A 210,789-nucleotide genomic window follows, 5' to 3' on the forward strand; every position below is an offset into this window, starting at 1 on the left:
GAACCCCTTGCTTTGCGCGCAGATATGTGTGTACAGCACGGATCCTAGGAAACAAGGAGGCAGCTTGACAATGCGTGTGAGCAGAAACAAAAGTTAACAAAAAAAAATCTGAGGGCGGGGGATGTGGGTCTGAAATCTTGGCAGGCAGGACTAGTCTCGAGGGGTTGCTGTGTGCCCCAAGGGTTGGCCGTGACGTTGCTCCAAATGTTTTTTTTCCCCCCTGTTGTCAAGTTAGATGGGCGGAAACGATGTGAGAGGGCGGGCGGTGCACACAGCACAATAACTCCCCCTCCTCCCTGTGATCAGAGAGCTGTTGTTGGAGACTGCAAACACTCCTCTCCAACTTAGTTGGTGCAAGCCTCCCATCTGCTGTCATTGAGGACCGGTTACTTCCAGACTTCCCACAGGAGAGAGAGGGAGGGGAAAATCCTGCTGCGATTGTCTTTTCCAGGGACGGGGAGCCCGGGCTCGCGCTGGTCACCTGGAGAGCGCGCGCGCTCTTCCCTCAGGCTGAAGCTTGCTGTCGTCTGGTCTGGGAGGGGGCGGTTTTTTTTTGAACCCCCCCGCCCCCCTTGTCAGTGTGAGAGATTTATTTTTTAAGGAGCGTTTTTATTGTTTGTATTTCGACGAGAAGGGAGTCCAGTCAGCCCCAAGATGTCGGAGGAGGATTCAGACGAAGCTCAATTGGAAATGGAAGAATTTCCTGATGGTGAGTCATATCGAAAGAAATGTTGGGTGGTTGCGTTAATTTTTGTTCCCTAACCTACCGGCCCTTAACCCTTGTTTCCTGACTGCAACGGAGACTGGAGGATTTAAGCCGCTGCAGTAATTTTATTCATGGCCAGCTTCAGTTCATGTTCAGCTCTCTTTTGTTTTCAGTTACAACCCACAGGTGCGGTTGTAGGGAGGGAAAGAAACACTGTATCCTGTTTAACTTTTTATACGTGTGTGATTGCCGCCAACGCTTAAAACAATCTATGAAAGTTTGCTTGTCGAGGGGGCGGTTGTCCCAGTCAAACAGATTGAGAAACTCAGCTTTGCTTAATGCGCTATTCTGATTCACCATGTAGTTCCTTCCCCCACCTCTTTTTAAAAAAAATATGTTGAAACATTTGGTTCTGATTAAACCCTGCTTTGTGGGGCGTTCAGATAGTTGGAAAAATGACAATGAAGCCAGGCCCACTCTGAGTCTGACAGGCTGAATGATTTTGGTTCCCCAAGGACTGAGCTGGGGAGTGGCACTAGCTGAGGCGTGCAGCCGTCAACAAAAGATTCAGGAGACCCGGTGGAGGTTGAGATGTTGTTCATAATTTTGTTTAAAAAGCAAACTCAAAATCTTACTTTCCGATGCACCAATGGGGCAGACAAGAGGACGGACGTCCAGGGCTGTGAAGGGGAAAGTGCAGGACAGCAGCCCAGAGTTTTTCTTAACGACCCGTGTGTTTGGTTGAAAGTTTGGATTTTAAGAGAGGCGGGGGAATTTGGTGAGGGATTTACGGAGTGCTAGTTCAAACTTGCTGAAGATTCAGTGTGAGGTGGGAAATCCACTGGAGACTCTTCCCCCCCCCCCCCCCCCCAAGAGAATTGGAAAGCACTGGAGAAGTGGCACGGTGGTTAGCACTGCTGCCTCACTGTTCCAGGGACCACCGGTTCAATTCCAGCCTCCGGTGACAATGTGGAGTTTGCACTTTCTCCCTGTGTCTGCGTGGGTTTCCTCCTACAGTCCAAAGATGTGCAAGTTAGGTGGATTGCTAACATGCTAAATTTAGGTGGGGTTACTGGGTTATGAGGATTGGGTGGGGGCATCGGCTTAAGTAGGGTGCTCTTTCCAAGGGCTTGTGCAGACTCGATGGGCTGAATGGCCTCCTTCTGCTGTACACGCTAGAGGTGGGATTCTCCCCAAACATTTCTCAGTTAATTTATGGTCGGCTCTGCCGGCGAGTTCCCTGCCAGTCAGTTCCCCACTGCTATTCAATGCCACCTTTTTGGGGCCCTGTGGAGTTTCTCACCGGTTTAGCCCACACATAGAATTTTGTTTAGCAATGGCGAACTGAACTCTGAGATCAGGCTGCCATTTTGAAAGGGTGCCCTGATCTCTAAGTGAGCTTGCCTGCCACACATTGGCAATGTCACCCCCCACACACATGAACACTATCCTACACCCCCCAAGTGTGGACACCCTGCTATGGGGTCCCTTTTCAAGCCCCCCCCCCCCCCCAACCCTCTTACTGCCCCCTGACCTTTGGCAGTGCCATCTGGGCACCTTGGGCAGTGCCAGGGTGGCAGTGCCAAGATGCCCATGTTTCGGGGGAGTGCCATGAAGCCACCCTGCACTTACCCTGATCACCCTGGGGTCTCCAATGGCCTGGGTGGCCCCCCCGGGTGCCATTCTGCCCGGTCCATGTTTGTGTGGACAAGAACTGATCGGTGCCCGGCTACAGCCTCCCTGGGGATGTCGGTGAATTGTGGGAGGCTGCTGGATCCCATGCAGGTTGGTTGTAAGTTGGTTTCTGATCTACTTTACTGAGGGTCATTCGCCCCCGCCCATTTGGGGCGGGGTTCTGACTCTGACGTCTTGCGGGACTCTGGAGAATCTCACGAGGCGCGGAGCCTGTCGGGAGATTCGCTGGAGGCCTTTCCTGGTATTCTCCGGACGCGTTACGCTCAAGCGAGAGCACAACGCAGCCGGAGAATCATAGGGCGTGATTCTATCAAAAATCACAGATATCTGTGATGTCAGGGTCTTTTCAGATGAAGATTATCACGGAGGACGATTAGGATCTGGAAACGTTTGCCAAGAAGAGTATCTTGAGATAAGAACTAATTTGGGAAATACAGTTGGATGCCAATATAGTTGAAGCCAGAACAGTTGTATAGGCTGGGATTATATTGTCCTTGTGCTTGAATGATTTTTATGGGGAACCATAGTGATCATGCACTGGACAGATCTGGATCCAGGCCAGTGCTCTGGGACATGGATTCAAATCCCACCACGGAAGAACTTAAATTCAATTAAACCTGGAATTAAAAACTCGTCAATAATTATGACCATGAAACCATCGACAAGAGTTGTAAAAACCCATCTGATTCACTCATGCTCTATAGGGAGGAAAGTTTTCTCTGGTCTCTGTCTGGCTTGCATGTGACTCCAGATGCACAGCAGTATAGTTGACCCTTAGCCACTGAGTTGTATGAAATTGTTGCCATGTCAGAAAGGAATAAAACCCGATTTTGGCCCAGACATCAGGGATGTCAACGGTACACCCAGCCCTGTCAACTCTGCAAAGTCCTTCCTACTGATGATGTCTGGGAGCTCTTGCCAAATTTGGGAGATGGATGAATGCATCTGCAGTAACTCTCAAAACTCAACGCTATCTCGGAAAAAGAAGCAGCCCATTTGACTGACACTCCATCCACAGCCTTAAACATTAATTCCCTTCACCACAGAGACACAGTAGCAGCAGTGTGTACAATCTACACGGTGCACTGCAGCAACTCGCCAAGGCTCCTTCGACAGTACCTTCCGAAGCCCACGCCCTCTACCACCGGGAAGGACAAGGGCGGCAGCTGCATGGAAACACCATCACCTGCAATTTTCCCTCCAAGCCAATCAACCTGACTTGAAACTATAGCTCTATTCCTTCACTGTCACTCAGTCAAAATCCTGGAATTCCCTAACAGCAGGATGGGTGTACACCACATGGATTGCAGTGAACCATCACCTGCTCGAGGGCAATTACCAATGAGCAACCAATGTTGGCCTAGCCAGCGATGCCCACATCCTGTGAAAGATTAAATAAAAAGCTGCTTCTGCCTTCCTGGGTCTGCAAATAGTGTTGGTAGAAGAACTGTACCCAGTACTCAGACATAGTCTACTTACAAAAATACAAATGCACATGATAGGAGCAGAACTAGGCTATTTTGGCCCCTCGAGTTTGCTCTGATGAAGATCGAGGCAAATCTATTTGGGATTTAGTTATACATTCCTACCTACCCTTATAACGTTAGGATTCTTGTTAGACAGGAAATCAATCTTTCCCTGCCTCCACTGCCTTCTGAGGCAGAGAGTTCCAAAATCGCACAACCCTCAGAGAAAATCGCTCCTCATCCCTGTCCAAAAAGGGCGACCCCTAATTTTAAAACTGTCCTCAGAGGATGAAGATGTGGGAGGGGGGGAAGCAAAGAGTAGCGTTTCACTTGCATCTTTTCCAATTTGGTGTACTGCATTCGATGCTCCCAATGTGGACTCCTCTATATCGGAGAGACCAAACGCAGACTGGGTGATCGTTTTGCTGAGCATCTTCGGTCTGTGCGCATTCAGGACCCTGACCTTCCTGTTGCTTGCCATTTTAACAAAAGGCTCTGCTCCCATGCCCACATTTTTCTTGGCCTGCTGCAGTGTTCCAGTGAAGCGCCACGCAAACTGGAGGAACAACATCTCCTCTTTCGGTTAGGCACGCTACAGCCTTCCGGCCTGAATATTGAATTCAACAACTTCAGATGATCAGCTCTACCCCACCTCGACCCATTTGTTTTCATTTATTTCATTTCCACTGTCTTCTACCATTTCTTTCTTTCTTAATATACATTTAATTTCCCCCTCCCTCCAATCTTATCCACCTTTCCTTCACCTTTCTACTCTTTGCTTCCCCCCCTCCCACATCTTCATCCTCTGATGTTAGTTTCCCTGCTGTTTGACCTTTCACATCTTTTGTCCCCTCTGGGGACTGCACTCTTTTCCCTTGGTTTCTGTGGCCATTAGCACCCGGTTTCCCTAGGTTTCTGTGGCGATGTCTCATTTTCATTCTCACTGCACAGTATAAATATTTCCACTTTCTCTGTCTGTTAGCTTTGACAAAGTGTCAACGGACTCGAAACGTTAGCTCTTTTCTCTCCCTACAAATGCTGCCAGACTTGCTGATTTTCCAGCATTTTCTCTTTTAATTCAACGCAGTAACCTGTTCCCACTTTTCCCCCAATATCCTTTGTTCCATTTAGTCTCAAAAGCTAGGTCTAATTACTTCATGAAAACATGCAATGTTTTGGCCTGAACTGCTTTCTATGGTAGAGAGTTCCACAGGCTCACCATCTCTGGGTGAAGGCATTTCTCCTTGTCTCTCCTAAATCGTCTACCTGGTGTATCCTCATACTGTGACCCCTGATTCTGGACTGCCCCACCATCAGTAACATCCTCCCTGCATCTACTCTGTCTAGTCCGGTTAGAATTTTCTATTTCGATGAGACCCCCCTCATTCTTCCAAACCAGCAAATATAATCCCAACCGACTCAATCTCTCTTCGTACCTCAGTCCTCCCATCCCAGGTTCTATTGAACCTTTGCTACACTCTCTCCATAGCAAGAAGCCCCTTCCTCCGATAAGGAGACTAAAACGTATCACAGCATTCCAGGTGTGGTCTCACCAAGGCCCCGTATAACTGCAGCAAGACATCTCTATGTTTGAATCCTCTATGAAGGCGAACCTACCATTTGCCGCCTTCACCGCCTGCTGCACCTGCATGCTTACTTTCAGCGATTGGTGCATAAGGACATCCAGGTCTTATTGTACATTCCCCTCTCTCAATCTATAGCCATTTGGATAATCTGCCTTCCTGTTTTTGCTAACAAAGTGGATAACCTCATATTTATTCACATTAATTTACATTTGCGCACTCACTCAACTTGTCCAAATCGCACTGAAGCATCCCTGCATCCTCAAAGCTCATCCTCCCACCCAGTTTTGTGCCATCTGAAAATTTGGAGATATTAATGTTTCCTTATTTAATGATTAATATGTATTTTTAATAGCTGGAGTCCTAGCACTGATCCCTGTGGTACCCCACTGTCACTGCCTGCCATTTGGAAAAAGACCCTTTTATTCCTACTCATTGTTTCCTCTCTGCCAACCAGATTTCTATCCATCCCAATACAACTACCCCCCAGTCTCGTGCTCTTTAATTTTGCATGCTAATCTCTCGTGTGGGAACTTGTCAGAAGCCTTCTCAAAACCCAAATAAACCACATCTTCTATCTCCCCCTCATCAACTCTACTAGTTACATTCTCGAAGAATTCCAGTAGATTTGTCAAGCAGAATATCCCTTTTGTAAATCCATGCTAATTTGTCCGATCCTGCCTCGGTTTCCTAGTGCTCTGTTATTAAAGGCAGAATCTAACGGAAAAGTTTCCAGTGTCTTTTCAGGTGAGTTTGGCTAGGAGTTGCTCCTTGGCACTGTCGGGGACTTCCCCACTGCTATCTAATCACACTTCATCACTATTTTGGGCCCTGGGGACTTTCTCTCTGGGCTAGCCCACACCAATTATTTTCCATCCACTGGGGAACAGAACCCGTTGGCCAGACCCGCTCCTCCGAGATCGGGCCTTCCTTTTGAAAAGATGCTCCAATCTGTAAATGAACTTGAGGGTCCCCACACCCCCAACCCATGGGCAATGTAATCCCCGACACACATGAGCACAACCCCCCCCCCCAAGTCATCCTTCCTTTCATAGGCATGGTCCCCCTCAGGTTCTGATCCGTGGCAGTCACAAGGTGCCCGGGTGCCAGAGGGAGAACCAGGGTGGCCACTCTTGGCTTCCATGAGCTGCAACTGGAGACACTTCCTGCACACATGCTGGTCCAAGCACTGGAAATATTCCTGGCTTCCCACATGGAGCAGGAGGAGGTAGGAATAACAGCAAAAGGGATTATTATTTAAATGGCAAAATATTAAAACATGCTGCTGTGCAGAGAGACCTGGGTGTGCTAGTGCATGAGTTACAAAAAGTTGGTTTACAGGTGCAACAGGTGATTAAGAAGGCAAATGGAATTTTGTCCTTCATTGCTAGAGGGATGGAGTTTAAGACTAGGGAGGTTATGCTGCAATTGTATAAGGTGTTACTGAGGCCACACCTGGAGTATTGTGTTCAGTTTTGATCTCCTTACCTGAGAAAGGACGTACTGGTGCTGGAGGGTTTGCAGAGGAGATTCACGAGGTTAATCCCAGAGCCGAAGGGGTTGGATTACGAGGAGAGATTGAGTAGACTGGGACTGTACTCGTTGGAATTTAGAAGGATGAGGGGGGATCTTATAGAAACATATAAAATTATGAAGGGAATAGATAGGATAGATGTGGGCAGGTTGTTTCCACTGGCGGGTGAAAGCAGAACTAGGGGGCATAGCCTCAAAATAAGGGGAAGTAGATTTAGGACTGGATTTAGGAGGAACTTCTTCACCCAAAGGGTTGTGAATCTATGGAATTCCTTGCCCAGTGAAGCAGTTGAGGCTCCTTCATTAAATGTATTAAGATAAAGATAGATAGTTTTTTGAAGTATAAAGGGATTAAGGGTTATGGTGTTCGGGCTGGAAAGTGGAGCTGAGTCCACAAAAGATCAGCCATGATCTAATTGAATGGCGGAGCAGGCTCGAGGGGCCAGATGTCCTCCTCCTGCTCCTAATTCCTATGTTCTTACCACAGCTTTGAACTCCTGCCATGTTGCACCCCTTTAAATTAAACTTTTTGGAAAATACTTAACATCAAATAATAGCAATTACTCAAGGGCTCTCCTTCACTGGCCCTCGATAATACAAAATTCAGCCCTTACAAACTATAAGCTTTAAAAGTCGTAAATACTTACCCAACCCTACTCACCCAGTCAGCTGCTTGCACTTGCCCTGTGTCACTTTTGAATCCTGACGTCACCTCAGAAACTCCAAACAAACTACAAGCTAGCAGTTGGAATTCTCACTGGAATCTACAATACCCAAGACATTGTTACATTATCTTTTATTTTACAATTATCCCACAAGCAAGACAGCCGTTAAAATTTGGGTAAATTGATTTCCTGTGTACATTTATGAGAGAGACAGTTTTCATTGAAGGAATGAAAATTATGGGGACACAACACAATCCATGTCCTTAAAATGCAGTTTATTTGGAATATATTGTGATCAAGGAATTGAACAACAAAAGCATTAGGACAATTTCAAACAGAATTAAGTATTTGCATTTTCTCCCTATGGAGCATAACGGATATAGGTTGAGACAAGCACTTAAATCAGTTCATACTGTATTGCTTAGCACTTTTTTATGAGCAGATTAATGGTGTTTATGGTTAAAGAGAGTATGTTGTTGAGATAGCTTGTGAGTATGGAATACATAAAAGATTGGAAATTCGTTGAATCTTTATTGCCAAATTTCATAAATGTCATGGTTACCGTTTGCATTTACCAACGTGTCTATTTCATACATCAATTTTCTTCTTCCTCATTCGTCTCTGGAGAGGAGCACTTTAAATCTAAATATTTAATTTGGTGATTTTACAATTAAAATAAACACATCAAGACGATAGTTGGGTAAATGTTATTATTTGTTATAGTGTTAACATCTCTTTTTTAATTTGCACGTTATTGCTAATAAGGTATGGGGCGGGATTCTCCCCTACGCTCGGGGGGTCCCGGCGTAGGGGAGTGGCGCCAACCACTCCGGGGTCGGGCCTCCCCAAAGGTGCGGTATTCTCCGCACCTTTGGGGGCTAGCCCTGCACCGGAGCTGTTGGCACCACGTCAACTGGCGCAAAAACCGACGCCAGCGACCTTTCAGGCCCGTCGCCCGGCAGCGGGGCTGGCCGAAAGGCTTTCGCCGGTTTGCGCATGCACCGGCGGTGACGTCAGCGGCCAGCTGCCGCTGACGTCACCACCGGCGCATGCTCGCTGCGGGTTTCTCTTCCGCTTCCGCCATGGCGGAGTCCGTGGCGGCGGCGGAGGAGAAAGAGTGCCACCAGGGCACTGGCCCGCACCCTGATCGGGGGCCCGGTCGTGTCGCTGATCCCGCCGCCACCAGAGGTGGTTCAAACCTCGGCGGCGGGAGAGGCCTCCCAGTGGCGGGACTTCGGCCCATCGCGGGCCGGAGAATCGCCGCAGGGGCCTCGCCGATTTGAGTGGCGTGATTCCCACCCCCGCCACTTCCCGGGTGGCGGAGAATCTCTGCCACGGCGGGGGTGGGATTTTTGGCGGCCCCAGGCGATTCTCCGACCCTGCTGGGGGTCGGAGAATTTCGCCCATGGTTTGCATTGAAGGTGAATGGAGAGGTGAGAAGGAATGAAAGGATTTTAATATGTGTATAGTGCAGTTTAATCTCTCAAGTATCAATCACATGGGTGAATTATGTTTGAAATTCAGGCACTGTTGTTACTTAGTCATCTTGTGAATAACAAGAGGGCCAGTTATCTTTACTTTAGTGGTTGTTTTATGAGAGGAATTTTGAACAGGACAATAGGAGATTTCCATGATCACCAAATGCGCCATAGGATCTTCTAGGTCCACCTGAAAAATAATATCTAGTCATAGGTCCAAAGTTCTTTCCGAAGGAGCAATTTTCCAATATGCAGTAACATTCAAGTGACAGTGAAAAAGGAGGAATCCTCAAAAAATCATGATGTGGTGATGCCGGTGCTGGACTGGGGTAGGCACAGTAAGAAGTCTCACACCAGGTTAAGGTCCCAACAAGTTTATTTGAGATCACAAGCTTTCGGAGCGCTGCTCCTTCAGGTAATGATTTTAGTTAATGAAGGAACAGCGCTCTGAAAGCTTGTGATTTCAAATAAACCTGTTGGCCTTTAACCCGGTGTTGTGAGACTTCTAGTATTTGGCAAAATGAGAACTATAACTGTTCAGCAAAGTCTGACTTTGAAAAGTTATCAAATATTGCACGTTATTTAGCCATGTTGATTTGCATGGGCCCAATATTCAGCTACACAGACCCACATGAACTGTATAAGGATGAGAAAGCTGGATGTCAAACCTAGAGAAGCCCAACTCTCAAAAAGTGCCTGTGTTGAATTCTGGAAACACAAGAATTGCAGCTGCACTTCCACATGCTGTATCAATTTAAAAGAAAATATCCCAATGGAACATTACAAAGCTTTGCCTCCACATTCTTCGGCCATGGAATTTAATTTTTAAACTGTTTTGTTCCAAGGAACTGCGCCCCCTGATATGCAACAGTTTATACTTACACAATGAGCTAGCCATTGCTTGCTGAGCCACATTTCCCGAGTGCTGTACTGAGCTGTAAAATCTGGGACTTGCGTATTGGAACGCCAGTATATTTCCTGCCTATGTCTTTCTACGCTTGGAAGAACCACCGGATTTGAACCAACCAACATTTTCCATGTTGTTGAACTTGTCTGCCTGTTGACACTGTTTCCTGTTGTCATTATGCTGCCCAACATACTCGGTCTAAAAGTTTCCATTCTGACCAAGAACAGAACCTTTCTGCGAAAACTAAATTTTTATGGGATGTGGTTTCTGTTACGTGTCTTAATAATATGAAGTTGTTATTTAAGTGCATTTAAGTCCACGCCTCAACCCATCATTGTAAAGGGAAGTTCCATAATAGATTACACATCTGACATGGTTTACTCTATGCAACTGCCATATTACAAAATTCTCAAGCAGCTGCGAAACTATTCAGTTATTGTGGAGTCAAAATATCTTCGCCAATTAATTAGTTTTGTACCCAGAATGAATTTTATGCTGCACGCTCATTCAGCTTCTTATTTTACAGATCAACAATTTGTCAGGTTACTTTAAATCCACTGCTCATATGATTCATTTGTGGTTTGTATTTATTTTCATCTACATCGATATTACTGGAGGTGATGACAAAGCAAGTAAGCTTGCTGGTCTTTGCCTGTCTGTAAACACCCCATTCACATTTACTTAGCATCATTAACTATTTGGATTGCTCCCTCCATTAATTAAATGCCATTGCCCTAATGTAGCTCTTTGAATATCTATTTGTCAATACACAATGCTGATTCTTACTCGGTGGATCATGGACCTATCCATAGGTTTATTATGGTTTGATTGGCCTCTCCTTTGATTGAACAGTACACATTTGAGATGTTCATAGAGTATTCAATGCTAAACAGGAACATGCTGCATGTTTGCTTATGTAGAGCCATTTTATGTAAAAAAAAACATCGAGATCAGTATTTGTTTGATGTGACCTGACTGATGCAAATCTGGCAGTAGATTATTGATGTACCAAAGATGGATCTTGCAGTTCCTGCTAAAAAAATATGAGGATGAAAACGTAACAGGCAGAGTGGTGATATTCAAACAGGATATCCTGTTCTTCTTGTCAACACTGGTGGTGAAAGTTGCCAACGGTGGAGGAATAGTATCCATTCTTATTTGTCCAGGTGTAGCTAACAAATCATTCACAATGACTTCTCTTTCCGTTTTCACACCATTATCTCAAGTGCCCTGGAAGGATTTATCCTTGTTCTCTTCCTATTTCTCATCTGCACGCTGCCCCTCAGCAACGTCATCTGAAAAGCACGGTAGCATGGTGGTTAGCACAGTTGCTTCACAGCTCCAGGGTCCCAGGTTCCATTCTCGGCTTGGGTCACTGTCTGTGCGGAGTCTGCGCGTTCTCCCCGTGTCTGCGCGGGTTTCCTCCGGGTGCTCCGGTTTCCTCTTAGTCCAAAGATGTGTGGGCTAGCTGGATTGGCCATGCTAAAATTGCCCTTTGTGTCCAAAAAAGGTTAGGTAAGGTTATGGGGATAGGGTAGCGACGTGGGCTTGAGAAGGGTGCTCTTTGTAAGGGCCGGTGCAGACTCAATGGGCCGACTGGCCTCCTTCTGCACTGTAAATTCTACGACACTATGAAAACAGAGCATCGGTTTCCACATATACTCTAACAACACCAGCTCTACTTCCATATTCCATCTTTTGGCTCCCTCTCCACTCCACATTCTTAGAATTTCTTGAACTAAATATTAGGCAGTCTGAAGCCTTGTCTATCCAGTATTTAGTCAGAGGAAATTCCAGTAATAGGTGTTGGGCAAACAGTCTGGCAATTTAGAGATGATGGGGGTCAACCAATGTCTACTACGAACTTGGTGTCCAACACCAGCTTCAGCCCTCTTCCTGATAACTGTTTTCAACCTTGGTATGCTGCAATATGATTGGCGCCTCTTTGGGTTGAAAGTACACATTTGAGACTCTCCAGTGCTAAAAAGGGATACGCTGGTTGCTTCAACAAAGCAAAAACGAAGGATCAGTATTGGTTTAATGTAACCTCCAAAATGACACCATTAGTTCAACCTCCATAACATGCCCAATGGTAGATCCCTCCGCTTATCTGGCACTGAAACAATCATAACGTCTTTGGTATCTCTATACTTCACTGTTATAATTCAATTCTGGCTGGTTTGCCATATTTCACTCTCCGTAAACTTCATTCAAAGCTCTGCTGCATATACCCTAACTCTCACCAAGTCGTGATCACCCATTACCGTTGTACTCGGTGACCTGTGTTGGCTCCCAGTTAAGCTATGCCTTGATTTTAAAATTCCCATTGTGTTTTTCAAATATCTCTATGGCCTTGCTAATCTCTAATCTTTTCCAGCTCTCCAAGTCTCTGCGACTCTGTGTTCCAGTAATTCTCAACTCTTGTGCATCTGTGATTACTTGTAATAAGCGATTATCTATTTATAAACACTCCGCTATTTTATGGCTGTGGCTTCAGCCAATCAGACCTAAACTCTGGAATTCCCTCCTTAAACGTCTCCACCTCTCTTTATTCCCCCATTAAGATGTTTGTTAAAACCTACCTCTTTTTCTCACTAATTTTCTTTTTGCCCTAATAGCCCCTTTTGCTTGAGTCTCATTTTGTATAATAATGCCCTGAGAAGTGCTTTTGAATGTGTCATTGCTTTAAAGGTGCTAATGTAATTACACGTTGCTCTGTGTCTTGGTGTGAAATTTTGTTAACACTCCTGTGAAACATCTTGGAATATTTTATTATGCTAAAACAAAGGGATCTACCATTGGGCATGTTATGGAGGTTGAAATAATAGCGCTGAAGGTATAAATGTGTATTTTTGTTTTATCAACTAATCTTAATGCTGGTGGATTAGGTACTATTACTGCAATTGGAACTGGAGCTATGTGTGGATACTTTTGATTAGACAGGAGCTCTGTTTACCATGTTGCCTCGTACTGAACTCATTGCAAAATAAGAAAGGGCTAGATTAACTTTTTATTATGTATTCAAAAACATGCTCCCTGAAATGTGAAACAGCCTTTTCTTGTAGGCATACACTTGCTCTCCTCATTCCAGTGGCATGCTACCAAGACTGGCATCCCTTTCCTGTGGATTTGCATCTAAGGAAATAAGATGCAGGAGACAAATTTAGTATGGCATAAATTTAAAAAAATATATTTTTATTCTCCATTTTGGTAACCAATACAATGGTAACGGCTTAAACCGGCCAGCGTGAAGGCCCCCGCTCGGTTCTCCTTCCCCCTTGCTCGGTCCCAGGGAAACCAAGAAATCCCTTTAGCACACAACCCCCGCATACACGCCCAAGCCCCAAAGAACCGTCATTGCAAATGAAAGTCCCATCTCTTCCCTTGTCCAAATATATACAGCGTCAACTTGTTTAGTACATACACCAACGCAGTGGGGGAAAAAAAAAAGTTTCATGAGGCTACATCGGTACACAACCATTTCTCAGTTCTGCCACAGTCCTTCTGCCTTCGCAAACTCTTCCACCGTCCCAAAATAAAGGTCCTTGGATTTGTAGGTCACCCTTAACTTAGCTGGATATACTGTGCCGCACTGTACCGTCCTGATGTATAGTGCCTTCTTCACCCGGCTGAAGGCAGCTCGCCTCCTCGCCAACTCCACCGTAAAGTGCTGGTATATGCGTATACCAGCTCCAGCCTACTGCACCATCCGCTTCTGCTTTGCCCAGCACAGGACCTCCTTCTCCTTCATGCTATACCTATGGAAACACACAGTTACTACTCTTGGAGGCTCACCCGTCTTTGGTATAGGCCTCCATGACCAATGAGCCCATTCTAGTTCATATCGGGAGGGATCGTTCCCCTCCCCCAATAGCTTCGCCAACATCGTGGCAAAATACTCCTTCGGCCTCGGGCCTTCCACCCCTTCGGGCAGACCGACAATCCTCAGATTCTGTCACCTGGATCTGTTTTCCAGGTTTTCCATTTTGGCTTGCAGACCCTTGTTGGTCTCTATCACCTTCCGCAACTCCTTCCCCATCGAGGTGAGTTGATCACTGTGTTGCAATAATGCCTCTTCCACTTCCTTCAGTGTCTCACCCTGCTTCTGCACCTCCGCCACTGCGCTCAATACCTTCGCCCTCACCGGGGCAATCGCCTCCTCCACCAGCACTTTCAATACCGCGCCCATCTCCTCCTTCACTGCTTCCATGTGCCTTATGAACTGTTTATCAAGTTCCACAGCCATCACCGTAGTCATTTCTTCTGCTGTGAGCAATGCGGCCTTCCCTGGTGTTCCAGCCTCCACTTTCCTTACAGTTCCTGCGCTGACTTTTCCATTCACCAGTGGACTTTCGTTAACCCCCCTTTTCATGGCCGTTTTACTCCCAAACCTGGACATTTTTCCTCCCTGTGCCTTCTTACAGCCTTTACAGCCTCTGTTGACCCTGGGACCGGGCGTTAAACTCTGAAATTTCTATTCCCGAGCGGGAGCCCTCTAGTGTGTGGCTGCCTTGCTCCCGCTGTCACCGGAAGTCCAGTGTGGCATTAATGTTGAGCTATTAATTACCTCTCCCATAAAATCCAGCGCGATGGTCAAACTTGTGATTTTATTCAGTGGCTGGCAAAAAATGAATCGTACAAATTGCTGAAAATCTCAGGTTCACAGATCATTAAAACCTGCACTTCACCTTGGTTAATTATGTTTTTAGCATTAATGTAGAAATGTGACTGAAAATATACATTGACAAAATATGATTCGGTTACAAAATACACACAATTCTATTATTGGCAAGGTGACTAATTGATAAAGTGCAGCTCACTAGTTAATGCACGACAAATATGTGAATTCACTGACCATTATTTAATATTTACTATTTTAATTTTTTTGCTATCAACTGTGACTCAGTTGGTAGCACTGTCACCTGAGTCACAAGGTTCCAGGTTCAATTACCACTCCAGGGCTTGGGCACACAAATCAATGCTAACTCACAACTGTAGTATTGAGGGAATGCTGCATTGTTGAAGTTGCACTGTCTTTTGGATGACTTGTTAAACTGGGGCCCCCTCTACCTAGTTTGGGGGTGTAAAAGGTCCCACGGGACCATTTTGAAGAAGAGTGGGAAAAGTACCCCTGTTCTGGCCCAGATTTATCCCTCAGTTAAAGTAACAATCAGATTTCTTTTGGTCATGATCACATTCCTGTTTATGAGAGGTTGCCATGTGCAAATTGGCTGCCACATTTCCAACACTGCAACACTTCAAGATGACTTTATTGACAGCAAAGCGCTTTGAGATGTCTCAATCATCTATCTCCCTTCGCTCATCGCGAAGGAGCTCAGCTTTTCTGTGAGATGAATAGGAAGATTAGGTTGTCCAGTTTCAAGTAAGAATTATTGCTAATTATACACAAGCTGTTATCAGATGAGGATGTAATATGTCTGTTATCTTACTAACATCATATTTAATATTAGACGCTGTTTTGTTGGAGTAATTGCACTGGATACAAGACAAACAATCACAAGAATATTGCCAACTGGTGGGGCCAGACATAAAACATATCATTTGGTTTTCTCCCCGTCCCCATCCTCTATCCAACCCTCCATTGCCCTTGAGGCATATGTTAGATGGATTTTACCTGCAGTGTGCACTGCATGATCTGATAGGAGGATAATTTTTCAGTTCAGGAGATGAGTGTCGGGGTTATACCTAACTGCCCTTGAGAAGGAGTGTCGAGCTGCTTTCTTGAACCACTGCAATCCATGTGGTGTATGTACACTTACGGTGCTGTTAGGGAGAAAGTTCCAGGATCTTGACCCAGTGACAGTGAAGGAAAAGCAATATATTTCAACGTCAGGATGGTGAGTGGCTTGGAGGGGAACTTCCAGGTTGTGGTGATCCCATGCATCTACTGCCCTTGTCCTTCTAGCTAGTAGTGGTCGTGGGTTTGGAAGTTGCTGCCTGAGGACCCTTGGTGTGTTCCTGCAGTGATGGTACACATGGCTTCCGCTGTGTGTTGGTGGTGGAAGGAGTGAATGTTTATGGAAATGGTAGCAATCAAGTTGGCTGTTTGTCCTAGATGGTGTCCAGCTTCTTGAGTGTTGTTGTATCTGCACTCATACTGGCATTCCATTACAGTCCTGACGTGCTTTGTACATGGTAGACAGATTTTGGGGAGTCAGGAGGTGAGTTACTCGCCACAGACTACCTAGCCTCTGACTGTCTCATGTAGCATTTTTATGGCTGGTCCAATTTAGTTTCTGCTTAATGGTAACCCCCCAGAATATTGATAGTGGGGGATTCAGCAAAGGTAATGCCATTGAATGTCAAGGGTCGATGGTTAGATTCTGTCTTGTGGGAGATGGTCAGTACGTGGCATTTGAGTGGCATATTCTTACCTCCCCTTGTCAGCCCAAGCTTGGAGTTTGTCCAGATCTTGTTGCATTTTGGAGAAGGACTGTTTCAATATCTGAGAAATCTGACACAGTCCTTTCTGGCTGCTGTCTAAAATCATCAATCAGATGGCTTCAGAACCATACTTTCCCCTACTCCTGTTTTCTTTGTGTGCTGTTTCTCTTGATTTCAACGGTCCTGGGCTCTGGGTCAAATGGCTACTGCTGCAATTTGGTTTCCATAAGATCAGTTTTAGCTGTGTGGCGACTAGGAGATTTTCACAGTAACTTAATTACAGTGTTAATGTAAACCTACTTGTGACACAATAATAAAAAGATTTTGGTTTTGGGAGACTTGAAGCTTGGAAGAGATGGAAGTTTAGGGAGATCATTCAAAACTGCAGTGGTATGATTGATATTGTGCTGCTGGTGGCAGAGGAGAGGGAAGACTCTCCGGAACAGTGAGTCAGAATGGGATATTGTAGAGTTGGAATGTGGAATTTAGAAGTCAGAGCGAGAATATTTTTAAAAAACAATTACTTGTGTTCATAAAATATCTTTGATGTAATAAAGGGCACAACAACATCATCAAACACCATTTGATGCTGAGCCACATAAAGGAGTTTTTAGGACAGGGGAGTGGTAGGTTTTATGGAGCATCTTAATGGAGGAAAACGATCTCAGGAGGCTGAGTAAATTCAGGAGGGATTTTCAGAGGCTGCGATGTAGTCAGCTGAAGACTCGGCTATCAATAGTGGAGTGATTGAAATTGAAGAGCAGGGATCTCGGAGGGTTGCAGGACTAGAGGAGTTTATAGATTAATGCATGGAGGGAAATTAGGACTGGAAGGATGGAATGGGATCCAATCAGATGTAGGTGACCGAGTTCTGGATTAATTGAAATGTTGAGCTTGGATGACAGAGAATTGGATGGGGTTTCAGCTACAATAGAATGTGTGAGTAGAACAGGTTAGGTAGTGTTCTAATGTTAGAAGTAGGCAGTGTTGATGGACCAGTTGTAGAATTTGATGTACAGCTCGAGGTCGGACCTGACACCTAGGCCTGATGGGTTCAACCTAACTTGGCAGATTTGGGGTTGGGGTTCAGCTATGAAATATCTGGCCCAGAACAAAATAATCCACCGAATAAATAGCAGCATAACTAAAAGAAATTCTGGTTCTTGCGTGCCTCAAAATCGGATGGACAATTTTGAAGATTGAGTATGGTGACCGAGTTGAAAATGGCTTACAGATAGTACCTTGGAACTGGTTTTCCCTTTGATCTGACTGCTACAGACCTCCTCTTTGAAAAATAAACAAGTTTAAATAACTATTTGAAATAAAAATAAATGCCGTTGGGAACTATGCCCTGGAATAAACATAGGAACAGTTACAATCTGTCACTTGAGGTTCAGGGAAAATATGACGGTTCTTTAAATCTGCAGGACACTAGCAGTTTTGAGTAATGGTGGTGCAATTAATGCATTGTGCATGTGCTGTGATGATTTGACACACTGAGTTCCCATTGCACATCAGGAACTCTGGCAGCTGCTGGAACTGACGTAACTCAACTTCAGGTGGAATTTTTCGGTCCTTCCTGCTGTCGGGATCTTCCTGCCCCTCCGAAGTCAACCCTTGCCATGGGTTCACCGGTGGTGGCAAGGGCGAGGAATGTAAATTGACTTTGGCGAGACCAGAAGATCCTGCCTGTGGTTGGCTGTGGCTGTAGGCGAGATGCTTATGTCGCTAGGGAGGGGCTGAAGAATTTCGCCCCTTGTCCAATGAGATCATCACACCGCTCTGAATAAGTCCACGAGCTCTGACTTACAATATCTCTGTAGGAACAAGCAATGCTAAAGAGAAAACTGCCCTCATTTGACTTACATACACAGCAGTGAAACACATTCTGCTCGAAACAGCCTGCACAACGAGGGTTAACCTTTCTTAGGCAGAAGTCCAACTTTCTCCTGGGACCAACCCCGTAGCAGAAAACATTGGCCTATATTCCAACTTTCTTGGTTATCTTTGATTTTGTACACTAGCATTCCATAATTTCTCAACAGTTTCCGAATTAATCAAGAAATAACATGTCTGTAAAATGAATTTCTAAACCGGTTTGTCGTTGCTGAATTTGAAACTAAAGTCAGTTCAAAAACTGAGGAGCCTGGCTTAATGTCATCCTGGGTCCTATCCATTTTTAATAATTCATCGTATCTGGGCACCTCTGACGCGGCCAGCATTTATTGATCATCCTTAATTGCCCTTGAAAAGGTGGAGTGTGAGCCACTTTCTTGAACTGCTGCAATCCAGCTGGCGTCAGTATACCACAGTGCTGTTAGGAAGGCGATTTGAGAGCTTTGACCAAGTGGAAGGACCAGTAATGGAATGGCCATATGATTCCTGACGTGAGGGGAACTTGCAGGAGGTGGTGTTCTCATGAATCTGTTGCCCTTGTCCTTCCAGGTGGTAGACGTTGTAGGTTTAGAAAGTTCTGTTTCGGGCGCCTTGATGAGTTTCTGCAGTGCATCATGTAGATCGTGTGCACTGCTGCTACTGTGCACCAGTGGTGGAGAATATATGGCGGTAGGCTGCTTTGTCCTGGATGCTACCCACCACTGTTCACAAATGGATGTGGCAGGATTACAGAACATTGATCTGACCCATTAATTGTGGGATCGCTTAGCTATATTTAGAATATACTGCTTCCACTGTTTAACAGACATCTAGTCAATTCATCTTATTATTTCAAAATCTAAATTTTTGTTTTAAATAAGGGTCATCACTGGGAATATAGTATTAGCGAGGTTCCGGAGTTACTTTCAATGGCAGATTTGCAGTACTGGTTTTGTAAACTGGAATTTGTAAATTAGATAACATCATCCCATATTTAATAAATACATTTTGAAAATTATATTAGCAAATGTACAATATTGGCAATATTTAGAATCTGTACTGCACCAGTTTTTCGGGTAGTAGACACCGAGTGTTGGATTCTCCATTTGGGATACTAAGTGTTGACGCCAGCGGAGCATGTGTAGACTTTCACGATCGAAAAATCATTGCAAAACCTCACCGATTCCGGTACCGGTGAGGGTTTAGCACCGGCGGCGAGTGAAACCCCTGTGGACCACGGCGAAAATGGGCAAGCCCCGGGCCGCGCATGCGCATGGCTGACGACCGGCACCGATCTGGCCATTAATCATGGCATAGCCAGGAGTTAAAGAAACCCACCAATCCCACAGCCCAACTCTAGCAGGCGGTGGAATGTGGCGACTAAGACCTTAGTGGCTGGTTTAACACAGTGGGCTAAATAGCTGGCTTGCAAAGCAGAACAATGCCAGCAGCACGGGTTCAATTCCCGTACCGGCCTCCCTGAACAGTCGCTGGAATGTGGAGACCAGGGGCTTCTAACAGTAACCATAAGTGATTATTATTATGATAGAAAAATTTGGTGTTCCTAAGTGTCACTAATGGGAAGTGTTCAATCGTTTAACAGCTAAAAAGAAGAAAGAATTTCTTCAACATTTAGTTCAAAAGCATTCAGAATTAGACAAACAGTGAAAGGACTAATCGTCATGTTTTGCTGAGTAATTCACTGCATTTAAATATGTGTAAAGTGAACTGGGGTTTGCAGTTAACACTACAGGAATATAATTTAGTAGCTCTTGCCTACTGCTTTGCTCTGTGCGCTCTTTGCAAGCTGTTCAAACTGACAAATAATTGCATATATTTGGCTAAAATGTATCTTCTTTTACACCCCTACGTTCGTAAAAATCTGTTTTGATCAAAAAATATTAGTACTCCTACAATTACGATGCCATATTTTTGAATTGTTGCCCTGAACACTCATCTTTGCTTGCAATGTCCAGACAGCCAACGATGGCAAGCTGTTGACTTGACATAGCTTTAAGTCCTACCTTATGGTTTGTAGGAACAAACCTTCGGTTGTTTGGAACTGATATTTAAATTGATTCCATAATGGGTGACTGATCTGCATCATAATGCCTGATAGCAAGTTAAAAATCCACCCCAATGAGCTGAAGACTTGTTGCTACATATTTATAGCAAGAAACACCTTCTCTAACAGGTGTCGTCTTGAAAGAAGAACAAACTTGTGCAGGCAAGTCAACTGTTAAAACTGGACTTTGTATGATCTACCTGTTCTGAAGAACTACTTGCTCAACGGTGCTCAATTATTTATTCTGATCCCGAGTTGGATTCAGTCTATTTCATGTTTGCTCAAGATCCACGTATGTTCTGCTCAAAGTCGAGCCTTGGTTCTCAAAATAATGCTGTCATATTTTCTATCCCAGCCTCTACGTGCCAAGAATGACCTCCTCCTCTATTTTTGTTCTCATGGACATTAAGCCCAAAGCAATGTCCATGACGAACACCATTTAAATGTCTTTTTTTAAATCTTTGTTTCACGTACAACCGATCACAGGACAAGTTCTTTTTTTTGGAAATACATCTCACATGTTCAGTGAAATCTCAAGCCCATTCTAAAATAATTGCTGAAAGAAACCGGAGCAATTCTTCACAAACTAATGCAAAGCAAACTTTGGTTGGCAAGGCACCTCCCCCTGCCCATTTTCTTTCTCTCTCTCTCTCTCTCTCTCTCTCTCTCTCTCTCTCTCTCTCTCTCTCTACTGATTTCGTTGATACCTCTCTAATGGTTACAATGGGAGAATGCAAAGTTGACTATTTTGAACTGCACTGTTCTCACTTTTCTCTACCGACTTTCTTACCAAGAAAGCACAGTGCGTTTAACTGTGGCATACTGTCCTTACCAGGTCATCAAATGCCAGCTCATGCATGGCCCTTGAAAACCAAGAATTTTATGTATTGTAAGATGATATTGTTGCAAAACTCCACCAAAGGCACAGCTTTAGAGTGGTTTCATAGTTCGGCGCAACATCGAGGGCCGATGGGCCTGTACTGCGCTGTAATGTTCTATGTAACAGAAAAGAACTGAGGACTATCTCGCGATAATGCTGTATAACCCAGTGTTCTGTAAATGTGAGAGGAACGAACATCTGATTTCAATTACTGTCGTTTGAAAGCTCTATGCTGTCTGTTTTTCTGCCTTGAGCTTGGAATTAGCCCAGTAAAAAAATGTTGGGGTTATTTGCTCAACCCTATTGTCAAATTCTGTCTTGCGTAAACAAACTTGAAACCAGAAGGATTAAGATTTGTATTTCTCTTCCCCACAAACAGCTATCATAAACAAAATAACTAACATCGCTGTGGAAATAATCAACCCCATGTGACCACAACTTAATTAATGTCAGAGATTTACACAATGACCAACTTCAGCCTTCCTGCCACTCCAGAACTGCAGAATTGGAAATAGCAAATATCCGAATACTGAGCTGGATTCTCCCAAAATGGGGATGTCCCCACGCCGGCGTAAAAATGCTGGTGTTTCACTCACTCCCAAGTTTCCTCAAAAAGATATAAGGTAATTCACTCTTCTTCAGAGGGCTAGCAGGGATCCGGAGTGTTACACGCAGCTTTAGATGTGGAATCGGGCGCCTGCACTTCCGGTTTGGAGTCTGCACATGTGCACACCGGCAGCCTCCAGCAGCCACGCCGAGCGCCATGGCAGACTTGGACCAAGGAGGCAGCTGGAAAACGTAGGGCCCCCGATCGGCTGCATGCCCGAAGATCTGCCTGGCCCGATCTGTCCCCCTGCCGCCCAGAAGGCCCTGCCCCCCCCCGGTGCCTGATTTACCCCCGCACCCCACCAGGGAGGCTGGGGACTGAGTCTGCAGTCGCCATGCAAAGTTCCCGAATGGCAGTAGGTGATTAGAACCACGCCGTCGGGAACTCAGCCGGTTGGGAGTGGAGGATCGCTGGGCGGGCCTCTGGCAATGGACACCAAGCCGCGCGGTGTAATCCGTGGAATTGCCGATTCTCGGGTCCTGGAGAATGGCCAGACCAGAGGACTAGGAGAATCGGTGGATGTGGTTTATTTAGACTTTCTGAAGGCTTTCAACATGGTCTCACATAGCAGATTATTATGTAAAGTTAAAGTCCATGGGATTTTGGGTAGTTCTTGAGATGGATAGAAAGCTGGTTAACAAACGGGAAACAAAGTTGGAATAAATGGATCTTTTTCCGATTGGCAAGCAATAGCTAGTAGGGTCTGCAGGAATCTGCTAGAACCCAACTGTTCACATTATATATTAATGATTTGAAGGACGGCACAGTGATTAGCGGCGCTGCCTCACTGCGCCGTGGACCTGGGTTCGATTCTGACCCCGGGACACTGTGTGGCGTTTGCATGTTCTCTCCGTGTCTGCATGGGTTTCCTCCGGGTGCTTCGGTTTGCACCCACAACCCAAAGATGTGTAGGTTAGGTGGATTGGCCATGCTAAATTGCCCCTAGTGTCCAAAAGATTAGGTCAGTTCACTGGGTTATGGGGATTGAGTGGTGGCTCTTTCAGATGGTTGGTGCAGACTCAATGGGCCGAATGGTCTTCTGCACTGTAGATATTCTACTATTGTCATATGAGGAAAGTAAATTGGTTAGGATTATATTGATTGGAGTTTAGAAGAGTGAGATGGGATCTCATAGAAACCTATAACATTCTAACAGGATTAGGCAGGGTAGATTCAGAAAGAATGTTCCTGATGGTGGGGGTGTCCAGAACTAGGGGTCATAGTTTGAGGATAATGGTAAACCTTTTAGGACTGAGGGGAAGAGACATTTCTTCGCCTAAAGAATAGTGAATCTGTAGAATTCACCACTACCAATGAAAATAGTTGAGGCCAGAACATTGTGTAATTTCAAGAAGGAATTAAATATAGCTCTTGGGGCTAACGGGATATGGGGGTGGGGGGGTGGGGGGGGGGGGGGGGGGGGGGGGGGGAGATTTGGGATCAGGGTACTGAACTTGATGATCAGCCATGATCATAATTAATGGTGGACCAGGTTTAAAGGGCCTAATGGCTTCCTGCTTCTATTTTCTATGTATGTTTCTATGTATAAGAGCAGGGAGGTTATGATGGAAGTGCATAAAAAGGGTGTTAGGCCACAGCTGGAGTATTGCCAGCAGGGTCGTCACATTAGGGGAAGGATGTGATTGCACTGGAGAGGGCACAGAGGAGATTCACCAGGATGTTACCTCGGCTGGGGTGTCTCAGCTATGAATAGAGGCTGGTTAGGCTGGTGTTGTTTTACTTGGAGCAGAGAAGGTTGAGGGGGAACCTGATGAGGTGTATTACATTATGAGTGGCATAGATAGGGTGGATGGGAAGAAACATTTTCCCTTAGTGGAGAGGTCAATAACCAGTGAAGTGTTGGCTAGTGTAGACTTGAGAGATGAACAGACACTTCCAACACTGATGAAGGTTCAACTCAAATTATTCACTACTTCTAACTAACTAACACACGATGACTGTGGGTCTGAATGATGCTAACTTAAACTAGAGACCTAAGCCTTGTCCGAACCAGTTGATTCGCTCAGCACGTGTTGTAAGTCTGTGCTGGGCTGGATGAGTTCCTGTTACACTCCGAGGCAGCACTCAGAATGAGTGGGAACCGTGGTGCCCTCTGCCTTTATAGTGTGTGTGTGTATTCTTACTGGTGATTGGCTGCACACTCCATCAGTGTGTGTCTGCACCATGATGTACTGGTGTATATTATGACAACCAGTGGGCATAGATTTCAGGTAAGGGGCAGGAGATTTGATCCAGAGGGTGGTGGAAATCTGGAATTCACTGCCTGAAAAGATGGTAGAGGCAGGAACCCTCAACATTAGTTGAGCACTTGAAACACATAGCATATTAGACTGCGGACAAAGGGCTGGAAAATGGGATTGGAATAGATGGGTGTTTGATGGTTAGTACAGACATGATTGGTCGCAGGGCCTTTTTCTGTCCTGTACAACTCTGACTCTTATTCTGTGTTTCAGTAAGTGCTCCGGGGAAGGCTGCAAGAACAGTCAGGGAGTCTACTGCTGAGTTAATTGGATTATGGGATGAGGGTTATCTGAATCTAATCTGCCTTGTGGTGAGGAGGGAGGTCTGATCCTTGATTCTTGGAATAAGATAGCAGACAAGAAGGTTAGCATGGCGGGTTGGAGGGAAGAAATGCTGCTTCTGGCCCACAAGCAGCGATAGAAAGGCCCTCACTTCCCTTGAGCCAGGTGTCTCAAAGCCTGGAAAATTAGCTCACTGCTATGACCCTCACAAGAACTATGGGAAGGGAATGATTAGCCTCTCCATAAGCCTCGTGGAATACGAGCCCCCTCACTGAGGGCCGGGGCCATCAGCGAGTTAATTGAATACAGCATAGAAAGGAGCCTGGGGAAAGCAGTTCCAGCTGGGACCTGGATTGTGATACAAATAGTTTGAGAATTGTTTTCATTATACTCTTGTACCTAACTCCTCTGTGAAAATTGGCGACGAGGGTAAAGTGGAGCTATAGTCGACACTGCTTTTCATTCAAAGCACGACACCTCTTCTCTTCGTACTGGATTAAGGTTTGGATCATTTTGAATATGCCACTCTTTTTAGATGTCGTGATGTGTTCTATGCGAGCGTGAAAGATTGGCCGACACATGCAAAACACCTTAAAAAAAAAACAGAAAACAGCATCCCCTACTACCCCCCTATTTCCTAAGTAGTCCCCGTACTTAAGCCAGATAAAACAGTTTGACTGTCCAGCGACTATAAGATGACTGTGAATAAGTCCTCCCCTTTGGACCTGGTCCCAATGCCACAAATTGAAGGTTTAAACGTGAAATTGGCTGGAGGACATTCATTTACTAAGCTCGACATGAGACATGCATATCTCCAGCTGGAATTGGACCCAGATTCCAGAAGTTATGTGACAATTAGAGACACGGGTCCTTCCCCCTTTTTTCTGAAGCGCCTCAAGAGGAAGAGGTGTATTTTCCATGCCAAGAAGGTGTCTACTTAGGATACCGCTTGGATCGGGATAGAGGAGAAGTTGAGAGCAATTCGTCGCGCACCCACTCCGAACAATGCAAATGAACTTAGGACTCGAGAAATTATCACAAGAAGTTCATTCCTGGCCTGGCAACCATACTCTTCTTTCTCTCTCTCTTCCTGCACCCCACCGTACATGCTTCACTGAAAAAGTGCCAGGAGCGGGCATGGGGAGCACCTCACGAGGAAGCTTATGCCCGGGTAAAAAGAAAATTGACGTTGTCCGGCCTGTTGACGCATTATGACCTTGCTGAACCATTGTTGGTCACCTGTGATGCCTTGCCATACAGCATTGGTGCCATGTTGTCATACCGCATGGATGATGTTAAAGAGCGGCTGATCGCATTCGCTTCTAGGACACTGGCCACGGTAGAGTGTAATTATGCTCTGATTGAAAAGGAGGGTTTGGCAATCATGTTCGCGGTGAAAAAGCTCCACTTCAGTGCATATACAGATGCCATTTCACTGTCGTGATGGACCACAAGCCGTTACTGGGACTCTAAGGAAGACCAGCCGATTCCGCGGATAGCGTCTGCCAGGATCCAAATATGAGCACTATTTTTAGCGGCGTACAGATATACGTTCAAGCATCACCCAGGGACACAGATTGCGAACTTGGATGCATTGAGCAGGCACCTGCTGCCGACACACCCCTCCCTCCCCCCCCGCCACCCCGTCTCCTCCCAGAATGGACGAAGTCATCGCTACGGAGAATTTCATGGATACCTTGCCAGTTTTGCTGCCCACATCCGTGATTGGATGCAGATAGGTTCCATATTATCAAAAGTCTTGCTATGTGTACAGAGATCAGCACTGAAAACTGCACAATAACTTATGGCCCTTTGCAACCAAGATGTTTGAACTCCTGTGTTGAAGACAACATTCTCCTGTTGGGAGCATACCATGTGGAATCGTACCAAGGCCAAGACCCCATGTTACGGGATCTACACAACGGTCACCCGGGTATCTCAAAAAATGAAAATGCTGACCCATAGTTAAACATGTGGTGGCCAGGCATGGATAGTGCGACATCTGCAAGAGCAGTAGAAACCCCTGCCTGCTGCACTGATTTATCCGTGGGAATGGCCGGGCCGGCCTTCGGCGCTTCTTCATGCCGCTTTCCCGGGGTCTTTCCAGGGATCCATGTTCCTGCTTATAGTAGATGCTCATTCCAAGTGGCTGGAGGTCCATAAGTCATTCTGAGGTGCTGGTTACAGAAATGGCACCCATTTACCAGCGAAGAATTGAGCAATTTTATGAAGGCCAATGGGGTGCGACACATCTGCATGACCCCATATCAGTCCTCAAATGGGCTGGAAGGGTGGTGAAAACGTGCAAAGGGGCCTACAGAAGCAGTCCTTTGACCAGGCTGGCGAGATTTCTATTTTGCTACTGCTCCATGTCACGACCACTGTAGCACTGGCAGAACGTTTAATGGGCCGAGAGCCTCAGCCTCCCGATCAGAGAGAACATTAAAGAAGCATGTAAGCCTCCTCGGGGGCAGGAGACCAGAATTGTGCCATGCCCCTCCAGAGGAACCACACACCGCCCCGACCCAAGCAAGCTTCTGGGCGTAGTCCCCTGCGGAGGGGAGGGGTGGATACGTGGGTTTGAGTAGGGCGATCATGGCTCGGCACAACATTGAGGGCCGAAGGGCCTGTTCTGTGCTGTACTGTTCTATGTTCTAGATAGCAGAGAAGAAAGTTAGCATTGGAGGGGAAACCTGCTGCGTCTTTGGTCCAAAAGCAGTGCTAGAAAGACACTTTATTGTTCTCTGAAGCTGCCTTAACTTACCATGAGCTGTCACGTGTCTCGAGGCCTGAAAAACCTGGCTCACCGTTGTAACCCTCGTGTGACCTAAAGGGAGGGACTGATTTCACCTTCCTGTCAGCCTTGTGGAATATTACCTCCCTCACTGAGGGTTTGGGGGGGGGGGGGGGGGATCAGCTGGGTAATTGAATACGGACAAATCAACCTGCCCAATAAGGGACCTGGGAAGGGCAGACCTGCTTGGGACTCGGATTATGACCTGTAAATAGTTTGCTCTAACAATAAATCGTTTTTGTTATACTCTCGAACCTGACTCCTCTGTGACCACAAAACTCACCATGGATAAATCAATAATACAGGCTAAAATCTGAGGCTTCCAGGCTCATTGTAATCTTTAAATGACCTATCTGCCCCCTGAGAGCAGGTTGACTGTCCACCTCCTGTCCCATCTTCATTAAGTATGGAAGTATGAGGTTTGACTGAGTTTAAAAAAAAAAATACATCTTGCCCTACCCTAATATGTGTGGTGATTTAAAATTACTCCCCAACTCCTCCAGTACCTGAATCAGGAAGTGCGAGTTAGTATCAGGCAAATCATGTCCAGAAAACAAATGAGGGAAAGATGGATCAAATTGAGAGATAAAAGATAGAAAAAGTAGCTCCTCACTTGTAGAAATACATTTTCAGTCCCAGCAAGGTTGTTTGATGGTAATTAAGATTGGCCAGGCTATTAAATATTCACTTACACTTGATGCACCAGCTGTTTTTCTGCCGTGTTAGTGAGTAATTAGTGGACAAGTGCCACAAATTCACACCTTTCATCTGTTTGAATGCCAAATCTCTCAAAAACCTATTAGTTAGCAAAGCTTGTGAAGAATCAATTTGGACAGCAGCTTCCTAATTTCCATCTGTGTAAGTGACAATGCCTGAAGTGGCTGTCCAGTTTGCACCATAATATCATGATGAACACAGACATATCTACTGTAAAATTGGGCCAATACTTTCAGGCCTGGTTCAAGTTTTTTTTTAAACAATCAATTTTATTGAGGTATTTTTTTGGCATTGTAGATTACAGAAATGTGCAAACATCAACGGAAAACCAACACTTCAACCAAACTATAGTGCACATAACCGGTCCTCTCCCATAAACACTACGTGCCTATTTATCTCTCCTACTCTACTCTAATCTCCCCCCTCCCCTGCTGACGTTCGATCTCCCGCGAAGAAGTCGATGAATGGTTGCCACCTTCGGGCGAACCCCAATACAGATCCCCTCGAGGCGAACTTGATTTTTTTCCAGACCCAGAAAACTCGACCTGTCCGAAAGCCATAGATCGGTCTTCGGGGGGTTTGAGTCCCTCCATGCCAGCAGTATTTGTTGCCGGGCTATCAGGAAGCAAAGGCCAGATGTCGGCCTCTTTCTCCTCCTGGGTCTTCCGAAACCCCGGAAATTGCCACCCCTGGACTCATCACCACCCTTGTTTTCAGTACCCGGGACATGACGCCTGCAAATCCCTCCCACTACCCCCTAAGCTTAGGGCATGCCATAAACATGTCAACGTGGTTCGCTGGTTCTCCCGCGCATCTAGCGCTCTTGTCCTCTACCCCAAAGTATTTGCTCATCTGCGCCACCGTCATGTGGGCCCGGTGAACGACCTTAAACTGAATCAGGCTGAGCTTGGCACATGTTGCGGTTGAGTTTACACTACTCGGGGCTTCCGCCCATACCCCGTCTTCCATCTCCCTGCCGAGTTCCTCCTCCCATTTGAGTTTCAGTTCCTCCGTCTGGGACTCTTCCCCCTTCATGAGCACCTTGTAAATATCCAAGACTCTACCCTCTCCACCTTCTCCTCTTAAAGACTATTCTGTCCTGGATCCCTATTGGCGGGAGGCGTGGGAAGGATGGGACCTGTCTGCATATAAAGTCCCGCACTTGTAAGTACCTGAAGTCATTTCCCCTTACCAGCCCAAATTTCTCCTCCAAAGCCCTCATGCTCGCAAAGCTCCCCTCCAGGAATATATCGCCCACCCTCCTCACCCCCGCCGCAGCCAAGTTCGAAACCCACCATCCATGTTCCCCGGGGCAAATCGATGGTTATCACATACCGGATCCCAGACCGACGCACCCACCTCCCCTACATGTTTCCTACACTGGCCCCATATCTGCAGGGCCGCCCCCATTACTGGGCTGGTGGAGTACCTGGCCGGCGAAAGCGGTAGGGGAGCTGTAACCAGGGCTGCCAGGCTGGTACCCCTGCATGAAGCCGCCTCCATCCGCTCCCAAATAGATCCCGTACCCACCATCCATTTCCTTATCATGGCTATGTTAGCCGCCCAGTAATAGTTGATCAGATTCGGCAACGCCTGTCGCCCTCGCTGTGTTTCCTTTCAAGCATCGCCTTCCTCACCCACGGGGATTTTCCCACCTAGACAAAGCTCATAATAATTTTGCTGGCCCTTTTGAAGAAGGACCCCGGGATAAAGATGGGGAGGCACTGAAAAATGAACAGGAATCTTGGGAGGATTGTCATCTTTACCGTCTGCACCCACCCCGCAAGTGATAGCGGGAGTGCATCCCATCTCCGAAACTCCCTCTTCATTAGTTCCACCACTCTAGTCAAATTTAACTTATGTAACCTGCCCCAGTCTCATGCCACCTGTATCCCCAAGTATCAGAAACTTTCCCTAACCAGCCTAAATGGCAGCTCCTTCAACCTATTCTCCTGGCCCCTTACCTGCACTACAAACATCTCACTCTTAGTCATATTTAATTTGTACCTTGAGAGCCGGCCAAACTTTCTCAATGTTTCCAGTATATTGCCTGTCCCGGCTAGTCTGCATAGCGAGAGACCTTGTGCTCCACCCCCCCAAAAACTCTACTAGGTATCCATCCGGTCCCGGGGCTTTACCCGACTGCATGGCCTTATTCCCCCAGTACCTCTTCCACTCTAATCGGGGCTCCCAGACCGTCCACTAGTCCCCTGCCCACTTTTGGGAAGGTTAGTCCGTCCAGGAACCGTTTCATCTCCTCCGGCTCCTCTGGGGGTTCTGAAGTGTAGAGCTTATATAAAAGTCCTGAAACACCTTAGTCAGTCCTGGCGGGTCCTCCACTCTGTTCCCCTTCCCGTCTACCACCCTACTTACTTCCCTGGCCGCCTCCCTCCTCCTGAGTTGTTCCACGACTCTACTCGTGGATAGCAGTCGCAGTTTCGCCTGCAGTCTCCTTCTCTCCCTGAGTAGGTCGTCCCACCGGGGACCCTGCATGCTCCTCGTCTATCCGGTGGATCTCCTTAACCAGTCTATCCATTTCTGCTCTGTCCGTCCTATCCCTGTGAGCCTGAATTGAGATCAGCTCCCCACTCACTACCGCCTCCCACAGGGTTGCTGCTGAAACCTCCCCCGTATCGTTAACCTTCAGGTAATTTTGCCTGCAATCCCTCCTGGACTTAGAATCCAAGCCAGAAAGGAAAACCTGGCTGATCCAGCTCTTCCTTAGTCTAACCTGTTCAGACACTTTCAAATGTGTCTCCTGCAACATAATTACATCCGTCTTTAGAGCCTGCAAGTGCGTGAACACACGTGCTGTTTTGACTGGCCCGTTTAGTCCTCTGACATTCCAGGTGATCAGTCTGGTTGGAGGGCACACGCCCCCCCCCCCTCCCCCGGGTTGTGAATCTATGGAATTCCTTGCCCAGTGAAGCAGTTGAGGCTCCTTTCTTAAATGTTTTTAAGGTAAAGATAGATAGTTTTTGAAGAATAAAGGGATTAAGGGTTATAGTGTTCGGGCTGGAAAGTGGAGCTGAGTCCACAAAAGATCAGCCATGATCTCATTGAATGGTGGAGCAGGCTCGAGGGGCCAGATGGCCTACTCCTGCTCCTAGTTCTTATGTTCTTATGTTCTTGTACTCCTTGAATCCAAGTATCTTATTCTGTTTCCTTTTCATTGGTGTTTCTCCTTTTAAAATTGAAACAAAACCTAAAGATTTGATGGTACTTGACCATTTTTATGCGCAAAATGTATGCCTAAGCATCGAATATAGTGGATTGGATTACACATGAAAGTGTACCACCCTCCAAGTTGGTGAAAGCTGAGAGTGGCCTAGATGTCCAAAATCTGAGCCTGAAACATATTTACGATGCTCGTGAAAATTTGTGGCTGATTTGTTTCAAATAAAAATGCTAATATACAGGAATTGTTCCTGAGCTCAGTTTGTCAATTCTAGGTCAGTGTAGCTTCACTTTTGTAGCAAATGAGTGTTCTCTAGTTTGGAGAAAGATTTTATTATGGCCTCTTGTTTTCTCGTTGCCAAGTACCTAATTATCCAATGTCTCCTATTTAACATTCCCACCCTATTACTTAAATCCCTTGCCTGATTTACAACTATCACACCATCTTCAGTCATGCCAAGAATTTCCATTCCGCTCTTCTGCATCCTTCTCTTTTAGAGCTTGACTTCGGCTTTCTTAGATCTCACTCTGCAATTTCCTTCCTAAACCCCCTAACAGCAATGAAATGAATGAACAGAACTTTATTTTTGGTGACGACAACTGGGAAAAATATACTGGTCAGAACACGACTGGAAATTCCTGTCCTTTGAATAGTTCCATGAGATTTTTAATGTCAACTGGAGTACATACATGAGATTTCAATCAATATCTCATTTGAAGGACTGCTAAAACAGTATTGCATGGAATTGCCAGCTAGATTATGTGTGGAGTGCATGGAAAATGACTTGGGTTCAGCGGACTCTGTGATCAAAAACAGGAAATATACAATAGATCTATCAACATCTGTGAAGAGAAGATGGGTTAATGTCCTAGTTACAATTGTTAATATTGCAATCCTGTCACAGTGAAGTATGAGCAGCTGTTACTTAATTGGGAAAGTTTAGGGCATTATTCTTAAGAACTGGTTTCCACTGTGTGGTGCGTGCGTGTGTGCGATAGCGGTGGCTGGGTGTGATGGGTTCGGTGAAGGTGGTGAAGCCGTTTCTGTCCCGAAACCAGAGCTAAGCAAAGCGGCGGGTGCAGGAGATTTACCAGGCCTGGTACTGGGAGGTGCCCAACAGCATACTGAAATTTTCCCTGGATATTCCAGTGAAACAGGGACGGGATAAACTGTGGAAATGTTCATGAAAAATGTCCACATCATCGATCCCCAGATTATTGAATTCTGGTGTTACGGGTAAATTGGATCGTGAAGAAACTAAAGTATGGAAGCATGAGGCACACATCATGCATCACTTCCACGAAACAAAAACCCCGCCGACCCACATATTTCCTCATCCAGGTTCTATGGTGGTCATGGTATGTAAGTAATGAGGGAGAATTGCTATTGTAAAATAAATGTGTGTTTGTGTGTGGGGAGGAAAGAAGGTCTATGTCTGTATTCTCTGGGGTTTGTGGATAAACCATTAAGGAAAGGCTGGCTCCAGATTCTTGCTTCTCTCTGAATGAAATGAAATGAGCAGTGAATTAGACCACTAATGCTCCATTACAAAGGATTGTGTGTGAAGTGTTAGCTTGATTTATCTCTCTCTATTTCTGGTATTTTTGTTTCAGATTACAAGATTTAAAAAAAAAATTGCCCTATAACCACATGATCATACAAATATCAACTTCATATTTATAATTTGCCACAGTAAATCTGTTTTGAAAAAACAAGCACCATAGCAGTTTACAATGATGTTTACTATTCAGCATGACACAAGGTTCAAAAGAAATTGTTTAATAAAAAAAGATCATCCTTTGCCTGTTGATTGCAGTGTTTAAACAAAAATGTTGCTGTTCCAAATCCACATCTGTATAGATGAATGTTGTAGTATATACAATAATAGCTGGTTTAGCACCAGAGTAGGAATTTGCTTTGACCAGTGTGGGCAAACGGGATCATTTTTAAACCACGATAACAAACGTTTAACCATAATTTGAGCATGAGTTTGGTTTATTTGGTGTCTGGAATTCACTTAAGGTCTTGCCGTTTCTTCAAATAATTCATATAGGAGACCCACAGTTGAGCCCAATCCTTGGCACACCAGATATCCGTATATATGAGGGGTAAGAACATTGGGGTAAAAGCAAATTACTGCGGATGCTGGAATCTGGAACGAAAGAGAAAATGCTGGAAAATTTCAGCAGCTCTGGCAGCATCTGTAGGGAGAGAAAATAGCTAATGTTTTGAATCCGATGACTCTTTGTCAAAGCTAACAGACAGAGAAAATGGGAAATATTTATACTGTGGAGTGAGAATGAAAGATGAGACATAGCCACAGAAACCAAGGGGAAAGACTGCCAATGGCAGTCCCCAGAGAGAACAAAAATGTGAAAGGTCAAGCAGCAGAGAAACTAACATCAGAGAATGAACTGTAGATGTGGGTGGAGGGGAAGGGGGAAACAAAGAGGAGAAAGGTTGAGGGGAAGGGGGAAACAAAGAGGAGAAAGGTTAAGGAAAGGTGGATAAGATTGGGGGGGGGGCGTTAAATATACATATTAAGAAAGAAAGAAATGGTAAAAGACAGTTAAAATGAAATGGGATGAAAACAAATGGGTCGAGGTGGGGTAGAGCTGATCATCTGAAGTTGTTGAATTTGATGTTGAGACTGGAAGGCTGTAGCGTGCCTAACCGGAAGATGAGATGTTGTTCCTCCAGTTTGCGTTGCGCTTCACTGGAACATTGGAGCAAGCCAAGAACAGACATGTGGGCATGGGAGTAGGGTCTTTTGTTAAAATGGCAAGCAATGGGATGGTCAGGGTCCTGAATGCGCACAGACCAAAGATGCTCAGCAAAGTGATCACCCAGTCTGCGTTTGGTCTCTCCGATTATAGAGGAGATCACATTGGGAGCAGCGAATGCAGTAAACCAAATTGGAAGGGATGCAAGTGAAATGAAATGCTGCTTAACCTGGAATGAGTGGTTTGGGCCTGGGATGTTAAGCATGCAAGTGGTAAAGGGGCAGGTGTTGCATCTTCTGGGATTGCATGGGAAGGTGCCATGGGTGATGGGAGAGTTACTGGGTATGGTGGAGGAGTGGACTAGATTATCTGAGGGAATGGTCTCTGTGGAAAGCTGACAGAGGAAGTGAAGGGAAGATCTGTTTGGTGGTGACATCATGCTGGAATTGGCGAAAATGGCAGAGGATTATGCTTTGCATACGGAGGCTGGTGGGATGAAATGTGAGAACGAGGGGGACTCTATCCTTGTTCTGGGAGGGGGCGAGGGTAGTGGCGTGGGAGATGGACCGCACACTGTTGAGGGCCCTGTCAACAACTGTAGGTGGGAAATAATAATCACTTATTGTCACAAGGATGCTTCAATGAAGTTATTGTGAAAAGCCCCTAGTCGCCACAATCCGGCGCTTGTTTTGGGAGGCCGGTATGGGAATTGAACCCGCGCTGCTGGCATTATTCTGCATTACAATCCAGCTATTTAGCCCACTGTGCTAAACCAGCCCCTAATCACTGTTGAGGAAGAAGGAACACGTTTTAAAAGCACCATTTTGGAAAGTGGCATAATTGGATCAAATGCAACGGAGGTAAGAGTTGAGAGAAAGGGATGGAGTCCTTCCAGGGTGTATGGTGCGAACAGCTGTAGTCCAGATAGCTGTGGGAGTCAGTGGGCTTGTAGTGGATATTAGTGGATAGTCTATTGCCTACAGTCTATAGTCAAATGGAAATGGAGACCGAAAGATCAGGGAAGGGAAGGAAAGTGTCTGAGATGGACCAGGCGAAAGTGATGAAGGGGTGGAAACTGGAAGCGAAGTTTTTTTTTTTAAATTTAGAGTATCCAAATCATTTTTTCCAATTAAGGGGCAATTTAGCGTGGCCAATCCACCTAGCCTGCACATCTTTGGGTTGTGGGGGCGAAACCCACGCAAACACTGGGAGAATGTGCAAACTCCACACAGACAGTGACCCAGAGCCGGGATCGAACCTGGGACCTCGGCGCCGTGAGGCTGCAGGGCTAACCCACTGCGCCACCGTGCTGCCCTACTGGAAGCGAAGTTGATGACTTTTTCCAGGTCTGATGAGAGCATGATGCGGCACCAAAATAGTAATCAATGTATCGGTAAAGGAGTTGTGGGAGGGGCCCGGATAGGCTTGGAACAGGAATGTTCCACATACCCCATAAAAAGGCAAGCATAGCTAGGACCCTTGCGGGTACCCATTGCTGCACCTTTGATTTGGAGAAAGTGGGATGAGTTAAAGGAGAAGTTGTTGAGAGAGAGAACGAGTTCAGCCAGGCAGAGGAGTGGTGGTGGATGGGAATTGTCTGGGCCTCTGTTCGAGAAAGAAGTGAAGAGCTCTCCGGCCATCCTGGTGTGGGATGGAGGTGGAGAGAGATTGCACATCCATGGCGAACTGGAAGCTGTCAATATGATGCAGTGCATCAGAGGAATCCCGGATGTAGGTGGGGAGGGAATGGACCAGAGGAGTGAGGATGGAGTCAAGATAAGTGGAAATAAAGTTCGGTGGGGCAGGAGCATGCTGACACAAGAAAATTGGGGTGATCTTTAAAACCGCCACTAGGACTCCAATTGAATTAATGTCTTTCTGTACCTGTCCCTTCTTTCAACTTTTTCTTTTTGTAACAGTGGCTGGGATTTCCCATGGTGAATGCGGCAAGCCATTGGCTGCCTGCAGGATTTTTCATTCCCATTGATGTCTATGAACATTTGCCTGGCTTTCCCACCCTGCCGCCAGGGAACCCGCAGCAAGGGGTCAACTTTAGTGGAAGAAGATCCCACCGATGGGAGGTGGCAGAAAGTCCTGCCCAAGATTTATTTTTACTCTGTACCCTTTGTGACCATCTAGATTTTCTCAAGCATTTACTATCTTTTGTTTTAACTTATTTCAAGTTTCGTTTTGGTGTGATTTTAATTTTTGGTACATAATCCTGAACACAACTAATTATAATGGAGCAGTACACTGGAATCAGTTTAATGTGAAGCCTTCTCTACCCACATGCTGCATTGTTGGAAGAACATATTGTTATACAGTTCGACATTCAAAGACTATTGCCAAATACCAATTTATTTTTGACAAATGATTCACAGTATTTACCATCAACAGAACATGCTCCAACAACATTAAGAGTTAATTAAAGTTGACAAAACATGGCCTTTTAGGCCATCAACCTTCAATGTTTGGCATCTTGGAGATAAAACAAATCATCCTCTACTTTCATGGAAAACTCATCATGAGATATCCACCACCACCACTGTGAACCCCAGCACTGATCCTGGCAAGGTTTGAGGTGAGGTCTTTAAATAAATGAGCTAGCATCCTTGCCATTTGAGGCCCATGTTAGTGCAGAAAGTTACAAAGCGGAACTTGGTACTTTCAAGGGAGATGTTGCTGATTGCTGTGCACCAGAGCAAGACTAATATCGCAAAAATGAGTTGCTATTCAATTTGTATCTTTTGGCCTTGTTATTTGCAAAATAAAGCAGGTTGGTGAGACATCAGTGGAGGCTCCTCCCTAGCACATTTTTGCAACTGCTGGTTTTCTATGTAAATGTGTACATCCCAAAGGCTGTGATGCTATTCCAACCCTAAGTAGCAGGTCTGCAAAATCTGACCCATTATGTATTGGCTACAGCTGCGGCAATACCTTCTGTGGTCACGAATGTTCTTTGGCATCTTTGCATTCTTTTTTAAAAAGATAATCTTCCTCATGGAGGTAACTGAAGGAGTTTGGATACTGGCCAAACTTCCCCCAAAAAAGTTTTGTTTTGTTCGTCAGTATATCCACATAATTTGCTTTCTTCATTGTCAAGTTTCTTTCTATACTTTCTACACCAAGCATACTTGAAAAGGTAAGTAACTGCTGTAGGAAATTATTTTGACAATGACTGATATGTTTTGCAATATATACTGACTTGTTTTTGCAATATAGAAGTAATCACTGACTAGTACAGAATGTGGCACTTGGGCCATTCAGTCTGTGACAGCTTTTTTCCCAAATCCCTGCACTCTTTTTTTTCTCCTTCAAATATATTTTAGTTCTGTAGCCTTCTTGTTGGGGTATCTAAACCCCACCCCTCTCCACCCCATCTCCTGTGTGACAGGCAGTGACAATTCCCATTATACTAACAAATAAGGTAAGCATTATGGTGTTGAATTGTATTTAAGGGGAGTCAGTGGCGTAGTGGTATTATCACTGGACTAGTAATCCAGCGACCCAGAGTAATAATAAGAATCTATTAGTGTCACAAGTAGGTTACATTAACACTGCAATGAAGTTACTGTGAAAATCCCCTAGTTGACACACTCTGGCGCCTGTTCGGGTACACTGGGGAAGAATTCAGAACATCCAATTTACCTAGCAAACACGTCTTTTGGGACTTGTGGTAGAAAACTGGAGTTCCCGGAGGAAACCTACGCAGACACTGGGAGAACATGTAGACTCCGCACAGACAGTGACCCAAGCCGGGAATCGAACCCGGGGCACTGGCAAGTGAAGAAATAGTGCTAACCACTGAGTCATGGGCTGGAGACCTGGGTTTGAATCCCACCATGGCAGATGGTAAAATCTGAATTCAATAAAAATCTGGAATTAAAAGTCTTTTTTCAAAAAAAAAAGATGACCATGAAACCATTGGCGATTCTTGTAAAAACCCACCCAGTTCACTAATATCCTTTAGAGATGGAAATCTGGTCATCCTCACCTGACCTGGTCTACATGTGACTCCAGATCCACAGCAATGTGGTTGACTCTTAAATTCCCTCGGATGGGCACTAAATACAGAGGCCCAGCCAGCGACGCCCACATCACATGAACAAATTAAAAAAAGAAAATTCCACCAGGATTAATGCAAATGAAAATCAGCATTCCCCACCCCATCTCCTGTGTGACGGGTGGTGACAATCCCCATTATACTCACAAATAAGGCAACCATTAGGGTGTTGAATTGTATTCCATCAGGATTAATTAGAGTTATAATCCTGATTTAAAAAGCCAGAGTCGTATGATGACCATACTGGTTGAGTATCCTTTACCTGAAACCTTTGGTTCCGATGGCGCATCAGATTCCAGATAATTTGGGCTTCTCGCTGCTGCACATAGGACTAGGCCTTCTTAATTTATAATGACCTAAGACTAGTCTAGCTATAGTCTAAAGTAAATAAAATAACTAGAAAAATAAGATGTGTCACTGGATAATAAATTAATGGACTGTACCTGTAAAAAGCTCCCACTTGTGGCACTATGTGCGATTCTCCTTACAGGGAGGGTTCAGACTGTTGACAAGATTACGATTCACTGCTGACAAGCAACTAGACTTCCCGCATTAAAGTTTGGGTTCGATTGGCAAGGCTTGTAGCGGCTCGAGACGGGGAATTCCCATGCCAAAAGTGGAAGTGATTCTTAAAACGTGTGATCTTTGGATGTGTTTGGATTTACGGATGAAGGATACTCGACCTGTAGTAGTATTTTGTCTGTACTCTAAGCAAAAAATTTGTCGCCGCTGACCTAATGCTGAATCCCTTGTATGTGTGTTTGCCATTTCTGAACTTTATTCCTCTATTCTGTCCGCTTCTATCTCCATTTAACTCCAATTCATCCAAAGTGAAAATCGGGATGATGGATCTAAGTTGTACTCGTCCACGACCCCTATTTTTCTTACCCACTCTGATTAAATATAAAATCCGCATCTTAAAATGCCTCTTCGGGCTTGTCCTTTCCAACCTCTGCTGGTTCCTCTAGCCTTCAATCCATCCTTTCTCTGACTTTGTTTTACTCCCATCATCTTCTAAATCTCTCCTCCTTTCTATTTTTGGTTTTCTCGATTTAGAGCATTTTTCACAGAATGGTTGCAGCACAGGAGGCCATTCAGCCCATCATGTCTGTGCCAGATTTCCAAATGAGCAATGCACCAGTACCATGTCCCTTGCCTTCTCGTAAACCTTCACGTTCTTTCTTTTCAGATAATCTGATTCCCTCTTGAATTCTTTGATCCTGTCCCCACCATACTTACAGGCAACTCATTCCAAATCTTAACTACTTGCTGCGTGGAAAATCTGCTCCTTGTGTCTCCATTGCTTCTTTTGCCAATTACCTTAAATCTGTGCTCCCTTGTTCTCAATCCTTCTACCAGTGGCAACAGCATTTTCCTATTTACCAGACCCCACATGATTTTGTATACCTCTATTAATTCTTCTCTCAACATTCTCTCCCACAAGGAAAGACACCTCAACTTCTCCAGTCTATCCATGCAACTAAAGCTCCTCATCTCTGGTCCTAGTAAATCTTTTTGGCACTCTCTCCAAATGCCTTCACATCTTTTCTAAAGTGTGGCGCCCAGAACTGGAAACAATACTTCAATTAAGTCTAAACCAGTGTTTTATACAAGTTTAACATAACTCCTTGCTCTTGTACTTTATTCCCCCATTAAAAAGCATAGGATGCTACATTATTAGCCATTCTTTTCAGTACCACTATCAATGATTTATGCACATGCACAGCCAGTTCCCACTGCTCCTGCCCTTTAGAACGTGTACCGTTTATTTTATATTGTGCCTGTGTTTTTCCTGGTTAAAGTCCAACACGTTTGTTTCAAACACTAGCTTTCGGAGCACTGCTCCTTCCTCGGGTGAATGGTCTGATTCTCGGGTAGATTCACCTGAGGAAGGAGCAGTGCTCCGAAAACTAGTGTTTGAAACAAACATGTTGGACTTTAACCTGGTGTTGTAAGACTTCTCACTGTGCTCACCCCAGTCCAATGCCGGCATCTCCACATCATGTGTTTTTCCTACCATTGAATTTCATCTGCCACTTGTCCACCTATTCCACCAACGTCTATATCATGCTGAAATTCCGCACTATCCTCCTCACAGCTTACAGTATCAGTCACAAATTTTGAAATTAATGCATATAAACAAAGGCCTACGTCGTTAATATATATTAGAAAATTCCAGGGCCCAAAACTGACCCCTGGGGAGCTCCACTACAAACCTTCCTCCAGTCCAAAAAACATCCATTGCCCACTGCTCTCTGTTTTCTGTCACTCGGCCAATTTTGTATCCATGTTTTATTCCGTGAGCTCTTACTTGCTCACAGATCTGTTGTGCAGCACTATATCAAATGCCTATTGGAAGTCCCTGTACATAACCCGCTTCAACGTTTTCTGTTACCTCATTAAAACGGTTAAGTTAGTTAAACATGCTTCGCCCTTAACGAATCCATGCTGGCTTTCATTAATCCGCATTTGCCTTTTTTGTCCTGAATTATTGTGTGTGATTCAGTGGCCTCGTTGCGCTCGAGCGTGACAAGGCCAGTGAATAGCGGGAGAGGCCAAAAACAAGGTCCGTGTCAGGTGCCAAACCTTTCGCTATTCAACCGGCCCACTCCCACAGGCAAAATCGGGATTCACCGTTGCGTGGCGAGAAACCAATAATCACCACTTAAGACCGGTTTCCATACAATTAACGGGAGCCTCTCCTACCCAGCGGCCTCCCAAGATCTAACTGCCTCCCCAGCAAGTGGCTATGCTGGTGCAATTTAGTTCTCCTTTTGAAAAAAGTGAAACATGTGTGAGGGCTACTGCAGCCACCCGAGGAGATGAGTAGTTATCTTCGCTCACAGGAAATGAGCCCAGGGGCACTGGGCTTGTTGCTTTGTGCTCGGAAGGCACAAAGGGAGGCAGGTAGCCCTGGTTTGGGGGGGGGGGGGGGGGGGTTGAGGGTATCGGAGCTGGGGGGGGCGCACTGGGCCTCCATGCCTACCCCTGGATCGTGTGTCTCCATTCTGGGGGCAATCTCTCATTTACCGCAGTGGTCTCTGGTCGGGTGGCTGAAGGCCATTGCTAACAGGGAACTGGCAATCGGAGGTTAAATGAGCATTCGCACATCCCAAGTGGATCCCCGTGGGTGGTCGTACCAAGTAGATGTGGGGCTTATTGTGTAGCATTCTAATCAGACGGTGACGCCTGGACACTACACTATATCTGAACACTACGGAGGCAGCACCACAGACGCAGCAGCCAACATCCGAATACCCAGGGGATGGGCCCCAGCCCTGGGAACGTCCACGGCTGGGGCATGGCAACGTTTTGTTTGGGTGTCTGGGTGCAGGGTGTCGGATCTAGTGAGCAGGACCCTCCTTGCTCTGGCTGGGTGTGTCAGCAGGATGTGCTGGGACCTCCTGTCTGGGGGGTGGTCGGCCTGCATTGTGGAACAAAGAGCCAGAGGGGCCATGCAGGTTGTGGTGAAGGTTTTTCAATTTGTCGCTGACAAGTGTCCACTGACGAGACAAGACACCCCTGCCCCACACTTCCGAAGGTACTGCCCGACTCTCTCATTTCCCCCCCCCCCACCCAAGTTCTCTCTCAGTGATCCTTGACGTGCTTCGCCTTCATTGCTGTACCACTGCGTCTAGTTGTATCCCCAAGATGGACATCAGGGGTGAAGGCAGCCTGCTGCTTACCACTTGGAGGGGAGTGGGGAGAGGAAGAAAGCCATCGCGGAGGGTTGGCGCCATCAGCTGCATATTTTGCGGGAGAATGAACAACGAACAGTGGTTAGTTAGAGGGATAGGTCAGTCTGTGTCATCAGTTTGAATACCTCTGTTACATCCCTCTGTGCCTTTCTCTATTTTAAGGACTATTCCAGCTTCTCTAACCTGTCAATATAAATCACTCGTTCTGACATCTTTCTGGTAAATCTGCCCTGCTATCCTCTTCAAGGCCATGATAACTTTCTGCAGTGTGGTACACAGAACTTGACACAGTACTCCAGATGAGGAATAACCAGTGACTAAAAAAATATCCTTGCTTTTGTACTCTATGCCTCTACTTATAAAGTAAAGGACTGCTTTTTTTAAACAGACGTATCAACTTATGTTGCCACCTTCAAAGATTTGTGGTAGTGAACCCTAACACTTCCTTAAATTATGCATCCATTTCCCAAGTCCAATCCATTAATATATCAAAGAGAGCAGTGGTTCTTATATTGGGATCATGGAGGATCACCAGACTATACTTCTCTCCAGTTGGAAATCCTGCTCACCACAGGTGCAATCCAATTGCCGCACTGTACCGCAACAGCAGATTGCTACGGCACACCGTGGCCATAAAAATCAGAAGACCCCGCTCCCAGGATCTATCTACCTGCCTACCAACGCCTTGTGAGATCCAACGCATTCTCGCAAGACATCATGTTGTAATCCTGCCCATTGTTGATGGGATCACTTTTTGGCAAATCAGAGTATTAGAGCGAGACAGACAAAAAAATAATAAATTTAAACTACCCAATTATTTTTTTTTCCAATGAAGGGGCAATTTAGCGTAGCCAATCCTACCCTGCACATCTATTTGTGTTGTGGGGGTGAGACCCACGCAGATCTGGGAGAATATACAAACTCCACACAGACAGTGATCTGGAGCCGGGATCGAACCCGGGTCCTCGGCACCATGAGGCAGCAGTGATTCTATGCTAGGCACCGTGGCGGCCTTAGACCGAGACTGTTAGTCTCACTCTAATGTGCCGATTCCAGAGATACCCAAGGCTTGGGATTCATCACCTTCACCTCAGAGACCTCGAGCGAGTGCCATTCAGCACTGGTCCCCATGATGGAATGGCACTCGTGGGGGTCTCCCAGGGGATCGGAGGGTCCCAGTTGCATGCCCTTTGGGCAGGGTGGCACTCTGGCATGATCAGGCTGGGGGTGCCTGCATTGGTATTTGTTGGGTGGCAGAGGGGGGACCCTACCATAGTGCGTTCGAACTGGGTGGGGGAGGTGGTAGATTGGGGATTGCTTCGGGGACCTGGCTGATCGGGATGCTATTTTTGCATCTCGCTACACTGGGGAGTTCCGGCAGGTAGAGCTCCCCACTGTACAAAACGGGCTATGTGCGGCCTCGGCCGCGTGTTCCCAGTTGAGGCCCCTTGTACATGTGAGTAGCATTGAATAGCTATGTGTTTCTCGACATTACGAGCGCCGGGGAACATGTGGCTAAATGCATTCGCTATGGGATTTTATTCCAATTTGGTTAAATTGAGCCCCACGTCACCAGTACTGTTTTCTGGCTTTTAGCCAGTTTGAATCTGAACTGCATCGCACTCCCTTATCCCATGGATTTACGAGTTAATAATCCGGCCTTTTGAAGGTCTATATTCACAACCTCCACCTTGTCAAAACCTTATTGTCAAATTCAATCAGATTTGACAGCCACTCAAAACCACGCCTGGAAGGCATAACCTGATTAATCTTTTATCAGAACAGTTCCGATGAAAGATCATCAATCCGAAGCGCTAATTCTACTTCTCTCCCAAAGATCCTGTCAGACTTGCAGTGTATTCCCAGCTTTTAGTTTTTAATTTGGACTTCCAGCATCTACAGTATTTTGCTTTCGTATTGCAGATTAATTATCCATCATTAAATGGCCTCTTCAATCCAGTTCAATTTAGTTATTCCTTTTATTGGTTGTAGATGAGGGCCTTTAAAATTAAATAAGCCATTAAGCCCTCCCTCATGCTTTCAACATTCCTGTCAACCAAATTGTTACGGAACAACATTACGGTGAAATGGGGTTGGGGTGGTGTGATGATTGGAGTTTCAAGTAAATGTTGTTCACATTGCTGTTTATGGGTTGGATTCTTCCGCCCCACCTGCCGCTAGATCGCCACCGGCGAGACGCGGGCAACGGAAAAGTCCATTGACCTCGGACGGGATTCTAGTCGTTGGGCGGTCACGGCCAAAGAATTCCGCCCACAATCTTATCAAATGTGAGCTTGTAGTAGTTTTAAATACCATTTATGTAATGAATAATACGATGGATAATTACAAAACTTCCTTAAGATTGCATGGCAGCCTAACTAATTAATTGATCTATTAATGAGTAATTCATAAATACTGTGTGTTTGTTTATTCATTAGGGGATGAGGAGTTTTTTGAACAAACCTACATTCCCAACTATGGAACGATGCCAGGTGAACATACTCAACTGCAAACTGATTTGGTAAGTCAGCGTGAGAATTTTTGATGAAGTGAAGTCTGGAAGCCTGGTAGAGTCCTTATATTCTATTAAAGTACTTCAGTAAAGAGTTACATGAAGAGTAGCTCTGGTACACTTAATAAAATCCAGGCATTTTCCAATAATATGTAAACGTCATGCTGATTTATACCAGTTGATTATTTCTTTAAGACTGGTTTTTCGGGCAGCACGGTGGTGCAGTGGATACCACTGCTGCCTCGCGGCGCCGAGGTCCCAGGTTTGATTTCAGCTCTGGGTCACTGCCCGTATGGAATTTGCACATTCTTCCTGTGTTTGCGTGGGTTTCGCCCCCCGCAACCCAAAGATGTGCAGGCTAGGCGGATTGGCCACACTAAATTGCCTCTTAATTGGTAAAAATGAATTGGGTACTCAATTTATTTATGTATAAAAAGACTGTTTTTCAGGGTGTACTCCTGATAAATGAGGAGTTTGCCTAAGATCACCTGCTAACTGACAAAAGAAAATCCTCATGTAACAAGAAACTTATCAATATAACCCATGTGATGGCAAAGCTGATCTTTTTTTATTTTGTAATATGGTGTAGTATTAGCACAGGCAGTAACTAAATTTTCCAGTCCCAAGATAGATGAGCGACTTACCAGTTTCTACTTCTCGTGTTTTTTAATAGTTTGTAGACAGATGCTACTGGAGCTGGACATGGGGGGGATAATGCTGACATCCTCTATCTAATTTCTCCCTTTCAATATCATTAGCACAGGAGAAAACAAAGATGAACAGGCATTAATGTTATCTCCACTGGAAAGGGTGTCTCTCTTCCCTGGCCTTCGCAGGCTTCCAATACCTATGGACTGGAGAAGAACAAAATTAATGTGGATTTTACTTTAATTATACACTACCAAAGAACTTGTGAACCACTCTGAGCATTATTTTAAAAATTGTTTCAAAAATTGCAATATTTAAGGGTTCTTCAGTATACATTTACATTTGTGGCTATCCCCTGCAAATTAAAAATAATATATTTTTCTGTTAAGAATCCTCTACATAGACTTACAGTAATGTTTGTCTTAATAGGATATGAATTTAAGCAAAGGTGATCCTCTGATAGGTGTTAATCAAATAAAAATGTGAATGAATGCAGAAGCACACAAATGGTACTTTAAAAAAAATAGCAGTGTGTAATTATGTTTCTATAGCATTTTAATGTAAGTGATGAATCAATATAACTCTTCCGGTACCATTAACAGGGTCCATATAGGAAAGAGGCAACTTACTTATTTGGTCCAAAGTCTGTGGTAAGATGGTACAACTTGCACGCTCCTCTTCAGGTGGATGTTTCTGGGGAATGGTATTCTTGGTCACTCAATATATTCTAAGCTGATTCCATAGATCTTAGCGCACTGAGCAGTTGCCAAACAACATCAGAGACTGTGCTTATTGAAAATCCCTGTTCTGAACTGCCTCATTTCTGCACAAGGTCTGAGAGCAAACTGAAGTTAATTATTTTTCTGATTATCCAACAGCAATTTGTCATTTGAAAAATCTCAGCAGTTCCACTTACTAGATATTACAGCATTTATTTACTTTGGTACAGTTTGCCATTCAGGAGTCACCAATTTTAAAGACAATTCAACACAACATTGAGAAATAACTAAGAGACCACTACTATCCATCTATTTCCAGCAATTGAGAAAATTTGCATACTCATTTCATGTCTTTGCTGTCAAGTTGCCAGCCATTTCTAATCTATAAATTGCCAATATTGCTTATCTGCCTAATAATTTATTCACCCCATTCTGTGTAAATCACCTTCCCTCCCTGAAGCTTTAGTCCTTTCAAACAATTAATTCATCTCCTTCTGGTAGGAAAGATAATCTTGATGCCTGTTCCATCTGCGAAACTTAGCATACCCTTCTGACCATTTGCCCTCTGCCTGATGCCGCAATTGTACTCGAGGTTTAATGTCAGCAGCCAAATATAATGTACAATTGAGATTTGTAGAAGATCTGGGGCGGTATTCTCCGACCCCCCGCAGGGTCGTAGAATCGCCTGGGGCCGGCGTAAATCCCGCCCCCACCGTGGCCTGAATTCTCCGCCACCCGGGAATCGGCGGGGGTGGGAATCATGCCGTGCCGGTCGGCGGGCCCCCCGCGGCGATTCTCCAGCCCGCGATGGGCCGAAGTCCCGCCGCTGACAGGCCAATCCCGCTGGCAGGAATCAGAGCACATCTGGTGCCGGCGGGAGCAGGCGGCGCGAGTGGGCCCCTGGGGTGGGGGCGCGGGGCGATCTGACCCCGGGGGTTATCCCCACTGTGGCCTGGCCTGCGATCGGGGCCCACCGATTGGCGGGCGGGCCTATGCCGTGGGGACACTTTTTTTTCTTCCGCCGCTGCCATGGCCTTCACTATGGCGGAGGCGGAAGAGACCCCCTCCACCGCGCATGCGCAGGGTGACGTCAGCGGCCGCTGACGTTCCGGCGCATGCGCGGACTCACCCTGGCCGGTGAAGGCCTTTCGGCCAGCCGTTCACGCCAAGGGCCGTTCGCGGCGGTCGGTGGAGCGGCAACCACTCCGGCGCGGGCCTAGCCCCTAAAGGTGCGCAGAATTCCGCACCTTTGGGGAGGCCCGATGCCAGAGTGGTTCTCGCCACTCCGGTACGCCGGGACCCCCCGTCCCGCCGGGTAGGTGTGAATTCTGGCCCAGATGTCCATGACAAAGATTTTTGTCTATCCTCATGTTGGATTTCATATTACAGGCAAATGGATAAATATCTACTGTTGGATTGTTAGCGATCAGTGTGATCACTGGGAGAGGGCGATGATTTCTCTGTCATTTATAGTGATATCTTAAACCATGCACAAATGGTGAAAAGAGGAAATCTTTCCTCTGAATTTAAAATATTTGCACTAACTACGTATGACAAAAACACACAGACTGCAGAATTAGATGGCACCATTTGGTGCTGCAGATCAGGTATCCCAGATAGCAACTGGGTTCCAAAATAAGAGAATCCAATAATTTTGAACTCATTGTTTGAAAATAATTTGTTGAGACAAACTACAAGTTCAACTGTTGGCCTGGCTCAATCAGCCAATTTTAGCTGAGTTGGGGAAGAGAATATTGTCCTCAGTAGGCTAGGGTCCAGAAAAATAGTAGATCCTTGCTTCCCAGTTATTCCAACTGGGCGTGCACTTGTGTGAAAATTGGCTGAAGACTGTATTTGGCTAAGTTAGAATTGACCCCATTATGAAATAATCTATTGGAAATGATGCTGCAGTCTCTCAAACAGTGGCTTGTGTAAGGTACTAGCACTGCATTCCTGGCAATGGTTCATTATATTTGGCTACACATCAGTATGAGTGGCAAAGTTGAGGAAGGAAAAATAAAAAAACGGTTGAAAATCTTGTTTATTCCTGTGGCAGTTGCAACCAGGCATGGTACAGTGCAGAGGGACATCAATTATGTAAGTACAGAAGTTCACTTATTTCCATTGCAGTGCACACTTATTTAACTGAAAAGGTCAAGACTGAACTCTAAATGACCCTTTCCAATGTAAAATTTTAAATGTGTAAAAATGTACAAAATGGCTTGGTTTCTTAGTTGTCATCCAATCCCAGTATGCCTATATTTACTCTGCTCCACAACACCAAGAAGGTGTAATGTAATCCCTCAGCAATCTACTTTACACTTTATCAAGACGACCATAAAATAAAGTTCACAGTATTATCTGCAGAGGAAATAAAATTAAATGAAAATGAAAATCGCTTATTGTCACCAGTAGGCTTCAATGAAGTTACTGGGAAAAGCCCCTAGTCGCCACATTCCGGCACCTGTCCGGGACGAAATAGTCAACAACTGACAAAATGACTATTTGGGAAGTTTGATTAAACTTTGTCAGAGGCCTGAGTTATTTTGTAGTTTCTTAAAAACTCAGCATTTCATAACCAAACTCATTGCAATTCTGTTAAATAATTAAATAATAACTCCTAATTGACAGTTTGTGTAATAATCTAGATCGTCTGACAAAACTTCTAATATTCATAATTATCAAGCACCAGAAACCAAGATTTGACATTCTGCATGTTCCAAATGTTTCTGGTTACATGATGGTATCATAGAATGAACAGTGCAGAAGGAGGCCATTCAGCCCATCTGCTCAGTTCCCAAAAATATAGCTGGTACCTATTCCTGAGTAGCTTACGTATTTACCAAATTCTGCTAAACCACTAGATACTCTTAACACAGCATTCCACAAAATGAGCCTTCCAACATTAATTACTGTGGATGCGGGAGATGTGAAATAAACACACACAAATATTGAAAATGAAGTTCGACTTACTGAAAGTTTTCACTGGTCTGTTTCAAAACACTGGAAACAAGCACAGGACACGGAGAGCTCTGATGTTTTACTTAAGGTTCATGTAGTCGAAAACTAAAAATAATTTTAAATATGATAGACACATGAGTGTCACAAGGGATAGTTTTAAGTGCAGTCTTGATGTGCTTAGCAACTGCTGTGCATCAGCACCTGGTAATGCATCTCGGAAATCGTTAAAGGTAATGACCTGAACCTTTACAGATGAAAATCAATGAAATACATGAAAATGATTATGTAAGAAGTTGGATCTTATAAATTGTGTGTAGGAAACGACCACTGCACTGAGTTATATTGGAGCATACAGTTTTTGCCATAGATTTATGGTCCATCAACAATTAACATTGCAACTTCAACCAGCAGTGTGACATGATGATAATATACACACCAGAATAATAGTCATGGGTATCTGATTCCCTAAGCAAGAGATTTGATGTTTGCCGATAGGGACCTCTGGAGTATTCTGGGGAGGTAGTGGTATTGTCACTAGACTAGTAACCTAGAGACCCAGGGCAAGACCTGGGGGCGCAAGGTCGAATCCCAACATGCAGGATGTTGAAATTTGAATTCAATAAAAATCTGGAATTAAAAATCTAATAATGACCATGAAACCATTGTCGTTTTTTTATTTTTTAAAATCCATCTGGTTTACTAATGCCCTTCAGGGAAGGAAACCGGCCATCCTTACCTGGTTTGACCATGTGACTCAAGATCCACGGCAATGTGGTTGACTCATAAGTTCCTTCTGAAATGCAGGGCAGTTAGGAACAGGAAATAAATGCTGGACCAGTCAGTGACTCTCGTGTCCCGTAAATGAATTTTTTAAAAAAAGGACACATCATCTTTTGAGGGAATTTGCAGCACTAGTTGAAATCTTATTCACATGATTTTGTTTAAATTCACATCTGATTTAATGCAGATGCTTGCAAAATTGTTAGAGTAAAAATACAATGTAAACAAGCAAATGTTGCAAGAATGTGACTGTTATTGTATTCGCATTATCACTGGATAAACCCCATGGTTTGGGGCTGTTTCAATAAATATCGCCCAAAAGGGCGAGAGAATAACTATTCCAGCTTTCCCTAATAAATGCAAAATACGTTGGAACACCCAGCCTGCCTTAAATAAATTGTTACAGGGAAGAGTGCCAATGTAAGTAGTTTTTAAGAAAAAATATTGCATTGTTAAGCAGTGATCCATCTCTTTTGTCAGAAAACACCATGGGCTGGATTCTCCGTCACGCCGCGCCAGATTTCTGGTTCAGCATGCCGACGGGATGCTCCGTTTCACCGGCTAGTCAATGGGGTTTCCCATTGTGGGGCAGCCCCATGCTTTCGGGGAAACACCCAGGCTGCCGGCAAAATGGAGCATCCCGGCAGCAAAGAATCCAGCCCCATATGTGTGTCGTGTGACCCCCAGTCCTAACTCCTGAGAATGGGGAAAATTGTCACCCAAGGCCTTTCTTTAAGGGAGAATCCATCAAAGGCCCCTGTAAATAAAATAGTTTTCAAATCAAACTGAAACTGTGCTGCAGCATTTTGATAAAACATGAGCTCACTTATTGTTCTGACACTATAAGAGTCACTCCTTAATGCATGGTGGTATTTTGCACTTTGGTATGCTTCCTGTCTCATCCCAGGAGCATATAGTTGAGGTTGATGCCAAGCCTCTGCCCCAGCCACAAAATAATACCACAGTAAGTTGTTCTTCCCATATTCATTCATCTTTTTCAGTGCAGGAGATTGCAGCACACACACTCATTAGAGGGTTAGGGTTAAGTATGAGGGGGGCGATTCTCTGAGTCCCGGGCTGAGCCGGAGAATCGCTGCAACCCCGCCACGACTCCCCAATGCCGACGTGCGATTCCCCAAGGTGCGGAGAATCAGCGCCATTTGCACCGGTGCGTTTGGCTCGCCGCTGGCCGCCGATTCTCTCTCCCGAATGGGCCGAGTGGCCGCGCCAGTACGACAGAGTCCCGCCAGCGCCGTTCACCCCTGGTCGCTGCCAGCGGGAACTCTGTGGGAACGGTCGAGTGTGACCTGTGGTGGGGTGGGGTGGGGCGCTCCCCGATTGGGTTCTGGCCCGCGATCGGGGCCCACTTTCTGGCGTGGCCAGCCCCTGAGCACCGACTCCATGTTGAGACGGGGCTGGCACGCTAAAGAATTCCCCCGCGCATACGCAGGTTGGTGTGGCGAAAGGAGGTTGGAGCGGCGTGAACCGCTCCAACCTCCTTTCGCCGCACCAACCTGCGTATGCGCGGGAGACTTCTCTAGCGCGCCGGCCCCGTCTCAACATGGAGTCGGTGCTCAGGGGCCGTAGAATTGGTCGTACCAGGGCCCGGTTCGCGACGGCATGAACACTTGGGCTCCATATTGGAGAATTGCCTCCAAGGTGAGTGATGTTGAGGCAAGAAATTAACATAATTCTACACTTCCCTGAAGTGGAGAAAGTGTGTCTGAAGGGCACTTCCTGCCCTGTTTTAAATTAGCTTAATGGAAAGAAAATTTATCAAGTTGCTGCTGAGCTTCTCAATTGGAGTCCTGGGTTTGGCTAAAGTTTGAAAGTGGAGTGGTAGTTAGTTCTTAATGCATAATCATGGCGCTGTCATTCAGTGATTTATGCCTGCTGATGCATTTCCGGCATTTTGTATCTTTTAGACACAGTTTTTAACCTATCCAACTGTTAATTGTACTGTGTCTGGGGCAGGCAGAAGCAGGAAGTGATTGCACTTCATCTTTTCTCCTCCCAATCCCTTGGAGAGAGGGTGTAACTGTAAGCTTATCGCTTGATAAATCAGCGGAATATGTTCTCGTATCCAGCATTTGAAAATCAGTGAAGAAGGCCTCTGGACAGAAACTGAAAGGAGATCCATGCAAACACTCCAGCAACCAGTTGTCCAGAATCCCTTTTGTGAGCTCAAACAAAAGTATGTCCTTCTAAAATTGTAATTTGGTTTTATTCTTTCATGGGACATGGGCAATGCTGGCCGAACCAGCATTTGTTGCCCCATCTCTACTTGTCTGAACTGAGTGGTTTTCACCGAGTGTTTTGCTAGAACATTCCAATTTTTCTATAACATTTCCGAGGGTGGATGGGAGTCAAACACTGGGTCTGGAGTTGCACGTAGACCAGACCAGCTAAGGATGGCAGATTTCCCTCCCATTAGTGAACCAAATAGGTTTGTATGTCAGTTTCATGGTCACCATTCTGAGATTAATTTACAATTCTGGATTTTATTCATTAAATAACTTGTACTGCCAGAGCATTTGCCTGGGCCTCTGGTTTACTAGTCCAGTGACGTTACCACCACGCCGCTATCTTTCCCCATAAAATTGAATGTGATAAACCACAAGATTATAGGATAATTACAGATAAGGAACAGTCTTCAACTCTTATTTGTTCATGGCCTCATCCCCACATGGAAAAAATAATTAATGCTTTTGAAAAGCTATTCATGGGAAATGTAACTAAATTAAGAAAGGAAAATGGAAATTTCAGTCTGATTCAATGCAAATATCTAAGTCTGAAAATGCGTACACACAAAACCAGTTCAACATTCTGACTTCTAAAGTGCTTTTGTTTTAAACTATAATTGAAACGACACTTAATTAAAATAGATAATGGCTATATCAGAGTTTTAGAACACTCACTAAATTGGCAAAGTGGTCAAAAACTACACACAAACTAACATACGGATGTTGTAATTACTCAATCAGATAAGGCCAGATAAGATTAGCCTATTGTGAACCTTTTCAGAGCAGTGAGGAAACAAATCGACACAGATGCAATATAGCATCAACCGTGGCTGCATGGCTGTCGGTATTCATGTTTATGCTGCAAGACAATTTTTTACCCCAAGTAAATGTAATGCTTTAATATCCATAACAATGGCAGCCGACCTGCAAGCGGCTATTGGATAGATACATGGATTGCGGTAGAATGATGGGGTGTAGATTAATTTGTTCTTAATCTAGGACAAAAGTTCGGCACAACATCGTGGGCCGAAGGGCCTGTTCTCTGCTGTATTGTTCTATGTTCTATTTCCAGTATGCACTTTTGCAGATTTAGAGAAAATAAAGATGGAAACAGTAGAATGGGGAATGTGGTAATATATATCTGGCCTTATCCAATTTCTTATGATCAATACTAACCAGTCTTTTCTGAACTGCAGTCTGATTAAATCTTTCATATACTGAATTTCTAATGGATTTAGTTGCAAACACACATTTATTACAAGACTAAAATGTATGCCATTTAGTTCTGGTTTATACCTTGTTCCATGCAAATGCTGGAAATCTGATTGCATTTATATCGCTAAATAATGTTTTTGATATTGAACACTAATACATTACACCTAATGTATATAAATGATTGTAATTAATTATAAACTATATGTAGTAATGATTAATTAGCATCATGGAAATCGGAACTGAGTTTTCCTATTTAAACATTGTTGGATAGAATTCTTCTCCCAAGTTGCTGGTCCTGGGACCTTTTCTGAGATGAAAATCTTCCATTCAGAGATGGAATAGAATTCTGATTGTTTCCATGTCCTCAATTAAAATATTTCTACCTATCCTACAGATGGGCACTGCAAAACATATAGGCTCCATGAGCAAATGCATGGTATGCCACTGACTGCTGGGAGATGCACTTTTAAACTTTTTAAATTTCTGTTTGTTTGATGTTTTGATGATGTTTTCTTTTGTTTAAAGCAATTTGCTTTGCTTTTGAAAAATAAAATGTTTTAAGTATGTTGCTCATTGTGTTCTCTCTCTAATTGGCTCTGTTTATGGCGGTTAATATGATCGCCTTCCTTAATTCTAATTACGCTTGCTCAAGAGTCGCCAGGTATCTTTCGATACCGCCACAAGGTTCAAAACTGAATACCGATCAAAGACTCGATAACACCAGTTAGTAAGTTCAAAATCAATGCTCATTTATTTACACACAGTCAATTATACTCATGCACAAAATTCTGCCAACTAAACTATCACTACTACTAAAGCCTATACTTCGCTTCAGGCGCCCACTCAGTCAGAGGAACAATGGCCGTTGTGCGGTTCTGAGACTGGTGGGGTCGAACTGGTACGGAATAGTAGCTAGGAGTGTCTATCTCGTAGCGTGCGTTGACTTTGGACTTACTTGTTTTGGTGCAGCTGCTAGGCAGGTCTCTCGTCGCTGAGAGCCAAGGCCAAGAAGAGCGATCTCTCTTGGGGGCTTCTTCTTGTACCCAAAGGGGGCTTTGTGCGCTTTTGGGCAGTCCTTGAACTTGGTCCCAACTAATTTGACCATATCCTGATCATTGGTATCGATTTCCTCCAATAAAGGGGTGGGTGCCCTGATTGCTGGGCGGGCCCTAGGTGGCCGTTGGCCTGCTTTGTTCTAGTCTCCTCTGGCGCCGGGGTGTCTGCTTTGGTATCGTTTACTTAAATGTTTCTCTTTTGTCCCTGGAGATGGCTCATTAGTATGCTAATGGTTTTGCAGTATCGGTCTTATCTAGGAGCTGCAAACTCCAATCAACAGACAAACCTTGCACCTGCTTGCTTTCTCAGCATTGTCCATTTTTCCCTTCATTCTCTGCAAGTGTCCATTTTGTAATCGGGACGTGGCTACCCCAGGTGGCTACAAGTATAATTGGTAAGCATTCTATCCCAAGATGACTAACAAGTGCCGAAAGCAATTTTAGCCCCAATGAAAGATAAATGATCATTGGGTTGCCCTTATCCTGAAAGCTCAGGCTGTACCAAGGGAAAGATACGTTCGCTGCTGAAAGCCTAATAACTTGGTTGATGTGAGGGGCCTACTTCACGGAGAAGCAAAGGGCCAAACTTGCATTTTAACACCTGACAAATCAATGCTCTGCTTCTTTTAAATGGCTTTTTGCTTAAATCCTTTCCCTCTATTAATAAATATTAGAAACATTTAGAAATGTCTAAATGTATGACAAAAAAAGTTAGAACTTTTATGTCATCTATCATATTTTCTTGAATGTGACTGTAAACTCAACGGCAAATATTTACTGACACCTCATTATTGCTACTTTGTATAAGAGTTAGAAAGATTCACAACATGATTAATTCTGGAATTATTTATTACTTTGGGCTACCCGAGGCAATGCATTTTAATTTCTTCTCCCCAGAAGTTCAGTGAGATCACTAATAAAGAACCTGGTGTGAAGACAGTCTTCCAGATTTTATTAATTGTTATTGAATGATTTAGTAATGGCTGAAATAAATATGCTTAGAACTTCAATGCTTGACTTTACCTCCTTGCCGTTATTAATATGTCAATAAGAAATCTGTTCATTTAAATATTTTGAGCTGGAATCATTGACAATTAGACTATAATGATTATTCTTCAGGGTGGTAGTAGTACTAACTTGTCATGACGTGTATCTACCAATTATTCAAATTAAGGTTTACTCATTCCACCTCTTTAAAAAGTTAAGTAATCTTTATGTCTTAGTTTTGAAACTCCAATAAGTGTATTTGGTTTCTGTAGGCAGTCTTGCCTATACCACATTATTATGCACATATTTGTCAGGAATACTCCTCTAACATTCAGAAAATTTCAAGGAAATATTTTCTTAATGTTTTTGGATGTCCTTGGGTTTTGAAAGACACTTTTTAAATGCAAGTTCTTTTTCACTAATTATAGTCATAACATAGATCATTTTGTAAATTAACTCTTTGGACTGGGTGGGAGGATACATTCCATTATGAATGTAAGGTGGATTAAATGGTTATATTTTAAACTGTCTGCTTTAATTTAAGACAAAGCGTAGTGTGGAGGGGCATGTGACTTCATAGGAAGTCAACATGGAGACATGTCCGTGTGACGCTTTTACCATGGGGCAGCTATTTGGGTCAAAACCTATTGAAAGTCAAGTGCAAGCTTTAATAACGGGACACAAAGGGGAAGCAGCTGGCCTTACTGCTGCCTGGTTCACCGACTCAGAGGCAGTCAGACTGAGAGTTTTGAAAAAGACATACAACGGGTGCTTCCATGCCAGGAAGAACTAAAGGACTGCTTTTGGGTTAACGAATAATTGGAGGGTGGGGGGGCTTTAATTACATTACTACAGTTCTGTGGACAATTTATAAATGCAGTGTGGGGTTTTCAATTATGTTAACGGAATACCTTTTCTGTAGTTGAGTGAATTAGTTGTCTACTAAGTAGCACTTAATCTATATCAATTTAGTGTGGGTTGTTACAGTAGAAGCATAGAAGCCCTGCACTATTTTCTTTTATTTGTTCATGGGACTTGGGCGTCGCTGGCTGGCAGGCATTTCTTGCCCATTGCTGAGGCCATGTAAGAGTCAACCATATTGCTGTGGGTCCAGAGTCCCATGTAGGCCAGACCAGGTAAGATTTCCTTCCCTAAAGGACATCAGTGAACCAGGTGGATTTTTTCGACACTGGTTTCATCGTCATCTTTAGACTTTTGATTCCAGATTTTTATTGAATTCATATTTTGCCATCTGCCATGATGGGATTCAAACCCGTGTCCCCAAAGCTTTACCCTGGGCCTCTGGATTACAAATCCAGCGACAATACCACTGTGTCACTGCCACCCCAAAATTAATGAAATTTTGTGTGATCATTTGATACGGTCACTTGAGAAATTAGTATCTTTTCTCATTGATCAGTGCAGGGGTCATGACTATTCAAAATATACAAATCAACCACAGGACACGTTCTCCGCTATTGTGACATCTAAAAAGGAGTGCCATTCTCGGCATCTGACGGACCAATTTTACAGAATATATCAAACATTATGTTGTCTATGGGCACGGTTAGTGGCCGTGTCCCACTGGAATCAGGATGGGACGCAGCCGGGAGAGGCCACTCCTGAGGTTCCCGCCGGTTGCTGTACCCCGCAAGATCTAACCTCGTGACTGTATTTTCTTCTTTTTTGTTTCACTGCATGCGGGTGTAAGAGCTAAAGGAGCTAATGTTGTATATATTTGGACAAGGGAAATTATGGGACTTTCACTCAAAGTGAGGGCTCTTTGGGGTGGAGGTGGATATGCGGGGTTTGTGTGCTGAAAGGAGATTTATGGGCTTTCCTAGGGCCGGACAAGGGGGAAAAGGACCCGGGCGGGGGCCTCCACGCTGACCGGTTTAAGCCGGCCAGTGAATGGGAGGGGCTGCGGCCATCGGAGCCTGGCAGAACAGGGTCTGAGCGGTCTAGTCGGGGTGGGAGGTTGGGGGGAAGGAACTGAGGTTGGGGGGAGGAGTTTTACAAGAGGCAGTGCCCGGGGGGGGGGGGGGGGGGGGGGTGTTTACAACTCTTGGGTATCACGTCTTTCAGAGGTTGGGTGGTATTGAGGGGGGGGGGGGGGGGGGGGAAGAGTGGACTCTATGGTGACCATGGGCAGTCCCAGACTCCATTTTCTTTTTCTCCTTTGTTTTTTGTTTCCACTGTGGGAGGGTTTGTTTTATTGGATGCATATATTGACAGGTGGGCATTTGTCTGGGGTGGTTGGAGGATGGGATTGTTGTTATTGTTAAGGGGATTGATTTTGTATTTGTTACCGTTTACAGTCTGTGGGTGGGGTGTAAATTTTGAAGGAAAATATGAAAATGGAGAGTAAAATATTTTTTTTACAAACCCTGCCGTCAGGGCAGCACGGTGGCCTAGTGGTCAGCACAACTGCCTCACGGCGCTGAGGTCCCAGGTTCGATCCCGGCTCTGGGTCACTGTCCGTGTGGAGTTTGCACATTCTACCCGTGTCTGTGTGGGTTTCGCCCCCACAACCCAAAAATGTGCAGAGTAGGTGGATTGGCCATGCTAAATTGCCCCTTAATAGAAAAAATAATTGGGTAATCTAAATTTATAAAAAAAAAACCCTGCCGTTGCCAGACTGAACCGGCTCCCGTGATTTACCGTCCTTGCTGAGAGACCCCAGCAGACGCCGTTCAGCTCTGGTCCCCACAAACTGGGAACAGATGGCACGGAACAGCCTTCCAGGTAATCGGAGGCCCCTGGTGCTCCCTGGGCTGGTGGCATCCTGGTACTGCTGGTGCCACCTGGGCACCTTGGCACTGCCAACCTGCCCGCTCCACAGTGCCATCAGGGCACTCTGGCAGTGCCACATGGGTGCCAACCTGGCATTGCTAGGATCCCAGGTGGTGATGCCAGGTTGGCAAGGGCACTGCCTGGCTGGAGTGCTAAGATGCCACGGTGGCATTTTGTCTATGCCAGGGAGCAGGCCCAGGGGTGCCCAGTCAGTGAGCTGGGGGGGGGGGGGGGGGGGGGGGGGAGGAAGGAAATGTCTCTGGGACCCCCTTCCAGGTGAGATGGGGAGGGGTTGTTCCCCACTGGGGCCTGAGTGTCCAGAACAAGGGTCATATCGGGTAGACTATTTAGGATTGAGGTGAAGAGAAATTTCTTCACCCAGAGAGTGGCCGGCCTGTGGAATCCGCTACCGCAGAAAGCAGTTGAGGCCAAAAGATTCAAGAAGCAGTTAAATATAGCACTTGGGGCTAAGGGGATCAAAGGGTATGGGGAAGGTGGGATCAAGCTGAGTTGGATGATCAGCCATTATCATAATGATGGTGGGGTAGGCTCGAAGGACCAAATGGCCTCCTCCTATTTTGTATGTTTGTAAGCTGCTCATACCAGGTTCTTTATCAATAATCTCTATTAACTTCAGAAGAAAATAAATTAAAATGTTTTGCCCTGGATTGGCCCAGTAATACGCTAAAATGCCACCCCTACTATCTTCTGCGGGTGGTCAGCTCCATTATTCTGACGGCAATTTACACCCCACCCCATGAAAATCGCGCTGGACGAAATATACGCCACCACAAATAGCCTTGAAGCAAAACATCCCGAGGCCTTGTTCATTGGGCTGGGGCTTCAATCAGACCAAGCTCAAGAGTGTACTACCAAGTTACCACCAACATGTCACCTGATCCACTAGAGGCCCAAATATCCTGGACCACTGCTACACAAAAATCAAACATGCCTACAGCTCTATCGCCTGCCCACACTTTGGCAAATCTGACCACAAGGCCGTGCTCCTGCTCCTCGCTTATCTGCTCCTCGCTTATCAGCAAAAACTGAAGCGGGGGAACCCATCACAGAAAGTCGTGCAATGTTGGTCTGAGGAATCGGATGATCTCCTGGGACTGTTTTGAGTCAGTGGACTGGTCAGTATTTAAAAACACTGCGACCAGCCTGAAATTAGTGTGCCACTACAGTAACTGACTTCATTAGAAAGTGGGTAGAAGACTGTGTGCCAAAGAAGCAAATCTGCGTGTTTCCCAACCGGAAACCTTGGATGAACAGGGATATCCACTGCTTGTTGAAGTCGAGGTCTGAGGCGTTCAAGTCGGGCGACCCTAACCTATACAAGAAAGCCAGATCTGATCTAAGGAGATCCATCCAAGATGTCAAAAGACAGTACCGGACCAAGCTCAAGTCCCAGGCTAGCCCGGCGACTGTGGCAAGGTCTGCAAGACATAATGGGTTACAAGATAAAGGCATGTAATCGCCGACTCCAGCACACTCCTCCCTAATGAGCTCAGTGCATTCTGTGCCAGCTTTGAGCACTAGGTCAGCGAGAGCATGCCTTCCACCCTGGAAGCCTTGGATGAACTTGTATCTGAGGTAACCATTGCAGATGTCAGAGCAGTCTTCTCGAAGGTCAACTCATGGAAAGCCACTGGCCCGGATGGGTTAGCCGGACGAGCACTCAGATCTTGCGTGGATCAGCTGGCTGGCAGTATTCACAGGCATCTTCAACCTCTCTTTACAGCAATCTGAGGTCCCGATCTGCTTCAAGAAGACGACCATCATCCCGGAACCAAAGTAAAGCCAAGCAGCGTGCCTCAATGACTATCGTCCTGTGGCTCTGACATCCATCATTATGAAGTGCTTTGAAAAGATAGTCATGGCACAAATCAGCTCCAGTCCCCGGATTGCCTTGATCCACTACAGTTCGCCTACCGCTACTACAGGTCCACAGCAGACACCATCTTCCTGGCCCTGCACTCAACACTGGAACACCTAGATAACAAAGACACCTATATCAGACTCATTTATTGATTACAGCTCCACCTTCAACAACATAATTCCTATGAAACTCATCTCCAAACTCCGTGGTCTGGGCCTCGGCTCCTCCCTCTGCGACTGGATCCTGAATTTCCTAACCCACAGACCACATTCGGTAAGGATAGGCAACAACACCTCCTCTACGATCATCCTCAACACCGGTGCCCCACAAGGCTGTGTCCTCAGCCCCCTTCTATACTCCTTATACACCTATGACTGTGTGGCTAAATTCCCCTCCAACTCGATTTTCAATTTGCTGATGACACCACCGTAGTAGGTTGGATTTCAAACACTGATGAGACAGAGGAATGAGATATAGAGAATCTGGTCAACTGGTGCGACAACAATAATCTCTACCTCAATGTCACCAAAACAAAGGAGATTGTCATTGATTTCAGAAAGTGTGGAGGAGAACATGCCCCTGTCTACATCAATGGGAATGAAGTAGAAAGTGTCAAGGGCTTCTAATTTTTAGGTGTCCAGATCACCAACAATCGGTTCTGGTCCCCCTATGCCGACACTGTAGTATAGTGTAGCATAAAGCCCACCAACAACTCTACTTTCTCAGAAGACTAAGGAAGTTTGGCATGCCAGCTACGACTCTCACCAACGTTTACAGATGCACCATAGAAAGCATTCTCTCTGGTTGTATCACAGCTTGGTATGGTTCCTGCTCTGCCCAAGACTGCAGGAAACTACAGAAGGTCGTAAATGTAGCCCAGTCCATCACGCAAACCAGTCTCCCATCCATTGACTGTCTACAATTCACACTACCTCGGAAAGGCAACCAGCATAATTAACAACCCCACGCACCCCGGATATACCTTCTTCCATCAGGAAAAATATACTGAAGTTTGAGGCCACATACCAACTGACTCGAGAACCGCTTCTTCCCTGCTGCCATCAGACTTTTAAATGGACCTACCTCGTATTAAATTGATCTTTTCTCTACACCCTAGCTATGACTGTAACATTACATTCGCTAATCTCTCCTTCCTCCTTATGTATGGTATGTGTCGACTGCATAGTATGCAAGAAAGAATACTTTTCACTGTATACTAATACATGTGACTATATAAATCAAATCAAAATAATTACAGAATTCACTGTTAGAAATATTTTTCACTCTGGTACAAAGCGATTCAGTGTCAGTAAATATTTGGTTTAAGTGTCGTTTGCTTGCTGTCATGGTTCATGGTCAACACATTTCAGTTATCACTTTGATAACTGTCTCAATTAAAACAGCTGCTGTTTTGTCCTCTTTAGAGTAACCCTCTTCTTCCCTGAGCTACTGTTCAGTACTTCTTCACTCTTTTTTTTTCCTCAGACAGGAGCAGAATGGTTTGCTGCCTGGGAGGGTGGATTTAATATTGGGAAGTCGGGTTAAGTTTTTTTTTTTGAATTTGGAATACCCAATTATTTTTTTTTCCAATGAAGGGGCAATTTACCATGGCCAATTCACTTACCCTACACATCTTTTTGTGTTGTAGGGGTGGGACCCATGCAGTCACAGGAAGAATGTGTAAACTCTACATGGACAGTGACCCAGGGCCGGGATCGAATCCGGGTCCTTTGCACCGTGGGATACCATTGCACCACCGTGCTGCCCCGGAAGTCGGGTTAAATTGGCGGGACAAGTGCTGTCATCGTACCCGTAATAAATTATTGCGAACACACACTGATGCATCAACACATATATTTGGCTGGATTCTCCAGTTCCTCAGCCGTATGTTGCTCAGCCCTGCATCATTCGCTGGCAGCGGGATTCTATCTTCCCTCTGCTTGTGAATGGGATTTCCCATTGAAATCACACCATGCCGCCGCAGGGGTGCTGCCAGCGGGAAAAGTGAATTTTAATGTCCGGATATGTTTAAGCTACATCTGTAATATATGACCAGTTAGATGCCGAGGTTGGACACTCATTTCTGGATCTTGCACAATAATTCTCCTCCCATTCTGTGGCTGACAATGAAAATCTGCCAGCTATTGTCTCACATTTTAAATGCAAACTTCCCACACTGTTAATGTGCAAAATGATCCATGTTGTAACTCTGACTTGCTGTGTATCACTGAGCGAGTAGAACAGAAACCTTGAAACATAATTTTTTTTACACAGGCAGTTACGTGTTCAAATGTAGGCATCACAAGAAAAGCGATAATTGAGGTATTTTGAACAGCAGCAGTTCCCCTATGATCAGTTAACAGCTTCATCTGCAGGAATTAGAGTTGTGTTTGTAGCAAGGTAATTATTTCTTGCTATTTATTTGTACATGTCCTGGGAAGACATAGAGGGGCTCTACAGTAATTCGACAGCAAATTTAAATACAGCAGTTTACTTAATTAATGATGTGTGTTTCCATTGTCCCATCAATGATGAACAAAATGCTTGTTGCTGGCCCTTGGGTCTACCCTCATTTATTCAAATTAGAATTCAAATATGATGTTAGACGTTATAAAATCTTGGTGCCCTTCAAACTCTCAAATCCAAGATAATTGGTAGATGTGCAACATTGTACACATTGTGTCTCTCAATCTCTACCACCGAGACTCCATGCCATGCCTTTGTCACTCCTAGGTTCGTTTTCAACACTTAACCTTGCTCACCTTTTAACCCCCCACACTGCATAAGCTCCAAACAGCTCCCAAGTTTACCAAAATGCATCAGGTCTCACACAATTCACTTACCCATAATTCCCACTGTTACAGCCACAAATCCAAGAGGGAGACTTGACTTATTAATCATGACCTTGTTTTTTTATACTCTGAAAATGTGGAGAAACCTAAAGCATAGAATTCCAGCAGCACTTTTGGGATTTTAAACATATATATTTATATGTATATATATATATATATATATATATATATATATATATATATATATAAAACTTAAGCGAACATAATTAAAGTTACAAAGTTAAATACTCTTACAAAATCTCCCTAAAGAATCCATTTAGTCAGGACACACAAGCAAATATCTTCTTGGAAACACTCCCTTTATAGATTTTTTAACTCTACAAATCAAGTAGTATTGCCGAAGGCAAAACAATGTCATTTTAGTAACGATATGCCCCACAACTTTTTCCACTTTGCTGTGGAAATCTAAGAAATTTCAGACTGCTTTCTGAAACAAAAAACATCCCTGATTTCTAGCTGGCTACTTCACATTCTCTCAGCACAAAGCTGGTCTCTGACATCTCCCTAAAACAGCCAACATGACTCAGCTCAGAATTGTTCCTTAAATATCCCTTTTCCCTTTCGTCTTTGATTCCATTGTTCTCAACACCCCAGCTTTTCCCAAAATTTAAAAATCATATCTCCCTATTGCCTCCTCTTTCGGGTCAAATAAAATTCAATAACCTGGTTTACTTTTGAACCCCTTCGAAGTTATAAAGGTCCCTTAACCCCATTGAAATTTAACAGCTTAAAAAAAACAATGCCAATCTATCTCCAAATGAAAATTATTTAGCTATAAATCCACTTCACCATGGGCTCTTATTACAAATATATGCATTTAACACCATTACCCCTTTTATCCCTCAACTCTTCAAGACAGCTTTTCTCTGTTAATCTTTCTAATTCTCTCTCTCTCTCTCTCTCTCTCTCCTCTCTGACGCACACACCTTTTTTTTAACATAATAACACAATATTCCCCCAAAACATAACATGATTGATTTACAGTCATCTTTCTCGACCTCTAGATTTACTAGACTAATACCAGGAATGGGCGGATTGTCTTATGAGGATTGCTTGGACAGGTTGGATTTGTATCCATTTAGAGTTTAGGAGAATACAACACGACTTCATCGAAACCTAAGATCCAGAAGGCTATTGACAGTGTCATAATGCACACACCAGATCCCAACACTGAGGGCCTCACATCCCCATTCCGCGTGGGCATCCGAATGCCCTTTGGCATCATCTCCGCCTCGGAGGTGTTCCACTGCATAATGGAGCAAATGATGGAGAGCATCGAGGGGGTGCGAGTGTACGTCGATGATATCATTATCTGGTCCACAACTCCTCAGGAGCACATCGATCGCCTCAAGTCAGTGTTCCACAACCTTGCATCACACACCACAGCTCTTTGCAATCTCGTTAAAAAAACTGCGGACTTCCAGTGGCTCCCCGCTCATGAGCAAGAGTGGCGTGAGCTCAGGGCAAAACTCACCAAGGCCCCGGTACTGGCGTTTTACGACCCCGCCAAGGAGACTAAGATCTCTATCGACGCGAGCCAGGCTGGCATTGGGGCAGTACTCCTCCAACGGGAAGATTCCTCCTCCTGGGCCCCAGTCACATATGCCTCTAGAGCCATGACACCTACTGAGCAACGATACGCTCAGATTGAAAAAGAATGCCTGGGCCTCCTCACAGGGATCGACAAATTCCATGATTATGTGTATGGACTCCCCAGATTCACGGTCGAAACAGATCACAGGCCATTGGTTCACATCATCCAAAAAGACCGCAGTGACATGACGCCACGGCTACAACGTATCCTCCTCAAACTGCACCACTACGATTTCGACCTGGTCTACACCCTGGGTAAAGAGCTCATTGTGGCCGACGCACTCTAGATCCATCACCACGCCATGTGAGCATTGGACTTTGTCTGTCAGATAGACGCTCATGTGAAGTTTTGTGCCCCCAACTTTCCGGCCACTGATGAAAGGGTCGTGCAAATTCGTCAGGAGACGGCCAGGGATCCTTTAGTCCAGCGGGTCATGTGACATCTCAGTGATGGTTGGCAAAAGGGGCAGTGCCCCCAGTTTTATAAAGTAAAGGACGATCTAGCGGTAGTGGACGGCATACAAATGAAGCTGGACAGGATAGTAATCCCACAGAGCATGCGAGAGCTGGTCCTCGGCCAAATCCACGAGGGTCACCTGGGTGTCAAAGTGTCGCCGTCGAGCCCGAGAGGCAGTATATTGGCCAGGCATCAGTCAGGATATCACCAACACGGTCCTCAATTGCCCAATGTGTCAAAGGTTCCAGCCGGCTCAGCCTAAAGAGACTCTACAGCCGCATGAACTGGTGTCCTCCCCATGGTCCAAAGTTGGTATTGACCTCTTTCATGCAAATTTCCTAATTTGTTATCTGCCCTCAATCTGCACTAGACACCTTCCCATGTAAATAGGTTAACATGCTTTGTATATAGTCAGGCTCCTTACACACACACACTCTCTATTTATTGACCTGCACATTTTTTTTTTAAGTTTAAAAAAAAAGGGAGATGTCAAAATATACACACAGGTATATGATGGTGCACAGACAGGCAGTGATTGACACACAGGATGACCAGTGAACACACAGAACACAGCAGCCAATCACCAGACAGGACACGTCCACTATAAAGCCAGAGGGCACTAGTTTTCCCGTTCTCTTGGGATCCAGCCTCTGAGACAGTCCGAGCTCGTGAGCAGCAACTAGAACATACACCATGTGGTAGTAAGATAGTCTGGTCAGGTTAGCCTCAGGTCTCCAGTCAAGTCAGCATAGTGTCAACCCACAGTTAAAGTATGTATGATAAGGGCAGCATGGTGGCCTAGTGGTTAGCACAACCGCCTCACGGCGCTGAGGTCCCAGGTTCGATCCCGGCTCTGGGTCACTGTCCGTGTGGAGTTTGCACGTTCTCCCCGTGTCTGTGTGGGTTTCGCCCCCACAACCCAAAAAATGTGCAGAGTAGGTGGATTGGCCACGCTAAATTGCCCCTTAATTGGAAAAAATAATTGGCTAATCTAAATTTTAAAAAAAAAGTATGTATGATAGTTAAGAGTTCAATGAAATCGAGTTGCATTTCTTCAAGTGTTGGAAGCCTGTCTCTCTCACTACTGCAGTAAACCCAGTCTTCGCAGACCCAGTTTACCCAACACATCAGACAGGGTGTACGTGGAGAGGATGTTTCCTCTTGTCGGCGAATCTAGAACTAGGGGTCACTGTTTAAAAATAAGGCGTCGCTCTCAAGACACAGATGAGGAGAATTTTTTTCTCTGAGGGAAGCAAGTCTGGGAACTCTTCCTCAAAAGGCTGTGGAAGGAGAATCTTTGAATATTTTTGCGGCATAGCTAGATTGATTTTTGATTAAGAAGGGGCTGGAAGGGTAACTGGGCCAGGCATAAATTTGGGATTAAGGTTACAATCTGATCAACTATGATCTTGTTAAATAACTGAGCAGGCTCAAGGGGCCGAGTGACCTACTTTTGCTCTTAATTTGGAAGTTCGTATGTACATATGTGTCTGGTATTATACTGCATATTACTCAACCTTGCCTTCGCCTGTGGGAACAGCCTTTATTATCTGTTTCAGGCAAGAATTTGAAGAGCAGCAGCAAGAGGAAGGAGTGCAGCAGAAAGTGGAGGAATACGAAGGGGAAAGATGTCCCCTTAGTCCCTTACTGCCCAGGCTCTACATGATGAAACAGTTCATGTGCAAATCAGTAATCTCACTACAGCACTCCAGCAGTCTCAAACTCCTATTCAGTTACTGACCTTTACATTATAATTTTTCTGACCAGATGAAAATAAAAGCCAATAGAAAATGTGCATTCCGATCAAGTTATAAATTACATCATGACCATACAAAAATAAATTCGTCAACCGTGTGCTAGTTCTATATTTTAATGTCCCTTTTCCTCCATTATTGCTTTGACCCAGGTACTTCCTTAGTAAAGTCGCCAGAGACCCAGATGACCCATATGTGGAGGTTGGTCAAGCAGGGGCCGTGGCTGGTCCTGAACCTGTTACAGGTGCTTTCCCCTTTTGAGGGGGAGAGCTGACTGGTGTTAGTTTAATCTGAAGATCACCATAACTCGGGCGAGGAGCAAGGTTGAGAACGGGGGCCTTCATGCATAACCTCTGCCGGTACGGGAATTGAACCCATGCTGCTGGTCTAGTTCTGCATCACAAATCAGCGGTCTAGCCCACTGGTTAATGTGGGGTGCAGCTAGCCCCACCCTTTAAACTCAGGACTCGCACTCCTACTCAGTAGCAAAATACTGAGCCCTTGTTTGGTCAAGATTATCACAAGAGTTGACACCCAGCTGAACAATAGGAAACATATCATTGCTGGAACACTTTCGCTCAACACTATTCCCTTGACTCCCTGTCCTGGCAAACTTCACTCTCCAAATATCTGCAGACTTGCAGCAGCCCACAAAATGATAGAAAATGTTTTAAATGCGCTCCACCATGCGCCACTCCATGCTGATCTATTCAGCCCACACCAGGTATGACTACAATCAAGAAGACCGATCTGGAAAAACCCTCCCACAATTCCTCTTGATCAAATGAATGGGAATCATTGGACAAGAGAAACAAGTACCTGGTCTCAAATCCAACCCAACAGTTGTCTGGTTTCAACATTCCAAGGAAAGAGCGTTCCATCCGTAACAGGTTCAGGACCAGCCTCGTTCCCTGCTTGGCAAACCTCCACACATGGGACATTAATGCCAGTCCCATATGTGCCTTTAGGAGAGAGCAAATCTGGACCACATCATAGAAGACTGTCCAATCCACAGACTCAGCAGAGGCCTATCCATGCTCAATACAGCAGAACTGGAAGATGCTACTTGGCTTAAGGACTCTGCATTCGCTGAATGAATAAAAGGTGGCCTTTGAGGCTCAGCCCAAGCAGCTCTGGGTCCAGAGAGCACTGGGTTTGAGTTACACGATCTTGACTAGCACAGTAGCATGTTGCTGATTGGCTGACCAGCCATAGCGAAGAACACTGGCAAAGTGACAAGGTTGAGCAAACAAATGTTGTCAACAGACTGGGGACAGGAATTTTGTGGTTCATGGAGCAATTGCAACTCTCTTGGGGCAATTATAGTAACCTGCTGAAGAACAGATTGATTAATTGCTGCAGTGTCCTGCATGCCTCTTTGAACTAATATATTCGGAGTCATAATGGCAGTAATCTGAGCCTGCATGTCAGCGACTTGAATTTACACTGCAACACTGCAGTGTTGAGTGGTTGCTGCTTGTATTACAATGAGAACTGAGATATTGACCATCAGATGCTGGATTATGCTGGGTTCCACAAGTATGCTGATGGAGTTGAGCACTTCTTCCATGTTGGGAAGGATCGGCTTCAAACTCTATGCAAATTTCTGTATTAGGTTGGTGCTGGATTTTTTCGTGCTCCTTGATGTTGAGTGCACCAAGTATTTAGGTCTCCTTTCCATCAATCTCCTTTCCTAGCTTCGCTCATGGAAGTTCTCTTGAGTCCTCTGCAAGCAGGACTATTGTGAAAGCTGGCACTGGCACCAGCCTTTCCCCATGTCCCACATCTCGTCCTGCACAGTTTTGCCCGGTTTCTCGCGTGCAGGTCACTCCTCTCTCCTAGACGCTAAAATATGTACAGTGCGCAAGAGACCACATCCCTTTGTTTCATTGTCTTTCCTTTCCTCCATTGACTGTTGAGGCGGCAGTTCCTGTATGTCCGAAATGAAAAAAGAATGAGGGTGGGCTATGGTGAAGGGAGAAAAGGCAGTGTGAAGTGTATGTTGACACCCTCTTCAGTTTCTCACTCAGAATTCATTGATAAAGGAGGTAAAAATGAGATGAGACAAGGAGGATTATGTATGTCAATATCCTTATTACTATTGGCATCACTACCACCAATGGCCATAACCTTAGTGATGCCCTGCACCATGGTGGGCAATGTCTTCTTCATGGAGGGCGCGGCCACGATTCCGCACACAATCGCAGCCGCTGCAGAACCCTGCCTCAATATGTGGGTATTTCATTGAAAAAGAACACCAACTTTTTAACGCATTAAAATTCTATTACTATCCTGGTGGGTCACTGTCTGTGTGGAGTTTGCACATTCCCCGTGTCTGGGTGTGTTTCACCTCTACAACCCAAAGATGTGCTGGTTAGGTGGATTGGCCACGCTAAATTGTTCTTTAATTGGAAAAGAAATAATTGGGTACTCTAAATTTATTTTTAAAAATATTCTATTACTCTTCCCGGTACAGAAGAAAATTATTGACAACTTTACAAATTAAAGAAAAAATATTGGGTACGATCTTCCGGCCACACTGCTCCGGAAAAGCTGCTTTCCATCGGAAGCTGGGAGACCCTGCTCCCCGGAGCTACCCGGATTGCAACGCCTCGCGAAAGTCAGCAATGGCAAGATCACTTTTTGACAAACCTGTTTATTAGAGCGAGACATTGCTCTAATGTGAGATTCCCAAGGTAACTGAAGCTTTAGGATTCAATCGCTTCGCCTCAGAGACCTTGGATGAGTGCCGTTTGGTACTGGTCTCCACAAACGGGAACCAGAGGGAACGGCACTCATGGGGGTTCTCCAACGGGATCAAAGGCCCCCAGTTGCATGCCCTTTGGGCAGGGTGGTACCCTGGCAGTGCCAGCCTGGCTGTGCCACCGGGTTACAGCCTGGCACTGCCCAGGTGGCACCACCAGTTGGCAGGTGCACTGCCAGTGCCAGGTTGGCATTTTCTGTGCACGTGATCGGGCCGGAGTTGCCCGGCATGGGTGTTGGGGAGTGTGGGCGAGGGACCTTCCCATATTGTGTTTGAGCTGAGGAGGAAGTCGAGGATTCGTTTGGGGGTCTCGGAGATCGGGACGCCATTTCCGGCGAGTGAGCTTCCCATTGTAAAAAATGGGGCCATGTGTGGCCTCAGCAGCACGTTCCCCGTTCAGGCCCCTTATTCAAAGCAATTTGCATTGAATAGCCATGTGATCCTTGGCACTGCGAGTGCCGGTAAACAAAACGCTCCCGCTCGGGGACTTTGTTCCCTTTTGGGAAGGTCTCGCCCATAGAGTTTTTATATTGTAGGAATAAATACTAACAAATTCATTAATATCTTGGAAGATCGCGCTTATTAATGTAAAACCTCGGGAGAAATTCTCCCATCGGGAGACTAAGTCCCGACGCCGGAGTGAAAAACGTAGTGTTTCACTCCGGCGTCGGAGGCCGCTCCCCGCCCCCTATTCTCCCGCCCCCGGGGGGCTAGGAGCGGCGCCGCGTCATTTACGCGCGCCGGATTTGGTGCCGTGTAAAAGTGGCGTCGCGTAAATTATGTCACCCGCGCATGCGCAGGTTGGCCGGAGCGTACCCACGGTTGCCGTCCTCCCCGCGGCCGCTCCGCAAGAAGATGTCGGATGGATCTTGCAGGGCAGCAGAGGAAAGGAGTTCCTCCTTCAGAGAGGCCGGCCCGCCGATCGGTGGGCACCGATTGTGGGCCAGACCCCTTTTGAGGCCCCCCCCAGGTGCTGGATCCTCCCCCACCAAGCATTCCCGCCCTGTTCCCGCCGGCAGCGAACAGGTGCGGACGGTGCCGGCAGGAACCTGTAGTTCTGGGCCGGCCGCTCGGCCCATCCGGGCCGGAGAATCGCCGCTCGCCCGTGAATCTAGCCGCGCCGGTTTGGGGGGTGGGTGGGAGAATCGGGTGCCGGGGCGGCGTGGCAGGACACGCCCGGCGCCCCAGAGATTCTCCCACACGGCATTGGGGGGGGGGGGGGGAATTCTGCCCCTCATCTATCGTGCTTATATCAGCCCCGTCCAGCAATTGACTGTCAATGTTGCAAAACATAATTGGGAAATGGTATAAAGTTGCAACGTATTTATCAAGGTTAATAAACTGTTATTTTGAGTAAACATTCCCCATACAAAATCAATTGTGTGGCAGAGGTCTAGAGATGAACAGCGCAATCTACCCAAAATGGGACAGATTAGCCGGATGATTCTCAGAGTGCAGAGAAACATCCCGTTATCTAGCGCCCATCTTTGTAGATTGGGGGCCTCAGCAGGAACTTCCCGTTGAGGCTGCATTTAGCCCCATTTTCTGTACTGAGCAGCTCTGCTTGCCGGAACCCCTCAGTGGAGCAAGAGATCGGAAATACAGTCCTGATCTCTCGAGTCCCAGGGCCCTCTCAGACCTGCGCAGAGCACCACCCGGCCTAATCACCGTCGCAGAAAAAATGCTAGCCTAGCACCTTGGCAGTGCCAGCATGGAACGTCCTGGGTGCCAGACTGGCAGTACCAGGATACCCATGTAGCACCAGCAGTGCCAGGGCACCACCCTTCCTAGAGGGCATGCACCTGGGTGCCTCCATTCCCCTGGGAGACTCGCACGACTGCCGTTGTAAGGGCAGCACTGAACGGCGCTTGCCCGAGGTTTCAAAGGCGAGGGAGTTAGATCCCACAACGTGGTTAGATCTCGGGAACTAATATGCATATTTGGCAGAATGTGATCCCGTCCAGAATGGGTAGGATTCACATCGCAGCAACTTGTGGGATCGCGTTAGATCTTGAGGCGTGGTGTACCGGCTAGATCCTGGAAGTAAGATCTCCCGGTATCTACAGTTGTGTTGTGCCGTGCTATGCTGCTTTTCCAGTGCAACGTGACCGGTAGATCCCGCCCAAAGTAAATATATAGCAACATGTGATTAACATAATGGTTTGCATGCTGTGTGGATTGCATTGCATGACTGAACATCGGTTCAGCACTACCATTACAAGTCCTAGTTCCTCCTATTCTCAGAAGAGGAAATGCTTGCAAATGTCAACTTCATTGTTTAGCTTTAAAAGTGAACTGTGTAGCAACAGCAAAAGCAGTTTGGTTACAGCACAAGTTGATTATTGCTCTTTTCATCAGTCACCAATGTCAAATTCCACCAGCTTTACAGAGATAAGCAAAGACACCAACCCAAGCTGTGGCTATGCCCCAGGAATTGTTTTCAGAATTAGTACTTTGTGGTGCCCTCTCATTGCTCTTTTTAACATCAGCAGCCTAGCACTGAAGTCTGGATCAATTGTTAAATTGACATTGGCTTACTTTGACCTTTTTCGTTCCTATATAACTTCTCATCCAAGAATGAAAAGTGATAAAGATGACTTTTGTTCCTTTTGTACCCAAATGTCAATTGGGTATCTTTTATAAGAAGATTTCCGAGCAATACTAAATTTACAAGGTGCTTCTTTATTGGCATTGGAAAAGCGAAGTCTACAGCCGGGAATCTCCGATACCGCGCTGGGTCGCCAAGTGCCCGCCAAATCCCGCCAGCGTGGGTATGGTCCCAACGGCGGGACCTCGGAGTTCTGGCTGTGGGGGTTGTCCTGGTGGGAGGGGCGGGGTGATCCGACTTCGGGAGGGCCTCCACCTGGCCGGCGACTGGGGCCTACTAGAGAGGTGGGCGGCTAATTCTGTGGGGGAGGGGCCTAGATTCCTCCGCACCGGGTCCCTGTAGGGGTCTGCCACATTGCCTGCGGGCCAGCGCGGAGACTGGAACCCACGCGCATGCGCGGACTCGCGCCGGCCGTGGCGTGCCGGCTTTCGCGTGCCGGAGCAGCAGACACACACTCTGCCGCTGTACTAGCCCCCTAGGAAGGGGTGAATACCTGGGCCTGGCAGCCCGTTGACGCCGGAGTGGCTCGCGCCGCTTTTGACGCCGGCGTCAGAACTTGGCCGCGGGATCGGAGAATCCCACCCCTCATCTCTATGCTGCTGAGCAGAACTGAGAGAGTATCTGACCCTCTAAGCCAGGGGTGGGCAAACTTTTCTGTGCAAGGGCCACATTCAGAAATTCACAATTTTAAAGGGCCGCATAGTATATTAAGTAAAATAATTAATATTTAAAATAGCCAAAATAAAAGGTTTTTAAAGAAAAAAAAAGCAATTAATTTTTATTAATTAATATTTTAAAGTAGAAACTTCACATGAAACACATGTTGTGCCGAGCAATGATCACCCTACTCAAGTCAACGTATCCACCCTATACCAGTAACCCAACAGCCCCCCCGCCATTAACCTTAATTTAAAAAAAAAATTAAAAAAAAATTTTTTTGGGCCGCATAGGCCCGCGGGCCGTAGTTTGCCCACCCCTGCTCTAAGCTCTAGTCTGGGCAGCCTCAGACTGGACCGTGCCATCAGTACCGCCACTCATTTGTGCTCAAGTGTATCATCACGTGTAGACCTCTCTGCCTCACTATCTTTTCCATGCAGTGTGCCAATATCTGTACTCGTGCTTCCCGAGGAGGATTGTTTTCATCGAATCATAGAATTTACACTGCAGAAGGAAGCCATTCGGCCCATCGAGACCGCACCGGCCCTTGGAAAGAGCACCCTACCCAAGCCCACACCTCCATCCGATCTCTGTAACCCAGTAACCCCACCTAACTTTTTTTGGATCACTAAGGGTAATTTAACATTGCCAATCCACCTAACCTGCACATCTTTGGTCTGTGGGAGGAAACCGGAGCACCTGGAAGAAACCCACGCAGACACGGGGAGAACGTGCAGACTCCGCACAGACAGTGACCAAACTGGGAATCAAACCTGGGACCCTGGAGCTGTATAGCAACTGTGCTAACACTGTGCCTCCGTTGTTCCCACACGGGCAGTGATATTTTCCTGTAATATTTTGTTTTGTTCCTTAAACTGATCCTAATGGACAGGGCATTGAGATTAATCGGGTGAGGAAGAGTTACAAAAGAAGCAGATGTACGTTGACTGCTCCTCCAACTTGTCCACTTGCTTACTAGGCTGACCATTAATTTTCCATTAAGCTGACCATTAATTCTCCCTTGATTTCATACTTGGCTTTGAAGGACCAAAATTCAAGCAATAGTGAATTTTAATTTGAAGCTTGGTTAGACTGTATCTGGACTACTGTGTGCATTTTTGGTCTCCTTACCTCAGAATGGATATTATTGTCAATAATATTCTTTATTAATGTCGCAAGCAGGTTTACATTAACACAGCAATGAAGTACTGTGAAAATCCCCTAGTCGCTACACTCCGGCGCCTGTTCGGGTACACAGAAGGCGAATTCAGAATGTCCAATTCATCTAATGGCATGTCTTTCGGGACTTGTGGGAGGAAACCCACGCAGACATGGGAGAACGTGCAGACTGCGCACAGACAGTGACCCAAACCGGAAATCGAACCCGGACCTGGTGCTGTGAAGCACCAGTGATAACCACTGTGCTACTGTGCCGCCAACTCTAGCGTGCCGTCTTAGAGGGAGTGCAACAAATGTTCACCATACTTCTGGGGATAGCGGGACTGTCTTATGAAGAGAGATTGGGAAACCTGGGCGGTGTTCTCTAGAGTTTTGAAGAGGTGATCTTATTGAAATCTACAAAATGCTGGAATAGACAGGGTAGATGCAGGTAAGATGTTTCCCTTATTGGGGAGTGGAGAACCAGGGAACACAATTTTAAAGTAAGGGGATGACACAAATGACTGAGATGAGGAGAAATTCCTTTTCACTGAGGGTTGTGAATCTTTAGAATTCTCAACCTCCAAGGGCTGTGGAAGCTCAGTCTTTGAGGGCGGGATTCTCCTTTCCGGGGACTATATCCCCACGCCGGCGAGAGAACAGGCACCAACCACTCTGGCATCAACAACCCCCAAAAGTGTGTGGAAACGTTGATGTGGTTCTGCGCATGCGCAGACCAGCCGGCGTATTCTGCCGCATGCGCAGGGGGTTGTCTTCTCCGTGCCGTCCATGGTGGAGCCCTACAGGGGCCAACGCGGAAGGAAGGAGTACCCCCATGGCACAGGCCCGCCCGCAGATAGGTGGGCCCCGATCGCGGGCCAGGCCACCGTGGCCCCCCCCCCCCCCCGGAGGACCGCCCCCCCCGGAGGACCGCCCCCGCCATCTTAGCTGCCAGGTCCAGCCATGCGGGAACATGCCTAACCCACGCCGGTGGGACTGGCCAAAAACAGATGGCTGCTCGGCCCATCAGGGCCCGGAAAATTGCCAGGGGGGCCGCTGCCAATGGTCCCCGACCGGCATGGCGTGAATCCCACTCGAAAACAAGCACCGGAGAATACAGCAGCGGGCGGCAGGGTGGGATTCGCGTCGCCCCCTGGGATTTTCAGACCCGGCATGGGGTTGGGGAATCCCGTCTTGAGTATATTGACTTCTGATTAACAATAACATAAAGGGTTAAGAGGATAGTGGGTGTAAAAGGCAATGAAGTGTCTAACCAACCATGATCATAATGAACGACGGAGCAGACTCGATGGGCTGAATGGCCTACTTCTGTTCCTATGTTAATATATCCATGATGGCGATTGCTCTCTTTCAGCTTCCTGAGCCATTCAAGAAAGTAATTCAATAAGAGCAGAGAGTTTCTTGGTGTTCGAGTCAACATCACCAAAGCCCAGTTTAAAGTTGGGTAAAAGAACTGGCACCTATACTCCAGAGAACATCTCAAAGTGCTCCTTCTCGCACATGCGTGGAACCACCGGCGTGGTTCCACGCATACGCAGACCGGCCGGCGTATTCTGGCGCATGCACAGGGGGTTGTCTTCTCTGTGCCGTCCTTGGCGGAGTCCTACAGGGGCCGGTGTGGAAGGAAGGAGTGCCCCATGTCACAGGCCCGCCCACAAATTTGTGGGACCCAATTGCGGGCCAGGCCACCGCCCCCCCCCGAGGACCATTCTGCCAACTTACCTGCCAGTTCCCGCCTTGTGGGAGCATGCCTAACCCACGCCTGCGGGACTGGCCAAAAACAGACGGCCGCTCGGCCCATCAGGGCCTGGAGAATTGCCTGGGAGGTCGATGCCAACGGCCCCTGACTGGCATGGCGTGAACCCCACCCGAAAACCGGCACCGGAGAATATGGCAGGGGGCGGCGGAGTGGGATTTGCGCCATCCCCCCGGGGATTCTCCAGTGGGTGTAAAAGCCACTGAAGTGTCTAACCAGCCATGATCATGTTGGATGGCGGGGCAGATTCGATGGGCTGAATGGCCTACTTCTGTTCCTATGTTAATATATCCAAGATGGCGATTGCTCTCCTCCAGCTTCCTGAGCCATTTAAGAAAGTAATTCAATAAGAGCAGAGAGTTTCTTGGTGTTCGAGCCAACATCACCAAAACTCAGGTTAAAGTGGGGAAAAAGAACTGGCACCTATACTCCAGAGAACATCTCAAAGTGCTTCACTGCCAACAAATTATTTTTTAAGTGTGGTTACTGTTGTGTGGCAGTTGAAGCAGCCAACTCCCACAGACTGACCTGATAAACAAATGAAAGAGGGCACAGACGATATGTATAACAATGCTACCAGGAATGGAGAATTTGTGCTACGGGGAAAGATTGTATAAGCTGGAGTTATTTCCTTTGGAGTAGAAGAGTCAAAGGGAAATTTAATTGAAATGAATAAAATATTGGGCCCTATTTAGAGTGGATAGGAAGGTATTAGTTCCCTGAGCTGAGAGGTGAGTAACTAGAGGGCATGAATTTAAAGTAAGTGGGAGAAGGATTAAATGGGATTTGAGGAGAAATATTTTCATCCAGAGGGAGTGGGGGGGGGGGGGGGGGGGGGTCTGGAACTCACTGCTCTGAACTGGCGTTAGAGATATAAACCCCTCATTGCATTAAAAAAAACTTGAACATGAACTAGTTAACAAGAACATAAGAACTAGGAGCAGGAGTAGGCAATTCAACCCCTTTAACTTGCTCTGCCATTCAATAAATTATGGCTGATCTCAACTCGACTTTCCTGCCTATCCTCCGTAACCCTGCAACCCATTACTACTTTAAACTCTGTCTATCTCCCCAAATTTATTCAATGTCCTGTCATCCGCTGCACTCTCACCGCAGATTTACTACCCTTTTGAGAGAAGTAATTTCTCCTCATCTCTGTTTCAAAGCTGCTATCCCTTATTCTAAAACTATGAAACATCGTTCTAGATTGCCCCACAAGAGGAAACATCCACTGAACGTGTACTTTGTCAGTACCGTTTACCATTTTGCATACTCCAATTAAGATCTTCTTTCATTCTTCTAAATTCGAGAGAGTACAGGCCCAAACTGCTCAATCTCTCTTCATAAGACAAACCCCTCATCTCTGGAATCAATCTACTGCAATGTTTTATGAACTTTGTTTTCTGAGACCCACTTTTGCCAACTATCGGACGGACCCATCCGGCCGACCGTAGAGACTTATTCCGAATGCTTCATGCATTAAGGTGCAAAGCCTTTAGCTTGCCTTTTTACCATTTTTAATCATCCTAACTTATCTTTGTACTGTGGTCCTAGTTGCCTCCTGCCCTTGTTTACCCTGTCTACCATTTATGCATTTTATTGTTCTTCCTTTTATTATGGCCCTTGTTTCTTTTTCCCTTGTCACTCTGCTTACGTTCCCAACCCCCTGCCATTTTAGTAGGATGGTAGAAACATTGAACTCTCTCCCATGAACAACTGCAAAAGCTGGGAGTGAATAGGAAATTTCCAAACTGAAACTGGTAGCTTTTGTTTAGTAAGTTATTAAGGATTAGAAAATGAAGGTGAGTAGATGGGAGCTAAAATACAGACCAGTCGAGATCTCATTAAATGGCAGAACAGACATGAGGAAGAATAGTTTATTTATGTTTCTACATTCCAATCTTCGTAATCATGGACTGAACAGGTTTTCAAATTCCCAGCCAGTCTGTACCTGTTGCCTGTTAAAGTTAATTCCTCCACCCTTCCTTAATAAAGAAAACTAAGTCTGGAGGGAATGGAAATGAGGATTGAATGGAATTGAGACCATTATTCTCTCACTGATGACAATCTCTGGTCCTGAATGAGAATTGCATTCACAACTCCGCTCCCAGTAAATGCTGAGAATAATTAAAATATCCTATTTAAGCTGCAATTTCCGGATAAATATCAGCCAGTGCTCTGGGTGATAACCCCACTGCTCATGTTCCTTCTGCAGCACCCCAGCTCCATGGGATCACATGACAGAATGAGAGGGTGGACTTGTGACTGGATTCAAACCCAAAATCCTGTCACAATGACTTTTCAAATAAAGCCGTCAGCTGCATGAATACACAGCAGTTAAAATGCTTGCTTGACCATGAGGAAAGCTAGGGAGGTATTTGCAAAACAAAATCTTTCAACTAAAGCTTTACCTTGAAATCTCTCTTCAGGCTTGAGCAGGAGGGCAGCGCAATCCTATGGCAGGAAACAAGAACGACCGGGAAATCCGGTGCTGAACCAGATACACAAAAACCCCGACCCTTCTCACACCCACCAGCAGGTTGCAACCCGTACTTGAAAAACCCTGATCTTGTGAACCTCCTCTGAACAGCCTCTAATGCAACTACATCCATCCTCAAATAAGGACCAAAACTGTGCACTGGACTCCAGGTGTGGTCTCACCTGTGCCTTGTACAGTTGCAGCAACGCTTTCCTACATTTCCTTTAGCTATAAATGCCAAAATTCCATTTGCCTTCCTTATTATCTGCTGAACCTGCATACTAGTTTTCTGTGGTTCATGCACAAGCATACCCAGTTCCTCTGCACTGAAGCACCCTGAAATTTCTCTCAATTTAGATAATAAGTTGCCATTCCATTTTGCCAACCAAAATGAATAACTTCACACATATCCACGTTAAACTTCATCTGCCAGATTTTGACCCACTCATCTAACCTATCTATATCCATTTGTAAATTTCTTATTTCCTCATTGCAACTTACTATCCAACCTATTTTCGTGTCATGTACCAACATGGTTATAGTACCTTCTATCCCTGCATCCAAGTCATTCATATATATGTTGTACAAAGTTGGGGCTTGAGGACTGAACCCTGTGGCATCCCAATAGTTACATTTTGCCAACCAGAAAAAGGCTAATTTATCCCAACTCTTTCTTTCTGTTGGTTAGCCCGTTTCTATGCAAGCTAATAAATTAATCCTAATCCCATGTGATTACCTTATGTATTAACCTTTTGTGCGACACCTTATCAAATGCCTTCTCGAAAAAGATACACTACGGATGGGATTTACCGACCACCCCTCCACGTGTTTTTCTGTGGGGAGCTGGACCACCAGCAGGATCTACCGGTCCCGCAGTTGTAAACGGGATTTCCCATTGACAGCACCCTTTGTCGCCATGAAACCCGTGTTCCCACGTGGGACCGGAATTTCCCGCCAGTGTGAACAGCCAGTAAATCCTGCCCTACACCAACTGGATCCCCATTATCCACTTGGCTTGTTACATCTTCAAAGAACACTAGCAAATTAGTCAAACACGATTTATCCTTCAGAAAACCAATGCTGACTCTGATGGATGGCGTTTTGACTTTCTAAATGAAACTTCTTTAGTTTTTTAGTTAGTACTTATTTAATAATGGATTCTAACAATTTCCCAATGACAGATGTTAAACCAACTATAGTTTCCTATTTTCTGCAATCCCCCCCCTTTTTTTGAATAAGGCCGGTACATTTGCATTTTTTCAATCCACTGAAACCTTTCCCGCATTAGGGAATATCATAACCAATGGATCCAATATCTCTGCCGCCACTTCTTTAGACCCTAGGATGTAGACCATCAGGCCCTGGGATCTTTCTACCTTCAATCCCAATAGTTTCTTCAGTACTTCTAAAGCAAAAGCTGGAGCCAGGCTGGATAGCTCTTTTTCAGCTGGCAGTCACACAAGGATCCAAGTAGTAAACTCTTGTGTGATGCATATTACAAACAGCTAGTGGATCCCCCAGATCTGTGTGGTGTTATAGTTCAGCATTCAAACTGTTAGTTCAGCCAATATTTTGGATGTATGCCCTATGTACCTGGCATCGCGCATGCACTGAAAAGCTATTGAAGTGTTGTAATTCAGGACAGCACAGCAGCCAGTTTGCGTACAACGAAGTGACCCCAGGTCACTGTCCGTGTGGAATTTGCACATTCTCCCTGTATTTGTGTGGGTCTCACCCCACAACCCAAAGATGTGCAGGGTCGGTGGACAGGCCATGCTAAATTTCCCCTTAATTGGAAAAAATAATTGGGTACTTAAATTTTTTAAAAATCAAACGTTTTCAGTCGTTCTCTGCAGAGAGATATTCTGGTCATTCAACATTATTATTATTAATCGGGCAATGAGTATCAGTAAGAAGCAACTAAGAGGCTTTATTGAAAAAATTGCTACCTTCAATTGAACGTTTACAAGCCAAAGTTCTGCTTTGAGTCCAGGAAAGGTGGTGGGTTTTGTGTTTTGGAAAGGGTAGATCAAATGGACAAAAAGAGCCTTTATCCTCCAGATCTGTGTGGTGTTAGAGTTCAGCATTCAAACTGTCAGGTGTTGACATGTTAGTTTGTAATTTCTTTTTATTTCTTTTTAATATATTATTACACTGCTGAAGGACGCTTGTGATCATTCTTTGCAAAGTATTAAAAGTAATCTTTAGTTAAAAGTCTATGGCCAGGGACTTCCGGTGGCGGGAGTAAGTCGCACATTCGGTGGCTCTCACTCTGGCTGGCTTTTTTAACCTGGTTTCCTGACTTTTTGGAACTTTTGAGCGCTAGAAAAGATGGCCACAAAGTTGCTGACTGAAACGTGCGGAGCTGTAAGGAAACAAAGAAGAGCAGAAAGTAGCAACAGCAGGAAAGGAAGAGACAGAGACAAAGTGGTGTGGGAGCTGACCCGGGACCAAAGATGGCTGACGTACGGACCGCGGACCAGACAATCCAAGCAGTGCTGGACAATATGCTGCAGGTCATAAAAGGAAGTTTTGAAGCTATGAAGCGGGATAACTTAGAACCGCTTCAGAAAGTGGTGGAGCAAGTGAACCAAAGGCTAGTGGCCCAGGACAAAAAGGTCAAGGAGCTGGAGCATGCGTTGGAGGAACAGGCGGACGCACAAACAATTGCCGCAATAGAGATTGTGGGTAGAAGGATCGACAGAGAAGGCTGCTTGACAGGCTTGAAGAACTGAAAAACCGATCTTGCAGACAAAATTTGAGTTATTGGCCGAAGGTGGGGATGCCATGACGTATGTGGTAGACCTGTTGCAGCAGCTGGTGGGGGCTAACTCCTTTCTGCGACCGCTGGAGCTGGATGGGGCACACATAGTGCAGGTGAGGCAGCCGCGACCGGGGGAGCCCCCGCCCCCTCCGACCAGTGGTGGTCAGGTTCCACAGGTTCTCAGACAAGGAGCGGGTCCTTCAGTGGGCAAAGAGTACAAAGAGCTGTACATGGAACAATAATGTCCTACGCATCTATCAACACCTGAGTCAGGAGGTGGCCAGGTGGCGAACAGCCTTTAAAAGAATTAAAGAGATCTTGTTCAAAAAAGCACGTGAAGTTCGGTCTGCTTTTCCCGGCTCGGCTGTGGGTCACACACCAGAGCCAGCATTTATGGACCCCGATGAGGCGATGGAGTTCACAAAGAATCAGGGACTGGTGCCAAACTGAGTGCCCACGGACCAAAGTCAGAGCCTGAGTATTATTGTTTGTGGGACTTCTTGGACTGACTTTCTATTTTTTGCTGCTTTACAGGTACTTTGTAGTTTCTGTTTTCCGTTTTCACTGCCCATGGGTACAATAGGTGAGGGGGGACGGGTGCCCCCTCTCTTTTGGGTTTTCTTTTTGCTTTCTGTGTTTTTTTTTCTTTTTGGAGCTTCCAACGGGACAGAAATTTGGCCGGGAAGCAATGTGGGTTAAATGTATTGGATGTAGGGGGGTGACGCTAGTACTGTGTTGCTGTGTGTTTTTATTACTAATCCGCAGAAAGGGTTGATTGGTATCATTCATCTGTTTAAACAAATGGAACAGCATTACAGCTGGAGTGGTCTTGGGTTTTTGTTTGTTTGCCCTTATTTGTTGTTTGATCTCCTGTACTGCAGAAAGAGAGACTCGAGCAGGACACATCAGGGGAATGGGTGTGGATGGGTGGGGGGATGAGCTCGGAGGAACAATGGGAACGAGACGTGGGCGCCGGAGGGATGAGTCACCGGGCTAGCGGGAAGCTATTCAAGGGAGTCAGGTGGGGGGGATGCATCCAGCCAGTATATGGCGGGGGTTGGGTTACAGAGGGGTGTTGTTGCTGGTGGGGGGGTGGGGGGGGGGAAGCTATTCTGCTGACGTGGGAGGGATCGAAAGTAGGTAACAGAGCGGAGGTCGGGGGTGGGAACTACCAGGAGACGAACTGGGAGGGGCACGGCACATGGGCTGGGGGCGGACCCAAGAAGGGGATGGTTGATAGTGGGATGGGGGGGGGGGCAGGGCAGGTGCCCTCCAACCAGGCTGATCTGGAACCTGGAATGTCAGGGGACTAAACGGGCCAGTCAAGAGGACGCGTGTGTTTGCACATTTGCAGGTTCTAAAGGCAGACGTAAACGTGCTGCAGGAGACACATTTGAAAGTGACTGACCAGACCAGACTAAGGAAGGGCTGGATTAGCCAGGTCTTCCACTCGGGCTTGGATTCTAAGTCCAGGGGGGTGGCAATCATGATTAATAAGCAGGTTCAATTTGAGGGGGAGGGCACAATTGCAGACGGAGGGGGTAGATTTCTTATGGTCCGTGGTACGCTTGAGGGGGTGCGAGTAGTCCTGATGAATGTATATGCTCCAAATTACAAGGGGATGAGAGAAGAACTAGCTAAGGTAGAGAGATTACAAGGGGATGAGAGACGAACTAGCTAAGGTAGACTGGGAGCTAAGACTTTATGGTGGAACAGTTGAGGAACAGTGGAGAACCTTCCAAGCGATTTTTCACAGTGCTCAGCAAAGGTTTATACCAACAAAAAGGAAGGACGGAAGAAAGAGGGAAAATCGACCGTGGATATCTAAGGAAATAAGGGAGAGTATCAAATTGAAGGAAAAAGCATATAAAGTGGCAAAGATTGCTGGGAGATTAGAGGACTGGGAAATCTTTAGGGGGCAACAGAAAGCTACTAAAAAAGCTATAAAGAAGAGTAAGATAGAGTATGAGAGTAAACTTGCTCAGAATATAAAAACAGACAGTAAAAGTTTTTACAAATATATAAGACAAAAAAGAGTGGCTAAGGTAAATATTGGTCCTTTAGAGGATGAGAAGGGAGTTTTAATAATGGGAAATGAGGAAATGGCTGAGGAACTGAACAGGTTTTTTGGGTCGGTCTTCACAGTGGAAGACACAAATAACATGCCAGCGACTGATAGAAATGAGGCTATGACAGGTGAGGACCTTGAGAGGATTGTTATCACTAAGGAGGGAGTGATGGGCAAGCTAATGGGGCTAAAGGTAGACAAGTCTCCTGGCCCTGATGGAATGCATCCCAGAGTGCTAAAAGAGATGGCTAGGGAAATTGCAGATGCACTAGTGATAATTTACCGAAATTCACTAGACTCTGGGGTGGTCCCGGTGGATTGGAAATTAGCAAACGTGACGCCACTGTTTAAAAAAGGAGGTAGGCAGAAAGCAGGAAATTATAGGCCAGTGAGTTTAACTTCGGTAATAGGGAAGATGCTGGAATCTATCATCAAGGAAGAAATTGCGAGGCATCTGGATAGAAATTGTCCCATTGGGCAGACGCAGCATGGGTTCGTTAAAGGCAGGTCATGCCTAACTAATTTAGTGGAATTTTTTGAGGACATTACCAGTGCAGTAGATAACGGGGAGCCGATGGATGTGGTATATCTGGATTTCCAGAAAGCCTTTGACAAGGTGCCACACAAAAGGTTGCTGCATAAGATAAAGATGCATGGCATTAAGGGTAAAGTAGTAGCATGGATAGAGGATTGGTTAATTAATAGAAAGCAAAGAGTTGGGATAAATGGGTGTTTCTCTGGTTGGCAATCAGTAGCTAGTGGTGTCCCTCAGGGATCCGTGTTGGGCCCACAATTGTTCATAATTTACATTGATGATTTGGAGTTGGGGACCAAGGGCAATGTGTCCAAGTTTGCAGATGACACTAAGATGAGTGGTAAAGCGAAAAGTGCAGAGGATACTGGAAGTCTGCAGAGGGATTTGGATGGGTTAAGTGAATGGGCTCGGGTCTGGCAGATGGAATACAATGTTGACAAATGTGAGGTTATCCATTTTGGTAGGAATAACAGCAAACGGGATTATTATTTAAACGATAAAATATTAAAGCATGCCGCTGTTCAGAGAGACTTGGGTGTGCTAGTGCATGAGTCACAGAAGGTTGGTTTACAAGTGCAACAGATGATTAAGAAGGCAAATGGAATTTTGTCCTTCATTGCTAGAGGGATGGAGTTTAAGACTAGGGAGGTTATGTTGCAATTGTATAAGGTGTTAGTGCGGCCACACCTGGAGTATTGTGTTCAGTTTTGGTCTCCTTACTTGAGAAAGGACGTACTGGCACCGGAGGGTGTGCAGAGGAGATTCACTAGGTTAATCCCAGAGCTGAAGGGGTTGGATTATGAGGAGAGGTTGAGTAGACTGGGACTGTACTCGTTGGAATTTAGAAGGATGAGGGGGGATCTTATAGAAACATTTAAAATTATGAAGGGAATAGATAAGATAGATGCGGGCAGGTTGTTTCCACTGGCGGGTGACAGCAGAACTAGGGGGCATAGCCTCAAAATAAGGGGAAGTAGATTTAGGACTGAGTTTAGGAGGAACTTCTTCACCCAAAGGGTTGTGAATCTATGGAATTCCTTGCCCAGTGAAGCAGTTGAGGCTCCTTCATTACATGTTTTTAAGGTAAAGATAGATAGTTTTTTGAAGACTAAAGGGATTAAGGGTTATGGTGTTCGGGCCGGAAAGTGGAGCTGAGTCCACAAAAGATCAGCCATGATCTAATTGAATGGCGGAGCAGGCTCGAGGGGCCAGATGGCCTACTCCTGCTCCTAGTTCTTATGTTCTTATGTAAATTGGGATGACGCTGACATCATTAAAAGGGTGCTGGGGAAAATCCCAGACTTAGATTCACGTAAGCTGATCATGGGTGGGGACTTCAACACGGTCCTCGACCCCGGACTAGAAAGGTCATGCTGCAGAACGGGTAGGCTCCCAGCGATGGCAAGGGAACTGAGGGGGTTCATGGAGCAGGTGATGATTTGGGGGAGGGGGGGGGAAATAGGTAGACCCATGGAGGGCCAGACGGCCGATTGGGAGGGAATATTCGTTCTACTCACATGTTCATAAAGTATACTCTAGAATCAATTTTTTTTATCACGAGCAGGGACTGTGTAGGCGATCACTATCTCGGATCATGCCCCACACTGGGTTGACCTGCAGGTCTGCAAAGGGAGCTGCCAGCGCCCGCAATGGAGGTTGGACGTAGGAATGCTTGCGGAGGAGGGGGGTGTGCGAGAGACTGCGGCAGTGCATGCAGGACTACCTGCAGGTTAATGACACAGGAAGTCTCAGCAGCGACCCTGTGGGAGGCGCTGAAGGCGGCAGTATGGGGGGAGCTGATTACAATTCGGGCCCACGGAGATAGAACGGACAGAGCGAAATGGACAGACTGGTCAAGGAGATCCACCGGCCAGATAGGGAGTACGCAGAGGCCCCGAGGGAGGACCTACTTAGAGATAGACGGAGAGTGCAGGCCGAGCTGGGAGTGTTGTCCACGAGCAAAGCAGTGGAACAACTCAGGAAGGCAAAGGGTGTGATCTATGAGCATGGGGAGAAAGCTAGTAGAATGCTTGGGCAGCAACTCGGGAGGAAGGAGGCGGCCAGAGAAATAGGCTGGGTAGTAGACGATATGGGGAACAGAGTGCATGACCCGTCAGGACTGAACAAGGTGTTTCGGGAGTTTTACAGCGAGCTCTATACCTCGGAACTGGGGAGCCGGAGGAGATGAAGCGTTTCTTAGACGGACTGACCTTCCCAAAAGTGGGTAGGGGCTGGTAGACGGACTGGGGGCCCCGATCAGAGCTGAGGAAGTACTGGGGGGCTTGAAGGCCATGTAGTCGGGTAAATCCCCGGGGCCGGATGGATACCCAGTGGAGTTCTATAAAAAGTTCTCGGAGATAGTGGGGCCGGTGCTGACTAGGGTATTTAACGAGGCGAGGGACAGAGGGACTCTACCCCTGACGATGCCACAGGCTACCTTTTCGCTGATATTAAAACGGGATAAAGATCTGGAAGCGTGTGGGTCAAACAGACCGATCTCCTGATCAACATCGACACGAAGCTCCTGGCTAAGGTCATGGCGCTTAGAATTGAGGACTGTGTCCCGGAGGTGATCGGGGAAGACCAAACAGGGTTTGTTAAAAGCAGACAACTGGTAGCCAACTTGAGAAGACTACTCAATGTGATCATGATGCCCCAGGAGGGCAGAGAGGTAGTTGCAGTGGTGGCAATGGATGCCGAGAAGGCCTTTGACCGGGTGGAGTGGGACTATTTGTGGGAGGTACTCGGAAGGTTTGGGTTCAGGGAGGGCTTTGTTGACTGGGTTAGACTATTGTACTATGCTCCAAACGCTAGCGTGAGGACGAATAGGACAACATCAGAGTACTTTAGAACACACCGGGGGACCAGACAGGGATGTCCACTCTCCCCGTTGCTGTTCGCACTGGCCATAGAACCTCTGGCGATTGCCCTGAAAGCTGCGAGGGGGTGGAACGGAATGATCAGGGGAGGGGTGGAGCACAGGGTATCGCTGTACGCGGATGACCTGCTCCTGTACGTAGCGGACCCGCTGGCTGGGATGGACAGTATACTCCCAATATTGAGAGAATTTGGCAGGTTTTCAGGGTACAAACTGAACATGACTAAGAGTGAGATGTTTGTAGTGCAGGCGAGGGGCCAGGAGAACAGGTTGAAGGGGCTGCCATTTAGGATGGTGGAGCTTTTCGAGCATGAGGGCCTTGGAGGAGAAATTCGGACTAGTAAGAGGGAATAACTTTCGGTACTTGCAAGTGCGTGACTTCATACGTAGACAGGTCCCATCCTTCCCACACCTCCCACCCAATAGGATCCGGGACAGAGTAGTCTCTAGGGGAGAGGTAGGAGAGGGGAAAGTCTCGGATATTTACCGAGAACTTATGAAAAGGGAGGAGTCCCAGACAGAGAAACTGAAGCTCAAGTCGGAGGAGGAACTCGGCGAAGAGATGGAGGAGGGGGTATGGGTGGAAGCCCTGAGTAGGGCAAATTCAACTGCAACATGTGCTAGGCTCAGCCTAATTCAGTTCACGGTCGTCCACCGAACCCACATGACGGTGGCTCGGATGAGTAAGTTTTTTGGGGTGAGACAAGTGCGCTAGGTGTGCGGGAGGGCCAGCGAATCACGTCCACATGTTCTGGGCATGTCCAAAACTTAGGAGAGACTGGGAGGGATTTGCGGACGTCATGTCCCAGGTACTGAAAACTAGGGTGGTGATAAATCCAGTGGTGGCAATTTTTGGAGTCTCGGAAGACCCGGGGGTCCAGGAGAAGAGAGAGGCCGACGTCTTGGCCTTTGCTTCCCTGGTAGCCCGGTGACGTATACTACTGGCATGGAGGGACTCAAAGCCCCCGAAGACTGAAGCATGGCTCCCGGACATGTCGTGCTTTTTAGGGCTGGAAAAGATTAGGTTCGCCATGAGAGGATCTGTATTAGCGTTCGCCAGAAGGTGGCAAACATTCATCGACTTCTTAGCGGGAATTAAACGTCAGCAGGGAGAGGGAGGGGGGTTAGATTAGAGTAGAATAGGAAGGATAAATATGCGGGTACTGTTAATGAAAGAGGATTGGTCTTTTGCACTATGTTTCTGTTTTGGGTTGATATTTGCACGTTGCTGTATACTGTGACTGTTTACAATGCCAAAAATACCTCTAAAATTGTTTATTTAAAAAAAAGTCTGGCCAGGATTCTCCGACTCCAACGCCAGACCGGCGATTCTCTGATGACCGGACAATCAGCGGCAGTCACGCCCACAAGGTTACCGCCGCGCTGGTCGGGGGCCTTTCGAATGCTCCCCCTCCCCCCCCCCCCCGGGCGATTCTCCGTGCCTCGGCGAGTACCTACCGAGTTTCGCCGGCGTGGATTGTGTATGGTCCTACCCGGCGGGACCTCGGAGTTCTGGCTGCAGGGGCCATCCTGGTTGGAGGAGGTGGGGGCAGGGGGATCCAACTCCCGGGGGGGGCCTCAACGGAGGCCAGGCCCGCGATCGGGGCCTACTAATCGGCGGGCGGGCTAATTCCAGGGAGGAGGGGACCTATATTCCTCTGCGCTGGGCCCCTGTAGGGTACCACCATATTTCCCGGTGGCTGGCGCAGAGATGGCAACCCACGTGCGTGCACGGACTTGCGCTGGCCGTGGCGCACCGGCTTTCGAGCACCAGAGCAGCGGACACTACTCCGGCAAATGCCTGGGCCTGGAAGCCCTTTGACGCCGGAGTCGTTTGTACCGGTTATGGCTCCGGCGTATAATTAATTCTACAACTGTTGCAAAGCAAGGAATCATAAGCAATGGGTATTATGACCTGCCACATAAATCGGTTATGCACACGTATGTAGTAGATTCTCACAGGTTGCTTGCCCCTGGGGCTCTCAGCACCAGAAAGTGTGTGCCAGTAAATAAGGAAAACATTGAAACAGTGGAATATACCCCAGGAAGGTACATTCTTTTGAAAAGTATTGGTGATAAAGGAGAAAGGATATGACCTAACAATTGTGAACATTTTGTGTTTTTACCACTGTGTGCTATTTTCCTGAAGATTGACTCGGAAAGTGATGAAGGACCTTTCATAATATTGAGTAACCGGAAATGCTAATATTCAAAAATATTTGGAAAACATGATAAGTTTATTGAGTTTGTGCTGTCGACAGTCCTGTATGATTATTTGACCAGAGGGTGGCGCAGTGGTTAGCACTGCTGCCTCATGGCGCTGAGGACTGGGGTTTGTTGCTGGCCATGGGGTTCGTGTGGAGTTTGCACATTCTCCCCATTCTGTGTAGGTCTCACCCTCACAACCCAAAGATGTGCAAGGTAGGTGGATTGGCCACGCTAAATTGCCCCTTAATTCAAAAAAACATAATTGGCTATTCTAGCTGGAGGAAATAAACGAACTGAGTCTTTTGGGACTGTATCGAACTTCAATACAAAATGACTTTCATTCAACATGCATGACGGAGAGCAGAACTTAGAGCTGTAATTCCAGCGTGCTTCCGAGCTACTCTGCTCCTCAAAGGATCTTACACATTCTTGTACTCTTTTTTTTTATTTTACAAAGCATTACATTTACATTAGGTTATTGTATTGTTACTTTGAATTTGTTACAGTTCTGTTTTGATCACATTGAGGATCCATTGTTTGCTTTAACTTTAATAATTTTCTGGACGTATCCTGTCTACCTGTTTACAATATCAAAGCATTGTCTTTGTCAAGCCGATTTCGATGATGTGTTAATTCTCCACATTTCCCTAATACTTGATTAGTTTCCAGAGACACAATGACTACTTGATACTTTTACTGTTGCTGTAGCCTCGGAAAGACCTCACCTGGGGTGCAACTGTGTTGGTGCCGTCTGGGATGTGGTAATTTGTCATGTCTGTCCACAGTCAGTGTAAGAATACTATAGTCAGGCGTGTTTAACCCTTTCCATTCATTCCTCCCCTGCTGCAGCCCACACTCCATGGGTTTACCCTACTACAACTCTAAATTCAAAAAACAAAATGATTATTTGACTAGATAATTTTATAATTACCAGCCAGACATCTTGGGTGTTCACCTTGTGGTATAGGAGACCTCTTATTTCATATGATTAGTTTCTCTGGTATGCAAAATCATAAGCTAGGATATGACTTGACCATAAGATGATTGCCATTTCTTTTGCTTAGCCACTTATTGTCTATGTTTTTGTGCTTGGGTTCTTCCAAAATCTGGCATGTGCAAATGCCCTTGATGATTGGTGTGAGTTGGGATTGTGAGGCATCTCCTTTGTCCTCTACATTTATCACTGTCACAGAAAAGCAAAATAAATGCTCCGATGTAAATTATGCTTCGGTTTCTTAATACAGGTTGAGTTTGATGGCAATGAAGACTCTGTTTTTTTTGTTGATGGCCAACGTCGAATTGATTTTGTATTGGTTTATGAAGAGGAGACCAGGAAACCAGGAGATAAAAAGAGGATGAGATCGATTCTAAGCAGAAAGGTATGATCTGTTATTCCTGTTAATACATTCAAACTTTCTCGTTCACAATTTAAATGTAAGATGGTTCTTCCTTTCTTTACACATTATGAAATTGGGGGTGGGGGGGGAGGTTGGTATTGAGAAGCATTCTTGAATAAACACACAGTATTCTTCTCATAATTTCTTTCCTGTGGTCGTTGACAGTTTCTTCCCTTCTTCATGTCTGAATGCAGTTTCAATTAATTTTGCCATTGTACCTGTGGGTTACTCTTTGTTTTATGCCGCAGAATCAGTGTAGGCTTCGGTTAGATAGAAATTGCTACATTATTCCAAGCATCATAAATAATAATAATCACAAAGTGAGATGATTTCCTGCTTCATTTAATTTTTCCAGAAAGGAGCAGGTGTACGATAGGCTGTGCACATTACGCCATAGGTAACTACTCAAAATCTTCGGCTTAACAGCCATTACAATGTCACACTTTCAACGTCCAGATAGGTTGTGACAAGATGGAAGGAACTTCTACTGAACACTGTAAACCCCCCCACGTTGTTTGAATAGGAGTGCAAAAAAATGACCAAGTAACCCAGGGTAGCGCGTGATACTGTGGTTCATGATGCTTGTACAAAATCCACAAAATAGAACTAATGTACATATTATTGGGTACATCCAGCAGTCAAGCATATCTTAGGAAGGGAATTGTTTGGAAACAGATATTTGGATGAATCCATTTATGTTTTATACCAAGGAGTATAATTTCTACTATACACAGCAGGTTACACATTCTGCTGATAGATAAGGGTCTTCAGCTTCAAAATGGTAAGGATTAAATGGATTCAGTGGGTACGGAAGGTTAAGACTCAACAGCATACTCCATACTGTGTGATGCAAGATGCATTCATGTGAAGAAACTGAGTTTTGTTCAAGTGACAATCTTCAATTGCATTGCTACTATTAATCATTGGTAAATGAGGAGCATTACTATACAGTTCATCGCTTTTACACGTAGTATAGTTGAGGAGTAAGTGCTGCTTTTGTGTCACACTCCAGTCCTTGGCTTCTAACCTGACTGCAGATCAAGGCTACAAAGAGCACCCCACCCCCTTGACTTCCTTGAACTCTATTTATGATTGATACATGGGGCCCTGCTTCAGTGCAGATGCAAATGTCACCACAGTCCCAGAGGACCATAGGCTGCTCTCTCTCCCTTGAGAGCTGACTGTTGGTGATTTAACCTGGTCACCACACCTCAGATGAGGGGCAAGGTTGAATAGTCTCAGCCTGTACGGGAATTGAACCCAAGCTGTTGGTGTTGCTCCGCATCACAAAGAGCTGGTCATTCATAAAGATCCTGCCCCTCACCTGAGGTGTGATGATCCTCAGGTTAAATCACCACCAGTGAGCTCTCTCTCAAAGGGGAGAGCAACCTATAATCCGCTGGGATTGTGGTGACATTTTCATTTATTTCAATGCAGTATTGAGCCAAATCCAAAAAAATTGTTTTTCCTGTACATCTCATAAATTGAGCGCATTAAATGCTGTTATAAAACAGATTCAACAGTCAGATTTGTTAGAGCTGCAAAATTGGATTGGCAGACAAGTAGCGTAAATTTTCTCTGAAAGCTATTGAGCTCAGATCACTGTAAGCACAGACTTCATTAACAAAAGTGGTGAACTTGACTCATAAATATCTTAGACAATTCTTGGTTTGATAATATCATTAAGTTTGAAAGTATAACATGTTGGAATATATAAGCTGAGAAATTAGTTCCCTGAATTCTTAACCAATAATAGCCAGGTGTTCCCTTCTATATTGGATTTGTGGCTGCGTGGGCTTTCTTCCAACCAGAGTTAACAGCACTGATGTTAAATTTTCAAGGGACAGGATCTTATCTCATTTTTGGTCAGCTGCCATCTGTATTTCCCCAGTGTTTCAGAGTTTACTGCTATGAATGCTTATATTGCAGGAATTGGATAGCCGTACCACATTGAACAGCAAAGCAATTATCCATAATAGCACTATGCAGATTTTTGCATTTTTATCAGAGACCACCACCATCTCTCAATTATCCCAACATTGATTTCAATGCCTGCTGTAGTTAATTTTGTTTTGGATATATTACCCAATTCCAGACAATAAGGAATTTATTTTACATACAGGCATTATGACAACCATTGTTAGGGAGGCAGAAAGCATGGAAAATTCAATGTACAACATTCCAATCACCATTATCGACTGTTAAGTTTAGTTAGTGGTGCAATAGATAGAGGTATGGCATGGCATCTTAGTCTAGTCGAATGTACATCCTGTGTCATGTGAGATCTCCAGGATGCTTCTTCTGCCTGGATAAACACCTGCAGGAAGTGTCATCATCTGGAGGAACCCTTATTTTGGTCAGCTCGCTGCTTAAGAGTATGCAAGCAGAGAGGGATTGGGTCAAATAGGCATGGAGCCAGACAGGTAGTGCAGAAGAAGTCCCCTGGGTGCATCATACAGGCATTTCTGCCGTTTCAGACATGATTACCAGATGGTACGCTACCTCCCTGGTGTACCAGGGTCATTGATGTAACTGAGCAACTGCAGAACATTCTGAAGGAAGGGTCAACAGCCAGATTGTGATCAGTGTTTGTACTTATGGCATAGATCGAAAGAGGGATGAGGTTCTGCAGAAAGATTTTTATGAGCTGGAAAATAATTAGCAGGACGTCAAAAGTGTTAATTTTCGGATTACTCCTGGAGTCATGTGCTATTTAGTACAGAAGCAGGACGATCGTGCAGATGAGCGTGCAGCTGAAGGGATTCTAAAAGAGGGAGGGCATTAGATTTCTGGGGGCCTTGGGACCAGTACTGTGGGAGATGGGACCTGTACAAGCTGAACTGTTTCCCAAACTGATGATTCAGTACTTCTCCATGTTGAACACCAATTGGAAGAAGCACTGACCGTGGCAATGGCATGGAATATACCCTGGGTGAGGGACTTCAATAACCATCACCAAGAGTGGCTGGTTAACAGCACTGCTGACCATGCTGGCCTAAAGGACATAGCTGACAGACTGGGTTTGCAACACGTGGTGAGCGAACCAACAAGAGAGAAAAAACTACTTTACCTTGTCCTCACTGATTTACCTGCTGTGGATGTATTTTTCTATGATGGTACTGGCAGGTACTGCACAATCTTTCTGGAGCTAAGGATACCCTTCATCGTGTTGTGTGACACAAACATCAGGCTAAATAGGATAGATGTAGAATATTTCTAGCAACTGGAAACTGGGCTTCCAGTTTCGCTTTCGACCATCAGCAGCAGCATTGTATACAACCAAAATCTGTAACCCCATGACATATCCCCCATTCTGCCATCAAGCTGGAGAATCAACCTTGGCTCAATGTAGAATGCAGGAAGGCATTCCAGGAGCGCAATGCAGACATAAAATCAAGGTGTCAATCTGATGAAGCTTCAACTTGGGACTGTTTGCATGCCAAGCAGCGGAAGCAACATGTGAAAGACTGAGCTAAATTATCCCACAACTAACTGATCATATCTAAGCTCTGCAGTTCTGCCACATTCAATCCTGAATGCCGGTGGGCAGTAAAACAACTCACTGGAGGAGGAGGCTCCACAAATATCCTCATCCTCAATGATGGGAGAGCCCAACACATCAGTGCAAAAGACACGGTTGAAACAATTGCAATCATCTTTAACCAGATGTGCTCCCCCTGATGTCACCAGCATCACAGATATCAGCCTTCAGTCAATTCAATGCACTCCACATGATACCAACAAATGGCTGAATGCACTGGATATTGCAAAGAAACATAGGAAATAGGAGCAGGAGTAGGCCATTGAGCCTGCTCTGCCATTCATTATCTATATACAGTTTTTCCCCACTCTCCCCATATCCCTTGATTAGTATTGTCATTAGTATTCCCAATGATTAAGTTTCCACAGTCCTCTGGGGTAGAGAATGCCAAAGGCTATGGACCCTGACAACATTCCAGCAATAGTGCAAGAAGACTTGTGCTCCAGAACTAGCTACAAGCTAGTGTTCCAGTACTTGCAGTGTGGAAATTGTCTAAATATATCCTGTCCACAAAAAGCAGAATCAATCCGGCCAATCCATCAGTTACTCTCAGTTATTAACAAGGTTATGGAAGGAGTCTTTGATAGTGCTATCACATAATCAGTAATAACCTGCTCACTGATGCTCAGTTTGGGTTCCACCAGAGTCATTCCGATCGTGACCTCTTTACAGCCCTTGGTCCAAACCTGGACAAAAGAACTGCACCCAAGAGGTGAGCATGACCGCCCTTGTCATCAAGATATCATTTGGTTGAGTATGGCATCAACGAGCCCTAGCAAAACTGAAGTCAATGGGAATTGATCAAAACTGAACTGGACTAGTCATATAAATAGTGGTTATGAGAGTAGGTCAGAGGCTGGGAATTCTGCGGCAAGTAACTTGTCTCCTGACTCTCCAAACTTGTCCTCCATCTACAAGGCACAAATCAGGAGTGTGATGGCATACTCTTCACTGGATGAGTGAGCTCCAACATCATTCCAAGAAACTTGATATTACCCAGGACAAAGCAGCCCGCTTGATTGGCACACCGTGCACCACCTTAAACATTCACGCCCTCCACCACCAATGTGCATTGGCAGCAGTGTTTACCATCTACAAGATGCACTACAGTAACTCACCAAGGTTCGTTTGACAGCACCTTCCAAACCCGCCACCTCCACCACCTAGGGCAGCCAATAAATGAGAACAAAACCACCTGCAAGTTTCTTTCCATGTCAGACACCATCTTGACTTGGAACCATAGTAAAATCTTTATTATTTGGCATGTGTGGGAAATGGATGGTTCCAGTTAATCAAAAAGTCCAGTTAATTGAGAATTCTATTTACCAGTGGAACACCGCACAGTACTTGTGGCATAGACCAGTGCTCATTAAGTAAAGAACAGTATTCTTTTACTTGTAATCTTCAACAGTACATTAAACATGAATTAAAGTATAAATAATGCAGCGTACATAGGTATGTGTTCCATATTTCTTCCAGTTGGTAAAGTGATGATTTGCATTAGGGGAACATCAGAACTTCCCGCAGGTGGAGAATTCTAGTTCAAAGAGTACCAGAAAACATACACTGGGTGGGATTCTCCAATAATGAGGCTGGGTGTTGACGCCGTCGTAAATGCCAGAGTGTTTTACGATGGTGTCATCTGGCCGCTAGGAGAAGCGATCCTGCACCACACAGGGGGCCAGCACGGCACTGGAGCGCTTCATGCAGCCCCAGCTGACAGGTTGCAGCATGGGCGTGGGTTGCCATCTCCGCGCCGGCCCAGGCAACATGGCGGAGTTGGTTCCCCCCCCCCCCACCAGGATGGCCCCCGCAGTCAGAACACCGAGGTCCCGCGGGTTGGACCACACTCGAACGATGCCAGCGGCGTGCCCGCCGAGCGCAGGGAATCGGCGGGTGCGGCTTCTGACCGGCGCTGCGGTGACCACGCCGGTGCCATAGGAGGCATATTTCTTTCCATGTCACCCCCCCCCCCCCCCCCCCCCCCCCCCCCCCCCCCCCCCCCCCACCACCACCACCACCACCACCACCGGTGATTCTCCGACTCGGCGCGGGATCAGAGTCCCGCCCCTATATCATCATATCGTCATTCCTTCACTGTCGCTGGGTGAAAATCATGAAACTCCCTTCCTCACAGAACTGTGGGTGTTCCTACACCACATGGACACAACAGTTCAAGAAGTTGACTCCCCACCACCTTCTCAAGGACAATTAGGGATGGACAATAAATGTTGGCTGTGCCAGCGACATCAACATCCCGTGAACAAATGCGTAAATAAAACTTTGCCAGCATTGCTGGGGAGGATTGAAACTAGTTTTCTGGGGGATGGAAAACTGAGAATAGTTTCAGAAGGGAGAGAGCCAAAGGTGGAAATGATCTGCAAAAACATTAGTGAATGAATGTGGAAGGCAGAGGAAAGAAAGGCTAACAAATATACAATAAAGGACTTAAGTGATTGGAGGTATATACTTTAATACAAGTGTAGAAGGTAGGTGATCTGAAGGCACAGCTTTAGATACTTAAACATATATCACAGCTATTGCTGTAAAATAGCTTGAAGGCAGAAATGGCAGTTCAACATTGCAGTTTACAAAATGTTCAGTTGTGATAGCACGGGGGGAAAGGAGGAGAGAGTGTCACAATATTAGTTAAAGTGGAAAGAGGGATGGTATGCTAAAAGGATCATCAGTTGAGGCCCTGTGAATTGAACTTGGTGGCGTACGACAGAACTATAAGGAGAGATAAAAGAGCAAATTGCTGAGGAGTGCATGAACAATAAGGCAGCAATAGTAGGGGATTTCAGCTACTCTGTGAAAACTGGATAAAATCAGTACAGAGGGTGCCAAAATCTTAAAATATATATACACCCAATGAGGGAAGGGGCAATTCTGACTAATTCTAGGAAATGAAGCTGAACAGGTGGGAGTAGTATCAGTGGCGGGAGATTTTTGGTTCATAATTTAGTTAAATTTTGCATAGTTATGGGAAAGTGCATAGACCAGAAATAAAAGTTCCCAACTGAGGAATATCAAGCTGAGATGTGACGTAGCAGAAGTGAACTGGAAACACAGATTGAAGGTAAATCAGTGGTGACGTATTCAAGAAGGACACTGAGAATTCAGAACAATATGGTCTCCCAGGCCTCGAGCGCATGGATGCGAAACGGCATATCAGGTGCGATAAGATGAAAAGAGAGTATGTAATATATGGAGAGCTAAATACTACATAATGTCTGGAGGGGATTTTGCTTTGGAAGTGTAGGTGTGAATTGAAGAAGTAAAAGGGTGAAGTAAGAGCATGGAAAAATATTGGTTTGTAAAATGAAGGAGGGCCTAAAGATGTTTAATAAATACATAAAGAGCAAGAGAATAATTTAGGAACAGGCCTTTCGGCCTTCCAAACCTGTGCCGATCATGATGTCCAAACTAAAAGTAAAAAACTCTTACTCGGTCCGTATACCTCTATTTCCTCCCTATTCACGTACCCATCCAGATGCCTCCTTAAATGTTGCTAATATGTGCCTGCTTCCACCACATCCTCTGGCATTGTGTTCCAGGCATCGACTGCTCTCTGCGTGAAAAACTTACCTCGCACATCTCCCTTAAACTTTCCTCCTCTCACCTTGAACCTGTGCCCCCATGTAATTGATACTTACACCCTTGGAAAAAGCCTCTGACTGTTCACCATGTCTGTGCCTCTCATAATTTGTAGACCTCAATCAGGTCTCCCCTCATCCTCCATCTTTCCAGTGAAAACAATCCTAGTTTATTCAACCTCTCCTCATAGCCGACACCCTCGAGACCAGGCAACATTCTGGTGAACCACCTTTGCACTCTCTCCAAAGTGTCCACGTCTTTCCGATAATGTGGTGACCAGAACTGCACACAATACTCCAAATGTAGTCTCAGCAAGGTTTTGTATTGCTGCAACATGTTTTCCAACTATTGTACTCAATGCCCTGGCCGATGAATGCAAGCATGCCATATGCCTTCTTACTAGATTATAAAGGTAACCTATGCACAGAGATGGAAGAAATTTACATCCGTCTTCAAAAAAGAGAATATGTAAGCATTATAATTAAGGCGGAAGAGGTGTTCCACAGGGTTCCGTGTTAGACCTTTACTGTTTGTTGTATGTATTAATGCTTTGGACTTAAATGTGGGAAGCATCTTTGGGAAATTTGCAGATGACACAAAACTTGGCCGTGTGGTTGATAGTGAAGAGGATAGTTGTTGGCTCCAGAATGACATAAATGGTTTGGTTGAGTAGGCAGAACGTTGGTTCTGTAATTCAATCCAGAAAAATGTGAGGTAATGCATTTGGAGAGGGTAAATAAAGCAAGGGGATTTGCAATATACGGGAGGATCCTGAGACCGCTTAAGGAAGCCAGAGCCTTGGAGTGCATTTCACAGGTCCCTGAAAGTGGCAGGACAGGTGGCTGTGGTAAAGAGAGCATATGGAATGATTTCCTTTCTTGGAGGAGGCATTGAATACAAAAGCAGGGGTGTAATATAAAATTGTATAAAACTCTTGCTGGGCCACAGCTGGAAATTTGTGTACAATTCTGGTCATCACATTACAGGAAGGATGTAATTGGTCTAGAGAAAGTAAGGAGAAGATTTGCAAGAATGTTGCTAGGGCTTCAAAATTGCAATTCCGTCCCTTGCTTTAAGAATTCAGTACCCTTGGCACCTTTTTATACTGATTTTATCCCAGTTAATAAAATGGTAGTTCAGCAGTGTGATTACCTGTTGTCTTAGTTCAACTCACAGGACCTCAATTGATCATCCTTTTACACACCATCCCTCCTTGTCTTTATGTAAATCAATTAGTTTCACTTTATTTATATGTGCATCATTGTTATTTGTTGAGACCAATTTAGTCCAAGAGCTAAATATGCCGGAATGTCTTTTGGTTGGTACACATTGGTTACAAGGGAGTTAGGGCCATTTCCTTTATTGTGGAAGAAACACTGCTGTGTCTTTTTTTTCTTGTTCAATTTTAATTGAATGTTGGTGTTCGGGACCAGTGTTGTCCTTGCCACTCTGTAGCCCCTGACTGATCTTGCAGGTTCAACTGGCCCTCCCTTCAATGCATTGAAAAGAAACTTGCCCCTGATCATTCACAATGGGGATGTTGCAAGTGAACTCAAAGCTCTGTAAGGACTCTGCCAGCCAAAATCCTGAAATGGACACACATTTGGGCAGTACTGACACCACCTATTAGCCCCCGCACCCACCCAATATCCCCACCAACCACACCCAGGATTCCAGGCCCTTCCCAGTTCATTTCTCCATGCCCCTTACCTGCCCCTGATTTTATCCCAAGGGTAAGAGTTTATTAAAAACTGTTTCCTGATAATGAGTATTCGTGACATGCAAGGTTAGAGCCGCCACTGGTCGGCTTAAAGCTCAACACCGCAAACGCGCCACTGACTTGATCTCTGCATTACACCTGTCGTGGGGAAATTTACATTTTGAGTCGTTGCCCTGCACGTCCCGTTTGCCCCTCTTGTGGGCTCCATTTTTAAAAAAAAAGCAGATGTACAGTTCAATGTGGAATCGGGTGCGAATATTTTTTTTTAAAGCAGTTTCTTAAATTTTCTGTATTTGGTACAGAGAAAAAGAGCATTCTTTCAACAAAACTTAAAGATGAGTGGGTTGGAGATTGAAGCAACGAGATCGGTGAGTGCCCATTTGATTTTCATACTATCCACTGTTCAATTGATCGAGTAGAAATCTGGCCCAAGGGAGTGCTGTCACCCTGCATGGCTTTACAGGGCCCAATTTTAACTCTGTCAAACGGTTAAACTCAGGCTAAGTTCTTAATAAGCAGTGTACATGGCATATATTTTGTACCAGAAACAAATTTTATGTTCTTTTTCCCTCTGTTTTCCTCCCCCTCCTCACCTAAAAGTATTACAGAGAAACATTGAAAATAGGAGGAGTAGGCCATTCGGCCCTTCAAATCATTCTCCACCATTCCGTATGATCATAGCTGATCATCCAACTCAGTAACCTGGTCCAGCTTTCCCCCATATACTTTGATCCCTTTAGCCCAGGCACTTTATCTAACTCCTTGAACACATGCAATGTGTTAGCCTCAAATCCTCATCTCAGTGGTGTACTATAATGGTATTTGTTATCATCCAATGTTGAATTTTACATTGCTCATGTTGGCAGGCTAGTCTATCATGGAGGTGTCAAGTCCAGAATAAATATATGCACATTTCCCAGCACGGAGGTTTAGCAGTGGTAGCTCTGGTTGTTTTTAATAGTACCTAGAGAAAATAATAGGGTGCATTGCCTTGAAAAATATAATTTTTAAAGCTAAATTATTCATGCCTCCTAGCAGCAAATGCCTGGGCCAGGATTCTTCAAAACGGCCGCTATGTATTGACGGCGTCATAAACACCGGAGTGTTTCATGCCGGCGTCAACAGGCCTCTTGGCCCAGCGATTCCGTGGGCCACAGGGGGCCAGCACGGCGCCAGAGTGCTCCACACAGCTCCGGCTGCCGAAATGCTGCCCTGCACTCCCAGTCGTGGGTAGGCCCCCCAGATCGCGTGCCCGCCGATTGGTAGCCCCCACACACAGGCCTGGCCATTGTGGAAGCCCCCCCCCCCGCACCACGAGGACGACCACCGCAGCTGCGACGCCGAACTCCCGCCAGGTGAAACCATACGTGAACCAAACCAGCGGGAACTTGGCCAGTCAACTGCGGAGAATTGCCGCGGGGGCCTCTTTCAACAGCCCCCAACTGCCGCCGATTTTCCGGTCGCCAGAGGTTCGCGTCCAGGCGTTGGACCCGATCGCAGGTTTGACGCCCCATTCTCCACCCCCGCGCTGAGCGGGGTTTCGGAGTGGAGACTTGGAGAATCCCAGCCCTGATCTTTCAGTCAATCAATTGATTCAGCTCACACCCATTCCTATACTATATTTTTCTGCCTAGGTTTTAACCCGAGCACACTTTTATTCCTGATTGGTGCCGCTTCTGCTCTTTCTTTGGCCTTTTATTCCTGATCTGCCCTTTCCTCAATCAGCCTCCTCAGCACTATGCTCTGCATTCTGTTTACTTGCCTTGTTCCTTTTGCCACTTCCTGTGCTCTGTGGTGACAAACTGATTTTTCATTTTTAAAGTGCTCATTGTTGACGATGCATTTGCTGATTAATTTCAAAGTGCAAAGCATCTGTTTTTCTTGCTTTTGGGACATCAGTGGGAATTTTGTGCCAGGATCTTTAAATGCTGGTAATGCTAAAAGGAAACAAAATGGAAAATGGATGAAGATAGGTAAGCATGAGGAGAGGGTGCGTCAGGTCCATGGGGCAGAAACGCAGAAAGTCGAAGGGATTTGAGGTGAGTTTACTGGGACAGAAGGGTGAATCAAAAAATGTCAGGTGATAAATGTAGATGGAAAATGGGCTGTGTAGGGAAGCCTATCAGGAGCAAGATAGCTGGGTAATGAAAGGATGAAGAGAGAGGATCAGTGAAATGAGAATAAAAATGCCTAATGGCAGGGGTATGCAGGAGTTTCAAGTGGAATAAATGGCCCAGGTTTTGTGTCGACAGAATTCACCGTCACTCTACTGAAACAAACAGCAACTTTGGGAGTCCACGCATGCGCAGAATCCAGATGTTGCTGTCCCCTGATTCTACGCTCCTGCAGAGGATGTGTTGTTGAAGGTCCCCCTCAGTACCTAAGCAATCAGTGAATTCACAAACACCTCCTCTCTTACACAGTCGTGCTTCCGGTAAATCAATTGAAAAAGTTGTACCTTGTTGAATAAGGTGCATGTAATGACTTAGGCCAGGCCTTGAGATTGGCCAATTAGAATACGAATTCCCTGATTAGTGGCCCAATCAGAGAACCCCTTTCTGTGTATATAACAGGGAGTGTCAGATCCTCCACACTCCCGGTATAGACAGCAGACTGAATGGTCATAATTGTTTAGCTGATGGGTTTGTAAATAAAAGGAATTCTGGTGATGGGACTTTGCCTCCGTCGACTTATTAGAGTGGCGATGAGGAAAACGGAACGACCTCCATATATTGAGCGTAAGCCACTGACAGGCAAAATGCCTTTATTCGGAAAGTTGGACTCTTTTGACCCTGCAGTGGAAGACTGGGCCCAATATGTAGAGCGGATGAACTTCTTTAGAGAAAATGATATAATTCAGGATGAAAAGCAAAGGGTCATTCTTTGCGCGACCCACGCCGGTCGACCCACACGACCCACCATTTTCTCTTACTTTTTTGCTGCTGACAGAAATGGCGGAAATGGTTTTGGGTCCCTTTGGCCCTCGTACACGCTCCTGCAATGGAACCTGTTGGATGAAGGTGAAGCCTTCTGGTGTCGGAAAGTATGGAATCTCCATCTGTCCAAAGTTCTAAATTTTTTCCTGTAAAATTTTATCAAATAACCCCCCCTCCCCAAACTTGTAAAAAAAAAAATGAGTAAAATAAATGAAAAAAATGAATAAAACCCCCCCGGACTTGTAAAAAAAAATAAACTGAATAACATAAATGAAAAAAATAAAAATTAAATGAATAAAAACCACTGCAGAACTTGTAAAACAAAAAGCTGCAATCGTTTTTTAAAAAATAGCGGCCGTACTGCGCATGCGTGCCCGATGACCGGCACGTATGCACATTTGCGCAGGCGCGCCGATCATCGTGCGAGCATGCGGAATGCGGCAAAATTTTTTAACATGTTCGCGGAATGCGCATGCCGCACGATGATCGGCACGATGATCGGCGTGCATGCGCATTCTGCCCAGATGACGATCGGCGGCATGCGCAATACGCCAAATTTTTTTTCATTTAACATGTTCGTGGCCGCTTGCAAGCTGGCTGCTGCACGGGGATTTGCACATTCGGGAGCGCCGCGGACAACGGCTCCGTGACATTCCCGACACCCGCCCACGACCCACCCGCGGGTCGCGCCCCGACTTTGAAGAACACTGAGTTAAGGGACTACTGCTGGGGAATAAGCAACTGCATAGCCACCCTCAGGAACGACACGGATACTAAGTTAACTAGGCCCACTCGCAGAAGCCCTCCCAAGCAAGGGAACATTAGGTCCAAACAGACCCTGCAGCCTTTTGCCCAGCATTGTAGTTGTTGCCAGAGATCGGAGCCAGAAAGGAGAAATAGAAGCCCAAAACCATCATCTTGAAGAAGGTCATGTACTCCGGGATACAGGTGAATGTATACCCTAGAAGCCCCACCTACCTCCGACGAGGAACAACTAAATTGTGTAACAATGGTGAAATCAAAACTAATTAAATTATCCATAAGGTTAAATGTCCCACACTGATGGAAGTTGACACTAGAGCAGCCAATTCAGTGATAGGGGAACTGTAGCACTCACCTGTGCCATTATAAACTCTCACTTGGCAAAACAATTCTGTGCTTAAGGGTACATAAAGAAGTCAGATGCACAAGAGATATCCCACTACTGAAAATTTGAAGCCATTATAATGTTTTTAGAATAGGCACAGAAAACTGCAGTAGCTCCATGGAAAAGGCCTATTTTTATGAATGCAATAATATTTTTTATTTCCCCCTCATTATAGATTTCAAACTCTGTGTGTAGACCCAGCTCACTCACCATTGCAGCAGTGGTTATAATAATCTTTATTAGTGTCACAAGTAGGCACATTAACACTGAAATGAAGTAACTGTGAAAATCCCCTAGTCGCCACACTCCGGCACCTGTTCGGGTACACCAAGGGAGAATTCAGAATGTCCAATTCACCTAACAAACATGTCTTTCGGGACTTGTGGGAGGAAACCGGAGCGCCCGGAGGAAACCCACACAGACACGGGGACAACATGCAGACTCTGCACAGATAGTGCCCAGCCAGGAATCGAACCTGGGACCCTGGTGCTGTGAAGCAACAGTGCTAACCACTTCACCTTTGTGCTGCAAGGACTTGCTATCTAAATTTTCACTATAAAGTTTGCTACATCAGAAATTTCCCGACAGGGCACATTATGTTTTTCATCCATTTATATGATATGTACATACACAATCATTCATAAAGATTTGACCAATTTTGATGGATCTGAGTGACATTTCCCTTATGAAGTTTCTTTAATGATACAATTGCTTTATTCACTTTGAAACAGGGCCTGACATGTTCTCTGAAATCTCAATGTTAGTTATTTATGCTAGCTGTTTGAACAGTGCTACCAGTTTATAAATAATCAGTTATCGTGCATACATCTGGCCTGAGGTCACTTATGACAGCGATGTATATCCATGGTGGGCTGATGTCTGCCACCGCAGTGTACTTTTGTACATTTTCATGTGGACAATGGTCATCCAAACAGTCAAAATAATGCAAATGAAAATGCAGCAAGAGAATCCTGGATGTACTCAGTAAATCTGGCAACATCTGTGAAGAGAGAAACAGAGGTAACTTGCCAGGTCATCGAACTGAAAGGTTAATTCTGTTTCTCTCTGGACATGCTAATTATTTTTCTGTTTTTATTTCAGATTTCCAGCATCTGCGGTATTTTGCTTTTGTCTTACTTTAAAAATGTGTTTGGGCAGTATTTCAGATTGCTAAATTGTGTTCATAGGTTATAGATGCCAACTGTATTTTTCTGAAAATCCATGCACCATGGGTTCTTCTCTGTCGTTATGCCGAAATCCTTCACATCAAACTACCTCTCCAGTCCAATGATATGAAGCCGAAAACTTCCACATTCAACTGCCTCACGAGGATTTTCTCAGTGGATGAAGCCAAAATTCCACCAGAGCCAGAATTTTTCACTGCTCCATTTGAGATGGAGCACATTGACAGTTTCCAAACTGCTGATCGTGATTCCTTCTTCACACCAGCTACTCGTAGCAGAATTGTAAGTTTACCAAAAACTACGTTACCTCCATCTCCTCGGCTGCTATTGTATTTAAAAAATAATTTACTGAAGTTGAGTGCAGCATGTTCAGAACTTCACATGTGATCAAATACAATCTTCAACTAAACAATCATTCTTGTGGTAGATATTTGGTTCAACTGTGGACAGAGGGACTTCTAATGAAGGAACTTGGCACACCTCCCTCAGTATCATCTTTCTTATTTTAGTTTACAATGAACAATCTTTTAGCAATGCTCTTTATATTCAAAAGTTCATTGCTGTTCTTATAATAATCTTCATTAGTGTCAGAAGTAGGCTTACATTAACACTGCAATGAAGTTACTTTGGAAATCCCTAGTTGCCACACTCCGGCGCCTGTTCAGAATACCCAATTCACCTAACAAGCACGTCTTTTGGGACTTGTGGGAGGAAACCGGAGCACCCGGAGGAAACCCACGCAGACACTGGGAGAACGTGCAGACTCCGCACAGACAGTGACCTAAACTGGGAATCTAACCCGGGTCCCTGGCACTGTGAAGCAACAGTGCTGACCACTGTGCTACTGTGTTGCCCATCTTGTGTTCTTGTAAGTAATCACCCTCTCAATCTAATTCTGCAGGTCAAGTATCTTCTGAATCGTTGTGAATATAAAAGAGGGAGTCCAAACAAATTTGGTATCACAAAGCTTTTGGACTCAAAGACATACACCGCGGCCTATCCCCTCCATGATGTAAGTAATTTTAGATAGTTAATTGTTGCGCAAAACTTGTCAGCCAGTTATTGCTGAATGAGGTGAATGTAAACTTATTATAGACAGAAAGCAGAACATTATTTTGAGCAACATTGGATAATTAGACAATTACTGACTGATTCTATTGACATAAAGAGAGGGTGGGATATAATGCATCCCGACATGACGAGAAACATTGCAGCCAGACCCATGTAATCATGGGAGAGGCCAGTGTTTTGGTGGCGGGAATGCCCTGTGATTAAGCTGGAGGTGCGAACGTGGCCCATGGAGGAAACCTTCCCATTATTGAGCTGAATTAGATCAATTATCCCTGATCCCACCAGTATTTAGGACGAATGGACTCGGGGACCAAGTTCAAGTGGCCTGTGTCTCGAGGCCACCAGGCACAGCAGCCTTCTAGGAGTAGGTCCCTCTTTGAAAGGTACTTATGTCTGATCAAGGGACCCAGCATTGGGCAGAGGGTGCCTGAAAGCCATCCCCTTGCCCTTGCATTCAGCCCACTCTGACTTCTCGCTGCTGCAATCCCATCCCCACAACCCCCCTCCTGCCCTCACTCACCTTTGGCCTATTGTCCCTCATCGATCCTCAGGCTCAGGTGAGCACATTTCCAGCTGTAGCTACCTCTTCTGGTGACATGGACAGGAATGAAGAGCTTCCAGCCTCTGATTGGCCAGCAGATCTCAGTGGGTGAGATTTCCACCCCCCAAGGTCCTCGATCCTGGGGAAATTCCAACAGCGGCTAATACATTGTGGTGCTTACTTGTCTCTTCCAGTGTAAATTCAACCACAAATCATCAGAGCCATCATGCCACAATGAGAGATACCTTCTATACGAGGAGTGGGCTCACCCCAAGAACTTCTACAAACTGCAACCCCTTGACCTTATCAGGTACTCCATTGTTTCATCTGTAACATAAATTATTACGATAGTAATAATCCAGTTGTACTCACTAGCAATGTTCCCTCTAATTTCCCATTGCTCTTGGCAGCCTATTTGATGCACTGTGCAGTTCTTGTGAACAACATGTTTATTCCCTGCACAGCATAGCTTGGAGAGGGGTGAGCAACAGGGTTCTTCAAATTGAATTTGTATAATATAGAAAGAAAACTCGGGCCAAAGGTGAAAGGGCAGTCTGCCACTCGGTTATCTGAAACATCAGTGCTTTTTAGGGCAAAACATTGCTGAAGAGCACCTGGCGATCCAGTCATTTCATCCAGGGCAGGATTTAACGACTGTTCATGCCAGCGGGAAATTCCGGTCCCAAGCTGGCGCATGGGTTTGTCGGCGATTGAGGGGTGCAGTCAACTGTTGACAAAGGCAGGACTGGTAAATCCCATTGGCGGGCTGCCTCTGTTGCCGAAAAACACGCAGTGGGGTGGTAGATAAATTCCGCCATCTCACTTCCTATGGCTAGCGACGAAATGTTTGCTATTGTGTACATATTGGGGCTGTTTAGCATTTGGCTAAATCGCTGGCTTTGAAAGCAGACCAAGCAGGCCAGCAGCACGGTTCGATTCCCGTAACAGCCTCCCCGAACAGGCGCCGGAATGTGGCGACTAGGGGCTTTTCACAGTAACTTCATTTGAAGCCTACTCGTGACAATAAGCGATTTTCGTTTCATTTTTTCATTTTCATATGTTTAGAATTGGATTCATCACCTATCAATGCATACACATCCATTGATGTTAGGGGAGGCTCTACCATTCCCTGTTAAATTAAATGCAGTGTAATGCAGATGTTAAATCCAAAAGACTTTTATGCGGTGTTTGATGAGAGAAGAAAAATGCAAGGGAAAATCACTTGACATCTGATATAGCTGAGAAAAAGAAATTTAAAAGCTTAGTCTGTGATTTTCACCACAGTTTATTCATAATAAAATAGTATCATGTTTTGGAACTGTAATTACAAACACATAATGTGAGGTAGTTCAATCTGTGGATGTGCTGGTATGGCTGGGGGTGGGTTGGACTAGGTTCTCGATGGGCAGGGCGGAATCGTCTCCTATTGCAGAGAGATGTGGTGGGAGTGGCTACATTGGGTTCAATAGACCTTGTTGATTGATGTGGAACCAACCAGTTTTACCATTGGGGTATGTTATCTTGTACACTGAGGGGCTCACCTTCTCTGAGATATAGTAGGGTCCTGCAAATTTGGGGGAGAGGAAAGAACTGGGGTTGTAGAGGGAAACCATTACTTGCTGACCAACTGTATACACTACAGAGTGGATGGTTCTGTCAAAGCAGGCTTAACTCTGCATTCTTCTAGTGCCTAGTCGGTCAGCTGCAGTGAGCTGTGCTGCTTAAATATTCTCTGTGACCTGTTGGACTGCTTTTTCATGGGTGAGGGCGGTGACTGGGGCTTGCCAAATCGAGACCAAATAAATATTCAATTCAATGGTTTTTCCGGTCATGAGAGTGTGGGAACCTTGGTCTGACACAATGCTGCAGTGGAGACACCAGCGTGTAAATATCTGTTGGGTCAAACATCTTAGCTGTGGCCTTTGCTGTGTTCATCCGTGAAGGAAATGCTTCTACCCATTTCGTAAAGGTGTCTAACAACTAAGACGTATTTGAAACCATTTCTGTAAGGGGTGAGGGGGCCAATGTAGTTGAGTTGCAAATTTGTCCAAGGGCCATTAACAGGTCGGGTGTGGCGTAATTGTCCTTTGTGCATCGTTCGGATTGTTTTGTGCGCAGATAACACAATTCTCTACATAACGTGTTACATCGGTTTTCAAAGCGGGCCACCAACACAAAGGTCTTAAATGGGCAATGGTATTGTCTATCCCCTGATGTCCATCATGAAACTGGTAATTTATCTGGTTTCTGTCCTGGGTGGGGACCACATGAATTCCATTCTTCAAAACTATGCTGTCCTGTACCGTCAGTGAGTCCTTCCATTTATCGTAGGGTGGTGGGAAGTTGCCGTCTAAAATCTGTTCGAGAGTGTCGTCTGCCTTTTGGGCCTGGGCTAGATCGTCAATATTGGTCTGGGAAACCTGGACTGCATGTATCGGTTTGCTTTTGGGGGGGCTGCCAAAAGTAGCATGGCGTGATCCTGCCTTGGCTAAGGTGTCTGCCTTTACATTACCGAGTGGGAACGAACGATGATGGCTTCTCACTTTAATTATACCGTACGTGCGGTCTGAGGCTGTCCTAAGAATGTGTTTCAACAACTGGGCAGAGGGTAGGGGTTTTCCATTGGCTGAAACAAATCCTCTAGATTCCCACGGGCAGGAATTCTATCAAGCTATTGCATAAATATAGACTGTCCGAATATATGTCTGCATGGGTTGGGAATGAATCTGGGTGTTGCACTACATATGCTATGGCTGCGAGTTCTGCTGCTTGTGAACCTAGGTGGCCGGGCAATTTTAAAGAGATTTCATCTAATGCGCGTCCTTGAGCGTCCTCTACATAAATTCCACAACCAGTTATTCTCTTTCCATTTTCTGTCGTGGAGGAACCATCTACATAAATCTTTAAGGCGTTGCCTGTGGTCTGAAAATCCTGTGTTTTACTGCCTGCACCTTGGAATAAAGGGTCCTGTGTGGTGTTGGGCTGTTATGATCTGGCACTCATGTGGGGTCCCTGCATAGCGGCCAGATTATCGGCCAGAACTGTGTGGGTCTGACGTTTGACTGTAATGTCCCTTCCTTGTAACAGCAGTGGTGTCCAGCGAACTGCTCTGATTTGGCTGACTGAACCGTCCTTTAATCTACCATCTAACAAGAGTTGCATTGGGGTGTGCTCAGTTAAGAGCGTTACTGGGTTAAGGCCTGTGATGTACGCAAAATACTGTACTGCCCAAAAGTCTGCAAGCAAGTGCCATTCACAGGCTGAGAATCCTTGCTCTACAGGGTCCAAAACCCTTGAGGCATTGGAAACGGGTCCTAAGCGATCATGTTGTTCCTGCAGGAGTACTGCTGATAATGTTCGGTCGGTGGTTGCTACTTCTATGGCATAGGGCGAGTGTGGGTCTGGAACTTGCAAAGCGGGGGCGTTTAATTCTTCAATGGTGCCTGTGTGCTGCGGAAGCCATTCCCATGGGGCGTTCTTTTTAAGGAGTTCTGAAAGTGGGGCTGCTTTTGTGGCAAAACCATTTATATGGGTCCTACAATATCCTACAAAACCTAGGAATGACCTGAGTGCAGTGACGTTGTGGGTCAGGGGCAGTGTAACAATTGATTTGATTCGTTTGTGTTCAATCTCTCTCTTCCCGTGGGTGATAATGGTGCCTAAGTAAAGGACCATTTCTTTTAAGATCTGGGCCCTTTTGGGGTTGACTTTGCATCCGATGGATTGCAGGTGGCTAAGTAATTCCGATAGGAGCTGTACATGCTCCTCTTTTGTGTCCGTCTGTAGGAGTAAGTCGTCCACATACTGTATAAGGCATTCGGGTTGGGAAAATTTGGAAGTCAATTAGCCAATTGTCGGTGGAAAATGGAAGGGGAGTTGTAGAATCCTTGCGGGAGGCATGTCCTCGTGTACTGCTGCCCTTGAAATGTAAATGCAAACTTATATTGACAGGCCTTGTCTGACGGGATGGACCAAAAGCCATTATTGATGTCCAGCACTGTGACGTACTTTGCCTGTACTCCCTGCTTGAGCATAGTCTCGGGACTCATTGCAATGGTGGGGGCTGCTAAAGGGGGTAACTTTGTTAAGTTCTCGGTAGTCGATCGTTAATCGCCATGAACCATCGGGATTTTTTACGGGCCAAATTGGGGCATTGTTATGGACGCTATGGGCCGAATAACTCCTTGGTCTAATAAACTGTTGATAACTTTAGAAATCTCACCCTTGGCTTGCTGTGCGCAACCGTATTGCTTCTGTGGCTTTGGATCGGGACCTGAAATTGTGACTATACCACAATCATGTTTGTGTTGTGTGAACGAAGCTTTGTGTTTCACGAGGACCTTTCTAATTGTTTGGTCTGTACAAATTGTTTGCGGATCAAACCAATAGTCTTCTACTGAGCAATGTTCATAATCCCCTACTGTGAGCGTAGCGGGGGCTCTAGCTGCTTTGGCCATTCTCCATACATTGATTCACTGGATCAAAGGAAAGATTATGGGAGCTCATAAAATCGATTCCTAGAATGTGCTCGGCTGTTTGGGGCAAGTCGACTAAAACAACGGGGTGCCTGGTGCTTATGTTCCCTATCTGAATATCTACAGGGGCTGTGATGTATCCCTGATGTATGTGTCCGGTAAATCTACTCAGGGTGATGGTACCTGTGGTGGGCCATTTGTCACGTTGAAACATGGTGGAGGAGTTTAAAGTGGTGCGGGACCTTCAAAGAAATTCGACTGGTTGTTCCCGGACTATGCCTGTGACTACTGGTCTGCCTGATTTGTCCCAGAGTGTGTCACAGACCCAAGTTGGGGAGTCCGAACACCGTCAATCTGTGGAATTGACCGCTAAATCGCCTGAACGGGCGCTAATAGTATGCATGGGCCTAACATTGTTCCTCGGTGGGGGGTTTGGTTGTTGGTGTCGGTGCTGGTTCGGGGGGGTTCTGTCGGCATTTGCGGGCATAATGTCCCATATGTCCACAATTGTAGCAACCCCGTGGTGCCTGTGCTCTGGGGTGCTGTCCCTCATGTCTACCCTCGTTTATCCATGCTGGGTCCTGGCTAGTCCTGATTGGGTGCATATTTGCTTCTATTTGTTCCTAATCTGCCTGTCTGTGTAGGGATTGTTCCCATGCACTGGAGTGTCTCTTTAAAACCCAAACTTCATTATGTGTGACATCTGCGGGGTCGTAATTCACACACTCCTCTTGGACTGCTTCTGTGGCATGCAAGACTAGAAGTCCTATGGTGTGCTAGCGTTCATTAGCAGAGGGATTGAATTTAAGAGCCGTGAGGTGATGATGCAGCTGTACAAAACCTTGGTCAGGCCACATTTGGAGTACTGTGTGCAGTTCTGGTCACCTCATTTTAGGAAGGATGTGGAAGCTTTGGAAAAGGTGCAAAGGAGATTTACCAGGATGTTGCCTGGAATGGAGAGTAGGTCATACGATGAAAGGTTGAGGGAGCTAGGCCTTTTCTCATTAGAACGGAGAAGGATGAGGGGCGACTTGATAGAGGTTTATAAGATGATCAGGGGAATAGATAGAGTAGACAGTCAGAGACTTTTTCCCCGGGTGGAACACACCATTACAAGGGGACATAAATTTAAGATAAATGGTGGAAGATATAGAGGGGATGTCAGAGGTAGGTTCTTTACCCAGAGAGTAGTGGGGGCATGGAATGCACTGCCTGTGGTAGTAGTTGAGTCGGAAAAGTTAGGGACCTTCAAGCGGCTATTGGATAGGTACTTGGATTAGGGTAGAATAATGGAGTGTAGGTTAACTTCTTAAGGGCAGCACGGTAGCATTGTGGATAGCACAATTGCTTCACAGCTCCAGGGTTCCAAGTTCGATTTCGACTTGGGTCACTGTCTGTGTGGAGTCTGCACATCCTCCCCGTGGCTGCGTGGATTTCCTCCGGGTACTCCGGTTTCCTCCCACAGTCCAAAGATGTGCAGGTTGGCTGGATTGGCCATGAAAAATTGTCCAAAATTCTATGATTAACATAGGACAAAAGTTCGGCGCAACATCGTGGGCCGAAGGGCCTGTTCTGTGCTGTATTTCTCTAAGTGTGGGACCATTTAGTGGTGTCGTCCTCATTTAGGTGTGCGCGGTTCAAATCCCCAAATATTGCCTTAAAATGGATCCAAAGGTGACCTGCAAATGCGGTCGGATGCTCTCCCTTCTTTTGCCTACAACGGTTCAAACCCTCAACTGGATCTCCTTTGTTATACCCGATTGCGTCTAAAATGGCCATTTTCATTTCCTGTAGGGTTCCTCCTGCTACATTTTGGGGTACAGGCAAAGCTGATCTTACAGACTGGCTAAGGCTCATAACTATGAATTTAACTTCCGCTCTTTCGTCTAGACCGTACATAACTTTCTGTTGCCGCACTTCCTCAAAGACGTTGCACGGGTCTGTGGTGGGCTAAAATGGAACAATTTTGGTGCAAGCATCTCTCAACTGGTTTATGGATAGTTGGTTGGTGCAAATGAAATCCGGCTCCGCCTGATCCGAGGACTTGCGCTGCGTGGTAACCGGATTCATGGGGGTCGAATTGTGAGTGGGGATGGGTTCTGCCTATGCAGTCAGTGCTGTGGGTGCTTTTCTTTTCGGGGTATGGGGGACTCGATTCTGATTTCCCGTGCCCGCTACATATCTTGGGGTGCTTTTGTTTAATTCTTGCCAATCGGGGGCACCTTCCTCATCTAAATTTTGTCCAACGGTATAACTAAATCCTTTCTGCACTGAAAGTAGTGACTGTGATTTGTCTATCTGTTGTCCGCATTTCGCATGGTCTACTGTACTCTCTCTGTTCTTTTGTGGAGCACTCGCAAAGCTGCTTTTAAATCTGTGCATTGACTACTTAACTGCTGTTCTGTTTCTTCTCTTACCAGGACTGCGCGCTGTGTATCTTGGTAGGCTTTATTGTACTGCGTCTGGAAGCTGCTAAGGTGAACTAAACAAGATTGGTGTGCACGTTTCACATCAGCCATCTCCTCTTTAGCTGCGAACTGTTCCCGGAGTTGCTCAATCTTTTCGCTTTCATTACAGTTTCCCTCGTTCTTTTCTTCCTTCTCAATTAACTGCCTATGGAGTGTCTTCACGACCTCCTCTTTGCCTCGCAACTGCGCCAAACAGGACACTATTGCCATCAGTTTTCGCTGCATTTTTCTTATGGACCTCAGTTAGGTTGTCCCACCAAGTTTGTCCTATGCTTCCTGGACCTGACTCGTCATTCGCACAAAAATTGGACCAAAAGGGCCATTCTTTCCCCTTCAAATACTTCCTGAACTCTTTCTCCCATATGGGTCATTGCTCTGCTCTGTTGGTCACTGCGACCTCGGGTTCCTGTGGGTTCATTAGACATTCCATCGCTTTCATGGTCATTCTTCTAATATCTCTTTTCGTACCTCTAATCTCTGGTTTCCTACCGTTAATCTCTGTTTCTATCGTTAATTTGGGACAGGGGGATAAGGCAGCGATTTGAATTGCGGGTATGGCCTAAGCTATTTTCCGGTTCACAATTCCCTCAATAGTTTTGACACAATCTAACGAGTTTACCTTGTATCCCTGTTAGTGCAGGTTAGTACACACTTCCGAAATTCGGTGATTTGGTCGCTATGGGCTTGTACTTGTGGTACTTTCTTTCTCTCGCAATTGGATTTCAACGTTTGTGGGTTCTCCCGGAGTGACAAATCACTTCTAATCGAGTCCCACCAGAGTCGCCAATAATGTTGCTCTTTAAAGTCGCCAATATGATGTTATATCCCAACAGCGTCGCCAATACTGTGGGTGTTTCTGTTTCTCTTACTGAACCACAAGGCTTTCCCGTATATCGGTCAAATTACCACACAACCGGTTTGTCAGTTCAAGTTCAAAGATGGTTTATTTACACACAAGGGTTACTTCGACATGCAAGCTAAATATACTACAAGTTAAACTACACCGATCAGCTACAATAACCTATACTTAACTTCAGGATGACCGGCACTGTGCAAGTGGATAAGCCTTTATCTTGATCTCACGTGGCTGGTTTGAAGAAGTGGCTCTGTGTCTGCTGGGCTCATCCATCAGGTAGCGATCGTTGGTCTTGAACTTGGCTGGCTGTTCCTGCTACATTTGGCTGGCACAGGCCGGATCCAAAAGAGGCAGAACACATGGCTGTGTCCCCTTTTATCACTCTGGGATTTTGCGCTCTTCAGGGTGGTCATTGATCTTGGACCCAATAATTCGACAGGGTTCTGATCACTGCCTTTGATTTTGGCCAATAAAGGGGCGGGTACCTTGTTGGCTGGGCGGGTCTTTAGCAGTCATTGACCTTGGCAGTTGGGCTCTCTGAGTAAAGGGAGTGGCGCGGATCAGCCTGTAGCTGTACCGGTTTCTAGATTGGAGTCCTATTGGGGAACGGGCCATTAAAATGCAAACAAGCGGGGGTTTTGATCAGGTCTAGCTACCTGTGTTTCAAATACACAGAAGCTCTGTGTCTGTCTGAGTCCTGGGTTGGCCATAATTCCCATGGTCCTTTGCAGGTGGCCATCTCCGATGGCTCCATACCTGCTTCAAGAAGACCACAATCATACCGGTCGGTGCCAAAGAAGAACCAGGCAACATGCCTCGATGACTACCTACCAGAGGCTCTGACGTATTATTCTGAAGTGCTTCGAGAGGTTCGTCATGAGACACATCAACTCCAATCTTCCAGATTAACCCACTGCAATACGCCAAATACCACAACCGATCCACAGCAAATGCTATCTCCCTGGCCCTACACTCATCACTAACTCATCTCGACAACAAGGACCCCCACATCAGATCCTGTACATTGGCTACAGCTCCGTCTTCAACACCACAATCCCAGTCAAGCTCATGTCCAAACTCCAAAACCTAGAACCCGCTCCTTCCTCCTGCAGCTGGATCCTCGCCTTTCTGACCCACAGACCAAAATCAGTAAGGATAAACAACTCCACCTGCTCCACGATAGTCCTCGGGTCTGGGCCCCGCAAGGCTGCGTACCTAACCCACTACTATACACATGACTGTGTGGAAAAATTCGGCTCCAACTCCATCTACAAGTTTGCTGATGACTCATCCGTAATGGATCAGGGACGGGATTCTCCCCTAACCGGCGGGGAGGGGGGGTCCCGGAAGGACAGAGTGGCGTGACCCACTCCGGCTTCGGGCCTCCCCAAAGGTGCGGAATTCTCCGCGACTGCTGACGTCATGCCGGCGCATGCGCAGCGGAGGGGGTTCTCTTCCGCCCCCGCCATGGTGAAGGCATGGGTCCACGCAATCGTGGGTGCGTCAGCAGCTGCTGACGTTATCCCCGCGCATGCGCAGGGGGGTTCACCTTTGCGCCAACCATCGCGGAGGCTTACACGGCCGGCACGAAGGAATAGAGTGCCCCCACGGCTCAAGACCGAACGCGGATCGGTGGGCCCTGATCACGGGCCAGGCCACCGTGGAGGCACCCACCCGGGGCCAGATTGTCCCGCGCCCCCCCCGAGGACCCCGGAGCCCGCCTGCGCCACCAGGTGCCGCCGGTAAGGGAGCAACTCCAATTTACGCTGGCGGGACCTGCATAGAATGGGCGAGTCTCGTCCCGTCACGGGCTGGAGAATCGCCGGGGGGAGCCCGCCGACTGGCGCGGCGCGATTCCCGCCCCTGCCAAATCTCCGGCGCCGGAGAATTCGACAGCAACAGGGGCGGGATTCACGCCACCCCCCGGCGATTCTCTGACCCGGCAGGGGGTCGGAGAATCCTGCCCTATAAGCCTAAACGCTCATTCTCTCAAACGTTGAGCTGGAAATTTGTTGGACTGAGAGTTCAAGAATAAGATAATATCACCAATTAATAAATAATTGTAATAATGTATATAAAATAACATTAATATACAGCTGTAAAGATTTTATGGAGATTAAAATATGATGAAGTTCTACACATCTTAAATTCCAACATATTTTAAAGCAGTATTTAAGAATGTGGGAACTTGTTAAGTATGATTTGAGATTGATTGTAGTTTCTACCCATTTCTTTTATCCAGTAACTTTTAACCAAATGGTTTTTCAAGTTTCCCAGGAGCCACTCAGGACCATCTCTGTTTCCTCATTTTCATTTCTCTTTAGCTCATTGATGTGACAGCATGTACTTAATGCCTTCCTCTTGACATGACTCAAATCAGAAACTAAGCAGAGCAGAACACAAAAGACAACACTGTCCCACCTTGGTGGAAAAAATTAACCTGTTTGTCCTGTTTTAGTGGGGAGAGTTTAACCCACCCCTTGATGGGCGGAACGGGTCAAAAATGTAAAAATACAAAACCCAGCTCCCAACTCCTATGTCTGCTCCTGCAATTTTGTGCAACAGCTGGTTGTGTACCCTGGCAGTCTCACTTTTGAAAGATGATAAATTTTAATTAGTGTAGTTAGGAGCCTTATGGGCTGAATTTAATGGGGTCTGCAGGAATGAGATGGAAGGCAGGGAGTGCTGAAAAATGATGAGGGAGGGAGACACTTGCCTTAAACCCCAATGTCATGGTACGCTGCATTTTACAAGCGCCATGAAAGATAGAGGGCTGTGTTGCTGCTAATATATGATAGCACTTCAATTAAGCTTTTGACAAGATAATTATGGTGAATTTGCATGGACCCGAATGTGATTATATTTTTTCAAGGGGCTATTTAGCGTGGCCAATCCACCTACTCTGCACATCTTTGGGTTGTGGGGCTGAGACCCACGCAGGCAGGGGGAGAATGTGCAAACTCCACACGGGCAGTGACCCAGGGCCGGGATTCAAACCCGGGTCCTCAGCGCTGTAGTCCCAGTGCTAACCACAGTGATATGCTGCCCTCCTCACTTTTAGAGATAGGAACATTAATAACAGAACATTGATTCTCTGAAACTACAGGAAGCTCATGGGAAGAGAAGAAGCACTCCATACATGTCAACACATCTCCAGACTGGTCCAATTTATACAGTTCAGCAAAAAAATATCTAAATGTTCTATTAATATCTTCGGTTTTATTTAATCTACTACCCCTAGATGCATGCACAGAGGGGATAGCCCAAGATCATCCACCCTTTTAGTCACAAAAGCCAAATATCTACACAGTTTGTTCACAAATTCATACACTTTTTGCTTTGCAAACTTTAGACCTCTCAGCTTTGCTAACCTCCCTCAACAACTGCTGGCTAGGATTCCTCCTATACTCCTATTTGTTCAATCAAGCCTCCAACTGGCGCTGGCTTTCCAACATTTTACGCCTTTTGTTAACTGTATAGGAACTAATCAAGGCCTTAGCATAAGTCTTTCTGATCTCCCGTAAAATAGAAGGAGTTACATCAAGCAGTAAATTAGTCATTAATTTTATTAATCAGGACATTTGGAGAATTAATCTCCAGGTCCAATTCTCTCTCGGTGAGTCTTCACACTGAGGACAGCAACTTGCAAAATGTGCCATTACTTCCAATTCTGCTATTTTGTCTCACGCTTCAAATATTTTGGAAGATTGTAATTTTATCAAAATTATTTTATCTCATTTAAATTTCACATTACAGGAGATATTTCGGAGAGAAGATTGGAATCTATTTTGCTTGGCTTGGTTTCTACACAGGAATGCTGGCCATTGCAGGATTCGTAGGACTCCTGTGTTTTATTTTTGGAATACTGACTCTGGATAGAAATACTTGGAGGTATGTGGAAAAGTATTACATGCCAGCAAGGTGACACCCAAATAGCTCTCTACATTGAGGAATCATAGTGGAATTGCAGTGCAGCACATTCCTGAGGAGTGCAGTGGTGGTTGCATTGATCGCTGCTGAGTAATGTTGTAGAGCGTTCGACTGATATGTCCATTATATTATGAGAAATTTTATCTTGCAATGTGCATTTTAAATCCTTTAAAAAGTTTAATTTCATTAATTACCCAAAAGTTCCTCAGCGTAATGTTCTAGGCCTAACCATCTTCAGCTGCTTCATCAATTACCGTTCTCCCTTCTAAGGTCAGAAGGGGCAGCACGGTAGCATGGTGGTTAGCATAAATGCTTCACAGCTCCAGGGTCCCAGGTTCAATTCCGGCTTGGGTCACTGTCTGTGCGGAGTCTGCACGTCCTCCCCGTGTGTGCGTGGGTTTCCTCCGGGTGCTCTGGTTTCCTCCCACAGTCCAAAGATGTGCGGGTTAGGTGGATTGGCCATGCTAAAATTGCCCGTAGTGTCCTAAAAAGTAAGGTTAAGGGGGGGTTGTTGGGTTACGGGTATAGGGTGGATACGTGGGTTTGAGTAGGGTGATCATTGCTCGGCACAACATCGACGGCCGAAGGGCCTGTTCTGTACTGTACTGTTCTATGTTCTAAGTGTGGGTGTTTGCTGATAATTACACAATGTTCACCATTCGCCACTCCCAAATGAAGCAGCCCATGTCCAAATACAGCAAGTCCTGGACAATATCCAGGCTTGGGGTTGACGAGGGGCAAGTAACATTTGCGCCACCCAAGTATCTGACAATGACCATCTCCAACAAGACAGAATATAACTATCGCCCTATGGCATTCAATGGCATTACCATTGCTGAAAACTCGAATATCAGCATCCTGGGGTTTCTATTGACCAAAGACTGGGCTAGCCACTTAAATAATATGGCTACGAGGGCAGGTCAGATGTTAGTAACCTTTAGCGAGTAACTCACCACCTGACTCCCCAAAGCCTGTCCACCATCTACAAGGCAAAGGTCAGGTGGAATACTGTCCACTGGCTGGATGAGTGCACCTCCATCAACAAGTAAAAAGCTCCACACTGTCCAGGACAAAATAGCCAGCTTGATTGGCACCTTACTGACAAACATCCACTCCCTCTGACCCTCGGTGGCAGCAATGTGTACCATCGACAAGATGCACTACAGGAATTCACTCAGCCTCCTTAGACAGCACTTTCCAAACATACAACCGCTGCCATCTAAAAGGGCAAGGTCATCAGGTACATGGGAACACCATCACCTGGAGGTTCCACTCCAAGCCATGCACAATTCGGACTTGGAAATATATCGCTATCCCTTCAAAATGCTGGAACTCCCTCCAGGTCACGAGCACCTTCTCAAGCGATGGACAGTAAATGCTGACTTAGCGAGCAATTTCAATACCCTTTTATTTAAAAATTGCATTGCTTGCCGGTCAGTTGTGTTACTTGAACATACTGATCTATTAAAGTCAATCTGCATGGTAGTTTCAGGCAGCTATACTATTTCTATGTGGAAAACTCTTGATGAATGTTGTTAAATTTGCTGGGACATGGCAGAATATTTTTCAGAAAAGTAAATAATATTTCTCGAAACAAATGGCTTTTAATATTCTTTTATCCCAGCAAACTACTTTATGACTTAAATCAGTGAACAATTTTACTTTTAAAAATTGTTTTGTTTTGCAAATGTATTTTAAACAGTACTTAATAGACCAATGGAATTCAATAACTGATATCTTGCTTGTTCCTCTTCTGTTTTGGTGTATGCTATTTGGGTTAGTTGGCAGTGACTGCTGTGCCGTGGCTCATGAATATTGTAACAAACAATTCCACATACTTTTTACAGTGCTGTTGGTTTGCTGTTCTTTTTCCTCATAATATTAACATGTTAACAGATTCAGAATTTCATGTTAAAAGTCATTCTATTTTACACTGTTAAATTAGAGTTTTATTTTAATATTTCATTACTGCTGAAGAAAGGTTTCCAAGTTTTTCATGAGAGGTAACAGTAACCTCTCCAGTGTTCTTGTGTTCTCTCCAAGTGACCCGCTCCTCCCTTCTCCAGAACCACATTCCATACCTTTGTAGCCTTTCGATGTCAGACTTTCTCAAGGTCTACATTTCAGCCTGGATGGTGTAACACTCCAAATCACAGTCTCTTTTCTTAAAGTCTCTCGTATGCGAAGCAATTCTTTCTGTTTGAAGAATGCATTATTTGGTATTGCAATTCTCGCTCTCATTTCTTCATGGCAGTAACCATCTCCTGACCAGGTGTTTCTCAGATACATAAATGGTGATACCATTCCAGCTCAGTCATTTATATTGAGCTCTGCATTCCACCATTATTTCTTCCAACCTGCATAACGTTCACTTTTTGCATTCATTTTAATTGCATAAACTGCCATCATTTAGTTTATACTCCCCTCCACGCAACCGCACCCCCCCCCCCCCCCCAAAAAACACATGTGCAGGACATGCAGGTCCCCATGCAGGAGGCCTCCTCCGCACGCACCCACTCAACTTCTGGCTCCTGGATCCGTCCCCTTACTCGCTCGGCTGTTGCCGCCCAGTGGTAGAATTGTAGGTTCGGGAGGGCTAGCCCCCCCTGGATTTTGTTTTTTGTAGGACCTTCTTTGGGATCCTAGCATTTTTACCCCCCCATACGAACGCCATGATAAGTTTGTCCAGCGCTTTGAAAAAGGCCTTGGGGATGTAGATCGGAATGGATCTAAACAGGAAGAGGAACCTGGGCAGTACGTTCATTTTGATCATCTGGACTCTCCCCGCGAGGGAGAGTGTGTTCCATCTTTGCAGGTCCTTTTTTACTTCCTCCGTCAGGCTGGTGAGGTTCCATTTGTGGATCCCTTTCCAGTCATGGGCTATTTGGATCCCCAGGTAGCGGAATTTGTATCGGGCTTGTTTGAACGGCAGCCCCTTTAGTGCGCCGCCGCCGCCCCCCCCCCCCCCCCCCCCCCCCCCCCCCCTTGTGGGTGTACTGGGAAGATCTCGCTTTTGCTCATGTTGAGTTTGTAGCCCGAGAAGGCTCCAAACTCTTTCAGGAGCGCGATGATTCCGTCCATGCTGCTTTGTGGGTCCGAGATGTAGAGGAGCAGATCATCTGCATAGAGTGAGACTCTGTGCTCTCTGCCTCCCCTTCGGATCCCCCTCCAATCTTTTGCTGCCCTGAGTACGATTGCTAGCGGTTCGATTGCTAGTGCGAACAGCAGCGGGGACAGTGGGCATCCTTGTCTGGTGCCCCTGTGCAGCTGGAAGTATTGGGAGTTGGTATTGTTGGTCCGTACGCTCGCCATGGGAGCGTTGTATAGGAACTTTACCCAAGCGGTGAACCCTGTTCCAAGCCCGAACCGCTCCAGTACCTCTATGAGGTATTTCCATTCGACTCTGTCGAAGGCCTTTTCTGCGTCCAGGGTGATAATCACCTCTTGTGTTCTCTCCCCGGAGGGGGTCATTATCACGTTCAGCAGGCGCCTGATGTTCGAGGTAAGCTGTCCTCTGTGACCACCTCAGGTACGCAGTCTTCTAGCCTTTTGGCTAGAATTTTGGCCAGTATTTTGGCATCTGCGTTCAGCAGAGATATGGGTCTGTATGACCCACATTCCGTTGGGTCTTTGTCTTTCTTAGGTATCAGCGAGATTGAGGCCTGTGCTAACATGGGTGGCAGTGTGCCCCTAGCTAGCGAGTCTGTGAACATCTCCCGCAGGTGCGGGGCCAGCGCTGTCGCAAATTTTTTGTAGAAGTCCGCCGGGAATCCGTCCGGTCCCGGCGCCTTCCCCATCTGCATGGAGCTAATGCTGTCCATGATCTCTCCCAGTGCTAGTGGTGCTTCCAGATCCCGTTTCCTGCCCCCTCCCACGACTGGTATGTCCAGTCCATCAAGGAACCGGTTCATCCCAGCTTTCCCCGTTGGGGGCTCTGAGGTGTACAGTTCTTGGTAGAAGGCCTTGAAGGTTTTGTTAATCCTCTCTGGTTCTGTTTCCAGCGTGCCTCCGGTACCCCTGATTTGCGCAATTTCTCTGGTGGCTGCCTGCTTTCTCAGCTGGTGTTCCAACAGGCGGCTGGCTTTGTCTCCGTGTTCGTACAGGGTCCTGCGCGCCTGGCGGAGTTGGTGCACTGTTTTCCTGGTGGAGAGCAGGTCAAAGTTCCTTTGTAGTTCTTTCCTCTCCGCCAGGAGCTCTACGGTCGGGGCCTCGGAGTATTTACGGTCTACCTCCAGTATGGAGTCGACCAGCTTCTGCCTAGCCACCCTTTCCTCCCTATCTCTTCGCGCTTTGAAGGCAATGATTTCCTCTCTTAGTACGGCCTTAAGCGCTTCCCAGAACGTGGAGGGTGAGACCTCCCCGTTTTGGTTGTTCTCCGTGTACTCTGCTATGGCCCGCGCTATCCTTTCACTGAAGGCCTTGTCAGCTAGTAAGGCACCGTCCAACCTCCATGTGGGGCGCTGGGCCCTTCCCGTCTCTAGCCGCACGTCCCTGTAGTGTGGAGCGTGGTCTGACATCACAATTGCGGAGTATTCCACTTTGTCTATCCCTGGAAGCACCGTTTTCCCCACCACAAAGAAGTCAATTCTGGTGAGCACGTGTATTGGGGAGAAGAAGGAGAATTCTTTCTCCCCCGGGTGGGCGAACCTCCAGGGGTCCACTGCTCTCATCTGCTCCATAAAGTGACTGGGTTCCCTTGCCATGCTTGAGGTTTTCCCCGTTTTGGGGTTTGATCTGTCCATCTTTGGATCCTGTACACAGTTGAAGTCCCCCCCCCCCACCGTGATTAGTTAATGCGTCGCTATGTCCGGGATTTCTGCCATGGTCTTTTTGATGAAACTCGTGTCGTCCCAGTTGGGTGCGTACACGTTGACTAGAACTACCGGTGCCCCATCCAGGGCCCCGCTGACCATGACATACCGCCCCCCTAGGTCTGTGACCGTCTTTGTCGCCCTAAACATTGTCCTCTTGCCGATCAGGATCGCCACCCCCCTGGCCCTTGTCCCATAGCAGGAATGGTAGGTTTGTCCCACCCAGTCCTTTCTTACCCGCAGTTGGTCCTGCTCCCTCAGGTGCGTCTCTTGGAGGAAGACTATGTCGGCCCTCATGTTTCTGAGGTGGGTGAGGACTCTAGATCTCTTCACTGGGCCGTTAGGTCCCCTTACGTTCCACGTGATTATCCAGGTGGGGGGCTTCTGCCCCCTTGTTCCTGTGGGATTAACCATATTTATCTGGTGGACTCGCCCCTGCCCTCCGGGGTTTCCCTTTGTTAGGAGGCCGTCCAGGATGGCTGCTATCACTGCTCTCCCCATGCGGTCGGGTCTCTGCGCTCCGGGGTTTCCCCTTGTCCCGGGGGCACCCGCCATGGCCGTCCACTGTGTCCGCCACGTGGGTAGTCCCCTGCACTCTGGGGGCCCCATCGCCCACAGACCATACTGGGTGGGTGCTTGCAGCGGTTCCTTGTTTCGAGCCCTTGGTTGTGGCACTTTCTAGCCCTGTTCCTTTTCTGGCCTCTTTTGTCCCTTCGTCCCTGCATTTCCTCTCCCCGGTCTCTCTCCCCTGCCTGGCCTCTACGGTTTTCTGCCCGCTCTTCCCCCATCCTACCCTGCACCCCTCTCGCCTGCTCTCCCTTCTCTATTGCTCTCGTTCCCTCGTGCTGGGGCATGGCCTCCCACCTGGAGCGGTCCCTTGGGCAGTGGTTACACAGTCATATTATTAATAGCATCGCCTCAATGATGGTATTGATATAAGAATTAGACTTGGGGTAGATCACGCTCGGCCCCAACCCCAGTCCCTGTTGCACAATGTGCATCATCCTGTCGCCTTCAAAAACAAATACAAGGCTGATTAATCTGGCCAAATGCTAAGAGGGAAAGTCACCTGCTGGATATGGAATACAGATCATAAACCAATCATTTAGACCCATTGCTGGTACAGTCTAACTCAAAGTTACTTTAATTCAAGCTATCAACAATTCAAAATGTTGACACCAGGTTACATTGTCTAATTCACATTACCCATTTTAGTGTAAACTGCAATAGCTTTAGCAGGTTCGGAATAGCGGTGTGATGTCATTGTTTTTGTGCATGCGCAGACCAGTGTGTGTGCGTATATGGCTATTGATGGCCATCTTGCGTTGACAGGAGACACAGTGACCAGGTGTACCCAGCCCTGGCTCCGCATCCCTTGCAGCAGGTCCTGACATAATGGGGCTGGAAAATCACAGCCAGTATTTTTAAAACCACTAGCAGTATTGTGGATATGGTTACTTCACCGCTTTACCCATTCTGTTATAATAATTTGTTGTCAAGCAGAAATATATCATAAGGCTTCATATTGCAAAGAACTACATTATGTATAAACTACTGTGCCATATCTTACAACAATGAGATTTTTGGCTTATCTTTCCTGTTATACAGTCAGGAAGTTTGTGATCCCGATATTGGAGGCCATATGATCATGTGTCCCCAATGTGATCGAGATTGTACATATTGGCGACTCAATATTACATGCCAGTCATCCAGGGTAAGTACACTCAAAACACCTTATGCCATATGCATATACGTTTTAAATGCAATATTCCGATCAACTATATGCATAAGTTAATATTTCAGCCCAATTAGGTTCAGATGACACCTAGACGAAGAGCACAGAAATACAACACTACAATCTGTATGACTCATCGGTTCATAAGAAATAAAACATAGAACATATAGTGCAGAATGAGGCTATTAGGCCCATCGAGTCTGCACCGACCCACTTAAGCCCTCACTTCCACCCTATCCCCGTAACCCAATAACCCCTCCTAGCCTTTTTGGTCACTTAGGGCAATTTATCATGGCCAAACCACCTAACCTGCACTTCTTTTGACTGTGGGAGGAAACCGGAGCCCCCAGAGGAAACCCACGCAGACATGGGGAGAACGTGCAGACTTTGCACAGACAGTGACCCAGTGGGGAATGGAACCTGGGACCCTGGCACTGTGAAGCCGCAGTGCTATCCACTTGTGCTGCCCTTCAGTATGGTAGGAGCAGATTTTGGCCCATCATAGTTGATTTGATTGTTGCTTAACTCCACTTTGCTGCCTAAACCCTATAATTCTTGCAAATGAAAAATCTATCTAACTGTGTCTTGAATTTATTCAATAACTAAGCCTTCATTGCTCTCTGTGGAAGAGAATTCCAAAGACTAATGACCCTTTGTGAGAAGAAATTCTTTCTCATCTTCATTGTAAATGGGGAACCCGACCAGGATTTTCTCAGATTATTGGCAAAGGACGCGATTCAACTAAATGGAACAAAGTCCAACCACGAGTGTATTTAACCATGTGTTGGCGCTTGCAGTGCCAAGAACATATGGCTACACAATGCCACTCGTGTTAACTCGTGTGAACGCGCGGTCGAGGCCGCACATAGACCCGTTTTTTCATCGAGGAGCTCTGCTCTGCCTCCGAGCCCCTGAGAGACCCCCACAAATGCCATTCAGCCAGGTCCCTGTTTGTGGAGACCGGTGCTGAAAGCACTCTTTCGAGGTCTCCGAGGTGAAGGGGATAGATCCCAATGCCTCCGGGTACCCCAGGAATCTGCACATTAAAATGAGACTAGCTGTCGCACTTTAATATGCAGGTTTGCTAAAAAGTGATCTCGACCATTTACATTGCTGCGTCGCGTGAGATTGTGTTAGAAGTCAGGTGCTTTTCAGGTGCAGCGGGCCGTTGGATTGAGCCCAAATGTTGATGTTGAGCGGGAAAATTGGCATTGAAGCCACTTAATGGATATTTCAATAAGATCACCTTTCATTCTTCTGAACTCCTATGAATATAGGCCCAACCTGCTCAACCTTTCCTCATAAGAGGACCCTTTCATCCCTCAAATCAGCACCTTCTTTGGTGAACCTTCTTTGAACTGCTTTCAATGTAATTGTATCTCTCCTTAAATAGGGAGATAAAAACTGTACACAGCACTCCACTTAACACCTTGTAGAAAGACTTCCCTATTTTTCTATTTCCCCTTAAAAAAAAAAAGGCAACATCCCTTTTCCCCCTCCTAATTACTTTCTGTACCGGGAATGTTCATTTTTTATGGTTTGTGTGCATGGACACCCAGATCCCTCTATACTTTAGCATTATGCTGACTCGCCGTTTAAATTTTATTCTGCTTTTCTAAACCTTCTACCAAAGTGAACATCACTTTATTTTTGTTTGTTTGTGGGATGTGGACATCGCTTATGCATTTAAGCGTCAACCACATTACTGGAGTCATGTGTAGGCCCTCCGATTTCCTTCCCTAAAGGACATTAGTAGACCAGACGGGTTTTTACGATAATCGATTCATGGTCACCGTTCGATTTTTAATTCCAGATTTATATTGAATTCAAATTTCGCCATCTGCCATGGCGGGATTCGAACCTGGATCCCAGAGCATGACTCTCAGACATTATCCACCATTACCTGCTTTTTCAGGAATGTAATTTCATAATTTGTTAAATGTTGCAATTTATGTCAAAGCCCATGACGGCCACCTTTAAAATTGCCTATAATTTCATAACAGTGTAGGTCGACAAATGTGAGCAATGCAAGAGGGGCCCGGCCAACCACATTCACTTGTTTTGGGCCTGCCCTAAACATGCTGGGTTCTGGACAGCCTTCTGTTAGGCAATGTCCACGGTTGTGGGGGTGAGGGTGAAGCCATGCCCAATTGTGGTAATCTTCGGTGTATCGGAGCAGGCAGAACTACACATGGGGAATGGAGCCAACTTTCGCTTCCCTAATCGCACGCCGGAGAATCCTGCTCGGTTGGTGATCAGCAGCCCCACCCACAGCTGCAGACTGGCTTGCAGACCTTTCGGAATTTCTTCACCCAAGGGTCAGAGGAAGGCTTCCTAGATACATGGGGCAGTTTGTCGGCCTGTTGCAAAACCTGTTCGAGGCCAGCAACGAGGAGTAAGATAAGAAAACAGCTGAATTCGATTGGGGGGGGTTGGCCACGAGAATAGAAGGGACCATAGACCAAGCCAAGCCAGAAGGCGGCAAAATTTGTGTAAAGTTAATTGAAGGAAGGACAGGATAAACCTTTTTGTACAATAAAGTAAATTAACGAGGTTAAGAAAAATATGTATATATACAATTGTTTATAAATATGGAAAATGTCAATAAAAGGATTTTTTTTAAAAAAAGTGTAGGTAGCATCTCTGTTAACAGAAGTTCAGATGGGAGATGAAATACAGCATCGCACAATTCATGTAACACTTGAATCCCCAATGACACTGCTATGAAACACTTCAAGACCTGTTTATATTTGGCATACTAATGCGCTCCATTTTGTTACATTTTCATACATATATTCCACAGAAATTATCTGCATTTGACAACTACGGAACTCTAGTGTATGCAGTGTTCATGGGAATTTGGGGTAAGTAAATGACAGCTGTTCTGTTTTTGGACAAAACCAACCAGCAGGCAAAAAGACAAACTATGGCTAGTACAGGAATAAAACACTGGAAAATTATTACTTTTTTTAAAAAAAAATTTAGTGTAGCCAATTATTTTTCTTTTCCAAATAAGGGGCAATTTAGTGAGGCCAATCCACCTAACCAGCACATCTTTGGATTGTGTGGGTGAAACCCACGCAGATACGGGGAGATGTGCAAACTCCACACGGACAGTGACCCAGGGCCAGGATTCAAACCCGGGTCCTCAGCGCCGCAGTCCCAGTGCTAACCACTACGCCACATGCCGCCCCCACTGGAAAATTGTTTCATAACTCTTTCTTTTAAAAAATCGAGATGTCCCATTTTTCATCGTCATGCCAGCTCTCTAAAAACTGTGCTTCTATAAATTTTCTTGAGTGTATTTGTTGTACATAGACTATAAGATATAGGAGCAGAATTAGGCAAATTGACCCATTGAGTCTGTTTCGCCATTCGATCATGGCTGATATGTTTCTCCTCCTCATTCTCCTACCACCTCCCCATAACCCCTGATACCATTATGAATCAAGTCCTATCTATCTCGGTCTTAAAGGCATTCGGTGACTTTGCCTCCACCACCTTCTGTGGAAATAGGTTCCACAGATTCACCACCTCCTGGATGAAAAAATTCAGTTTTATCTCCGTTTTAAAGGACCGTCCATTCTGTCTAAGTCTGTGCCCTCATGATCTAGTCTCTTCTACTAGTGGAAACATCTTCTCCACATCCGCTCTATCTAGGCCTCTGAGTATTCTGCAAATTTCAATGAAATCCACCCTCATCCTTCTGAGTAAAGACCCTGAGTCCTCAACCGATCGTCATATGACAAGCCCTTCATTCCCAGGATCATTCTTGTGAACCTCCTCTGGATCCCCTCCCAAGGCCAGCCCAACCTTACACTTTTTCATATACTTTGGTTTATCTGTTTTCAAAGACTTTGCAGACATAACTATTCGGTTGTAGCTGAGCTCTGCTAAAGGTCCTATCATCCCTTTCTAGCTCAAATAATCAATCCAACCAACCTGAAGTGGATTATAATGAAATTAAATGACAGAGAAAAATCTTCCTGAAAAATAGCTGTCATTTGACAACAGCGTAACACTGATACGCTATAAGATTAAAATGCAGCAGTAACAGCTGCTTCTTGCATGTGCTGTGGTGCAACGATAATATTTGCTTTCTTTAAGATCCTATCATGTAAAACCTGTCAATCATTTAGTTTGTTGCTGGATTTCAAACCTGTTTGTCAATTAACTCATGTGCTGATGTTTGGAAGCTATTATAATACAACGTGATACTTGACAGTGACTGTGTTTTTGGAGTTCTGGAAACGCAAACAGGCAGCATTGGAGTATGAGTGGGACACTGTGGAATTGGAGCAGGAAGAGCCACGGCGGCCTGAATATGAAGCAAAATGCACAATTCCAAAAAGAAATCCAATTACACAGGTAAATGAGTGAATTAAATGAGTGAATGAGGTAGGCTGACAGAATTGAAATGCATGCAAGTTAACTTTCTACAATGAATTTGCTTTCACTTTGTATTTGAGTTTATATCAGATGAATAAGTGTATACTCACTAAGTTCATGCAGGCTACATTGTGGCCTATCCAAGACCAGAAAAAGCTAACCAAGACCAATTTGTTGTGGAATGAAGAAAAATACAATTTTTGCAAAGCTCTCTCCAAACTTGACAATGCAATGAAGTCAAATGGAAGGATTTAAATTTTTATTTTGTTTTTGCTCCTGGTTACTTGCATTGCACTGAGCAAAGTGTTTGAGTTGCAGTTGAGCAATAGAAGAGACATTCTAATAGCATTAGATCAAACTCAGTGAGGTACATCCAAACTGAAACATGAATCTATACTGTTACCTCATCTCCAATCCGTAGCCTTGAGATGTTAAATCGAGGCCTATCATCTGAATGACGGATTGGCAAATAGCATGCTTTTAAATTTAAGAAAAGTAAAGAAAACAATGCATGGTAGTTCTGACTTTTTGTTTACAGGAAGAAGAGTTGGTTCCTTACTCAACCTTTGGAAAATGTATGAGAATAGTTTGTGGTGGGAGCACCGTTCTTTTCTGGGTAAGACAGCTGTGGATGCTGTTAATATTTTAACAATTTTTCTAATTACATGTATTAATTACAAGGAGGAAAGGATGTTTCAGTCAATGTGGTTCATGCTTGTGTTGAAATAATCCCTTGAAGATAGTGTGTGATATAGTCGCAATTTTTCAGCAGGAGAAAATAGCGAAGGAGCAAGCATGTTTACTATAATTGTATAAAACCAAGAGCAAGGAAGAGCAAAAATAATTAACCAACAAATCATAGGGGCTATGCAAAGAGGATGTGGTGCATCAAGGCTGTTCTTGTGATAGTTCTTCAATGGGATATATTTTAATACTTTTTTTTCAAATACGTATCCAAATTCTCAATGATATTACGGTCTCTTCCGGTAAAGATTTTCAACTTCTGAGAGACATTTTGAGGTCAGTTAGTTTAGTTGACTAGATGGCTCGAGTGTTGGGCAGAGTAATGCAACAGTGCAAGATCATTCCCCATTCCAGCTAAAGTAGTTCTTTTGGCCTGCCTCCTCATCTTACCCCTGAGTAATATTATGGCAGAAGTCATGATTAACAATCCTCGGGAAATGAGGATACCCCATACAGAAAGAGTGAGAGAGCAAGGTAAAGGGCACCATTCTCCGAAAAGGGAACAAAGTCCCCGAGCGAGTGTGTTTAACCGCATGTTTCCCGGCACTCAGAGTTCCAAGAAACGCATGGCTATTCAACTCGACTCGCGTTGAATAAGGGCCTGAACGTGGTACGTGTGGCCCAGGCCGCACATCGCCTGTTTTGTACAGTGGGGAGCTCCATTCGTTGGAACTTCACATTGTAGCGAGAGATCAGGATGCCATTTAAAAATGGCGTCCTGACCCCCCCCCCCCCCCCCCCAGCCTGAACGCACTATGGGAGGGCACCTTGGCAGTGCCAACCTGGCAGTGCCAGGCTGGCACCCAGGTGGTACTGCCAGGGCATCACCCTGCCCAAAGGGCATGCAGCTGGGGGTTCCAATTCCCTGGGAGATCCCCACGAGTGCCGTTCCATCTGTTCTCCGTTTATGGAGACCAGTTCTGAATGGGGCTTGCATGAGGTCTCTGAGGTGAAGAGGCTGAATTCCACAGCCTCGGGTATCCCGGGAATCTGCACATTAGTGTGAGGTTTACTGCCTCGCTCCAATACGCAGATGGCCACGCTAAATTGCCCTTTAATTGGGAAAAAAAGATTTGGGTACTCTAAATTTAAAAAAATATATAAATAAAAAGAATAAGATTATAGCTCTCCTGATGATCTAAAATTTGCATCAGAGTGCCCCAATAATGTATTAAGAACCCCCCCCCCCCCCCCCCCCATTGCTTACCAAGAATCTATCCACCTATTCAAAGATTCTGCTTCCACCACATTTTCAGGAAGGGAGTTCCAAAGACTCACGACCCTCTGGAGCGAAAAAAAAATCACCTCACCTCTGTTTTAAATGGAGTTTGGATTGAAACAGTGACCCCTAGTTCTAGATTCTTCCACAAGAGGAAACATCGTCTCAACATCCATGTTAATACCCTTCAGGATCTTGCATGCTGAACCAAGTTGCCTCTTACTCTTCTAAGCTATGGAAGATACAAGCTTTGCCTGTCCAACCTTTCTTCATAAGACAACCCACCAATCCAGGTATTAGTCTGGTAAACCTTCTCTGAACTACTTCCAATGCATTTACATCCTTAAATATGGTGACCAGTGTTGTGCACAGTACATCAAATGTGGTCTCATTAGTGCCCTGTACAACTGGCGCATAACCTCCCTACTTTGTAATCAATTATCCTCGCAATAAATAACATTCTATTAGCTTCCCTAACTATTTGCTGTAGCCTTTGTACACCCAGATCCATCTGCACCTCAGAGCTGTGCAATCTCACCATTTAAATAATATGCTTCTTTTTTATTCTTCCAGCCAAAATGGACAATTTTACATTTTCCCACATTATACTCTATTTGCCAGATCTTTGCCCACTTGCTTAACCTATTTAGATATTTTTGTAGCCTACTTATGTCCTCTTCACAATTAAATTTCCCACCGATCTTTGTTTCATCAGCAGATTTGGCAACCATCCCTTCATCCAATTCATTTATATAAATTGTAAATTGAGGTCCTAGCACTGAACACTGTGGCACCCCACTTGTCCCATCTTACCAACCTGAAAAATACCATTTATGCCTACTGTTCCTGTTAGCCAGCCAATCTTCTATCCATGCTATATCCATCCCCTATACTATGAGCTTTTTCCCTCCACAATAACCTTTGATATGGCATTTCATCAAATGTCTTCTGAGAATTATTAAGTACTGTACATCTGTTGATGCCCCTTTACAGCACATGTTACTTCCTCAAAGAACTCCGTAAGTTAGTTGAACACAATTTCCCTTTCACAAAACCAAGTTGATTCTGCCAAATTATCTTGAACTGCTATAATTTGTTTAATAATAGCTTCTAATATTTTCTTTAATATTTGTTAACTGGCCTGTAGTTTTCCACTTGCTGTCTCCCTCCCTTTTTGAAAAATTATACATTTGGTATCTTCCAATCTAATGGAACTTCCTGAAGCTAGGGGGGTTTGTGAAATTAAAACCAATGCATCACCTATCATAGAATCCACTGCTGCCTCATGGTGCGGAGGTCCCAGGTTCAATCCCAGCTCTGGGTCACTGTCCGTGTGGAGTTTGCACATTCTTCCCGTGATTGCGTGGGTTTCACTCACAGACCCCAAAGATGTGCAGGGTAGGTGGATTGGCCATGCTAAATTATCCCTTAATTGGAAAAAATGAATTGAGTACTCCGTAATTTATTTATTTTTTTTAAACAAAAAAAATTATTAGAGAATCTCTACAGTGCAGAAGAAGGCCATTCGGCCCATCGAGTCTGCAGCAACCCTCGGAAAGAGCACCCTAATGAAACCCATTCCCCCACCCTACCCCCTTAACCCCACCTGACAGACACATTCCTGGACACGAAGGGGCAATTTTATCATGGCCAATCCACCTAAGCGCAAATCTTTTGACTGGGAGGAAACGGGAACACCCGGAGGAAACCCACGCAGACATGGAGAGAACGTGCAAACCACGCAGACGCTAACCCAAGATCGTAATCAAATCCAAGTCTCTGGCGCTTTGAGGCAGCAGTGCTAATCACCATGCCGCCATGCTGCCCCTCAACTATCTCCAGATAAAAGCAAATTACTGCGGATGCTGGAATTGGAAACAAAGACAGAAAATGCCAGACAATCTCGGCAGGTCTGACAGCATCTGTAGAGAAAGAACATAATTTTGAGTCTGGATGACTGTCAAAGCTAATGAGAATATTTATAAAAAATCTTACTATCTGTCTTTGTATTTCATGATAGCTTTCACTTGTACTCTAATTCCCCCCCACCCCCATTAATCTTTTAGTCACTGTTTTCTGTTTCTTATATTGGCTGGGATTCTCCGCTATCCGGCGGGGCGAGCCGTACCGGCGCCGAGGAGTGGCGTGAATCATTCCGACGCGGGCTGCCCGGAAGATGCGGACTCCTCCACACCTCCAGGGGCTAGGCCGGCGCCGTCAGGGTTGTCACCGCGCCAACCGGCGCCGAAGGGCCCCCACTGGCCGGTGCGAGTTGGCGCATGCGCAGGAGCGCCAGCATTCCAGCGCATGCGCAGGGGGGGGTTCTTCTCCGTGTCGGCCATGGTGGACTGTTACACCGGCCGGCGTGGAGGGAAAGCATGCTCTCAAGGTACAGTCCCGTCTACGGATCGGTGGGCCCCGATCGTGGGCCAGGCCACTGTGCCCCCCCCCCGGGCCAGATCCCCCCCGCTCCCCCCCCCCGAGGACTCCGCAGGCTGCCCGCAGAGCCAGGTCCCGTCGGTACGGACCTGGTCTAATTTATGCCTGCGGGACCGGCCGAAAAACGGGCGGCCACTCGGCCCATCCCAGGGCGGAGAATCACCGGGGGGGCGGGGGCTGCCAACGGCCCCCGACCAGTGCGAAGCGATTCCCGCCCCCGTCGAAAAGCCGGCGTTGGGGCGGGATCCCGCCCATTGTGTCCAATCTTTTGAACTACCACCCAACTTGCACAATTATATGCTTTTTCTTTAAAGTTTGATACTATCTTTAACCTTTCTAGTTAACTACATATGGTGGATCCAGCCCTTGGACTTGTACTTGCATCCCTTGAAATGTATCTATTTTATGCATTTTGAAATATCTGCTTCAATGTTTGCCACTGCCTCTCCATTGACCTATCCCTTACCTAATTTGCCAGTTCACTTTAGCCAGCTCAGCTTTCAAGCCCTCATAATTGAATTTATTTAAGTTCAAAAACAGAGGGTGGAATTTCATCTTTATTGTGCAGAGTGTGGCAGCAGGCGTAAAAAGCAGTGTTGCCAGCCACTTTCTCTGCTGTGTTGGTAGGAACTTGGTGAAAGGCGGCCCTGATGCACAAAAGTTAGAATGGGAAACCTCCCACTCATGCAACACCCTCAGCCCTGCCAGTTCCATGGGCTTGACCCCCCCACCCCCGGGCCGAGTGATGCACTCACTTGAGCTCCTCTAGGGGCATATGTCTGCCAGGTGCATGCTGTGGGATGACCTGGTCATCTAGGATGGTTGGTGCCGAAGTTGGCCTAGTGAGCAAGCCAATCAATATGCTACCCACTTACAATGAGTTAGCGTGGGCAGTCGGGCGAGAGTGTGCAGGCCATGTTTTTAATCTCTACAGAAGTATAAGGGGAATGCCCCTAGAGCAGGGGTGGGCAAACTTTTCCGTGCAAGGGCCGCATTCAGAAATTCACAATTCACAAAGGGCCGCATAGTATATTAAGTAAAATAATTACTTCACCCGGTTATGATTCTGGGCGCCTCATATAGAACATAGAACAGTACAGCACAGAACAGGCCCTTCGGCCCTCGACGTTGTGCCAAGCAATGATCACCCTACTCAAGTCAACGTATCCACCCTATACCAGTAAGTAACCCAACAGCCCCCCCACCCATTAACCTTTAAAAAAAAAATTAAAAAAAAAAAAAATTTTTTTTTTAAAAACGTTTTTTTTTTAATGACTTGGAGGGCCGCAGAAATACCTTCGGCCCGCGGGCCGTAGTTTGCCCACCCCTGCCCTAGAGTATCGCTACCATTTGATTCCACACCACCTGCCTTACAAAACCCTACTCCCCTCCTCACCTGCCCCAACATTCCAAATATCTGCCTCCTCCCTGCGCTCCCAGACCCCTCTCCTCCTGCCTTATTAAAACCACCAGGCATCAGCCTATTTTGGGCTGCCATGGCCCACTTCAGGTTTTTTCCTGCAGTCCTGACCGAGCGCACTACAGAGCTCTGACACTGTTGGGCAAGGGCCGGCAATATCCACTTGAGGGTGCAAGTCCCACAGTTAACCAACTTAACCTGGCTGCCGACTGGCTTGTTCCCTCGCATATAGGCTTCTGACCAACTTTATTTCTAGTGGGGAAAGCAGTCCACCAACACTCCTTGAAAAATGTACTTTGAAAGTCAGAAATCCTGAAGAATTCTGAGTAATTGTACAATTAATTTTCTTTAGGTTTCATTATTCTTAGATGCTTTTATAAAAAAATCAATCTTCTTCCAGATCTCGCTGATTATTGCTTCGGTGATTGCCATCATAGTCTATCGGCTGGCTGTCTTTTTTGAGTTCTCTGTCAGAATGCGTGAAAAAATAAATGACCTGGAACCTATCAAAGATTATGTGACTCCACAGATGGCCACTTCTGTTACAGCTTCTCTCATCAATTTTTTGTTCATTATGATTTTGAATATACTTTATGAAAGAGTCGCAATATGGATCACAGATTTTGGTACGTTAATTTTTCAATATCCGTAATAGTGAATCAAAATATAAAATATTTTGGTCTGTAAAACATCTTCCTTGTGATTAATATGGTCAACTGTTTTAAAAATAGCCTAACAGCCAATTGCTTAAATTTTTGTTTAGAAAATATTTTATTAAAGCTTTATAATTTTAACAATTTTACACATCAAATTTTCAACAAAAAGAAAAACACAACCATATAACCAAACCCCCCGAGCACAAGCCCCAGCCAACATGGCTTACACAAACAGTGCCACCTCCCCAATCACCCCTCCGTTGGTTCTCCTGCTCTTAACCGTCTCTCCCATGCCCCCCCGCTGATAGTTTAATTCTTCTTGAAGAAGTCAATGAACAGCTGCCACCTCCGAGCAAACCCCTACAATGACCTCCCAAAGGCGAATTTAATTTTCTCAAATCTGAGAAATCCTGCCATGTCGCTAACCCACACCACCGACTTCAGGGGCTGTAAGTCCCTCCACCCTAGTAAGATCCAGGAGGTTGCAATCAGATGCATTGATCACCCAAGCTTTTCTTGCTTGTACTATGCTTTCTCGTATAAAATTATACATTGAAAATTTTTTTTAGACATCTCTGATTGATTCCCTCCTTTCCCACTCAGAGCTTCCAAGAACACAGACGGACTATGAAAACAGTTTGACCCTGAAGATGTTTCTCTTCCAATTTGTCAACTATTATTCCTCGTGCTTCTATATTGCTTTCTTTAAAGGCAAGATTGTAGGTTATCCTGGAAAGCCGGTTTACTGGTTAGGACGATTCAGAAACGAAGAGGTAATAAGAAGTATCATGCAACAAAACATTTATTCAAAATGTTAAAGCTTGTATTTACTATTAATGTTTTTGCATTTAGGTTATGGCAGTTGTTTACATTACTGAACTAGCAATCTACAGGTAATGCACTAATAATGTGGAGAACATGAGCTCAACTTCCACCGCGACTATTTTGGGATTTAAAATCCACGCCGACTGTTCATTATTATATCTTTTATTTCTAGAAGCTCTATTCTGTCCTATAGTTTGGATTCCATTTTTTTTATTATTGATGTTAAGCTGACTGTCTGTAATTTGTTGGCACATCCTATCCCCCTTCTTAAACATAGGAATTACGTGAGCTATTTGACAGTCCTGTGGCACAATACCTTTTTCTAACAAATTATTAAATGTCACTCTGCTATCTCTTAGATTTCTATAGAATATGCAGATGCAATACATCCAGACCAGGTCTTCATCCTCTCTGAATTTAATTATTTTGTTCATTGCACTTTTTTTAAACACACTTGCTCATTGCTCATTTTATCATTCAATATCATATATATCGGTTCAATCTCCCCGATAAATGGTGAAGTGAAATAATTAATAGTAATCGCTTATTGTCACAGGTAGGCTTCAATGAAGCTACTGTGAAAAGCCCCTAGTCGCCACACTCTGGCGCCTGTTCGGGGAGGCCGGTACGGGAATTGAACCTGCACTGTTGCCTTGTTCTGCATTACAAGTCAGCGGTTTAGCCCACTGTGCTAAACCAGCCCTATTTAATTATTTATTGTTACCTCTGTCAACCTATCTATCCTTTAACAGAACAATTCCATCCTGGCCTTAATGTTTTTAATAATGTGTCTGTAAAATATTTAGCTTTTTTATGTTCCTTAATAGCTTAATTACTGAGTTCCCCTTTGCTTTACCAATTTTTTTGCTTCTTTTCTAATCTTTGTATTCTCTCTGATCATGCATTCCACTGCTGTCTATGTATTTAATGTTTGCCTATTTCATAACCTTAGTTGTTCCTTTATGTCTTTATTCATCCATGGAATGTCACAAGTTTTTGGTTTGTCCTTTATGGTGAAATGTATTTTTTCTACACTCGGTGCAACATAATTTTAAATGTTTCTCAATGTTATTCTACAACTTTGTTTTCCAATATTGTTACCCATTTTATTTTTCCAGCTTTTATTCTCAGCCTCTCAAAATCGGCTTTTCTCCAGTCGATTCACTGGTTTTCATATTGCACTACTGCCTAGGTGTTCGTTTACTTTTACTTCACTTATCTGCCCTGGTTCATTACCCATTATTAGACCCATTGTCAAATCTTCCCTTGTTGGGGTTTTACATATTGGGTTAGAAAGACGTCCTGTACACATTGTAGAAACTTCATTCCCATATCTCCTTTAGCAGCCTCTTCTGTCTATTAATACCAGTGTAGTTAAAATCATCCATAATTAATAGTGTATGGATTCTCCTTTTCAGAGACTAAGGGCCCCGCCAGAAAAGAAGATGCAATATAAATCCTGTCCATTGTGGGCGGGATCATTTTGGCAAATCTGCATATTCAAGCGAGACAGCTAGTTTAACTCTAATGTGCAGATTCCCGAGGTACCTGAGGCTTTGGAAATCACGTGCAGCGGGACCTGGGAGTCCTTGTGCAACCAGTTGCTGACGTGAATTCATTTGGATCGCTTCTCGGCCTTTTGGCTCAGATCAAGTACATACTTGAGCAAGGGAAGCTGAGGATTTTGATGTCGATCGTGGATTGGAGAACACGGAGTGATTGAAGACATCGAAGAGGAAACGTTTTGAGCTCTGCTGCTATTGGTGGATCTTCATGCTGGTCTAAGCCTCTGGTTTAGGCCTAACGGCGATACAGTTTAGACTCAACATTTGAGCTATGGCTGGAACTGCATCCCGACCACCAGGCTGGGGGAGTGCGAAACACTGTCCAAGTTACAGTGAAGAAGATGGAAGGAGACTCGCCTGTGGATCGGATTTTCTTCGTGAAGCGGGTACTGTCGAGTGCTGCGGATTTCAACCAACAGAGATCTTCTGCTTGCAAGACTTCCCCAAAATTGGATATTTTGACGTCACCTTCTATAGTGTGGCAGCTTGCATCAAATTCTTCAACTTGTTTAAAGAGAAAGGCAACCAGAGCTCCCCGTCTGTCCTGACTGCGGAGCCTCTGTTCATGCTACCGTCGCAGCAAAACCAGGTGGTTACAGTGCACACGTACAACCCCCACGTCCCCGTGTCTTATGTGCTCACATTCCTCGCCAGGTACGTCGAGCTGAAAAGTAACAGCATGCAACTGAAGGACACCTTTGGAATCTGGACAAGTGACCACCAGGTCAAGGTGACCCTGAGAATGGACGGCAATAGAACCATCCTACATTCCCCCCTCCAGATTCGCCATTGGAGGAAATCTTGGCTATCTCTATTATGCGGGGCAACCATGAGTGCTCCGCACCTGTGGCAAAACAGGGCACGTTGCCGTCAACTGCAACGTCACCTTCTGCAGAAACTGCAAGCAGGAGGGACACATGGCAAAGGACTGCAAGGAAGATAAGTGCTGCAACCTGTTTGGGGAAGCCGGCCATCTTTACAGGGCCTGCCCAAACGCAGGTCAATGTACACACAAATCATCAGCGGCGGAGTCCAAGAGGCGACCACAGAGGAGGTTCATGCACCCTCCATCGACAAAGACACCACGACACAGAATGCTGAAAATCAATAGAAGGGCCCTCAACAAAAAGTGGAGGCCCCAGCACAACCTGACAATTCAATCCCTACTTCATCTGACGAAGAAGACTCAATGGAAGAGGATGGAACGAAGAATGAAGGGTGCTGGGAAACGGCGAACAGGGACAAACGAAAGAGGAAACAGAAAAATAAACTGAAGAAACCCCTGATGGTGAATGGAAAAAAGCGGCAACTTCCAGCTAGCAGCCTTAGCGCCAACACCTCCTCCAATGAGGAAAAACAAACTAAGAATCGGCCTCAATTAAAGAGGCAAAGTACCAATGTGGGACGGGATGCACAGACCCCCCAGACCACAGACAGAAAAGAAAATAAAACACGCAGAGATCACACACCTCTGGCCGATGGGAAGAGCAATGTGACCAACGCCCACCAGACGCCGGATATTGAAAACAAGGTCACAGACCAGCTCCAGAAATTAAGAAGCAGCAACAACCCAGGCGAAAACCGGCCTGCAACCCCAACACCCACTGACTGCCATGACAGATGCCAGGGCTACACTACCCCCCCAATGCATATCCGTCAAGTTCACGGGCCTGGTGCGGACCAGGACAGCTTTCTCAGCCCTGCAACTGTGCAACAGTTTGCGAGCACCACCCGCATGCTGGGGAACATTGAACAGGTGGAACACCCAACTGTATAGACTCTGGACTCTGAGACTGGTAAATCTACCTTTTTAAAATAGGGTTTAAAATTGCATCTATTAATGCGTGAAGCATTAAAGATACTTTGCGGTGTGTAGCCACACTCAGCTACTTAGCAAATATGAAAGCCGACCTACTGTTCCTGCAGGAGTGTGGGATTCCGCACCTCAGCAACTACAGGCACTGGTCGAGCTGGTGGTCCCACGGGCCATCCATCTGGTCGGGAGGAAACGAATGTCGTTTCTCCGGCCTGGGTGTTCTGCTATGGGGGGGGGGGGGGGGGGGGGGGGGATTTCACCATCTCCGACGTTAAGGAGATGCAGACGGACGCCTCCTCGCAGCAGACATCAAATACAAAGATGCCCCTCTCAGATGTGTACGCCCCGTGAGCGGCTGGCAGTCCTTCAGCAACTCCCACTGCTGTTGGCCACCTCCAAGCCGGTCATTCTGGGCGGTGACTTCAACTGCATCATCGATGTGGCTGGACGGTCCGGCAGAGCCGACAGCAAACTCGATGCTACGTCCGGACTCCTGATGGAAACGGTAAAAGACGCCAAGCTGCTCGACGTCTTCAGCAGCCCTGCAGACGGAGCACAGCGTAGGTACACATGGTCACGGCCAGACGGGTCCGCCCGCTCCAGGATAGACTTCTTCTTTGTGTACCATGCTTTCACGGTCAGGTCCACCGACCTTAAGCCGGTGTTCTTCTCTGACCACTGCCTCCTACTGGCCAACTGCCACCTGCAGGAAAACCAGGGGCCAGGCAGGGGGACATGGAAGCTGAATGTAAAACTGTTGACTCCAGAGAACCTCGAGGAACTTAAAAGGGATTACAAAGGTTGGAGAGCCGTGAAACCCCTCTTTGAGTCTCCACATCTCTGTTGGGAAGCAATCAAGGGGAACATCAAAAGGTTTTTCATCCTCCAAAGGCGTTCAAAAGGTGAGAGAGAGGCAAGGGGCCATGTCCAGGCTCCAGAAAAGTATGTAGAATTTGCTCCAGCTGTACTCGATGGGGATTGATGTCAAGGAGGATCTCCAATAGGTGAATAGCCAGAAAGCCTCGCTCTACATCTCGGAGGCCTCCAAGGTTATCTTCCGTTCCAGAGTCCACTCCGTGGAGCAGGATGAAAAGTGCTCACGCTTCTTCTTCCAAAAGGTGCACAGAGAGACCTCTGTGATCAGCAGCCTGAAGGAAGAAGATGGCTCTGTAAAGTCATCGCAGTCTGACATCCTGAGGATCAGTAAATCCTTTTATGCCGGACTGTATGATCTGAAGCCAACAGATAGCACTGTTTCCCAGACCTTCCTGTCGTCTATCACGGAGGTCTTGGGCGACAGCGAGTGGGAAAACCTGGACAAACCGCTAATTCTGGATGAGCTGACAAAGGCCATCAAGTCCTTTGAGACGAGTAAAACTCCTGGAAGCGACGGCTTACCGGCTGAGTTGTATTCGGCTCTGTGGGACTGGATGGGCCGAGACCTGCTGGAAGTGTACGAGAGTACGATTCGGGACGGCAGTGTGTCAGAATCCAAGAGGAAAATGCATCATCACCTTCATCTACAAGCAGAAGGGGGAAAGGGAAGAAATTCGAAAATGTCGACCCATTTCACTGTTGAATGTGGATTACAAAATTCTAGCCACGGTCATCGCCAACCGGGTCAGGTCTGCTCTGGAGTCGGTGATCCACCCTGACCAGACCTGTGCTGTACCCGGCAGGAAGATCTCTGAAAGCCTCGTGCTACTCAGGGATACGATCGCCTACGTGCAGGACAGGAGGGTGGACACCTGCCTCATCAGCCTTGACCAGGAGAAGGCTTTCGACAGAATATCGCACACCTACATGATGGATGTGCTCTCCAAAATTGGGTTTGGGGAGGGAATTCGCAATTGGATCAAACTGCTCTACACAAACATCTATGGCGCAGTCTCAATGGGTGGGAATCAGAAAAGTTCCAGCTCAAATCTGGAGTCGGGTAGGGCTGCCCACTCTCCTCGGCCCTGTTTGTGTGCTGCATAGAACCTTTTGCCGAGTCCATCAGGAAGGATCCGGGTATACAAGAAGTGACGATCCCAGGCAGCAGAGGCGTGCAAGTCGAGGCCTCCCTGTACATGGACAACGTCACCGTTTTCTGCTCGGATTTCGCGTCTGTACGCAGGCTCTTGAATGCCTGCGACCAGTTTGAACTGGCCTCGGGAGCCAAGGTAAACCGCGGCAAGAGCGAGGACATGTTCTTTGGGAACTGGGCCGACCGGTCCTTTGTCCCCTTCCCTGTCAGATCAAATTACCTGAAGATGCTGGGGATATGGTTCATAGTGGCTGGGGCGTGCACCAAAAACTGGGTGGAGCGCATTGTCACAGTAAGACAGAAACTGGGCTGGTGGGAGCAACGCTCCCTCTCCATTGCGGGCAAAACCCTGGTCATCAAGTGTGAGGTACTCACGGTGTTACTGCACGTAGCGCAGGTCTGGCCCATTACCCAACGTACGCCGCAGCAATCACCCGGGCCATCTTCAAATTAATCTGGAGATCCAAGATGGATAGTGTCCGAAGGGACACCATGTACAATTGTGGAATGTGCCTTTGCAAAGAAGGTCTGGAGAGCGATGTAGTGGTATTTGTCAAGGTTCACCCCGAGCAGCTCTGTGAGACAGGACTCTGTGCTATACAGAATGTTTCCGGGGACACACACCGAAACAAACATCAACTGCTGGAAGGTCATCAACTCGGTGAATGACGCTCTTTGGTCTGCCCGTAACTTGCTGATCTTCCAGTGCAAAGAATTGTCCTCGACCGAGTGTTGCAGACTAGCACATTCCAAGGTCCAGGACTACGTGCTGAGGGACACACTCAAGCTTGGAGTAGCTGCCGCCAAGGCGCAATGGGGAAATACCACTGTGTAAGGTCTTACCAGTAAATGTACACTAGGAGGTGGGTAACAGTGTAAAACCCCTCGGTCTGGGTCATTAACATTCCAATGTATAAAAGAAACATGACAATGTCAATATTTAAGAAAGAATTGTAACGTAAACTTTGATATATGTGTAATGTCATCCCAATTGAATGGAAGAAAGTCAAGTGAATATAACTTTGATGGAAATGTACAGTCAAGACAATTGGAAATGTTCTGTAATGTTTATTATAGATTTTATGAATAAAGTATATTTTTTTGGCAGAAAAAAATGAATTCATTTGGATCCTATTAATAGGATGCAGATGAAGGCCCAACCGGAATCGTAAACCCTCTGCCCAATTATCCACGACACAGATGGTTTTCACGGTTAGATTCTATTTTGTTGGCGATTGATCATTGCCATGCACTTGCACAGAGTGAATGTTACTTGCCACTTATCAGCCTGGATATTGCCTAGGTCATGCTGCATTTTGACATGGATTGCTTCAGTATCTGAGGAATCACAAATGGTGCTGAACATTGTGCAGTCATCCGTGAACATCCCCACTTCGACCTTATGTTGGAGGAAAGTCATTGATGAAGCAGCTGAACCTCTTTGGGTCTAGGACACTACCCTGAGGAACTCCTGCAGTGATATCCTGGAACTGAAGTGATTGACCTTCAACAACCACAATCAGCTTCCTTTGTGTTAGGTCTGACCCAATCCAATGGGGAGTTTTCCCATTGACCAGCTAGGACTCCTTGATGCCATACTTGGTCAAATTCTGCCTTGATGTTGAGGGCAGCCTCACCTCTGGGGGTTGCACTCTTTTGTCTGTGTTTGAACCAAGGCTGTAATGAGGTCAGGACCTGAATGAACCTGGCAGAACAGAAAATGAGCAGCAATGGGCAGGGTATTGCGAAGCAAGTGCTGCTTGATAGCACTATTGATGACCGTTTACACCACTGATGATCAAGAGTAGACTGATGGTGCGGTAATTAGCCGGGTTAGATTTGTCCTGCATTTTGTGAACTGACATAACTGGGAAATTGCTGGCTAAATGTCGGTCTTGTGCTGTACTGGGACAGCTTGGCTTCAGGTGAGGCAAGTTCTGGAACATACACTTTTAGTACTGCTGAAATCAAAATGAAAATGAAATGAAAATCGCTTATTGTCACAAGTAGGCTTCAAATGAAGTTACTGTGAAAAGCCCCTAGTCGCCACATTCCGGTGCCTGTTCTGCCAGAATATTATGAGAACCCATAGCCTTTGAAGTATCCAATGCCCTCACTTGTTTCTTGATATTATGTGGAGTGAATTTAATTGACTGAAGACTGGCACCTGCGATGCTGGGGACCTCCGGAGCAGGCCAAGATAGATCATTCATTCGGCATTTCTGGCTGAAGATTGTTTCAAATGCGTCAACCACGTCTGTTCATCAGTTGATGTCTGAGCGCCTTTAAAATATGGTGGCTGGTTATGGTGGCATGAGCCGTACAGCCACACACAATATCAAAAACCCCCCGACTGAATAATTAATTAGGCCAGCGTCATGCAAGATGGTGCAAATCCCCACAAACTTCCACAACGGGAAACTCTCCCCTTTCCTGCCCCTGCCTTAGGTTTTATCCTGCAGCATTAATTCCTAAATTCAGCTTGTTGATTTAAAAGATCCTCCACAAACCCAACTCCTGTAGAATTTTTCTCATGCGTCCTATAATGAGAAGCTGCTTTTTGCACTGACCCCTTTTTTACTTTCCAATATATTTGGATACAGTGCCTTTAATCCGTTTTTCATTAACTTAGTCATAAGCCTCATAGGTGTTTAATGCATGTTCCTTTTTCATATTTGGAAAGTACAGACCATACTCCATCTGACGCGATGGCAAAACCCAAAACAAAACATCTATTCAATATGATTCTGAGCTTGGGCAGCACTTGCTGAACAATTCAGAATGCACTAATAGCTACACTAATAACCAATTTAAATTAATCAGTTGGGCTTCTGTGTCTCATTTACATTTATTAGCAACAACATACATTTATTAAGCAGGGACCCATTCTCTGCAAACTAAAGCCCATGTTCAATCCTTGCACTTTTTTAGAATTACCCAGGACCTTGGGAGACTATGGGGCGGGATACTCCCGCAATTGGTGGGATGGGCCGAAGCTGGTGCCAAGAACGGCCACTCCGGCGTCGGGCCACCCGGTAGTTGCGGAATCCTCCGCACTTCTGGGGGCTAGGCTGGTGCCAGAGGGGATGGCACCGCGCCAACCGATGCCGAAGGGCCGCCGTGGTCCCACGCATGCGCAGAACTGCCAGAGTGTTCTGCCGCATACGCAGGGTGAACCCCGCCCAAAAAACGCGCGGGAGAATTGCGAGATGTTGCAATATAAATCATGTCCATTGTGGGCGGGATCACTTTGGCAAACCTGCATATTCAAGCGAGACAGCTAGTTTAACTCTAATGTGCAGATTCCCGAGGTACCTGAGGCTTTGGAAATCATGTGCGGCGGGACCTGGGAGTCCTTGTGCAACCAGTTGCTGACGTGAATTCATTTGGATCGCTTCTCGGCCTTTTGGCTCAGATCAAGTGCACGCTTGAGCAAGGGAAGCTGAGGATTTCGATGTCGATCGTGGATTGGAGAACACGGAGGGTTTGAAGACATCGAAGAGGAAACATTTTGAATTCTGCTGCTATTGGTGGATCTTCATGCTGGTCTAAGCCTCTGGTTTAGGCCTAACGCCGATACAGTTTAGACTCAACGTTTGAGCTTTGCTGGCCCCCGACCGGCGCGACGTGAACCCCGCCCAAAAACCGGCACGGGAGAATTCGGCATCCGGCATTGGAGTGGCGGGGCAGGATTCACGCTGCCCCCCGGCAATTCTCCGACCCGGCGGAGGCTCGGAGAATCCCGCCCATGGTCTCCATTGTTTTCTTTGTAGCAATTGTTCAGCCAATGAGAGTCGATTTGACAACCAAACAGCATCCTTTTCTCCTATGGTAAAAATTGTTGTCATCATTTGTAATTTGGCATTCTTGCTTTTGACCTCGTGAGTGTAAGATGAAAAGCTTCGACAACATGTTCCCCTTTTCAGCAATGTTAAAGTTCTGCACTACCAAGCGACTGTTTATATAACTTTTCAGGATCAATTTTAAAATGCACATAAACATCAAATAAGTTGCTTTGTTTCACAGAGACTCTTGTGATATATTTTCTCTGATACTTTCATTAAATATTTATTTTTAAAGCTAAAGTAAACTGCCTAGCAAGGGAAGAGTTAACTTTTGCTTTGTGAAATTCATAGTGTGACCCAGGAGGCTGCCTTGTAGAACTATCAACCCAACTGCTGATTATAATGGGAGGAAAAGCAATATGGAACAACGTTCAAGAAGTTCTTATTCCGTAAGTTAATGTGCTCTTAAGTGCAAATGGTTATAGAAATTTACATTGTAACAAAATATTTTAACTACAGCAGCAGTTTCTATTTATATAGCACTGTTGACATAATAAAGCATCCCAAGGCGCTTGACAGGAATATTATTTTAAAAAATGACACTGAACTGCATAAGGAGATCTTGCATCAGATGACCGAAAGCTTGGTTAAAGAGATGGGTTTTAAGGAATTTCTCGAGGAGAAATGAGAAGTAGAAGGCTCAGCGAAGGATCTTCCAGAGTTTTGGGCCCAGGTTGCTGAAGGCACATAGCCTGCAATTGTCGAGAGTTTAAAATCTGGGATGCTCAAAAGGACAGAATTAGAGGAGTGCAGATATTTCAGAGGTTTGTAGATCTGAAGGAGATTACAAAAATAGAGGGTAAGGTCATGGAGGGATTTGAAAATAATCATGCGAATTTTAAAGTAAATACATTGGGCGTGATTCTCCGCACCCGGGAGAAATCGTGAGGCTGGCGTCAAAAACGGGCGGGTTTGACGCCAGCCTCCGCCCGCCCCCCGACCGGGAACCGATTCTGGTCCCTGGTCGGGGCTAGCATCCCGTGGCCGTGAACTCCGGCATCGCGGGCTTAACGAATTTCGTTAAGCCCGCTAGCCAGATTTAGCGACGGCTGACGCGTCAGATGACATCAGCCGCGCATGCGCGGATTGGACGACTCCAACCCGCGTATGCGCGGATGACATCATCACGTATTTGCGTGAAACCCGCGCATGCGCGGGCCGGTATGCCCCTCAGCCGCCCCGCGAATGGATACAGCGGGGCGGCGGAAGGATAAAGAGTGCGCGGGGTAAGTACCCGCTGCCCGCGATCGGTGGGCACCGATCGCGGGCCCATGGCACCATTGGCACGGCCGTGGTACTGCCGTGCCAATCGGTGCCATGGTTCCCCAGATCGGGACTTTACGGCCGTTTTTACGAACGGTCAGACCAGGTGTGTTTGACGTTCATAAAAACGGTCGCAAAGGCCTTGGAAATCGGCCCATCGGCCAGCTGAGAATCGCTGCTCGCCGTAAAAAAAACGTCGGGTAGCGATTCGTGTCGGGAGGCGGGGGGGGAGAGAATAGCGGGAGGTCGTCGGACCAGCGTGGCCGTAAAAATTTACGCCGCCCGCTATTTTCCGCCCCGTTGTGAGTGCGGAGAATTCCGCCCATTGTTTTACCAGGAATCAGTCAGCAATTGAAGAAATTAAAATCTGTGTTAACTAAACATCTTTACTCTACATTTGTGTATAAGTTTAGAAGTTTTGATCACTGTTTCTGAATTGAAGGTCTGTATGAATCATTGTTTTTTCAAATTAATTTACCGGATGTGTGTGTCGCTGGTTAGGCCAGCATTTATTGCTCATCCCTAGTTGCCCTTCAGAAGGTGGTGGTGAGCTGCCTTCTTGACCCGCTGCAGTCCCTGAGGCTGAAGTACACCCACAGTGCTGTTGGGGAGAGAGTCCTAGGATTTTGACCCGACAGTGAAGGAACAGTAATATATTTCCAAGTAGGAGTGGTGAGTGGTGGGGTTGCCAAGTACATGTATGCACTCATCTGCTGCAGACCCAGTACTAGTTTCCATCAGTGGCGTGCAGAGGTCTGGTGATGCCCGGGGCAAATCTTGATTGTATGCCCCAAAGACCCAAGCAGTGGCGTGCAGAGGTCTGGTGATGCCCGGGGCAAATCGTGATTGTATGCCCCAAAGACTCAAGTATAAGGCCTAATATACTGAGAAATATTATGAGAAAGGAAAACATTTTGAATATATAAACACAGATGAAACATGAAATAAACGCTTTATTCGATTTTAATATAAATCAATCAAATTTATTAAGTTCTTTTCCCCAGATGATACCTCCTGTCACAAAACACCTGAACTACTTCACTTTTTACATCAGCTGTGAGAAATTCTTTTTCAATGCTTATTAAAGCCAGGTTGGTCAGTCGCTCCTGTGACATAGAAGACCTCATATGTTTTTATTAATTTCAGTTTTGAAAATGACCTTTAACAGCTTGCGACTGAAAATGCGATTGTAAGCAGTAATCTGTATGAAACACACAGCGTCGGAAAGACATCCCTCCCATACTGCAGTAAAGACTCCAGAGCATCTTTAGGATCAGGAGGAACTCTATTCCCTCCAGCTCGAAGGAGCATCACAAAATCAATAATTTTGTCATATAACTGAATTGCAACCACATCATTGTCATAATAATTTGCAAAGTCTGAACATTCCTTTTTTAATTTCTCTCTTTCTTGTTCATCTTCAATCACTCCTGAATTCAAGTTCAGAAGAAAAGAAAATCGGTCACTGAGTCTTTGAAGACGGACACTGCGGTCTTCAATTTCAGTTTTTAATCTGTTCACAATCTCTACCATTACTCTATTCATTTCTTCTTGTGCCGTCAGTCCACTATCTCTTGCTGACTCTCCAGGCATTATTCTTCTTCTCCTTGTTCGTGCAATTGGTATTCCCCAATTTTGACAATATTCATTGGCTAAATCTATTGCATTGTGGATAATTTCGTCATTCTTCAAATTCAAGATATGAATAAGTCCTCTCAGATCACAAGAAGCTTCATGGAACCCCATTTTCGGATCCTGCAAACGTTTTGAGACTTTATCCACTGATGATAAAACTGAGTACCAAAAATTTAATAAAGCTATAAACGGGAACTGTTGAATAGAGTTCAGTAGCGATCCTGCATCAGATTTAGTTTCCCTTGAAAATTCTCCTTCCAGCAGGTGTTGAAGGCTTGCAATAACGTTGTCACACTCTTCGTGGATTACTTGCACAGCATCATGGCTGGAACTCCATCTTATGTCACACTGTCTTTTCACAGTCCGAGTGACAAATGATTTTAACACTTCCCAATGAGAAGTAGATGAAGAAAAAAAAGTAGAGTTTTTCTAGAATGCCAAAAAATGTAACAACAACAGATTGCACCTCACTTGCATGGACACAGGACAAATTGAGGCTGTGGTTCTCGCAGTTCACAAACACAGCTTTTGGGTTAACTTCAAGAATTTTTTGTTGAACACCTCCTCTCACTCCAGCCATAACTGCTGCCTTATCATATGCTTGACCACGACAGTCATTCATGGAAATTTTGTCTTCTTCCAATTTTTCCTGAATTTTATTTACCAGGCTGACTGCATCTTTCTTGTTGACTTGAAAAAATCCCAGAAATGTCTCCTTTATTTCTACTTTTCTGTTTTCATCAATATGAACGTAACGCAGAATTTCAGAAACCTGATCTTCATGGGCAATATCTGGAGTTGAATCCAGCATTATGCTAAAATATTTTGCGTCCTTAATTTCGGAAATTATATTTTTCTTGACAGTTTCACCAAGAAGATTGATTATTTCGTTTTGAATTCTGTTGGACAAGTAGGTGACACTTTTTGGTTTCTCTTTCCCTCTCTGCAAGTGTTTTGCTAAGATGTCATCATATTGGCCAAAAGTCTGATTGTTGCTAGAAAGTTTCCTGTATTTTCACTGACTGTCTCCCCTGGCTCTGATAACCCAGATATTCCTTCTCCTCGATGTCCACGATAGGCCAGATTCTGTTTTGCCAGAAAGGATATAACCTCGACAATCCGTTCAGTTATAGCTTTCCATCTTTTCTTTTCAGCAGACATTTGCTGTTGAAGTTCAGCATCTATCGTAGTTGAATGATGGAGTCGAACTACAAGGTTCAGGTATTCCCTCATGTGAGCTCTATGAGAAGGGCTTTTCTCATGGTCAGGTATTGTTGGATTTAATTTTCTCCAAGTGGAGAAACCGTCTTCCTTTCCAAAGTTTGACACAGACAACAAATGCTCCTTTGAAAACAAAAAGCAAACAAAACAGTAGCATGCTTTCCGATATGGAGAGTATAACAACCATTTTCTCTCCACAATTTCTCCGTTTGTGGAAACTTTATCAAACCACTGTTTGGAAAATGATCTCCCATCCTTCTCAGCAAATGGACCACTTTTATTCTGATATCTTTCAGGGCCATGTTGTAATATTGTCATCTTCAAATGATCTGGAATCGGTTTCTTCAAACAGCCAAAATCGCTTCTTTGCAAAAATATGCAAATATCTTCTTTATTTTCTTCACATGGATCATCATCCTGACAACGAGACTGAGGAGAGAGAGTATTATGTTCTGACCGAGCTGAATCCGTATCAGAAAAATCCTTCTCTGCACCCACATCATCTTTTACTTCTCCAGGTTCTCCTACTTCTTCTTTACTTCTTTTTATCCATGCATCTAATGCCCCTCTTTGATGGGACTCTTCTTCGACTCTGGCCCTCTTTTTTTTTTCCTGTTCTGTGCTCCACTCGGTTGTACACAAAATACTCGTAACATTCATTTTCTATCTCAAAAACCGTAAGACGCATGAGAAAATGGGAAGAAAATGGTAAACAATCGGTCAGTTGCAGACGGATAAACCATATTTCATTTCTTTGTTCCTTCGTATCAAATTATTTCACACTGATTCTCCACTGATAATTTTGTGCAATTTATATCATAGACTTGCAAATTAGTGGTATCTGTATTCGAATATTAGCATGTTAAGGAATAAATGTCTCCTATTCCGAGATTAAATGCCATAGCAGTCCTCTGATCATCCAGGCTTCACTCTTACTACATTCCACGTAAATATTTCATTAAATATCGCCAAAAACCTATAAAAACCGTAGTTGCACCTGTTCTAGAGCTATTCACTGACCTGAGTAGGTAAAAGAACTAATCTAGATGCACAAAAAGCTGAAGAAAAGACGAGTTATGACTCGAGGAAACGCAGGAACGAACAGCCACGTCTGCTTGTTGCTTTTGATGGTTGCACCACATACATCATGCGCATGCGTGTGGGGGGGATGGGGAGAAGGACCATTTTCTCTAGACAGAAAGGGTACACCATGTTAAAGGAATAAAGGGCTAACAACTGCCTCTGCAGTGTGGTGAGCCTCCAAAAATTGATTTATCACCGCTGAAATTTTAAAATTACTATCTTATTTCCTTCTCTGGGGCAGCACAGTGGCCTAGTGGTTAGCACAACCGCCTCACGGAACTGAGGTCCCAGGTTCGATCCCGGCTCTGGGTCAATGTCTGTGTGGAGTTTGCACATTCTCCCCGTGTCTGCGTTGGTTTCGCCCCCACAACCCAAAAAATGTGCAGAGTAGGTGGATTGGCCACGCTAAATTGCCCCTTAATTGAAAAAAATAATTGGGTAATCTAAATTTAAAATTTTTTTTTTTTTTTTTTAAATAAATTTTTTTTTTTTTTCCCTTCTCTGATTGGATGCCCCCATCCAATGGATGCCCGGGGCCAATGCACCGTCGCACCCCCCCCCCCCCCCCCCCCCCCCCCCCCCCCCCCCTCTGCACGCCACTGGTTTCCATTCTGGATTCTCCAGACGTTCTCCCTGCTCTCGGGCTGTTGGTCTTCAGTCCCTAAACAAGCATAGTAATAGTATTACATGGAACGCAAAATTGAACTTCCCTATCTCTGAGAGCAACAGTGATTAATGAAGGGAGTCTTGTATGTGATCATGGACTGTGTGTTGAATATTCCAATTGGGAGATAAAGTAGTTCATTTCATATTCAGTACGTACAGCAGTTAAAATGCAGAGATTAAATTGAAATTTATAGGTTTCCCCAATAGTTTAACAAAGCTATGTAATGAAGAACTGGTGCATTTCAGAATAGAAAGTTCACAGGTTTTATGACTGGTCTCTGTTGAGCCCATTGATTTTGCCTATAGTGGTCATGTGTTTTAGTTGGCCTCCATACATTGGTGCAGAGAGGGAAAATTATTGAGGACTTAGTTTGATTTTTTTTTTTCAATTTAGTGTCCCCAATTATTTTTTTTTCCAATTAAGAGGCAATTTAGCATGGCAAATTCACCAAACCAGCACATGTTTGGGTTGTGGGGGTGAAACCTACGCAGACACGGGAGAATGTGCAAACTCCATACGGACAGTGACCCAGGGCCGGGATTCGAACCTGGGTCCTCAATGCTGCTGCCCCAGTACTAACCACTGCGCCACTGGCCGCTCCAGGACTTAGTTGTATTGTCCGCACTCGTTATAGAGTCTTGCGCATAAATGGCAGTCTCTTGAACAAGGTACAGGAGGGTGCAAACAATGGTACTAAAAATCAAACCGTGTCTGTATCATTCATCCCAAAATTTTACAGGCCAAATGGTGACCATGAAAACACTACCCAATATTTATTCTCTTTTTTAAAATATATTTTAGTCCAAAATCACATCAACAAAGTACAAAATAAATAAAGTATATGTAGTTTGTTCAATTTTTCCCCCTTTAATTCCCAACCCTCTTGTGACAATCAATTCCTCAGAAACAGCCTCCAACACAAGTAATACCCCTCCTCCGACCCTCTAAGGCCGAACTTTATCTTCTCCAGCCTAAGAAGTTTACTTGCGTTGATCTCAAGCTCAATAGTATCTATCGCCGAGCAATTAGGGAGGTGAAAGCCACCACATCGGCCACCGTCCCCATCTGCAACCCCAGTGCCTCCAACACCGCAACAATTGCCACCATAGAGTCCAGCATCACCCTCAATCCCACAATCCCCGACAATCTCCCAAATCGCGTCCCAGAAGCACCACGCACACACACACACATATATTATACACACGCGTCCTCTACTCCTGGGAGAAACCTACTCATCTGGGCCCGAGTCATCTGAATCCTATGTACCACCTTAAACTGTATAAGGCTCATCCCCGCATGTGAGTAGGTTGAGTCGATGCGATGCATTATCTTGCTTTAAATTCCCTACCCCATTCCGATCTGTAACTCCTCCTCCCACTTCTACTTGATCCCTTCCACTAAGGTAGACCCCTTCTCTCCCAACCACCATTGGATATCTTCAATCCTCCCTTCGTCCCACTCATCCGGGACCAATGACGTCTCCCATAGCGTATAGTTCAGCTGAAGATACGAGGACAGCTCCTTCCACGCAAAAGTCCTCACCTGCCAATATCTAAACTCATTCCCCCTTGGCAACTCAGACCTCTCTCGCACTTCCTCCAACCCGCAAACGTACCCACAGCGAACAGGTCCCTGACCCGCTCTATCCCTTCCTCCCGCCATCTCGTATACATCCCCTCCTCAATTGATTCCAGATCTTAAATGAAGATTCTTTGTTTTTTAGAAAATATTTTATTGAAGCATTTGTAATTTTCACAATTTAACATGTTGACATTTCTAAAACAACTGCTCGGGTGGACGCACAAAATACCCCCTAAAAGAATAACAAATAATAAACCACGTCCCCCACTTCTCTTGCCCTGTCCCCAATTACCTGTATACTAAGCTCCCTGTCCTTATTTAACATTACCCTGCCTCCTGTTTTACTCCCCCCCCCCCCCCCCCACATTTTACCTTTTCCCCCTTACTGCTGACTTTCAATTTTTGTTAAAGAAATCGATGAACGGCTGCCAACTCCAGGTGAATCCCTGTATTGATCCTCAGAGCGAACTTGATTTTCTCCAGACTGAGAAACCCTACCATATCGTTGACCCATGCTCCTGACTCTCCCCCCGCACTTGAAGTTACCGAAACCTGTTCCCACCCGGCAAATCAAACTCCTCCTCTAATGTCTCCAAGGTCGGAGAGCCCTCCTGGATGAATAGATCCCCAAACCTCTGAATCCCTGCCCGCTGCCATACCTTAAAGCCCCCATCCAGCCCCCCCGAGACAAACGGGTGATTGTCACAGATCGGTGACCACACTGACTCCCCCTCCAGTCTCATATGCTGCCTTCATTGCCCCCACACCCTTAGGGCTGCCACCACCACCGGACTTGTAGAGTACCGAGCCAGCGAGAACGGCAGGGGCGCCGTCAGTAAAGCCTCCAAACTCATACCTTTGCATGATGTTGCCTCCATCCGCTCCCAAACCGACCCCTCCCCCACTACCCACTTCCTTACCATCGCTATCTTGGCAGTCCAGTAATAGGTAATAAACATGGGAGAGCCAATCCCCCTTCCCCGTGGGCCCGTTCCAGGAGTGCCCTCCATACTCTCTGGGTTTTACCCGCCCTTATAAACCTCGATATCGCCGCATTTATACTTCCGAAAAAAGCCTTTGGGGTAAAAATCGGGAGACATTGAAAAAAGAAAAGCTGTCTCGGAAGGACTGTCCTCTTCACAGTTTGAACTCTCCCGGCCAGCGTCAGTGGGAGCTTCCCATCTACGGAAATCCCTTCTCATTTGATTCACTGCTTGTGAAGCTGCCCCCAAACATCTCTCTCTTTCCCATATTTAACTTATAATCTGAAAATTGCCCAAATTCTCCTAATACCTCCATGATTCCGGTCACCACCACCACCACCGGGTCCGTGATATATAGCAGCAAATCGTCCACATAGAGAGGCCCCTGTGTTCTAACTCACCCCTCACTATACCCTGCCAGGCATTCGCTGCTCTCAAGGCCATTGCTAAGGGTTCTATGACCAGGGCAAACAGTAATGGGGAGAGCGGGCATCCCTGCCTTGTCCCCCAACATAGACTAAAGTATTCTGACCGAACTCAGTTAGTTCTTACGTTTGCCACTGGCACCCAGTGCAATAACTGGACCCACCCCACAAATCCCTACCCAAACCTAAAATATCTCAGATACTTCCATTCCACCCGGTCGAAAGCCTTCTCCGCATCCATGGCGACTACCACCTCAGCCTCGCGCCCCTCTGCTGGCACCATAATTACATTAAAAAGCCGTCTAATGTTGGATGTCAGGTGCCTGCCCTCTACAAATCCCGTCTGATCCTCCCCAATTATCTCCGGGCCACAAACCTCTATTCGAGTGGCCAGGATCTTTGCCAATAATTTGGCATCTACATTCAAGAGGGAGATTGGCCTGTACGATCCACAGCTCTCCGGATCCTTGTCTCGCTTCAGGATGAGAGAAATTGATGCCTGTGATAACGTTGGGGGGAGTACTCCAGCTCTTTGGACTCGTCAAAAGCCTTAACCAGGCGCAGCCCCAGTAACCCAGAGAACTTATAAAATTCCAATGTGAATCTGTCAGGTACTGGGGCTTTACCCGATTGCATCGCCCCCAGTCCATCTATCACCTCCCCAAGCCCAATTGCCCCCCCCCCCCCCCCCCCCCCCCCCCCTGTAAAATACCCACAACACTTCATTCACCGCCCCCGGGTCTGTCACCATCTTCCCTCATATCCTTTATTTTCCCTATTTCTCTCGCCGGCTCCTGTTTCCTCGGCTGATGAGCCAGCATCCTGCTAGCTTTCTCCCCATGCTCATATATTGCCACTATAACCCTCTTCAGCTGACCCTCTGCCTTTCCTGTGGAAAGGTGCCCAAACTCCATTTGAAGTCTCTGACACTCCTTCAGGAGCTCCTCATTTGGAGACTCCGAACATCTCCTGTCCACCTGTAAGATTTCTCCTACCAACCTGTCCAGCTCCAACCGCTCACTTTTATTCCTGTGGGCTCTAATCGAAATACGTTCCCCTCTAATAACCGCATTCAGTGCCTCCCAGACCATCCCAGCCGCAATCTCTCCCATGTCATTGATCTTTATGTACACCCGAATGGCCTCTCTCACTCGTTCACAGATCTCCTCATCCGCTAACAGCCCTGTATCTAGTCTCCTTTGTGGGTGCTGGGGCATTCCCATGCTTACCCGTAGGTGTATCCAGTGCGGTGCGTGATCTCAAACCACAATTGCTGAGTACTCGGTGTCCTCAACCCCTGCTAACAGTGTTTTATCTAGCACAAAGAAATCTATCCTGGAGTACGCCTTGTGTACATGGGAATAAAATGAATGTTCCCTGTTCCTTGGTCTCTCAAATCTCCATGGATCTACCCCTCCCCTGCGCTCCATGAACCCCCGCAGTTCCTTTGCCATTGCTGATAGTTTCCCCGACCTAGCACTCGACTGACCCAATCTCAGGTCCAGGACCGTATTAAAGTCACCACCCATGATCAGCCGGTGCGAGTCAAGGTCTGGGATCTTTCCCAGCACCTTCCTGACAAACGCGACATCATCCCAGTTTGGGGCATACATATTCACCAGCACCACTGCCATTCTCTCTAGCTTCCCGCTAACAATAACAAATCTGCCTCCCGGGTCTGCCTCTATCTTCCCCACCTCGAATGTCACTCTTTTGTTAATCAGGATAGCCACCCCCCTTGTTTTAAAGTCCAGTCCTGAATGAAACACTTGCCCGACCCATCCCTTCCTTAATCTAATTTGGTCTCCCAGCTTCAGGTGAGTCTCCTGTAACGTGCGGCCTTGTCCCGCTCCCCTGTCAATCTGCCATGACCTTTCCTAGGCCAGCTCCTAGCCCGTGTTCCGCACCTCACTTGATCCGCCCCTTGGCGGTAACCGCCATCTGATCTCCATCTCCTGTCTCCCAGCTGCCCCCTGCCGGTCAGCAGTAACCCCCCCCCCCACTTCATCTAAATGAAGATTCCACCAGTGGGCGGCTCATATATTTCCTTTGGGATAAAGGTAACGGGGCCAGTGCCAAGGGCCCTCAAACTCATTCCCATGTAAGTTTCCTCCTCCAACCGGACCCAGTCCAAACCCCCTCTCTCTGCGAGTCCAGAAGGGTTAGCAGAAAAGTTTGGGCTTTCACAGTCGGAGAACTTTAGATATCTACAGGTGAAGGATGTTGCGAGGAAGGTCTTCCCGTCATTTCCAGTAGTACCGCCAGTCTCATTGTAGGAAAGGGTTCTGTCGCTGGCGGGGATGGAGGAGGGGAGCACCTGGGGAATTTACGGGAGGATAATGGCAGAGGATACTACATCTCTTGTGGGGACTAAGGCCACGTGGGAGATGGGGTTGTGGCTAAATAAAATTAAGGGGTGTGATGGGAGGCCTTGCGTAGGGTGAGCACTTCTTTGTCGTACCTGAGACTGGGGCTGATATAGTTGATGGTGGTACACTTGGCTCACTTAATTAGGGCTAGGACAAGTTGGTTGTTTGAGGGGTTGGAACACAAGTGTGAGCGTTGTGGGAGGGGCCCAGCAAATCATGTGAAGATGTTCTGGGCATGTACTGAGCTGGTGAGATTTTGGGTTTCTTTCTTTAGCACCATGTTGCCGATTCTACAGATAGAGTTGGAGCCCAGTCCACTGGTGGCCATATTTGGGGTGTCAGACCTGCCGGAGCTGCAGATGTCATAGAATTTACAGTGCAGAAGGTGGCCATTTGGCCCATCGAGTCTGCACCGGCCCTTGGAAAGAGCTCGCACCTCCACCCTATCCCCGTGACCCCACCTAACCTTTTTGGACACTAAGGGTCAATTTAGCATGGCCAATCCACCTAGCCTGCACTTTTTTGGACTGTGGGAGGAAACTGGAGCACCCGGAGGAAACCCACATAGACACAGGGAGAACTTGCAAACTCCACACAGACAGTGACCCAAGCCGGGAATCGAACCTGGAACTCTGGAGCTGTTAAGCAACAATTGCTACTATGCTGCCCTTCTTGTATTAGCCTTCGCTTCACTGATCGCTCGTGGATGCTGTTGGAGTGGAGGTCAGCTTCTCCACCCAATGCAAGAGCTAGTCACTGTCAGCTGATGGGAGTTTGGGTGGCTGTGGTTTTGTTTGAGGATGTGTTGTTTTATTTTATTGTTCTGTATTCATTAAAAAACATTCAATAATTGAAATATAATTGAAAGATCTAATTTTAAAGATAGTTTAAAAGTACTATATTTATTACTGTATTTATTACAATTGCTTTAAGTGGGTATAATCCCTAAATTGAATGATACTGTTTTGACGATTTTTCTACTTTTGTTTATTTGCTATGTTCTTATGCCAAAGATCTTGCATTTCCCCACACGTCCTTCGCAATTGCAAATGGCTGTCAAGAACACACTTGCAGTTCAGCTTTCCGACTGTTCCGACTCCCTGAACACTATAGGCTGGGTACTATTGGTTCCTGGGGAGGATGAGCTCCCGGAATTGTGGGGGGGGGGGGGTTTGCAAGGAAATCTTTAACAGTTTCACCTGTATAAATAGAGCTCGCCAGTGTGGTACCAGCTAGTGTAGGAGGCAGCAGTGAACTATTGTTGTAAATAAAGTTATTTTCTTTTTGACTCTACAAACTCATGCTAGATTCTTCGTGACCCTCACAAAAGCTACTTTAATTAAATTGTCTAAAATTGTGTCTTGCATTAGTTTTGTGGAATAACATTGGGCGGGATTCTCCGACCCCCTGCCGGATCAGAGAATCGCCAGGGGGTGGCGTGAATCCCGCTCCGACGCCGGCTACGGAATTCTCCGGCGGCGTTTTTTTGACAGGGGCGGGGATCACGGCAAGCCGGTCAGGGGCCGTTGTCAGTGGGCCCCTCCCCCCCCCAGCGATTCTCCAGACTCCGAGCGGCCGCATCCCGGCCATTGTATCCAATAACATCCTATTGAGGACCTATAGAAATATTTTTAAAATCGCTCTCTCTGGAATGCAGTCAGACCTGTATTTTGCAAATTTACAAAATGTGTTCACAACATGCGCCACCCAGTGCCCAAGTCAAAGCTTAAATTAACACTTAATCAAATAAACGAGTGTCTGATGGGAAAGGTAGGCTTGTTTTGTGTTGTCATGCAAATATCATATCCAGGAATATTCATGTACCTGAACTTTCCTGTTCGCCAATTTAAAAACGTGAAAGCAAGGAACAAGGAGACATGGCTCTTTGACTCAAATTCACTCTTCCCACACACTATCCACTCTGTCATGGAATTTACCTAACCCAACCTTTTAATTGTTTTATCGTATTTTTTACAATTTATTTCTGATCCTTTACATTACAAATTTTCTAATCTCAATTTTTTTCTTGACTCATTCATTTTGAGCTTTTGTCCTCTGTTTTTGTACTCAAATCAAAACAACTTAGCTAAACTGTCAAGCCAATTCACTGTCAGAACACAGTGGGAAGGAAATATGGGGAGATTTCTGAAGTTGTGATTAAAGAGGTAGGTTTTAGGAGACATTTAAGTGTAAGGTGGATATAGTAAGATGGAAGTATTCAAAGAGTGAAGATGAAACATAGAATAGGAATGGTGGGAGAAAGATGCAATTAATTTGAAGATGAAAATGAGGATTTTTAAGTTAAAATGCCAAAAGATATGGTGCCAATGACAGTGAGCAAGGGGGTACTAAATAAGCCTGATGGTTTGGAGAAGAGAATGCAGGAGGCCATAGTTTTGGATGAGTTTGAGTTCATGTTGGATTGAACTTGATGTAAATGTACATGACCTCAAATGAGCATGAATTCTGCATTTGGGTTGAGACTTGTCTGATTAATTTGTCTCATTTTATTTTGAAATGGTACCTCCCATTACCAAGCCACAGATAAAAATGTCTTTATACTTGTTAGGTATAGTGTAAATGAGGGCAGCTTGGTGGCACAGTGGTTAGCACTGCTGCCTCACGGTGCAGAGGTCCCAGGTTTGATCCCGGCCCTGGGTCACTGTCAGTGTAAAGTTTTCACATTCTCCCTGTGTCTGCATGGGTTTCGCCCCCACAACCCAAAGATGTGCAGGGTAGGTGGCTTGGCCATGCTAAATTGCCCCTTAATTGGAAAAATGAATTGGGTATTCTAAATTTATGTTAACAAAAGAGTATAGTGTAAATGGTAGAGGTCATGGAACAAAGATCTGCAGATCGTGTTGTGCTTTCTTGCATCCTATAATCCAAGTTTGAAAATTCCCTGATATGCTATCACTTGTATGAACGCTATGATTGAAAAAAGGCCTTGGGCGTGATTAACTATCCGACAGCACCGGTTTTCTGATGCGGCGTGTCCCGGCCAGTGGCAGGATTCACCGTCTCGGCAGCCAGTCAAAGGCCTCATTTCCCATTGTGGGCAGCCCAACGCCGTTGGGAAGTACCTATGTGTGGGTGCTCTGGCGGCAAAATGGAGAATCCCGAAAGCGGAGATTCCAGCCGCTTGTATTTTATATATAGGGCTGAATTCTCTGGTACCCCAGCCGTATGCTTGGTGGCATTGTGTTTAGCACTTTCTGCATGGGTTTCCTCCGGGTGCTCTGGCCCCCCCCCCCCCCCCCCCCCCCCCCCCCCCCCCCACACAGTCCAAACGTGTGCAAGTGTGCTAAATTTCTCCTTTAATGTCCAGGTATGTACAGGTTAAGTTACAGAGATAGGGTGGGGGAGTGGGCTTCTGACGGATGCTTTTTCAGGGGATTGGTGCAGACCCGATGGGCCTCCTTCTGCACCAGGGTAGCATGGTGGTTAGCATAAATGCTTCACAGCTCCAGGATCCCAGGTTCGATTCCCGGCTGGGTCACTGTCTGTGTGGAGTCTGCACGTCCTCCCCCTGTGTGCGTGGGTTTCCTCCGGGTGCTCCGGTTTCCTCCCACAGTCCAAAGATGTGCGGGTTAGGTGGATTGGCCATGCTAAATTGCCCGTAGTGTCCTAATAAAAGTAAGGTTAAGGGGGGGTTTGTTGGGTTACGGGTATCGGGTGGATACGTGGGTTGAGTAGGGTGATCATGGCTCGGCACAACATTGAGGGCCGAAGGGCCTGTTTTGTGCTGTACTGTTCTATGTTCTATGTTCTATTATGTGATGCTTCTCGGTGACGTGTCATTCGCTGGAGGCCATTTGTCTACTGGCATTTTTCATTGGGTTTTCCCATTGAAAGCACCCCACGCCGCCGGGAAACTTGTGGGCAGGGGTGCAATGCCGGTGGGAAAAGTGAATTGCAACAGCCGGAGAATTCCGGTCATAATCTTTCACCTCCTTAGCTCTTCACAAACAGCAGTTTATTTATTGAAGTGCAATTAATACTTTGCTTGCAATTGCATCCAAACATTTACATATTAAGAAATTTGTGCACATCAACACCCAAAAATAGCAATGAGATAAATGACTAAATGTGAGCTTAGAACTGAATGTTGGCCAGGACTTTTCTTTGAATAATGCCATGATGTCTTATACATCCATCTGAATAGGATGATAACACAATGATTTAACATATCATCCAAAAGGCAACATCACCAATGATAAAGCTTTAGCAATAGCTTTCCTAAAAAAAATAAGTAGGTGATAGCCATTGAATGATACTCGGTAATCAATTTGGCTACCTCATCAAACAGTTCCAGTAGATTTTTTGGATATGGATAGTTATTTGCAAATCTATGCTGACTGTTCGCTATGTTGAAGTTGCCTACACAACAAATTCAGAACCTCGAAGTTTTGTCACAGATATTTTCATTCACCTTGTCATGATATATTTCTGTTCTTTGTACACAGATGGTTAAAGAATCTTATTGCTCGCTGTAGAAAAAAGTCAGAAGAAAAATTGCCCCGATGGGAGCAAGATTATCAGCTGCAATCCATGTCAAAGTTGGGCTTGTTTTATGAATACCTGGAAATGGGTATGTTATCATGTGTCTGTCATGTACTGGAAAGCATCTTGTTTCGCTGAATATTAAATAAAATGCCTCTGTCTTTTGCCAATAATACTGGTTTCACCTCTGGAAGGGAGTATGATTAACAACAATTAGCATTTGAGTTTTCCCAAGTAATGCTCGTTGGAATAATTAAAACTATTCAGTAATTATCTAGAGCTGCTTCATTTACATTACGTAGCCCTGCTACCATTTGAACATGAGATCAGATGCGATGCATGGGTGAGTAGGAAGCACTGGACGCGATCTAATGAAAAAGTTTTCTTTTTAAAAAAATATTTTTTATTAGGGTATTTGCAAGTTTTTATAATAATAATGACATAAACATGGTACAATATGCATTTCCACCCCATCCCAATCTTCACCCCTCCCCCCCCCCCCCCCCCCCCCCCCACTTTTGTAATTCTGCTTCCACTGACATTTTAATTTTCCCTGAGAAAGTCGACGAACGGCTGCCACCTCCGGGTGAACCCTTCCATTGACCCTCTTAAGGTGAACTTTATTTTCTCGAGACTGAGAAACCCAGCCATGTCACTAATCCAGGTCTCTGCACTCGGGGGGGGGGGGGGGGTGGTGAAGATTGGGATGGGGTGGAAATGCACGCCAGTGATAGCGGGAGCATGTCCTATCTCTTTAAAGTCCTCTTTCATTTCTTCTACGAGCCGGGGTAGGTTTAACTCGTGCAGTGCCTCCCATTCCCGGGCCACCTGGATTCCCAGATATCAAAAGTTTCTTCCTACCATTTTCTAAACGGCAGCTCTCCCAGTCTCTTCTCCTGCCCTCTTGCCTGTATCGCGAACATCTTGCTTTTCCCCATGTTCAATTTATACCCCCAAAAATTACCAAATTCCCTGTGGATCCGCATAACTTCCCCATCCCCTCCAACGGGTCTAAAATATACAAGAGCAGGTCATCTGCATAAAGTGAGACCCGGTGCTCCCCCCCAACCAGCCCTTTATAATGAAAACGTTTCTGTGTCATTTGTGACGGGTTTTGCTGGGAGTTCCTCCCCACGCTGTATCTACCACACTTCTCACCGGGCTAGCCCAAACCTAGAATTAGTTTAATCACTGGGGCTCCTCAGACCGGCACCTCGGAGATGGTCCACCATTTTGTAAGAGTGTCCTGGCCGTCCCCCATACCCGCCACGCACAGATAATGTCACCGCCTCCCACACCTGGGAAACACCTCCCCCCCCCCCCCCCCCCTTCAAGTGATTACCACCCCTCCATGGGACCGCTGAGGACCCCTCTTTTCAGGCTTTCCCACACCCCCCAACCGCCGGAGGCCCCTTCATACCCTGCATCCCCCACCGTTCATACCCCATCCTCCTTTCATGGGCACTGCCCTCCAGGCAGTGCCACCCTGGCAGTGCCCCTGATAGCTTTACAGTGCCACCTGACACCTTAGTGCCAGTGCAAAGATGCCAGCCTGGCTGTGCCAAGGTGCCCACATTCAAGGGGAAGGGCCAGGCAGCCACCCTGCCCCACCCTGACCAGGGGTCTCCAATGACCCGAGAGACCCCCTGGGTACAATTCTGCCTGGTCCATATTGATGTGGGCCAGTACTGAACGGCGCCAGGCTCAGGTCTCCCTGGGGAGGCCGGTAGATCCCAGGTATTCATGCCTGGGTTTAAAACCGATTTAGGTGAGCGAGGCTTAGTCTCGCCCATTGTGGGCCAGATTCTCATCGTGACACCTCATGGTATCTGGTTAGATCCCGTGAGCTGTACTGGCTGTCGGAAAGCCAGTGGGAGGTCTCTCCCAGGATCTACTGGCCAGTCTGTGCTCCCATTCAGGCGTTACGTGGCAGGTAGATTGCACCCTCGATTTAATATATACTTGGCCATATCACCATCTCTGTCTATGAATTCTACCCATCTGTGGCAAGCAGTTAGGCTTATTGATGTCCTATCTTAGCTATTCAAAATCACCAGGAAAGTTTGGCTTGTGTTTCATTATGTATTGGCTAGCATTTAGAAACATTATTGTCTTTGTGTTTCATTCAGTGATTCAAATGCTCAATTTATTTATTCAGTACCTACACAGTCTGTTCCATTGGCCCCAACAATGTGAGAAGATTTTCTGCTTCTGCACTCCTGATTCAGAGCAGAAGTGCATAATGGCAAACTGCACGCCTTGAGTCAATGATGCTTCATCCATTAATTTGTAAGAACAGAAAAGAACAGATTTTCCACAGTGCGCTGTTTATAACAGCAATACTCTCTGACCCCCTCTCAAATAGTTTTAACCTCCCTTTAAATGTTTCACCTTGGATCTTTCTGGTTTAACAAGTAAGTGAGGTGACATGACACAGACGCGACGTGAACCTTTTAGCTGAGACCTAGACCGTCGGAACATTTCCTTCTGATTCATGCTAGTAGAAGCATTCATTTTACCTTTTGTTCATTTTACAGTTATACAGTTTGGTTTTGCCACCATCTTTGTGGCATCATTCCCTCTGGCACCTCTACTGGCACTGATAAATAACATCATTGAAATACGAGTAGATGGTTGGAAAATGACCACTCAGTTTCGACGGATTCTGGCAGCCAAGGCACAAGATATTGGAGCCTGGCTGCCGATCTTACATGGAGTGGCTGTTTTTGCTGCTGTGACAAATGTGAGTCGAGCCTTTGAATCTTGTAAGAAATTGACAGCAGCTCAAAATGCATTATGTCTCCTGCCTAATAGTTTTACCATAAACAAAGAATGAACTATGCACAGTTGCATGAAGAGTTTTAAATAGAATTTTTTTAAACAGCCAAGTGAAGAATGGATTGTGCACCAAATGGTATGCCGGGGATCTTTGTTGCAGTGACTATTTTGTCTATTTTATTTTATTGGTTTGCTAGATGTAAAGTACAAGAGGAGGGATATAAAACCAGAGGAAGAGTCAAAGCAGTTGCCACGTTTTGAACTTTATTCTTATGGGAAGTATTTTTTTGTTCCCATTTCCTTCATATGCCTGGCCTGGCATCTAAAGCAAGAAGGCAGTCATGCAGCCTATTCCCAGTACTAATTCATTCTTCCTAAGGCAAGGCCAGTTTTCTGAGTAGGGTTGTTTTCTTTAAACCAGCACCAAATAATCTGGAAATTCACTTTGCACGGAACATTATTTTGTTTAAATGGATTGTGTGGATTACACCGATTTGGGGTGAAATGTACTGAAAAGGCCAGCAGTACCCCATTGCATGTACAACTATAAATAAATGAGTAAATTGAAGCAATGCAGAACTTGTGTTGTTCTGAATACTGTCTCAGCAACATTCATACATGTTTCACAGCATTAACAATGTAAACAGACACTTATTGACAGTCCTAAATAACTTGCACAGTAACAGAGAGAAGTTGCACCATACACACTCAAATTACATTGTATAGACAGCTTTCGATATACCATAAGGACACCGCAAATAAAGGTCACCTGTTGTAAGCCCCTTAAGTGCCCCTAATTTCCAGGTTTCACTTAAAATGATAGAAATAATTCACATAGCTTGCCTGCAGAGAAGAAAACATTTATATTATAACAGGACTATAAGTTCAATAAATAGAATTTACACACCAGTAAAGATGGCAGGTTTCCTTTGCTCAAGGACATTAGTGAAGTAGTTGAGTTTTTACAGCAATCCAGTAGCATCATGAACATTGATAATAATCCAGTAGATCAATGGTGAAATTACTGATGCTAGTTTTTAATTCGAGATTTATGTGATTAACTGAATTTAAGTTCCCCAGCTACCTTGGTGGGTCTAGAACTCTCTGGATCATTAGTACATGCCTCCTAGATTAATTAACCAGGAAGTACAAATTCAAATATTAAGTTTAATAATAATCTTTTTATTATTGTCACAAGTAGGTTTACATTAACACTGCAATTAAGTTACTGTGAAAATCCCCTTATCGCCAATGTTACATTAGGTACAGTAATTTGATCCCAGTTGGTGTTCCTACTGGATGGGAAGGTCCCAGAATGGAACCCTGGCTTAGAAGATTGTAGTGTTTCACTTTTTTACAAAACGTGGAGGAACAGAGTCACAGTTTGACTATAATACAATACTCTTTCACTCCCACTTATTTTAACAAATGTACATGGATTTCAAGGATAACACAGGTTGCAGTTTATCATATGCTATAATGTTTTCCGTAAACGCATGGGGGACCTCGACAGAGGGACCATCCAGCCCTGCCAATGGTGAACCCCTACCACTGGTTTCCTGGCGGTGTGGGGTGGATTCAGCAGGATATTCCATTGACAACAGCGGGACCAGAAGTTCCACCGTTGGCCAATGACATGCTGCCTCCTGATGCCGAGAAACCTGCCACCAGCCCTTATAAACCAACCGGCTGACTGTGGTCAGACAACACCGCACTCTGAAACCAAGTGGCAAACAATCTTCTGTGGATTTCTCTTCAAATTTCCCCCAGATGATTGTTGCATGACTGTCTTCAAATTCTGTTCTCAAAAAGAGAATTTAAAATCTTCTTCCAACCAATGCTTTCTATTAATGGTTTTCATCAGGAATCCACCTCACAAGTTGATCCAACTATCCTTTCAAACAAGGATTCCTCTCCACTGTTTTAACAAGGATCTGCCTCCAGGTATTCAAACGCTGGTCCTCCGGATATTCCAGCTCTCCTTTCAAATATTCATTTCTCTTGTATGCTTTTACACAAATTCAAATTACTTTTTATTATATTTAGAGTTCCCATTTATGTTTTCCCAATTATGGGGAAATTTTTAGCGTGGCCTATCCACCTACCCTGCACAACTTTGGGTTGTGGGGGTGAGATCCACAAAGACACGGGGAGAATGTGCAAACAACCACATGGACAGTGACCTGGGGCTGGGATTGAACCCAGGTCCTCGATGCCGTGAGGCAGCAGTGCTAACCACTGCACCACCGTGCCGCTCCCTAGTCACCAATTACTCCACAATTATTTCACTTGTTGCTTCACAGTCCGTGGTAAGATATCACAAACCTTAGAATCAATTCAGATATCTTTCTAGATTCTCACTAGCCAACTACTTCTCGACTCTATTGCTTCAATGAATATTACGCTGTTCTAGTTTTGGTTTCCACTGTTCTTTAAACCTCAGACTTCTTGAAAACCTCTCTTCATTTCTATAGTTTCTTTAACTGGCTGTTTTTTAGATTTCTGGCACTTGCTTCCTTGCTCCTTACTCCATTGTATGGCTTTCCTTCCAGCAAAGTTGTAAGAGATGTTCCTCTCTCCCTGCTATGCTCCTTCTAGTTTGGATTCCAGTTAAAACTAAACTCAAAAGGTCTTCTCCATTAAAATGGTCCTAGTTGCTCCACTCACCTTAAACTTTCACTCTCTCTGCTACTGGTGCACAGATTGCATTATTGTGTACCGTATACAAAATGCGTTGCAGCAACTTGCCGAGGCTCCTTTGACAGCACCTTCCTAAACCCGCAACCTCTAAAACGTAGACAAAAAAGAGTTGTAGGTGCATGGGAACACCACTCCTGCCAGTTCCCTTCCAAGCTGCACAACAGCCCAACTTGAAACTATGTCACTGTTTCTTCGCAGTTGCTGGGTCAAAAATCCTCCTTCCAAACAGCACTCTGGGGATACCTACAGCAGCAGATGGATAGCAGTGGTTCAAGAAGGCAGCTCACTCTGCCACCTTCTCCAGGACAACAAAGGATGGGCAACAAATGCTGGCTTTGCCAATGCCACTCACATTCCATAAAATCAGACGATACTTTAGTTTTGCTTTCCATATTCGTTTGAAATGTGGAACTTGCTACCACAGAGAGTGATTAAAGGAAGTAGTATGAATGTATTTAAGGGGAAACCAGAGAATGTGTAAGGGAGTAAATACTTACGATGGTAGATTTAGATGAGAAAAGTTGGAGGATGCTCGAATGGAATTTGAACACAACACGGACTGTTTGGCCGAATGGACTGTTTGAGTTTATATCCCACATGAATCTTGCGTAATAAAACTAGAGATTACGTTTCAGATTTGTGACTTGCTCTGAGTTATCTATTCCTATATATTTGATATGACGGAATTAAAATTTTACTGAAAGAAAGATCGACAAGTCATTTATGTTTTCACGGCTGTTTCATTTCCTAGATGATCTATAATGACACTTGACGTTTTCTTTTTTGTTCATAGGCATTGATCATTGCATTTTCATCTGATATGATTCCCAGACTTGTTTACTACTGGGCACTGTCAGTGAAGCCCTTCGGAGAACACAGCAACCCAACTATGCAAGGTTACATCAATACAACTCTCTCTGTTTTCAGAATCACTGACTTCAGTAATCTCAGCAGGCCTGTTTATGAACCTTCCTGGTTTGACAATGTAACTGATACCACCTGCAGGTTAGTGGTTATGTTGCTATAAATAACAATGGCCCAGAAATTGGTCGAGCCCTTCAGCGTAATTATATTCTTCTCAGTCTTCTGGTCGTGTTATTTTTGCACTGCAAATTGCTGGAAATGTGAATTGCCCCTCATTCCCACTCTGTTTAAACAGGGCAAAGGTTGGGTTAAGTTCCTGTTTTAAATTTTTAACTGTACCAGTCCAAGACAATTAATAATCAATCAACCAGCGGAACCTGGTAATGGAATCTGGGGAATGTCGCTGGAATTCTGGCCAAAGCCCTTATAGATGATAAAGTCTTAGCTGGACAAAATGCAGGGTAATGAACAGTAATCTACTCTCGTAGAGTTATCTGCTCCAGGGAATGGGTTGTACTAGTTAATCAAAAATGTGGGTTTATGAGGAATTGCATGGAGCAGCACAGTGGCGTAGTGGTTAGCATTGCTGCCTCACTGCGCCAAGGATCCAGGTTCAAACCCAACCCAGGTTCACTGTCCATGTGGAGTTTGCACGTTCTCCCCATGTCTGAGTGGGTCTCACCCTAACAACCCAAAGATGTGCAGGGTAGGTGGATTGGCCACGCTAAATTGCCCCTTAATTGGAAAAACAATTGGGTACTCTAAAATGAATTTTTTAAAAAGATGAATTGCATTACTTTGGACCCAAGGGCTACTCTATCTTTGAGGGAAGTGGGAAGCAACTAGGTAGTCTCGGGCCCCAGCAAAGCAGGCTTCACCATAAAGTCACCACATCTGACAACCAAGCTTCTACTATAAGGGAGTTCAGCAGGGTAAGACTTAATGTAGGACTGGAGAACTCTCGCCCACAGTGATGTAGAGGATGATGTAGAGTGCCACATGAGTCTGGAAGGAGACTACACCTATGCATAGCAGTACTCACGAGATATAAATAGTTTTGGGTTACCAATAAAGGATTCATAAACAAAAGAGAAAATGCTGGAAAATCTCAGCAGGTCTGACAGCATCTGTAGGGAGAGAAAAGAGCGAATGTTTCGAGTCCGATGACTCTTTGTCAAAGTAATTTGCTTTTATCCACTTATAAAGGAATCATGTTCAAGCATGCAAGTCTGCAGGCCTCTTAACAAAACTAACAACACAACTGGCACCATGACCTTCAGACTGGCTTTTTTAAAAAAAACATCAAGTTGTCAGTTTCACCAATAATTGCTCCGAACGGTTAGGCACAATAACTAAAACTGCGTGGGAAATCACTGTTTCTGTAACAAAGTATGGTGCAGTTTTTCTGATTGTTGCTTCCAATGTTCTTACTTTGCTCCTCCGCACCCATGATTACAAATCGCACCAAGACAAATACCAGCATGAAGCAGTCATTTCATGTATGAGCTTACATAGTGAATGTCAGTAGCTTATTCAATTGAGTAAACATTTAACCATTGCACTATAACTAGTAAAAATGAATGGGCATTCAGATCACTAATAATATTTCAGTGTGATGGGCTGAAAGAAATTTCTTTCATCCAAACTTATTCTCACGATACAGGGCAAATTTTACAAATTAACAAGAGAAAATAGACATTCGGCAGGAGCAAATTCCAATTAGTTTGACCAACATGATTTATCATCCCCTATGGATGAATGTTCACACTATTTACAATGATTTAGATGAGGGAACTAAATATATCTCCAGATTTGCAGATGAGCCTAAGCTGGGTGGGAGGGTTCGCTGTGAGGAAGATGTAAAGATCTTTAAGTGTGATTTGGACAAGTTGATTGAATGGGCAAATGATTGGTAGATGCAGTATAATTTGGATAAATGTGAAGTTAACCACTTTGTCGCAAAAACAGGAAGGCAAGATTTTTTTTCAATGGCTATAGATTGGGAGAGGGGGATGTGCAATGAGACCTGCATATCCTTGTACACCAGTCGCTGAAAGTAAGCATGCAGATGCAGCAGATGGCAAATGGCATATTGGCCTTCAGAGTGAGAGGATTCAAGTACAGGAGCAGGAATGTATTGCTGCAATTATACAGGCGCTTGATAATGAAAACAATAGGCCACACACGGAATATTGTGTGCAGTTTTGGTCTCCTTACCTGAAGAAGGATGTTCTTGCTCTTGAGGGAGTGCAGCGAATGTTGATTCCTGGGATTGCAGGGCTGACATATATGAGGAGAGATTGAGTCGGTTGGGATTGTATTTCCTGGAGTTTTGAAGTAAATGGGGGGAATCTCATAGAAACCTATAAAATTCTGACAGGACCGGACAGGGTAGATGCAACAAGGATGTTTCCGATGGTGGGGTGTCCAGAACCAAAAGTCACAGTCTGAGAATACTGGGTAGACCATTTAGGACTGAGATGCCGAGAAATTCCATCACCCAGAGAGTGCTCAGCCTGTGGAATTCGTTGCCGCAGAAAGCAATTGAGGTCAAAGCATTGTATGATTTTAAGAATCGGTTAGATATAGCACTTGAGGAGAAGGGAATCGAAGGATATGGGGGGAAAGCGGGATTAGACTATTGAGTTCGATGATCAGCCATTATCTTAATGAATGATGGAGCAGGCTTGAAGGGCTGAAAGTCCATCTCCTGCTCCTATTTTCTGTTTTGTCAAGATTATGCTGACATCTGAGATATAGTTCACTATAAACCTATTTTGCATGGACTACTAATTTATATTAAAAAATGCCGTTTTCAATGAACATAGGCTCTTATTACTGTTAACATGAAGTAAATATGGCAACAAAATGTCTGATTACAACCTATTCAAAACTTACAATAGGCCCTGCTGTTATTAACTGTCCATAGTCTTTAGCATAATCTTGGCAAAGAATAATCTTGCAATGTAAGATTCAGCAGACCTAGACTAAAATAAAACTTAGTTAATCAAGAAAGTTAGGATAATTTTGGTTTATAATTTGGTTTCCCAAATCAATTTGATTGGGGTATTTATTTAAGTTGTTTAAGCAACTTTTTATTATTAGCATTCTCCTGATAGTTTGTGTCTCCCATGTAAAACTATTATCTGCATTTTCTTGATGACTTGCACCTAGAGTCATGCTCCGGTTTTCATTTTCTATTAGGTACCGAGACCTCCGATATCCACCTGGTCATCCACTACAGTATGAACATAGCCTTTATTTCTGGCATGTAATGGCTGCCAAGCTAGCCTTTATTATTATTATGGAGGTGAGTATATTATATGGAGTATAATTTGGTTATTTTTATAAGTGTAATCTTTGTGGCTAAATGACTGATTTTGCCTCATGTCAGTAAGTGAAGCATCACGTATATACTTGGATCTGCCTATTTAAAAAAAAAAAAAAATCTTTGTACTCTAGGTCCAAGGATCTCTTGGTAGCATCATGTATGTACATGTCTTCAAGTCAGTTCTTGAAAACATTGAATTTGATTCTCCGTTCTTTCACGCTGGCTGGATTCTCTGGTCCCACTGCAGTAAATGGAAACTTGGCTGGGCGCCAAATTCTCTGTCCTTGTTGGGTGGACTCACAACGGAGAATCCTGCCCATTATTACACATCACATTTCAATTATAATGTTTGACCTTAATGTATGAAATAATCATTATTCTTTCATGGGATGTGGGCATTACTTTCTGGGCCAGCAATTATTGTCCATCCCGAATGCTCTTGAGAGGGCATTTAGCAGTCAACCACATTGCTGTAGGTCTGGAGTCAGATGTAGGCCAGGCCAGGTAAGGACAGCAGATTTCCCTCCCTTAAGGATATTAGTGAACCAGGTGGGTTTTTACAACAATCGACAATGGTTTCATGGTCATCATTAAACTTTTAATTTCAGATTTTTATTCAATTCAGGTTTCACCATCTGCCATGGTGGGATTCAAACCTGGGTCCTCAGAGTAGTACCCTGGCTCTCTGGATTAATAGTCTAGTTTCAATACCATTATGTTATTACCTTCCGACTATCTCACATGAGTAGTGGAGCATGTTACTAAAGCATTGATCAAATATGCATAAAAAATGAAATATCACTTGATAGTCATTAATTATAATTTAAATATACCAACATGAAGCATAAGCTTCTGTTAGCACAGAGGCGAAAGCAGACTGTGGGAAAGCTGCACGAATGGGATCAGTTTGTTTTTCTCAGTATTCCATTTGAGACAAAGTCAATTAAATGCTGTGATCTCTCCCACATTGAGTGCTGTTTGACATCTTCTTTCACAGTTGCCAATTTAATATATTGTTATTTGAACATTGTGTGAACAAAATGTGTGTGCTTTTCATTGAAATGCATGTGACAAATTTACATAATTAGCTTTCCTACAAGAATGAAAATTACACCCAAAGGTGGATAAGCTGATGCAATATTTTGCAAGTTTGCCAATTTAATGTACAAATTTGGGAATTTGAAATCCAATTATTTTAGTGTGTCAGAGTGGTAAGTAATTTGTAATTTTAATCATTGGGAGGGAGAATGGCAATGGTGAAGATTAATCTTCTCCCATTTATGATGGCGATGAGAAGAACGTTTTTTCTCTGAAGGTCGTGAATCTTTGGATTCACCAGAGTGTTGTGGAGGCAGGGTACTTTAATATTTTGAAGGTGGAGGCTTGTAGATTCTTATCAGTGGTTGGCAGCAATATCGAGTAACGGCCATAGTCAGATCAGCCATGATTTTATCGATAGGCAGGGCAAGCTCAAGGGCCAATTAGCTTACTCAGGCTCCTAATTTGTTATTGTTCAAGTGGGGCCATGTGACTCAGGAATGGTTTTATTTCTAAAACATGCCACCTTGCTTTGTGGGAGTTATTCTGCATATGGGATGAACAGCTCCTTTGATTGCTTCAGTGTATCTTTCTCCCCAACAAAGCTAATCAGGAGTGAGGCAGATTTTTTAAAAAAAAGAAACACGAGAGAGAAACATGGCATTGAAACTGAAGAGAGAGCGGCAAGAGGCAAAAGACTAGACCAGAATAAAGGTATGCAAGAACTTGAAATGGACAGGCAAGAAAAAAAGTTGGAAAATAAAGACGAAAGAAAGGGGAGGGCAGAAGGAAAAGAGCAAAATAAAGATCTGCAGAGAAATGAAAAATGATAGAGACAGAAGAGAAAAAGGACAAAATGGAACCTGTCACTCATTGTGCAACTAATGGTACCTGGCAGGCCTAATTGAAAAATCAACCCCACCTCTTGTCATCTCAGAATATGAGTCTTTCTGACACTTTTCTTCTGTCTCTGTTCTCTTATCTGTTTTGTTGTATTCTGTGTGTGCCGCTCATACACTTTAAAATTTATCATCTGCACTCCTCTTCCTGTCATTGGTCAGAGAAAGGGGCGAGCAGAGCGGCTATGTGGGCTAAGACCTCTTGACCATGCTTAAAGTGGAGGGAACATTTCTTGGTTGGATAGAAGATCAAGCCTGAGTGGGTCGGGGTCTACCTACTTGGAAGCAAAAATGTATTAAGTAAAATAATTTTTTTTTAAACTTAAAAAGTAGAAACTAAAAATAAGGGAAGTAGAGTGAGTAAATAAATAATGGGGAAATACAGGTTTAAAAACAACTACGTTTGAAAGCAACTACCTTGCTTATAATGTGATTTTATGTGGGCCTGTGGTGACATGATCATAGGATTATCATATACCAATCAGCAATGTAGCAGGAAATTTTGAGTTGCAGAAATAGACGCAGAACCTTTAATAGCAGATTTATTTTACTATTTTTCAGCACATTGTATTTACAGTGAGTTTCCTTGTCTCCTACTGGATTCCTGACGTGCCAAAACATATTAAAGAGCAAATTAAGCGGGAGAAGTATCTGACACAGAAGCTTCTGCATGAATCTCGTCTTACAGCCTGGCAAGACAAAATGGCAGCTACCTCCAAAAGCCTAATAAAGAATCCAAGCCACCTGACACCTCCAGACATGGATGTATAAAAAGTATAATTTTTAATTTTACATTTTAAAAAAAAGGAGGGGGAAGTTTCTTGAATTATTTGATTTCCAAGACAAATATTTTCAGTTACATTGTACATAAACCTGCAAATGAACTGTCTTAAAGTTAGTTTGTCATTTGACCCATGAATCTTGTAACTGGTGATGTTGGCTCAAGTTTCAGCAGTCCATACAAATGGTCATTTGCTGCTTATATCTACAGAGCTTTGACAGATATGGCACTTCAAATATCATGGAATATGAAACTGGATTATTTTAGAATAGAAACATTGTATGAACAGAAGTCTGTGATCAAAATGATAGCAATTGTGCAAAGCTGCCACCTAGCTTTCAACATGTAGCCCACAGCTGGTATGATAGTGTCTGTGGCCAGCTATTTTGCATGGAAGGGTTTCTTTGTCCTGATTTTGCAACTAAAAGGACAGTTCCCCAGGAGGAGATTAGAGTTTCAGAGTTTTTAAAGTACCATGCACAATAATGGCATTCACAGCAGAGAAAGTATGCAGTGTAAAGGGTGAAGGATAATTGTAGGCATTAATGTATTGAATGAATAGTATAGCCTTAACCAAACTTGTCTTTAACCTTCTGGCATCAAATCCAGGTTACAAGATGATGATATCATGCCACTTATATTGATAGCTTCCCTCCTGCCACTCTAGTTGTTAAGTTGCCTATGATTTTCACACAAATTCAGCTGGAAGAGATCCTTCACCCATGTCTCACCTGAAATTAACTTCCAGACTTTGTGAACTTGCCGCCTTAAAGCGAAAGAAAGGTTTGAATTCATGTGGTACCTTTTATACCTCAGGATGATCCAAAGCACTTTGCAGCAAATTATATACTTTTTGAAATATTGTCACTCTTGTAACGTAGGAAATGCAGAAACCAGAATGGCTGCCCCTTTAAGCTGCTGCACAGCTATATGTAGCCACATCTGACTTTCTACCATGCAATGGCAAGCTCCCAGTTAACACTCAGAGCTCAGTATAACAAGGCGATCACTGGAATTGCAAATGGGTGAGTGCACTAAAGACCAGGTGAGTGTTTCGCCTGCAACTTCCAGTCCTGTTCATGCACAGTCTTAAGAACTTAAATAGGAACAAGAGTAAGCCATGTAACTCCTCAAGTTCATTCCCTGACAATAAGATCATGGTTAATCTTCTACCTCAATCCCATTATCCTGCCCTACCCTTAGATTTCTTAATTCCCTTAGTATCCACATTCCTTGATTCCCTTAGTATCCCAGAATATCTCAGTCTTAGTTTTGAATATACTCTAGCACTAAGGATCCACAGCCATGTGGGGTAAAACATTCCAAAGCTTTTCAACTCTGTGAGTGATGAAATTGCTTCTCATCATCCTAAAAAGGCCAACACCTTATTTTGACTCCCTAGTTCTGGACTCTCTAAATGCTAGTGTTTCTAAACTATTTGGGTATGAAGGGGTCAAGCCATTCACCGGCCACTACTTATTGTGCTAGTTTTTTTCAAATGATATTAAAGAAGAACAATACTCGGAAGGAAAATACATTTATTAGGAAGTATTTTCATTCGATTTAGAAATATATATATATGTCATTTCGCTGGCCAACTCGTCAAACTGGAAAGCAACTCCCATACACGTGATCTTCGTATCAATTCATGTTCAGCAGGGGTGAGTAACCTCACCAGTCCTGTCTCTGGGTCCATCTTGAGACACATCCGCAGCAAAAGAGTTCAGTAACTGCCTGGTGTCTCATTAATTTTCAGCTGTCTTAATAGCATGCAAAACTGAATTAAAGGGTAGATTGTCCTTTATGGATAAAGCTTAAAGAAAAGCAAAACTGCATGAAAACAGTAACATTTTTGTTTTTTAACTACTACTCCAAGCACGTAAAATTGTTTGTAAAAAGCAGAGTAATAATCGCCCATCAAGAGCTGTTAAAATTGATCCATAAAGGCCAATCACGAGAAATTATCAAAATTGGGCAGAGGGGGTACAAATAATAAATTAGTTACTATCATCTCTCATTTACAGTTATATAATGTACAAGAATATTTTAACTACTGGACAAGATTTAAATTAAACTTAAATTGTTTTTAAAATCAAAAACTTGAATAAAACAAAAGAGATGGATATTGAAGAGTTTCTCGAGCTTCTCTTGTAATTTTTACCCAAAAAAATGGATAAACTGTGCAGCTTTTTCAGGGTCTTGAACAACTTGTCTGCTGAAAAAGCACTATATCAGCAGGAACCTCCAAGGAAATTCACCCATGGAAATTCACCCCCAGTACTTTTTACCCTCAAAAGAAAATATAAACGGCTTTGGAATTCTATACGGACAAATAGTGCACTTATTGCAAAGAACCATTTCTCCAAAGGTGTAACACTTAATCCAAACCTTTCAATGGAAAATTAATAACTGGTGTAAATCAGATACTGATGTAGGCGAACAATAAATATCTGAAATCCAGTGTAAAGAACGCGGCGACTGCCTTTTGGCATGCAGCTGTGCTTGGGCACAAAGTAACAACTTGTCAGTTATTCGTGTCTTGTGATATACAATCAATCGGCATCCATCAGAATATGATGGAGATTCCCCTCAAAACAATGAAAAGCAATTCCAATTAAGTATCTGCTCTTTCAGTCATAGGGTTTAATCCTATTTAAAGTAATGGCAGCTTCTCAATACTCTTTTTTTAAAAAAAGTCTATTGTATTAAAGGCTGCTTGTCCATGGTAACTTGATAGCCACTGTCCTTCACTAAACGGCTTATACAGTTCAGCCCATCTCTTTGCACTCACGATTAATAGTATGTACAATAAGGTGCAACCACTGCTTTGCACATTAAAAAATTCGAGAAATTATTTTATCTGAAACATTTATCAGGCAGGAAAACAATGATTTCAGTACATATCTTTCCTGAATGTTAAAAAGCTATACCAATTAATATTCACAGTAGTTTTGCCTTTATAACTTAATATTTTTTAATGCAATAATCTTTGTCAATAATTATTCTCCTCAATTATAGGTATTTTCCATAGAACTGGTAATATTTCATTTTTGATCATAACATCTGGACAATAAGTAACGAACAGTTAATCAAGACAAATTGATAGAGGCGCAAAGCAAGTAGCTTATCAATATTATCGACTGATTGGGATTTCATGTTAAATAGCATCCTGATATGTATTTTCGTACTTCAATTCTGCACGCTATTTTAAAATTTCGAAGTATTTTCTTCCCATTGAAATGCACCTTCAATACTGAGGGATCAATATTTTGCAAAATGCTAGTTAAGCAGGTTGAGGACAATGGGAAAATGTTGCCTTACCATTGTTTTGTCAAATATATTTTCTATTATAACTGTGGACCAAAGGATGAGCTTTTGATAATAATTAACTAAAAGTACAATTTTTGATTCTTACTTTGGATGAATTATCAATTTGTTTCGTTCAGTCCAATTTATTTTGAAAAATTATCTAATTATCCTGTAAGTTATCACATCACTTATCTAATTCTCAAAGGACATCTTTTTGTATCACCGTGATGCTCTCAATTGCCATTAAACATTTAACTGGTGATCTCTTTTAAAGGTGAGACTTCAAAGCACTGCAACAATTCAGCATTTCTGCATTTATGTGGATGTATTAAGAGCAATTAGGTAAAGTCGCCATAGTCCCAGGTGACCATAGCTGCTTTCCCCTTTGAGGGGGAGAGCTGACTAATGGTAATTTAACCTGAGATCCCACACCTCCGGTGAGGGGCAAGGTTGAGAAGGCAGGGCCTTCAGGAATAATCTCAGCCTGTACGGGAATTGAACCCAGGCTGCTGTCCTAGCTCTGCATCATAAACTGGCTGGCTAACTAAGTGAGCATTATTGCATATTTCACAGCTGAATTGTAGAATTTCTGTCAATTGTACTGCAAGGTGCCAATTTAACTGAAAGAAAATTTAATTATTGGGCCAAGTTTTGTGATTGAAAATAATGGTGAGGCTAAAATAATTTATGAATTGGGGAGCATCTTCCAGCAAATTCCTAGATATTTGTATAAATGAGGAAGATTTTAATCAAGGAGCATTGCTTCTCTAGATGCTAGAATCTCACCATTGAAATACATGAAATACAATGATTTTGCTGTATTTAGCTGATATATACACATTAATCTCACTAGAAAGCGCCAATGTTTATCACTTTCAGTGCCACTAACATTTTAAAAGTATGATAAGTCTTAATTACTGTCAAACAACCTCTCTGGCACTGAAATTTTACTTCTATACGTGTATCTGTTCGTTCAGATTTGAATTATGGTTCAAACTTTCAGTCATAATTTTCCTTTGTGTCTTTTAGTTTGCTAAATTTGTTATTCCCTTCCCTCCATAATACATGGGAGTAGAATAGGCCATTCAGCCCATCAAATCTGCTGCGCCATTCAATGCGATGATGACTTCCACTTTCTGTACATGATTTGACATTGAATTCACTGTTCAGATAGGTCCTGGTTCAGACTCTGCACGGTTCATTAACAATTCCTTAATCCAGTTAAGGAGATAGACAGCTTATTGTCCTGTTCACAAGTTGCAGATGCTCCATTGAGGGTGTGGCACTTTTTTTATGTTTGACTGACAGGACAAAAAACAATTTTAAAAAGTCTATGGTAAAGTTTAAGTGTAACAAATGTCTGATGCCTTTGTTCATCATTGTCTGCAAAAATGGATCCAATGTTTTGTTTGATGGACACTTTTCTTTCCTTCCTATAATAGATTATTTAAGGCAACATAGCATAATTGTACACATTCACCATTTAGATTTAGATCCATTAAAATCAAAAAAGAGGGAGATACGGCCCTGTGTGACTCATGAACTTGTTTTCTGTTCTTGCTGGAATTTGCATTATTATTTTTACTACAAGTCCATTTTTTTTTTAATGTGAGAGTTTGAGTGTTTTTTAATCTGGTCTATCAGAACTGAAGAGGAGGAAATTATCGTCTTTGGCTGTGAAAACCTGTTGGCCAAAAAAAGTCAGTCATTTTGTTTCTTCCCAGAAATGATGGTTATAGATTGCACGTTTGGAAGAAATAGCTTGTTTTCTTTAGGTAAGGAATCATATTATGCTGAGCTAAACCCTTCTCACTATCCAAAGCAATAACTGGAAAAGAACCTTGACATTTTTAAAAAGTATTGAGAAGGAAGTACATTTAATGGGTGAACAATTCTACCACAATTTATCGCTTTGCTTTAAGCTCTGGTAAGGATGAAGTTGACATTTAAAGATCTCTATTTTTGCCAAAATATTAATTGTTTTGTTTTAACTCCAGAAAGGTTGCATTTATGGTTTAAGCAAAACAGATATTCATACCTACCACTTTGTCAGATGGGCGTACTTTGTTTGATCCAAACTGTTGTTGTAAAGTCTAGAGTTCGATTATGTGGTGAATATATATATGGCTGATGCATGATATTTTCTATTAGGAGTATACAACATGTTTAAATAAGTACTTATTCTTTGAAAATGTGTAATGAAGCCACAATATAGATACTTTACTTTTATCTATCATAAATGTAATTATTGAACGCACTTCAGTCCTTACCAAAGAGCACCAATAATTTGGAATAAAAAAATATTAATTTTAAATTTGTCTTTTTCTTGAAAGCACTTGATATGTTAAAATAAGACTTTATCTAAATTGTATTGTAACTATGTGTATAGGCTAATTGTGATCATCAAGGTTTAGTTTGTTGGGAGGGAGGCATTGATTAGAAACCGCGTTGTAGCCATCTTTGCTCCGGGGCAAAGGGTCTCTGGGTGCAGAGGGTGGGGGGATCCTCGACTGGGGGTGGGGGACCCTCCGCAGTGGTGGACTGCCATAGTAGGGTGTGGGGGGAGACGCTGGGGGACCAACTGGAGGGACAGCTGCTCGCGGAAACACCATGCCAATCCCTGGATCGTGTTTACCCGTTCCTAGGGCAACACTTGTCCCTGCCCAACCGCCCATAACTCCTGCCGGGGGCTCTGGCGTGCGGCTGAAGGCTATTACTGATAGGGAATTGGCAATCATGGGTGGGCCATGTACCATGTGAGAGTCATTGCCTAGAATCCTAATCACACCTTGATGCTTGGACACTGTGTTTGAACGCTGCGGGAGGCAACACCACACATGCAGCAGCGAACATCCAAACACCCAGGGGATGGGACAAAGCTCCAGGGCCATGTCCATGGCTGGAGGATGGGTGGGTGCCACGGGGTGGGGGGGTTTCCTGGACAGATGGACCAAGGAATCAGAGGTCAGCCTGCATTGTGGAAGAAAGTTACATATGCATCATAATGGTTGTGCACAAGGATGTTTTTTTAAAATATATTTTTATTCTCCTTTTTCACATTTTCTCCAAAATATACACCCACTAACAATAATAAGTAATGAATGCAATGTCAATCCCCATATCATCAACAATCCCATCCTCCCACCAAACAGCAGCCCGCATGTTAACATAAACAAATAACAAAGTGGAAACGAATCACCCATAGTCACCATTAACACATGCAGTCCCCCTCCCCCGCCCCAATGTGTGATGTAATCCAATTCTCGAAAGTACATAATGAATAACGGCCATGAATTGTAGAACCCCTCCATCCTTCCCCTCAGTTCAAACTTGACCTTCTCAAGAGTCAAGAATTCCAGCAGGTCCCCTCACCACGCCAGGGCACAGAGTGGAGAGGTTGATCTCCATCCCAACAGGATCCGCCTTCAGATGATCAATGAGGCGGAGGCTACGACATCTGCCTCTGCATCTGTTTCCAACCCTGGCTGGTCCAACACCCCGTATATGGCCTCCCAGGGCCTGGGTCAGGTTTCACGTGCACCACCTCAGAGGTTACCCTAAAAAGCTCCTTCGAGTAATCCTCCATCTTTCGACAGGACCAAAACATGTGAAGGGGGTTTGTGGCACCCCCCCCGGGACGTTCACACATGTCTTCTATCCCCTTCAAAAAGCTGGCTCATCCTTGCCCTTGTGAGGTATGCTGTATATACCCACCTTCAGCTGTATCAGCCCCAACCTCTCACACAAGGTGGAAGCATTCGCCCTCCGGAGTACACAGAACCCCTCCTCCATACCCTCTTCCAACTTTTCCTCTCACTTTACCTTGATCCCTTCCAGCGGTGTCTTCTCTTCCAAAATAGCCATGTAAACCGCCGACACTACCCCTTCTCCAGTCCCCCTGTTGTCAGCACCTCCTCCAGCAATTGGGAGGCCATCTCTACCAGGAAGCTCTCTATTTCCTTTCTGGCAAAAGTCTTGAACCTGCATGTAGAGAACAAAGAAAAGTACAGCACAGGAACAGGTCCTTTAGCCCTCCAAGCCGACCATGCTGCCCGTCTAAACAAATCTTCTACACGACTTCCGGTGGCGGCTATGGAGGAGTAAGTCGCACATTTCTTGGCTATTGATCCGATCGGACTTTAGGATCTTTTCCCCCGATTTTTTTTTGGTACTTTTGAGCCCTGGATCTGAAGGCATAGGCACTCATGCACTGACTCCAGATATAGGGTTGCAACAGAAAAGGATCAACAAAAAAGGCTCCTGGAGACAGTGGAGGACCTGGAAAATAGATCCGGCAGGACTGAACAAGGTGTTCAGGGACTTCTGTAGCAAGCTTTACACCTCGGAACCCCCCCCCCCCCCCCCCCCCCCCGGCCCCAGGGGCGGGAGGGAATGAGGTGCTTTCTAGATGGGCTGAGCTTCCCAAAACTGGGGAGGGGGTTGGTAGACGGGCTGGGGGCCCCAATCAGGACCGAAGAAATATTGGGGGGCTTGATGGCCCCATGTCCGTGTCCGGATGGGTACCCGGTGGAGTTTTATAAAAAGTTATCTGAGATAGTGGGGCCGGTGCTGGTTAGGGTTTTCAATGAGGCAAGAGATAGAGGGGTGCTACCCCCGATGATGTCACAGGCCACCATCTCCCTGATATTGAAACGGGACAAAGACCCGGAGGCATGTGGGTCCTATAGGCCGATCTCTCTGATCAACGGAGATGCTAAAATACTGCCAAGCTCTTGGCTGCTAGGATTGAGGACTGTGTGCCGGACGTCATTATGGAAGATCAAACCGGGTTCGTCAAGGGTAGGCAGCTGATGGCTAACCTAAGAAAGCTGCTGAATGTGATCATGATGCCCCTGGAGAGTAGGGAGATAGATGTAGTTGTGACAATGGATGCCGAGAAGGCTTTCAACCGGGTTGAGTGGGACTACCTATGGGAGGTGCTGGGACGATTTGGGTTCGGGGAGGGCTTTATCGGCTGGGTCAGACTATTGTACCAGGCTCCAAAGGCTAGTGTAAGGACGAATAGGATGACATCTGACTATTTTAGACTGTACTGAGGGACAAGGCTGGGGTGTCCCCTCTCCCCACTGCTGTTTGCGCTAGCAATAGAGCCGCTGGCAATTGCCCTGAGAGCTTCTAGGGGTTGGAAGGGGCTTGTATGGGGAGGGGTGAAACACAGAGTTTCATTGTACGCCGACGACCTTCTCTTGTACATCACGGATTCAGTAGCTGGGATGGATGGGAATCCTGAAGGAATTCGGCCGGTTCTCGGGGTACAAACTGAACATGGCAAAGAGTGAGTTGTTTGTAGTCCAGGCGAGGGGCCAGGAGGGTCGGTTGAGGGGACTGCCGCTCAAGTTAGTAGGGGACAGTTTTAGATACTTAGGGATACAGATGGCGCGGGACTGGGGCCGGCTGTACTTATCTCAGTTGGTGGTGCAAATGAGGGTTGAGTTCTGGAGGTGGATTGCACTCCCACTGAAACTAGCGGGGAGAGTGCAGACGGTTAAAATGACGATCCTCCCGAGATTCCTGTTTGTCTTCCAGTATCTCCCCATTTTCATTCCGTGGTCTATTTTCAAGAAGGTCAATAAAATGATTATGGGAAAGTCCCTGCAGGTGAGGAGATTGATGCTCAAGAGTAATCGAGGGGAAGGGGGGCTGGCGTTGCCAAACATTAGTAACTACTGCTGGGCGGCCAACATAGCTATGATAAGGAAGTGGATGGTGGATGCGGGGTCAGTTTCGGGGCGGGTGGAGGCCACTTCGGGCAGAGGCACCAGCTTGGCGGCCCTGGTTACGGCGCCCCTGCCGCTCCCACCAGCATGGTACTCCACCAGCCCTATAGTGGTGGTGACTTTGCGGATCTGGGGCCAATGGAGAAGGCACGTGGGGGAAGTGAGAGCATCGGTTTGGTCGCCAATCTGCGACAATCACCGGTTTGCCCTGGGGAATATGGACGGTAGGTTCCGAACATGGCAGAGGGCTGGGATTGAGAGGATGGGGGATCTGTTGTTGGAAGGAAGCTTCCCGAGCATGAGGGCTCTAGAGGAGAAATTTGGGCTGGCAAGAGGGAATGAGTTCAGGTACTTGCAGGTGCAAGTACACCGACAGATTCTACACCGACAGATTCCATCCTTCCCATGCCTGCCACATAGGGGGATCCAGGACAGGGTAGTGTCCAGTGGATGGGTGGGGGAGGGGAGGGTCTCTGATATATATAAAGAACTTATGGGAACAGAGGAGACGCAGACCGAGGAGCTGAAGCTTAAGTGGGAAGAGGATCTTGGAGGTGACATAGAAGAGGGCTTATGGGCAGAGGCGTTGAGTAGGGTAAACACGACCGCAACATGCGCTAGGCTCAGCCTGATTCAATTCAAGGTCGTCCACCGGGTCCACATAAAAGTGGCCCGGGTGCGTAAATTTTTTGGATTGGAGGACAGGTGCGCCAGATGTTCGGGAGCACCAGTGAACCATGTCCACATGTTCTGAGCATGTCTAAAACTCAGGGGGTACTGGCAGGGATTCATTGACACTATGTCCTGGCTACTGAAAACAAGGGTGGTGATGAGTCCAGAGGTGGCTATTTTTGGGTTTTCGGAGGACCCGGGAGCCCCGGAGGTGAGAGAGGCTGACATTTTGGCCTTTGCTTCCCTGGTAGTCCGGCGACGAATTCTGCTGTCATGGAGGGACTCAAAACACCCAAATTCGGAGGCCTGGCTGTCGGATATGGTGAGCTTTCTCGGTCTGGAGAGAATTAAGTTCGCTCTGAGAGGGTCACTGTCAGGGTTCGCCCGGAGGTGGCAACCATTTATCGACTTCTTTGTGAAAATTAATCGTCAGCAGGGAGGGGGGGTTAGGGTAACTTAGATTAAGGGGATAGTTATACTGGTCCTTGTAGGAGGGGACCTGATTTTTTGCACTATATTGATTGATCTTTGAACACTGTTTTATATTGTTGTTGTGTACTAGGCCAAAATGTCTTAATAAAATGGTTTATTAAAAAAAAATCTTCTACACATCCGGGGTCTGTATCTCTCTATTCTCATCCTATTCATGTATTTATCAAGACGCCCCTTAAACATCACTATCGTCCCTGCTTCCACCACCTCCTCCTGCAGTGAGTTCCACGCATCCACTACCCTCTGTGTAAAAACAACTTGCCTCATACATCTCCTTTAAACCTTGCCCCTCGCACCTTAAACCTTTGCCCCCTAGTAATTGACCACTCTACCCTGGGAAAAAGCCTCTGACTATCCACTCTGTCTACAACCCTCATAATTCTTTATCTATCAGGTCGCCCTTCAACCTCCGTCGTTCCAGGGAGAACAAACTGAGTTTATTCAACCTCTCCTCCTAGCTAATGCCCTCCATACCAGGCAACATCCTGGTAAATCTCTCTGCACCCTCTCAAAAGCCTCCACATCCTTCTGGTAGTGCGCCGACCAGAATTGAACACTATATTCCAAGTCTGGCCGAACTAAGGTTCCATACAGCTGCAACAATTTTTATACTCAATGCCCCAGCCAATGAAGGCAAGCATGCCGTATGACTTCTTGACTACCTTCTCCCCCTGTGTTGCCCCTTTCAGTGACCTGTGGACTTGTACACCTAGATCTCTCTGACTGTCAATACTCTTGAGGGTTCTACCATTCACTGTATATTCCCTCCCTGCATTAGACCTTCCAAAATGCATTACCTCACATTTGTTGGATTAAACTGCATCTGCCATCTCTCCACCCAAGTCTCCAAACCATCTAAATCCTGCTGTATCCTCTAACGTCCTCATCGCTATTCCCAATTCCACCAACCTTTGTGTCATCTGCAAACTTACTAATCAGACCAGTTACATTTTCCTCCAAATCATTTATATATATATATATATATACTACGAACAGCAAAAGGTGTCAGCACTGATCCCTGCGGAATACCACGAGTCACAGTCCTCCAATCAGAAAATTACCCTTCTGTTGCTACTCTCTGCCTTCTATGACCTAGCCAGTTCTGTATCCATCTTGCCAGCTCACCTCTGATCCCGTGTGACTTCACCTTTTGTACCAGTCTGCCATGAGGGACCTTGTCAAAGGCCTTACTGAAATCCATATAGACAACATCCACTGCCCTACCTGCATCGGTCATCTTTGTGACCTCCTCGAAAACTCTTATCAAGTTAGTGAGATACGTAGCTAAATATTTCCCCCTGCTCCAGCTCATACTTCGCTGCCAACTCCTTCAATCCTGCAAACGGATAACCAAGAAACAAATCTTTTAGTGTCCTAATTCCTTTCTCCTCCCATTTCCAAAAATTTCCATCCCATGTCCCTGGTTCAAAACTATGGTTCCCCTGAATCGGCATTTTCCTTGACCCTACCCCCAACCCGAAGTGCTGGTGAAACTGCCTCCAAATTCTCAACAAAGCTATTACTATTGGACTCCGAGTATTTCCCCGCGCCATCGGGAGCGACGGTGTTGCTGGCGCCTTCAATCCCAACCCCCTGCACAAACTGTCCTCCATTCTGACCCACTGGGAATCAACCCCTCTGACCCAGCTCTGCACCTTCTCCACATTCGCTGCCCAGTAGTAATACATCAGGTTCAGAAGACCCAAACCCCCTGCCTGCCTTCCTCTCTGTAGTAGCACCTTTCTATCTCTGGCCACCTTCTCTCCCCATGTGGACGAGGTAATCATTCCTTCAATCTCTCTAAAAAATGCCTTTCGCAGATATTGGAAAATAAACTGAAATCGCAGCAACACGTTCATTTTAACCGCCTGAACCCAATCCATCAGTGACAGAGGGAGACCATCCCACCTTACCAGATCAGCTTTCACCCTTCCCACCAAACTAGAAATGTTTTACCAACAGAGCCCCTCCCAATCCAGAGGAACCTGCACCCCCAGGTATCTGAAGTGAGTCCCTGCCCTACAGAATGGCAACCCCCCACCCTTGCCCCCACCGAGGCACCACAAGATATTTACTCTTGTCTAGATGAGCTAGTTTAGCTCAGTGGGCTAGACAGCTGGTTTGTGATGCAGAGAAAGGCCAGCAGCGCGGGTTCAATTCCCGTACCAGTTTACCTGAATAGGTGCCGGAATGTGGCAACTAGGGGCTTTTCATAGTAACTTCATACTTGTGACAATAAAAGGGTATCATTATCATTATTTAATTTTTACCCCGAGAAAGACCCACTGTTAAGCAGCTCCATTACTACCCCCATTGACATATTCGGTTCCGGCACGTATAACAAGAAGTCATCAGCATATTAGGACACCCTATGCTCTATCCCCCCGCACTAACCGTTTCCAAGTCTTAACGCAATGGCCAACGGCTCAGTCGCGAGTGCAAACTGCAGGGGGGGGGGGGGGGCATAGGACATCTCTGCCTAGTCCCACGGTGGGGAGTATTCCGAGTGCTGCTATTTGTGCGGACTCGCCCTTGGTTCATTATACAGTAGCTTTACCCAGTCCACAAATCGTGGTCCAATCCCAAACCGCATCAGAACACTCCTGAACAGCCATCAAGTACCCCTATTCAAACCTTTCAAATGCTTTCTCGGCATCCAACACCACAACCATCTCTCTTTCCTTCCCCTCCGTCGGTGCCATAACCACATTCAATACCCTCCTTGTGTTCGAAAAGAGCTGCTACCTCTCACAAACCCTGTCTGATCTTCACCTATCACCTTTGGGAGGCACTCCTCTAGCCTACCTGCCAGTACCTTCGCCAATATATTTGCGTCCACATTTAAAAATGATATGGGCCTATACGACCCACATTCCGTTGGATCCTTGTCTTTTTTTAGCAACAGTGAAATCGATGCCTGCCCCAAGGTTTGTGGCAGCACCCCCTTCCCTATCACCGCCTCAAACATCCCCACCATCAGGGGTGCCAGCTTATCCTCAAATATTTATATCATTCCACCAGAAACCCATCCGGCCCTGCTACCTTCCTCGACCGCATGCTCCCAAACACACCTTTTATCTCCTGCTCCACTATCACCTTTCTAATGTATCCCTGCTCCCCTCCCTTAACCTCTGGTACTCCAGCCGATCTAGAAATTTCTGCATCTCCCGGTCTCCCTCAGGTGGCTCTTGTGGTGATCCTCGCCTGAGTGTGTACAGAAGGGGCTGATGGGACATGGAAGTACCACCAGGGGGCAGAGCGGGGACATACAAGAGGAACGCCGAAGGCCCGCCCTGGGCCACTTGAACCGGAGGGTTGAGGAGGCAGGGCGTGGAAGTTAACTCTGGGGCTGCAAGTCTTTTGGGGCCTAGTTGCAGAATACTGAAGAGCAGCATATTCTCAAGTGCAATTCTGTAATTTATTGTGGGACACAATAAATCATCCTTTAACCTAAAGACGACTTCGAGCATTCTTTCAAGAAGCATAACAGCTCTGACCTGTACAACCTCTCATAGAATTCCTTAAAGACCTTATTAATCTGATCTGGAGCTCCGGCCAACTTACCTGTCCTGCACCTGGACAATTTCCCTTGCCGCCACCTCACTGGAGCTGACCCGCCTTCTCTCCATGCTCATAAACTGCATCCCTTGCTCGCCTCAATTGGCGTACTGCCTTCCTGGTAAATAGTCAGTCAAAGCTCGCCTGTGGTTCCTTCCTCTTTTCCAACTATGTCAGGTTCCCATCCTCTGCATACCTCCTATCTATCTCCAGCATCTCATCTATTACTCTCTGACGCTTCACCCTCTCCTCTTTGTCCACCCTAGCCTTAAACGATATCACCTCACCCCTCACCCCTGCCTTTGTAGAGCCTCCCAGACAACCATCTTCGCCACCTCCCCCGTGCAGTTGAAACCTACATATTCCTCGATTACTTTTTCAATTTTATCGCAGAACCCTCAGTTCCCCAACAGTCCCACATCTAATTTCCACCCCGGTCTCTGTACCACCCCCTTCTCCAGTACCATATCCACCCAATGAGGAGCATGATCTGATATTGCAATCGGCAAGTACTCTGACCCCTTAACCCCAGCCAGCAGCGACTTCCCCGCCACGAAAAAGTCGATTCACGAGTACACCTTGCAGACTGCCAAGAAAAATGAGTACTCCCGCTTCCTCGGGTGCAGAAACTTTCAAGGGTCCACCCCTCCCATTTCCACCATTAGCCCAGCCAGCGCCTTCGCCCCCCCCCCCCTCCCTGACAGGACCAGCTAGTGTGGCCGTGACCTGTCCAACCTTGGCTCCTGCACCAAGATCCAGTTTCCCCCCCCCCCCCCCCCCCCTCCCTGACTATCAGTTCGTGTGAGTCCAAGTTGGGGATGGTCCCACACACCTTCTTCGTGAATCCCACATCGTTCCAATTGGGACCATATACACTTACCAACAGCACTAGCTTCCCCTCCAGCACCCCTGTCACTATCACATATCTACCCCTCTGATCTGCAACCACCTTCTCCATCTGGAACCGTACCCTTTTGCTGACCATTACCACTACCCCTTGAGCCCTTCTGTCAAATCCAGAGTGAAACATCTGACTAACCCAGCCCTTTTTAAGTCTCACCTGGTCCTTCACCCTCAGGTGAGTCTCCTGCAGCATTGCTACATCGGCCTTCAAACTTTTAAGATGCGCAAGCACCCTTGACCTCTTGACTGGACCTCCCAACCCCCTCGTGTGTCTATCATAACTGGGGGTCTCTCTCACCTCCCCCTTCTTATCCACCATCTTCATACCACCAGGCCCTGCCTGATGAGCCTAACCCGCCCCTATCCATTATTAACATTAAACCCCCTCCTCCCCTCCCAGAATCCCCTCCCTGCAATTCCCCTCGAAAAAAATCTCACCCAGTATTGATCCCTCCCCCCTCATCCACCTCATAGGCCATTTGAAACCTGCTAACCAGGCTCTAATGTCCACAGCCCATCTCTCACCTCACCTCCATTCACTAGCCAACTTCAGTGAGCTAGCGCGGGTGCACCCCCCCCAAAGTCTTACCTCCCTCCCACCCAGTCCCAGAAGAAAAAGAAAAACAATCTAACCCACACGATTCAATAAAATAACGTTACCGTTGCGACAAAAAATGCCAATCAAACCAAACAAAAACTTAAAACTCTATAACAATGTGAAGTCAAGTAAGTTACAATACAGGTTAATGAAAAGAAAGTTATAACAGTTATACATTTTGCAGCTCCTCAATCACAGTCCGAACTCTAGCACCAACCCACTGCACCTCCCACTTCTGCTTCGCCCAGCTTAACACTTTCTCCTTCCCATAGTATTTATGGAAACAGATAATTACTGCTCTTGGCGGCTCATTTACTTTGGGTTTCGGTCTTAACGACCAATGAGCTTGGTCCAGTTTATACCGGAGGAGTCTTCACCCTCCTCCATCAACCCCGCCAGCATCTGAGCGAAGTACTCTGTTGGCCTCGAGCCCTCTGCCCCTTCGGGCAAGCCCACAATTCTCAGATTGTGTCGCCTCAAGCGGATCTTCAAGTCTTCGAGCTTCGCTCGGAGCCGTCTGTTCACTTGCACCACCCTCTGCAGCTCGTTCCCCCATCGAGGTGAGCTGGTTGCTGTGCTGTGACATGGCCTCCTTCACTTCCTTCATCTTTTCACCTTGTTCTTTCACCTCGCCCGATGTCTTTGTTACAGTACTCTCACCAGGGCGATTGCCTCCTCCACCAATGGTCTCAGTGCAACCGCCATCTCCTTCCTCAACGCCTCGATGTGCCTTGTAAATTTCTTCTCCTACTCCACAGCCATCACCTCTGTCATCTTTTCCACCGTAAGTGGTGCGGCCCCACCATGCGGTCCAGCATCTGACATCTTGTCAGCGCTTTTTCTCGCCCTCTCACATGACGGCAAACCAGCATTTCCTCCCTTCACCGCTGCTTTTGGCATCCCTTAGCAATTTATTATTTTTTCTTTCTTCAATCCTAAAATAAATGCATAAAACGTTCTTCCCCAGGGACCAGACTTCAAACTTCTCAAAAATCCATTTTCAGCGGGAGCCACCCGATGTGCTACGCCCTCTCTGCCCGCCACCTCCTGGATTCGGGCCTGCTGCCTAGGCTGCCTCGCCTCGTGTTAAGCTCCGCCTCCGCTGCTCACTTCGGGTTCGATGCCTCATCTGCGGCCGTCGGACACTCCAGCGGGGCTCCAAACCGGCGCAACCTGGTGCCCGTCCCTAAGGCCCCAAAGGCCGAAGAAAGTCGGGAGAGAAAAAAAACGAGGAAATTCCTGAAAATGCCCGAAATAGCATGTACTGGTGGGAGCTGCTTTTTGACGCAGCCGCCCCACTCGCGAGAGCCACTGGATGTCCAAGCACAAGGGTGTTTAATGTGGAATACAAGTCCCCACTCTCCCGGTGGTGCTAACCCCCACCTATTACCTACCCCTCCCACTTCCTTCTCCGGTGAGCTCCATGATCCACAATTTGCTTTGCCTGCCCAGCTCTACCGCTATGACTCGGTGTCTCCCCAGGATGCATATCTGAGGTGGACGCAGCCAACTGCTCATCCTATGACCTTCAGTGACCCTGGCGGGCATCCTCTGGGGGTTCTGAGGCTGGAGGGCCCTGGCACATTTATCAGCAGCACATGCATAGCAGTGCCGCCCTGTCCCGTGTGCTGACTTTGAGGCGCAGCCTCATCAGAGGGGTGGAACTCGGGGGGGGGGGGGGGGGGGGGGGCTGGTGGCCACCGTCACCACCTCATGGGACGGGTCTGGATTGGCCCCAGTGCCCCCCTCCTGGTTGGTGCCCATAAGTCCTTGCCGTTCATTTTGGGACGGACGGAGCAGCTAGTTCGAGTGCCGGCTGTCCCTGCATCATCTCCCGTACCAGCCTTCCCGAACAGGCGCCGGAATGTGGCGACTCGGGGCTTTTCACAGTGACTAAATTGAAGCCTACTCGTGACAATAAGTAATTATTATTATTATTATCTGGCTCTGCCAGTCGTGGCGGTTCCCCATGGTCTGCACCATGGTGTCTACACCCTCGGTGATGCTGCTCAGTGACTGGGACATGCTCTGCAGTGACTTGGCAATGTCCACCTGCGACTGGGACAAGCTCCGCAGTGCCTCGGTTATTTCCATCTGAGAGAGGGACATGTGCGGCAGATCCTCATCAAGGTTAACCTGGTATTGGGTCACATCCCCCAGCAAGTCGGACATTCTTCCGAGACTGTCAGCCATGGCTATCACCGACGCCTTGGATACCTTCACTAATGGTGCTGATGTCGTGCATCACGCTTTCCACTGCGGTTGCCACCCTAGCAGTGTTGGCCTCAGTGCCACGTATTAGCGGCGACATGTCCTGTGCCTGGAGCCTCTGGGACTCCTCCAAGCAGCTATGGATCTGCTGGAGCGACACTGACATCTCCCTCTGAATATCCCAGCTGCTCCTTATTGTCTCCATCAGCTCTGGGTACCTTTTTACCACAGGCTCAGCATCAGACAGGAGCTCAGGTGATCCAACAGCCCTCTGACGGCACAGTAGCATAGTGGTTGGCACAGTTACTTCATAGCTCCAGGGTCCCAGGTTCAATTCCCTGCTGGGTCACTGTCTGTGCGGAGTCTGCCCGTTCTCCCCGTGTTTGTGTGGGTTTCCTCCAGGTGCTCCGGTTTCCTCCCACAGTCCAAAGATGTGCGGGTTGGTGGATTGGCCATGCTAAATTGCCCTTAGTGTCCAAAAAAGGTTAATTGGGGGTTACTGGGTAGGGTAGTGATGGAACCATCAATTCTACGGACACGTGCTTGTAGGATTAGAATAGCAGTTTTAATATACTTACAACAGAGCCAGCCTGTTAGCCGTTGAACTTTCAATGAACTGGCTGGCTGACTTTGTGGCACGGATTTTTATACAGCAGCTCCAGGGGGTGGAGTTCTGGGCGGAGCCAAGGGGGGAGCCCAGTACAAACTCTCGAGTACTCCCAGAGCTACTCCCCTGGTGGTCAGGTAGTGAAACTGCACTTACAATATCGGTACATATATACAATGGGAACAGAGTGACATTGGTAACTTATAATACCGTGTGAATCTCATTCACCACAGGTAGATATGTGGGCTTGAGTAGGGTGCTCTTTGTAAGGGCTGGTGCAGAGTCAATGGGCCAAATGGCCTCCTGCACTGTAAATTCTATGGTTCTATGGCTGCTGTCTCTCCTGGGCGTTCTGGCATCTCCCAGCCTCAACGTGGGTGATTGCCCTGACCTCGGTCATACCAGTCACCTCCAGGGCACGGCCTCGAAGGAGGTGAGGGTTCTTAACACTGACACCCCTCCGCCAGTCTGGGCCCTCTCCCGATGATTATGGGAGGTCTTTTCCTGAGGAGACACAGAGGGGGCATCATTATCCACATGCATGGCTCACATGGTGGGAGGGGTGTGTGGAGGGGACTTGAAGCGGGAGGAGAGTGGAGAGACGGTTGGGAGGGGGGTTGAAGGGGGAGAGGGTGAGGAAGGGTTGGGATTCACATGAGGAGTTGGAGGGTGGATCTTTCCTCAACGGGGGGGAGCATTGGTGTCAACTCACTTGTGCTGCCCGGTGATGGTCATTGACCTTTTTTCGGCACTGGAGGCCAGTCCTCTTGGTCACACTCCTTAAGCTCACAGCTGCCGCCACATCATCCCAGGCAGCACTGACTGCCCTATGGCTCATCCTCCAGGACCCTCGGGGGAATAGGACATCCCTCCTGGCCTCCAGGGTTCAGGGGCCTCCCGAGGTCAGCATCCCCAAATCTTCGGGCCGGTCTCCTCGGCACCATTATTGCGAGCTTGCTGGGGCTGAGCAAGTGCAGCTTAATTGCTGCTCGACCTTGTTAGCAGGGGGCGGGGGGGGGGGGGGGGGGGGGAGAGAGAGAGGGGCTGGCGAGTGAGGTCCCAATTAATCAGCTGGAGAGCCTTCATTTACAGCGAGAAGCCAGTGAGGCCTCGTTAAGTGGACCAACTTACGTTGAATTGTGTTGCCGGCTACGCGCTGGGAAACCCGCTGCAATTCCCGCTCGTTACCACAGTATAAACTTGCACTGTTGATGACTCACATAAAAACAAATGCTAACTCCTGATTCTGAACAGTTACATCTACTCACTTGTTCCACTGGTTCACCTGCAGTTTCACCCACTGCTGATGTCATTTGCCTCCTGTTAACTCCTGTTCATCGCCCCTCTCCCATGCCCTCGCTGCCTCCCTTGAAAGGGTCAGGAACCTTCTCAATTGCATGAAATCATTTTCTGACTTTCAATTGCTTAAATATTACCTTTTTTTAAAAATAGGCAGAATAGCGCATTGTTCGCAGTTTTCAGCTACAGGTGTAATTCTTTTCCAGGTCTCCACCATTTTTGATGGAAATCAAATGAAAATGTTAACAAAAATGCTGGAAATGCTTAGCAGATCTGGCAGCCACTATAAAGAGGGAAACTCAGTTAACATTTCAGCTCCATGACCCTTTGTCAACAATCATGGGTGATTTAAACCTTTATATAGATTAGATAGAACATAGAACAGTACAGCACAGAACAGGCCCTTCGGCCCTCGATGTTGTGCCGAACAATGATCACCCTACTCAACCCCACGTATTCACCCTATACCCGTAACCCAACAACCCCCCCTAACCTTACTTTTTAAGGACACTACGGGCAATTTAGCATGGCCAATCCACCTAACCCGCACATCTTTGGACTGATTGTATAGATCTGATTGACAAAGGTAACCTGGAAGGTTCATAGAGTGTATTGGGGATATTTTCTTAGAGTAGTACATTGTGTGCCAACCAGGAAGCAGGCTATTTTAGAATTGTAATGTGTAGTGAGACAGGGTTAATGAATTACCTCATAACGAACGAACCTCTCATAATAATAATCTTTATTAGTGTCAGAAGTAGGCTTACATTCAATGTAATTATACTGCAATGAAGTTACTGTGAAAATCCCCTAGTCGCCATACTATGGTGCCTGTTCGGGTACACTGAGTGAATGTCCAATTCACCTAAGAAACATGTCTTTCGGGATTTTTGGGAAGAAACCCGGGCACTCGGAGGAAACCCACGGAGACACAGGGAGAATGTGCAGTTCCACACAGACAATGACCCTCAGCCGGGAATCAAACCGGGAATCAAAGTGTCCTGGCACTGTGAAGCAACAGTGCTAACCACTGCACTACCGTACCGTCCAGGCAACAGTTCATAACAATAGAATTTCGCATTCAGTTTGTGGGTGAGGTTAAGTCTTAAATTTAAGGCAATTCCAAAGTTGTTAGTAGACAGAGTTTGCTAAAGTGAACAGGGAAAATAGATTTAAAGGTAAAACAGTGGAGAAGCAGTGGCAGACATTTAAGGAGTTATTTCACAGTGCTCAGCAAAAATATACTCCATTGGAGAGGAAATACGATGAGAAGGGTGCACTGTCCGTGGCTTACTAAAGAAGATAAAGATAAAGCATACACCACTGTAAAGATTAGTGGCACGTCAGAAGATTTGACTGAACATAACAAAATACTAAACAAATGAGGAGAAGGGAGGAATCAAAGTATAAGTGAAAGCTAGCTGAAAATATAAAGGTAGATAGTAAGAGTTTATTCTAGTCTTTAAAAATTGGAAAAAAATAACAAACGTGAGCATTGGTCCCTGAGAGAGAGAGACTGGGGAATTAATAAAGGGAAACAAATGGTGGAAGCATTGAACAGGTATTTTGTATCTTATCTTTTCACAGTAACTTCATTGAACCCTACTCGTGACAATAAGCGATTTTAATTTAATTTCATTTTCGTCTTCACTGTTGAATAGACAAAAAAAAATTAAACCCGCGCTGCTGGCATTGTTCTGCATTACAAGCCAGCTGTTTAGCCCACTGTGCTAAACCAGCCCCTTCATCTAGCTATAAACATCTAGCTATGATTGACAGCTCTTTGACCACATCAAAGACAGTTAAGTGCTCTCATTTTTTTCTCAGCAGGAAGCATTTAACTTTTCAGGCACGTGGAGAATGTGCAAACTCCACACGGACAGTGACCTGGGGCCACAATCTAACCCGGGTCCTCGGCACCATGAGGCAGCAGTGCTAACCACTGCACCACCGTGCCGCCCAGTTTGGGTCCCCTTACTTAAAGGATATAATTGCATTACAAACAGTTCATGGAAGGTTAACCTGGCTGAAAGGGTTGCCTTATGAGGAAATGTTGAGCAGGTTGGGCCTATACTCATTGGAATTTAGATGAATGAGAGGTCATCTTATTGAAACGTGGAACATCCTGAGGGAGGATTTGAAAGTGTGGATGTTGAGAGGAGTGTAGGACTAAAGATCATGGTTTAAAAGGGGTCTCCCATTTAGGATGGAAATTAGGAGAATTGTATTCTCTTGGGGGACATTAGTCAGTGGAATTCTCTTCCCCAGAGAGCAGTGGAGACTGGGCCAATCAATATATTCAGACAAGGCTATTAGTTAGATTTTTGATCGCCAAGGGAGTCGAGGGTTATTGGTGGGAAGGCAGGAAAATGAAGTTGAAGCCACCAGCAGATCATGATCTTATTGACTAGTAATGGAGGCTCAAGGATCCGAAGGGGCAGTGGAACAGCAGAGCGTCACTGGCCATGATTTCCGGGTTTAACCGTACCTGTTCAGATGGCAGAGGTTTCTGTCAGTTGCACACAGTAATCACAGTGAGCTGTGATGGCTTAATGATTGTTATAATCACAAATCCCGAGCCTATAGCTATAGTCTTGCTGAATTTTAACTGGAGAAAAACGTGGCTCATCAGGGCCACGTGTCAAATAAGCAGTCAGTCGACACAGGCACTGGAGGGGTCAAATGAGGCAGGTTATGAGCTGTTAGCACTTTAATAGATTCTGACCCCATGTTTTCAGATGTGGAAATTGTTTCCAAAGAGCAGCATGTCGATTAAAAAATTGAAGGAAATCAACAATAGACGCTTTACTTTTCATTTTTCCCTCTTTCAATTTCCATTAGCTGCACCAAATGTATAATTGTTTTGTCATTGACGGCTAAAACCCATTGACCTAGAGCGACTCTGAAATTTCTTCTGTCATCACAACAAAGCGTTTGAATGGAGGGTGGCATGGTGGTGCAGTGGTTAGCACTGTTGCCTCACAGCGCCGAGGATCGGGGTTCAATCTTGCCCCCGGATCACTGTCCGTGTGGAGTTTCCACATTCTCCTCGTGTCTGATTGGGTTCCACTCCCATAACCCAAAGATGTGCAGGGTGGGTGGATTGGCCAGGCTAAATTGCCCCTTAATTAGAAAAATAAGAATTGGACACTTTAAATTTTTTTTTAAAAGAAGGCATTGGAAGGGAAGATTTCCTCTACACATCAATTAGGATTGCAAACCTTTCAGGATTAGTCTGGAGTCTCCAGGAACTGGAGATCAATCTCCCGGACATTCTGCGTGCAATCCTGGAAAAGAATAGCATAGACATTGAATTTTTTCTTTGAATATTTCTCTTCACCAGAGTTAGAAATATTGAAGAAAGGGGAGGGGAGAGAGTCTGTTTGGCTGACAATCAATCATCATCAATCGGGTAATGATTCTTTTTGCTTTCCAATTGATGCAGGGGGACAGTGCGTCACAAGGATGGATGTATTGGCTGATTAATGACCAGAACATGGGTGGGGGGGTGTGGGGGCAGTCATGTAAGGAAATTCCAGGAATACACTTAATTACAGTTGGCAACACTCTGCGCATTATTGCAGGGAAACTCTAAAATATTTTCATAGAGAATTTAAAGCAAAATACTGCGAATGCTGGAAAGTTTAAATAAAAGATAGAAAATGCTGGTAACATCTGTGGAGAGAGAAGCAGAGATAACATTTTAAGTCCAAAGAAAATGTCACAGACCTGAAAAATTAATTTTGTTGCTCTTCCCACAGTTGCTGCCTGACCTGCTGAGTGCTTCCCGCAATTTTTTAAAAATGTGTTGTAAGATTGGATTCCGTCTGATACACCTAGTTGGTTACGTCATAATGGGTGAAAAAGGGTTTTTCACACCAACCACCAAAATATTTTCCATCATGCTCAATTCTAAGCATGCTTCCTGTCAGTTAATCAGACAACGTGGCTGATGGTTATGCAGAGATTTATGGCCTGTTCAAATAGCCTGCAGGATAGATGAGGTTATCCGCATGTAGTCAGCGAGGAAAGTAGGCAGGAAAATGGAAGAAGGAAAAAAGGTCAATGATTGCAGAAGGTATTATGTGGAGGAGAACAAGCATAGTAGCTATTTAGAATGGGTAACAACCCAAGTGAACAAGGCCCTTAGTGAAAAGATCTTAAATTTGATGATCTCAGCGCTAATTTTATTACAATCACTTAAGTAACCCCATTGAAATGTTTCTATATTATTGTCTCTAAACTAATAAATGGCTGAGAAACTGGAGAAATTTTCAATACTTTCTCAACTTGATTACATTGTTTAAAAATCTTGAATGAAATTCATGTTTATATACTATGGTTTTCCTGTTTGGCAATCCTATTGAGAATGCCAGCCTGTTTCCACTTTCTGTTGTCCTCAGATCATTAGTTCCACCCTCTGGCTGTAAGAGGTATTACGGTTCTTTAGTCTCCGACAAAAGCAGAAGATAATTAATTTCACTTCAGAAAACAGGATTAGCATAAAAATAAACAAGAACTTTGGAGATAAGTCAATTTTAACATAGTATGTTAACGACATTCAGGCTACAATTCCTCAATGCAGTCATTTAAAACAGTGGTATGCCTTATTGTTATACTAAAAGTAAAATGGGTTTTCATCTTTCAAAGATGTTTTTTAAGTTGCCATTTTCATTATGGGCGCGATTCTCCCAAAAGGGAACAGAGTCCCATAGTGAGTGCATTTAGCTGCATATTTCCCAGTGCTCACAGTGCCATAAAACACATGGCTATTCAACGCGACTTGCTTTGTACAAGGGGCCTGAACGGGGAACGCACGGCCAGACATAGTCCCACTTTGTACAGTGTAACATGAGATCGAGATGTGATTTTTAATTGGCGACCCAATCTCTGAATGCTGAAACGATCCCTGACCTTCCCCCCCCCCCCCAAGCCTGAACGCACTATGGGAGAGACCCCGCCCGGGCCCCTCCCCGTACCCCACAACACCCAGGCAGGGTACCCCTGGCATGATCATGTGTGCAACAAATGGCAGTTTGGCAATGCCAACCTGGTACCCTAGCAGTGCCCATGCCAGCTGGCAGTGCCACCTGGGCACCTTAGCAGTACCAGGCTGGCAGCCAGATGGCAGTGCCAAGCTGGCATTGTCAGGGTGCTCAGATGACACCAGCAATGCCAGGGCACCACCCTGCCCAAAGGACATGCAGATGGGGGCCTCTGATCCTCCAGGAGACCCTCCCACGAGTGCCATTCCATCTGCTTCCCGTTTGTGGAGCCAGTGCTGAACGGTGCTCACCCGAGATCTCTGAGGCAAAGAGATTGAATCCCAAAGCCTCGGGTACCTCGGGAATCTAGCTTTCGCACCCAATATGCAGATTGCCAAAAAGTGATCCCACCAACAATAACCTGGATTTATATCGCAATGTGTCACAATATCGCGTTCAATCTCGTGAGGCGTTGGGAGCTGGGTAGTTCCCAGGAGTGGGGTCTCCCGGCTTTTATTGGTCATGCTGCACCACTGTGAGTTGTTTTCCCAGCGCAGAGTGACCACTGGATCACGCCCAAAAGTTTGTTGCATGATAACCCTCTCTCTACAGCAGCTGATACAGAAGGTGGCAAACTAATTGGATTTGTCATTAGTATGTCCTATAAATGAAATAGCATCAGACAGCAGGGAGATGACTGCAATAAGATGTGGTTCATTCAGTCCATCCATATTTCAAATAATACCCAAGTAATTTAATTGAGCTCAAATTACATTATTACCCTTTAGTGTTTATAATAAGGTATTTGAACCCTATCTGAGATTATATTTTGGATTGCTAAACTAACAGGTTTTTATTTTTATTTTTCAGTAGTTGGGAAGTTAGTTCAGTGGGAATGGAGGCTAGGGAAGTTGAATGTTCCTCCTGCAGAATGTGGGAGGAAAGGGTCACCTCTAGTGTCCCTTCTGACTACATCTGCGGGAAGTGCACCCAACTCCAGCTCCTCGAGAGCCGCGTTAGGGACCTGGAGCTGGAGCTGGATTAACTTCGGATCATTCGGGAGGCGGAGGAGGTTATTGAGAGGAGTTATAGGGAGGTAGTCACACCTCAGGTAAAAGAAGAAGGTAGATGGGTTACCGTCAGGGGAGGGAGAGGGAACCGGCAGGCAGTGCAGGGATCCCCTGTGGTCGTTCCCCTCTATAACAAGTATACCATTTTGGATACTGTTGCGGGGGACGACTTACCAGGGGTAAGCAATAGGGCACAGGTCTCTGGCACAGAGACTGTCCCTGTTGCTCAGAAGGGAAGGGAGAAGAGGAACAGAGCACTTGTCATTGGGGACTCCATAGTTAGAGGAACAGACAGGAGGTTCTATGGGAACGAAAGAGACTCACGGTTGGTGTGTTGCCTCCCAGGTGCCAGGGTTCGTGATGTCTCTGATCGTGTTTTTGGGATCCTTAAGGGGGAGGGGGAGCAGCCCCAAGTCGTGGCCCACATAGGTACCAACGACATAGGTAGGAAGAGAGATGGGGATTTGAGACAAATTCAGGGAGCTAGGGTGGAAGCTGAGAGCTAGAACAAACAGAGTTGTTATCTCTGGGTTGTTACCCGTGCCACGTGCTAGTGAAGTGAGAAATAAGGAGAGAGACGAGTTGAACACGTGGCTACAGGGATGGTGCAGGAGGGAGGGTTTTGGTTTCCTGGATAATTGGGGCTCATTCTGGGGTAGGTGGGACCTCTACAAACAGGATAGTCTTCACCTGAACCAGAGGGGTACCAATATCCTGGGGGGGGAGATTTGCTAGTGCTCTTCGGGGGGGTTTAAACTAATTCAGCAGGGGGATGGGAACCTAAATTGTAGTCCCAGTGTACAGGATGTTGAGAGTAGTGAGGTCAGGGATAGGGTTAAAAGTTCGAAAGAGGGCACCGGCAAGCAGGACGCTGGTTTGAAGTGTGTCTACTTCAACGCCAGGAGCATCCGGAATAAGGTGGGTGAGCTTGCAGCATGGGTTGGTACCTGGGATCTCGATGTTGTGGCGATTTCGGAGACATGGGTAGAGCAGGGACAGGAATGGTTGTTGCAGGTTCCAGGATTTAGATGTTTCTGTAAGAACAGAGAAGATGGTAAAAGAGGGGGGGGTGTGGCATTGTTAATCAAGGAAAGTATTACGGCGGTAGAAAGGACGCTTGAGGACTCGTCTACTGAGGTAGTATGGGCCGAGGTTAGGAACAGTAGAGGAGAGGTCGCCATGTTGGGAGTTGTCTATAGACCTCCGAATAGTTCCAGAGATGTAGAGGAAAGGATTGCAAAGATGATTCTCGACAGGAGCGAGAGTAACAGGGTAGTTGTTATGGGGGACTTTAGCTTTCCAAATATTGACTGGAAATACTATAGTTCGAGTACTATAGATGGGTCAGTTTTTGTGCAGTGTGTGCAGGAGGGTTTTCTGACACAGTATGTAGACAGGCCAACAAGGGGCGAGGCCACATTGGATTTGGTACTGGGTAATGAACCCGGCCAGGTGTTAGATTTAGATGTAGGTGAGCACTTTGGTGATAGTGATCACAACTCGGTTATGTTTACTTTAGCAATGGGCAGGGATAGGTATATACTGCAAGGCAAGAATTATAGCTGGGGGAAAGGCAATTATGATGCTATTCGGCAAGATTTAGGATGTATAGGATGGGGAAGGAAACTGCAGGGGATGGGTACAATCGAAATGTGGAGTTTTTTCAAGGAACAGTTACTGCGTGTCCTTGATAAGTATGTACCTGTCAGGCAGGGAGGAAGTTGTTGAGCAAGGGAACCGTGGTTTACTAAGGAAGTTGAAGCACTTCTCAAGTGGAAGAAGAAGGCTTATGTTAGGATGAGACATGAAGGCTCAGTTAGGGCACTTGGGAGTTACAAGTTAGCCAGGAAGGACCTAAAGGGAGAGTTAAGAAGAGCGAGGAGAGGACACGAAAAGACGTTGGCGGATAGGATCAAGGAAAACCCTAAGGCTTTCTATAGGTATATCAGGAACAAAGAATGACTAGAGTAAGATTAGGGCCAATCAAGGATAGTAGTGGAAAGTTGTGTGTGGAATCAGAGGAGATAGGGGAAGCGTTAAATGGATATTTTTCGTCAGTGTTTACACTGGAGAAAGACAATGTTGTCGAGGAGAACACTCAGGTTCAGTCGACCAGGCTAGATGGAATTGAGGTTCAAAAGGAGGAGGTGTTAGCAATTTTGGAAAATGTCAAAATAGATAAGTCCCCTGGGCCAGATGGGATTTATCCTAGGATTCTCTGGGAAGCCAGGGAGGAGATTGCAGAGCCTTTGTCCTTGATCTTTATGTCGTCTTTGTCGACAGGAATAGTGCCGGAAGACTGGAGGATAGCAAATGTTGTCCCCTTGTTCAAGAAGGGGAGTAGAGACAACCCTGGTAATTATAGACCTGTGAGCCTTACTTCGGTTGTGGGTAAAATGTTGGAAAAGGTTATAAGAGATAGGGTTTATAATCATCTTGAAAAGAACAAGTTGATTAGCGATAGTCAACACGGTTTTGTGAAGGGTAGGTCATGCCTCACAAACCTTATTGAGTTTTTTGAGAAGGTGACCAAACAGGTGGATCAGGGTAAAGCTGTTGATGTGGTGTATATGGATTTCAGTAAGGCGTTTGATAAGGTTCCCCATGGTAGGCTATTGCAGAAAATAAGGAAGTATGGAATTGAAGGTGATTTAGCGGTTTGGATCAGTAATTGGCTAGCTGAAAGAAGACAGAGGGTGGTGGTTGATGGCAAATGTTCATCCTGGAGTTCAGTTACTAGTGGTGTACTGCAAGGATCTGTTTTGGGGCCACTGCTGTTTGTCATTTTTATAAATGACCTGGAAGAGGGTGTAGAAGGATGGGTTAGTAAATTTGCAGATGACACGAAGGTCGGTGGAGTTGTGGATAGTGCTGAAGGATGTTATAGGATACAGAGGGACATAGATAAGCTGCAGAGCTGGGCTGAGAGGTGGCAGATGGAGTTTAATGCGGAAAAGTGTGAGGTGGTTCACTTTGGAAGGAGTAACAGGAATGCAGAGTACTGGGCTAATGGCAAGATTCTTGGTAGTGTAGATGAACAGAGATCTCGGCATCCAGGTACATAAATCCTTGAAAGTTGCCACCCAGGTTAATAGGGCTGTTAAGAAGGCATATGGTGTGCTAGCGTTTATAAGCAGGGGGATTGAGTTTTGGAACCACAAGGTCATGCTGCAGCTGTACATAACTCTGGTGCGGCCGCACCTAGAGTACTGCGTGCAGTTCTGGTCACCACATTATAGGAAGGATGTGGAAGCTTTGGAAAGGGTTCAGAGGAGATTTACTAGGATGTTGCCTGGTATGGAGGGAAGGTCTTACGAGGAAAGGCTCAGGGAATTGAGGTTGTTTTCGTTAGAGAGGAGAAGGCTGAGAGGTGACTTAATAGAGACATATAAGATAGTCAGAGGGTTAGATAGGGTGAACAGTGAGAGTCTTTTTCCTCGGATGGTGATGACCAACACGAGGGGACATAGCTTTAAATTGAGGGGTGATAGATATAGGACAGATATCAGAGGCAGTTTCTTTACTCAGAGAGTAGTAGGGGTGTGGAATGCCCTGCCTGCAACAGTAGTAGACTCGCCAACTTTAAGGGCATTTAAGTGGTCACTGGATAGACATATGGATGAAAATGGAATAGTGTAGGTCAGATAGGCTTCAGATGGTTTCACAGGTCGGCGCAACATCGAGGGCCGAAGGGCCCGTACTGCGCTGTAGTGTTCTATGTTCTATGTTCTATGTTCGATATTGTTGCTCTCAGGTTATGATCAGCAAAACAGCTGGAGATCGGCAATAAGGCTGGATCAGGCAGGTAGAACTGGAGCAGGGAGAACTGAAAAGCTGTTCAAGTGGACTTGAAAACAGTTACAAAGTGAACTGGCAAATCCTGCTTCAGGCCAAGCAGAGGCACATAGTTAAGGTGGGGTAGATCGATGTGGAAAGAAGGTGATTTAGGCTAGACTAAACTTTTTGAAACTCAAAAAATAGACATTGCCCACAGCTTGATTGGAAAAGGAGCTTAGCAGGGAAGACAGTGGAACAGCAATGGCAGGAGTTTTTGGGGGTTATTCGGAAGGCACAGCAGAAATTCATCCCAAGGAGGAGAAAATAAGCTAAGGGGAGGACAAGGCATCCATGGTTGACATGGGAAGTCAAGGACAGCATAAAAGCAAAGGAAAAAGCATATAAAGTGGCGAGAATTAGTGAGAAACCAGAGGATTGGGAAGCCTTTAAAAGTAAGTAGAGGACAATTAAAAAAGCAATGAGGAGAGAAGAAAAAATATGAGTGCAAGCTAGCTAGTAATATAAAAGAAGATGGGAAGAGTTTTTTTCCAATGTATAAAAGGTAAGAGAAAGGCAAAAATACACATTGGACCCCTGGGAAAAGTGGCTGGAGAAGTAATAAAAGGAAACAAAGAAATGGCAGATGAACTGAATAGTTACTTTGCATCAGTCTTCATGGTGGAAGACACCAGTGGGATGCCAGAGCTCCAAGAGAATCAGGGGGCACAGGTGAGTGCAGTAGCCATCACTAAGGAGAAGGTTCTGGGGAAGGTCTGAAGGTGGTTAAGTCACCTGGACCGGATGGACTACACCGCAGGGTCCTAAAAGAGATAGCTGAGGAGATCGTGGAGGCTTTGGTGGTGATCTTTCAGGAATCACTGGTGGCAGGAACGGTCCCAGAGGACTGGAAAGTGGCTAATGTAACACCCCTGTTTAAGAAGGGAGGGAGGCCGGACACGGGGAATTATAGGCCGGTTAGCCTGACTATGGTCATTGGTAAGATTTTAGAGTCCTTTATTAAAGGTGAGATCGCCGAGTACTTGGAAGTGCATGGTAAAATAGGACTGAGGCAGCACGGCTTTGTCAAAGGGAGGTCATGTCTGACAAAATTGTGAAGAGATATTTGAGGAGGAAACAAGGAAGTTAGACAAAGGAGAACCTGTGGTCATGATTTATTTAGATTTCCAAAAGGCCTTTGACAAGGTGCCGCAAAGGAGATTGATAAATAAGTCAAGAGCCCATGGTGTTATGGGTAAGATCCTTGCATGGATAGAGGATTGGCTGACTGGCAGAAGGTAGCGAGTGGGGATAAAGGGGTCTTTTTCAGGATGGCAGCCGGTGATTGTGGAGTGCCTCAAGGGTCTGTGCTGGGACCACAACTTTTCACAATATAAATTAATGATCTGGAAGAAGAAACTGAAGGCACTGTTGCTAAGTTTGCAGATGATGGAAAATCTGAAGAGGGACAGGTAGTATTGAGGAAGCAAGGAGGCTGCAGAAGGATTTAGACAGACTAGGAGAGTGGACAATGAAGTGGCAGATGAAATAAAATGTGGAAAAGTGTGAGATTATGATCTTTGGAAGGAGGAATTTAGGCATAGACTATTTTCTAAATGGGGAAATGCTTAGGAAATCAGAAGCACAAAGGGACTTGGGAGTCCTTGTTCACGATTCTCTTAAGATTAAAGTGCAGGTTCAGTCGCCAGTTAGGAAGGCAATGTTAGTATTTATTTGGGCAGCACGGTAGCATGGTGGTTAGCATAAATGCTTCACAGCTCCAGGGTCCCAGGTTCGATTCCCGGCTGGGTCACTGTCTGTGCGGAGTCTGCACGTCCTCCCCGTGTGTGCGTGTGTTTCCTCCGGGTGCTCCGGTTTCCTCCCACAGTCCAAAGATGTGTGGGTTAGGTCGATTGGCCATGCTAAATTGCCCGTAGTGTCCTAATAGTAAGGTTAAGGGGGGAGCTGTTGGGTTACGGGTATGGGGTGGATACGTGGGTTTGAGTAGGGTGATCATTGCTCGGCACAACATCGAGGGCCGAGGGGCCTGTTCTGTGCTGTACTGTTCTGTGTGTTCTATGTCAAGAGGGCTAGAATACAAGACCAGGGATGTACTTCTGAGGCTGTACAAGGCTCTGGTAAGACCCCCATTTGGAGTATTGTGAGCAGTTTTGGGCCCTATATCAAAGGAAAGATGTGCTGGCCTTGGAAAGGGTCCAGAGGAGGTTCACAAAATTGATCCCTGGAATGAGCAGCTTGTCGTATGAGGAACGTTTGAGGACTCTGGGTCTGTACTCGTTGGAGTTTAGAAGGATGAGGAGGGATCTTATTGAAACTTACAGGATACTGTGAGTCCTGGATAGAGTGGCCGTGGAGAGGATGTTTCCACTTCCTGGGTCCGTATCCCTCTATCCCCATCCTATTCATGTATTTGTCAAGATGCCCCTTAAATGTCACTATAGTCCCTGCTTCCACACCTCCTCCGGTAATGAGTTCCAAGCACCCACTACCCTCTGTGTAAAAAAACCTGCCTCGTACATCTCCTCTGAACCTTGCCCCTCACACCTTAAACCTATGCCCCCTAGTAATTGACCCCTCTACCCTGGGGAAAAGCCTGACTATGCACTCTGTCTATGCCCCTCATAATTTTGTAGACCTTTATCAGTTCGCCCCTCAACCTCTGTCGTTCCAGTGAGAACAAACCGAGTTTATTCAACCTCTCCTCATAGCTAATGCCCTCCATACCTGGCAACATTCTGGTAAATCTCTTCTGCACACTCTCTAAAGCCTCCACATCCTTCTGGTAGTGTGGCGACCAGAATTGAACACTATACTCCAAGTGTGGCCTAACTAAGGTTCTATACAGCAGCAACATGACTTGCCAATTCTTATACTCAATGCCCCGGCCAATGAAGGCAAGCATGGCGTACGACATCTTGACTATCTTCTCCACCTGTGTTGCCCCTTTCAGTGACCTGTGGACCTGTACACCTAGATCTCTGACTTTCAATACTCTTGAGGGTTCTACCATTCACTGTATATTCCCTACCTGCATTAGACCTTCCAAAATGCATTACCTCACATTTGTCTGGATTAAACTCCATCTGCCATCTCTCCGCCCAAGTCTCCAAACAATCTAAATCCTGCTGTATCCTCTGACAGTCCTCATCACTATCCGCAATTCCACCTACCTTTGTGTCGTCTGCAAACTTACTAATCAGACCAGTTACATTTTACTCCAAATCATTTATATATACTACGAACAGCAAAGGTCCCAGCACTGATCCCTGCAGAACACCACTAGTCACAGCCCTCCAATTAGAAAAGCACCCTTCCATTGCTACTCTCTGCCTTCTATGACCTAGCCAGTTCGGTATCCACCTTGCCAGCTCACCCCTGGTCCCGTGTGATTTCACCTTTTGTACCAGTCTACCATGAGGAATCTTGTCAAAGGCCTTATTGAAGTCCATATAGATAACATCCACTGCCCTGCCGGCATCAATCATCTTTGTGACCTCTTCAAAAAACTCTATCAAGTTAGTGAGACACGACCTCCCCTTCATAAAACCATGCTGTCTCTCACTAATATGTCCATTTGCTTCCAAATGGGAGTAGATCCTGTCTCGAAGAATTCTCTCCAGTAATTTCCCTACCAGACGTAAGGCTCACCGGCCTGTAGTTCCCTGGATTATCCTTGTTACCCTTCTTAAACAAAGGAACAACATTGGCTATTCTCCAGTCCTCCGGGACATCACCCGAAGACAGTGAGGATGCAAAGATTTCTGTCAAGGTCTCAGCAATTTCCTCTCTAGACTCCTTCAGTATTCTGGGGTAGATCCCATCTGGCCCTGGGGACTTATCTACCTTAATATTTTTCAAGACGCCCAACACCTCGTCCTTTTGGATCTCAATGTTACTCAGGCTATCTACACACACTTCTCCAGACTCAACATCCACCAATTCCTTCTCTTTGGTGAATACTGATGGAATGGTTTTTTGTGTTTTGATTGCTAGGCTCCTTCTGCCTCTCACTATGCCCTGGCATGGATCAAGTAGGGCATATTTATTTGAGCTAATTGCTAAGTGTAATTGATTTCATACATATTTAAAATGTGATGGATGCGATGCAAGATTTTTAACAGCATCAATCTACATACTGTGAAATTAGCGGGAGTTTTCATATTCTGTTCAATTGTCATTTGCCACAGGCAACATGAACAGATGGGATACTCTACAGTGTATATTTATTATGTGACAAACTCCTGTAGATTACTTGGTTGTAGCAGTTAAGGATATATTATGCAGGTGGTTGATTTATACCAAGCTATACATTTTATTTTTCTATCTGTTCCCAGGATGCGCGCATCGCTGGTAAGGGCGCCAGCATTTATTGCCCATCTTAATTGCCCTTAAAAAGGTGGTCATGAGCTGCCTTCTTGAACTGTTTCGGTCCATCTGGTTTAGGTGCAGCCACAGAGCTGTTAGGAAGGGACTTCCAGGATTTTGAACCAGCCACAGCGAAGTAACAGCAATATAGTTCCAAGTCAGGATGGTGTGTAGCGCATAGATAAATATGATTAGACTATCTCAATATTATCAAATGATAATTCAATCCAAATAAATTTGGACAATGTAATGAAATGTGTTATCAGGAATAATTCAGAGGCAGCCACAATGCATTTAATTTACTGGAGGTGGTTTTCTTTTTTCTATCAAATCCATGATCTAGAGATTAGAGTCAAGTGTTTTCTAAATGAATACAAAACTAATTGCTAGTTAATATTCACTTCCGCTTTAATATAGCACCAATGATTTTAGAGCTCTTGGAAAAAGTTTTAGAAACTATTAGCTGGCTGATATTTATTTAACTTTAGTTGACTTTTTTTAGTTGTTTTGAGTGAGCTACAATTAAACAAATCTACTTACCATGCATTGGATGTTAATGAGAGATTCTGTGGTACTGTGTATGTTTAACATACAATTGTATGTTTAATACAATGCAGACATAGTACACCACCAAATTGTATATCTACACAAGAGAATTATTGAAACATACTTTGTTTCATGCATTCAATTAGACATTTCCATGAAACCGTAGAAATGCAATATAAAGGAAAGGTAATGACACGTGCAACTTAGGGTTCCGGTCAGAAGAAAATCTTATTTTCATACTTCAGATACTTTGAAGAGAGATGGGTTGAATGTAATGGATGATCTCCAGACATGTATAGATAATTAGATGGATTTTTAGACTATCTTTTTGGTGGGTTTGGGCAAGCTGATCTTGGCGAGGCACCAATTAAGACCAATCCCCATCTCATTAATGAGATGGAAGCTCAAACTAACGGCCTCCCAGGAACTAACCGGCTCCCCAGCAAGAGGTCGCATGGGTGCCATTTATCAGTTCTATTTAAAAACTAGTGAAATGTCTGCTGTGGGGAGTGGGGGAGGTGAGTAGCTATTTCCATTCCCATCATGCAGCCCAGAGGCACTTGAGCTGCTGCCCTAATGCTTTGACAAAGAGTCATCCACAGATGCTGTCTATCCTTTAAGAAATGGATCCTGTCATTTAAGAAATGGATGTTTAAGCAATGTACCTTTAAGAAAATAGTGATGTCAGAGAGTGGGTGGATCTGAGCTCAGTTCGGCCATTTTGAGGTTAGTTTTGGGAGTTTTAGTTTCAGTTTGAAGAAAGCTTGGGTGTGGCTGTGTGCTGCATTGCTGGTGATCTCTGCCATGAAGGACTATCTCTTAATGCTTTAGTGAAATCGGAATTGTAAAAAGGTCTCAGTATTGAATATAAATCTAATGTGCTTCTGTTTGAAGGATTTGTAAAGGATTTTGGATGTGTAAAGGAACAGTTTGCAGGATTGGGGAGTGTTGTATTATATTCGGGGCTATCTTTGAAGTAAGGGGTGTTAAGAGATCCAATGTTTATTTAAAAGGTTAATTTGAGTTCATGGAATGAACATTGTTTTGTTTTAAAAACCACATGTCCATAATTGTAACACTACACCTGGGGAACAAGCCGTGTGCTTCAAAAGCAACAATCCGTTAAAGGTCGGGGTTGGTTGAACTCCATGATACATCTTGGAGTTCTGAAAACATCTCTCCCATAACCTGTCAGACTGGTTGAGATTATCCAGTAATTTCTGTTTTTGCCACTTTAACCCCTTTGGCTGTGAGCAGCCTCTGGCTGCACAGCTGCAGGCTATTTCTAATAAGGAATTGGCATTGTTCGTTATGTGTGCATTTCCCAGCTGCAGGTTGTGTTTGCTGCAAATGCCTGGAGGCCGCTGTAGCTGCGAGTTTATTTGCTGTTTGTTGCTGCCTATTTCTGCTTGCCTGCTGCTTCTTCCCTTGGACTTACTTGCTGCTTTCTGGATGAAGGGTAGGAAAAAAGAAGGTAGTTACCTTTTCGGTCTCTTTCACATGGAGTGTGGCGAGGGATGGATTTTGGTGGGCCTACTGCCAGGCTGAGGTTGCAGGAGGTTGCTCGAGCCTTCTGTGGCTGTTTTTCAAGGCCTGTTTGATGAGTTGACTGTGTATTATGTTCTGGACCTGTGGGTAAGCTGTTAATGCCCCCTGTGTTCCTGTGGCTGGTCCTCGGACAGCATTGAGGTGGAAGATCAGTTGCAGATACTGCAGGAGAGGAGCGGCGGAGTCCCGGCTCAACTGCGCAGCCTGGAGGTTGCCCCAGGACAGTTCCATGAATTACCAGTGACTTTTGTGTTCAGTAGCCATCTGCTGCTCCCATTATGGGAGCTGTGCAGGTCGCAAGTGTTCCTTTTCTCCTTTTGCACTGTGTTTGGTCTATGTTTGTCGGGCATGGGGAATTGTATGCTGGACACCATGCAACTGCGGTTTACCTGTTTGGCAATTGCAGCCTCTCCTGCCTCTGTGGCCTGAGAGCTGCTGGAAGATGCTGTCAATGCTGGAGAAGGGGAGGCGTTTTCTCTCTCTTCCTCCTCCTGCTCTGTGTTGCTTTTTTTTTTGTCTGGCTGCTATGTGCTTGTCTGGCGCGGCCCCTCTCAAATCTATGGCCTTGTCCCCTGGCAAATTACCAGAGCTGGAGAATGGGATGGCATGTTCTCTATCTCCTTCCTCCGCTGTGCCCTTGTCTGTGCTCTCACTCGTGTGTACTCTAACAGGCATGCACTATACTCTATGCACACACACTCTCACTGATATCCACACACTGAAATTCACATATATGCTTTCCTGTACACACATCGGGTGCCTTTACAACAATGTAGGTCTGCTGTTGGGGACTTGGCAGCTGGCAGTTTTATATTATTTTTGTTTTTTGTCTCCGTTTTGACTTTAGTGTGCAGCTGGTGTCTTCGTTATATTCCTGTTGGTTTTGTGTTTTCTTGCAGTGCATACTACTGGTGAAACCTCCATGGGCCGACCCCCCCCCCCCCCCCCCCCCTCTACTCCACAAAAGGTGTTCAATTCTCGTGCCTGTCCCGGGGTTGGATCTGTCCAATGTTGGGTCCTGTACACATGGTCAGTCGGTGGGTAAGTCCAGGATTTCGGCCATCATTCTCTTGACAAACTCCATACCATCCCAGTTCAGGGCATACATATATTTACCAAGACTAACGGGGTCCCTTCCAGGGTCCCACTGACCATCATATATCGCCCCTGGGCCCATCATCACCATGCCCATCGCCATAAATTAAACTCCTAACTGTCGATACGTATGGTCACCCCCCTTGTCCGAAACATGAGTGAAACTTTTGCCCTACCCAGCCCTTCCATACCTGCTGTCAGTCCCTCTCTCCCGGGTGCGTCTCCTGTAGAAAGGCTATGTCCATCCTCAGACAAGATGGGTGTGGACTCTGGATCTCTTCACCAGTCCACTGAGGCCCCTCATGTTCCATGTTACTATTCAGTTGCAGTGGGGGTGCGCCTGCCTCCCCACCTCCCTCCTGCAGGGTTAACCATACTCACCTTGTGGGTCGGGTCCGAGACTGCATTTGCTCAAGGGCCATTCAAGACGGCCGCCAACTTCTCCGTCTTTTACCCCATCTCCACGTATTATCTGTTGCAACCAGCACTCTCACCTCCCCCTTGTCCTTGTGCTCCCCCCTCCTCATCCTCCCTACCCCCCCCCCCCCACTTCGCTTTGACACTCTCTGCAACCCAGGCCCCGCTCATTTTGTCCTTTGTTTTCCCTGAATTTCTGTCTTTCCACTCCCTTCTATCAGGCGCTCCCTCCCTCCTGGGTGTCAGAGTAGAGCATGGCGGGGCAGCACAGTAGCGCAGTGGGTCAGCTCTGCTGCCTCACGGTGCCGAGGTCTCAGGTTCAATCCCGGCTCTGGGTCACTGTCCATGTCGAGTTTGCATATTCTCCCCGTGTTTGCATGGGTTTCGTCCCCACAACCCAAAGATGTGCCGGTTAGGTGGATTGGCTAAATTACCCCTCAATTGGAAAAAATGAATTTGGTACTCTAAATTTTTTTTAAAAGGGTAGAACATGCCAAACCACACCTTGTTTTTGTACAGAGCAGATTTAGCACCATTGAATTAAGCCCGATGCTTGGCTAGGCCTGCCCCAATGTCCTGGTACAAGAGGATGGAATGTCCTTCCCACTTGCACCCTCTCGTGCCTTTCGCCCAGCTCAGAATCTGGTCTTTGTCCTGGTACTTGTGGAGTCTTGTAATTATCCCCTGCTTTAGGTCGCTGCCGAAGTGACCTATGGGTCTACCTCTGGGGGTTGCCGAAACCCTCCTCACCTACCATTTTCCTGAGCATCGCCGTTATATACTTTGTGTTCCTCGCCTCTATTCCATTCGACAGCCCATGAGTCTTAGATTCTCCTGGTTATCGACATTTTCCCTTAGCCCCCTATGGGTTCTGATCAGGCTCGCCACCTTGGCTTCAAGTGCCGGGATCCAGTCCACTTGGTTGGTGGCGGCTTGTCAAGGTCTCATGTCATCGCAACTGGTCCTCAAGCTTCCGCTCCAATTTGGCCATTACTCCCCTCATGTGGGCCGTGCAGCTTCCGGAAGTCTCTTTTCAGTCCTTCCTGTGCTTTTGGAGCTCAGAGGTGATGAAGCCTTGGTATACAATGCAATCTCTTGACATTCAGCCTTGGTTAACAAAGAGAATGAACTTGTTAATCGCTTCTTTCCGAGGCCATTAATGGTGAAGGCGGACAG

General features: G+C 45.6%; 1 protein-coding gene across 4 annotated transcripts; it reads left to right on the plus strand.

Moving 5' to 3' along the window:
• Positions 1–206: 206 nt before the first annotated feature.
• On the plus strand, positions 207–178,028 carry ano6 (anoctamin 6). 4 transcript variants are annotated; one of them, XM_038781355.1, is made up of 21 exons: positions 210–709; positions 44,020–44,102; positions 45,344–45,391; positions 89,173–89,307; positions 98,486–98,551; positions 103,454–103,732; positions 104,352–104,462; positions 105,257–105,372; positions 116,618–116,752; positions 123,211–123,316; positions 126,141–126,201; positions 127,563–127,705; positions 128,265–128,342; positions 133,949–134,174; positions 134,808–134,977; positions 144,576–144,673; positions 159,978–160,102; positions 162,552–162,757; positions 166,286–166,497; positions 169,561–169,666; positions 172,186–178,028. In XM_038781355.1, exons 1-21 carry the CDS (start codon positions 655–657, stop codon positions 172,393–172,395), a joined length of 2,769 nt encoding a protein of 922 aa, XP_038637283.1. In that variant the 5' UTR covers positions 210–654; the 3' UTR covers positions 172,396–178,028. The 4 variants fall into 4 exon arrangements, with proteins under 4 accessions (XP_038637285.1, XP_038637283.1, XP_038637286.1 ...); XM_038781357.1 differs by lacking the exon at positions 98,486–98,551 and having other exon boundaries at positions 207–709; XM_038781356.1 differs by lacking the exon at positions 45,344–45,391 and having other exon boundaries at positions 217–709.
• The last annotated feature ends 32,761 nt before the right edge of the window (positions 178,029–210,789 follow it).

Source organism: Scyliorhinus canicula, chromosome 20, assembly GCF_902713615.1.
Source record: "Scyliorhinus canicula chromosome 20, sScyCan1.1, whole genome shotgun sequence".
NCBI classification, from domain to species: Eukaryota; Metazoa; Chordata; class Chondrichthyes; order Carcharhiniformes; family Scyliorhinidae; genus Scyliorhinus; species Scyliorhinus canicula.

Bases quoted from the DNA above. Each gene is read 5' to 3' on its own strand.
- ano6 (XM_038781355.1), top strand. From the start codon at position 655: ATGTCGGAGGAGGATTCAGACGAAGCTCAATTGGAAATGGAAGAATTT. The intron at 134,978-144,575 runs GTAATAAGAAGT...TGAAATTCATAG, and splicing joins GACGATTCAGAAACGAAGAG to TGTGACCCAGGAGGCTGCCT. The intron at 166,498-169,560 runs GTTAGTGGTTAT...ATTTTCTATTAG, and splicing joins GTAACTGATACCACCTGCAG to GTACCGAGACCTCCGATATC.